Raw genomic sequence first — 288358 nt, forward strand, 5'->3', positions numbered from 1 at the left:
CCACTGTCGGAATCTGCCAGCGACTGACGGAGCCATGTTTAAGGGGCTCCGTTACAGACAGAGGTTTGCAAACTTGACCAAACTCTGAGGGACTTGGATTTTACGCACAAGCAGCTCATCGTCCCATCACAGCATTCCGACAGTCTCTGTGAGCAGTTTGTGCAGGAGAAGGCATCATGAGCAACCCAGCCGGAACCGGAGAAGCAGGAGCTGGAGCGGGTCCAAGCCTGGAGGAAAGGTACCGGGCGTTGGAGGTCCAGCTAGCGCTGCAGACGGCGAGGCTCGAGGAGAGGAGGGCTCAAGATGCAGAGAAGGGGAAACCACCCCGCTCGCCAGAAAGTTGCCAGGATTGGTGCAGAAGTTTGGGGGGGAGGCCAAGGACTATCATGCCTTTAGGACAGAGATGCAATATGCCCTTAATCTGCAGTTTGATGACTTTCCCGACGAGGAATCGCGGGTGGCTTTTGTGATTGGGCATCTCGAAAAGGGGGCGAAAGACTGGGTGAGGCCCCTGATGGCAACAAACAATGACACCCTGAAGGATACGAGGAAGTTTTTTCGTGCTATGGATTTGATGTTTTCCAGCGATATTGAGCAGGGAGTGGTACGCAGACAGTTAATGGCGTGCAAACAGAGGAGCCGATCTGTGCGTGAGTACTGGACAGAGTTTACCATGTTGATCCATAAATTGGGGTGGGATCTATCGGCGGAACCCATTCAAATGCTCTTTGAAGAAGGGCTTGCTTCGGCGGTAAAGGATGAACTTTCCCGGGCGCCCAGGGCGGAGTCTATGGACCAGCTGACCAAATCAGCGCTGACCATAGGAGCGCGCCAAGAGGCGAGAGCCTTGGAGAGGCGGGAAGGGAAGGGGGAACGTTGGAGGGAGCTTCGCATTCCAGAGATTCCAGAGCCACCGTTCCCGCCGGGAGAGCCGATGGAAATTGGAACAGCGCGCGCGCGCGCAGTTTCAAAGCCCAGTGAAGAGCGGAAGAAGGAGGGAAAGGGCGCCAAGAAATGTTATCTCTGCCAACAGCCAGGTCATTTTGCCAGAGTCTGCCCCCAAAGAAAGGAATGGCAAGGAATGGCGGGAGCTGTTGGGGAGAGGGAGGAAAAGGTACCGGAGCAAGTAAAAGCCAACGCCTGGCTGCCACCGTCGGGGCACAGCAGCCAGGCCAAAGAGCAGTGAAAGTGCCCACGCCGGAACCTCCTAAACCCGCCCTAGTGATAGAGGTGTTACTAGAGCTGCCTAACGGACACCCACTAAAGATAAAGGCGCTATTGGACTCAGGCAGCTCCTGCAATTTCATGAGTAAGGAGTTTGCTGCTTAGCACCATATACAGACTATCCCTTTAAGTAACCCTTTGCAGGTGACCACGATCGATGGAAGGGAGCTGCTGGGAGGAGAAGTCAGCCAGCAGACCGTCCCAATGATAATGAGGGTAGCAAGACACACTGAGCTAATAGCGTTTAATGTGGCTACCTTGGGAGGAGCTCCCATTATTTTGGGGATGAGCTGGCTAGCGTTACATGATCCGCTAGTGGGCTGGCATCAGAGAGTGGTCTCCTTTGGGTCAGCACATTGTCTAGAACACTGCAAAGAGCGGGAGGCTCAAGGAGGGGCCAGAGCCACTCTAGCAGGGACGGAAGTAACGGAGAAGGGGAAGGTTCCCCAACAATACGCCGACCTGAGCAACGTCTTCAGCGAGAGGGAGGCAGACAAACTACCCCCACATAGGCCCTTTGACTGTCAAATCAATTTACTCCCTGGGGCACAGCTCCCTGTAGGCAAGCTGTACGCCATGTCAGACAGAGAGATGCAGGAGCTAAAGGAGTTCATTGACAAGAACCTGAAGAGAGGGTTCATCAGAGAGTCCAGGGCGGTGGGGGGCAGCCCAGTGTTTTTTGTGGACAAAAAAAACACGGACAAACCCAGGCTTGTAGTGGACTTCAGGTCCTTAAATGCAGTGTCAGAACCAGTGACTTTCCCAATGCCCAGAATTGATAACATTTTGACAAGGGTCAGGAAGGGAAAGATTTTTACTAAACTGGACCTGAGGGGGGCGTACAACCTGATACGAATAAGGAAGGGGGATGAATGGAAAACCACCATGTTCACCCCTTTGGGGGCATTTGAATATTTAGTTATGCCCTTCGGCCTACAAGGAGGCTCCGCGTGCTTTCAATCGTTTATGAACCATGTCCTGGGGCCTTTGCTTTACAAGAATTGTGTGGCCTTCTTAGACGACGTGTTGGTGTATTCTGAGAATGAGGAGCAGCATGTGAGAGACGTCAGAGAAGTGTTGAGCAGGCTGCAAGCCAACCAGCTGTGGGTGAAACTGGAGAAGTGTCAGTTTCATACCAAGGAGGTGGAATTCCTGGGGTATCGCCTGTCAGACAAGGGATTGGCCATGGATCCCGGCAAGGTCCAGGCGGTGCTGGAATGGAAAACACCCAAAACAAGGAAGGATGTGCAGAGGTTCCTAGGATTTGGGAACTTCTATCGTAAGTTCATCCGAAACTTTGCCCACCTGACGGCGCCCATTACGGACTGTCTCAGCAGTAAGAAGAAGTTCGTTTGGACTGAGGAGGCGGAGCGAGCATTTGAGGAACTAAAAAGGGCCTTCGCCTCGGAACAACAACTCCTGCATGTGGATTTACAAAAACCGATGAGAGTGGAAACTGACGCATCAGACAGAGCTATTGGGGCGGTGCTTCTGCAGCCAGGGAAGGAGGAGTCAGAGTGGAGACCGTGTGCCTTTTTTTCGCGAAAGCTGAACAAATCCGAGAGGAACTACACGGTGTATGACCGAGAACTACTTGCCATTCATGAAGCGTTCAGGAGATGGAGGCATTTATTAATTGGGGCACAACATAAGGTGCAAGTGTGCACGGACCACAAGAACTTAGAGTATTGGAGAACGGCACGAGTGCTCAACCAACGGCAAGTACGATGGGCCCAGGAGTTCTCCAAATTTCACTTTGAAATCTGTTATGTGCCAGGTCCAGAAAATGTTAGGGCGGACGCTCTCTCACGCAAACCTGAATATTTGGAAGGGGAGGGGGGACCCGAAGAGAGACATGTCATCCCAGAGGACCGCTGGGTGTGTGGGGCGGCATTGGTGGGGCAAAGAGAACTGGTAGAGGAAACAGAGAATGATGAATACGCCCAGAATAAGCTCAGAGGTCTTAGGGGTGAGGGAGAGGAACCAGGGGGTTTCGAGGAAAGAAATGGAGCTTTGTATTACAAAGGGGCACTGTATATCCCTGAAGGAGACTTAAGGGGGAGGGTACTCAAGCAGTTGCACGACAGCCCCACGGCGGGGCATTTTGGACAACACAAAACCATGTGGTTGGTCACCAGGGAATTTTGGTGGCCTAAGGTGAGGGAAGATGTACGGGAGTATGTAAGAGGGTGCGAGCAATGCCAGCGAGCCAAAGGGGAGAGGCGGGCGCCGGCGGGGCTATTAGAACCCTTACCAACCCCAGAACGACCTTGGGAGGCAGTGTCGATAGATTTTATGACTGATCTGCCAAAGTCCAAGGGGAAAACAGCCATCATGGTGGTGGTAGACCTACTGACAAAGATGTGCCACTTTGTAGCCTGTTCGCATGCAGTCACGGCGGAAGAGACAGCGAAGTTATTTGTAGAACACATTTTTAGGTTGCACGGGGTGCCATTGAGGGTGGTCTCAGACCGAGGAAAACAATTTACTTCCAGGTTCTGGAGGAAGCTCATGAGCTTACTGCAGGTGGAGGTCAACTTTTCGACTGCCCGGCACCCTGAAACCAACGGGCAGGCGGAAAGAGCAAACGGTGTCCTCCAGCAATACCTGAGGTGTTATGTCAATGACAGAGAGAATGACTGGGTAGAGAAGTTGGCGCTGGCGGAATTTGCCTACAACAATGCAGAGAATGTGCCCACAGGGATGAGCCCCTTCTTGGCTAATTATGGGTGTCATCCCAGGGCATTCCCAGGGGGAGGAGGGGAGAGATGGAGCATCCCGGCAGCCGAGCATTTTGTAGAAGCAATGGAAGCAATACATCGTCAGCTCCAACTCAACTTAGAAAGGGCGAAGGAAGAATACAAGAGGCAGGCAGACAAGAACCGAAGGGAAGGTGAAACCATAAGGGTGGGAGATCGGGTGTGGCTGTCAACCCAAGGGTTGCCGTTCAAAGGAGGTTGTAAGAAATTAAGACCCAGGAGGTTGGGTCCCTTTGAGGTCATTCAACAAGTCAACCCAGTGGCTTTCAGGCTCCGGTTACCCAACCACATGAAACTGCACCCAGTATTTCACAGGTCGTTACTGTCACCGTATGAGGGGGGACGAGAAGGGATGTCCACTCGGGGACCGATCATAGAAGAAAGGGAATGCAGCAGCCATGTGGCAGAAATCCTCGACGCCAGGTGGAAGGGGGATCAGGTGGAGTATTTGGTAGCGTGGGAAGGAGAACCGGAGTCAGAAAACACTTGGGTAATGGCAGAAGATATCAATGACGAGGTATTGATAGAAACGTTCCATCAAAGGTTCCCAAGGAAACCTCAGCCTGTGGAGAGGTTCCGGAGGGAATACTTTGGGACCACCGATGAGGAGGAGGAGTTGGAAGGATTCACGGATTCGGAAGGGGAAGGGGAGATGGACTCTGAGGAGGAGGAGTACTTCGAGACCAGGAACCGCGACAGGTGGAGAGAAGTGTTCGAGACATCGGAAGGTGAAGGAAGTTCCTTCCGGGGTTTTGCCTCCTCACCGCCCGTAGAGGAGGGGGCGGGAGGGGGTGAAGGGGGCCCTGGAGGGGAGGTGGATGTCAGGGAACTGCCATCGGAAGGAAGGGAGGTGGAAGGGCTCACACAGGTTGGGTGAGACTCAGCAGCTGAAGAGGGAACCAGTAGGGGGAGAAGAGCTGAGCTGAGGGAAAGTGAGCAGGAGGGATGGCTCCGAGACACTTCCAGCGAAAACAGTGGGGAGGTTTCAGGACCTCCTGTAGGGACACCCACTCCTCGCCGGAAACTGTCACGCAGAGAGTCCAGAAGACGTGTTTCCGTTAAGGAGCTTTTATGTTGGAAGCGATTCCGAAAGCAACCACTGTCGGAATCTGCCAGCGACTGACGGAGCCATGTTTAAGGGGCTCCGTTACAGACAGAGGTTTGCAAACTTGACCAAACTCTGAGGGACTTGGATTTTACGCACAAGCAGCTCATCGTCCCATCACAGTACTGAATCATGTGCATGCCAGTCACTGAACAGATTTGCAAAAGGTTCTGTGAGAAGGCTCAGATGCAAGGAAATCACTCGAGTCTTGGGTGGAATCTAGACACATATAAAAACTGCTCAAAAAATGCTTTTTTAAAAGCTTTTTAAAAAAAATACAGTGTGTTTTCCAAAAGGCTCACCATCACCATTGTCACATTGTATATTGCACTTAAAACACACTTAAAACATTTTATTTGCAGCTGTATGGCTGAGTCCTTGCTCTCTGTAGACCCCACCCCTGAGTTCTTTCCTGCACAACAAAATGAGGGGTGGAGAATTGTTGCGTTCACAAAGTAAAGGAAGGACTGGACCCTGATTAAAAACAAGACACGAGGCTTTGACTAGCAAGGCTCTCAGAGAAAGTGCGTAAACCACACCCCTCACCAGGCCATTTTATTAGCAAAAGAATCTTTTACACAGTGCTCGTAAGAACCAATCATATTTCCTCTGAGCATTTCATCAAACCCCACGTGGGGGAAAAGTAACACTACAACACTAATTAGCATGCATATATTTTGGGGTAAATATGTTGAGAACTACAAAGGGGTAGTAAATAACTTGAGAACTACAAAGGGGTGGTAAATAAGTTGAGAACTACAAAGGGGTGCATCTGGCAACCCCAGAGCTGAGAAATAAACATGATAAGAAGGATGGCCAGAAAGACCAGATCACTACCACCTTCATGTGAGATCTGTTTCCTGGCTCCAAGATTAACATCTTAAGATATAAGAAAACTACATCAAAGTAACTTGCCCACTATCTTTATGGCACAGGATGCCTGCCTGGCGAAGCAACTGCTGTGTACTGCTGTCTACGTGACGTGAGGAGAGAGAAATGGGCAGTAGAGTCAAAAGGGCATGAAAAGGGCATGAATGTAGAATCTTATGGGATTTAATCAGAAATTATCGTCAATATATCAAACCTAGTCAACATAATGCTTTCATCGTGGACACGATGGCTTGATGTATATTTTATAATTCCTCATGGTAATCCCATCTGATCCCTACAGAGAATCACTTTGTTTCCTCCATCCCTGACCCCAAACCTTGTTGGCTTATTTTTATCCAATTTAGGACAGTGCTCAAAAAAAATGCATATTCAATTCCTTTTTCTTTGGGATAGATCTTTTTTTTAAAAAAAAAATTAAGTACTCACAAATGCACAAATGTTGAAGAAGCTAAACTCACGCATTTTCTTTACACTTTGAAGCATTATGCATGTTGCTGGCAATATACAAACATGGTGGTGATGAATGAGCAGTAATTTTGGAGGGAGCCTTTGTAAAGTGAGCCTATAATGACCATTTGTTTCCCTCTTGTCTTGCCTCTGCCTCCAACACACAAGCTTGTTACAATTGGTCATTTCTACTGAGCGGAAAAGGAAATGGAGTGTTGACCCTGGCGTCTGTCTTAAGCCTGCTTGAGGCATAAATCTACTTTATGCAAATAAATACTCCACACAATTCTAATGTTTTGTCATTTCTTCCATACCACCCAAGACAACGAATTCCTTTATTTTGATTCTTACTTATGGTGAGTGTGTAAGGTCTGTGTTACACATAATCTGGGTTTTACTGAGACCCTCCTTACTTCCTATCCTCCCTTTTCCTACCTAGGTGCCTTGTCTGATATCCAACTTGTCCAGTTCGGATCTGGGACAGTGTCTCCAGGAGAGGCCCTCAGCCTCACCTGTACGGTCAGTGAATTCTCTGTTTTGTGTCCTTATTTGCACTGGGTCCAGAAACATTTTTGAAAAGGGCTGGAATGGAAGGGAGCAGTAAACTGGACTAGGTCCAGATGGCACACAAACTATGCCTCGTTTTTACAAGGATAAATCACCATCTCTGCAGATACACCCACCAATTCATTCTCCTTGCAGCCGAAGTCCTTGACAGCTGCAGACACTGAGACATATTTTAGGTAAAGGACCCCTGGACCCCTCAACAACTTTTGCGTCCAAATTTCCACCTTTTGAAATATGGCAACCCTATTTTAGCATGTCCTCCTTCTTAAATAGAGGACAGGACTGAACTGTCTTCCCTTTATGGAAATTGGTCAGACATGCCCTTCCTGTTTAAATAGCAGTGTCCTGTGGTACCTGAATGGGCCTCATACAATCTGTACAAAAGACAGGAGTGAGTGATTAAAAAGAAATATGAGATCCTTTTGGCTCATTCTTCTGAGCATCTTACCTGGTGCGTATTTTCATCCCTACTTTAAAAAACAGAAAGCTTATTTCAACCATAAGAGCATTTATTTCAGAACTCTATAATTCCTGTCCCTTTTCTGCAGGTATCTTATCCAGTACACAACTGACCCAATCTGGTACAGGAGAAGTGAAGCCTGGAGAGACTGTCAAACTGATTTGCTCTGTCTCAGGTGTCCAAGTCAGTGGTTATTACTGGGGCTGGATCCGACAGCCTCCAGGAAAAAGGATGGAATGGTTGGGTCACATTCGGAGCACTGCATCTGGAGGAACTTCGTACTACAGTCCAGCTTTCAGCAGTCGAACCAGCATCTCCAGGGACACATCCAGAAATGAAGTGTATCTCCAGCTGAGCTCCCTGACATCTGCAGACACAGCAATGTATTATTGTGGAAGGGCCCCACAATTAAGCAAAGCAATGGAGCATCCATTCAAAAACACATTCCACCATGAATGCCTCTACAGACACCATTAGACCCCTGTTTTGACCAGAGCTCTGACTAGTCTGTTCATACAGCATTCTTGCAGCATTCTTGGAGGGAAGATTTATTGCTCAGGGAATCCCACAGAAGCTATTGAAAACTTGCTTATGTGCATTGCACAGCCCCAGATCTCATTGCCCCATTAATGGATGAGGCCAAAATCTCATCTCACTGAGCATTCTCACTGGGCATTCATCTCACTGAGCATTATATTGAATCAGGCCAATAGTCCGTCTAGTTCAGTATAGTCTACACTGGCTGGCAGCTGCTCTCCTATCTGTCAGACAAAAGAATTTGAGACAAAAGTCTTCCCTTCCTGACACCCAGTATAGAGAGTAGATATCTAGATAGATCAATGGTCTGACTTGGGATGGGGCAGCTTCAGGTTGAATTCTCGGCGCTTGACCTTCCAGTTTGGCAACCCCAGCAGAAGTGCTTCCTTTTATCATATTCACTTCCTAAATGCAGCACCCACTGGCCTTCATGCAAATCTGATAAAGGAAGCTTTTCTGGTTTAAATTGCATTGTCTGATTTTTCACCCTCATTCTATTTTGTTTTGTACATAAGAGAGGAAGAGGAGCAAGTGAGAAGCAAAAATGAAATCTATTATGTTGGTTATTGTTGGTCTCTCGGCTGTTTCACCAGGTGAGGATTTATGCATCAGATCTTTTTTTTAAAAGATATTGAACTAATTAAAAAGTGCACGCCAGATTTAACTCTATATTTCTGCCCCCTTTCTGCAGGTGTCTTATCCAGTACACAGCTGACTCAGACTGGCCCAGTTGAGCTTAAGCCCGGAGAGTCCCTCCAACTGACCTGCACTGTCTCTGGTGTCCAAGTCAGTGGTTATTACTGGAGTTGGAACCGGCAGCCTCCAGGGAAAAGGATGGAATGGTTGGGTTTCATTCAGCACTCAATAAATGGAGGAAATGCCTATTACAACCCAACTTTCAGCAGCCGAGCCAGCATCTCCAGGGACACCTCCAGAAATAAAGTCTACCTCCAGCTGAGCTCCCTGACAGTTGCAGACACTGCAATGTACTTTTGTGCAAAAGCATCACAGTTTGGCAAAGCGGTGGAGCACCCTAGCAAAAACCACACTCTGACTTGAATGTCTACAGGGACACAGCCAGTTCTCCGTTTCGACCAGAACTCCAAATAAATAATCTGCATGGTCTGGATGGAAGATTATTGTTGACAAACACAAGCAAAATACCCACCACCATGGCAGGGAGGGAGAATGAGTTAACAGTACTTTTTTTCAGGCCTGGGCAGGACTTGTCTGAGGCCCCTGGAGGGAGTCTTGTTAGAGGAAAGTTATATACTCAAACCAAAAAGCAGCTGGTCCCTGGAGGCTGACCTCTCCGATGAAGGGATGTGGGTGGCGCTGTGGTCTAAACCACTGAGCCTCTTGGGCTTACCGATCAGAAGGTTGACGGTTCGAATCCCCATGACAGGGTGAGCTCTCATTTCTCTGTCCCAGTTCCTGACAACCTGGTAGTTCGAAAGCACGCCAGTGCAAGTAGATAAACAGGTACTGCTGCGGTGGGAAGATAAACAGTGTTTCCGTGCTCTCTGGCTTCCCTCACGATGTTCCATTGCATCAGAAGCAGTTTAGTCATGCTGGCCACATGACCTGGAAACGCCAGCTCCCTCGGCCTGAAAGGGAGATGAGCTCTCAACCCCATACTCGCCTTTGACTGGACTTAACGTTCCAGGGCTCCTTTACTTTTTACCTTTACTTTAACCCTCTGAGACAAGTATACTCGGCTGTACCTCTTTTCTGCAGGGGCCAACTTATTTTGTCTCATAATATTCTGTGTAAGCTATTGAACATTTTCCTTAGCATGGCACCACGCTTTCATCTCCAGAGCCCCACCCCAGGATCCATTCATTACTCATGCTCAATGTGCATTCATGCAGACATAGAGACACAAAAATCGGCATACACACAAACTGTTCCACTTTGAGTGCGACATCCCAAATCTACTGAAGTCAGCCCAGCTTCTGTTTTAATTCCCAGATGTCCCTCATCCAATGCCACAGTAAGGCCTCCTCCTCCTCAGCTAAGCCCAACACCCTTACCCACTACTCTCTTTGATACACATGTACACCCCTGACTTTTATGCTGTTGCTGACTCCCAGACACACACCCATATTCTGGGGCAGACACAAGAATTTGGAGGGAACTCCAGGCTTCTAGCACAACTGCCACTGGGCATCAGTGTGCCCCCTCTCACATATGGAGCAAAAGGCAGCAACAAGGACAGAATATCCTGTCTTTGGGCATTCAATGTGAATTTGGAAATTTGCTATTCTGTCAATGAGATGCATTACTCTGTAATTTTCCTTTCTCTGTGTCTTCAATATTTTATATTTCTCAAAACTCACTGGTACCTGCTTTGATTCCTTTTCAAAAGGAGACAGGCATATTTTCAAGTAAATCACTGTACACTTCTTATGTATGGAGTATTCTAAAATAGACAGCTACCTTATTTTTGGGAAGGCTGTTTGTGTCAATAGAATACTAAATTTGCAGCCTTAGCAACTATGACCTTCTTTAAATCTCTCTGCTTCTTAAATACAGGACTGGACTAGACTGAGTTCTCTTTATGCAAATCTGCCAAACAGGATGCCTCTGTTTAAATAGTCTTCTCCAATGGTGAGACATGGGCCGGTTGAGTCACTTACATTCTGTATAAAAAACAGAGGAGTGAATAAACAAAAACAAAAACATGCAATCTTTGCTAATTTTCCTCATTGTCCTAAGTGCCTCACCTGGTGAGTATTTATGCTAGCTGTAAAAACAAGGATCTGGAACCCAACCCAGAAAGAATCCATGTTAGAGTTCCAATATTTGCCCTCTTTTTGCAGGTATCTCCTCCAGTCCTCAGCTGACCCAATCTGGCCCTGGAATCGTGAGGCCAGGCAAGTCCTTCAAACTGACCTGTTCGGTCTCTGGTGCCCAAGTGAGTGGTTATTACTGGGGCTGGATCCGAGAAACTCTAGGGAAAGATCTGGAATGGATGGGTAACATTCGGCCCACATCAGGTGGAGGAAGCAGCTACTACAATTCAGCTTTCAGCAGCCGAAGCACCATCTCTAGGGACACCAACAAAAATGAAGTCTATCTTCAGATGAATTCCCTAACAGCTGCAGACACAGCAGTATATTATTGTGCAGGAGACACAGCAAAGCAAGACAACGAATCATCCATGCAAAAAACCAGTAATACACCAGCATTAGAGCAAGGAATGAGGGTGGGTGGAGGGAAGATCTATTGCTCAGAGAATCCCATGAAAGCTATTGAAAACTTGCTCATGTGCATTGCACAGCCCCAGATCTCATTGCCCCATTAATGGTGGTTGAGCCCAAAATCTCATCTCACTGAGCATTATGTTGAATCCGGCCAATAGTCCGTCTAGTTCAGTATAGTCTACACTGGCTGGCAGCTGCTCTCCTATCTGTCAGACAAAAGAATTTGGGACAAAGTGTCCCCTATCCCTCTTGGACTTTGAACAGGATGCCTTCTCCCCCTGTATTTGAACTTGGCCATTCCTAAATGGTGGCTGTGTTGGTGTTGGTGACATGGAGCCTGGACTGGCATGAGCAACAATAGAGAGAACGCTGAAGGGTCAATAAGAGCTACAGCGCAGTGGCAGAGCATGTGATTTGCACGCAAAAGGTCCCATGCTCAATCACTGGCATTTTCAATCAGGCTGGGAAAGTTTCCTGCCTGACACCCAGTATAGAGAGTAGACATCTAGATGGATCAATGGTCTGACTTGGGATGGGGCAGCTTCATGTTGAATTCTCCATGCTTCAGCAGGAGTGCTTCCTTTTATCTTATTCACTTCCTAAATGCAGCATGCAATGGCCTTCATGCAAATCTCCAAAGGAAGCTTTTCTGGTTTAAATAGCATTGTCTGATTTTTTACCCTCAGTCTCTTTTGTTTTGTACAGAAAAGAGGAGGCAGAGGAGCAAGTGAGGAGGAGAGATGAAATCTATTGTGCTGCTTATTCTTGGTCTCTTGGCTGTTTCACCAGGCGAGGATTTTCAGCTTGGAATATTCCTCTGGCAGCCGTGACAAGCGTGTCTCCTTTAGTCCTTCTGCTTTTTAAATTCAGGGTTGTTCCTCTTTAAATAGCATTCTCCAATGGTGCTATATGGGCTGTGTTGTATTCATTCTGTATGAAAAGCAGAGGAGCAAGGGATTAATAACAAAGATGAATTTTTTGCTCATAACCCATAGCATCTCACCTGGTGGGAATTTACTCCTGCTGTAAAAGCAAAAATGCTTAACCCGCATCAAAAAGAACGCAGATTATAAATTTAATTTTCTGGCATTCCCCCCCCCCCCCGGCAGGTATCTGCTCCAGGCCACAGCTGACCCCATCTGGCCCAGGAGTGGTGAAGACAAGAGAGTCCTTTAAACTGACCTGCAGGGTCTCAGGTCTCGAAGTCAGTCTCTCGTACTGGGGCTGGATGCGACAGCCTCTAGGGAAAGGTCTGGAATGGTTGGGAAACATTCAGAGAGAAAGAGATGGAGGAAGAACTTACTGCAATTCAGCTTTCAGCAGCCGAATCAGCATATCTAGGGACACCTCCAGAAATGAAGTGTATCTTCAGATGAATTCCCCAACGGCGGCAGACACAGTGGTGTATTTTTGTGCAAGAGACCACAGCGAACCAAACCAATGAACATCCATGCAGAAACTTAGTAATATATCCAGTACCAGGGCAGGCACTGAGGGTGGGTGGAGGGAAGATTGATTGCCAGATAGAATCCCATGAAAGCCATCAAAAACGTTTCCTATTTGCATTTTACTGCCCTAGGTTTCATTACCCAGTTTAAACAAAGGAGCGTTCCTGGATCAGGCCAAAGGTCCACCTAGCTGAGAATTCTCACAGTGCCTAACCAGATGTCTGTGAGAAGCTTGCAAGAAGTCCAACAGTGCTACTTTCCCACCTGAGATTGCCAGCCACTGGCATTCAGAACATTGTTGCTGTTACATTTATTATCTAGGCTTAACGATTAGGGCCCATGTCAGGTTACAACAGTTTAAAATTCAGAATTAAAAGCAGTTGGACAGACTCTGTAATCACAAGCACAAGTTTCAGGTGTGAAGGGCCAGGTAATAATGTCAGTGTACTGGAAGAAGCAAAGATCACCAGTGTGAAGCAATGATTCTTCAACATCAACTTCGTTGGACTGGTCATGTTGTTCGGACAATGAGTGATATAATGCAAGGGAGATCAGGGGTAGAGGGTGCGGAGAGAAATTGCCCAATATCAGGCAAGGGTCCAAATAATTTGGGGTGATTGCAGAAGGGAGAAGAGGTTGAAGGACTTCCCTTCCCTAAACTTTCTTAACTGATGTCTTAGGATGCAATCCTATGAAGCCAACTCAGAGAGACTCCACGGAGTGGTACTAATTTCTCTCACTTTGTTCAGGTGTCTTCTGCAGTGTGCATCTGACCCAGTCTGGCCTGGGAGCAGTGAAGCCCGGACAGCCCCTCCAACTGACCTGCGCTGTCTCTGGTGCTGAAGTGAGTGGCTGGTACTGGGGCTGGAACCGAAAGACTCCAGGGAAAAGTCTGGAGTGGTTGGGCGGCATTCAGAGTGTGGCTGCGGGAGGAAACGGATACTACAGTTCCAGGTTTAGCTCCCGAATCAGTATCACCAGGGAAGCCTCCAAAAACGAATTCTATCTTCTGTTGAGATCCCTCACAGCTGCAGACAATGCTGTGTATTACTGTGCAAGGGACAGAGCAGCACTCTGAGGCAAGGCAGTGGAGGATCCAGACACAAACTGTGCAGAGTCATTCGGCCTCCTAGACAGATTCAATATTTTATCCTCGATTGCCCACCGTAAAACATTTCTGCTCCACTCTTCTTCAAACGCAGAACAAAACAATTTTGGGAAGGGCAGTAGCTCAGGGGCAGAGCATGTGCTTTGCAGGCAGAAACATCCCAGATTCGCTCCCAGGCATCTCCAGGTAGGGCTGGGAAGGAATTCCTGCCTAAAACCTTTGATAGCTAGTGCCAGCCAGGCCTTAGCCACACTTACCCCACACTTTCCAAGCACAGGTCCTCACTTTAAAGCTATACTTTTTGAACCAAACGAAAACCCATTCTTTAAAGCAGGTACACAACAAAAAGCAATATGGGTTTTCCAGGGTTTGTCATTTGCTCTGACTCAGGGTAAAGAACAGGTTTTCACAGGGAAAGCTCTGGAGCAGAGAGAGAGAGAGATACAGTATATGGTAATGGTGCTAGGCTTCCCCCAAGGTTTAGGAGACCACACGTATTGCATGTGTCTGACATCATGCATATCTCACGTGATATCACACACATCTCCCAGCACTGGGCTGGCTGGTGCAGCCTTCCACTAGGCACTGCTGGTCCCTGCAGTGAGTTGGCAGATGCAGTGTAGGCCGGTGCAACCTTCCGCCAGGTGCTCCAATCCCTGCAGCATCTCCTGACAACAAACAGACTGGTACAGCCTTCTGCTAGGCCCCGCTGGTCCCCAGGAGATGAGGTGCAGGCCGGCACAATCTTGCGCCAGGTGTGTCCATCCCTGTGGCGTCTTCCAACACTGTGCAGCCCAAAGTACAGGCCCTGCCTGGAAAGCACAGAGGAAAGGTAAGTGTGGATAAGCCATCAGTACAAACAGCACAAAAATAGATGGATCTTTAGTCTGAGGATGCTATTTGACCGTGAAATACAAACTCTGCCACTTGGAGTCCTCTCTGCAAGAGCATCTCGTTTTTATCCCCTCTGCTTCTTAACTCAATTCCACATATGCAAATTTCTCAGCCAGGCCCCTTCTATTTAAACAGCATCACCTGAAGTTACTCCATGGCCTGGCTGTGTCTCTTTCATTCTGTACAAAGAGAAGAGACACAGACAGACAGACAGACAGACGGACAGACAGACATGAGATCCATATTGGTTTTTCTCATTCTCCTAGGCATCTTCCCTGGTGAGGATTTTTGTTTAGTGGGTAACTGATAATGTTGATCCCAACACAAAGGGATAATGACACAATTTGTTTTCTTTTTTGGCAGGTATCTTCTCAAGTCCACAGATAACTGAGTCTGGTCCAGGACTGCTGAAGCCCGGAGGGTCCTTCAAATTGACTTGCTCTGTCTCTGGTGTTCGAGTCAGTGATCATTTCTGGGACTGGTGCCGGAAGGCTCCAGGAAAAAGGCTGGAGTGGATAGGGTTCATCCGGGATGAAGCAAATGGAGGAACAACTCAGCTCAATCCGGCACTCAGCAGTCGAACCAGCATCTCCAGGGAGACCTCCAGAAACGAAGTGTATCTCCAGCTGAACTCCCTGACAGCTGCAGACACTGCAATGTATTACTGTGCAAGTAACACAGTGAACCAAAGCAATGAAGCTTCCTTGCAAAAATCACCCTACAACTCTGCCATGTGCACTGGCACTGCCAGCTCTCTGTCTTCAGCAGACATCCATTGCCCTAATTCTGCCTGGAAGATGTACTGGAAATCTCTCCCTACACAGTTTAATGTTTAGCACCCAACTCAGTATCACCAGGGATGCTTGCAAAAATATAATCTAACTTCAGCAGATCCGTCACAGCTACACAAATCTGAACTAGACGGACAACAGTCTTACTAGATTTCTGTGCCAAGATGGCAAAGCTGACTGGAAAACTCAGAAACCAAGAGGATAAATTTGTTATAAAAGAATGTGTGTGTGTGGGGGGGGGGTTATTTAGGAGACCATTGTAAGCAGATGGAAACAAAAGCAGGAGTTTGACTCACTTGTAGTGTAAAGATTTTATAGACAATATGGTTTGCTACAAAATTTGGACTATGGATGAAAATGCAGTTGAAGATGTTTCAAATAAGACCCCATTGAGGGGATGGTGGGAAGTCTTGAGATTCAGAGAATCCCTTTATATGGATTTGTTTTTTACAGTCTGTCCATTTATATTTTGTATCTCTAAAACCAATAAAAATAATTTCATTTTAAAAAAGAAAAGAGTAAGGTAATTTCCTTTGTTCTTAAAATAACATCATCCATAGAATCATAAAACTGTAGAGTTGGAAGGGACCTCAAGGGTCATCTAGTCCAACCCACTGCAATGCAAAAATCTTATCCATGAAAGATGACCCTCCATCTTCTGCTTGAATACCTCCAAGGAAGGAGAGTCCACAATCTCTCATCGGAGTCCATTCCACTGCTGAACAACTCTCCCTGGTGTTTAGTCATAATCTCCTTTCTTGTAACTTGAATCCTTTAGTTCAGGTACAACCATCTGGAGCAGGAGAAAACAAGCTTGCTCCTTCCTTCATGTGACAGCCCTTTAGATATAGGAAGGTGGCTATTATATCTCCTCTCAGTCTCCTCTTTACCAGGCTAAACAGACCCAATTCCCTCAAACTCATCAGGCTTGGTTTGCAGACCCTTTATCATCTTGGTTGCCCTCCTCGGGGAGGAAAATACAATGTACCATGGATCTGAAGTGGAAGGCAATATTTGGGGAGAGTCCCTTCCCCACGATTTGCTCCAAGTCATCCCTGCATATGGGTGTCCTCTAATTCTCTTTGCTTCTTAAATTCAGGGCCAGAAGAGACTGAACACCCTGTATGGAAATCACCCCACTAGGCTCTTTCTGAATGATGTTCCTGGCTTTATTAGCTTTTACGGAACCCACTTTAAAAAATGTGTTTGTGTGTGTGGTCTTTTTTTCATTATGCAAATTCTCTAGAGTTCAAATAGCAGCATCCTCCTTCTTTCCATGTCCCTGTAGCTCAAGAGAAAAGCTGCCTCTGTTCCACTACTTTTCTTATTCTGATTAATATTTTCCTCTTCCCAGGATAAAAAATGGCACCCCCCTTTCTCCCCATCTTCCTCATGGCCCTGCTCTCAGGTAGGCTATCCCCTTTCACATTCTTTGAAGTGAAATACCCTAGATTTTAGGCAGCAATCTTAAGAGTACAAAACAACCCTTTCCATGTTTTTAGGATTAACTGAGCAAACCAAGCCCTAACTCTGCTTCTCCTTTTCTTCTCCCTGCTCCTTGAAACCCTGCAGGTGTTTTCTCCCAGGTCACACTAAAGCAATCTGGGCCAGAGACCTTGAGGCCAGGAGAAACACTTGAGCTGACCTGTTCAGTCACTGGAGTCTCCGTCACAAGCAGCTACCGGTGGGACTGGGTACGGATGAGACCTGGGAAAGGGATTGAATGCATGGGGTACTGGGTTGGGACCACAATGTATGCTCCATCTTTACGCAACCGAATCACCATCTCTGTGGATCCTTCCCAAACCAAGTACTTTCTCAGATTGAGCTCTGTGACCGCTGCAGACAACGCTGTGTATTACTGTGTGAGATACACAGTAGGAGGAACTGAAGCAGAGGCTGGCACAAAAAGGGGGAAGTGGTTAGAAAATAGAAAGCCACTTCAAGAACACTGAGGTGATATGTAACTCAATAGGGTTTGCTTCTCTGTAGGTACAGTTCCCACTCTGGAAAAAATATGGAGTGAATGGGGAGGATAAACCCACTTTAAGGCCTTGGACTGATGTTGATATATCTCTGTCTCAATCTATCAATGGAGTTTGCTCCTCAGAAGACCTGTCTAGAATTGCACTAACAAGCTGCTCTTCAGAATTCAGGGTGGGATGTTTCTCTCATTCTAGCATCCGGCCTGTTAGTCCATAACAACAGCAGCAGGTCAATCAGATGCTGGGACAACCAAAGGAGTTCGGTTGTTATTACTGATCATCTGAGACTGGCCCTCAGCCAGATCCCCCTTGTCCAAAAGGTGGCGGCAGATTCACCCACCACCCCGTGTTCCTTCCTACAGAAAACCACAGCCTCTTAAATCACCAGACTTGCAACCACCTGCAAAGTCCCACAAGAGTGTTTGATACAAAGAGCCCCAAAGCTAAAAGAGCAGCTGGATTTCAGATCTTGCATGTTACCTCTCTCACACAAGAACTGAAGTTCTTTATTGGGGGTGAGGGGGGAAGAGATAAATTGGTTCATTTGACCTTTATTTTTTCATGGCTGAGCCATCCTTTATGCATAACTACTCTCCACAGATAATTCTGAGGATGAGTAATCCCTCTTAGCTGAGCAAGATAGCCTCATCATTCTTTTTGTGTGTGATATAGCCCAATACACACATTTCCCTAGTTTAATACATTTCACAAATAAATGTATTCTTATGCACACTTTACCCTCTCCCCCTCCCCATTCTAGGGATCTGCATTTTTGCCTCCTTCCAGAGGCCATAGCAAATCACAAGCAAAGAGCATCCACAAAAAGACCAGTTGTTTGGACTTTATGTGGCAGGACCACCTGGTCTGTGCCTTCTCCTTCAACCCCTGGAGGGTGATTCTATCATTTCTGTATGGTTCCATCCCACTCCTTGGGGTACGATATTCTATTTAAATGGGTTATATATTTGAATTTCTTCCTCCCAACACTCTTATAGCAACATGGGAAAGAACAGATGCTAAAACCGTCTGACTCCAAATGATGCTCCTGGTTTATGGCCTTTCAGAGAGCCTATTTACCAAAGTGTGCATTTCTCTGAGTGTTTTACATTATGCAAATTTGCTCACTGCTCCTAAATTCAAATAGTTGCCTCCTGAGTCTTTCATCTTCACTGCAGCTCAGAAGAAGAGCTGACTTAGTTCCAGTGATTTTTTTTTAAACGACCTATTATTATTTTTTCACTTCTTAGGATAAAAATGGCATTGCTCTATGTCCCCCTTTTCCTCCTCACGCTGCTCCCAGGTAGGTATCTCCCCAAATGCTCACTGTCCCTTACACCCAGGATTATGGTCCTGAATCTTAATTGTATAATGTTAACATGATCTGTGTACTTTGGATTAATGGAGCCATGGTGTGGCTGCTTACGAAGTAGCTTTTCAAGCCTGGAGGGGGGACCCTGCCTAACTCTGGTTTTCCTTGCTTCTCCCAATCCCTTCAGGTGTTTTCTCCCAGGTCACATTGAAGGAATCTGGACAAGGAGCACTGAGACCAGGAGAGACCCTTGAGCTGACATGTACGGTCACTGGACGCTCTGTGACAAGCGGCTACTATTGGCACTGGGTACGACAAAGCCCTGGGAAAGGGCTTGAATGGATGGGATATTGGACTGGGAGCACAAGATATGCACCATCTCTCCGCGACCGAATCACCATCTCTGTGGATTCTTCTCAAACCAAGTATTTTCTGAGACTGAGCGCTGTGACAGCTGCAGACACAGCCATGTATTACTGTGCAACAGGCACAGTGGGACAGATACAGGCAGAGGCCTGTACAAAAAGGAGGAAGTGGTTAGAAAACAGAAAGCGATGTGCTATAGATGCTCGGTTCTGCTTAAAAGAAAGCACAAAATTTTGGAATCACCGAAACTGTGCTCCTTCCTCTCCACTCTCAACTTCTCAGGTTGACACAAACTGCTGCAAGCAAGGAGAAATGCATTAATAAAATAGAAAGGGGATAAGGGGGGAGATTCTCATGCTGTAGATTTCCATGCATTCAACCACAAAATCAGCTGCTATGATCATGATGACGCTAAGCTGCACGAGAGCCATTGATGGGAGCAGTGCTTTTTTCTGAGGGGATACAGGGGTACGCATACCCCTAAATATTTTGTAAATCTATGTTTGGCCTCATTGATGGGCACACTTTCAATATGAGTAGGAAAATAACAGGACACCTAAACATTTTTTTAAAAAATAAAAGCAATGGATGGGTACATGAGACACAGCTCAAGGCTTAGGGGGAAAGTTGCCTTTACAGGCAGTGACAACAGCTTTCGGCACAAACGACAAACCCTGTGAGAGTGGGAGAAAGAGTGATAAAGCGAGACCATTTTCATTCATTTCATTTAGTCCAGAAAACCCAGCGAGTGTTGATGATTTGATTCAGAAATATCTATTTGATGCAACAAAGTCATTGGTAGGGCTGTGGCTGACTGGTAGAGCTTAGTGCACAGAAAGTCCCACATTGAATCCCTGGGAGAGACTGCAGTTTGAAACCCTCCTGCCAAACACACTGAACTAGATGCAGAGCAGTCTTACTAGGTTTACAGTGGTTTCCTAAAAGATCTAGGAGACTTCCTATATTCAGAAAAGAACCTGCTTAAGTGAGAAAAGTATGGCGTGAATGAAAGGTGGAAGAGCAATTCAGTAAAAGGCAATATTTGGGGAGATGCCATTCCGGCAACTGAGTGTCTTTTTGTCCTCTTTGCTTCTTAAATGCAGGACCTGAAGCGACAGAACGCCCTCTATGCAAATCACCCTACCCACCTCCTTCTGTTTAAATAGCATTGTCCAGTGTGGCTCCATGGCCTGGCTGAGTCCCATTCACTCCTTACTAAAGCTAAAGGGGAGAGAGTGAAGGCAAAAGGGAGAGAGAGAGAGAGAGAGAGAGAGAGAGAGAGAGAGAGAGAGAGAGAGATGACATTCATGTTGCTTTTCCTCATTGTCCTAAGCATCTCCCCTGGTGAGGATTTATTTTTTAGAATAAAAACAAAAATGTTGAGCCCAATGCTGAGAGATTCCCAATTATGACACAATTTCTGCATTCTTTTATAGGCATCCGCTCCACTCCACAGATAATTGAGTCTGGTCCAGGACTGGTGAAACCTGGGGAGTCCTTCAAACTGACCTGCAGAGTTTCTGGGGTTCAGCTTGATAATTATTACTGGCACTGGATCCGGCAGCCTCCAGGGAAAGGGCTGGAATGGATAGCACTTATTCGCAACACTATAAATGGAGGAACCACTGAGATCAATTCAGCACTGAGAAGTCGAGCCAGCATCTCCAAGGACATCTCCAGAAATGAAGTGTATCTCCAGCTGAGCTCCCTGACAGCTGCAGACACTGCAATGTATTACTGTGCAAGAGACACAGTGAACCAAAGCAATGAAGCATCCCTGCAAGATCTACCCTCAGATTCAACCCCTTGCACAGCCACCAGCAGATCCCTGTCACCATCAGACATCCATTGAATGAATGCAGCTAAATTTGTGCTGAAAATCTGCACCCTCTTTGAGGGCAAAATGGTGAGGGTAATATTAATCCACATTCTTTGTGCAGCAGAAATTCTGAGAAGTGTTGAGGGTACGCTGTGCTTGGATTGGCTTAGGTTGCTTTTTGTCTTTTATGGAGTCAGCTCCCACTTTAAATTTTATTAAGTGATTGCCTCTCACTTCTTATGCACAATTACAGTGTCACCTATGCTTATTAAACCACATAAAATAAATTGCTTTTATGACCTCTCAGACCAGCCCTCAGCTATATTCTCTCTGTCAAGCAGTTGGCAGCAGAGACAATCCTTTCCAAAGCAAATGACAATCTTAAATCTCCAGACTGACAACCACCTGCAAAGTCTCATAAAAGAGGTTCTTGGAGGCAAGGAGCCTCAAAGCTACAAGTTCTCTGGCCTTACATGTAATGACTTCCACATAAGGACTGCAGCTCTTTATTGGAAGGGGTGTGAAATGGATCTGCACACTTGTCCCCTTCTAGAGGCCAACATTGCCTACAGCCCATCACGATCAAAGGGTATCAAGAAACAGTTCCATTGCTATGGCTTGGTGGATGTTTCAGCACAATCTGGTCTGTGCTTTCCTCCATTCCTCGATGGGTGTCTTGTGTCATTTTGCACTGTTCCATCCTTTTCCACATAGTACCATATTACATACCCTTTCAAGTGTCCCAGGGCATCACGGAATAATTGAAGCCATCCCTACTTCTGATGGTCCCAGAATGTCACGTTTCCCTCCTCCATCCCCACTGAGCTTAGGGAGAAGGGTGAGCCAGCACTTGTGCTTATAGTGGTGTCGTACTCTCATGCAAGCCAAGTAACTCGCACTGTAGCACCATACCAAAATACACACACCCCAATTTTCATCAGAGTAATATTGGAGGATATATGATATGGTATTTATGTTGTATGTTTACATAGACATCCACTCAATGTGCTCATCTCAACACAAGAAGTAATGCTGACACCTATTGGCTTCAAATGGTCTCCGGCCTTTATTATGCGTGGCCTTTTTTACATTATGCAAATTCTCTCACTGCCTCCCAAATTCAAATAACAGGCTTCTTGGTAATTTAACTTCATTGCAGCTGAGGAGAAAGGCTGCCTCCATTCCAGCATTATTGTTTTTCATTCCTATTATTACTTTTCTCCTCTCTGGATAACATAAAAAAGGATGATGCTGCTCTTGGTCCCCCTCTTCCTCTTGGTCCTGCTCCCAGGTAAGTATCTCCTAAAACATTCTCCAACCCCTCCACATTCAAATGAACTATCCTGAATATTATTTAAGATACTTAATGGTATAACAATTCCCATGACCCATGTGTTTTGGATTAAACGAGCAATGATAAAACTGTGCAAGAAATAGCCTTAAAGTTCTGGCTGGGCCAACTGCTTAACTCTGGTTTTCCTTTTCTTTCCCTCCCCCCCAAATCCCTTCAGGTGTTTTCTCCCAGGTCACATTGAAGGAATCTGGACAAGGAACAGTGAGACCAGGAGAGACCCTCCAGCTGACCTGTACGGTCACTGGGCGCTCTGTGACAAGCAGCTATTGGTGGCACTGGGTACGACAGAGCCCTGGGAAAGGGCTCGAATGGATGGGAGGGTGGACTGCAAGATCGTACTACGCTGCATCATTCCAAAACCGAATCACCATCTCTGTGGATTCTTCCCAAACCAAGTACTTTCTGAGACTGAGCTCTGTGACAGCTGCAGACACAGCCATGTATTACTGTGCAACAGGCACAGTGGGACAGACTGAAGCAGAGGCCTGTACAAAAAGGAGGAAGTGTTTCCTTCTGATACATCTTGAGTAACACTTTGCTGAGAAAAACAGATCCTGCTTCATCCCAGACAAAATATGTACATTCTCCCTTAACATGGCCTTGAACATTGCTGTCTGACATCTGGCCTGATGATGGCCTAGCCATGCAAACTGTTAGCCATCACTGCCTCTTGAGGGAGTGAATTCAGTGTTGCTATCAAACGACGGAATGGTGACTGCCCACACTTGTGACTCAGTACGGGGGTCTCCAAGAGGAGCAGGGGGGAAAACAGAAGATCTGCAGTAAAGTTACAGCCTCCATCATTTCTCAGATGGAGACATCTTATTCTACGTCAGGAAACTTCTCCCTGACACTTGGTGACGTTTTCATTCAAAATGGGCTTTGCATGGCAGCTTCACCATTTCCTTCATTTGGTCCAAGGATTTTATTTTCCATCTAAGCAGGACTCTTTTTTGCACCTACATAAACATACCACATTTAATTGTTCTCTGAAACATTTAGGGGAGGAAAACAGGAAAAGCGGGACACTCTGGGATCAAATCAGAAACCAGGATGGCACCTGTAATTTCGGGGCTGTCCCTGGAAAACCGGGACACTTGGAGGATATGATGAGGTGCTACAGTCAGTCCTTCTCCTTTCAGGACTTGGGAGCCCTCTCCTGGGGAGAAATAAATTTCTAACTCGCACACTAACACACATACTAGATGCAAGCCTCACAGCTCCATGTTTTGGTTCTTTTTTATTATTATTATTTTACAAACGTCCACACTTCTGCTTATCTAAAGAATCTCCCAAGTACATACAGGCCAATACCTTATTTTTGGATTGCCCTATTTCTCCTTCAGGATGACAGGGCTCACCGCCGCCTGAGTTTGCTACTATAAAAGTAAAGGTACCCCTGCCCGTTCAGACTCTAGGGTTGTGCGCTCATCTCACTCTAGAGGCCGGGAGCCAGCGCTGTCCGCAGACACTTCCGGGTCACGTGGCCAGCGTGATGAAGCTGCTCTAGCGAACCGGCACCAGAGCAGCACAGAATGATAAATAAAGACACTTCTCCCTTTTATCAGAGCAAACTCAGTTTCAGGTATCACCACTCCAAAGAATCCTACATCATACAGGAGATGTAGAACCATATATTTTTTTCCTTTACCCTTAGAGTCTACTCCTTTCAGATAGGTTAATAAGTTACTTTGAATCTAATGGTATATAACTTGCTGACAATTTTGTCGACCATTTTACATCAATAAGTGTCAATCCGTAGTAGTTAAAGGGACTGTTTTAATAATTATTATTATTATTATTATTATTATTATTATTATTATTATTTATATCCCGCCCTCCCCAGCCTAAGCTGGGCTCAGGGCGGCTAACAACAATCAAAATAATCCAGCATTCTAAAAACATTCATTATAAAATTAATTAAAATCAAATTGATGCCAACCATTAAGCAAAATTCTGTGCAGATTGCCAGAGGAAGGGGTCAGGCTGCGCCCTGACCAAAGGCCTGGTGGAACAGCTCTGTCTTGCAGGCCCTGCGGAAAGATGTCAGGTCCCGCAGGGCCCTAGTCTCTTGTGACAGAGCGTTCCACCAGATTGGAGCCGCGGCCGAGAAAGCCCTGGCTCTAGTTGAGGCCAGCCTAACCTCTCTGTGGCCTGGGATCTTCAGGATGTTTTTATTTTACAGGAAGCAGCTATGAGATCTGAGAGTTTCAGACTTTTGCTTAACTTCAATGTGTGGTTTTCTAAATGCCTACGTTGTTTTTATGCTGCTTTAGTTCTATCAGAGTTTGATGACTTTTTATGTATTATCTTTTATATAAGTTTTTAGCTTTTTGCATTTTATTTGCTTTGCTTTGTTCTGTGGAAGCTGCTTTGAGTTTTTAGCTTTTTGTATTTTATTTGTTTTGTGGAAGCTGCTTTGAGTCCCAGTCTGGGGGAAAGGAAGGATATAAATATCACTACTAATACTACTACTTTATAGTTTATTCATCTGGCAACCTTGTCAAGATGAATTGTGTAGGTTTATGGTTTATTCATCTGGCAACCTTGTCAAGTGCTCCTCCTTTTAGCTTCTGATCCTTAAATGCAGAACAGAATTGGATGGACTTCCCATTATGCAAATATGCCAAGCACACTCCTCCTTTTTAAAGAGTGCCATTCAATGATGCTTGATGACCTGACTGAGACTCATACACCCTGTTTCTAATAAACAAAGGACTGAGTGATTAAGGGGGGAAATATGAGATCTTTGTCCATTTTGCTCATTCTCCTAAGCGCCTCACCTGGTGAGCATTTATGCTTAGTGTAAAAACAGAAAATATTGAATTCAACCCAAAGTGAGGTCATATGAGAAGTCTAACATTTGCCCTTTCTGTTTTGCAGGCATCCTTTCCAGTCCACAGCTAATAGAGACTGGCCCAGGAGTGGTGAAGCCAGGAGAGTCCTTCAAACTGACCTGCACTATCTCTGGTTTCCAAGTCAGTAATAATAACTGGGTATGGAACCGACAGCCTCCAGGGAAAGGCCTGGAGTTTATTGGTGGTATTCGGAGCTCTGCAGCTGGAGGAACCACCTATTATAACCCAGCATTCAGTAGTTGGATTTCTGTCACCAGGGACACCTCCAGAAATGAAGTGTATCTTCAGCTGAATTCCCCAACAGCTGCAGACACCGCTGTGTATTTTTGTGCACGAGACACAGTGAAGTAAAGCAATGAAGCGTCCATCCATAAACCTACACAATATATTCCATCACTATGGCAGGCAAAGAGGGTTGATGGAGGACACATTCATTGTCCCATAGAGTTCCACAAAAGCCACTGAAAACTTGCTTATTCCCATAGCATAGTCTCAGCTTTCATTATCAGTTATGGTTCAAATTCGCATACAGGGAGAGAAGAGGAAATGGATATTATGAGAGAAGTGTTTCACACAGCATCATTCTCCAATCAGGAATTGTGAGTCCTTATACTGTCAGGGGTGAAAGGCAATTCTTTGACCAACACACAGGCTGACAAACTGCTTTGCATCACTGGTACCAGTGAACGGCTGTGCAGAGTAAAGGGCTTCCATAACTGGTTGCAGAGTGACCATACATGATGGAACCTCTAGAGTGTGCTACTCAGAGAGAAGGAATCATTAAGGCAGAGTTGGGAGGGAAATGGTGCTCTCCCAGCTGGGTACCAGCTCAATCCAGTACCTCTGAACTTCCCAGATCTGATGGGCTATCAATTCCCTTAGTTATTGGGACTGCTATGTTTGGCTTCCAACAAAGGATGCCATACCTATGTTGTCTCTCTCTCTTCCCAAATACAGAAACATATTTACCTTGGAATGCTTTGAAGTCTTGCCTTCTTGGTTTTTGGAGGCAATTATACCAGAGTCCCATTAAGGCAGGGGTGGTGAACCTCAGACCCAGGAGCTAAATGTGGCCCTCTAGGTGGCCCTCAGGACTCACCCCAGCTACTCCCCTCACCATTCTCTCTTCCGGCCCTTCTTGAGTAGAAAAAGGGAAATACAAAATTGAGCCTCCCAAGGCTCATTTAGAAACCTGATAGGCTTGTGCTTACTGTGAAAGTGGAAGAAAAAATGTGATTACTCTGAACAATTGGATCCTTTTATTCAGCTAAAGGTATTGTGCATCCAGTTATAGACCAGTAAGTGGCAGCATTTCATATGAACAGAGGGCTGTGTCCTGCAGATAGGGATGAGGCAGAAATGTGGCTCAGTTTGTATTTTGAAACAAATCAACATTATTTGCACTTCTTGAAAGGGGATGCAATCTGAGACACAGCAACCCTTTGAAATTTGCATTTCTCCCAATTTTGCATTGCAGTTCTCCAATTTAAAAGAAAGGGCATGGAACTCCATATATCTGGAAAAAGTGTGTACAAAATGCAAATGTTGGTAAAGATGACATACAGCAATGCATTATGTTAGGGAGATTTCACGCAAAACATGCACATGAATTTTTGTAAACACACACAAACACACGTATATCAGACTGATGCAGAAATGAGGAAAATGGAACTTGAGTTTGGAATAAATGAGTTTGGAATAAATGAGTAATGGAGGTGACTGAATCGAGCAGATTTACCCTCCTGTTACTGATGGCAAGGTCTCCTTTGAAATTGTGAGGACTTTCTGCTTATCCTCTTCAAACTATCATCCCCATTACAACCATTTTAAAATTAAATTAAATTAAAAACAGTTAAAACCAATTACCATCACAATCGCAGGTATAAGGTGGGCCCTGAAAACCCTCATCTCTGGTGTCAAAGTCCAGAGAAACTAGGTCCGTCTTCAACATTTGCCAAAAGCTAAATGGTGAAGAAGGCAGAAGCACCTCTATTGGGAGGGAATTCCACAACTTAGGGACTGCCATAGAGACTGCATTCTCCAGGGAAGTGAGGGACCCCTTTGCTGATAGTCCTATATCCTGTTGTCACAATGGCCATCAATAGGCCTATGGAAAGCCCACATGCCGGATTTGAGCACAAGAACACACATACACACCACTTCTGATTTCCAGGAACTAGTGTTGAGAGGCATACCACCTCTTTGACTGTGAGCACCTTGATTTGGGCTCAGAAGCAAACAGGCAGTCAGCTTCCCAAGCATATCTCTATATTATACGCCTTCCCTGCAAATCAACCAAGCAGTCTCCTCCAGAGGGGCGTTTCCAAAGAGGCAGCCCAATATTGTTGTATTTTGGGCACCAGGCTGAAACATTCTTATTTGTACAGCTGTTTCAGAAACTGCTTTTCTATTTCCATCTGCTTCTTGTTTGTTTTTTTTTAAATGATATTTATTAAAGTTTCACAAAGAAAAAATCACATCAACAAAAAAGAAAAATTCAAGAATAAAAATAAAAATACAAAATACAAAAAGAAAAAAGAAAAAACAGTTAAAAACAATTCCATCTTTTCATCACTACTTTTACATTTACTTGTTTCCCGGACCTCCTCATACCTCCCTCTTTTGTATTCCAATTCAGTTTGTTAGTCCAGCAATTCCTTTCCCTCCTTCTTAATCCCAATCCTTAATCTTGATATAATATAACATTAAATTTTTACCTATTAAAAACCAATTTTCCATTCTTTTAACCTTTTTAATCCTAATCCTTAATCTTGATCTATTTATAACTTCAATGCCTGTACCACTAGAAGCCACTTAATTTCAATCCAACATCACTCTAACATTCATTAATTTTACAATATTTCTGTAAATAATCTTTGAATTTCTTCCAATCTTCTTCCACCGACTCTTCTCCCTGGTCATGGATTCTGCCAGTCATTTCCGCCAATTCCATGTAGTCCATCATTTTCATCTGCCATTCCTCCAGTGTGGGTAGCTCTTGGGTCTTCCAATACTTTGCGATGAGTATTCTTGCTGCTGTTGTAGCATACATAAAGAAAGTTCTATCCTTTTTTAACACCAATTGGCCGACTATGCCCAGGAGAAAGGCCTCTGGTTTCTTCAAGAAGGTATATTTAAATACCTTTTTTAATTCATTATATATCATCTCCCAGAGAGCCTTAATCTTTGGGCACGTCCACCAAAGGTGAAAAAATGTACCTTCAGTTTCTTTACATTTCCAACATTTATTATCAGGCAAATGGTAGATTTTTGCAAGCTTAACTGGGGTTATGTACCACCTGTATATCATTTTCATAATATTCTCTCTTAGGGCATTACATGCCGTAAACTTCATACCTGTAGTCCATAACTGTTCCCAGTCAGCGAACATGATGTTGTATCCAACATCTTGTGCCCATTTAATCATAGCAGATTTCACCGTTTCATCCTGAGTATTCCTCCATCTGCTTCTTGTTAAGGATGTTTTGCGCATTGTATTATTAATTGGATTTTGTATTTTAATGATGGTCAAATGGCCCTGCAATCAATAAAATATTTTAACCCACTAACAGGTATATATTTTCCCACACCTTCAGAACATCACACCCACAGCCTGATAACTTTAAACCCCAGCTTTAAAACTGTGTTGTTGCCATCTAAGGAGCAAAGCCTCCTTTTATCCTCCTTGTTACATACACTCGGCTCACTTTAAACAAATCTGCTGGGTGGGTTCCTCCTCTTTAAATACAGCCCTTCAGTCTTGCTCCACAGCCTTCCATTCATTCAGAAAGAGAGAGGAGTGAGTGAGTAGAGAAAGAAATGAGATCCCTGATGTTTCTTCTCCTTTTACTGAGTATTTGCCGAGGTGAGGATTTTATACTGGATCAATTACACACTGGAGAAAATTGGGTCCAAACACTTGGAGCCTAAGATGAACTAACTTCAGGACAATTCATGGTGACATTAAATTTCTTTCACCAACAAAAAATAAGCCATCCCTAGAGTATTGGGGTTGGGAGGATGGACAATGGGTGATATAATGCAAGGGAGTTCGGGGGGGGGGGTTGCCCAATATCTGGCAAGGATCCAAATAATTCCCCCATCTTTCAGCAGACCGCAATGCCCAGTCCAACGTTGAGCAAAAGGCTTCCCTTCCAATGATGCATTTCAGAGATCAAGAAGGGAGAAGAGATTGGAGGACTTCCCTTCCCTAAACTTTCCTAACTGATGTCTTAGGATGCAATCCTACGAAGCCAACTCAGAGAGACTCCACAGAGTGGTACTAATTTCTCTCACTTTGTTCAGGTGTCTTCTGCAGTGTGCATCTGACCCAGTCTGGCCTGGGAGCAGTGAAGCCCGGACAGCCCCTCCAGCTGACCTGCGCTGTCTCTGGTGCTGAAGTGAGTGGCTGGTACTGGGGCTGGAACCGAAAGACTCCAGGGAAAAGTCTGGAGTGGTTGGGCGGCATTCAGAGTGTGGCTGTGGGAGGAAACGGATACTACAGTTCCAGGTTTAGCTCCCAAATCAGTATCACCAGGGACGCCTCCAAAAACGAATTCTATCTTCTGTTGAGATCCTTCACAGCTGCAGACAATGCTGTGTATTACTGTGCAAGGGAAAGAGCAGCACTCTGAGGCAAGGCAATGGAGGATCCAGACACAAACTGTGCAGAGTCATTTGGCCTCCTACGCAGATTCATTATTTTATGCTTGATTCCTCGCCGTAAAACATTTCTGCTCCACTCTTCTTCAAATGCAGAACAAAACAATTTTGGGAAGGGCAGTAGCTCAGGGGCAGAGCATGTGCTTTGCAGGCAGAAACATCCCAGATTCGCTCCCAGGCATCTCCAGGTAGGGCTGGGAAGGAATTCCTGCCTAAAACCATGGAGAGCTACTAGCAGCCAGGGCTTAGCCACACATACCCCACACTTTCCAAGCACAGGTCCTCACTTTCAAGCTATCTTTATTGAACGAAATGAAAACCCATTCTTTAAAGCAGGTACACAACAAAAAGCAATGTGGGTTTTCCAAGGTTTGTCATTTGCTCTGACTCGGGGTAAAGAGCAGGTTTTCACAGGGAAAGCTCTAGAAGAGAGTGGGGGGGAGTGCATATGGCAATGGTGCTGGGTTGCCCCCAAGGTTTAGGAGACCACACGTATTGCATGCGTGTGACATCATGCATACGTCACGTGATATCACACACATCTCCCAGCACTGGGCTGGCCAGTGCAGGCTTCCACTAGGCACTGCCGGTCCCCACACTACTGGCAGATGCGGTGTAGACTCGTGCAACCTTCAGCCAAGTGCTCCAATCCTTGCAGCATCTCCTGGCACCACACAGATTGGTGCAACCTTCTTCTAGGCCCCGCTGGTCCCCAGGAGATGAGGTGCAGGACGGCACAATCTTGCGCCAGGTGTGTCCGTCCCTGTGCCGTCTTCCAACACTGTGCAGGCCAAAGTACAGGCCCTGCCTGGAAAGCACAGAGGAAAGGTAAGTGTGGATAAGCCATCAGTACAAACAGCAGAAAACTAGATGGATCATTAGTCTGAGGATGCTATTTGACCGTGAAATACAAGCACTGCCACTTGGAGTCCTCTCTGCAAGAGCACCGGGTTTTTATCCCCTCTGCTTATTAACTCAATGCCTCATATGCAAATTTCTCAGCCAGGCCCCTTCTATTTAAACAGTAACACCTAAAGTTACTCCAGTTACTGGCTGTGTCCCTTTCATTCTGTACAAAGAGAAGAGACACAGACAGACAGACAGACAGACAGACATGAGATCCATATTGTTTTTTCTCATTCTCCTAGGCATCTTCCCTGGTGAGGATTTTTGTTTAGTGGGTAACTGATAATGTTGATCCCAACACAAAAGGGTAATGACACAATTTGTCTTCTTTTTTTGCAGGTATCTTCTCAAGTCCACAGATAACTGAATCTGGTCCAGGACTGCTGAAGCCCGGAGGGTCCTTCAAACTGACTTGCTCTGTCTCTGGTGTTCGAATCAGTGATCATTACTGGGACTGGTGCCGGCAGGCTCCAGGAAAAGGGCTGGAGTGGATAGGGTTCATCCGGGATGAAGCAAATGGAGGAACAACTCAGCTCAATCCGGCACTCAGCAGTCGAACCAGCATCTCCAGGGAGACCTCCAGAAACGAAGTGTATCTCCAGCTGAACTCCCTGACAGCTGCAGACACTGCAATGTATTACTGTGCAAGTAACACAGTGAACCAAAGCAATGAAGCTTCCTTGCAAAAATCACCCTACAACTCTGCCATGTGCACTGGCACTGCCAGCTCTCTGTCTTCAGCAGACATCCATTGCCCTAATTCTGCCTGGAAGATGTACTGGAAATCTCTCCCTACACAGTTTAATGTTTAGCACCCAACTCAGTATCACCAGGGATGCTTGCAAAAATATAATCTAACTTCAGCAGATCCGTCACAGCTACACAAATCTGAACTAGACGGACAACAGTCTTACTAGATTTCTGTGCCAAGATGGCAAAGCTGACTGGAAAACTCAGAAACCAAGAGGATAAATGTGTTATAAAAGAATGTGGGAGGGGGTATTTAGGAGACCATTGTAAGCAGATGGAAACAAAAGCAGGAGTTTGACTCACTTGTAGTGTAAAGATTTTATAGACAATATGGTTTGCTACAAAATTTGGACTATGGATGAAAATGCAGTTGAAGATGTTTCAAATAAGACCCCATGGAGGGGATGGTGGGAAGTCTTGAGATTCAGAGAATCCCTTTATATGGATTTGTTTTTTACAGTCTGTCCATTTATATTTTGTATCTCTAAAACCAATAAAAATAATTTCATTTTAAAAAAGAAAAGAGTAAGGTAATTTCCTTTGTTCTTAAAATAACATCATCCATAGAATCATAAAACTGTAGAGTTGGAAGGGACCTCAAGGGTCATCTAGTCCAACCCACTGCAATGCAAAAATCTTATCCATGAAAGATGACCCTCCATCTTCTGCTTGAATACCTCCAAGGAAGGAGAGTCCACAATCTCTCATCGGAGTCCATTCCACTGCTGAACAACTCTCCCTGGTGTTTAGTCATAATCTCCTTTCTTGTAACTTGAATCCTTTAGTTCAGGTACAACCATCTGGAGCAGGAGAAAACAAGCTTGCTCCTTCCTTCATGTGACAGCCCTTTAGATATAGGAAGGTGGCTATTATATCTCCTCTCAGTCTCCTCTTTACCAGGCTAAACAGACCCAATTCCCTCAAACTCATCAGGCTTGGTTTGCAGACCCTTTATCATCTTGGTTGCCCTCCTCGGGGAGGAAAATACAATGTACCATGGATCTGAAGTGGAAGGCAATATTTGGGGAGAGTCCCTTCCCCACGATTTGCTCCAAGTCATCCCTGCATATGGGTGTCCTCTAATTCTCTTTGCTTCTTAAATTCAGGGCCAGAAGACACTGAACACCCTGTATGGAAATCACCCCACTAGGCTCTTTCTGAATGATGTTCCTGGCTTTATTAGCTTTTACGGAACCCACTTTAAAAAATGTGTTTGTGTGTGTGGTCTTTTTTTCATTATGCAAATTCTCTAGAGTTCAAATAGCAGCATCCTCCTTCTTTCCATGTCCCTGTAGCTCAAGAGAAAAGCTGCCTCTGTTCCACTACTTTTCTTATTCTGATTAATATTTTCCTCTTCCCAGGATAAAAAATGGCACCCCCCTTTCTCCCCATCTTCCTCATGGCCCTGCTCTCAGGTAGGCTATCCCCTTTCACATTCTTTGAAGTGAAATACCCTAGATTTTAGGCAGCAATCTTAAGAGTACAAAACAACCCTTTCCATGTTTTTAGGATTAACTGAGCAAACCAAGCCCTAACTCTGCTTCTCCTTTTCTTCTCCCTGCTCCTTCAAACCCTGCAGGTGTTTTCTCCCAGGTCACACTAAAGCAATCTGGGCCAGAGACCTTGAGGCCAGGAGAAACACTTGAGCTGACCTGTTCAGTCACTGGCGTCTCCGTCACAAGCAGCTACCGGTGGGACTGGGTACGGATGAGACCTGGGAAAGGGATCGAATGCATGGGGTACTGGGTTGGGACCACAATGTATGCTCCATCTTTACGCAACCGAATCACCATCTCTGTGGATCCTTCCCAAACCAAGTACTTTCTCAGATTGAGCTCTGTGACCGCTGCAGACAACGCTGTGTATTACTGTGCGAGATACACAGTAGGAGGAACTGAAGCAGAGCCTAGCACAAAAAGGGGGAAGTGGTTAGAAAATAGAAAGCCACTTCAAGAACATTGAGGTGATATGTAACTCAATGGGGTTTGCTTCTCTGTAGGTACAGTTCCCACTCTGGAAAAAATATGGAGTGAATGGGGAGGATAAACCCACTTTAAGGCCTTGGACTGATGTTGATATATCTCTGTCTCAATCTATCAATGGAGTTTGCTCCTCAGAAGACCTGTCTAGAATTGCACTAACAAGCTGCTCTTCAGAATTCAGGGTGGGATGTTTCTCTCATTCTAGCATCCGGCCTGTTAGTCCATAACAACAGCAGCAGGTCAATCAGATGCTGGGACAACCAAAGGAGTTCGGTTGTTATTACTGATCATCTGAGACTGGCCCTCAGCCAGATCCCCCTTGTCCAAAAGGTGGCGGCAGATTCACCCACCACCCCGTGTTCCTTCCTACAGAAAACCACAGCCTCTTAAATCACCAGACTTGCAACCACCTGCAAAGTCCCACAAGAGTGTTTGATACAAAGAGCCCCAAAGCTAAAAGAGCAGCTGGATTTCAGATCTTGCATGTAACCTCTCTCACACAAGAACTGAAGTTCTTTATTGGGGGTGAGGGGGGAAGAGATAAATTGGTTCATTTGACCTTTATTTTTTCATGGCTGAGCCATCCTTTATGCATAACTACTCTCCACAGATAATTCTGAGGATGAGTAATCCCTCTTAGCTGAGCAAGATAGCCTCATCATTCTTTTTGTGTGTGATATAGCCCAATACACACATTTCCCTAGTTTAATACATTTCACAAATAAATGTATTCTTATGCACACTTTACCCTCTCCCCCTCCCCATTCTAGGGATCTGCATTTTTGCCTCCTTCCAGAGGCCATAGCAAATCACAAGCAAAGAGCATCCACAAAAAGACCAGTTGTTTGGACTTTATGTGGCAGGACCACCTGGTCTGTGCCTTCTCCTTCACCCTCTGGAGGGTGATTCTATCATTTCTATATGGTTCCATCCCACTCCTTGGGGTATGATATTCTATTTAAATGGGTTATATATTTGAATTTCTTCCTCCCAACACTCTTATAGCAACATGGGAAAGAACAGATGCTAAAACCGTCTGACTCCAAATGATGCTCCTGGTTTATGGCCTTTCAGAGAGCCTATTTACCAATTTGTGCATTTCTCTGAGTGTTTTACATTATGCAAATTTGCTCACTACTCCCAAATTCAAATAGTTGCCTCCTGAGTCTTTCATCTTCACTGCAGCTCAGAAGAAGAGCTGACTTAGTTCCAGTGATTATTTTTTAAAAAACAACAACCACCTATTATTATTTTTTCTCTTCTTAGGATAAAAATGGCATTGCTCTATGTCCCCCTTTTCCTCCTCATGCTGCTCCCAGGTAGGTATCTCCCCAAATGCTCACTGCCCCTTACACCTTGGATTATAGTCCTGAATCTTAATTGTATAATGTTAACATGATCTGTGTACTTTGGATTAATGGAGCCATATTGCGGCTGCTTACGAAGTAGCTTTTCAAGCCTGGAGGGGGGACCCTGCTTAACTCTGGTTTTCCTTGCTTCTCCCAATCCCTTCAGGTGTTTTCTCTCAGGTCACTTTGAAGGAATCTGGACAAGGAGCACTGAGACCAGGAGAAACCCTTGAGCTAACCTGTACGGTCACTGGACGCTCTGTGACAAGCAGCTATTTGTGGAACTGGGTACGACAGAGCCCTGGGAAAGAGCTTGAATGGATGGGATATTGGTCTGGGGGCACACGCTATGCACCATCTCTCCGCGACCGAATCACCATCTCTGTGGATTCTTCTCAAACCAAGTATTTTCTGAGACTGAGCGCTGTGACAGCTGCAGACACAGCCATGTATTACTGTGCAACAGGCACACTGGGACAAATCGAAGCAGAGGCCTGTATAAAAAGGAGGAAGTGGTTAGAAAACAGAAAGCGATGTGCTATAGATGCTCGGTTCTGTTTAAAAGAAAGCCCAAAATTTTGGAATCACCGAAACCATGCTCATTCCTCTCCACTCTCAACTTCTCAGGTTGACACAAACTGCTGCAATGAAGGAGAAATGCATTAAGAAAAGAGAAAGAGGATAAGGGGGGAGATTCTCATGCTGTAGATTTCCATGCATTCAACCACAAAATCAGCTGCTATGATCATGATGACACTAAGCTCCATGAGAGCCATTGATGGGAGCAGTTCTTTTTTTCTGAGGGGATACAGGGGTACGCATACCCCTAAATATTTTGTAAATCTATGTTTGGCCTCATTGATGGGCACTCTTTCGATATGAGTAGGAAAATAACAGGACGCCTAAACATTTTTTAAAAAAATAAAAGCAATGGATGTCAGGAAAAAGCACCAATGCAAAAGCCAGCTGCAGGTGGCTGGAAAGCAAAACAGGATGTTGTTGTCTGCCAATGTACTGTTGGGGAAAAGGTGGAGCCTATTCTCTGTACTGAGCACCGGATGTTAGCTCAGAGTGTCATGTGACCTGTGCTGGAAGTACAGGGGAGGAGTTTTGTCTCTCTTCTGATGGAGACTGAAGGGTGCAGTCGCATTTCTATGTACTGCTGAATGACAGGAATAAAACATGTAAATAGGACTCCTGTCTGTCTCATTTCCCCTCCCTGGGGAGAATGCAAGGAGGGAGAGAAGCAGAGAGAAGCAGAGGGTGTGTTCTTTCTCACGTCTAATGAGAAGAATCGCCGGTTTGTTTACCTAGCCTGCCGGGGGTCGCAGACGGAAGGTAAACACAGTATCTCACTCAATTGCCTCGGGGGAGGCCAGGTACCTCTGACTGTGAGCTGAGATACTAACAATGGATGGGTACATGAGACACAACTCAAGGCTTAGGGGGAAAGTTGGCTTTACAGGCAGTGACAACAGCTTTCGGCACAAACGACAAACCCTGTGAGAGTGGGAGAAAGAGTGATAAAGCGAGACCATTTTCATTCATTTCATTTAGTCCAGAAAACCCAGCGAGTGTTGATGATTTGATTCAGAAATATCTATTTGATCAGCAAAGTCATTGGTAGGGCTGTGGCTGACTGGTAGAGCTTAGTGCACAGAAAGTCCCACATTGAATCCCTGGGAGAGACTGCAGTTTGAAACCCTGTGGAGCTCCTGCCAAACACACTGAACTAGATGCAGAGCAGTCTTACTAGGTTTACAGTGGTTTCCTAAAAGATCTAGGAGACTTGCTATATTCAGAAAAGTGAGAAAAGTATGGTGTGAATGAAAGGTGGAAGAGCAATTCAGTAAAAGGCAATATTTGGGGAGATGCCATTCCGGCAACTGAATGTCTTTTTGTCCTCTTTGCTTCTTAAATGCAGGACCTGAAACGACAGAACGCCCTCTATGCAAATCACCCTACCCACCTCCTTCTGTTTAAATAGCATTGTCCAGTGTGGCTCCATGGCCTGGCTGAGTCCCATTCACTCCTTACTAAAGCTAAAGAGGAGAGAGTGAAGGCAAAAGGGAGGGAGAGAGAGAGAGAGAGATGACTTTCATGTTGCTTTTCCTCATTGTCCTAAGCATCTCCCCTGGTGAGGATTTATTTTTTAGAATAAAAACAAAAATGTTGAGCCCAATGCTGAGAGATTCCCAATTATGACACAATTTCTGCATTCTTTTGTAGGCATCCGCTCCACTCCACAGATAATTGAGTCTGGTCCAGGACTGGTGAAACCTGGGGAGTCCTTCAAACTGACCTGCAGAGTTTCTGGGGTACAGCTTGATGCTTACTACTGGAACTGGATCCGGCAGCCTCCAGGGAAAGGTCTAGAATGGATAGCACTTATTCGCAGCACTGCAAATCAAGGAACCACTGAGATCAATTCAGCACTGAGAAGTCAAGCCAGCATCTCCAGGGACATCTCCAGAAATGAAGTGTATCTCCAGCTGAGCTCCCCAACAGCTGCAGACACTGCAATGTATTACTGTGCAAGAGACACAGTGAACCAAAGCAATGAAGCATCCCTGCAAGATCTACCCTCAGACTCAACCCCTTGCACAGGAACTGATAGATCCCTGTCAGCAACAGACATCCATTGAACGAATCCAGCTAAATTTATGCTGAAAATCTGCACCCCCTTTGAGGGCAAAATGGTGAGAAGTGTTGAAGGTATGCTGTGCTTGGATTGGCTTAGGTTGCTTTTTGCCTTTTATGGAGTCAGCTCCCACTTTAAATTTTATTAAGTGATTGCCTCTCACTTCTTAGGCACAATTACAGTGTCACCTATGCTAATTAAACCACAAAAAATAAATTGCTTTTATGACCTCTCAGACCAGCCCTCAGCTATATTCTCTCGGTCAAGCAGTTGGCAGCAGAGACAATCCTTTCCATAGCAAACTACAATCTTAAATCTCCAGACTGACAACCACCTGCAAAGTCTCACAAAAGAGGTTCTTGGAGACAAGGAGCCTCAAAGCTACAAGTTCTCTGGCCTTACATGTAATGACCTCCACATAAGGACTGCAGCTCTTTATTGGAAGGGGTGTGAAATGGATCTGCACACTTGTCCCCTTCTAGAGGCCAACATAGCCTACAGCCCATCATGATCAAAGGGCATCAAGAAACAGTTCCATTGCTATGGCTTTGTGGATGTTGCAGCACAATCTGGTCTGTGCTCTCCTCCACTCCTAGATGGGTGTCTTGTGTCATTTTGCACAGTTCCATCCTTTTCCATATAGTGATATTTTACACAACCTTCAAGTGTCCCAGGGCACTCCAGAATAATAGAAGCAATCTCTGCTCCGGATTGTCCCAGAATGTCCCGTTTCCCCCCTCCAGCTCCGCTGAGCTTGGGGAGAAGGATGAGCCAGCACTTGTGCCTGCAGTGGTGTCACACTCTCGTGCAAGCCAAGTAACTCGCACTGTAGCACCATACCAAAATACACGCACCCCAATTTTCATCAGAATAATGTTGGAGGATATATGATATGATATTTATGTTGCATGCTTACATAGACATCCACTCAATGTGCTCATCTCAACACAAGAAGTAATGCTGACACCTATTGGCTTCAAATGGTCTCCTGCTTTTATTATGCGTAGCCTTTTTTACATTATGCAAATTCTCTCACTGCCTCCCAAATTCAAATAACAGGCTTCTTGGTAATTTAACTTCATTGCAGCTGAGGAGAAAGGCTGCCTCCATTCCAGCATTATTGTTTTTCATTCCTATTATTACTTTTCTCCTCTCGGGATAAAATAAAATAACAATGATGCTCCTCTTGGTCCCCCTCTTCCTCTTGGCCCTGCTCCCAGGTAAGTATCTCCTAAAACATTCTCCAACCCTTCCACATCTTATCAAATGAACTATCCTGAATATTACATAGGATACTTAATGGTATAACCAGTCCCATGACCCATGTGTTTTGGATTAAACGAGCAATGATAAAACTGTGCAAGAAATAGCCTTAAAGTTATGGCTGGGCCTACTGTCTAACTCTGGTTTTCCTTTTCTTTCCCTCCCCCCAAATCCCTTCAGGTGTTTTCTCCCAGGTCACATTGAAGGAATCTGAACCAGGAACAGTGAGACCAGGAGAGACCCTCGAGCTGACCTGTACAGTCACTGGGCGCTCTGTGACAAGCAGCTATTGGTGGCACTGGGTACGACAGAGCCCTGGGAAAGGGCTCGAATGGATGGGAGGGTGGACTGCAAGATCGTACTACGCTGCATCATTCCAAAACCGAATCACCATCTCTGTGGATTCTTCCCAAACCAAGTACTTTCTGAGACTGAGCTCTGTGACAGCTGCAGACACAGCCATGTATTACTGTGCAACAGGCACAGTGGGACAGACTGAAGCAGAGGCCTGTACAAAAAGGAGGAAGTGTTTCCTTCTGATATTTCTTGAGTAACACTTTGCTGAGAAAAACAGATCCTGCTTCATCCCAGACAAAATATGTACATTCTCCCTTAACATGGCCTTGAACATTGCTGTCTGACATCTGGCCTGATGATGGCCTAGCCATGCAAACAACAGGCAATCACTGCCTCTTGAGAGAGTGAATTCAGTGTTGCTATCAAACGAGGGAATGGTGACTGCCCACACTTGTGACTCAATACGAGGGTCTCCAAGAGGAGCAGGGGGGGAAACAGAAGATCTGCAACGAAGTCACAGCCTCCATCATTTCTCAGATGGAGACATCTTATTCTACGTCAGGAAACTTCTCCCTGACACTTGGTGACGTTTTCATTCAAAATGGACTTTGCATGGCAGCTTCACCATTTCCTTCATTTGGTCCAAGGATTTTATTTTCCATCTAAGCAGGACTCTTTTTTGCACCTACATAAACATACCACATTTAATTGTTCTCCGAAACATTTAGGCCAGGATAAAAGGAAAAGTGGGACACTCTGGGATCAAATCAGAAACCAGGATGGCACCTGTAATTTCGGGACTGTCCCTGGAAAACCGGGACACTTGGAGGATATGATGAGGTGCTACAGTCAGTCATTCTCCTTTCAGGACTTGGGAGCCCTCTCCTGGGGAGAAATAAATTTCTAACTCGCACACTAACATACATACTAGATGCAAGCCTCACAGCTCCGTGTTTTGGTTCTTTTTTATTATTATTATTTTACAAACGTCCACACTTCTGCTTATCTAAAGAATCTCCCAAGTACATACAGGCCAATACCTTATTTTTGGATTGCCCTATTTCTCCTTCAGGATGACAGGGCTCACCGCCGCCTGAGTTTGCTACTATAAAGGTAAAGGTACCCCTGCCCGTACAGGCCAGTCTTGACAGACTCTAGGGTTGTGCGCTCATCTCACTCTAGAGGCCGGGAGCCAGCGCTGTCCGCAGACACTTCCGGGTCACGTGGCCAGCGTGATGAAGCTGCTCTAGCGAACCGGCACCAGAGCAGCACAGAATGATAAATAAAGACACTTCTCCCTTTTATCAGAGCAAACTCAGTTTCAGGTATCACCACTCCAAAGAATCCTACATCATACAGGAGATGTAGAACCATATATTTTTTTCCTTTACCCTCAGAGTCTCCTCCTTTCAGATAGCTTAATAAGTTACTTTGAATCTAATGGCATATTAATTTGCTGACAATTCTGTCGACCATTTTACATCAATAAGTGTCAATCCGTAGTAGTTAAAGGGACTGTTTTACAGGAAGCAACTATGAGATCTGAGAGTGCCTATGTTGTTTTTATGCTGCTTTAGTTCTATCAGAGTTTGATGACTTTTTATGTATTATCTTTGATATAAGTTTTTAGCTTTTTCCATTTTATTTGCTTTGTTTTGTTCTGTGGAAGCTGCTTTGAGTTTTTAGCTCTTTGTATTTTATTTTATTTTATTTGTTTTGTTTTGTTTTGTTTTGTTTTGTTTTGTGGAAGCTGCTTTGAGTCCCAGTCTGGGGGAATGGAAGGATATAAATATCACTGCTAATACTACTACTTTATGGTTTATTCATCTGGCAACCTTGTCAAGTGCTCCTCCTTTTAGCTTCTGATCCTTAAATGCAGAACAGAATTGGATGGACTTCCCATTATGCAAATATGCCAAGCACACTCCTCCTTTTTAAAGAGCGCCATTCAAAGGTGCTTGATGACCCGACTGAGACTCACACACCCTATTTCTAATAAACAAAGGACTGAGTGATTAAGGGGGGAAATATGAGGTCTTTGTCAATTTTGCTCATTCTCCTAAGCGTCTCACCTGGTGAGCATTTATGCTTAGTGTAAAAACAAAAAAATATTGAATTCAACCCAAAGTGAGGTCATATGAGAAGTCTATCATCTGCCCTTTCTGTTTTGCAGGCATCCTTTCCAGTCCACAGCTAATCGAGTCTGGCCCAGGAGTGGTGAAGCCAGGCGAGTCCTTCAAACTGACCTGCACTATCTCTGGTTTCCAAGTCAGTAATTATAACTGGGTCTGGAACCGGCAGCCTCCAGGGAAAGGCCTGGAGTTTATTGGTGCTATTCGGAGCTCTGCAGCTGGAGGAACCACCTATTATAACCCAGCATTCAGTAGTCGGATTTCTGTCACCAGGGACGCCTCCAGAAATGAAGTGTATCTTCAGCTGAATTCCCCGACAGCTGCAGACACTGCTGTGTATTTTTGTGCACGAGACACAGTGAAGTAAAGCAATGAAGCGTCCATCCATAAACCTACACAATATATTCCATCACTATGGCAGGCAAAGAGGGTTGATGGAGGACACATTCATTGTCCCATAGAGTTCCACAAAAGCCATTTAAAACTTGCTTATTCCCATAGCATAGTCTCAGCTTTCATTACTTAGGTATGGTTCAAATTCGCATACAGGGAGAGAAGAGGAAATGGATATTATGAGAGAATTGTTGCACTCAGCATCATTCTCCAATCAGAAATTGTGAGTCCTTCTACTGTCTGGGGTGGGAAGACAGTCCTTTGACCAATACACAGGCTGACAAACTGCTTTGCATCACTGGTACCAGTGAACGGCTGTGCAGAGTAAAGGGCTTCCATAACTGGTTGCAGAGTGACCATAAGGGATGGAACCTCTAGTGTGTGCAACTCAGAGAGAGGGAATCATTAAGGCAGAGTTGGGAGGGAACTGGTGCTCTCCCAGCTGGGTACCAGATCAGTCCAGTACCTCTGAACTTCCCAGATCTGATGGGCTATCAATTCCCTTAGTTATTGGGACTGTGTTTGGGTTCCAGTAAAGGGTGCCATACCTATGTTGTCTCTCTCTCTCTTCCCAAACACAGAAACACATTTACCTTGAAATGCTTTGAAGTCTTGCCTTCTTGGTTTTTGGAGGCAATTATACCAGAGTCCCATTAAGGCAGGGGTGGTGAACCTCAGACCCAGGAGCTAAAAGTTCCCCTCCATGCCTCTCTAGGTGGCCCTCAGGACTCACCCCAGCTACTCCCCTCACCATTCTCTCTTCCGGCCCTTCTTGAGTAGAAAAAGGGAAATACAAAATTGAGCCTCCCAAGGCTCATTTAGAAACCTGATAGGCTTGTGCTTACTGTGAAAGTGGAAGAAAAAATGTGATTACTCTGAACAATTGGATCCTTTTATTCAGCTAAAGGTATTGTGCATCCAGTTATAGACCAGTAAGTGGCAGCATTTCATATGAACAGAGGGCTGTGTCCTGCAGATAGGGATGAGGCAGAAATGTGGCTCAGTTTGTATTTTGAAACAAATCAACATTATTTGCACTTCTTGAAAGGGGATGCAATCTGAGACACAGCAACCCTTTGAAATTTGCATTTCTCCCAATTTTGCATTGCAGTTCTCCAATTTAAAAGAAAGGGCATGGAACTCCATATATCTGGAAAAAGTGTGTACAAAATGCAAATGTTGGTAAAGATGACATACAGCAATGCATTATGTTAGGGAGATTTCACGCAAAACATGCACATGAATTTTTGTAAACACACACAAACACACGTATATCAGACTGATGCAGAAATGAGGAAAATGGAACTTGAGTTTGGAATAAATGAGTTTGGAATAAATGAGTAATGGAGGTGACTGAATCGAGCAGATTTACCCTCCTGTTACTGATGGCAAGGTCTCCTTTGAAATTGTGAGGACTTTCTGCTTATCCTCTTCAAACTATCATCCCCATTACAACCATTTTAAAATTAAATTAAAAACAGTTAAAACCAATTACCATCACAATCGCAGGTATAAGGTGGGCCCTGAAAACCCTCATCTCTGGTGTCAAAGTCCAGAGAAACTAGGTCCGTCTTCAACATTTGCCAAAAGCTAAATGGTGAAGAAGGCAGAAGCACCTCTATTGGGAGGGAATTCCACAACTTAGGGGCTGCCATAGAGACTGCATTCTCCAGGGAAGTGAGGGACCCCTTTGCTGATAGTCCTATATCCTGTTGTCACAATGGCCATCAATAGGCCTATGGAAAGCCCACATTTGAGCACAAGAACACACACACACACCACTTCTGATTTCCAGGAACTAGTGTTGAGAGGCATACCACCTCTTTGACTGTGAGCACCTTGATTTGGGCTCAGAAGCAAACAGGCAGTCAGCTTCCCAAGCATATCTCTATATTATACGCCTTCCCTGCAAATCAACCAAGCAGTCTCCTCCAGAGGGGCGTTTCCAAAGAGGCAGCACAATATTGTTGTATTTCAGGAACCAGGCTGAAACATTCTTATTTGTACAGCTGTTTCAGAAACTGCTTTTCTATTTCCATCTGCTTCTTGTTAAGGATGTTTTGCACATTGTATTATTAATTGGATTTTGTATTTTAATGATGGTCAAATGGCCCTGCAATCAATAAAATATTTTAACCCACTAACAGGTATACATTTCCCCACACCTTCAGAACATCACACCCACAGCCTGATAACTTTAAACCCCAGCTTTAAAACTGTGTTGTTGCCATCTAAGGAGCAAAGCCTCCTTTTATCCTCCTTGTTACATACACTCGGCTCACTTTAAACAAATCTGCTGGGCGGGTTCCTCCTCTTTAAATACAGCCCTTCAGTCTTGTTCCACAGCCTTCCATTCATTCAGAAAGAGAGAGGACTGAGTGAGTGAGTGAGTGAGTGAGTGAGTGAGAAAGAAGAGAAAGAAATGAGATCCCTGATGTTTCTTCTCCTTTTACTGAGTATTTGCCGAGGTGAGGATTTTATACTGGATCAATTACACATTGGACAAAATTGGGTCCAAACACTTGGAGCCTAAAACGAACTAACTTCAGGACAATTCATGGTGACATTAAATTTCTTTCACCAAGAAAAAATAAGCCATCCCTAGAATATTGGGGATGGGAGGATGGACAAAGGGTGATATAATGCAAGGGAGTTCGGGGGGGGGGAATTGCCCAATATCTGGCAAGGATCCAAATAACTCCCCCACCTTTCAGCAGACCGCAATGCCCAGTCCAACGTTGAGCAAAAGGCTTCCCTTCCAATGATGCATTTCAGAGATCAAGAAGGGAGAAGAGATTGGAGGACTTCCCTTCCCTAAACTTTCTTAACTGATGTCTTAGGATGCAATCCTATGAAGCCAACTCAGAGAGACTCCACGGAGTGGTACTAATTTCTCTCGCTTTGTTCAGGTGTCTTCTGCAGTGTGCATCTGACCCAGTCTGGCCTGGGAGCAGTGAAGCCCGGACAGCCCCTCCAGCTGACCTGCGCTGTCTCTGGTGCTGAAGTGAGTGGCTGGTACTGGGGCTGGAACCGACAGACTCCAGGGAAAAGTCTGGAGTGGTTGGGCGGCATTCAGAGTGTGGCTGCGGGAGGAAACGGATACTACAGTTCCAGGTTTAGCTCCAGAATCAGTATCACCAGGGACGCCTCCAAAAATGAATTCTATCTTCTGTTGAGATCCCTCACAGCTGCAGACAATGCTGTGTATTACTGTGCAAGGGACAGAGCAACACTCTGAGGCAAGGCAGTGGAGGATCCAGACACAAACTGTGCAGAGTCATTTGGCCTCCTAGACAGATTCAATATTTTATGCTCGATTGCTCACCGTAAAACATTTCTGCTCCACTCTTCTTCAAATGCAGAACAAAACAATTTTGGGAAGGGCAGTAGCTCAGAGGCAGAGCATGTGCTTTGTAGGCAGAAACGTCCCAGATTCACTCCCAGGCATCTCCAGGTAGGGCTGGGAAGGAATTCCTGCTTAAAACCTTGGAGAGCTACTGCCAGCCAGGGCTTAGTCACACTTACCCCACACTTTCCAAGCACAGGTCCACACTTTAAAGCTATCTTTTTTGAACCAAACAAAAACCCATTCTTTAAAGCAGGTACACAACAAAAAGCAATGTGGGTTTCCCAGGGTTTGTCATTTGCTCTGACTCAGGGGTAAAGAGCAGGTTTTCACAGGGAAAGCTCCCGGGGACAATCCCACAATTTACAAATCTGCCCCCTGACAAGATCCATCTGTTTAGTAGGAAATTGAAAAGTATTCCCGGATTCACTGAAAAAAATCTGGTAACTTTAGTGTGCGGGGGAGAGAGATAAATTGGTTTATCGGGCCTTTATTTTTTGCATGGCTGACCCATCTTTTACACATAACTATTCTCCACTGAATATTCAGAGGATGAGTTATCCCTCTAGCTGTGCTCCATGACAGCCACATCTTTATTTTTGTATGTGATATTGCCCAATACACACATTTCCCTAGTTTAATACATTTCACAAATAAATGTTTTTTTTTATGAGCACTTTACTCTCTCTCCCTCTACATTCTAGGGATCTGCATATTTGCCTCCTTCAAAGAGGCCGCAGCAAATCGCAAGCAAAAAGCATCAGCAAAAGGTCCTCTCCCCAGTTACAAACCTTGGACAGCTGCTGCCAGCCAGTCTAAGTAATACTAAACTAGATGGAGTTACTAGGCAATTTTCCTAGGATCCTAAAAGAACTAGGAGGCTTCCTATATTCAAAAAAGAACCTGCTTAAGTGAGGAAAGTACAGCGTGAATGAAAGGTAGAAGAGCAATTCAGTGAAAGGCAATATTTTGGGAGATGCCCCCCCCCCCCAACCATTGCTTGGAGTCATTCCTGCAACTGAGTCTCTCTTTTGTCCTCTTTGCTTCTTAAATGCAGGACCTGACATGACAGAACGCCCTCTAGGCAAATCACCCCACCAACCTCCTTCTGTTTAAATAGCATTGTCCAGTGTGGCTCCATGGCCTGGCTGAGTCCCATTCGCTCCTTACTAAATTTAAAGTTGAGAGAGTGAAGGCAAAAGAGAGAGAGAGAGAGGGAGGGAGGGAGGGAGGGAGGGAGGGAGGAAGGAAGGAAGGAAGGAAGGAAGGAAGGAAGGAAGGAAGGAGATATGAGTTTCATTTTGCTTTTCCTCGTTGAAAATAGAAAGCGATGTACGATAGATTCTCGCTTCTGCTTAAAAGAAACCACATCATTTTGAAATCACTGAAGCTGTGCCCCTTTCTCTCCACATCCCAAGGTGACACAAACTGCGGCGAGGAAGGAGAATTGCATTAAGAAAAGAAAAGCAGGATAAAGGGGGAGGTTCTCATGCTGTAGAACTCCATGCGTTCAATCACAAAATCAGCCGCTAAGATCATGGAGATGCTAAGCTCCATGAGAGCCACTGATGAGTGCATGAGACACAACTCAAGGCTTAGGGGGGGGGACTGCCTTTTTAGACAGTGATAACAGCCTGCAGCACAAAATGCAAACCCAGTGAAAGTGGGCGAAAGAGTGATTAAGCGAGACCATTTTCATTCAGTCCAGAAACCCAGTAAGCGTCGATTGTTTGATTCAGAAATATCTACTTGATGGAGCAAAGGGCTGCGGCTGACTGGTAGAGCTTAGTGCACAGAAAGTCCCACATTCAAACCCTGGGAGAGATTGCAGTTTGCAACCCTGGAGAGCTCCTGCCAGTCAGTGTAGACAACACTGAACTAGATAGTGTTCTTACTAGGCATACAGAGGTTTCCTATGCTCCTAAAAGAATGTCCTTAGGTAGGATAAATACAGTGCACCATGAATGAAAGCTGGAAGAGCAATTAAGATAGAAGACAATATTTTGGGGGGTGGGGGGTCCTCTCCTTGGAGAGAAATCTTGGAGAGCTGCCTGCCAGTCAGTGGAAGCGATGGCAGATGGACTTACTAGGCAATTTTCTGATCCTCCTAAAAGAACTCGTAGGTGGCTTCCTGTATTCATAAAAGAATTTGCTTAAGTGAGGAACGTCTGCCATGAATGAATGGCGGAAGAGCAATTCGGTAAAAGGCAAAATTTGGGGGAGCCCCTACCCACCCACCCAATCCATCGCTTGGAGACATTCTTGCAACTGAGTCTCCTTTGCTCCTCTTTGCTTCTTAAATGCAGGACCAGACACGACAGAACGCCTTCTAGGCAAATCACCCCACCAGCCTCCTTCTGTTTAAATAGGATTGCCCAGTGTGACACCCTGGCCTGGCTGAGTCCCATTCACTCCTTACTAAATTTAAAGTTGAGAGAGAGAGAGAGAGAGAGAGAGAGAGAGAGAGAGAGGAAGGAAGGAAGGAAGGAAGGAAGGAAGGAAGGAAGGAAGGAAGGAAGGAAGGAGATATGAGTTTCATGTTGCTTTTCCTCATTGTCCTAAGCATCTCCCCTGGTGAGGATTTATTCTTTGGAATAAAACAAAAATGTTGAACCCAATGGAAAAAGATTCCCGATTATGACACAATTTCTGCATTCTTTTGTAGGTATCTGCTCCACTCCACAGATAGTTGAGTCTGGTCCAGGACTGGTGAAACCTGGGGAGTCCTTCAAACTGACCTGCAGAGATTCTGGGGTTCAAGTCAGTGATTATTACTGGAACTGGATCCGGCAGCCTCTAGGGAAAGGGCTGGAATGGATAGCATTCATTCGCAACACTGCAAATGGAGGAACCACTGAGATCAATTCAGCACTGAGAAGTCAAGCCAGCATCTCCAGGGACATCTCCAGAAATGAAGTGTATCTGCAGCTGAGCTCCCCAACAGCTGCAGACACAGCAGTGTATTTTGCTGTGCGAGGCGAGAGACACAGTGAACCAAAGAAGGAAACATCCCTGCAAGATCCACCCTCAGACTCAACCCCTTGCACAGGAACTGATAGATCCCTGTCACCAGCAGACATCCACTGAATCCAGCTAAATTTGTGCTGAATATCTGCACCCCCTTTGAGGGCAAAATGCTTCAACCACTTTCTTTGGACAGCAGAAATTCTGAGAAGCGTTGAGGGTACGATGTGCTTGGATTGGCTTAGGTGTCTTTTTGACTTTTATGGAGTCAGCTCCCACTTTAAATGTTATTAAAAGTGATTGCCTCTCACATCTTAGGCTCAATTATGATGACAGTGTCACCCATGCTTAAATAACCATATGAAATAAATCACTTTTATGACCTCTCAGACCAGCCCTCAGCTATATTCTCCTTGTCTAGCAGGTGGCAGCAGAGACAACCCTTTCCAAAGCAAACAACAATCTCTCAAATCGCCAGACTGACAACCACCTGCAAAGTCTCACAAAAGAGGTTCTTGGAGGAAGGAGCCTCAAAGCTACGAGCTCCCTGGCCTTACATGTAATGACTTTCACATAAGGACTGCAGCTCTTTATTCGAAGGGGGGGTGAATCTGCACACTTGTCCCCGGGACAAGCAGCTACTGGTGGCACTGGATACGACAGACCCCCCGGGAAAGAGCTCGAATGGATGGGAGGGTGGACTGCAAGCTCATACTATGCTCCATCGCCATCTCTGTGGATTCTTCACAAACCAAGTCATTTCTGAGACTGAGCTCTGTGACAACTACAGACACAGCCATGCATTACTGTACAACAGTCAGACACATTGGGACAGAGTGAAGCAGAGGCCTGTACAAAAAGGTGGGAGTGGTTAGAAAACAGTGACATGAAAGTAATATACTATGGATACCTGGTTCTGCTTAAAAGAAAAGCACCTCAGTTTAAACACACCTATGCCATGTTCCATTCTCCCCACCCTCCCTCTCCCAGGTGTTTCCTCCCATCCCGGATTAAACAGTCGGGGACAGAGAATGAGAACTGCCTAAGAAAAGCAGGGAAAACATTAATGGTGATATTCACGTCCATAGACTTCAATGCTTCAAGTCACATTGAGTTAAGCCCCTTTGATGGGTGTGGGGGACCCAGCTCTAAATCCCAGCTAACATCTGAAGGAGACCCAGTATCTGTGGAGCATTGGAGGACAGAAAAATGACAGTAAATGGTCTTCAGTTAAAATCTGTAAGCGGAATGTTCATCCATAGAGGGTTGAATAAATGGCTTGTGTCCTCAATGCTGGTGCTGGGGATTATATGTTTTGCCAAGTTAAAAATTCATTTCGAAACTTCTCATTGAGTTGAATGCTGCATTAAACTGGCTCAGTACTGGAAATTGGTGAACATTATTTCTATTCTTAAACAGGTTGTGATTAAAGGGAGAGTATTGACTTTGAGTTACCCATTATCTTCCTTTTCAACCAACCGACTGATTGTACCAAGTGATTCTGAGTTGCACTGTCATCCTTATTTATATTCAACTGCGTTTTAATCTCGAAGTCGCAGATACATCCAAAAAAGTCACGCAGCTTTGTAACCGTGAACAAGACAAAGCACAGCAAAACCACCTTTAAAATTTGGATCATGCCAAAGGTCCATCTAGCAGCGGCGTAGCGTGGGTTGTCAGCACCCGGGGCAAGGCAGGTAATTTGCGCCCCCTAACCCAGGGCAAAGCAAGTAATTTGCGCCCCCTAACCCGGGACAAGGCAAGTAATTTGCGCCCCCTAACCCCTAACCTGCTGCCGCTGCCAGCTTCTTCTTGCTGCTGCCTGGGCTGGTCTGGTGTGGTTCTCTCCCGCGCTCAGCGCTGCGCTGGGCGGCCGCTGCACTGTCCCTCCCCCAGATAGTCCCTCGCTCTCTCTCCGCACCGCACGCCTGGCACCCACCCCCTCCACAGTGGGCGGCGACCCAGCGGCTCGGATCGGATTTGCACAGCCAGCACTGCAGTGAGAGAGAGAGAGTGAGCCAGGTAGGGGCAGAGAGCTGCGAGTGCGAGCGCGCGCCCCCCAGATGTTGCGCCCGGTGCGGCCGCCCCCCCTGCACCCCCCACGCTACGCCACTGCCATCTAGTTCAGCCTCTGACAGTGGAAAGCCAGATGCCCTAATGGGAAGCCTGAAAGAACAACCCAAGTGCAAGGTCACTCGCCCCTCCTTGAAATCCGATGTGAGCCAAACAATTTGAGGAGAAGAAAAGCCTTTGATGGTTTGTGGGGGGTTGAGCTTACTGCAGCTGCAGTGGAAAGGGCTGGCATACTGCCATTTTTATTGTAATTATCAGTATGTTTTAAACAGATTTCATATACAGGCAATCTCCCATTTACATGGGGGTTACGTTCCAAGGCATCACATGCATCAGTGAAATTGTGTATCCTTGAAACACCATTGAAAAAGCACCATTGCAAACACCCCATTCCACCCCCATCCTGCCCCATTCTGCCACTTTTTGTGGCATTTTCAGGTCACTTCTGCATTCAGCTTGATGCACATGTGCATGGTAGCACACATGTTGAATGTGTGCAAGGGGGCGCATGTTGCCTGTATGTACATAGTTTAAATCAGGCATCCCCAAACTCGGCCTGCCAGCTGTTTTGGGACTACAATTCCCATCATCCCTGATCACTGGTCCTGTTAGCTAGGGATGATGGGAGTTGTAGTCCCAAAACAGCCGGAGAGCCGAGTTTGGGGGTGCCTGGTTTAAATTGTATCAATGTTCAATTGTATTTTAAGGTTTGATTTCTTGATGTATTTAGTGGTTCTTGTTTGTAAGCTGCCTTGAGTATATATCATAATAATGAAAACAATAATGACAACAACTGCTATAGAGCCCTGCAGTGGGAAGAACCTCACTATTCTTACCTTGTTGCAGCAGCCATCCTGTCTGCCCACCCCCAAATGTACTGGAATGATACTGCCTTAAGGGCACAGGAGGGTGAATGGCATCAATAGGAGCTCTGTCACACAAGCCAGCAATGAAATACTGGGATAGAAGGACATTGGTCTTACAAGGTATAAGGCTGCTCCCTATGCTCCTAAAAAGAACATCATTAGGGGTGCAAGGTACGATGTACTGTGAATGAAAGCTGCAATTAGGGTAGAAGGCAAAAACTGGGGAGTGTCTCCCCCAGCCCCACGACACCTTGACTGGAGTCATTCCGGTAAGCAGGTCTCATCTCATCCGCTCTGCTTCTTAAGTGCAGGACCAGATGCGACTGAACATCCTCTATGCAAATCACCTGACCAGGCCCTTTGTGTTTAAATAGCACCATCCAGCATTGCTCCATGACCTGGCTGAGTCCCTTTTTGTTAGAAAGAAAGAAAGAAAGAAAGAAAGAAAGAAAGAAAGAAAGAAAGAAAGAAAGAAAGAAAGATGAGTTTCCCATTGCTTTTTTTCATCCTCCTGAGCTGCTCTCCTGGTGAGGATTTATCCTTTGTATAAAACCAAAATGTTGAGTAGAACACAAAGAGGTTCCCGATTATGACACAACTTCTACATTCTTTTGTAGGTATGTATTCCACTCTACAGATAATTGAGTCTGGTCCAGGACTGGTGAAGCCCGGAGACTCCTTCAAACTGACCTGTGCAGTTTCTGGGGTTGATGTTGGTGATTATTATTGGAATTGGATCCGGCAGCCTCCAGGGAAGGGTCTGAAATGGATGGGGGAGATTGAGGACACGGAAGATGGTGCTGGCACTACATATAGCCCAACATTTGGAAGTCGAATCAGCATCACCAGGGACACCTCCAAAAATGAAGTATATCTTCAGTTGAGGTCCCTGGAAACTGCAGACACAGCAGTATACTACTGTGCGCGGCACAGTGAGCCAGAGCAATCAAGCATCTGTACAAAAACCACAATCAGTCTCAACCACCTGCTCAGGAAGTGCTGGCTATCTGTCTCCAATAGATGGAGCTAACTGTCAAGTTGATTAAAGCATTTGTCTTTGTGTAAATACCAGCAAAATGCCTTCATGATGGCATGCAATGAAGTCAAATTCCATTGAAGTCATTGAAGACACACATCCAATATAGATGAAGAACTATGAAGTCATGTTCCATCAGATGGTTTGATAGGTCCGCTCACCTGATTCGGTGGGCAGCGTTGCGGCTGGGTCCTGAGCTCCGGGCCCTCCCAGTGATCTGGCCCAGGGATGGAGACTGATGCCTTCCCCACCGCTGCTTGACTACACCGTCAGTACTGGGCAGGGCCCCGCTCAAGGGGCGCCCCCTGGTGACCAATCAGCACTGATGGGGGCGGGGCCACAGGGAATTTAAACCATGGTGTGGCGGGGAGATTGTCCTCTCACACCCTTCACCAGATCTCCCATCCCTTGTCTCTTCTTTTGCTTTGCTGCGCAACGACCTTGCTATGGGCTAATGTTGGTCATCATATTTTTGGGAATTTTTTCCACTTGGCAGATTGGCTCCAGCCATTTGGTTTTTGCCTACCTTGAAGCTATGGTCACAAGTTTGTGAGGTTAGGCATTGGGTAAGCCTTTGTTTGGATGGAGGGGAGGTTGTAGCCTCCGCCTGCCCTTCCTCATTAAGGGTATCCTATTAAAGGGGCGTGGATTCTGTCCGATGCAGCCCTCCAGATGTTTCTGGATTCCAGTTCCTATCAGCACCAACCAGCATGGCTAGGGAATGATGGGAATTGAAATCCACCAACATCTGCCTGGGATAAAGAGTGTGTCATGGCTACAGGAACGACCACAATGACCAGGCATCCTCAAACTCAGCCCTCCAGATGTTTTGGGACTACAACTCCCCTCATCCATAGCTAACAGGACCAGTGGTCAGGGATGATGGGAATCATAGTCCCAAAACATCTGGAGGGCTGAGTTTGGGGATGCCTGACAATGACACTATTCAAGCCTAAAACTCATCCAGTAGACCAAGGAGGATTGCATTCACTGATTTATTAAACCCACCAATGCTGGGTTGTTGTTTTGTAACAATGAAATTTATAAGAAATACAGTGGTACCTCGGGTTACATACGCTTCAGCTTACATACACTTCAGGTTACAGACTCCGCTAACCCGGAAATATTACCTCGGGTTAAGAACTTTGCTTCAGGATGAGAACAAATTGTGCAGCGGCAGCGCAGCAGCAGCAGGAGGCCCCATTAGCTAAAGTGGTGCTTCAGGTTAAGAACAGTTTCAGGTTAAGAATGGACCTCCGGAACGAATTAAGTACTTAACCCGAGGTACCACTGTACTTAAAATTAGAAAGTGGTCAGGTGAAAAATACCAGAAGAGATCCCACTGCATCAGAAGAGATCCCATTTCCTTCCCTAGGTTGATGCTGGGGACAAAATATAGAGCACTGAGGAATAATGCTGTGTACCAGAGAGTAACAACATGTACAGTCCCACATTCATAGATTGCATATTGAGATCACATACTTAAATAAATTCACATTGTATTAATCTATCTATATTCTTTTGCGAGAAGAAACATCCCATATCCTCTCCAAATTTCTGAAGAGTGCTCCATCAATATTTGGAGTGGAGGCTTACATGGTATCCCTCATGATTTCAATTTCACAGTCAATGTCTTTTTGTAAAGGAATACATCACTGTGGATCCTGGGAGTAGCATTGTAACACGCACCCTAGTAAAATCATCCATGCTCACAAAGAAAAGACAAGGAAGCGGTAGCAATTCACATGGGGTTGGGCTAGATGACCCTCGGGGTCCCTTCCAACTCTACAGTCCTATGATTCTATGACATTATAATATGTTGATTGTACATCTGCAAAGCAACTGCTTGTCTGGAATCAAAGTGGGCCAAGCAAATGTTTTTCGCTGTCCCGCTTCTTAAATACACACATGGACATTTTTATTTAGCTACATGATTTTCCACATCTGGAGGGTCATGTATTGTACTAAGAGAGAGAGAAAGAGAGAAAAAGAGAGAGAATGAATATTGCTGTCCACCTCCTGGCTGTAATTTGAATAAGCATATTTACATACCATATAGGTACTGTATTTTTCGCTCTATAAGACGCACCAGACCACAAGACGCACCTAGTTTTTGGAGGAGGAAAACAAGAAAAACAATATTCTGAATCTCAGAAGCCAGAACAGCAAGAGGGATCGCTGCGCAGTGAAAGCAGCAATCCCTCTTGCTGTTCTGGCTTCTGGGATAGCTGCACAGCCTGCATTCGCTCCATAAGACGCACACACATTTCCCCTTACTTTTTAGGAGGTAAAAAGTGAGTCTTATAGAGCAAAAAATACAGTACTTATCCATAACACAGATCTTAAAGAATCAGTAGGGAGTTGAGGGAGCAATAGTTCAGCTCATACAGAAAAATCAGTGAGGGTCAGGAAGGCAGCAGGAAAGTAAGGACAACTCAGCTCACCTGCTGAGGGATCTGAAGTTCTCCAGGGGCAAATTAGTGTGGTTCTCTCTCAATCCAAAACCTTTTCAATCCAGGCGATTCATCAAAAAACACCAAGGTGCAGATGCCAAATTATCTATTAAAAACAAAACAAAACAGTGATCTTCAAAATTAGGAGGAATTCTAGTATATTCAGATGATCAGCAATCCAAATACACTCCTATATAACTTTCTGTTCATCTACTTATCCATCTTGACATGAGTTCCTCTTGACTCTGCAGTATTCTCTTCGCTCTCTGCATCCGAATTTATTCTCAGACAGGAAGCCCATGTGATTCTGATTTCCACCCATACTATTAAAGGAGGAAGCTGGTAAAGACCCATGAGGATGATAGGGCAGATGGGATGAGACCAATTAAATAATTACCAGGATAACTATTTAGTAGATGAAGCAACAAGGAGACACTTTCACGCTATGAGTTCTTGAAAATCAGCTCAGTTGGGCCTTGCCAAAGAAAAGGAGGCCGAATGACCAGGGAGAGCTGGAATTTATCCTGGTCCTGGGTGTGGAGCCAAGTGCCACCATTGGGCAGTTGTTCCCACGCCCAGATACTCACCCTCACAGCCCCACCATGATTGGATATGGCAGGCATATGATCCAGCCTGCTATTTCCTGGTTTACAGGTGAGACCCCAGGGCCCGCCCGCAATGCTGCCCACTGAAGAAGGCCTGCCAAATAGAAATATGGAGGGGGGGATTCAATTTGTTTCAGATGGGAAAGGAACCATGAGGTGACTTTCCTCTTTGTATGATTAGAGCAACAGAATTTAGGAGCAGCATCTGAACTATCTGGGAGAACTCGACTTCTGTCTATCACTTTTCACCATCTGCCTTTGGGTCATTTTTCTTTGTTGTTGTTGTTGTTTAGTCGTGTCCGACTCTTTGTGACCCCATGGACCAGAGCACGCCAGGCACTCCTGTCTTCCACTGCCTGCCTCAGTTTGGTCAGACTCATGTTTGTATCTTTGAGAAGACTGTCCAACCATCTTGTCCTCTGTCGTCCCCTTCTCCTTGGGCCCTCCATCTTTCCCAACATCAGGGTCTTTTCCAGGGAGTCTTCTCTTCTCATGAGGTGGCCAAAGTATTGGAGCCTCAGCTTCACGATCTGTCCTTCCAGTGAGCACTCAGGGCTGGTTTCCTTAAGAATGGATAGGTTTGATCTTCTTGCAGTCCATCATGGGACTCTCAAGAGTCTCCGCCAGCACCATAATTCAAAAGCATCAATTCTTCGGCGATCAGCCTTCTTTATGGTCCAACTTTCACTTCCATACATCACTACTGGGAAAACCATAACTTTTACTATACGGACCTTTGTTGGCAAGGTGATGTCTCTACTTTTTAATGTTAGCTACATATAAATCTTTGTTATAAAGGGAGGAGGATCCAGTTCACACCAAATGCAAATTTACCAATTTTGCATAATACTACTTGTTTCCTCTGTGGTGCAAAGCTACCGTGGGCCCTCAGACTCTGTTCTGTTGGGATATACCATTCTTCCTGTGAAAGCCACCACCACAGTTTGGCTAGCAACTTGGTCTTTGTCATGATAATTTAAAAATGACACAGGAGTATTGCTGAAACCTTACTGCAAAATTCTATACATGCCTTGAAGTGAAGACAATTCAAAGCCCAGTTTAATCATAAGCCATACAAATGAATGCATGCTTACTCCCTCAGTATGCATAATGAACTTCCGTGCTGCAGAATTTGCAAAATAATCCGTATTTCCGTATTGCAGAATTTGCCATTTTTCTGGTGAACAGGAAGGTGTACAACCTCATAAGTAAAATGTACAAGGGGCTCGAAGAAGAAGAAGAAGAAGAAGAAGAAGAGGAGGAGGAGGAGGAGGAGGAGGAGGAGGAGTTTGGATTTGATATCCCGCTTTATCACTAACCTAAGGAGTCTCAAAGTGGCTAACAACCTCCTTTCCCTTCCTCCCCCAAACACTCTGTGAGGTGAGTGGGGCTGAGAGACTTCACAGAAGTGTGACTAGCCCAAGGTCACCCAGCAGCTGCATGTGGAGGAGGGGGAATCAAACCCGGTTCACCAGATTACGAGACTACCGCTCTTAACCACTACACCACACTGGCTCACTTAAGTATAGTACATGCAAGACTCAATCCTATTGGTGTTTTGTGAGGGGTGTTTATTATTTTTATTAAACTTCATGAAACATATACTTACAGCATATATGTTAATTACAAAAAAAACCAAACCCTTGTACTGACAATGCTTCCCTTCCCCTCATCCTCCCTCCAGCACAGCAAAGCACAAAGCATATCTAAGGCATATCTAAGACGCATGACTTCCCTCAAAGAATCTTGGGAACTGTAGTTTGCTGAAAATTGTAGCTACTACAGTTCCCATGAATCTTTGGGGGAAGTGGTATGTTTTAAATTAGTGTTGCCTGTGCAGTGGATGTGGATCAGCCCTGTGTGAGGTTGGGAGGAGCTGTCCAGCAGCTGAAGAACAGAAGAGATGAAGGAGGCCATTCTAAGGCCCAGCAAACTGTAGAGTTGGGTTAGTTGAGTGATGGTAGACAACTAGGCCCAGGGCTTCCTTGGTATTGCCTGCAGAGGAGCCATCATCAGAAAGAAGAGCACAGTAAATACCACAATGCCTTTGGCCAAGTCTGTGTGTTGGCTTTCCTATTCACATGCAAAACTTCTGCAACGGAAAGTATTTAATTTATGTAGTCACCTCTTTCTGAAAGAGCAACCAGGGAAGACCAGCTCTTTCCCGCCTAGGGTCAGATGGGGAGACTTCTTTGCTTAACCCAGTTATCACTTGTTGTTATATTGCTAAGGAAAGGAAAAAGCAGCAGCTATTGGTAGTCACAGTGAAAAGGATTCTTTGCTCTTTTGCTTGTCCAGTAGATGGCAGCCATGCCCCATAAAAATCTGTGCCAACAGTGTGCCAAACCGCATGACCACATTGCCACAATATTGTTATGCACCTTATTATATAAAGTTCCTAATCTTGAAATGCTCTTCTTCAAATGTGTGAGCGTTCACTCCTTTCCTTTTGACAAACAAAACATGTTCCTTTTGGGAACATGATATTTTCCTACTTCACATCTGGGCACGGTCTTGGACTAATTCTACTCAGAAGTAAGCCCTATTGAATTCAGTGGGTCTTGCTCCCAGATAAGTGGGGTTGGAGTGAGACCAATGTCAGTTGAACTTAGGACCCAGTGAAAACAATGGGGAAATTTACTAATAACTTAAGTCCTGTTGATTTCAGTAAGAAGGCTCCAAAGGACACTGTGTTGTTGTTGTTGTTGTTGTTGTTGTTGTTGTGTGTGTGCATGTTCCGCCTTGCTTTCTGAATCAGGGTGAATTTTCAACCTTTTTAAAAAATAACGTATTATATGGGTTTTTGTTGAACTACATATCACAGTGGGGGACACATGGTGTCAAGCTATTGTACCAATATATCCCATGATAGCTCTGGACTATCCTTAGAAGGTGAGCAAATACACCCAAAGCTTTCTGGGAAGGCTGCATAGAAAAATGAAGAGTTCTAGATCCCCACAACTTCTTCTACATACAAGTGCAGCAATGCATATCTATAGCACCCAGATCACTGTCTCAAAAAATTTCAGAGAGAAATGCAAGTTGTCATCAAGGCTCCATCCACGGTGCTCCATTCATATGCCTATGCAAAAACTCCATTCACCACGTCTGAGCCAGAAGTTAGAAGGTTCAGCATGAAGCGAACGGGTACTGTTCTGCCTCCCCAGGAACAGTGGGTGGGAGGAGACCAGAAATGTCTCCTATTCACTGAGAGCCTGCTGTGGAGGCAGCATTGGACAGTGGCTGCTGACGAGGAGGCAGATCCAGCAGCCAAAGGAGTGTGCTGCTGCCGAGACTGTGACAGGTAATGCGCTCCTTGGAGGCCGTATCTGTGGATCCTGCTGCCTGAGGCGGTAGCCTTACCTTGCCACATGGGCGTGCTGGCCCTGTTGATGGGAGCTGGAGTCCAGCCTCATCTGGGAGGCCACAGATTCTCTATCCCTGTCCTAAAGTCAACTACATCCACAGCATATTTATATGGAAAAGCAGCATACAAACTTAAAAGGATTAATAACAATGATGAATAAGATAAACATTGCTTTTAATTTTAACTTGAGGGTGTTGATGACATGATATAATTGCTCACTCATTCGCTGAGTGGGCAAAACATTCATGCCAACTTTACAGACGCTTTTGTACAGGGAAATATCAGGGTGTTATTATAGTTATGGGAGCTATGACAAGAACATACAGCATGCTCAAACTCCATCCATCTCCCAGAAGACATGCATTCATGGGAGAACTTGAGTCTTGAAAACCCACTGGTGCCAGTTTTCTACAATGGCACCTGAACATGTTCCTGAATCCTTCAGATTTTGCCAAGCCATGTATCATGGTGCATATTATGGCAACTACCACAGTGATTCATGCTCTGTCAAAAACTGATGTGGAAATCAAATCAGGTTACATCCAAATCCTACCTTCTACATACATGAAACTATCATTTTTCTGCAGGACAGATTTAAGTGGGAAAGAGTTGTGGCATTTTAAAAAAGAAAGACTGTTTTTCTAGGAGGCTAATCAAAAATCTAGACAGACTGTTTTTTCACTTCCTCCAAGTAAAACATAATATTCCTTCCATGTGTGCAAGAAACTGATCCTTCAGTGTGACAGCACCTACTGTCCACTTTTGAACTCTCTGTCTACTGAAATTAGGCAGGTGCCTTCACTTACCAAATGTTTTTTGGTTAAGCCAGTCTACCCAATCATGTAAAGTGAGCACACATTTGTTTTTAACCACTGGCTCATTTGAGAGGAAGGGCAGGGCATACATACATACATACATACATACATACATACTAGCATGCCATTTTGTATTAGAAGGTGTATTTTTAAATCCGCTGATTTTATTTGACTTCTGATCTTACCAGCACTTTTAATATATTATATATTGTTATATATTATGTAAACTGCTCTGAGGTTTTGATGATTAACTGGTATATACATTCTATTAAATAAATGAAATAAAATTCTCAAGCACTGTCCCCTGAAAACTGTATCCCCCCCCCCCAACACACACCCTGATACACTATCCACTGCCTCAGGCCACCAGCAGTTCAGGGTTGAAGGTCAGGTGGATGCCAAAACCAGGGAAAGTAACTATCCAAAATTGAGCAACACAAAGATGGCAGCTAACAGGCCCAAATACATGGCCAGTGGACTAGTTTCAGCTGGTCGGTCACCAGTTGGTCAACAATGCTCTAGGCAGAGCCTTCATGAGAACACTGCATGAGAAACAGGTGGTCCCTTCAATATCCAATCTTGCCATCGGATTTTGCACAGCTCTGCAGCATGGTGTAGGATACTGGAGTGGCAGCTACCACTGTGAAAAGAACCCTATCAAAAAGCTTTTACAGTTTTAACCAGCAGAAAGTGGCATAGAAGAATAGACGAGTTTGGATTTGTTATCCCGCTTTATCACTACCCTAAGGAGTCTCAAAGCGACTAACATTCTCCTTTCCCTTCCTCCCCCACAACAAACACTCTGTGAGGTGAGTAGGGCTGAGAGACTTCAGAGAAGTGTGACTGGCCCAAGGTCACCCAGCAGCTGCAGGTGGAGGAGCGGAGACGCGAACCCGGTTCACCAGATTACAAGTCCACCGCTCTTAACCACTACACCACACTGGCTCACATACCATTAAAACTGCAGCAATCTGAAATGTGGCAATTGCTGCCTGCCCCCCCCCAAAAAAATCAGCTGCAAATGGTTCCAAGTTTCACATCAGATGTTCAGTTGCAAGAATAAAATCAATTTCTCAAGCACTCTCCTCTGAAAACTGTATTTCCCCATCCCCCCTTACACACTATCCATTGCCTCAAACAATCAGCAGTTCAGGGGCAATCCCTAGAAGATGCCAAAAGCAGGGCAAGTAGTAGGAGCGTCTCCACCCCCATCGTTCTGCCCGAACACTGAGGTCCAGCACCGAGGGCCTTCTGGTGGTTTGCTCACTGAGAGAAGTGAGGTTAAAGGGAACCAGGCAGAGGGCCTTCTTGGTAATGGCGCCCGCCCTGTGGAACTCCCTCCCATCAGATGTCAAGGAAATAAACAACTATCTGACTTTTAGAAGACATCTGAAGGCAGCCCTGTTTAGGGAAGTTTTTTATGTTTGAAGTTTTACTCTGTTCTGTTGGGAGCCGCCCAGAGTGGCTGGGGAAACACAGCCAGATGGACGGAGTATAAATAATAAAATTATTATTATTATTATTATTATTTTAAAAAATTATGATTAGTAAAAATCCAAAATCAGGCAACCAAAGGATAGCAGCGGACAGGCCCTAGTACATGACCTGTGGACTGTTTCAAGCTGGCTGACCACCAGTTGGGCTGGAATTATCCACCAAAATCCTTCATGAGATCATTGCATGAGAAGCAAGTGGCGCCTCCCCTAATCATTCCTTCCATAGGATTTTGTACAGCTCTGTAACATCATGTACGATGGAGTAGCAGCTCCCACAATGAAATGAAGTCTATCAAAAAGCTTGTAAGAGCAATATTAACCAGCAAAAATGCCACATGGCTAAAACAGTAGCAATTTGAAATGTGGTAATTCCACCTCTGCCCCCCATTTCAATCACAAATCATTGCAAGTTTCACATCAAATGTTGACTCTGAATGATATTTCAGGTATTATACACAATACCTTTAAATCTTCATATGCCAGATGCAATGCATATACACACTGATTTTTACAAACCCCCTAAGGCAGAGATGCAAAGCCTGTGGCCTTCCAGAGGCATTAGACTACAACTCCTATCATCCCTGACTTTTGGCCATGCTGGCTGGGACAAATTGGAGTGGGAGTCCAGCAACATTTGGTGGGTCAAAGATTCCCTATCCCTGTCCTAAAGCCAACTGCATCCAACTTGCGAATTAGGCTGACACATAGCTAAAAGTCCTTGCTCATTACTTCCCAGACAGAACCGGCCGGCAAACCTGTTACAATGGTTTTGGTATAGGGAAATATCATGGTGCTAACTATAGTTATGGGAGCTATGACAGTAACATAAACCACGTCCAAACACTATCTGTCCAACCAGTCAACCATCTCCTAGAAGACCTACATTCATGAAGAACTGGAGTCATGAAAGCACTTTGATGCTGGTTTTCTACAATGGAAAACGAAGGATAAATTTGAAAGTGTTGTCGAATCTTTCAGATTTTTGTCAAGCCTTGTATCATGGTGTATTATTATAGCAGTGGCTACCACAGTGATGGGTGCCCCATCAAAAACCTGCTCTATCAACCAACAACTGGATGAAATGTGATTGTGGCTAGATCCTTTTGCAAACATGAAGTCATACTTTTTCCATGTGGGACAGAGTTAGTTAGAAAAGAGACTTGGCAAATTGTGGTGGTGGTTGTTTTAAGTGCTACGCGTTCCCTAATACATCAATCAAAAATCTATGGTGACTATTTTTATGCACTGCGATATTTTTTGTTTCTGGTGGCAGCTCACTGCGCTGAGCTAAAGCCCACTAAGGAAGCTCTCCCACGTTTTGTGTCTTTGAGGGGGTGGCATGGCATGGAGGTTGCTTTCAGCAAGAGGTGATTCAGAAGGCCGACTATACCCAGAGACGCCCAGAGCAGTCCCCATGGCCAGAATCGTAAACAAACATACTGGGAAGGAAATAACTTTAAATTAGTGGGATTCAGAGGAGAATGAGTTGTGTGGAAGCCTTCAATACCTCAGAGCTTCCACTTCCTCAGTCTCTCTTACTTCACCATTCTCCCTCTCTGTTTCTCTCTCTTATACACACAAGAAACTGAGGGGAATTCACACAACTATGCCCAAGGTCACATGTTCATCACTTTGTTTAATTAATCAGTGCTGGTTTTCTAAATGTAATTTGAAGTATTTGGAAACTATGGAATGTGCCCAGATGAAAAACATGGAGTAAGAATGTTCAAAGGAAACCATGCCAACTGCTACCAACCATCTAAGGTAAAAGAGATTCCATTGGCCTTAAATGATCACTTTGGAATAAGCGACTGCCTGGAAATTTATTTTCTATCACCCCATTTAAAAATGACAACAACTTTTGCTTATGGAGCCATGAACAAAAGCCTGAGTGGATGGACGATCTCAATGAGCATTATTGTGGGATCCTCTAGATTTTGCCAAACCATGTAGCACTGTGTGGGTAGCTGGCCCTACACAATGATGGGTCTCCTGTCAAAAACCTCCTCGGATTATGTACAGACAACTGTTTCAAATGGCGGCTCCTGCTAAATCATTTATTCTGTTTCATACATGGATTGCTACTTCTCTTTGGACACTGTTTAGGGGTAAAGGACCCTTATAGTTCATTAAAACTATGTGTTGTTTTTTTAGTCTAATATGTCAAGGAAATGTATATTATGGGTGCAATCCTATGCAAGCATACTAGGGATGAACTCAGTACTCTTGTGTAAGATAAGGTAAAGATAAAGGACCCCTGGACAGTTAAGACTATGGGGTGCAGCACTCATCTTGCTTCAGAACGAGGCAGTTGGCATTTGTCCACAGACAGACTTCCGGGACATGACTAAACCACAAAGCTGGCTGTATTTACGTAGGTCCCATTGGGATTAATGTGAAAAGTTAGCAGTGATTTAACGCCCATTTATTCCAGTGGGAATAAATGTGAGGAGCCAACTCTACGAGCTTGCACCTCTTCCAAGAGGAATGTTGTTTTATTTTATGGATATTTACTATTATGGCGATTATTATAAACACACACACATAATGTAGGTTCATTCTTGCAATAGACATAGTCACCTAGGTAAATATAATTTATGGGTAGCAAATATGCAAATAGAGATTTGGTAATTAAAAAATAGAAAAGAAGGGGAAATTGTTCACCTTTTTCTTTCCGTGCTCAACCTTCCCAACTCAGGATGAGAGAGCTATTTGCTTGAGACAAAGTTTAAGTCACATGCTGAAAAGTTGAATTTTGCATAGGAAGCTGCCTCATAAATACCAAGTCAGATCATTGTTCCATCTAGCTCATTGCTGTCTGCACTGACTGGCAGAATTTCTCTAGGGATTCAGTCTCTCCCAGCTCCACCTGGAGATGCTGGGGATTATGGTGCTAGAGGAGACTCTTGAGAGTCCCATGGACTGCAAGAAGATCAAACCTCTCCATTCTTAAGGAAATCAGCCCTGAGTGCTCACTGGAAGGACAGATCCTGAAGCTGAGGCTCGAATACTTTGGCCACCTCATGAGAAGAGAAGACTCCTTGGAAAAGACCCTGATGTTGGAAAAGATGGAGGGCACAAGGAGAAGGGGACGACAGAGGACGAGATGGTTGGACAGTGTTCTCGAAGCTACCAGCATGAGCTTGACCAAACCGCGGGAGGCAGTGGAAGACAGGAGTGCCTGGCGTGCTCTGGTCCATGGGGTAACGAAGAGTCGGACACGACTAAAGGACTAAACAACAACAACAACAAACCTGAGACCTTCTGCATGCAAAGTGAAGACTCTGCCACTGAGCTACAGCCCTGCCCCAGAAAGAACTCCAATCTGAACAGGCTCTGTTTTTTCTGAGCTTACAGAGCCCGGTGTAACAGACTGGGACAGCACATCAATAAATCACATTCCAGAAGTAGCAAGCACTTTGTGAACTTTTGTGGGGGGGACCTAGCATATATTTTCAAACTTATCAAGAGTATGCCATCAAATTCTTCAACATTTCATCTCAGGGAAATGGAATTGCCGTTGACCTTTGTAAGTCACTGTCCCTTAAGAAACCTTTTCTTAGAGCAATCTGTGATATCCTGCCTATACTTTCCCACCACACACTCTATTTTTCTGTATGGGAGTGAATCACTGTGATGAATACGGGGGTAGCGGCACAGTGATTAATGCCCTTACAAAATCTTCTGTGTTCAGAAGGAAAGGATACCACTGAGATAAACAGTGCTGGATGCATTGTTCCCTAACACATCAATCATGCACGCTGAATCAAAATTACAAAGGCAAATGCCTCTCTCTCTTTCAACATAAGCTTAACAATGAACTCATATGTGTGCGAGTTCTCAAACATACTCTTCAACCTCTTCTATATATCTGATTTTTTCCTCCACACACAGTACTCAAAGGATGAGATTAGATAGATGATAGATGATAGATGATAGATGATAGATGATAGATGATAGATGATAGATGATAGATGATAGATGATAGATGATAGATGATAGATAGATGATAGATCTGTCCAAATCTTGTCTATGATTTGCACTAATAGTTATGCTTCCCACCTCAGGTTTCAAAAGAAGCTGAAAGATCTTCAGGGTACCTCAAATGGAAACATCAGAGTCAAAAGAAGGACAGTAAAGGCACCTCACCTTACTATGTCCTGATGATGTTCAAGCAGATGTTGTTGGCTTCTTGTCTCACACAGCAAAAGAGCTTTATAATCTTTGAATATATTTATATATTGTAAATAATTATCAAGATGCAGAGGTACACCGAGCTTCCATTTTGAAAAAGTCAACTGTAAAGAAGTTGCAGCATATGCGTGAAATTAGCCTCTCTCCTCAGCGACAAAAAAAATCATCACTCCTGTGTTTCTGTGTAGCCATCTACTACTCAGTTTCAACATAGAAATATATTCATGCACAAATGTATGATTTTAAAAAGAAACTCCATATGGTTCCCTATATATCTTGGGATGAATCACTCTCTTCCCATCTATCTTGTGTCCAGCTGATAATTCTTCACCTCAAAATTTGTCACATTTACCGTGACTGCTGTTTACATCTCTGCTTATTCAAAGCCAACTTTGCCACTGAAGTCACTAGCAAAGAAAACTGGCATGTCTCTAACAGTACCGCAAATTAATCTTGGACAGGAAGGCCATTCTGTTTCTGTTTCCTCGCACAGTTTGAGCAGGAAGTTGGCAAAGACCTTAAAGGTGGTTAAACAGATTAATGAGATGAATGAAATTAAGATCTCGAGTCAATTTATACACCAATTTTTGAGGTAGAAAAGTCATTGCATGATGACCTTCCCCATAATTGTTGGATGACAAAGAAACAGTGACTTGGTCTACATGGAACACCACCAGAAACACCAAAATTCTACTTCTTGGGGGAAGGCCATATGCTACCTTCATACACAATACACTCAACAGAACTAGATATATTGCCATGGTGGAGTTTGTGATTGGTGGTTGCAGAATTCCATACATTCTCCCTTCCGCATCCATATACAAAAGGATGGTTTTCTGTCGTGAGTGCTGGTAAGCATTTTAGTACTGGCACAAACCATTGTGTGGGGATATGGCTACCACAGTGTTACTTCTCAATACATAAACTCCTTATGGAGACACACACAGGTATGGGCGATGCTATCATTTGGTACAGGCAGGTCCTTTCTCAAACTGGCACATGAACCTCTGGCCCCTTGACATCTACCACAGGTTCCCACAAAACCACTCCTAAGAAAGCAACATGGATATCACCTTCTGTTATGCTTCCACATCATCCTCAGCCTCCCATTGGTCACATTGCTGATTGACAGGAGAGCATGGACCATAGCTTAATGTTACTATTGCTGGGTCTCACAAGTTCCCTATGCACTCCAGGGGTGAGTCGCCTCTGCACATCTGGCAGGGCCCAGCTAAGATAGAGATGCCTTACTACCATACCATAACACAGCGGAAGAGGGACTCTTCAGGTGTGCTGCTCCTCAAGACTGGCCCCAGCATCAGTTTACCAGTTACTGGAAACCACAGAAGGGGAAAGTGCTGTTGTGCTCAAAGGCTGCTTGCAGACTCCCCAAAGGCATCTAGGGAGAACAGGATGCTGGAGCAGATGGACCATTGGGCTGATCCAGCAGGCTATTCTTATGTTCTTAGTACAGGTTGTTGGGCCTACAAAGTCCCTGGTATACAGATGTGCATATGGACTCATTTTCACTGGTTCAGGCAGCATCACACCGTAAACCAGTTCAAAGAAACTCATTTCCATTCAATCATACTGTGTTGATCACAGCTGAGGTTGGACTTGAATCCAAAATACCATATGAAAACCTACCCATCAAACAACATTGACTGACAATACAGTATATATGTACTGTATGCTCTGGGAAGATGTCAAAGCCTCCAGAGGACACTTTCTCTCCCTTGAGTATTTGTTTAAAAACAACAACAAGCAGCACATACCCTATTCATCTCCTATCAGACAGACTTCTCAGATCATTAAGATACCCTGTCCAAATGGCAAATGAGGTTTTTTAAAAATCATTTTGTGGCTTGCCATTTGCCACCCTGGACTACTTTGTGAGGAAGGGCGGGAATATAAATTTAAGAATAAATTAATATTCAGCTGGGAGAGGGACCATGGTATTGTTGAACAAAAACATGGTGTATTGGCCCTGGAAAGAAAGCAGTCATCTTAGCTGATGGGCTACATTCAAACTTTGCAAGGGAGCCTGCAATGACACTGAACAGACTGGGGAAAGCTACTCTGTGCACCATCAGAGCTGCGCATATCTGTAGGACAGGGACCCTCATCACTTATTTGCAGGAAGCAACTCCCATAAACTGAGAGCAAAGGAAGTTTTTGTCAAGACTCCCCTCACTGTGGTTTGGGGCTGGGGCACAGTGATACAATCCCGTACAAATAGTCTTTGGAGACAATGAGAGGGAACCAACAGATTTATTAGGCTGGCTGCATATGAGCCAATAGTTAGCAGTGATGGCCCAAGATATTCCGTCCTCTGTCCTCTAACAACTAGAGTCTTCCTTCACTCTAGTTCCTTTCCTCCAAGGAGCTCAAGGGGGTGGGCATGATTCTTCAGCCATTCCCATTCTATCCTCACAACAACCCTGTGAAGTAGAATCCTAGAATTGTAGAGTTGGAAGGGACCCTGTGGATCATCTAGCCCAACCCCTTGCAATGAAGGAATGTGCAGTTGGCCCATACGGGGATCAGCACCACGCTCTAGCCAACTGAGCCATCCAGGTAGGTTAGGCTTTGACATAGCGACTGACCTAAGGTGTCATGGCTGATTGGAGACTCAAATCATGGTAACCAGAATATTTTTAACAGGTGTATATAAGTGCCCAAGGAAGTGCATATCTCTTCTGAGCATTAACCATTCTCTTCTAAGATACATAAAACTTAAATCTTTGGCATTCAGTAAGAGTCTGCTTCAAAGAGAAAATGGTATATGTGTGCATTGTTTTTATTTATTAGCCACAATTATAAATGTTCCTGCAGCACAATGAAGTGACCACAGAGTAGTTTTCAGCACATAATACAAAACAAAACAGAGGAAGGGTAAATAAATCACTGACCACAAAATCCAAATGATGGCCTCAACACCACAAAGGAGCAAAAACAGGTGTAACAAATACAGGAAGCTGCTCTCTTCTACATCCAACAATTATTTCAGAAACATAATGGGATGATGGTTCATGTTGGTGTTTCAGGAGGTTATCAGCTTTGTTCCTATGTGAAAAAATCTACCGTTCACCTACAAGCTCTAATTGAGGAGGAAAATAATCTGAGCATGACTGAAGTTTGTGCACAGGAATGTAGCATGGTGCAACAGTATGGAGGCTACCACAGTAACAAACACCATGCCAAAAACTCTGACCAATCAACCATCCTGTAGACCTTTGTCCATGAAGAACATTCTCCATGTAGTTGGACTCAATGACCCTTGGGGTCCCTTCCAACTCTACAGTTCTATGATTCATAGATTTATCTACTCCAACTGAACTCAAAGAATATATGTGGATCAGTTAAACCTGGTCAGAATAGGGATGTATAAAGGCAGCCTGGACTCAGTCCACCATGAGACACCTAAGCCGGACAAGCTCTCCTTGGCTGAAAAGGTTAACACTGGAGTCATGGTCCCACACCCAAACTTTACAATCCCATCTGTGATCAAAGAAACCTGGTGCCTAGGGGCAAAAGTCAAGAGTGGATGACATGTCTCAGCACTTGCAGCTGAGTAGTATTTTTGAATTCTCCAGATTTTGTCAAGTCATGTATCACGGTGCATACTATAGTAGCTGGAGCTCCCACAGTGATGAATGCTCTATCCAAAACCTGCTTTGCAGTCATTCATGCTTAGGTGCGAAGAGAGTCTGCAGGGGGGGAAATAATGACCTTTTTCTGTTATGCTAGTCAAAATATGTCCCAGCATGTTCTTAGTTGTGTATGTGTGCTTCTGCACATGCACAGAGATATCTTGTCCCCACCCCCATTTCAGCAGCAGTTCCTTGCATGGCACTAACAGCCATTCCTGAGCCTCCCCCAAGTTTGGGGACAGCTTTCCAGGTGACACAGAGAAGGGTCTAAACAAATATGGAACAGAAGGCCAACTGAACTCATACAGAGAGATTCCTGGGATAACTTTGCAATCTTAAAAGATGCATTAACAAAAGGAAGCCACAATGAATGAAAGGGGCTTGGAATATTCAGAAGCTACCACATATACCAGATTTCCCACCAAACCTTCATCATGTCTCTCCCCACCTCCACATCCCCAAAAGCAAACAGGCAGTGGAAAAGACACCACAGGAGTTTCAAGAGTAAAGCTAAGATTTTGGATTTAAGTGGGATTACATGTAAGATGCACACACCCTGAAATCATGCAGAAGGCAACTCTCTGCCAAAATCAAAATCTAGGCAATATGACCAGGGACATCTATGGTAGCCTCAAAATGTCATCTATATTAATAAGATTTTGTCCCAATGGAAGTGTTGGTTTGAGCCTGTATCACTGTGCTCTCACTGTTATACCAGCATTGCATGATAACTATGAATCCATAATGCTTCTAACAGAAAGATCTCACACAGGATCTCACAAAATATGCCTAGCCAACAACAGTTTAGAAATCCATGGTCTCTCACATTCTTCTTCCCATACCCAGCCCTTCCAGGTCAGAATGGGAGAGATACTAGATCAAAGACACAGTTTAAAACAAATATAGAGGTCAATGTTTGGATGTCCAATGAACTGGAGAAAAAGAAGCCACCAAATTCTTTTGAGATCGAGGCAACAAAATTACAATATTACAAAATATTACGTGTTCAGAAAATGACTCTATGAAGCAGAGGATGAGAAACGACCACACAGCGTATCCAGCTAACATCAGTCATGACTGTATTAAACATTTTTTTATTTGAAGGGAAAATGTGTGGAGCCAATGCTTCTCCTCTCCCATATTAATGGAAATGTGAAGTCACCATTGTCTTATACATAAAAGGTTAAGTAGAGCTTTGCTGGATCAGACTGAAAGCCCTGCATCTTCTCTCAGTAGTTCACCAGATGCCTCTGCCCACAAACAGGACCCGAGTGCAGTTGTCTCCCCAAGTCCTTAATCCTCCCCCTCTAAGCTTTCTATCACAGATTTTTGTACAGGAACCTATCACTGTGGCTACTGGGAAATCAAAAACATCACACATGTGATATTCCCAGTGTAATGGGACTAACTCATGAATATGTGGAGCAATTTTTTGTCTGGAACTAAAACAGTCTAAGCAAATGTTTCTTGGAACTTCTTAAACATCAACACAATCAAGTAGAGGACAGAGAGATAGAGTCAACCTAACTGTATCTTGACCATAATTTAGAAGAATATATGCCTCCCATTTACATATTCCTAGGATGAAACTTAGAAGGACATTAGGAGTGTGTCAGGACTAAAGAAGCAACAGCACAACTCACTCTGAAAATGCAGTGAGGGTCAGTTAGGCAACAGCAGCAATTCACTCACACAGCCATGAAGGCATGTACAGTTTTTGTACACTATCTCTCAGACTAACCTACCTCGCAGGATTGTTGTGAAGATAAAATGGATGAACAGCCTTGGATACCACCCTGAGCTCCTTGGCAGAAGGACAGGATACAAATGAAATTGATTGATCAAATGATATTCTTGGGCTCTAGCAGAGCAAAATAATTTTCTTTTTTTTAATCCAACCATGTCACTATTTTAAAAAGCCACTAAGGTACAGATCCACCACACAGAGTTTCCATTTTGATAAATAGATGATGCCACGGTAAAACAAGTTCAAGCTTAAAGTGCATTATTTCAACTTTTTTGCCTCTCAAGTACACACATCTGTACCACTCCTGTACCTTATTCTGTCAATCTACAGCTCAATCACCTGTTCAGTATGACTCCTCACATAACACAGCACTGAGCCCTCTCTTCCTCACGCACTCTTTCACCCTGATCATTCTTCATCTTTCAATGTGTCGGCTCTGCCTTGACTGTCACACACCTCTCTAGATATGAGAGGTAAGCTTACCACCAAAGAAGCCTGCAGAGAAGGCAAAGGGGAATGAAACTGCCATTGTTCCCGCCCTCAGCATCCAAAATTAATTTTGGACAGGAAGCCTGTTCTATTTCTCTTTCCTCCCAACCGTTGAAGCAGGAAGCTGGCAAACACGCTGAGGTCACTTGAGGGGATGAGATAAAGGGACTAAAGAATGAAAGGAGCATATGTGGGGCAGAGCAACAAGGAAAATGGGCACCCTTCTGTCTAGTTTCTCAAAGGTGAACTTAACTGATACCAGAGCTGGCAGAATGCAGCAGAGGTGTTTTTGAGGGTAGGCAATTATGAGGGTCATTTTGGTGGGGAAATGACCATAAGATGAGTTTCCCCATAGTGTTCCTTTATAAAAGCATCTGAGTCAAGGAAGTTAGTCTTCTAGGCCCAGAATATGAGATGACTGGGAAATCTAGACTGCAATAACTATTGAATTTTCTATCTACATTTCAGATGCCACTATTAACAGCTTTTTAGATACTGGGCTCTGTACTCTCCATTCCGAGAGAGAGAGAGAGAGAGAGAGAGAGAGAGCACAAAATGTAATTCATGCAAATTTAACAATTTTGCATAATCTATTTGGTTTCTGCTACTCATGCGGAGCAGAAGGAGGTATTCTGGATATTTAAATCTAATTCAAAGCTTTCTCCATGCGCAAATGCAACTCCACCCACTACCAGGGGTAGTCAATCTGCAAGACTCCAGCTCCCATCACTCCTAAATACTGGCCATGCTAGCTGGGGATGATGGGAGTTGCAGTCCAACAATATCTGGAGGGCATCCCATTGGCTATCCGTGACCTACATAGTCAAAAATGAAGTCAGTGTTCAGGATTCTCAGAGCACTGCATCAAAAATTGCAAATCCAAGATCTGCAATGGAAACATGAATGAAAAACAGCTCTGCTTATTGTGTAAGCCAGAGGAAGAGCTTGTAAATGAATGGATGCAAAGAAGAAGAAGAAGAAGAAGAAGAAGAAGAAGAAGAAGAAGAAGAGAAGAAGAAGATCCTTCAGCTGCAGAATTTGTCATTTGTGGTTGCAACGTTTCAGGCTCCCTCCTCCAACAACCAGTGTGCCCGGTGTTGATAAAGGTTTTTGCAGCAGCAGAAGTCATTGTGGATACTATAGCGGCCACAGTGTTACATTCCAATACAAAAACTATTTGCAGGGACGTGAGCAAATAAGGTGTTCTCCCTTGGCACAACCAGCTTCTCCTTTTCTGGATTGGCATACAAAATTCAGCTCTTTGTTGCCATCGCTCTGCATAATTCCTTCAAATTAAGAACACCGGAAGTTGCTTCAGCCAAACCTTTCATCCATCTCACTCTATTGTTGACACATCCGCAGCAGTTCTCCAGGATTTCATGCGGGAATCTCTATCAGCTATAACTGCAGATGCGGCGGATGTGTGTGTTAACAAGGGACATTTGCATGAAACCAAGCTCTAACAGTAAGCTACAGTCCCACTCCATTGAGCTTCACATAATCATTCCCGGAAAGGGAACAGGCAACTCACTGTAGCAAAACTTTAGGAGATAAAAAGATCACTTTCATGTAGCACCCTTTCTTTCTAACAGAGACCTCTGCTTTATTTATTTGTGAATTTATACTCTGCACTTTTATTTTTTTTTAAAAAGGAAAGTGGATTCCCTTCAGGGTCCCTTCCAACTTTACAATTCTATGATTCTATTATTTTAACATATAACCAGTGCTTTTTCTCTTAAAAATATATATATTTAAGGGTACTCTCATTTTGTCTCAAGAAAATCACCATCGTGATTTTATAGTTCAAATCGGGATTCACAAAATGTTTAGGGGTATGCATAACCCTGCGTCCCCTCAGAAAAAAGCACTGCATATAAGAAGGAAATCAACAGCAACATCTGTAAAACTATCCATAAACACTTAGCAGCAAAAAGAGGGAGTGCAGAATCATGTTGTAAAATCCTGCCTAAACCAAGAGTTTTTAAAAGACATCTGAAGGGACAGAAGAAGAAGAAGAAGAAGAAGAAGAAGAAGAAGAAGGAGGAGGAGGAGGAGGAGGAGGAGGAGGAGGAGAAGGAGGAGGAGGAGGAGGAGGGGACTGGTTCCTGCTGAACTTCTACAGGCAGGGACTTCCACAGGGCAGGTCCTGCCACATTAAAGTTCAGTCCCTAGTGAAGGCCACCCAAACCTCAGGGTCATGGGGAACCATCACAGCTCACAAAGGAATGGGGGAGGGGGAGCTCTGGTGAGCTCTGGCTGAAAAGAAGTCCTGGAAGTCTTTCTTCTTTGGCGATCACTCATAGACAAGTAAGATTGTCTTCCATGAACACGGTCGTAACAGCTCTGTGGGCACCACCATGCGTATCTCCTGGTTCTCCTGAAAACAAGCACATCCCTGCATTTTCGATCCTGCCTTTCAAGAGACAGGAGCCCAAAATGTGTGTTTTGAGAAACCTGGGAGGATGATATTCTGTGAAATTCCATACCCTAACCACAAAACAAACACCTACTCCAGCTGAAGGGGAAGCAGGTTGCAACGTAAGTCATGCTGGAGGATTTTGCACAGCACTGCAGCACTGTGCCCAGCTGGGGTGGCCGCACAGTGAAATGAAGCCTATCAAAAACCTGGGACCACTATGTTTGGGCTTCTGTTTAAGTGCAGCTCAGGCAGGCAGGAAATTATATTGGCCTATTGTTGAAACTGCAGCAATCTGAAATTAGGGAGAGTGGGCAGGATCAATTTTTAGTTCTGAATTGTACCGGGAGGGATCGTTTTTTAAAATCAAATCTAAAACCAGATTTTCTTGCAAAAACCATTATTGATGATGATGATGATAATAATAATAATAATAATAATAATAATAATAATAATTTATTTATACCCCGCCGAACTGGCTGGGTTTCCCCAGCCACTCTGGGCGGCTCACAACAGAATATTAAAAATATGATAAAACATCAAACATTAAAAACTTCCTTAAATAGGGCTGCCTTCAGATGTCATCTAAAATCAGGTAGTTGCTTATTTCCTTGATATCTGATGAGAGGGTGTTCCACAGTTTTTGTTCAGTCATTTTGCATTACAAAATAGCCCTAAAACACAAGTATGTGGAACCTTTGGCCTTCCAACTGTTGCTTGAATCCAACTCCCATCAGCCCCTGAAAGCATGGCCAATGGCCGGGGATGATGGGAGTCGCAGTTCAGCAATGTCTGGAGGGTCAAAGGTTTCTCACACCTATGCAAAAAACCAACATTATCCATTATCAGCGCTTTAAAAAGCAACTGTATTACTGTAATTAAAACGTGAACTTTTGAAAGTAGAGGAGTTAAAAAGAATGCATTTGTGGATTCTTTTTGCCCACCACCATTAATTTGGCTGTGGCCTTGTAAACTTTAAGATGGATCAAAAAGATATGTCAAGCTTCTCCCCTAGCCAAGGCCTGGGAATTCCAGGTTGAATGTCTCCATTTACTAGCAGCTCTACAAATTTCAGTACCAAGGCCATGCAAGCTGCCTGCCACCCACGACTACTGGCACCCATTGTTGCGGAGTCAAGCTGGCACTCCTGACAGGAATATAGCACAATATTTCTATGGGAGCTACAATAGCAACATAAAGAATGTCAAAAACTCCAACCAAACAGCTAACTGTCCATCCACTGCAGACTTTCCCCCAAGAACAGTATTTGTATATTTATCTGTCTTATCAGTGTCAGTGCACTACAGGGAGTTGGCTTCATTCACCCAGCCTACCAGCAGACCAACTCTGCATTACAAAGATGTCTGCAAACATGACATGGCTGGCAACATCAATCCCTTGCAGACAACCCCAGTGCTTGGAGACAAACAGTCAGGTCATGCATCCATAGCAGTGACCAGAGGAAGAATGACTCCTGGGAGGAGAGCAGACAGAATAAATGCTATGGTGCATCTGCAGCAGCACAACTAGATGGCTTCATCTGCCCCAGCTGCAACAAAACCTGTCTCTCCCATATCGGTCTCAGCCTTCCAACAGCGTGACTTCACTCCCAAAGGCGCACTCCTCCCAAGACAGATGGATGCTAAACACAACCACAAGTGCTGGCTCTCTATAATAGAATTTGTAGGACACACTTGAAACATAAAAAGTGGTCTGATGGGAAACTGGAAATAGGGGCATTCAGAGGAAAACTATCAGACTGCCACCAACCACCCAAGCTCAAAGAAGCCCCTTTGGCTTTTGTAGAGCCAAACTGGAATAATCAGTTCTATACAAACCTTTTAAAATCCTACCAGAGGATATCGAGTACCTTATTTTCATGGCACCACAGACAAATTTCAGAGCAGATGTCCCATCTCAACACATTATATACATGAACAGCGCTCTTGCCAAAACACTATTCTCTCCCCATTCCATCCTGCTTTTAGCCTGCCTCTAACCCCAGGCTTTTGTAGTTCTTGGGAGAGCCATTTACTTGCATTTTTCTCCCTGTAGCCTTCAGAGAGACTGAAACAGGCAACTCCCTTCAAAATGGAGATTTGCAACTCAATACCTTCATCACTTGATCTAAGGTTACAACGCTCACATGTTAGCTTCCAAAGCACAACAACCAGTTAGTTCATCATTAACTCAGCAGGACCCTCAGAGTCCTTTAGAAAACCAACAACATTGTGGGGAAAACACCAGTTAGCAACACACATTTACCCATTTTCCATTTTAAACCTTAATTAATACACATGCACTCTTCATTTCTGTGTCAATTGAACCATTATACTTAACCACTTGAAGGACAGACCTGAAATAATGCAGTATTGCAGGAGGGAAAACATTGCTGATGAATGTTCCTCACTCTGCCCACAACCACCTGAGCCAGAAGATGGTCCCATTAACTTCATTAGGATAAGTGGTTTTATGACCACATTTAAGAATCCCATCTAAGAAGAAACAACTATTTTATGTCACAGGCAGAAGTCAGAATGGATTACCACTCTTATTGCTCCTGAATCCTGCAGATTTTTGTCACGCCTTTTACCATGGTGTGTATAACTGGGGCTCCACAGTGATGGATACTATAGCAAAAACCTGCTCAGCCAACCAACAGTGAAGCAAATGCTAAGTTTTCCGTTGCATATATGAATTGTTCCCCTTGAGTGGGCCACTTTCAAGTGGCAAAGACATGTTGCAGTCTTTTAACAAATATGCTTTTCTCTAAACAAAAATACATTTATGTTGATTTTAGGCATGCAAACACTAGGATATATCATTCTTTTGCTTCCACCAGCAGCCCCTTACACTGTCTCAAAGGTCATTCCTAACATCTCCCCATGTTTGTAGGGTGGCTTCCTCCACTGCATGTGAATTACTTCAAAAGGAAGGGATTCAGATGACACACAAATTCCATGTCCACTTTTTAGGCACTTACCTGAGAATAGAAAATGTCTTTATACCGACAGTACCATGGGCAAAAGTCAGAGTGGGCGAACTAACTAAATACTTATTTCTGAGCAATATTCGTCAACGCTTCATTTTTTGTCAAACCATGTATCAAGGTGGATATGATTACAGCAGTGGTTATTATCACAGTGACTAATGCCCTATCGAAAACCTGCACAGATTATTAAAGGGGAAATGGATCCAGTTGTGCTGCTGTTGCTAAATTTACTTCTTATATTCTGTTCATTATTTTTATTGTGCCATGTTCAGGTGCAAAAGATCTCTGCAATGGAGAAGCAGTTGTTGGAACTCCCAACACATATTTTTTGCTACTAAATATCTAGTTTACAAGTAGAAATCTCCAGGGTCAAGGCATAACTAGTGTGGATTAAAATTTGAGGTTAGATTTAGGATTAAGGGTTAAATTAAATTTAGGATTTGAGGGCAATTGTACATAAAATCATTAAAACCTGAGAGCTGCAGGAGGTAATTTTCTGTCAAAATCAGAGCATTATTATCAGATACATCTGTGTTTTTTAACAAGGAAGATTTTCCTCCAGTGGTTTTGGTTTGGGCATGTATCACTGTGGTCTTCTAGCATTCCTTGACAGTGACAAACTCATTCATTCACACTGGAGAGTCTCCTCTAAGTTCCAGGGCCAGCCAAAACAATGGAAAACTTTAATAGTTTCATTTCATTTCGTTCAGTTTATACACTTCTTTCCCAAAATGGACTGTGCCTAGGGTAAATCACAAAAAATCACATTATTATCAAATTTTATTTCTTTAATTAACATATCTCTATACTACTTTCCAAGAACAATATTCTTCTCAAATAAAATAGGAGGGCGAGAGGAATATGTTACAAAACATATTTTTTTTAAATCAAGGCAGATGTACTCAGGAGGGAAACCATCAAAAACCATATATTTAAAGAAGAAGCAGTTAACCTGTGGCTTTAATGATGTTGCTGGACTACAACTCCCATCATCGCTGACCATCATCCCTGAACACATGCTGGCTGTGGCTGAAGAGAGTTGGAATCAAACAACATCTGACAGGTTATAGGTTCTCCGCTCCTGACCTCAATAGAGGTTCTGTGGTTTCCCTCCAGATCTTGCTTTATTTAAGAAAACTGACAACTCCCCTTCTGTCCTGTCCCTCCCTGCACCACAAAGAACCCAAGTCTGAGCAAGCTTTTAAGGTTTTGTGAGGGCACAGACCACTGTGGGACAATTGTATATATCTGCAAAAAATGCAGCAATTCTACAGCCACAGTTGACAAAGTGAAGCTGTAGTGATGGTTCTATGTTCTGCTGTGAGCACTAGGAGGAAATGTAACATACCGTTTCAAAACTGACCTAAAGCACACCATCCATTTCTTCAGACAATAAAATATTAATGGAAATGTGAAACCACAGTTCCCTCCAAACCAGTGTTCTTCATGGAGCGTGGTCCTTGATGCTTTCCCACTCGTTTCCTATCACACAGTTTTTGTATGGGAGCACGTCACAGTGGTAACTGGGACGGCACTGTGATAAACATCCTTACAAAAATCCCCCATGTTCAGAAAGGAAGGATGCCTGTGAAATATGGGTAGACCAACAGACCACAAGGCCAACAGACCACAAGGCATCTCCACTTTGACAAAGCTAAGGCATCAATCTGGAACGAATGAATCTTAGTCCGAACTATAATAACCCAAGCACCTGCTACTCTCTGTCTCCTTGAACACGAACGTAAGTATGACGTCCAATGTTTTTTACATAAATCTCCAGAACTTTCCACATAAAGCAATCTGGGACTTGTGTAATGGAGCAAAAGGCAGAAGATGTTTCCCAGGTCTTGTCCATTATTTAAATACATCCTTAAACTTTCCCAGCACATTAAGAACATAGGCAAATAGCTCACACAGAATACGATCAAATAGGCAAAAAACAGAACACAGCTGAGGCACCTCACCTGCTGGTAGATCTGATGTTCTTCAGGGGAAACACATATCAGTCTCTCTTCTCATGAAGCAAAACAGCTTTTTAATTCAGTCATTGCATTATTATTTTAAGCCATCAAGCAGCTGGTCTGTACTGAGTTGACATTTCTAATAAGAGTTGAGGGGGGAGCAGCATGTGTACATTATTATTCTCTATTTTCCACTCAAGCATACACACCCTCTCTCACACACACAAGCACGCAACACAAATACCAAGTCTACCTCTATTATCCACACATAAATATCTAGTGCTCTATTTGACTACCAACGTTACTCAGCACCAAACTTTCTCTTCCTTAATTTCCTCACTGCCTCATCATTCTTTGTCTTAAAAAGATGTCAAGTCTGCCTGGATTTTTGTATGCAGCTCTAAATGCATGAAGCATGCTTCACCACAAAAAATAAAACTGCCACCTCTCTTTCCCTACGCACCTCCCCCCTTCAGCATCCAAAATTAATCCTTAGTCAGGAAGTCTGTTTTCATTCTCTTTCCTCCCACCATTGAAGCAGGAAGCTGACAAAGACCCAGAGGTTACTCAAGTAGAGAAGTTGAAGGAAGTAAAGAATGGAATTTGAGGGAAGGGGCAAGAGATAGGGAGGTATTTTGTTTGTTTAATGAAGATTTAAACCACTTTCCAAGATAACTCTCTCACACACACACCCTGGACTGTTAAAGATTCTGAGTAAAGCGAAACAATTAGATGAGACGAAAATCGCTAAAACTATAAAATGACAGTATTAAAAGCATTAGCAGCAGATTAAGCACCGCATCATGAATTATATTAGATTGATATTCCACCCTTCTTCCCAAAGGAGTCCAGGGAGGCAAAGACACAAACAATAAAAGATATTAAGACATCTAAACACAATTCCAGCACAGATGCAGACTGGGAAAGGTGTCTACTTAAAAGAGTTGTTTAAAGAAGGCTTCTGTAGGTACCTAAAAGCACTGGCGGACGAAGGTGGGGGCAGAGGGGGCGGTCCGTCATGGGTGCCATCCCGGGGGCTGACATTGTGGCTGCCCCCGCCCCCCAGGACGCTCAGTGCTCACCGCACACACACCCAAACGCGTGCACACACCCCCTGGGACGCACACCAGCCATGCCCCCGGATGTACGCCGCTCCCGGTACCAGAGCAGGTAGCTTTGCCACTGCCTAAAAGACAACAGAGATGGCACCTGACTTAATAGGAGAATCCCAACAGGTCGCATTCCAATCCTGATAAGATGCTATTTGCATGAGGCCTTCACTTGTAGAGAGTGGCAATAGACCAAGTATATATGGGGTGAGACAATATGTTAAGTATAATTGTTTAATTGACACTGAAATGGAAAATGCCTATGCGTATGCTGAAAGGGTTTAACTGGAAGATTCCATTGAAGCTATGGAAAAACAGTAAGAGCTCTCTGAGCTCTTAGATGGGTTGATAATTGATGTTATTCTCTGCTAGCTAATACATGAGTGTTTAACCTTAGATCACATGAGAGCTATTGAATTGCAAATCACCATTTTGAAATGGAGTTGCCTTTGGGTCCTTTGTTCCCAGGCTCTGTGGGAGTTAAGATGTGTCAACGAGTCTCCTGAAGGGACAGAATGCAGCTCCAGCCGAAATGGAGGTGGCTGCTGCTGCTGCTGCTGCTGTTGTTGTTGTTGTTCTTGTTGTTGTTGTTGTTATGCCGCCCATCTGACTGGGTTTCCCCAGCCACTCTGGGCGGCTCCCAACAGAGTTTTAAAAACACAATAAAACATCAAACATTAAAAACTTCCCTAAACAGGGCTGCCTTCAGATGTTTTCTAAAAGTCAGGTAGTTGCTTATTTCTTTAACATCTGATGGGAGGGCGTTCCACAGGGCGGGTGCCACTACCGAGAAGGCCGTCTGCCTGGTTCCCTCCCTGCTAGAAGTGAAGCTAAAAAGTGAAGCTATAGTTTAGTCAAGCTATTCTAGTCAAATATTAATACAGTGGAACTTTGGGTTGTGGACGTAATCCATGATGGAGGCACATCTGTAACCTGCAGAGTTTGCAAGCTGAAGCACCGTGTCTGCGCCGGCACAATTTGGCACTTCTGTTCATGCGCAAAATGTGATTTAGTGCTTCTGTGCATGTGCGAGCGGTGAAACCCGGACGTAACCCGTTCTGGTACTTCCGGGTTTCCCACGGTCTACAACCCGAAAACATGTAGCCTGAAGCGAATGCAACAAGAGGTATGACTGTATAAAAATGATTAAGAATATAATTTTTTAAAATAATAATAATAATTTTAAAAGATTTTTGAGCCTACTGGCATATTCATAAAAGGCTAGAAACTTGTCCTTTAAAAAGAAAACATAAAATTAATATGCTCTGGCTGCTAAGTTCTTTGCTTCCAAATTTGCTGCTTGCATGGAAATGTGGACAACACAAATCTCTGCTAATATTATAAAACAGAAGAAAACAAGGAAGAGAGATGAAGTTTTGCCCATTTCATTTTCAGACACAATTTATTTCCATTGTAGAATTGGACATATGTGGTTTCAGGTTTCCTGGCACCTCTCCCCAGCATCCATAACGATGTTTCTCCAAGAGGTTTTTGCACTTGCCGATGCCACTGTGGGATGCTCACGGAATCATTTGGAGGTCTCTTACTGAGTCTCTACCACAGTGAAACATCTCTGTACAAAAATTGCTTGGACTGCCCACGAGCAAAGCAGCTGTTTCCTCTTACACAGCCAGGTTCTTTTCCAGGTTGCCTTATGTAAAAGGACTAGGGGACAGTGGCAATGGACAGCTGACAACATATTTAATCCAGCTATTCTTTGCCATAGTCCCCACGTCCTTTGAAATGCATCTTACACTATCAGAGGAAAACATATTATTCTGAGACTTAGAAAGATAAGATGATGTAATGAGTCAATTCAACGGTCCACCAGTGAAGATCTGGTAGCAGTTCTTCTCCTCAGTTGTGCCACATGAGATAAACTTAACTAGTTGGGAACTGGGGGGTTAAACATGCAAAGCCCTGAACTCTTTTCTTTTGTTTTCTTTTCTTTTCTTTTCAATGATATTTTGTGAAAGCTATCCAGTGACTTCCAGATGTCTGGTGGAGCCAGATGGGAAGCTCAGGGGAGAGGAGCCATCCAGAAAAATGGGAGAATCCTGTTTAGGTTAACCACCCATGGATTTAGGCTAACTGGGTCAAGTTCTGGTTAGAGGAGGCAGTGGGGTAGGAGGATGATCCAGGGGAAAGAGACGGTGATTTATGGGGCTCTGTGCCACCCACGGGGCAGGAGTTGGGACTGGTGAAGGACGGGTGTCAAGAAGAAGAGGTCGGGCAGTCAGAGGCAGGAGGAGATGAGGTGGAAGAAGAGTGGCAGGAAGGCTCAGAGAAGGAAGAGACAGTTCCAGAGAGAGTCATACCATTGGAATCTCCCCTGTCTCCTTCTCTGCTGTCTCCACGGTCAAGGACAAGGAGGGGCTTAAAGTAATAGGAGCAATTGGTGTTGCCATGCAGGAGAAGTTGCCAATTGCTTGCTCACGGGAAGACTCAGAAGAGGAAGAGGCAGTCCCAAAAAGAGTTATGCTATTCAAATCTCCATGGACAAGGAGGGGCTCAAAGCAACACCAGCAGCTGGAGCTGCTATGCAGAAGAAGTTGGCAGTTTCCTGCTCACACCACATCAGGCGGCAGCAGGGTTTAAGTGAGCTAGAAGATACACGGCCATGCTGTTGCTCCATCTATCTTGGTTGGAGCACAAGCCTGAAGAAGTAGTTGCCTAGACAGCTAATTAGCAGGAGTGGTATGTACATCACCTGCACCTTAGGAGTTGGTGCTTTGCCAACATAGTACTAAATTTCCATTCCCTTGTCCTCATTGGGCTGGGTGTGCTTGAGACATCTCACCATCTGGAGCGTAAGTGGGGTACCTGTGGCCCTCCAAAATGCCATCATATCTCCAAACAGGGAACCTGTGGAAGCCAACAGGATGTCTCTTTATGGAGGCTTGGAAGGAGTTGTCCTATCAGCATGCCAAAGACATACAAGCAAAATGGCACTCCTGTTCTCCCTACATTAATAAATCCTGGTTTCCTGGTTGTCCATAGGGCGTGATAATACAAGGTATGCCCTGCTAGGTTCAATCAAAGCCCATCTAGCCAAGCATTCTGTGCATATCTGTAGCCTACCAGATGTCTACTCAGACTCTGTGATCATCATCTGAAGCCCTTCTTCATGTGCTCCCTCTATCGGAAGTCCCATTGTGGTAACACAAGAAAGGGGCCTTTTCAGTGGTGGTCCCCCACTTCTGGAATGTTCTCCCGTGAGAGGCTCACCTGTCGCCATCATTACATATCCCTAGGAGCCAGGCAAAACCATTTCTTTTTCATCGGGCCTTTGGCTTTTAATTATCTATGGTCTTTTTGCATGGATAGTATGTTTTAATCTAGTTTTTTTTTTAAGTAGAATTGTCTTTTAGATTTTTTTGATGCTAGTTTTAATTGCTTAAAATACTGTAAGTTGCTTTGGGTTGCCGTGGCAAAAAGGGAACCAATAAATCTAATCGGTAATAAACATCTCTCCAAGGAGTCCACCATATTTGGTCTTTTGTACCATCTCAGCACTTTACCATTTCATTTTTCCTTCTATGTGGATCAGACCATAAAAGATGGAACTGGAGAAGCTCCTATGCAGAGATAACACACACCTATGTTTCTGGCATTGGCTTGGATCACTGTACACACTACAATACTGTACATGAAAAGCTTACAACCTGTAGGCTAGGCCACACATTTGCTGTGGCCTCCTATGGACTCAATAAACCTTCAGTTTTTGCTAATGGATCACCTGGATGTCATACAAACCAAAATAAAACATGGGGGAATGGGAAACCATCTACAGTTTTATGAATTACATATTTCTATGTAGGTTACAGTAATGGATGCTACTGTTTATGAAAAACAGAAGGAGAAAAAAAGGAAGATCAAATGAAAGCAGTCACCCAACACTAAGCAAAGCTCTCACAAAGAACATTTTGACATTTTTCTAAAAGCCATGACTGAGCATTTGGAAATCTAGAAATCTATACATGGGCATAGACAGATCTCCTAAATCAACATGCATATTTATCTGCCTGCCAGTTCATCCTGTTAAGAAAGCAAAAAAGGTAAAGGTAAAGGACACCTGGATGGTTAAGTCTAGTCAAAAGCGACTGTGGAGTTGCGGCACTCATCTCGCTTTCAGGCTGAGGGAGCCAGCGTTTGTCCACAGACAGCTTTCTGCCTTGACCCATCGCTTCAACTTAGGGTCTCCATGGATATTACAGGCTGTGGTCATAGCAGAAGGGGAGTTTTTAGTCAGGGCTTGTATCATTGTGAGCCCCGGGTAGCACAGTGATTTCTACTCATACAAATACCAAGAGTAAACCACAATATGTTATCTAGAAAATGCATAGTTGGATGCAGCGTGACCATGCATCTTCTAGCTCACTTAAACCCTGCCTCCTGATGTGGTGTGATTGTTAGTGCCAGAAGAATAAATTATGCTAAATGGCTACAGTTGCATCATTGCATTTAGTTCAGGGTTTTTTTTCCTGGTAAAAAGAAACAAGCCAGTGTATAAAGTAGTTTAGAAGAATAGCTGAAATGAGGGTGGCAAAAATGAGAGGCTTGATTAGGGTTTCTGCTTTTGCTAGTTACAATGTTTTGGTCACATGAAAGCTCAGGGGAATGTTACTTGGTAGTTGCTCTTCCACCTCAAAAATGGTTGGATGACTTTTCCCGGAGTCCCATTCTGAAAACTCTACTTTCTTCTTAGCTAATTTCAAGAAAGCGGAGCGGATGTTCTCCCTTTCTGTTGCCCCATCCCTCAACATTCATTACATATTATTTTGACTTCATCTCATCTCCAAAATCAACCTCAGGGTCTTTTCTGGCTTCCTGTTTCAAATGTGGGAGGAAGCAGAAACAGGCTTCCTGTTTAAGATTAATTTTAGACCCTGAGAAAGGGGATGGGGGATAAAGAAATGGCTGTTTAATTCCCTAGTGCCTTCTCTGTGGGTTTCTTTGGTGGCAAAGTCAGCTTCATATATCCAGAGAAGCTATGACTATCAAGGTAGAAAGGGGCATATGTAGAGATAAATAATGATAAGACAGAGAAAGAAGGGAGCAAGGAAAAGACTGATGTTGCATTAGGTGGTAAATTGTGTTATATAGATTTTGAAGGAAAGATATACAGTGGCACCTTGAGTTACAAATGCCTCAGGTTACAAACACTTCAGGTTACAAAGTCCGCTAACCTGGAAGAGTTACCTCGAGTTGAGAACTTTGCCCCAGGATGAGAACGGAAATCATGTGTCGGTGGTGCAGCAGCAGCAAGAGGCTCCATTAGCAAAAGGACGCCTCTAGTTAAGAACAGTTTCAGGTTAAGAACGGACCTCCGGAATGAATTAAGTTCGTAACTAGAGGTACCACTGTATAGAGAAAAGATGAACAGGTGGCTGAGTAGATATAAAGGATGTATGTTTACATGTGATTTATGTCACTGAGAGGAAAGAGAGGGCATTTTTTTTTTAATAAAATAGTTATTGAAATTTTCAAAATATTACAAAATAAAAATAGAAAAAAGAAAAATACAAAATAAAAATAGTTAAAAACAACTCAATCTTTCCATTACTTATTTTTCATTAGCTTATTTCCCAGACCTCCTCACGCCTCCCTTTTTTGTATTCCAGTTCGGTTTGTTGGTTCAGCAAATCCTTCCCCTCTTTGTTTATCCAAGTCTTAAATCTTAAAATATTGTAACGTTAAATTTTTACCTGTTAGCAATCCATTTTTCATATTCCCTTATAGTATTACAGCTAGAAACCACTTACTTTCTATCCAACATCATTCTAACATTCATTGATTTTACAATATTTCTGTAAATAGGCTTTAAATTTCTTCCAATCTTCTTCCACCGACTCTTCTCCCTGGTCTCGGATTCTGCCAGTCATTTCCGCCAGTTCCATATAGTCCATCACCTTCATCTGCCATTCTTCCAAAGTGGGTAGATCTTGTGTCTTCCAATACTTTGCAATGAGTATTCTTGCTGCTGTTGTAGCATACATAAAAAAAGTTCTGTCCTTCTTTGGCACCAATTGGCCGACTATGCCCAGGAGAAAGGCCTCTGGTTTCTTCAAGAAAGTATATTTAAATACTTTTTTCAATTCATTATAGATCATCTCCCAGAAAGCCTTAATCCTTGGGCACGTCCACCAAAGGTGAAAGAATGTACCTTCAGTTTCTTTGCATTTCCAACATTTATTATCGGGCAAATGATAAATTTTTGCAAGCTTGACTGGGGTCATGTACCACCTGTATATCATTTTCATAATATTCTCTCTTAAGGCATTGCATGCCGTAAACTTCATACCTGTGGTCCATAACTGTTCCCAGTCAGCCATCATTATGTTATGTCCAACATCTTGTGCCCATTTGATCATAGCAGATTTCACCGTTTCATCCTGAGTATTCCATTTCAACAGCAAGTTACACATCTTTGACAAAATCTTAGTTTTAGGTTCTAACAGTTCTGTTTCTAATTTTGATTTTTCCACCTGGAAGCCAATTTTCTTGTCCAAATTATATGCCTCCATTATCTGATAATAATGAAGCCAATCTCGCACTTGGTTTTTTAGTTTCTCAAAACTCTGCAATTTCAGTCTATCTCCCTCTTGTTCCAAAATTTCCCAATATTTCGGCCATTTGGCCTCCATATTGAGCTTTTTCTGTGCTTTTGCTTCCATCGGTGACAGCCACCTTGGGGTTTTGTTTTCCAATAAATCCTTATATCTTATCCAGACATTAAACAATGCTTTCCTGACAATATGATTCTTAAATGCTTTATGTGCTTTGACCTTATCATACCACAGATATGCATGCCATCCAAATACATTATTAAAGCCTTCTAAATCCAAAATGTCTGTGTTTTCAAGAAGCAGCCATTCTTTCAGCCAGCAAAAAGCTGCTGATTCATAATAAAGTTTAAGGTCTGGCAGGGCAAATCCACCTCTTTCCTTTGCATCCGTTAATATTTTAAATTTTATTCTGGGCTTCTTGCCCTGCCAGACAAATCTAGAGATATCTCTCTGCCACTTCTTGAAGCAATCCATTTTGTCCACGATTTGCAATGTTTGAAACAGAAACAACATTCTAGGCAATACATTCATTTTTATCGCAGCAATACGGCCTAGCAATGAAAGCTTCAAATTTGACCAAATTTCTAAGTCTTTTTTCACTTCCGTCCAACATTTTTCATAATTGTCTTTAAATAAGTTCCCATTTTTAGCTGTCATATTAATCCCAAGGTATTTCACTTTCTTAACCACTGTTAAACCTGTCTCATTCTGAAACCTTTCTCTTTCAATCACTGTTAAATTTTTCTCTAAAACCTTTGTTTTTAACTTATTCAGTTTAAATCCTGCAACTTGACCAAATTCTTGAATCAATTCCAAAACTCTTTTAGTACTAGATTCTGGCTCCTGTAATGTCAATACTAAGTCATCTGCGAAAGCTCTCAATTTATACTGTCTAGCTCCGACTTGTATACCTTTAACCAACTGGTCCCTTCTAATCATATTTAGCAAAACCTCCAGGACTGATATAAAAAGCAATGGGGAAATTGGGCAGCTTTGTCGCGTCCCTTTTTCTATCTTGAATTCCTCCGTCACCTCATTATTAACAATTAATTTGGCCTTTTGTTCAGAATAAATTGCACCTATACCATTTTCAAATCCTTCACCCACCCCCATCCCCTGTAAGTTCTTCTTCATAAAGCTCCAAGAAATATTATCAAAAGCTTTCTCCGCATCCACAAATATCAAAACTGCCTTAGTGTTCATATTCACTTCTAGTTTTTCCAAAATACTAATTATATTCCTCAAATTGTCAGACAACTGTCTACCCGGGAGAAAGCCCGCTTGGTCTTTATGAATCTCTTCCATCAACACTTTTTTCAATCTCTTGGCCAAAATATCTGCAAAAATTTTGTAATCCACATTAAGTAATGATATGGGGCGGTAGTTCTTAAGCTGAGTCTTTTCAGTCTCTGTTTTTGGTATAAGTGTGATATACGCTTCTTTCCACGACTCTGGTGCCCTTTTCCCTTCCAATATTTCATTGCAGACTTCTTTTAGAGGTTGTACTAACCACTCTTTCAAGGATCTATAGTATCTAGAAGTCAGCCCATCTGGTCCTGGAGATTTGCCTAGTTGCATGTTTTGAATGGCACCTTCTACTTCCTGTTCAGATATTTTATAATTCAACATTAATTTACTTTCTTGAGAGATTTTTTTGTAGTCCATTCATCTTCAAAAATCGATCTATGTCAATTTCTTTCTGTGGCCCCTTGTGTATATAATTGTTTAAAGTACCTCTGGAAACAGTTTCTAATCTCGGCTGGGTTCTGTATGTTCTTTCCTTCCACTTCTAAATTTATAATAGTATTTACCGTATTTTTCGCTCTATAACACGCACCCGACCATAACACGCACGTAGTTTTTAGAGGAGGAAAATCCGTAGGCATGCCACCCGTAGGCATTCCCTCCATAACACGCACAGACATTTCCCCTTACTTTTTAGGAGGAAAAAAATGAGTGTTATGGTGCAAAAAATACGGTAATTTTTGTCTTCTTTTCATTTGCCAAGCCAGCAATTTCCCACATTTATTAGCTGATTCAAATGTTTTTTGTCTCATTTGTTTAATTTTCCATTCTATTTCCTGATTCATCAATTTCATATATTGTACTTGATATAACTTTATTTCTCTCAAAATCTCCTGCGACTTTGGTTTTGCTCTCAATTTCTTCTCACTTTCTTTTATTTTCTCCAAAATTTTGTCTTTCTTCTCGTTTTGGCTTCTCTTCTTTATTGCATTCTGTTGTATCAGGAACCCTCTCATAACCGCTTTGCTTGCGTCCCAGATTACTCTTTTTTCAACATTAGTGTTCATATTTATCTCAAAATAGTCTCTCAAAGTTTTTTGGGCCTTCTTAATCACATCTTCATCTCTAAATAAGGTGTCATTCATCCTCCATCTGAAGGAGCCAGTTGATATTAGTTTCATCTCCATCCTTACAGCAAAAGAAGAAGAAGAAGAGTTTGGATTTGATATCCTGCCTTTCACTCCCCTTCAGGAGTCTCAAAGCGGCTAACATTCTCCTTTCCCTTCCTCCCCCACAACAAACACTCTGTGAGGTGAGTGGGGCTGAGAGACTTCACGGAAGTGTGACTGGCCCAAGGTCACCCAGCAGCTGAAGGTGGAGGAGTGGGGAATCGAACCCAGTTCACCAGATTAGGAGACTACCGCTCTTAACCACTACACCACACTGGCTCCCAGCATTATGGTCGGAGCAGGTTTTTGGACAAATTTCTGCTTTCTTTATCTTTGGTGCCATTCCTCTAGTTACCCATATTTGGTCAATTCTAGTCCATGTCATCTTGGCTTCAGAAAAGAAAGTTCCCTCTCTTCCCAAGGGATTCTTTGTTCTCCAGATGTTGACTAAGTCCAAGTTGTCTGTCATCTCAAAAAATGTTTTCGGTAGTCTACTATCCTTGATGACTACCTGTCTTTGTGCCTTATCCATGTTTGTAGATACCACTCCGTTCATATCCCCCATCAAAATCAGATTGTAATCCAAATAGTCCATTAAAGTCTCATGCAACTTTTTAAAGAATTCAGATTTCGCCTCATTCGGTGCATAAACTCCTACTATCAAAAATTTCTCTCCTTGTATTTGAATTTCAATTGCCACAAATCTTCCTTGATCGTCTTTAAAGATAAATTTCGGTGATAATCTCTCCTTTGCATAAATCACTACTCCTCTTTTTTTAACTTTGTCAGATGAAATAAACTCCTGTCCCAATCTCTTGTTAATCAATACTTTCCTATGTAGCCTTATCACGTGTGTTTCCTGTAGGCAAATCAAGTCCAATTGTTCCTTTTTTAGTAAATGAAAAACACTTTTCCTTTTCAGAGGAGAGTTGAGACCATTACAATTCCAACTTAATAGTTGCAAAGCCATGATGAGGTTACTTCACTTTACCTCCAACTGCACCAAGTGTTTGTTCTTGTTCTGTCGGTGGTGTCACTTTCTCTGAACCATGCAATCCAAAAGATAAATTTGCTATATCTAGTATTCCTCTTTCCAGTGCTTTTGGCTCTTCTCCAGATTCCACTTCTTTCTGTAGGTCTTCTCCGTGGTCTTTCAAGAATCTATCTTTGTCATTGACTGATCTTATTTTTATCTTTCTTCCTTTATATTTAAAGGACAGGCCTTGGGGAAATTCCCACCTAAAGATGATTCTATTGCTTCTCAGCAGAGCAACCAGATCTCCGTAATTAAGCCTTAAGTCCAAAAGATGTTTTGGAATGTCCTTAAATATCTCCACACTTGACTCATGTATTTCCAAAGTCTTTTGGTAATGCAGATTCAAGATTTTGTCTCTCTCCTCTTTTGTTCGAAGGGTAATCAAACAGTCTCTCACCTTATTCCTCCTTCCTCTTCTTCCAAGCCTGAATGCGCTCACTATCTTGAATTCTTCCTTCCCCAAATCCTGTTGCCAGAAATCTGCAAATTCCTGCGTAAGAAAGTCAATCAAATTATCTTTCTCAAGTTCAGGTACAGTCCTGATTCTCAAATTCGTTTGTTTTTCCTTCAATTCAATCATAGACAACATCAACCTATGATCCTCGAGTTGCCTCTGTATCGGTGGTATCTTCTCTTCAGTAGCAATTGCTATGTCCTTTGCCTCTTCAGCTGTCTTTCGGGTCAAAGTAGATTCCTGTAACAATTTCTCAATGGTCTCTGTGTTGGTGTTCACCTTTTGTCCCAAATTATTAATACTTGTAGTATTTTGGTCAATTTTAACTGATGCTTCAGCTACTTGTTTATTTGTTTCAGCTACTTGTTTACTTAGGTTTTCCAAAGATTCATTTATTTTCCCTAGTGCCAGAGCTAAAACGTCCTCAGACGACATTCCTTTTGGTTTAACTTGTAGAGGTGCAGCCTCTGATAATCCAGATGGTCCAGAAGGACCAGATGTTGAAGCTCTTCCCTGCGCCCCAGTATCTGGACGAAAGGATCTGCCAGACCTGGTAGTTTTTTCCTGAATCAACTCTAACTTTCCTCTTCCATCTGCCATAACACTCTAATTAAAATCCAAGCTCAGTCCCACGGCTAGGATTTGTTTTGAAGTGGAAAATTCCCTGGCCCAGTTGTTATTGTAACAATGTCAAACCTCCTCTAGGGGGACACAGTGACAGTCAAAACTTGTAACTTTGAAAAGAAAATATCCTTTATAAATCCCCCAATTCACAACAAGGCAACAGTTTCAATTGCACTTAATTCCAGTTACTTTGAAACCAGGAGAAGTCCAGGAACACTGTAGCTCTCTTGCAGAGTTAGCTGTCACCAGTACTCTATTTGCCAATAGTGCTTTCACAAAACGGCATTCCTTGTCCCTAGGCAGTCCGTTCCCAGGTTCTAAGCGGTGGATTTTAGCTTCCTTTCCTCTCTTTTTTGGCAGGTAAATACAGTTCAAACCTTTCTCCCCTCCTCTCCTGCAATCCGGAGGGGAGATCGCTTTTCTGATGTTAGGATTTAAGTCTTTTTTCAAACGTCTTTCAAAGTTTCCGCTTACAGTCTCTTTGCTTTGATCTGTTTACAAGAAACGGAAGGCGGACTTCCTGTTTATGCCTCCCCGCTTCGGTGCTGAATTAATTACTTTCTCCCTTTAAATCCAATTTTATCCTACTCACAGGTAGTTGCTTTTGAAGACAAATTGTCCCCGGAAAAATTCAGCGCTCTCCGATAACGGCTGTGCGGCTTCACTCCGCGGAAGAAGCAATCGACTCTCAGCACTGCGCCACTCACCCCATTTCGCTCCGGAGCCCGTAAATGGGTTCCTTCGCAATTTGGGGGGGCGCAAAAGGTGCCCGCCGAGTCCCACGTTCACAGGCTTCACCCGCCTGTGATTTTTGAAGGGTCCCCGCTTTCGCCGCAGCGGTCAGACCGATACCGCGGAGCCGGTCCCTCAGAAAGTCAGAGGGAATCCGCCATTATTGATGGCGCCAACCCGGAAGTTCCAAGAGAGGGCATATTTTTAAGGGTGTACTCAAAAGCAGGTCATTTTTCAAAATGGCTGTACTGGCATTCTGTTACTGAGAGCTCTTACTGAGAGTGACTTAATGGATAGAGCAATGGGGATTGTCTTGGGAAAGCTCTGGGTTCAGGCCCCTGCTAACCTACCTCACAGAGTTGTGAGGATAAAATGAGGGATCTTCTTCCATCTTCCTTGTTGGAAGTGGGATACCAACATGTTCAGTAAATGCATTGTTGCATTTCAGAAGGCCCAGGGAGAGGGTAATCATCAGACACGGATCAACATCCTCACTCCTAAAATCCCATTACAGCTAGTTCTGATCTTTACCCATGCACTGTTCTTAATACACTTTCAATTGTAAGGGTTAGAAACATGTCATTGTTGTTGTCATTGGTTGGTTGGTTGGTTGGTTGGTTGGTTGTTTTATCTACGGTTAGCAAGATGATAAAAAATTGCGGCCACTGATAAAATCTCCGCCCGTGTAGGATTGTGGATGATGAAGCGACTGACTTATTTTATAAGCCAAGTGAAGAGACCCGTGTAAAGAATAGAAATATTTCCCATCACATGCTGTGTTTATTTCCATGGCAGAATTCATCACTTAGGGCTGAAATATTACAAACACATCCAAAACGATGATACTCTGCCTCACTCACCGATAAAGGATTTAGTTCTAGTATGAGCCATTGTGGGAGAATATAGTGGGCCACAGTGCTACATCTCAGTACAAAAACTGCTTGCTGGGATGTGTGCAAGGGCAAAGAGGGTGTTCTCTCTAGAAGGTACCAAAAGCTCCTCCCTCAAATGGGCAGGCTGAAGTCTGGGTTTTTAGTGCCATCATCCTGAAATCCATCACAGAGCATCAAAAGACAGTCCCCAGAAATGAATAATAATACAGTGGTACCTCAGGTTACATACGCCTCAGGTTACAGACTCCACTAACCCAGAAATATTACCTCAGGTTAAGAGCTTTGCTTCAGGATGAGAACAGAAATTGTGCAGCGGCGGCACAGCAGCAGGAGGAGGAGGCCCCATTAGCTAAAGTGGTGCTTCAGGTTAAGAACAGCTTCAGGTTAAGAATGGAATTCTGGAACGAATTAAGTGCTTAACCCGAGGTACCACTGTACACATAAATCATTATGATGCAACTCTGTCACTAAATTGCAGCCTTCTCTTTCCTTGCTCCTTTGGAAAGGGCAGTATGCTGACAGCCAAACTTTGTGGCAGCCACCCTGTTCACACCAGCATCTTATTAAAATATTTGCTCCATTTAAAGGTAATGTTTAGGAAAGCCATATGCTTTACAGGGCAGTTTTTATTTAAAAGGTTACTCAGCCTGAGTCTGTTTTGAAGGTAAAGATCCATAAGCTGGGAGATCAGAGGCCTTGAAGTTACCCATCTAAATTCAGCACCCAGACAGCTGATGGCACACATGTGAGAATAGCTACAGTTTCCCCCTCAAACAGGTTTTTGCTTTGCTATGGCTCACAGTCAGACACCAGCTGAAGGGCACCATGATGAGGGGTTATAGGAAAACATTGCTTGTGAGCGACGAAAAATCTTCATAGACCAAACAGTTATTATGAGTCATGGCTGGTGGACTGCACTCACACTTTACAAAGAAGACTGCAGCAAAACTGAGCATATTAGTTCGGAACGACTGAGCTGGTGCGTCCTGAGAGATGGCTAAGTATTAGTGTCCACAAACACTAAGTATTAGTGTCCACAAACATCACATTCAAGAATGCACTAGGAAAACAATGGTTTTTGTCAAAGCTTGACTCATTGTGGATGGGGCACAGTGGTGCATTCCCCTACAAAAACCTCTATGGACATAAAGAGAGGAAGCCTCTAGATTCACTCCGCTAAGTGCATCTGTACTGCAACAAAGAACGATGGCTATTGCTGTTTGTCTTCAGGGTATTGCAGATGATCAAAAGAGCAGAAGAATTGCTGAATCAAGCAAAGATCCAACCATTCCTGCGTTCTGTTTACATCACCAGCTGAGCCAATGAATTCTGGAAGCTCAGAGGCAGGGTGAGAGGAGGGGAGGGGCGTGGGTAGCGCTGTGGTCTAAACCACTGAGCCTCTTGGGCTTGCAGATCAGAAGGTCGGCAGTCCGAATCCCCGTGAAGGGGTGAGCTCCCGTTGCTCTATCCCAGCTCCTGCCAACCTAGCAGTTTGAAAGCATGCCAGTGCAAGTAGATAAATAGGTACCACTGCAGTGGGAAGGTAAACAGCATATCCGTGCATTCTGGCTTCCATCACGGTTTTCCATTGTGCCAGAAGCAGTTTAGTCATGCTGGCCAAGTGACCCAGAAAGTTGTTTGTGGACAAACGCCAGCTCCCTCGGCCTGAAAGCGAGATGAGCACCACAACCCCATAGTCTCCTTTGACTGGACTTAACTGCCCAGGGGTCCTTTACCTTTACCTTTACCTTTACCTTTACCTTTACCTTTACCTTTACCTTTACCTTGGATCTGGGACTCCAGTGAGTGCTGCCTGTGAACAAGTTCCATTTAGCTACCTTTAAAATGGGGCCTCTCTGGATGAATAGTGGCTTTTTCTAATAAATAATTCAATTAAAATGCCAATGATCATAGGAAATGCCTCAACAAATCAGGGTACTCAGCTACCTTGTCTACCTAAGGCCACATTCGCACCCTACATTTCAAGTACTATGACACCACTTTGAACTGTCATGTCTTCTCCCAAAGAATCCCAAAGAATAGGAGTTCCCTATTCCCCTCCCAGAATTATAGTTCCCAGAGTGATTTAACAACCAATCCCTCTTCACATGGAACTCTTGGAATTATAGGTCTGTGAGGGAACAATTACCAGCATCCTTAACAAACATCAGCTCCCAGAATTCCTTGGGGGAAGTCAGGGCTTTTTTCCCCCAGCCAGAACTTACCGGAACTCTCCAGAACCCAGTTCCAGCACCTCTCAGGTGGGTGCCATTGTCATTATAAAAGAACAAAGGAGACATTCATGGTGAGTTCCAGCACCTCTTTTTCCAGAAGAATATGACTATTTAAAGTAGTTTTATATTGTTTTAAATGTATGTTGTGATTGTGACAGTAGTCTAGCATTTTGCTTTGAGTAGTGGCAAACCAGATGCCTTTGGGATTTCACAAGCAGCCCATAAAAGCAGGGAGCGTTCAGCTTACTATCCGCTTGTCAGAGTATACTGCCGTCAAACATGGAGATTCTCTTTTGGCTTTTTAGCTTCGAAAATTTGTCTAATCAATTAAACTACTGCCAGTCACCATATGTTACGTGGCACGGCAAAGGGCCAATTGACCAAAGACCTCTGGTCCAATGCCTTTCGAGAGCCAGTGTGGTGTAGTGGTTAAGAGCGGTAGTCTCGTAATCTGGGGAACCGGGTTTGCGTCTCTGCTCCTCCACATGCAGCTGCTGGGTGACCTTGGGCCAGTCACACTTCTTTGAAGTCTCTCAGCCCCACTCACCTCACAGAGTGTTTGTTGTGGGGGAGGAAGGGAAAGGAGAATGTTAGCCGCTTTGAGACTCCTGAAGGGGAGTGAAAGGCGGGATATCAAATCCAAACTCAAATCCAAACTCTTTCCTCAACTGGATGGTGTCTGAGAAATCTCAGATTTCTCAAACCTTGGGATAATAATGCATATACTGGGAGAATAATGCATATATTGGGATTCAGTTGCAAATACAAATCTCCCAACTCAACACAAAACTATCAAAACTGGGCCGTTACCTAATGCAAAGGAGAAATCATTTCCTTCCTATTGGAAAGGAACAGGACAGATTATCTGTGGTGAGGAGAGGGCATATTGGAACCTTCTTTTTTAAAAAAAAGAAACACAAAGGAAGCATGATAGATTCTAGATAAAGTCTGTGGTCAGGCTCTTTTGAGCCATATCTATTTCAGACTATGCCCAGACGTTGCTTAGAGATGTTGGTTTTTTCAAAAAAATGTTTGTGGTTAATGGCAGGAAACCTTTTGCTGTACCATGCAATGGTGTTCTCTTTTGCTTTCTAAAGAATCTCCGCAATGTTCATTTATTGATCGATCAAAGGTGGTCTCATTGAGCCTCTCCTTTACAGAGTTATGACCTGTGCTACCACAGTTATTGGCTCAGTGATACCTGCAGCTCTCATGTCCCCCCATCTGGATCCTTATCTATCTGCCAACTTCACACACACAATCATTTCCCCTTTCTCTCTGCCACACTTTCCAAGAATTTCTTAGAGATTATTACCTAGAATCTTTGCGAAATGCCATTTCAATGCAAATAAGCCGTGTTTTTGACAAACTGCTGTATTAAGGAAATGCCGTTTGTTACATCAGCTAACATGTAAATCAATCTACATATAATTCTCTAACCACTGTTGCCAAGTACATTGTTAATTATATTTATTGACTCAAACCAGACTATCATGATAAAGACTGCCAAGATATTTTGACTAGCCAAGGAAGTCAGCTAACTAGGATTGGAGGGCTGGGGGAACTGGAGACATGAAGGGAGTCAATCTGTGTTTTTCAAGAGATTTGGAATTTTTGGTGTCCAAATGTTTTCTGAAACAGGTGGCCAAAGTTTTCATTTTCAGAGCAAATGGCAGCTTGGGAAGGAGGGTATCTTCCTCAGAAAAAGAGTAGGGCCACCAGAGAGAGGTGGAAAAACCATGGGAAGATCCAATCATGGATCCCCTGTTAGATTTAGCTGATGTGCAACCTACAGAAAATTGTAGTAGCTGGTTGATCATCACTCTCCAGTCTCTTGAGCACCCACCCACAGCTTTTCCTCAGCTTCATGAAGGTCGCTCTAGAAAAGTATTTTAAGAGTTCCAAAGTACTCTGGTCAGCAATCTGAAAGGCTGGGCATCCTTACAACAGACATTGGTTTGCCAAGATGCACTATGTACAGTAGAATGCAATCCTGTGCACTTCTACTCAGAAGAAAGTCAGCAAGGCTTATTCTTGGCATGGTGTATATAGGATTGCAGCCTTGTTTTGGAGCTTTAAAGGTCCATCAAGATAATGCACATTATCTACTCAAAATAGCTCTGCCTTCATGGTGAGCTTCACCCACGAATTCAAACTAAGAAAACAGTATTTGCAGACATCCTGTTAGGAGTGATACAACTGTGCTACTATGATGCTTTTGATTACTGGGGACAAGGGACCGCAGTCACCGTTACTTCTGGTAAGACAAAAATCTTCCTTTTACTCATTGCAACTTCATAGATTCACGTAGGCTGCTTTTTTTGCACACATAGACACAAAATTAGCCACAGCATCGCAGAATGGGATGTACCGTAGCATCTTTCTAGGTCCTAAATTAGTGCCTATTTGCTGCTTTCATTGTTGCTATTGTTATGTGTTGGTGCAATATGGCTTAGATGCCACAGAACCCATATTCGGACAAGGGGCATTGATAAATAACTGTCAGAAAAATTACCGCCTGTTCCTCCTGTGTCGGGACACAGCTAGATCTGACCAGGGTCTTGAAGAAGAAGCAGCCACTTGCACCTGTGGGTGCATTTTTGCACGTATTCCCGAGGGGAGAGGTTTACTGTGTGACTGGGGTGCTTTTGACAGCTGGGGACCAGGCACCCTGGTAACCGTCACATCAGGTAAGCCACTGCACATCAGTTCCACAGAATGTCTTGTTATTTTTTGAGAAGGCTTTGTACAAGTTTTCAGTTGCATGAATTTCATTGCAATTTTCACTGACTGCCACTGGCTTTGAAACTGCATGCTTTAAAGTCACTAAACACAGGTTGAAATGTTATTTACTCGTATAGTTCTTAAGATCTAGGTTGTTTTCCCAGGTTAGGGGTGTTCATGTTGATCATCAGCTTAGCTTTCTGTCTTTCATTACTTTGTAATATAAAGAGAAGCTCAAACAGTCAAATACGGCCCAGGTTAATATTAAAAATTTGGACTTCTTTAGATAGAAAAGGGAGGAAAGATCCAAGGCATTTTGGAATAATCAATGCTATGCCGATTATTAGGAAAAGGCTTCATAGTGTTCCCCACTTCTGCCGTATATAGACTGAGATCGTAGTTTATGAGTAATAAATACCTGCCCAATATATTGGTGAGGCCAATAGACATTGCAATGGTCTAGAAAGGCTTTAAAATTTCCCACCAGCTGGAAAATCTTTCAGTGAATTCATTCCTGAAATTTCTTACTTGGTGGCAGTCTTCCTGAGGTTTTTGGAAGCGCTCTGCAGACAATTTTCAGGCCAAATTACTTCCATCTATAATGAAATAAAATATAAAAATTAAAGAGAGATCGTTGCGAAGGTATGTCGGTTCCTAAGTGGTTTTTGTAGAGAGGAAGTACAAAACAGCCCTAATGTGCTATCCATTTGAGTATTGGGGCCAAGGAACCATGGTGATCGTAACATCAGGTAAAAAGCTTTTCCTACTCTTACTCACTTATTTTGTAACCTTTTTTTCATTATCTCAGTATATCTGTGTCATATGAAATGCAATTGTTTTGAGACAGTGACAACTAAGGGCTTCTTCCAATGTTTCTTTGTGCAGAACTTCACCAAGACCCACACCCCAAAATTTGTTCAAACATTGCTTAAAATGTATGTCTGTTTCACTGCTGGGACATCTGTCTGGCTAACCATCTTTAAGAGATTTCTTTGAATACTTTTCTCACCAGTGAACTGCACAAACATCTGACCATTTGTAAATGCCTAAGTCTCGGTTAATGCTCAGTTAATTCTGAAAAAACAAGTGGCGGGTCAGAGGACTTTTTATGTTGTCTAATATTTTTTTGTGATTGTGAAAAACACTGCTAGTCTTCTACGTAGCTTAGTTTGAAATTAACCATAGGAAAGGTTGAAAACAGAGCTAGAAAATTGTTTTGAAGCCAAAATGTGTGGGTGGGGCATTTCTTCATTAGACCAAAATAGTGTTGCTAAAAGGTCCAAGCAGAATGAAGTTTCTGTGCCAAGTTGCTAGTTAGAACGATCTGTGTGCAACTGGTACTTCGATGTCTGGGGACCTGGAACGCAGCTGATTGTCACTTCAGGTAATATTTTTGTTATCTCTCAAATGTTTGAGGCAGATCACTGCCTCAGCAGATCACTTTCTGCCTGTTCTCTTAAATTCTGGAGAAATAGGTCACCGTCAACCCCAATTTAGTGTCAAAGGTTCATAAGGAACAGGAGTCAATTGTTTCATTTGTTTTCTTTCGAGAGCTACAATGCTAAATGCTTTTTTTAAAAAAGGAATAGAATTCTTTGTGAGATTCCATAGATAAATGCTGCAGTTCAGAACCTATTCAATGCAAGCTAGAGTATATGATTCTTGTCAGAATCAGGGCTGTGACAGAATAGTTTAGAATCTGGGCAAAATGTGAGAATTTCCATTTATTTTTTAGGAGTGCCAATGAATTAAATTATTATAAGCATGTATAATTAATATATAATGGAAAAGATGGAAGCCTAAACCTCACATCTAAACATTCTTCCCTATGGGTAAATTCTCCAAAAGTCATTAGGACTTGTTCACAAATCAGTATATTGAGGGCCGAAACCACTGAGTGTGGGAATACATTTAATCTTGAAAGCCCTCTAATTCCCTGCATAAACCGGGTGGGTCAACTTCTTGTCCATCTTAAGAAAGAGATCTAACCAGTGTGATGACATGAGATACTGGGGAACAGGGACCCAAGTCATTGTCACTACAGGTAAGAACAAAAAGCCCTTGTTATTTCTGTCTTTAGAAAAGCTGCATGGAATTTTTTTATTCTTCCATTACCAGGGTTGGTTCGTTCTTCTGTTGCTTTTTCTGGGTTCTCTAAGCTCTAGGGAAAATATGTCTCATGCCCATGGAAAGTCTCACTTCTCTAGTGCCACAGCTTAATTCTATCTACAGTGCAAGCAAAAGTATTTAATCTTGATCTGTTTTTGAGTGCACTCAAGAAGAAATGAAATATAAGCATGACCGCTGTCTTAGCTTGGTGTAAAAATCCTGTATATTGTTAGTATGCTGATCAGGCTGAACTTGGACCACTTAGTGGATAGCTAATATTCAATGAATTTTTTAGTTATTTTGACACCTGGGGCCCAGGAACCCTCGTCACGGTCTCAGCAGGTAAAGGGGGGAATATACTTTAGCAATTTCTATTTAGGATTTTGCACACCTCTCAGTAGAGAATTATGTACTGTGTTACTATGCCTACTTCACTCACTGGGGCCAAGGGACCCTAGTGACCGTCACTTCAGGTAAATCATACATATTATTACTTATTTCAGTCTGTTTGATTGCAATGTTCATTCTTTAAAAGTTAAGGTTGACCCCAAAGCCATAGATCCTTATACTGGGTTATGCTTTGGATCAAACCTAACTATATTTGTTTAGCTGTAACTAAAAATGTTCCATAGGTCCCAGGAATACAAGATTTAAAAAAAATAAATCATAGTCATAAACTTGGCAAATATTTAAATGAGTCAATAAATCTAGATACACAGATGTCGGAGAGAATGTCAAATACTATTCCATTTAAAGTCTTGGCAACAGGAAAGTATTGTTTAGTTTTTGTTCGCACAGCACTGGCAGGTTAATCAATGTGATTACTATGCTGCCTTTGATTATTGGGGTCCAGGGACCATGGTGATGGTATCTTCAGGTAAGGATTTTCTATTCTATGTTTCCCTTTGACTTAAGTAGTTATTATATTTTACAATAAGATCTTTACTGGGTTTAAAAAAAATGTCCTAAATGCAAGGTGGAGTAGGAGGTGTTTTCTGTCTCTTTATGGCAAGAGAAAATTCAGTTTCAATTAAAACAGAAGGGAAATATAGTTGTGTAAATAAATATAATATATAATGGGAGGACAACATAGGAGATGTGACCTCTGGCACCTTGAGCTTTGAGATCAGTAGGTTTTTAGTCACTCAAGGCAGGAATTAGTATCACTGTGACTACTATGCTTTTGACATATGGGGACAAGGTACCCTGGTTACAGTGAGCAGTGGTAAGTTAAATTCAATATTTTCCTTCTGTCTAGTTGTGTGTGATTTTTCTATCTTTTTTCCAAAGTGACTGTTGGGTATAAAAACAGCCTGGTACCTCAAACTGACTGCCTTTCTCAGCCTAGTTATGCCGGAATAATCTCTTTAAACCAAAATAGATATCTTAATTATTCATCAGTCCAGCTCATGACCCAAACTAAGTTAATAACAAAACAGGGGCTTCAGCGAAATGCCTTCTAAAACTTAGAAATGTATGTGTTTAAATTCCACAACCTTTTCTTTAAAACATCTTATGCTGGATGGGTAGCTACAGTAGTTTCGCATAACGAAAACAACAGAGAGTCCTCTGCAGGCTTAGAAATGAAAATTTACGGTGGCAAAAGCCACAAAGTCTAAAAAAGCTTTTGCGACTACAAAGCTTTCCTCTCTTTACAGTGCCGAGAAGCTCTTTGTTGTTTTTCTTAAAGTATTCAGTTGTCTTGAACAATCCAGATTTAATTATGTTCTGCATCTTAAGCCAATTAAAAACCCCCATATTTATATTGAGTGTGCGTTAAAACTATCATTTAAGGGATAGTTTTGTGGGTTGCAAAGAACAGAAGCATTCCATATTAGGTTTTTGTGCATGGGATAGAAAGAGTTGGGGCACTGTGACTACTTCGACTACTGGGGACCAGGGACCATGGTCTATGTCACTTCAGGTATGATTTTAATTCATTTTCTCACCTGTATTCCTTAAATGCAGAGTTTGTTCCTATTTTTTAAGTGATGTCTTTGAAATGTTAGTCATTCCCGTTCTTTATGTTTTTGAAACTCAAGTGTTCCTGTTGTGGGGCATGTTCTGGGAATTGAGGGAGTCTTACAGGACTCCAGAGAAGTCCAGTTCAGTTTAATGAGACCGTTCCAGAGAAATAAGAATGTCTGGTCAAGTTCTGGAACGGATGGACCCTTTGGTCCGGTCTGGAAAGATAATTCTTCTTTTCTTATATAAACTGCTATCTCAAACTCGCTTACTTAGAAAATATACCTTTCATTTAAATGTGTGGAATTTACTTCCAATATGTGTGTTTAGGATTGAGATTTAAAGTAGGCTTAGACTTTTTTTCCCCTACCCATGTTCTGAAAAATCTTATACCGCAAAGTAAATCTTACAGGCTTGTCCTATGCATGTTTACTTGGATGTAAGTGCCACAGAATTCTATGTGTCTTACTACCAAGTAAGTGTACATAGAGGTGCATACCCATTTGGAGTAATTGAGTAGACAAGATTATTCAGCAATTCAAAAACAGTCGATCGATCAATGAAAGTTTTTGCAGCCTCTCCCCATAAACATATTCCAATGTGACAACTGGTTTGATCACTGGGGACCAGGCACCTTCGTCACTGTTACAACAGGTAAAAATATTTATTTCTCTCATGTACTTCTTTGCAATGATCTTCCTTGTAAATACTGATTGCCTAAGGCAACTTTCTTTGGATTTACTGAGGTCTATTTCAGTGAGAATTTAATACTTTGTCTCCCATATAGCTTGTAAACCAAAAACCAAAATTACTCTGCCACAGTCTTTTCTCCATCCCTACAATTATATTTTTACGCTTTCCCTGAAAATGTTTTAATATGTTCGCTACACAATTGCAATAGTCTAGAAAGGTTGCGCTTGCAAAAATACTGCGGAATATATGAGAAGAAATTTTGTTAGAATCAGAATCTGTTAGACTCCTTCTAAGAGATTAGCGAAGAACTAAGCTGAAGGGACAGTTTGTTAAATACAGTATCTCCAGACAATTGTGTTAGTGTGTATACTACGGATTAGGCTACTGGGGACCTGGGACCTTTGTCGCCGTTAGTTCAGGTAAATCAATATTTTTTCTAATTCAGAACTAATTTCATTCATAACTGAGCAGATGGGATTTCTCTTTGGGTTGCTTGGTTTTGTCAATCTCCAGTGCATTTTGAAAGCCTTAAAGGAACTTAAAAGCTGCAATTATATGTGTCATATAGATTTAAGATGGGGGGGGGGGATATTTGTGCCTTGGTAGTGTCTAATTCTATTCCTTAGTGGATCAAAAGTTTAAATGGACAAATAGAACTGCATTCTTATAACAAAAGCATAATTTAGAAATCTGTCTATCCACTCTTTCTCAGTAGTTCCCTCCCGTTTGTTTATTCTTTAATTTGTTCATTTTTTTCTGTCTACCCTTCAGTAGTTCAGGATTCATCCCATCTTATTATTTTCTGTCTATCTATCTTTCAGTCAAGCATAATACTAGGTTGCAGTTATAGACAAAGTCCTGTGACACTTTAAAGAGTAAATAAGTGTTGCGGAATGAATTTCAGAGGGAAAATCCTACTTTGCCAGATCAATAAAGTCCTTGTGTGCATCAGGTGAAGTAGTTTCTCTCCTAAAATTCACTTCACAACAAACTTAAGACATCTTTAATATGCCACTGTTATTTCTTTATCTACCTCCCTTTATTCTCTCTAAATTAAACTGTTACCAACCTGTGGGTTCTGCTTAGCTTTCCTCAGTGGTGAGGGCAAGGTACTTTTAACACGCTTAGAGACTTACTAGTCTTTTGTTTGTTTGTTTGTTTGTTTAACTAATTCTGAGGCTGAATTCTGCAATTGAATTTATGTTTCTTTGGCTCCCGGCTCAGATTAAGCCTTTGAGCAAATTGCACCTTACTCCTGATGCTCATGCACTGTGAAATTAATGGAGTGCTAATTAATATGCATCAGAATCTAAAATAATTAGCACAATCAAAAAAAGATTTTGAAGGGTTGCATCTATTCTTTTCTTTTTTTGTGACAAGAAAATGGCCGATTACTAAACAGGAACGTTTTGGGGGGGGGGGAGCAGATTAAGACAACAGGTGGCTAAAGATTCGTTTCTCTGTTTTGATTTATTTTAAGCCCTTGTGTTCCATTTCATGGAGTTTCTAGCACCCACAGTGGTTTCACATGGTGGAAAATAGCCTTGAATGTTTCGAAAACAACAGAATAACACCTGTCTTTGAAAGATCTCTGTTTTCCCCACAAAAAATAACCCAGATTTAGCATTTTTTGGTTTAAAGAAAAAAGATGAATGTCTGTTCCGTAAGCAATTGGTTCTGGACTCTAGAAGTTTGTGAATCTTTTTCGTGTAGAAATCATACATTTAAATGGTAAGGAAAAAATGCTTTATTCCTCTTTTTTCAACATTTTATTTGATTATTATTATTTTACTACAATTTAGAATATGTCAATTATTATTTTTATCTATTTTGAACAAATTTAACATTTATTAACAATTTACATGAAAATATATTGGGATATTTTAATAGTGTTCTCTTCTGTTGCTTATTTTTGTGAAATAATGAGACAGATTTTAAGAGTGAATGAATTTGTGGCAGGAAATTATAATTTATTGTTGTTTTTTGGTTTTTCTGAGTAACTTTTATGGGTTTTTCTGTTTTAACTGGATTTGTTTTGTCCTATGCAGTCAGGGTTTTGAGATAGTTTATCTCTGTAGAGTATATTTCTGCTTTTGATTGAAACTTCCACCTCTCTTTGTAGTAGTTTTAATTTGATTGATTGATTGATTGATTGATTGATTCAAATAAGTGATAGACTTCACTAGAATTTTGACCGACAAATGGAATTATTTTTTAATTATCAGAGTTTATATCAAGCTAACTCAGGAAAGCTTACAATAACAAACCACTGCTAGACTATTAATTTATTTAACAGTGAATAATCATGTAGGGATTTTCCCACATCTCTAACTGGCATGATTTCTAAATTTGTAATATGAGGATCAATACAAGGCTTTACTTTGGGTGTATTTAACAGTAGTTTTCCCAGCTGATTGGGATGTTTGGCATCCCATGCTCAGTGAGGTGGTATCCAACCTTTTACCCAACGTACTACTAGTTCTGGAGTGCCTGGGTGGTCAACTAGACCCACCCAGCATCCTCAGTCAGCAGGCATCAAATCTTTCAGATCCATAGCGGCCCTAGCTGGGGCATGGCAGCACGGAGTATCTCTTTGAGGCTCAGTACCTAGCTACGGAAGAGTTTCAGACTCAGATGCAGCTTTGGGAGCGATGGAGGGAATCGCTCCGGAGATCCCTTAGCTTATCCAAGTTGGATAAGCTACTGAGCTGGAATGCATGCAAGCCTTTCAGATCTCTAGCAGCTGTAGCGGGAGGTTGAGGGGCAACCTGAACCTCGCTGAAGCCAAGAGCTCAGCCAGGCAAAGCTGGAGGACTCTCTGCTGAGCTGTGGCTTTGGTAGCAAGGCAAGGGGGGTGTTATGGCACCCTCCTAGCTTCTCCAAAGCCCATCACTGAACTGGGAAGCACACGAGCCTCACAGAGCTCCAACAGTTTTGATCCCTATAGTAGCTACAGCTTGGGCAGGGAGGGCAACCTAAACCCCAGAACTTAGCTATGGAAGAGCTGGGTAGGCCTGTGACCAGTGGCAGCTTGGGAGACATCGGGGAAAGCACCAGCAGCCCCCTAGCTTCTCTGATGACCACCGCTCAGCTAGGAGCTATGAAATGTTTTCAGAGCTATAGCAGCTACAGCTGGGGCTAGGAGGGCAACCTAGCTGGTGCCCTTAGCCAGGCACCAGCTGGGTGGCTTGGTGCTCAGCTGTGTCTCTGAGAACACTTCAGCAGCCCCCTAGATTATCTGAAGCCCACCGAGCGAGTAGGAGCTAGGAAGCCTTTTCAGAGCTATAGCAGCTAAAGCTAGGGCTGGGACAGCAGCCTTGAGCCCAGTGCACAACCAGGGAAGAGCTGGACAGTACCTCTGAGAATGGTGGGAACTTTCCAGCAAAACCACTAGCTTCTCTGAAGCCCACCACTTGGCTAGGAGCTAGAAAATGATTTCAGAGCTACGGTAGCTGCAGTTGAGGCTGGGAGGGCAACCTAAAGCCCACTGTTTAGCCAGGGAAGTGCAGGATAGCTCTGTGCTGAGCTGTAGCTCTTCGGAATGATGGGAAAGGTTCCAGCAGCTCCCTAGCTTCTCTGAAGCCCACAGTTTAGCTAGGAGCTAGGAACCTTTCAGGACTATAGCAGCTACTGCTGGGGCAGAGAGGGCAACCGAAAGCCCATTGCTTAGCCGGGGCAGGGCTGGGTGTCTCAGTACTGTGCTGTTGCTCTGGAGAATGGTAGGGAAGGTTCCAGCAGCTCCCTCGGTCTTCCACAGCTCAGGTAGGAACTAGGATATCTTTTCAGAGCTATAGCAGCTAATGCTAGGGCTGGGAAAGCAGCCTTGAGCCCAGTGCACAGCCAGGGAAGAGGTGGACAGTACCTCTGAGAATGGTGGGAACGTTCCAGCAAAATCGCTAGCTTCTCTGAAGCCCACCACTTGGCTAGGAGCTAGAAAATGATTTCAGAGCTATGGTAGCTGCAGTTGAGGCTGGGAGGGCAACCTAAAGCCCACTGTTTAGCCAGGGAAGGGCAGGATAGCTCTGTGCAGAGCTGTAGCTCTTCGGAATGATGGGAAAGGTTCCAGCAGCTCCCTAGCTTCTCTGGGGAACTTGGAATCTTTCAAGGCTATAGCAGCTACTGCTGGGGCAGAGAGGGCAACCGAAAGCCCACTGCTTAGCCAGGGCAGGGCTGGGTGTCTCAGTACTGTGCTGTTGCTCTTGAGAATGATCGGGAAGGTTCCAACAGCTCCCTCGGTCATCCACAGCTCAGCTAGGAACTAGGAAATCTTTTCAGAGCTATAGCAGCTAAAGCTTGGGCTGGGACAGCAGCCTTGAGCCCAGTGCACAGCCAGGGAAGAGCTAGGCAGCTCGGTACTGAGCTGCAGCTCCAAGAATGCTGGGAACATTCCAGCTACCACCCTAGCTTATCTGAAGCACACCGCTCGGCTAGGAGCTGGTTAATATCTTCAGAGCTATAGCAGCTACGGCTGTGGCAGGGAGGGAAACCTGAAGCTCGGTTGAGGAACAGCTCAGTGGCTCTGTGCTCAGCTACAGCTTCCAAAATGGCAGGGAAAACACCGGCAGTTGCTTAGCTTATCTGAAGCCGACCGCTTGGCTGGGAGCTAGGAAATCTTTTCGTAGCTGTAGCAGCTGCAGCTGAGGCTAGAAGGGCCAGTACTCAGTTGTGGGCCAGTACTCAGTTGTGGAAGAGCTGGATGGCTTGGTGTTCAACTGTGTCTCTGGGAATGGTGGGCAAAGCACCAGCAGCAGCAGTCCCCTAGTTTTTCTGAAGCCCACTGCCCAGCTAGGAAATTTTAACGGAGCTACAGCAGCGACAACTGGGGCCACCACTTGGCCAGGGCCGGGCTGGGTGGCTCGGGACTCTGCTGGGACTCTTGAGAATGATAGGGAAGGTTCCAGCAGCTCCCTAGGTCATCCAAAGCTGTAGCTGGGTTGGGGATGTAACTGGAGTCTCTCTATAGCCCAGTGCTTTGCTGGGTAAGAGCTGGGCAGTTTCGCCCCTCAGCTCTGGCTTTGGAAATGATGGCTCCTGATAGCCCACTAACGTCTTTGAAGCCTAAGACTCATCTGAGATGAATGTAAGCCTCTCCTGCCTCTGGCAGCTGTAGCTAAGCTGGAGGAGCAGCCAGATTCTCTCTATAGCCAAATGCTCAGCTAGGAGAAAGCTCCATTGTTCCCCTTGGATTTCTGGGCTTGGGAACTATGTGGGAGACTCTCGAGACCCACTGGCTTGCATTGAAGCCCAGCACTGAGCTGGGATCCATGCAAACCGTGTCTCAAATCTGTTTCAGTTTTAGACTGATAGCAGCTGAACCTAGGGCAGGGAGACCAGCCAGCCAAAGCCTGAAGCCCAGTGTTCTGCTGAGAAAGAGCTGGATGGCTCCCAACTTGGCTGCAGCTTTCAGAATGATTGCGGCAGGGGATCTGGCAACCGCCTAGCTCCCTTGACTGCTCCTCTGGGGGACTTGCAAACTTTTCATATCAATGGCAGCCAGAGATGATGACCAAGGTCTCTCTGAAGCCCAGCGCTGAGCTAAGAGAGAGCTGTGTGTTTTCCTGCTGACATACAGCTTTGGAAATAGTGTTAAAAAGCCCCTAGCTTTTTCTTATGCAAGCTTTTCCCATCCATAGCAGCAATAGCAAGGGCAGAGGGAAAAGTGAGAGTCTCTCTGAAGCCGAGGGCTCAACTGGAGGGCTTGCTGCTCAGCTCTGGCTCTGAGAATGATGGGGGAAGCTTTCGGAAGCCCCTTAGGTTGTTGGAAAGAGAACTACATGCAAGCATGGAGATCTATAGCAGTTCTAGCTGAGTTGGAGGAGCACCCAGAGTCTTTCTGAAGCTGAGTGTTCAGCTGAGGAAAAACTGGGTGGCTGATGGGCAAAGCTCCAGCTTCTCTGAAGCTCACCGCTCAGCCCTGAGATAAGAAATATTTCCAGTGCTATAGCAGCTGAAATTGGGACAGAGAGGCAACTGGGCTCTCTCTGAAGCCCAGGGTTTAGCTAGGCAAGAGTTGAGTGGGTTTGCCTTCATTTCTGGCTTTTGTGATGGGGGCAATTTTTGGCATCCCCTAATTTTGTGGAAGCCCAGTGTTGAGTTGTGATTCAGGCAAGCTTCTCAGATTTCCAGCAGCTATAGCTATAGTGCAGGAAGCACCCAGGATCTCTCTGAAGCCAAGTGTTCAGCTGCAGCGAGGGCTCTGTGTTCAAAATGATGGAGAAAGCACCATCATTGCCCCCTTGCTTCTCCAAAGCCCACCTCTCACCTAGGAGGTGAGTTTTTTTCAGAGCTATATAGCAGGGTTGGAGATGCAACAGGGATTTCTACGAAGCTTGATTCTCAGCTAGGAGCCTTGCAAACCTCCAAGATCAGCACTGGCTTGGGGAGGGCTGGCTCCTTCAGCCTGTCCTCCCCGAGTGCATATACTCAGCTGAAAGAATTGCATGGTTCCCTGTTGAGAGCTGTCTGACACAAGCTTTGAGAAGGCTGGAAAAAGCAACTGTGTCCTCCGCTTAGCCTCCCTGAAACTTAAGACTTAACCAGGAGGCAGAAAGCTTGCTAACTCAGAAGCAGATGTGAGACAAGCTGAGGAGAGCAATTAATTTCTCCCAGCTGTTTTAAGAGCCTCATCCAGAGGCCCATGGAAAGAGCCAAGGGATGGCACAAATCCTAGAGAGCTGCTGTCAGGCAATGCGGACAGTACTGTGCTAGATGGACCCAATGGTCTGACTCGGTATAATTCAGCCTCCTATGTTCAGTAGGGGCTGGGAACTTCAGTTTAGTACAGGTTTTAGAAAGGCTTTGAGGTAAGCAATTTGTCTCCACCTGGCCCACCTCTGCCTGCCTCCCTAAAACCTGGCACTCCATGTGAAGGTATTCAATCCACACAGCTCAGCCCTGTCTTTGAGAAACATGGAAGGAGCCGCTCAGCCTCATCCCCAAGTGATTGCAAGCATCAGGAGCCAGGTGGGGGACAAATGGTGCATATCTCAGCACCATTTGTGGGGAGGTTAGTGGCTCAGCCAGCTTCCTCCTGGCTCTCCCATGCCCAGCTCTGGGTAGGAAGGCACGCAAGTCTCCCCATTCTATACTGCTTAGGATGGCTGTTGGGGAAGGGAAAGGTGCCTCCTTTCCAGTGTCCACAAACCTGCAAATCTCCCAGCCCAACATAGTTTTTGCAACTCCTTTGGCTTGCCAGTGCAAGACTAGCTGGAAAATTATAAGCTTCATAATGTGCAATCAAGACAGCTACTGAACCAGGCATGGATGACCCAAGTTGTATCCTGAGCAGCTTCAGACTTGAGATTGCATTAGATACAGTTATTGTATTGGGATGGAGTTCAGGTCTCTCTCATTCAGCATAGCTGTACTCGATTGCATATCACTTGTTTCGTTTGGGCACAGTTGCCGCCATTTCAACAGACCAGAGTAGCTGCACCTTTAACAGCAGTCTGATACGCTGACATCCTTGCTGTGACAAAGGTCACCTGCTGATTTCTGTGCATCAAGTTGCTGCTGAAGGCACAGGAGAAGAGCAGAGCAGTTTTCCTGGTCAGTTGGCAACCATAACTATGTATGTGTTTTAGTCTCACAGATTCTAGTTGCCGAATGAAGAAACAGGTCAGGGTGCCTATGGCTGCTGCTCTGCCCTTCGTTGGTGCAGAGCCAAAAGCTACGACAACCCATCTGAAATAGTTCCGAGTTTAGCCAGGGAATAATCACTATTTAACCATTGCTTTGTGCTTTATATGGGGGGGTGCTCATTGGTGTCAGAAATATTAACCTGCAACACAGTGCAGATTCCCTTTGATGGTTTAAAAGGAGTCAAGGGCTTACTGCATTAGATATAGCTAAGGAGATTCATGGTGTCAATAAGTGTAGTACAATGAAAGATGTCATATTTCTGTTGAATTAGCTTTCTTTGAAGTGATTGGGTTTCCTTTTACAAAAATCGTTTTGATTCTTTTGCTGGTTATGCTGTTCTGGTATGGAAGGGTACTGTATAACATAGCAGTGTTGAACGGTAATCAGAATATGAAATGGCTCGTGATTTTGCAAGAAAGTCTCTGTGCTCCTTGAAATCTCGAAATCTTCATTCCATTTTTCCGCGTCTGACATTGCCCACTTTTTTAAAAATGTGACCATTTCAGAGGGTGCATCTGACTCCCTAGAAGCGTTGTAATGAAGCAAATACTGTACAACAGAATAAGCCAGATGTGAACTCCACAGAAAGCAAAATGAACAGCCTCACAATGTTTCTACTCCAGTTGCATTCTCCTCGCTGCCAGCTCATTTCTGCTTAGATTTTATATGCACTTACTTTTATATGCACTTATACGCCCCATTATATTCAGTGGGACTTACCTTTGAGAAGACAGGGATAGGGTTGTGCTTCATGGTTGTTATAAAAATGGTTCCTAGCATGGACCTCTGGATAACAGACATAATGAAACAGCTTTTCTGGTGGTTCTTGCTCCTTCACTGAGAGTAAATAGCCTTTCTGATGGTTATTATAGGGAAGCATGACCAACATTTCTTTTCAGAGCTTTGGCCAGTTGTTATTCATCAGTGATGAAAGGGGAATATTAGGCAGCGTGTTTCTCCAGCTGATGCTATTCAGTAACAATGCTGTACATATTTATTCACTTTCCCCAGATGCTGTATGTTCATTAACTGCAATTCTTACAACAGTATTGTTTCCGAAGTGGTCCAGAGTGATGAGGCTAAGGTCACGTATGTCTGGATTGACTAGACTCCGAAGTTCATAGCTCAGGTTCTTAAACACCCTACACTAGCTATAAGTTATGGCTGAGAACTAGGAGAAAGGGAATTCTACTTACAAAGTGAAGGAGGGAGAAGGCTGGGTATATTTCATGCAGAATGGGGTTAAACACAAATACATCCAAAATGTTGATTTTGTGTTGAAAAACACCTCAACAATGCAACAATCCATCTAGTAACACACATATACTCATGTTTGATACCCTTGTCTCTCTTTCTCAACAATGCAACGGTTTGCTTCCTTTCAGTTAGTTAACCCCAGCTGAACTTTTAACACCTTCCAAAAACCCTCCATCCTTCTGCTTTTCTTCTCCCTCAGTTCCCTCAGCTGCCCCATCTCTTTTCCCTCTCATTGCTTCTCCTGGGAGCGAGGGCAGTGAAAAGGTCACCATCGGGTGCTTGGCCAAGAATTTCCTTCCTGACTCGGTCACTTTCTCCTGGAACAATAAGAACAATGTCAGTGACAGTACAATCACGTCCAAGAAGTTTCCTTCAGTACTCGGCTCCAGTGGGACTTACACCGCAAGTTCCCAGGCACTTGTCCCATCTGCTGATTGGACAAATTATGATCCATTTTACTGCAAGGCTGACCACCCTTCTGGAAACGCAGTGATACGAGTGGTCCGTGGCTGCGGTAAGTGAATGTATTTGTCTCGTCTTGTTCAACATATCCAACATAACAACACAGGCCGTCTTCAAAAGATTAGACACAAGTAGTCAGAGGCTGTCTATTGTGGCACATACTTTCAGAGGTGCTGATATGTTTCTAAAAGAGGAGATCAAAGCTGCATCCTCTGTCCTAGCTGAGTAGGATATGCCTCACTTGTAGCATGGGAAATGTGCTTTGCACATGCCCAGCAGTGCACATTCCTTCCATTTGCTCCAATGCTGTGCTGTGACTCTGAAGGCTCAGCCCAGCTTAGCCTTGACTCAAATGAAGCCCTGCTTCCCATTGAGTCAAAAGAATGTGAACATGTTTCTCCAGTATGCATCACAATACAGCTAAAAGACAATCATGTGAACATGTATTCCTAAATACAGCTGAATATACACATATATGTAACTCCAGTCCTTACATATTTACATTTTTTCTGTTGAGAGTGTTGTACCCACCTGCCATAATTCATTCTTTCTTGCAATTCCCCCTCTTTCTCGAGTAGATACGTCAGTCGAAACGCCAAAACCTGAGATGTCTGTACGTGCACCACCCATTCAAGCCTTTTTTGGCAGTTACCTGAATGCCACCATCACCTGCAGCGTAGTTAACCTTCCCTCCAGCAAGTACACACTTCAGTGGCTGAAGAAGGGACAGGTACTTGACTCTGGCTTCACCACCACCCAGCCAATCCGAGAGGGCAGTGGTTACAGCATAAAGAGTGAACTCATAGTCACCAAGAGAGACTGGCTCAGCGACATTACCTTCTCTTGTGCGGTGAATGGCAAGGACTTCAATGACACACTCAAGATCAACAAGAACTCTTTTTGTGAAGGTGAGCTTCACTGTTCTTTTATGAGAAATCTGACCATTCAGAATAAGAATAATCTATCTCCAGTCCCATTTCCACTGCTCAATGCAACCCTATTAAAAAAAAACAACAACACCTGTATCCTTCAGCATACACCCAGAATGATTAGGAGGGGAGAGAAACAATAATTTCAATGTTGGGTGAGATCTCAGTTCATCCATATTCTGATATCAATGTATTAAATATTCTCCTCTATGCTAAAGACCCATGTTGATATTGTTCTACAAATGTAAAATCTCCTAGCTCAAATTTGCTATTTAAAAGGGTCGTGCCATAATTCTGAAAGCCCTATCCTGTAGCTTTTCTCAAAAGATTCATAGCTTTGGTGGGTCCCCAAAGTAATGAAGTCCATCTTGTGGAACACACAAGAGCTCATTTCTACAAGTTCTTTCCTGCAGAACATAGTACACAGGTAGTGAGAGGAAATTCCCAGTTGATCTTAGGGTCAAGCCACACATTATATATAGCCAGTATTCAGCAAAGGTTAAGAGAATTTGATTTGGGCATGAGGAAGGAGACTTTGAAGTAAGTTGGGTGTTTAAAGCATTGATTGCCAACAGTGTATGGAACACTGGTGTGTTCTGTTGTCTTAATTACTGTGGAACCAAACCTAGTTCTCACTTATCTCATGTCATTCTTCAGGTGACCTTTCTTGTAACGAGGATGTCCGTGTGGAAGCAATCCCACCATCCTTCGCTGACATCTTCCAGACCAAGTTAGCCAAGCTGACCTGCAGAATTTCAAACGTACCCCTTGAACTGGATCTTTCGGCACTGAATGTTACCTGGACAAAAGAATCTGACCAAACACTACTGAAGACCGAACTTGGAAAGCCAGAAGATCAGGCTAACGGGCTTACTTACATTGATGCTACAGCCACCGTGTGCGCCACAGAGTGGGACAGCTATGAAACGTTCACATGCAAAGTTAATTTCCCAGGCTTACTTCCTGAACCTATCGACAAAACTTTGAAAAAGTTTAATGGTAGGTACCTGTTTTACTTCATCCCATGGAAAGATTACACATTAGCGTTGCGTGTTTTCACAGATCCCTAGATCTGTCAGGCTCCTCATCCACCCTCAGAATAGTTGCCACCTGAAGAGAAATTTGGTAGAAAGTCAGCGGCCTTCAAAAAAAACTCCTTCAGCGTATTCAATGATGCCCTTACTTCAGTAGCTGCTGGAACCTATGAGCTCCTATTAGGGTATCCCAGTGGACACTTTCCTTACTTATTATTTTGACAGCTGCTTTTGGAACTCTTACCGTTATGAACCATTGAACTAGGCCAACCTGAGTGACTACGACTTGATGAAGGCCACGTAGTGAACTTCAGTCCACACTCCTCTGCTGTCAGATGGAACCTGTATTCTCACCTTGCTCTAGTGCAAGGTGTCCTACTCTAGTATCAGCAGTGTCAATCTTCTTAGCATTGCCTCCTATACTTTAGGGAGAACCATGTGATCCAACTGTTCAGTAAAAACTAGGTCCATTTCTGGTCCATAAACGGCTGTTGCATCAAAACTAGGACTTGATCCATTTTGCTGCCTCGCCAATCTGACTTGCCCAGTTCCCTTTTTGAAAGGCTTCACTCTGGTTCTTAAAGTGCCCTGTCTCTCTCAAAACAGCCAAGCCTATATATCCGAGAGGCCAAAGGTTAAGTCAGGTCTCATGAAACAAAAGGAATTGTGGGTAAAAATGATAAGCAATGCACATTTGATTGTCTCTTCATTCCTTTTCTTCTTTTTTCACCTTCCAGGTGGCCCCCAATCTACCCCAGCTGTCTATGTCCTTCCCCCTACCTCAGAAGAACTAGCTCTGCGAGAAACAGCCACCCTCACTTGCCTAGTGAAAGGTTTCTCCCCCAAAGGTATCTTTCTGCAGTGGCTCCACAATGATCAGCCAGTGAATTCTGCAGATTTCTACCTCAGTGAACCCAAAGAAGAGCCCAAGACACAAGGAAAGTTCTTCGTCTATAGCATATTGTACATCAGTGAAAGTGACTGGAGTCATGGAGACCGTTACACTTGTGTCGTGGGACATGAGGCGCTGCCCATGAACAGCACTCAGAAGACCGTGGACAAGAACACGGGTAAACCAACTGTTGTCAACGTCTCCTTAGTGCTCTCCGATACGGCCACAACTTGCAACTAAACACCACGATAGTTTCTCTCATGCATCCTCCATGCTCCCATTACCACCAGAATCTGTTTCCTCCTTGTGTCTCTTCCTGCTTCATTATTGATTCTTCAGTTGAAAATTGGGGTTTGATTCTAAGGAAAGATGTGTCTCAAATGTTAAAATGTTAACTGACCACATCTTTTGGAAGAAATAAATAGTTTGCAATAAAGTATTGATTTTTTTCAAACAATGAAAGAAAACCTGGCTTCTTGTGGGAAATGTTGATATGACAGTTAATATTAACCTTCAGTTGCGCAAGCATGGAATGAGACACCTAATTCCCATTTGAATACAATGGGAAATAAAGCTTCTCTGGAAATTTCACCCACAGCAACCATTTTAGCTATTATGTGGATGCTGTAAGCATGAGATTGTCAGAAGTTGAATGAAATGTGAGAGTTTGCACTGCAAGTACTGACATTGCAATCGTACTTCCCCTCCCAAACCCCTGCCACTGACTGCCTTGATCTTTGATCCCCTAGCTTTTTATTCCATCTCTTCATCTCCCTATTAAAATAAACATCCCAACAACTCCTTCTTCTAAATTGTTCTATCCCTACATCTGGGGTGGAAAATAGCAGGTTAAGAAAGTTAGGTGCCACCTATTCTTATATCTAATGACATTGATTTCCCAGCTCCAACATTGTGTAATTTAGAGTCATTCTCAACTCAGCCTCCCCCGGGCATCTTAAAAACAGAAGAAAAACACTCTGTACATGCAGGGGTTGCCCTGTACAACTATTTTTTTAAAAAATGATATGAGCAAGGGGATGCATCATTCACTGGGCGTTCACAGGCAACCACCTATATCCACACTTGATACATGGTGAAGAAGTCACTAAGAGAGATTTCAGAGAGCATTTGAAACACACACACGCAAGATATTTGATGAGATCAGTCATTTTAATATTGACATACTGGTGCAAAATATATGAATATCTGAGGCTACACATATAATGCACAACATGTTGTGGACTTAAGTTCAGTCGGTTTGCGGAAGCCGATTCAGTTTATCTTGATTTTTGACTGAGAATTTAAAACAAAAGGCTGAAGGCAATAGCAAAACGTGTACATATAAATAATCATGTGACTGGGTGATAGCAAGGCATCGCTTCCATTTGGGTTCCCCACAGTACAAGTTTATCAAGTAGCAAATAGCCAATACCTTACATCAATGATGATAATGATCGCAACCACCCCCACCAAGGTAGTCTCCCACATGTCAGTGGATGACATTGAGGGATTCTCTTGAAGATACTCGGATGCATAACTAGCAACAAAGTTCCACAGTTAATCTATAACTTTAGAAACAGAGCATTAAATAAAAAGTTCATAAATCACTTAATTCATCAAGACTCTTGCTGATGAAAGAATCTAGAACTCTTGTGACATAAATAGTAATCTCATCCATTACTACAAAGTAGTAACATTTTTGTAATCATTAATTTTTGAGGGAGAAAGCTACGTTGAAACTGTTGACACAGATATGCATCTGTGGACGACAATCTCTTTGGCCAGTTCACATCTTCTGCCACCAATATGGAGAGCAGCAATCACTTACAGGATCAAATAAATGATGGTACGGACGCAGAAGTGCTGCTTCTCTTGAACCTCTGCATCCTATTCTAAAAGCATCCCTCCCATACTGATGGCCATTGGGGGGCAATTACACCTCATTTAGATTAAGGACCCTGGAAGCATCCTCTGCCGTTGATTTTCGGCCAGCAGGAGCTAGGGGGAGAATGAGGACAGAAACAAGTTGCCCATTTGAAGGAATAAGTCATCCTTACACTATATATTCTTCCTTCTCTCTCAAACCCACGGAGAGGAACGTTTGGCTATGACAAAGACAAGCACATCTTCAGTTGCCTCATTCATGTTCAATTAGAGGAAGACCAACAGGCACCAGGATGCAGAAGTCACCCTTTGCCGTCCATACTGTTTCCCATTCCTTCCTAGCAATGGCAAGCTGTGGAATAAGGTTGAGCCAAAATCCCATTCTTGAGCCATTCCACAGCGAGGTGGAGGGTTTTCCACCTTTTGTATTGTTGAGTTGAAACCCAGTTACCACGTTGGGGAGGCTCAATGAGTGGGTTATATTTATACTCAATTTTCTTTCGTATTTGGTATACGTGGTCACCACTCTCCAATTTTATTTTTTAATTTTATTTTTACCAACAACCAAAACACAAACAGTGAAACCCCCCAGGTGGCTGATACATTGGGTATACATAATCAATGATAACATATTCAAATCAGCTATATGTACAATTCTATATAACTTAAGACTCCTCCCTCCACAAGGTTTATTTAACTTTTAACATTTTAATTGCCCCAAGTTGTTCAAACCTGCCCAAATAATTCAATATCTTCTCAAACCAATCCTCCTCCTTCTTACTGACCTTAAACCCTTTCATTTTATGTATCTTCACAGTTAGATATTCTAAGATTATAATATTTTTCAATTCCCCCCCCCCTCATTGGTTCACCTCTAGCCCTTCTGCATTTTTCCAAGTACTTGCTATAACCTGTCTGGCTGCAATTACCATCAATTTTACCCATTTACATTCCTCTTTTGTTTCTAACTCAGTGCTACTCAGGCTAATAAGAACGATTAATTTAGATATTTCCACCTTCCTACCCACAATTCCCCATATTTCTATACCAATCTGTTTCCAGAATTCATTAACTACAATCCCACCACATATGACTGTACGTTCCCATCACTCCACATTTCCTCCAACAATTCTTACTTCCAGATTTTGTAATATGATATAACCTTACAGGTCTGTAATACCATTTTTACCACCTCTCTCCAATTAACCAAGATTTAGGTGACATATAATCAACCACTGTTTGCATTACGTATGTTTGTAACCAGGGGTGAATCCAAAGGAAATCCACAAAATGAAATGATCTTGGTGCGCGCGCTCTCTCTCTCACACACACACACACGTGGACATTCATGTGTGAATACACATAAAATATGACAAGCTGGTACGGTGGGATGATAGAGTGCTATACTTTAAGCCCAGAAGATCTAAGTTTAGTCCTCAGCCCCAATCTCATTGGGCATCTTTGGGCAAACCACTTTATCTCACATCCTGACTGACCAGAGTTGTGATAATAAATGAGATACTAATTGTAAAGTTCTTTGTAGGCTTAGAACTGCTACATGAAATGCTAAAATACTGCTGCCGGCGTGGGGCCTCGGGCTAAGCTGTGTGTGCGCCTGGAAGGTGAAAAATAAAATAAAATGCTAAAATAACAATAATCGTAGAAAACAATCCTCTAACGAGTGACACATAAAACTAATGAATGAGACATAAACTCGCGCACAGGGATATCCCAAAATGAGACATCTTCTCTTCCCTTCATTGCAGAGTGGATTTTGCAAAATCAATTCCAAAAATTAGATTGCATCATATTATGGCTCTATAATAGCTGTATTGTAACAGGCGGTTTTTGCAAGTTGGAATGCAGTCCTTCCAAGGACTTCACAAAAACATCAGGACCAGGAGGAAAATTATTATCAAATTCATGAGGGCTTAACAGGGTTAGTTTGTGACATCTCATTCCCCATTCCTTAGGTAGGTATTGCTATGCAGATCTCATTTTTAAAAAAATCTATGGCTCCAAGAAGCATGAATTCAACTCTTTGGGCATGAGCTCACTTTAGTTGCTTTGCCATTTTGCATGCAATCGCCTGCAACCTTCATTCCCGTGAATTTACATAGATAGATGTAGATCTTTAATTTGCACCCCTCATTCATACCACAAGTGCAGAATTCTGGTGTGCCTGAGGCACCACTAAGCAATAATTTGCCACTTGCTTGAAAATCACTAACTAAAAACAGAACTCTGCTGCCTCCCAAATCATCTCTTTCCCATTTCCCCCCGAGGTCCTCAGCCCTCACCTTGTTTGTGCAACATTCTCTTGCTCTCTGTGTCATTTAGCTGCAATAAGAAATCACCATCCAGAAAGTGCTGACCTCCGTGTATTGTCCAAAGTTTACCTAGATGGGATCGTGGACGTCGATGACGAGGAGTTCCAAAACATCTCATCCATCCTTTCCACTTTCATCATCCTTTTTCTCGTGAGCCTGTTCTACAGTGCCACTGTGACCGTCATAAAGGTAAAAACAAATGGAAGGCAGGGTACTAAAGTGAAACAGGCAATAGCCATTCTCTTATGCTAAGTGGAACCGGGAGGGCAAGAGGGCCAGTGGGCTTCACAAGAGTAGGCCGGAACAAGCTCCAAGGACAGGCGCCATTTTGTGAAAACATTCGGCAAGTCAAACTTCAGTCAGTAGCTGGTGCTCACTTGTTCTCTACTTTGTTGCCTGTCCACTTCTCTCTCCGTTCTCTTCCACCATGGCTTCTCTCCCAACCTTCATTCCTCAGCAGCTCTTCTCCAGTTCATCTCAGCTTCTTCCCCATCCATTCCTCTACCCACTCCCACTATTGCTCTTTCCTCTCACCCTTTATTTCATGAGCCCAGCATTCTCTGACATCATTGGGGTTGGGGTTGGGGGTAGTCCACATTACGCAGAATGAGAGGCTGCAGAACGGTAGGTCCTTGCATGATGCACTTCTTCAGTAGCGAAATTATTTCTTCCTTCCTAATTCCAGGTGAAATAGCAGCGTGAAGGGTCTTCTGGCAACGGACAGTGACTTCTCTATTTACCAGCAACATAATAAAGGACTTGACTTCTTTGTCCACTTTTGGAGAAGAAGGAAGGATGCAAGCCTTTCTGTCTTGCTTTGCATCATGACCTCAGGATACTCACTGGCTTGAACTAGATTTAGACCCACTGTTTACATTTTAGAGCTATGGTGCAATTTTGCTTCACTTTTCTGAGTGTATATGTGTGTTTCCAGCATCTCTTTGGTAGTCATGTTTTATTTCAGCTATAGTTGTATACCTGGTCGAAAGTCTTAATGTGAATATTGCACTTTTAACTTTCAACAGACAAGGAATCATTGCACAATATGTACCGACTAGAATGTTTCTCATTTATATCATGATTGCTATGTAATACTGCAATAAAGATATATTCTTCACTGACACAGTGTCTTACTTGTAAATTATTACTGTTGCTGTAGTTGCTACTTATAATTATGATGTAATTATGACTGAATCCCAAGACACTATTTCAACCAGAGGCAGTAAGGGATAGTTTATTGATGAAATTATTTTGAAAGAGCTAACTAGATTTCAAGACGGCAGGTGTGCTTCCCGCATTAGATATTGGAAGGTTGTTAGTGCTCTACTTTAGAGGGATAGAATGTGGAGATGCTGTTGAAAGGCAAAGGAAACGAGAAATGGTAGACCTTGCAGGGTGGGAAGCCAAAGGACCTTTTTGTCATCTTAGCTACTCTTGGGGATGGCTTTCTTTTTTGATTTGGTGAGGGTTCCACTTTGAATAGAGGAGCCATGAAAGTGAAGTTGTAGGTCTGTGCGGTAGGCCTGTCAGTCATGGGCTGACAAGTTATGTTGACCCAGTCTCCATCTTGCAGTACGTAAGGAGCCGATTCCTAGAGGTGGTTAGAAGAGTTTGGATTTGATATCCCGCTTTATCACTACCTGAAGGAGTCTCAAAGTGGTTAACATTCTCCTTTCCCTTCCTCCCCCCAACAAACACTCTGTGAGGTGAGTGGGGCTGAGAGACTTCAAAGAAGTGTGACTAGTCCAAGATCACCTAGCAGCTGCATGTGGAGGAGCGGAGACGCAAACCCGGTTTACCAGATTACGAATCTACCGCTTTTAACCACTACACCACACTGGCTCTCACTACACTGTAGCTCATCATTCTAAATCAGCCTTCCTGCTTAGAAGTGCCATGGGAATAAAACAATCAACTTCATGAGTTGAGAAAGCTTTGATTGTTTTCTTCCCTTGGCACTTCTAAGCAGGAAGGCTGATTTAGAATGATGAGCTACAGTGTAGTGAGAGCCAGTGTGGTGTAGTGGTTAAAAGCGGTAGATTCGTAATCTGGTGAACCGGGTTCACGTCTCCGCTCCTCCACATGCAGCTGTTGGGTGACCTTGGGCCAGTCACACTTCCTTGAAGTCTCTCGGCCCCACTCACCTCATAGAGCGTTTGTTGGGGGGAGGAAGGGAAAGGCGAATGTTAGCTGCTTTGGGACTCCTTTGAGTAGTGATAAAGCGGGATATCAAATTCAAGCTCTTCTTCTTCCACACCTGCGCCAGCAAGATGTCCCAAGAAGAACAATTAGATTCATCTCACCCACTCTCTTTCCTCTTCCCTTCCTTCCTTCCCTCTGTCTCTTCCTTCCTCCCTCTGGCTCCAACATTGTCTCTTTCTTGTTTTCCTTTGATCACTGCCCAGCTGACCACAAACACCTCTCAGCTAAGCAAAGCAAGCCTCTGCCTCCCTCTTTCTCCCTCCCCCCCCCCCGTTTCCTTCTCTCACAAGACCCAGGTAAAGCAAAAGAGTGGGGCAGGGAGAGAGAAAGAACTTTGAAAAACGTCTAGTAGTACTCATGTGGTCACAACCAGCCCCTGCCACACAACCTTCATTTCGTCAAGGACAAAGGGGAGAGGGGGGGAGGGAATGGACACACCAAGAAAGGAGGGTAGATTAGAAGGGTGGGCAATATTTGAACAGCTCCATTAAAACACACATGCAGGAAAACCCCAACAACTCAGCCAGACCCTGGGAAAATGAGTGGGGCAGAGGAGGAGGGGAGGGGGAACAGCATGAGAAATCTGGAGTCGAATGGGTGGAAGAGTTACTTTTGGGGGGCAGCCAGTGCTTTTTTCTTTAAAAATGTTTAGGGGTACTCTCATTTTCCTACTCATATTGAAATACTGCCCCTCAATGAGGCCAAACTCAGATTCACAAAATGTTTAGGGGTATGTGTACCAAGTCTGTAAAGCTGGGTTGTGGGGCCTTGAAACAGCTGCTATGGGTTTGTGCACTCCTCTTGAATTGCATGGCCTTCCCTTTAGGAAAAGGGATTTTTGCGACATAAAGCATGTGACATCTGTGGGACACAGGGATGTGTTCAGTTTTCTTCCTGCCAAAATTCAGTCCACAGTCACACTCTATAAATAATCTTTATTATTTATATAAATAGTAGCTTTGAGGTGGGCTTCCTAAAATCTGTGGGGCTCCTCAGAGACTCATCAGAGGGGTTGCAATCAGAAGATCAATAATAGTGCGCATACTCTCCTTAAATGCAGTTCATTTGGAATGGGTAGAAGCAGAGAACTAGTGCATGTTTTCTGGAGTACAGTTGGGTGGATATTAAGCTTGTGGGATCTACCTTATTATCACTAGGAACCTGAGATGCACTAACCAGAGCATGATGCAAAAGATGCAGAATTAAAGAACTCTGAACCAAGGAACTGCTTTTGTATATAAGAACTCAACAGAGCTTGTAGTTCTTTTGCACAAAAATCTACTTTCAGGTTTCTATAAGCTTTATTTCCTTCAACAATATAATTTGTATTTTGTTGCTGCTATTCTTATGCAATTGGGAGTCAGAAATCTTTGCCATTCTGCTGCAAGTTGCTCACTGATCTGCCGCTAGATCAAGATTTAAGGTACCTTCTGCCCACTTCCGTTCTAGGGTACGCTCTCAATTCATGCAGGGCAGTAGAATGAGACAGAGCAGAATGGCCTAATAGCTCCCTGTGAGTATGAGAAATACAACCCTAAACCCTGGGCCCATTTAATCATGATTTTGGGTACAATATAGATCTGAAAGAGTGGGAAAATTTATGGAAAGTAAATTGGAAATTCCTGGCATGTTACATGTTGAGGGAAAACTTTCAAAAAATGCAGTACCGATGGTACCTGACTCCATGGAAGCTCTCCAAAATGTATAAAAAATGTATCTAGTACTTGTTGGAGATGTAAAGAAGGAATTGGTACAATCTTCCATATGTGGTGGCTATGTAAAAAAAATAAAATCTTCTACAGTGGTACCTCGGGTTACATATGCTTCAGGTTACATACGCTTCAGGTTACAGACTCCGCTATGCCAGAAATAGTGCTTCAGGTTAAGAACTTTGCTTCAGGATGAGAACAGAAATCTTGCTCTGGCAGCGCGGCAGCAGCAGGAGGTCCCATTAGCTAAAGTGGTGCTTCAGGTTAAGAACAGTTTCAGGTTAGAACGGATCTCCAGAACAAATTAAGTACTTAACCTGAGGTACCACTGTATATAGAACTCAGGATTTCGTTTATAAAAAAAACCAGAAGCCTTTTTAATTGAAATTACAGGACCAGCCATTCCTAGGAATGTAAGAGAAATATTTTTATATGCCACTGACGCTGTGAGAATTCTAATAGTGACTAATTGTAAAAGTGATAAAATCCCTTCCAGGTCAGAATGGTTACAGAAATAAGTTGAATATGCAGAGCTAAATTAACCGAAAATATGAAAGACAATTCGAAACAAGTATTTATTGCAAAATGGGAAGTTTTCAAAGTTTATCTTAAGAGCAATTGTGGTAGTATGAACTCAGTCGCTGCCTTTGAATAACGTCTGTAGCTGTATTAAGAAACAAGGACGCAGGAGAAATACCGGTAATACTTTATTGTACTTTATTGATCAGACAGGTTAATGCAACAAGTTAGTAAATATGAAATTAAGTATGGAGGGGACAGGAAATTAGATGTACTTAAAGAAGATTTATTGTCAAAATATATGAGTTTATTTTCTTTTTATTAATTTTGTATCTTTGTAACAAATGACGTAAATGTATAGCTTTTTTGTGTTCTGTTGGTGCCTAAGGATAATAATAATTTTTAAAAAAGGAAATACAACCCTAAGTCCTATATTGGAAATGTCTTGTAGTCTTCAACACACTAGAGTTCTGTAGCATTAAGGCATGGCTTTCTGGTAAACTGAGGCAGATATAATTTCTGGAGGATCATAGATTAATCCCATTTCTGTTATGAACTGAGTGGGAAGAGGAGCAATGAAGCTAGTGGAGGAAGGTTTTGATGTGCTGCTTGCCACATGGATTGTTGTTCCACCAGGTAATGTTTTGTGTGACCTCTGTAATGCTTAGCTGAAAATCAGATTAAATCAAGCCGTGTGCTGTGGTTCTGTACAAAAGGAAATATAGTGATATAGGTGAGGATTGAGGAGGATTCCAAGGATGGAAGCAGCATCACATGATGACTGAGAAACGTTGTCTAAATGGGGCAAAATAAGATTTGTTTCTAGTTTCAGGAACGCTGTCGGCGGCTCCTAGCTGGTTGACCAAGAAAGTATAAGGACAAGAAAAAGTTTCTTACTATCCTTTTCTCTTTCAGTCTTTATAGAGAGAGGCTATAGAACCCAGCCTCTTGGATAATGGCGTTGTCCCAAGTGAAACTCCACCCCAAACCCCCATCTCTCCCACTTCCTCATTCATCATTTCAACAGGTGCTACTATGTGCCCTCTGTCTTTGAGTTCTTTGCACTCCTACTTTTAAGGCCCGCCGGTTTCTTGGAGATGAAGGGTGTGGAATGCTTTCTAATGACAACATGTCAGCCAGGTGTTGCTCTGGCTCTGACTGCTCGTCCTCTCCCATGATTCCCCAACTTTCCCCCGCATCTGCCTCTGAGCTGTGACCTCCTGCAAACCCTTGTTGTAAATCTATACTGTCTTCCTCTTCCTCCTCCCTGGAAGGGTCAGGATGGGGAGACGGTCTCCACCATTCCTCCTCTGCCCAGTACCTGACAGCTAGACTGCTTTGAAAACTAAGAATGTGAAAACTTCTCTACGACTACTAGCAACAGCAACACTAGGGGAAAAAACCCTATTGGAGACAGTGGGATTTGTAAAAGCTTCTGTAGTGTAAACAGATTTATTTCTGTCTTTTCGTATTCCCCATTACCTGCCCTCTCTTTTTGCTTTCCTATAGCTCAAGATGAAACTCCTTTGTTGTTCCCCCTGATGCCTTGCTGTGATTCCGATGAAAACAAGGCAGATGTAACCTTCGCCTGCCTCCTTGCTGCAAATATGGTAAACTTTGCAACTATTGAGTGGCAACCCAGCAGCAGTCAAGCAAAAACGTTCCCAGCAACACAGCAAAAAATAGGCAGCAGATTTTACAGTGCCAGTCAGCTGACAGTCCATTCGGAAGAACTTAAAACAAAATCTTATCAGTGCCTTGTGAACCAGAAGACAAAAAAGGGGGAACTACCATCAGCAACCATCCACTATAATGGTAAGATGTGGGATGGCAGCGGCGGGTGGGGGACAAAAGCAGATTGTGAGATCTTAAAAAATGCTGCACACAAACAAAGTCAGCTATTCTTTTGAACCAATTGTACCCATGTTTTTAATTCACTTCAGCATTTAAAACAAAACAAAACTGACCACTACGATCAAAAAAGACATAATTTTAAAAATCTGAATCTAATGCAGATTATAAAACAAAGCTGGAAATGTGAGGTCAACAAAAACTGAAAGCTGCAGAAATAGAATGCACTAATTAGGGAAGGCATGGGAGAAACAGCTGCAACATATACTGAAAGCATAACAGCGTTAGGGCTTCTGTCATTGCGTGTCGAGGTCCCCAAGACACCCCCCAATAAAACACAATTGACACATAATTTTAGTTTAAGGTTTTGGGCATAATTCTGGCCACAACTTTATTAAAATTACAAGGATGTGAGTGGTTGCTTAGGCATTGGTTGCGACTATCTGACCCCACATGGGGACTGACTGACATTCGCACACCCACGAAGTCAGAAAGGGGAAAAACATTTTGGGGAGAGAGATGGGACTGGGAACCATGCCTCACCTCTCCGCAAATGCTCCCAGGGGCTCTTGCGTGGCCCTAGCCCCTTGACAGGGGTTTGGACAAAAGCATGGCGAGCCCCAGGGTTCCTTTAATGGAAAACCCCTGCAGCAGCAGCAGCACTTTGGAGGGGCAGGCACAGCCAATCCATACCCCTCCACTAACCAATTCCAAAACCAATGCCTAACCGCAACCTTACAAGTTGTGATAATTTGCTACGCAGTAGGCAAAAACCAAATGGCACCAGCCAATCAGCCAAATCAACAAAATTCCTACCGGGCCCCTGCCCCAAAAGCACATGATCCCATGACAGGTATAGCAAGGTCAAGCGAACAACCTGAAAACAGGGAGGGAGGGCGGGTGTTCCGATTCATGCAGCGAAAAGAGGAAGCTCAACGCTGCGCGCAGAGTGTTTAAGAGCTATGGCTGTCAATAATGAAATAGCAACGTTTAAATCTCCCAAGCAACAGGCAGCACAATGATAATGGTGGCCAAACTCTTTTTTGCCCAGCAACAGTGGGTGTCTTGCTAGCTCACACCGCAACACGTGCTCTTCATGCAGGAGAACACACTTTTTCAAGGAAGAGCATTCCAGGGAACTGATTCAACAAGGCTAAAAGCACATCCTTCAATCACAACATGCTTTATCACATTCTGCCATGTTGACAACCATGATGTGACAGAGAGCAGCCACCGTTAAGGTGACATTCCAGGCTCCCCAATACATTTCCAGTCAATTTTGTAAAATGCTCATGTGAAGCATACAATGGGCATTATTAGCATGGGCATTTGAAAGATGAACCTGTCCCCTTTGAGAGCTGGAGGATGTTTGACATTAAACACAGAGATTATGGTTTTGTGCATCCTTTTTAAAAACGATATAAAAAATCAGCTACTGGAGGCTCCAAGATACAGGTAACCTCTTCCTCCTGGACTGTGATCCAATTGAAAATTGTGCCCCCCCTCCCTTCTCCAGCTGCTATTTGGCATGAATTGGAAGCTACCACTGATGTCAATCTTATGTTCTCTCCCATGCGCAGTAGCAGCTTCAGGATGGGGTGATTTTGTCAGGATCACAGTCTGGAGGGAAATGATTAATCTCCTCTCTGTGTACACACCACATGCAAATCCTATTAGCCCACTTTCCCATGCTCCAGCAGCTGCTATTTAATATTTTTTAAAAGATGCACACCATATGAAAGAATGCACTTAATGTCGCACATAGTTTCTCCCCAGATTTCCTCTTTTTCTCATGCTGTTTTTGAAAGGAAGGACACTTTTAAAATAGAAACCTAAACCCCAACTCTTGAGGTATGGAGGGCATTGTGTGTTCTGCTGTTGTTTTAAAGCACAGATGAGAACCTATGTTCAGTGGCGTAGCGTGGGGGGTGCAGGGAGGGCTGGCCGCACCGGGCACAACACCTGGGGGTTAGGGTTAGGGGGCGCAAATCCACGGGTTAGGGGGCACAAATTACTTGCCTTGCCCCAGGTGCTGACAACCCACGCTACGCCACTGCCAATGTTCCTCCAGAGGTTGCTGAATTCTTACCCCCATCATCCTGACCATTAGGCCAGACTGACTGGTGCAGAGAGGAGTCAAACAGCATCTGAAGAACCATTCCACCCCTGTGTTAATACTTTAGGTTATGTTTTACTTGTTAGCGTTTTCATAGTTTGTTTTTCTATCTTGCCTCATCTTATATAGGTTTTCTGTAGGCTTTCTTATACGAATTAATCCAGCAAACATAACAAAAATCTGCTCTCTGCTCTCAGATTGTACTCTACAAGCTTCAAAGCCAATCCAAGTTAACATCTTGACCCCAAGCTGCGGTGAGCAGGGCGCAGAGACCAGCCTAGAGCTGGTATGCTTCCTCTGGAGCCTTGGCCCTGGGAAAGCCTATGTGGAATGGCTGAGGAATGGAGAAGTGGAGCAGGGCAGAGTGCAGGTGTCACTGGCAGCGGACCAAGGGAAAAGCAGTAGCTACTCCAGATTTGTCCGACAGAATATCACCAAAGAGAGCTGGGACAGAGGGGACATCTACACATGTAAAGTAGCTCGATCAGTTCGCAGTCCGGACATCATAATGTACAACACCAGCAAGTGCCAGGGTAAGAACTACCAGCTCTTAAGGATAAGGGAATGATGGGTGGGTGAAGCTTATGTATTATTACCAGGGGCTTGCCAGGATGTATGCAACAGAGCTATGTTATAAACAGCTTAAGACCAGGTCACCTAAAAGGGAGAGATGTTTGTTTGTTTGTTTGTTTGTTTTGTTTGTTTGTTTGTTTGTTTATACCCCACCCATCTGGCTGGGTTTCCCCAGCCACTCTGGGCGGCTCCCAACAGAATACTAAAAACACGATAAAACATCGAAAATTAAAATCTTCCCTAAGCAGGGCTGCCTTCAGATGTCTTCTAAAAGTCAGGTAGTTGTTTATTTCCTTGACATCTGATGAGAGGGCATTCCACATGGCAGACACCACTACCGAGAAGGCCCTTTGCCTGGTTCCCAGTAACTTGGCTTCTCGCAGGGAGGGAACCGCCAGAAGGCCCTCAGAGCTGGACCTCAGTGTCCGGGCTGAATGATGGGGGTGGAGATGCTCCTTCAGGTATACAGGGCCGAGGCCGTTTAGGGCTTCAAAGGTCAGCACCAGCACTTTGAATTGTGCTCAGAAATGTACTGGGAGTTAATGCAGGTCTTTCAGGACTGGTGTTATATGGTCTCAGCGGCCATATTGGGGGGGAGGTGATGGATATAATTGACAAAGTAGACAGAGAGAATACAGATAGTTTCTCTCTACAGTCAAATCAATCCCAATAAAATTATGCCTAGATTTTACAAATGAAAAAAGTAAAAATGGGGAAACATGATTTTATCCACATTTTACCTCAAAAAAGGGACATACATCCAATATTTGTTTATGCAACAGCCCTTTCATATCTACTGATAAACAAGACCCTCTGTATTTAATGGAGTTCATTTCCAAGTAACTATGGACAGGTAGTGTTCGTTCTCATCTTGGGTGGGTGTGTTTTTTGCACATTCAAGGATTTTAAAGGATCTTTCCCAATCTCTGTATCTTACCCTCCTCTCCAGCCTGCTATGCTTCACTGCTAAAACCTACTGTCTCCATCATCAAGCCATCCTTTAGAGACCTGTTTGAAGGGACAGCCAATGTTACTTGTGCTGTGGTTGGTTTTGGCCTTGAAAACATTGAAGTTACTTGGGATGTGGATGGCAAGCCCAGTACTATGGGTCAGAAGACCATGAGTGGAGTACAGGAGATTAAAAACACCCACACGATATCTTTGGAACAATGGAGAAAGGGTACCAGATTCACCTGCAAAGTGGCTGGAGGTTGCTATGAAGAAGTCATCAAACAATTAACAATCAAGAAAGAGACACGTAAGTATGGATGTCTAGGTCTGGCTGCTAGAAGTAAACTCAGCTATCAAGTTCTCCTTCTGCTCTGATTACAAACTTTCTACATTATTACCTTTAAGGACCAGTAATTGGCTGTGATTCTTCTTGGTGTTTGTGGCCTAACCACATAGTTCTGGTGCATGCAGTGAGAAATCACTGAGGCACCCACATCATCATCATAATAATAATAATAATAATAATAATAATAATAATAATTTATTTCTTATACCTTGCCCATCTGACTTGGGTTACCTCAGACACTCTAGGTGGCTTCCAATACAATACAGAGGGGGAAAGAAACAAAAAACAAACAAACAATGCATCAAACATGAAAAGCTTCCCGGAACAAGACCTTCAGATGCCTACGAAAAATCATATAGTTATTTAACACTTTGACATCTGATGGGAGGGCGTTCCACAGGGCAGGCACCATTACCTGCCTGGTTCCCTGTAATTATAGTTCTAGCAATGAGAGAACCACCAGAAGGTCCTCAAAGCTGGACCTCAGTGTCTGGGCTGAATGATGGGGTGGAGACAATTGCAGTTCAAAAGCATACCAGTGCAAGTAGATAAATAGGTACTGTACCACTGCAGTGGGAAAGTAAATGGTGTTTCCGTGCGCTCTGGTTTCTGTCACGGTGTTCCATTACACCAGAAGCGGTTTAGTCATGCTGGCCACATGACCCGGAAAGCTGTCTGTGGACAAATACCAGCTCCCTCGGCCTGAAAAGTGAGATGAGCGTCGTTCCTCATAGTCAAATTCAACTGGACTTAACCATACAGGGGGTCCTTTACCTTTACTCCTTCAGGTATACAGGACCAAAGCCATTTAGGACTTTAAAGTTCAACACCAACTCTTTGAATTGTGCTCAGAAACGCACTGGGAGCCAATGCAGATCTTTTAGAACCAGCGTTATATGGTCCCAGTAGCCACTCCCAGTCACCAGTCTAGGAGCTGCATTGTGGATTGTTTTAATTGGTTTATGAGTCTCTCTCACATACACAAACCATGTGCGTGTGTGTGAGAGAGAGAGGGGGGGGTGTGTGAGAGAGAGAGAGAGAAATTGTCCTGAGCAAGTTTGCTAGCACAAAGCTAGGCGCTTCATTAATCATGATAGTCTCCCTCCTTTGAATTCAGAAACCATAGAGCCCTCCATCACCGTTTCAAAAGCCAACCTTGACGTCTCGCTCCAGAGTACCCTGGCCCTGATTCTTGTCTGCAATGTGAATGGGTTTTCCCCAGAGGAAATTAGCATCTCATGGAAGAAGGACAACAATATCCTGAATGAGACACTGTATGACAACGGACCAGTGACACCAGCTGGGAAGGGGTACACCACTTACAGCATCCTTAAAATTGGCAGAGACGAAGCAGGGGGGAAGGGCGGCAGCTACAGCTGTGTGGTCCACCATTCCTCGTCCAACCAGCCACTCACTAAGAGTGAAAAGGTACCCATTGGTAAGTGAATCTCCCAAGGTGGGTGCTGAGGTTGCAAAGATCGGTCAGGCTCTTTGTATGAATGATAATCTTCTAACACTTTCCTCTCTAGAGAAGGTTGCGTTTTTTAGTAGGTCACAACATTGGGAGTGGGGGGCACATGTTCATTGCTAGGAGATAGATGCACCAAAGCTAAGAAATGCCTGTTCACAGGAAAAGGTCTTGTTCCTTTCTCTTATCTCTAAATATTGTAAGTTGCTATATTCATTTAAAAAGCCCTGACAAGTGACCTGCTGGGAGCCTGAAGGGCCCTGCCCTGCTTCTCTCCACCTGGCTTGGGGCGGGGCCTGACAGACTCCATAAAGGAGTGCTGCTGCTGCTGCTGCTGGGAGGGCTCTGTTTTTTGTTTGTTTGGGGTTTTTTTTAAAAAAAAATGCTTTTATTTTTTATCTATGTCTTTTTAAATTGTGATTGATATTAATGCTGTATTCTTAGTTTTAGATTTTATGATTTATGTGGAAATTGCTTTCCATTTGGTTGTGTATTTCTTGGTGTGTTTTATTTATTGTTGATGACTTTTGTTATGTTGGTAATTGTGTAAATCTTGCCATGTTGTAAGCCGCCTTGAGCGTTGTTTTAACTATGGAAAGGCGGCATACAAATAAAATGATGAATGAATGAATGAATGAATGAAAAGTAGGGTATGGTAAAAAGTTTGGGATTTGGTACAAGGGTTCTTCTGCCAATGCAGATTTCACACTGCACACTAGTGCAACCAGTGTTACATCAGTGTTACACCAGTGCAACGCTACAGTTGGGATGTAGCCACCTATTCAGCAATATAGGAAGAGGCAACTGTGCCTTGATTCAGAGAAGAGTAGATGGAGAACACGGAAGACATAGGACAGAGGAGAATCAACACTGAGCCGCTGGGTTTCCTTCAACAGGGCCGAGAGTGCTTGCATGCCCCTAATTTGCAGTGGTTGCAGCTACAAATAATAGAATCATAGATTAGAGTTGGAAGGGACCCTGCGGATCATTTAGTCCAACCCCTGCATGCAGGAATATGCAGCTGTTTCTTACAGGGATCAAACCTGCGACCCTAGTATTATTAGCACCACATTCTAACCAACTGAGCTATCTGAATATTTCTGTGAGGAGAGGGCAGTGGCGGAGGAAGCCTCTCTGACACCTGGGGCGGTGTGAACCACCTATAGGGGTGGGGCGAACTGCCCATTGGGAGGGACGGGGCGGCGAGCGCAGAGCCCACCAGGAGGGACAGGATGGGCCTGCCTGCCTGCCTCCTCCAGACGGGAGCACGCGGTAATGGCGCACTGCCCCTGTGACTCCCAACCCAGGGTGCGGGATGATCACACCTGAAGGGAGGGCTCGATCCGACCCACATGGCCAGGTCAGGGGACGCACTCCGCCGTCGTGGCCGGGCCAGGAGGCACGATTCAGAGTGGCGGTCTGGGCCGGGGGGAATGGTCTGGCGCGGCAGGGGGACGCAATCCAGCCCGGCCAGGATTTTGTCACCCCCGTCAGGGATGGCACCTGGGGCGCCCCACCCCCCACCTTGCTCTGCCTCTGGGAGGGGGTGCGTGTGTAACAGGGACCAAAGCATAGACTAACAGTGGGATGGTAATCCACTTGGACCAGGGCAAAGGATCGCATACCAAGAGTACACACTCACAGGATGCAACCTAATATACAACGAATTTGAAGTCAGGATGTAACTAAGCCTCGGTAAGATATCTCCTGAAATCTCACTCATGGTGTGAAGCTTAACCCTAAAGCCCGTGCAGGCAGATGTGTTGTGCAGCACTCTCAGCAAAACCTCACGGCATGTTTCCATGCATATTCATTGTACAAATGTTTCTGGTGATGACTTGCATGTGCAAGGCGGCTATCAAAAAACACCACAGGCAGAGCATTCTTACCACCTCGCATCACTTCTCTGCTTTTCAATGAGAAGTTTACACATTCACCTGAGAAAAACTGGGCGCATCTGTGGATCAGAGTTCAGGCTTTGGTGAGTCTCTCCAAACTGTTGATACTGGAGAGAATTGTCTTGTCCTCTGAACTCAGCACACAGACAGGATAACCTTTAGGCGTAAGTAGTTGTGAAGACAATATATCCTCATTCAAACACAACTCTTAACTTCATTGACCTAAGGACCTCTGCTCTGCACCTAGCATTGCTGGGTTCACCCAACTGATTCTTGACCCCCTGCCACACTTTCTGCGCATGCTCAAAATTCAGTTCTGTCGGCTTCTCCCAACTATCGCACAACAACACTTCTACCGCCTATGCCAGGAATTCACACAAGGTCCTGTTTGCTGTTCCACTTTGTTTCACTCATGAAGAATTTCTTCATTTCTTTCGCTTATGCTCCTGAGGACTTCCTTTTTCTTAATACAGGTAATTTGATGTCTTCCTAACCCACCCTGCAATGCTACTCTTTCCCACTTTATGATGGCTACTTATAACAGAAGTTTCTTCACAGACCAGCTTCAAGCACCTACTGTTGAACTCCTGCAGTCAATAGACCAAGAAAATAAAACCATCACGCTGAAGTGCATCGCATCTAACTACAGACCCCCAAATGTGAGGATCGAGTGGAAGGCTGGTCCACAAAACAAGAAAGTAACATTTGTGGAACAAAAGATGGCAGACGGGACATACAGTTCCAGCAACCAGTTGAAAATGCCCATCTCTCAATGGCAAGAAGTGGAGATCAACACATGTGAGGTGGTGCATGAGGCAACAAATACAAAGGTGGTCAGGAACATCTCGAAAAAAGGTAATGTTGAACAATAAACCACACAACAAATTGCCAGAATTTCTGGGCTGAATCCCTCAGTTAGACAATGAAAATTAAGTAAGCCACTTAAGTCAGGCCTAGTTAGCCACCCATCATCAGAGCAGCCAATGAGTTTTCTGGAGTTGGACAGAAATTAAGAGACAAAGTTCTTTGGTTTGGGACAGCAGGTTCTGATGGCTGAACCATGGACAGAAGCAATAGTGAAAAAATTGAGATACAAAGCTGAATATGGGAGAGGCAAAGCAGGAAGAAAAAGAATATAGATAGGACATACTATTCCCAAACCACTGATGGTTTTATTCCAGCGTCACTAGTGTTATTTTGAAGAATCCAACGCTCACCACAGTCTTACAAAATAGATTTGTCTTTCCCTCTCTTTCTCTTCAGACTGGATTGTGCCGACAGCTCTCTCATTGACTCTCAGCACTGATCCACTCTGTCCCAGCACAGGAGTGGGGAACAGTGGTAACATCACTTTAGTCTGCTCCATCTATGGCAACTCCCTAGAGAACATCCAAGTCACCTGGGAGGCCAGTGGGAAGGCTCAAGAGGCCCCCAAGCCTGCAAACCTTCTGAAGAATGCTGGCCAGTTTTATACCAGGAGAGACTTGGTTGTGCCCCTGAAGGAATGGAACACGCTACAGAAATATACCTGCAAGGCAAGGCAACCTGATACAAGTAACATCCAGACAAGCAGCATCAGCAAGTGCACAGGTGATTTTCCAAGCCCACTGCAGAATCTCTCTCTCTCTCTCTCTCTCTCTCTCTCTCACACACACACACACACACACACACACTTTCTCCCTCTCTTGCTCTCCTTAGTCCATTTCACTCCCCAGAGAGAAAACTCATGCTTTTGCTCTACTGTCCTGCTCTCCTACATTTTCCCTGGTTCCTGTCATATCTAAGGCAAACAGACTGCCAGGCAATCAGGTGTCATCAGTAGACAATCCCATCCTGCACTACAATAGTGTGTTGGGCATAGAATGTATAAATCACATTTCTGAGGACTTGACTAATATAGGCCATCTGAAGGGGAAATGATTGGCTTCACCAGATACGGCTGCCATATTTCAAAAAGTGAAAATCCGGAGACAAAAATTGTTGAAGTTGTTTTTTTTTTAGTTTTGCCCAAAGTTGTTGAGCATTTTGGCCGGAAACGGCACTGTCGACATGGGACACTGCTTCTGACTGCAGTATTCTGGCTATGTCCAGGAAATTCCAGGCGTATGGCAACCCTACACCATGGGGAATTTGGTGCAGTTTCCAAATGTGTTGTTGAAAAAGTTAGGACCTCCCTTCACCCCTCAGCTCCTCTTCTCCTCACAGTGCCCCATTTCTCTCTATCTTCCTGCCAAGTGCTTTACTCTGACCATCATAAAAATCCATCTTTGTCTTTTGTTCCCCTCTAGCATGTAAAGGGAGCGTCCCACCTCCCAGTCTCTACCTCCTGAAGCCACCTCTTGAGAAACTACTAACCCAAAGTAAAGCTCTCTTTATTTGCCTTGTTGTGGGATATGAACTGGACCATGCCATGCTCACCTGGATGGTGAATGGCATAAACTACACCAAGAATGCCGAAAAAGCAAACATCACAAGCCACACAAACCTCACCCAGAGCTTACAAAGCCAGTTGACCATCACCAGAGAGGCCTGGGATTCTGGAAATGCAATCCAGTGCCTAATTTCTCATCCCTGCTCATTCTTTCCGGACATGAAGCAGACCATCCAAAAAAACAAAGGTGAGGGAAGATATGGAAGAAATGTGTGATAAGTCAACAACTACTGGTTATGAAAATAGCATCTCCAAAGGAAATAGTATTCTGCATACCAACGGATGGATAGAGGAAAATGTATGTGGTGCCTGTCCCTCATCACTCAACCATCAGAGACTAGGCCTCGAATTTATGAGAAAGTAATGGGGCTTCAGATGGACATAGATCTCATAGTTTAGCATGGAAATTAAATACAGTCTTCAGTATATCAATACAGTGGTACCTTGGTTCTCAAACTTAATCCGTTCCAGAAGTCCGTTCAAAAACCAAAGCATTCAAAAACCAAGGCGCGCTTTCCCATAGAAAGTAATGCAAAGAGCCATTCCAGGCTTTTAAAAACAACCCCTAAAACAGCAATTTAACACGAATTTTACTATCTAATGAGACCATTGCTCCATAAAATGAAAGCAATAATCAATGTACTGTAATATAAAATAAATAAAACAGTATTGCAGATGATAAAAATTGAAATTATTTTTTTCGTACCTGCACTGATGATAGTCATTGTTTGGATGGGGGGGGGGGCTTTTGTCCATTTCTGCAGTCACACAATCAATCAATCAGTAGCTGAGCTGGGTTTCACACAGTCACAAAAACAAATTAACCGAAAAAGCCTCAAAAACAAAAACTCAAAATATAAGCTCCAAATATCACCTCAGAACACTACAATTACAATGGGGGAGGCAAATTAGCAGCGCAACTGGAAAACGGAAAGGGAAGACTTTAATTACAATGGGGGATGCAAATTAGAAGTGGAACAGTAAAAACGGAAGCTCAGGACTCAAAACGGAACACATTCGGCTTCCGAAGGAAAGATCACAAACCAGAACACCTATTTCCAGGTTTTCAGCATTCGATTTCCATGTTGTTCATGAACTGAGCTGTTCGAAAACCGAGGCACCACTGTAGTGTGATTCGCTATTCCCCACCACCACCAACATAGTGCTCTCTCTTCGTGTGTCTTCTAATTGAATATCAACCTTGTCAGCATTTCTGTTTTCATCCCCTTCCATATAGATTCCAACCATGTTAAAGCTCCATCTTTCAACTTGGTCATTCTGTCGCCAAGACAATTCATACAACTTACATCCCAAGCTGTAGCTTGGTTGGCTTGTGAGGTCTCTGGATTCTCCCCAGCTGAAATATTCATCAGGTGGAAGAAGAATGACACAGACATAGATGTCTCTGAATATATCACAGGGCCTCCAACAGCCCAAGCTGGAAGCCCCACTTTTACCATCCAAAGCATTCTGAAAGTCCCAGCATCTGAGTGGAGAAGCAGAGCCCTCTATTCCTGCATTGTGGGGCATGAGTCCTTAACTCTTATGAAGAATGCCAGTGAGCATTTGTATGGTAAGTCTGGTAAGAAAATGCTCCACTAGCCAATGAAAGAAGGCGGCTTAACCTTGCACAGAAGAAATTGTTGTGTGGGTCACCGCCACTAAAAAAGAGAGTTGAAGAATTGCTCAGCAGCAATTCTCACCACAATGAAGGTTAGTTCATACACGCATGAACTCAATGATCACAACTCAACATTCAGATGAACGCTAAACTTCCTCCATCAAAAAGCAGCACTTCTCTGCTGACTTCGGAGGTAAGATAGCTCTGTCTGTGGTGTTATGGCAGGAATGTGGTGTTTGCAGCAGTCATCAGGTGCTGAACATGTATGTGTGCGTTCATCACTTGGAAACAAGCCTCCATTAGTTGTTTCCACTGAAATCATTGGGAAGAGGAGCTTTACTTCTAAGGAAATGTGTGTACTTCCCAGTGTTCAAACTCAGTGTTCATTAACCAGGCACTTGAACTGACAGGGAACTCTGCTCTCTATCCGTGCATGTTCTCTTTTGCAACCAAAAGGTCAACCCTTTCATTTCAGATTTTCTGCAACCAGCTCCCCCGCAGGTGACAGCATTCCACACCTCGGAAGATGGGGGACGCCAGAAACTTGTTTGCTTTGCTACCGACTTCTATCCCAAAAATATAGACATTGAATGGGCCACCAAAGGACACAGGCTCAGCTGCAGTACTAATTCCTCAGCTCTGGTCCCACTTGGTAATGGGAAGTTCCAGAAGACCTGCAGTTGGGTACTCAGCGGAGAAGAGTGGAGAGAGCCAGAAATCTATACATGCATTGTGAATCACAGCTCAACCAACACCATGATTAAGAAGGACTTGCATCATTCTGGTAAGTCATAATATACAGGTAAACTACATTGAAACCATAAGGAACCCAATCCTAATGGGAAACAGAGTGGCTCTGCAGAGTGCTTAGCCCTTACCACTAAGTAGCCACAATTATCATTATTCATACAAGCTCCTAAGATGTCATAGGGAATCGGAGGGCAGAAGGCAAGTTTAAGATACCACTTTTTTATTCTATGCCTTTAACAACTGCATACTAGCTAGAGATAAATGGAAAGAGCAGCAGTTTGCTGATAGTTGTGGCAATTGATTTGATGATCAATTGTGTGCACAGAATAGGGGGTAGTGATGGGTTGATTGGGGGATGAAGTAGATGTTTTAGCAATGTGGAAACCACATGCTCAGAGCACTTGACTATATTTCTGAATGTCAAGTCCCTGTTGCCACCCAAAGGTGGTAGAATCAGTTGGACATAATGCTGGACCACATATTTCTCTCTCTCTTGAGCTGGTTTCACAAACACACACTTTGTCATTTCCACCTCAAACTGGACGATTCTTCCATTTTCTATAGAACTGGTTATAGCATCCAAATCATAAACTTCTTTTGCTTAAGACTCATGAGCTAGTCCAACACAGGGTTCTCTTGTGGTTGGATTAGTCATTACAATATGGCACCTTAAACCAACAGATAGGGTGATTTCTGAAGAGCACATCTCAAACCCGTTCAATCTGATGATTATTTGTTTTTGAAGGAATGGCCCCACTTCTTAACAAGACAGCTATCAAAATGCAGCCACCGCTCTTTGAAGATCTCTTTATAAACAAAAGTGCCGTTCTGACATGCATGATGCCCCTTGCAAATGCAACCATCAACTCAACAGTCAGTTGGACAATGGATGGAGAACCTGCCAACACAAAAGCTGTGACTACCACATTCTTGAATGAAACCAACAGCACTTCTTGGATCTACGGACAACTGCGCGTGAATCTGACTGAATGGAAAACCACTGTGAAGTTCACCTGTAGCATCCAAAATGGCCTAGGAGAAACCAAGCGACACTTTGAGCGAAGGAATGGTGAGGACTTACAAAAAGGGTGGGCAGGAGCATATGAGACACTGAGAGCAAAACAGAGTGATTCAGGAACACACCAAAGTTACTGGAGATTGAGTCAAAGTACTAACCCATTTTGCTCAATATGCTAATTCAGACTGCAGCCAACACAAAATAATATTGAGCAAACACAGCTGTCCATCACCTACATTTAAAGCCACCCAAGCACAGGATTGAAGCTGCTAATCTTAACGATTTGTATATGCAATGAAGTTTTATCTCTTTTATGTCAGTTTCATTTTCATGGTTTCCACAAAGAATTATGGGTGTTGTACCTTTCAGAATGCTGAAAATACTATTAGAGAGCCACCCCAGTTGTAACAACAACAAATATAATTCCAATGGTTTTCTGGGGAAAGTGAAAGACTGATAAACAGGGTAAATTTCAAATATGTCCATAGTAGTTTCTTCTAACATTTTTTGTTTCCCTTTTTTTAACACAGGCACAATGAAGCCCCCAAAAGTCTACCTCCAGCAACAGTCCTCCAATGATGACTTAAATGTAACCTTATTCTGCGTGGTCAGAGACTTCTACCCAGGAGAGATCTTCGTGAAGTGGGAGGAGGAGAAAAAAGGAATGTCACTGAAGGGTTATGATGCTCATGGTCTGAAATGTGACCATGAAAAACAAAGATGTTCCTTAGTGAGCATACTTGAAGTCCCCACAAACAAGTGGCTGACAGGAGTCTCTTACGCATGCCTTGTAGCACACGTCTCCTCTGAAAACATCACAATCAGAAGAACCAATTCCCTTTCCGGTAAAATACATCTTATCTGCACCTTACCACCAGATAAATTCACTTCATTGCGAAGACAATGTAATTTCCTTGACATCTTGATTTGGCCTGCCTGCTGTCTTCACATCCCGCTAGATGGGATGTCCCTTCTGTTATATCGCACAATGTTAATGTATCCTGCAGTTCTATATTAAAGTAATAATCAATGAGGTGTTTCTTTCTTTCTTCTTCAGTTGCATCTTGTGCCCCGATCCAATAACCAGATATAGCTTTTGCACAAAATCCACACTGTATGCTGATCCTCTAAAGATGCCCTAGGAACACTGTTGGTCTTTGTGGGGTCTATATTCAAAAAATAGAAACCAACATGCCTTCAACGCACCCTTGTCTCTTATTTGTTTCATCATATATTTGCTGCTGTACTTTGTTCTTGCTTTTCCGAAGACTTTCTCCTCCATCTGTTCTCCAAGGAGTAACCATATCATCTCACCTGCAGATTCCTGGGACTGTGCCATCATGGGTGCTGCTCTGTGTGATATCCGCAATGAAAACGAAGATGAGTACAGTGAACTCGAGGAGGCCAACAGCGTCTGGAACAAAGTTTCCACTTTCATGGTCCTCTTCACTGTTGCAATCTTCTATGGGGGACTCGTCACTTTCATCAAGGTAAAAAGGGAACGAGCTAGAGCAACGTTTCCCAAACTTGAGTCTCCAGCTGTTGTTGGACTACAACTCCCATCATAGAATCATAGAATCATAGAATAGAATCATAGAATCATAGAGTTGGAAGAGATCACAAGGGCCATTGAGTCCAACCCCCTGCCAAGCAGGAAACACCATCAGAGCATTCCTGACATATGGTTGTCAAGCCTCTGCTTAAAGACCTCCAAAGAAGGAGACTCCACCACACTCCTTGGCAGCATATTCCACTGTCAAACAGCTCTTACTGTCAGAAAGTTCTTCCTAATGTTTAGGTGGAATCTTCTTGTAGTTTGGATCCATTGCTCCTTGTCCGCTTCTCTGGAGCAGCAGAAAACAACCTTTCTCCCTCCTCTAGCTAGCAGGACCAGTGGTCAGGAATGATGAGAATTGTAGTCCAAAAACAGCTGGAGACTCAGGTTTGGGAAACCCTGGGCTAGAGTCAAACCTTGGAAGCACCACACAAATGTAGAAGGCACTGGCCAGTGTGGTGTAGTGGTTAAGAGCAGTAGTCTCGTAATCTGGGGAACCGGGTTCACGTCTCCGCTCCTCCACATGCAGCTGCTGGGTGACCTTGGGCCAGTCACACTTCTTTGAAGTCTCTCAGCCCCACTCACCTCACAGAATGTTTGTTGTGGGGGAGGAAGGGAAAGGAGAATGTTAGCCACTTTGAGACTCCTTAAAGGGAGTGAAAGGCGGGATATCAAATCCAAACTCTTCTTCTTCTTCTCACCCAACAATTAATTGTGGACACCATCTCTCATGGTCCTAAATCGTTTTGTGTGTGTACATTTGACAAATGTTATTAAGTGTGAGCAAGTGAGGACAAACTTGCATTTGCAGACCTGTGTTAATATGGATATGCACATCTACCTACTTGTTTGACTACTTAGTGCTGATAGAATGTCCTCTGCCTGTCACAAAATGGACATGAGATCAATTGGCTTCTAACTCGCTGTTCTCCAGCAACAGCAGAATCAATGTCCTAGGTGTCCTGATCTCATCCCCAAATCATTCAGATAAACATGCATGGATTGTTTAATCTTCGCCCCACCTCTTCTGTTTCCACAGGTGAAGTAACCTTCCTCCTTATCTCACGATGAAGAATATGCAGAATAAGACCCTGCTTTTTCTCTCCATTATATAGTTCTCTCAGTCTTTTTCCATTATAATTTTTGTCTGCTATAATACAACAAAGCATTAATGTCAGAAAACATTAACTTCAGTGTTACTTTGTTTGCTTTGCCATCTTTTGCAATAATCGACACAGCCAACTTTGCTTCAAAAAGATGGTTAACAGGTCATTGAAGAAAGCGACCTCAACTTTACATGAACATTATCACAAATAGTAAACAACTTTCTGTATCGATATTGCAAGTGCATGGAAACTGAGCAACAAACAGCAATTTTGCCAGTGCCAACAATATGGAGCGCAACAATAGTGAAAGAAATAAACAACAAAGAATAGCATATCAACCACCCATGAGTAATAAAATGAATGATTTATCTTTTCCTTCCAACTATAGCAACTTACGGGTTGCAGAAAACTGGATCTGAGCAGGAGCCATCCAAATTGGTGAAAAGCTCCAAAGCTATTTCGTTGCTCTACACTTTGTATTAATTTCCTCCAAATCCTGAGCCATTAATTCCGCAGCGGCAGTTTCTAGAAGCATTGCCATATTGATATGTTGCCAATTTGCAGCCCAGAGAGCAAGCGTTTAGTCTTAGGTGTACTGATAAAAGTAGAAGATAAGTAGCTGTTTTTGCTTTCCAAATTTAAGTCCTTTTGTCCACATTTCCCTCATACTTGCAATAGAGGACTCCATTATTTGCCCTCCTATAGACAAACAGAAAAATGTGTACAAAATGACTGTGATCAAAAGGGGTCAGAACTGATGCAACCAGTAAAGGCCCCTTCCTTTATCACCATGTTTAAAGAGAGGAGCCTGATAAGCAAAGAGTTTTTCATGGGTGGCAGCAAGCACACGCCCTTTCCAAGGCTATTGATTTCTACTGGAGAGAGTTCTGGGCATGTTCAAATCTCCAGCAGTCAAATCAATGAAGATTAAAAGTTCTCAGCTTTTTATCATTCCCACTTGGCTTGCATAGTGCAAAATATCAGCCAAAGTTTCCCTGTGTTGTGTTGAATTACTTTTCACGGTTGCATTAGTTTCGTGTTTGAGAAGTGTTGAAACTTTATCCTGTCACATTTGCATTACATTGTCCTCTGCTCCTGGACCACAAGGCAGCAACAATTATAACTTGAGTTTTCCTAGGATCACAGTCCAGCTAAAAAAGAGATTTGCCGCTGCTGTTGATCAGCCATTTGGTGCTAATCAGCTGCTTAGCATGGTCATAGCTAACTGTATGAACCACTTTGCATTAGCAAACTGATTGGGCAGAGAACTAATAATAATAATCTGGCTCAAGATTTCAGTGCTATTCAGCTGTTAAAGCTCACAGCACTAAATGGTTGCTTTCTTGAACTATGATTGTTCAGTGGGTAGATGCTGTCTCTTATTAACCAAGGTGTATATCTGGTGAATATGTTATCAGAGTTGTAGTACACATCAGCCGTGTTTGACTGTAGTTTACTAAACTGCTAGCACTGTGCAGCCATCACTTTATCAGACTACCACCCTCCCCTATCATTTACCATAATGTGTTACTATAATCTGTATAAAAGCAATGCATTGTATTCTATTCTATTGCACTGTACCAATTTGCATTGATTTATAGAATGAACCTAAGGATGCACAGTATAAACATCATACTATAACATCCTTGTGTTTGGTGCTGAGTTTGTCTATATTAATTTCTGTCCTCGTATTGCTTCTGATTGTAATAATTTTGCCTTGTATGCTATTGCCCTCCATTGTATAAGTCTTTGTTCAAATTAGACATATCAAAACTCAGCTGCTACATAAACTTCTATTAACCATGCATTGTTGTCGATTCTCAGTCTTCTTCAAAGCACCCATTGGGACACAAATGCCTCTTTTCAGGGATTCTCCTAAAACAGGGATGGGGGATCTTTTTCACGCTGATGGTCACATTCCATTCTGGGCAACCTTTCAAGGGCCACATGTTAGTGACGGGCAGGGCCAGAGGCAAAAGAGCAACAAATGAAAATGCTGCCTTTGTACAGTAGACTAGCTTCTACGCATACTCACACACCTGCCTTTATTCTCCATCTGAGCAACCACGAGATCAAGGCACATTCAAGGTGGACAAAAAGAGCCTAGGAGAGCTCAAAACAGTGAAGGGGGTGGCCTGGGGAGGGGGTGGTGCTTGGGAGGGAGTGTGGTGTAGGGAGAGTTCAGAGGGCCAAGCAGAAACACTTGGAGGGCCACATTCAGACCCCAGGTCTGAGGCTTCCCAACTCCAGCCTAAAATGTGTCTACTGTATGTAACTCACCATGGACTAGTGGTTAACTTTTAACATACCAGAGCTGCATGCCACTCCAATCTTTGAGTGGTGCAAGATCCCAGGGGTTCATCTTTCCTTTAAGGAAAGAGGAACAGTGGAAACTGTGGTGTTTTTACAATATATGGTTTAACAACAACAACAACAACAACAACAACAACAACAACAACAACAATTTATTGTTTGTACCCTGCTCATCTGATTGGGTTCCTCGAGCCACTCTGGGTGGCTTCCAGCATATATAAAAACATAATAAAACATTAAACCTTAAAAAAGCTTCGCTATACAGGGCTGCCTTCATATGTTTCCAAAATGTTATATAATTATTCATCTCCTTAACATCTGATGGGAAGGCATTCCACAGGGTGGGTGCCGCTACCAAGAAGGCCCTTACACACATATACAACCTGAGCCTACAATGGAAGGGTACACAGCATTGGCACTTCAAGAGGGTTTTGCTTCTCCCAATCTACAATTGTAGATTCCAAAAAGAAACCAACCATCGCACTCTAAGCCTCTCTCCAACTTGCCGCTTTTACCAGACTGCAACCTTTTTTCCTCTGTCACATCTCAGCCAACTCTAAATACTCTACCTCAGGGAAGTTCCCAACAAAAAAATTCAATATAAAAACCACAAAAATCATAATAAAAATAAGAACAAAAACAAACACAGTTAAATGGACATCACATGTCAATCAGCCAAAGGCCTGGTTGCAGAGGAATGTTTTTGCCTGGCACCAAAATGTGTATAATGAAGGCATCTCATGTTGCAACCCTCCAAGCCTCTTGTGGAGGAGGCACACAATTCAGGGCCTCAGAGGATGACCTCAGGATCTGGTTAGGTTCATATGGAGAGAGGCAGTCCTTGAGGTATTGCGGCCTTGAGCCCTAGGCTTGTGCCTAGGGACCAAGTGAATCCACCTCATTTATCCTTCAGAGTACCACATACAGCCTTTTCCAAGGCTTATCCAGTTTCAGGCTCCTGTCCCTTTTTCCTTTTGGGTTGTATAACCTTACAAGGTTTCACAAAGTTTAACTCAAAGCAGCACAAGGTCAGGGTCATTGTGAGAAATGAAACGTATGGTGAGATCCAGCGACCTAATGCTGCTTAGAGTGCTGGTCTAGAATACATACATAAACGTATATGTATATGTATATGTATATGTATATGTATATGTATATGTATATGTATGGAGGGAGCTGGGGTCAGTAGAGGCACCAGATGAAAAGAGGGAAGGACCCCTGCATACACAACAAAAGGAAAGAATTTCAACAGGTACAACCTGCATGAAATTTCCACAACTATCCTCTCTCCTACACAACCTTTAGTGGTTCAGATGCCCTGCACTTTTTCTTGCCTGGCCACCCTATTCATGAGACATCCTTACAGGACCTTGCAGCTGCCTCAGGATACCGGATACTGACACCAAGAGAAATCTACATGGTGCCTTCCAAATATTGTTGGGTTACAATTCCCACCATCTCCTGGTCATTGGTGATGCTGTCTGGGGCTGATGGGAGTCAATGACATCTGGAGGGCTACCCTTGCTGTAGACATTGCTAACATTGGAGCAGCTTCAGAACTTGCCTCCAACCTTGGTTTACACTCTCATTACTGAGGATTGGGGGGTGGGGGGCAGTGGCTGGCTCTGTCAGTCTATACACTGTAGGCAAAGGCATGACATTCTGACCCATCCCAGTTTGAGCTGTGTCTCAGTTTCCTCTGGTAGATATGCTCAATTCATAAGGTGTGTGGCTCGTACAAAATCAACAAAACATGGTTGTTGCTTTCTCAGGCACTGAGATACCCACCATTTGTTATCTGAAGTTGACTCAGAACACATCAATGTGAGTTTCTATTCAAAGCCCCACACATCATATCTGTCCATCCCCTTCTGACCGCCAGCACTCGCCTTTGGCTTAAAGGGGAAACACCAGTTCACAACTGTTGGTGAAAACAGGTTGCATCTGTTCTCAGGATGACTCATCAAAATGTCAGTGGGGGCCTTTCAGTCTTACCTATATTGTGATCAACAACAAACCATCAGGAGGGACATTCATGCCATGGTTTTCAGCCTCACTGCACTTCATCCACACATTCCTACCCTGAAAAACAATGTGCAATAGATTAGAGCTGGAAGGAATCTATTGAACATTGTTGTTGTTGTTGTTTAGTCGTTTAGTCGTGTCCGACTCTTCGTGACCCCATGGACCAGAGCACGCCAGGCACTTCTGTCTTCCACTGCCTCCCACAGTTTAGTCAAACTCATACTGGTAGCTTCGAGAACACTGTCCAACCATCTTGTCCTCTGCCGTCCCCTTCTCCTTGTGCCCTCCATCTTTCCCAACATCAGGTCTTTTCCAGGGAGTCTTCTCTTCTCATGAGGTGGCCAAAGTATTGGAGTCTCAGCTTCAGGATCTGTCCTTCCAGTGAGCACTCAGGGCTGATTTTCTTCAGACTGGATAGGTTTGATCTTCTTGCAGTCCATGGGACTCTCAAGAGTCTCCTCCAGCACCATAATTCAAAAGCATCAATTCTTCGGTGATCAGCCTTCTTTATGGTCCACCTCTCACTTCCATCTATTGAAGATAACATTAATCAAATGTGGGAGGGATATTTTAACTGCTTTCCAGAAAGAAAAATAGTAACCTCTCATCAGCACAATGACCATACGGTTAAGGTGCCATCCCCAAGCCCCCATAAATTGTACATGTGTCTTTTTTCCCCCCAAGCAGTACTCCTGCAACTCAAATGGCAGCCCGAGACAAGAAAGTTCAGCAAATGAAGCTCCTTCCGCCATTTTTTATCCATGCCAGGACAAGCTTCACCTGCTAAATTTCTGCATATAATGCAGCTATGAAAGAAGTCCTAATACAGCTGAAATCTTGGAACTAGGCCTGGTCTCACCTCCACCAAGATGATATAGTATTTCTCTCACCTGGAATATGGCTATAGCAGCCTGCCCAGCACCACAATCTAGGAGGCAGGGCCTTATGCACACCTAGCAAACACACCTGCCAAAAGCCACCAAAAGTCTTAAGAGAGCTGAAGAAGACCTAGTGTCCATACATACCAACTGTCTTTAGTTGCCAAGGGCTAACCCCGATTTCTGGTCACTCTCCCTGAAAAGTTGCTATACCTATTCGGTTCTCTGTGAAGTACGTTGAATAGGCCATTTTGAAATTCTGCACATTAGAGTTTGTCAGAGCAGAGACATCACCTTGCCGACAAAGATCCGTAGAGTTAAAGCTATAGTTTTCCCAGTAGTGATGTATGGAAGTGAGAGCTGGACCATAAAGAAGGCTGATCGCCGAATAACTGATGCTCTTGAATTATGGTGCTGAAGGAGACTCTTGAGAGTCCCACGGACTGAAAGAAGATCAAACCTATCCATTCTGAAGGAAATCAGCCCTGAGTGCTCAATGGAAGGACAGATGCTGAAACTGAGGCTCCAATACTTTGGCCACCTCATCAGAAGAGAAGACTCCCTGGAAAAGACCAGGGGACAATAGAGGACGAGATGGTTGGACAGTGTTCTTGAAGCTACCAACATGAGTTTAACCAAACTGTGGGAGGCTGTGGAAGACAGGAGTGCCTGACGTGCTCTGGTCCAGGGGGTCACGAAGAGTCAGACACGACTAAACAACTAAACAACAACAACAACTGAGTTTGTCAGGTCTGTAGCAGTTCAGTGCTAAGAGCCAAACTTTATGTGGTGGGGGCAGCTACACTGCGGCCACACAATATTGGTTGAAACCGTCATGGTTTCCCACTAAGATTCCTGTGGACTGTTGCTTATTAAGGGTGCTGAGAGCTGTTAGGAGACTCCCTGGTCCCGTCCCCCCCCCCCCCGTCCCCGACAGTTGCAATTTGCAGAGTGGTTTAGCAATCAAACCCTCCTCCTGAGGAACTCTGGAATCTTTTTGCCATACCTCCCAAACCACAGTGAGAGATGCACAGCTAGGACAAAACTTGGCCAGTTGTTTCATACATGCTCAGTGAAACCGCAACCGTTGTCCTTCTCACTCAGATCAATTTCCCGCTCCTTGGAAATGGTAAGTTCTAGAGGGCAGAAGAGTAATGGGGCAGCACCTCAGCCCGCATCAGAATGTGGAGGCTATGAAGACCACTTTGATTACTTCAATATTGTTTGGCATTGAGTTGTAGCCAAATGCAATTTATTTCACGAAGACTGAGCGGTCAGGTTCTAGTGAGTCTCAGCTTCCTTTCATATCTGGAGTCAGGCTCAATTGGATCATCCTCCTGGAGTGGTTTGAGTCACTTACCCTAGCTACTGACACCTTACTGTGCTTACTCAGGATCAGGAGTGAGACCCTATCAACATATAGTTTCTCCGCTCAGAGATCTGCACTACTTCCCCATCTGCTGCCAGATCCAGGTTCACAGTGTTAGTAGTCTTATATAAAGCCCTTAACAGCTTGGGACTAGTTTGTTTGCAGGATCACTTTGCCCCACATATGCCCAATAACCATCTGAATCTGCAGAAATGGCACTGTAGTTGGTGCCACATAACACTTGTTCCACAGCTGTAATAAATCTTTTAGTGTGGCAGCACCTACAGAAACCGGGACAGCTTCTCTAAATCAGAGACATCCCTGGAAAACAGGTACACTTGGAGGGTCTGACATTACACACACACTTCCAACTCTAAACTTTGGCTTTTGTCCTTCTCACTATGTCCCCACCCACCCATTTGCTGTCTCACACAGAGCCCCCTCTCCTTTGCTTTCTTAATGGCCCACCACCCAGGTGATTGCCTCAACACAGTTAGATAGCCTGGCTTATATTTTAACACTTGCAAAGTTTATAGGTGCCTGGCACCCACAAACTCAAAACGATATAAATTGGCCCTCCACAAGGCGGTGAAGCACTTCCAAGCGTTTGTTCAAAGTGAGGCTACTGTTGGTGTAAGCAACTTGGCCCCAAACAACCTTGGAGGAAATTGCCCCCTCCCAGTTCTATGAAACAAAAAATGGGTGGTATTAGGTGGCACCGAAAGTGATATGGAAAGAGTCAATCACCAATAAATTCCAGACTTCTCAGGGTGAGGCCTGGTCCCAAATTCAGCCCAGAATTACCTGCTATGGAATTCAGACCCTCCAAGTGTCCCTATTTTCCAGGGACGTCCCTGATTTAGAGAAGCCATCTCAGTTTCTGATTTGATCCCAGAATGTCCTACTTTTTCTTAGGATGTCCCTATTTTCATTGGAGGGTAGGGAGTTATCTGACCCCTGAGCCATCTGAAGGCAATCCTGCATAGGAGATTTCTTTAAAAAATGTTTTATTATCTTTTTATATATGTTGGAAGCTGCCCAGAGTGGCTGGGGCAACCCAGTAAGACGTGTGGAGTATTGAGAGTAAAATTATCATTATGGAATGGGCTGTCCCTATTTTCATTGGAGAAATGTTGGAGGGTATGGGAATAGTTGGTTTACCATTTATACTTTTCTTATAAGGCTGTTGGCAGAAAGTGATAAATTATTATTTCTTTTTGAAATAAATATATATTAGGGGGCAATATCGCTCTCTTTGTGTGGAGGGGGGCTGCTTTGCCAGATTAACCCTAACTCTGGAAATTTGGTTAGTGACAAACCCCAAAGTTTGAAAACAAGAAAACAAGGCAAGACAAATAAACTAGAAAAAGGGGAAGTTCTGCCTCGGCAACAGTTTCACGTGGCCACTTTTGGTTGCAAATTATAGCCCCCACCCCAGACATCACTCCACCACAATATGTTGTTTGTCTGTTTTCAGACCTTCATGTCAGCACCAAGGACATCTACCGTCACTTTCCTTTTTAGAGACGGTTTCCAAGAACATTAGGAGAAAACACTGAAGACTTCATAGAACTAAGATGACTTTCCAGGAGAAATGGACCATGCAAGGTCAACCTTTGATACGGTGAGTGAAAGGGGCCTACCTCCGGGCTTTGGGAAGATAGAAACATAAGAAAAGACTCTTTCTAGGATCGGTCAACTATCATGGAAAGGATGTAGGTTGTAATAGGCTTGGGCTTAAGTATTAGTATTTCCATTTGAATTCTGGTTTCTCATATTGATAGGCTTCCCAACTAATGCAGATTTTAACACTTGGTAACTGCCACCTCCCTGCTGAGCTTAAGAGAGACTTAAACACAACAAAAACTCCCCAATAGCCACCTTAGGCCCATGTTCAGCTTGGAGCTGCTGCATGTGATCTTTGCAGCACACTGGAAGGTAGCCTACTTGCCACCCATCAGCCCAACACTTAGGCCAACTTTTCAGCTGACAGCTTAAGGGGGAGGAGTAAGGAGTTACTGGGCTGCCTGCAAGATGCTCAGATAAGCAGCTTGCTTCTCTGGGATATTTCATGTGAAATGTCGATTGATTTCAATTCTCACAATTTGGTATATATTCCTGGTATCAGTAACCTTTCTCCTCACCCTTCTGCTTTGACATGCACAGCAATGGGGATGCCCCTGGGAAGCCAGCATTCTGTGGGGAGATGTGCAATGCCCCAACTGAATTATAGGTCTTGTGGCTGGAATACTGCATGTCCTCCACCATCCCTAAATTGTGACAAGAAGGAAGCCTCCTTAGTCAGCAGCACCCCTTTGAGAGGCAACACTGCAAAAGCTCAGCTGGGAGACGTGCAAGTCTTCTACATCCATTGCCCATTGAGGTATCTAGGGCCTCTAGGCAGGGCAAGAAAAGCTATTGGAACATCTCTTGACATCCAGTGCTCAGTTGGGGGTGGAGTATGCAAGAGCTGGGTGGCACCCTGATCCTTTGCAGCTTCGGAAATGTTAGGGAAAGCACCCAGCAACCCACTACCTTCTCCGAAACTCACCAGTCAGTTAGAACAGCATCAAGCCTTTCAGATAGCAGCAATAATCAGGAGTGCTCAGCTAGGGAAAAGAGGATTTTGGCTCCTTCAGCTACAGCTTTGGAAATAATGGGAGGGGGGACTCCTAGCTTCTCTGAAGCACACCACCTACTCGTGAGATACTAGCTCTTTCAGATCCATAGCAGCTATAGCTAGGCCAAGGAAGCAACAGGGCTGGGTGACTCTTCTCTGAGCTGATGAAAGATGTTCCTGGTATCCTCATAGCTTTTGTGTAGCTAACCTCTGAGCTGGGATAAATACAAGCTACTTAGACTAGTGCAGAGGTAGAGGGAGCAGCTGGTGTCTTTCTGAAGCTCAGTGCTGAGCGCAGGAAGAGTGGGATGACTTCTGCTCAGCTATGCCTTTGGGAACAATCATGGGGTAAGCTCCTAGGATCTCAGAAGCTCAGTGCTCAGCTGAGAAGCACGCAAGCCATTCAGATCTACAGCAGCTATACCTGAAGCAGGGGAGCAACTCTTTCCAATGACCAGTGGTCAGCTGGGGGAAAGTTTGGCATCTTGTTGGGCTACAGATTTACAAAGGCTAGGAGTAACTGTTGGGAGCCTTCCACTCGCCTCCCTCTTTTTCTCCAAAGTTGGGATAAGGAAGCTTTCAAGTGTTGCACTCCAACCAACACACCACTAGGAAGACTGGAGGAATGCTAGGGATCTCAACCTTCCTTAAAATCAAGCACTCGGCTTGGAGAGCTGTGTGGCTCCGGGCTTCAAGTAAAGACAGAGATTGCAGAGAGAGCACCTAACGCCTGCAACTTTACTGGCAGGTGTGCAAGATCTGAGCTCAGTGGTAGCTTTCAGTAAACTTCTAAGGTAGCAACCAGCTTCTGCTCCTTCCCACCATTTGTGTAAGCAGGAATACGTGCTGTCCTTTCCATTCAGCCCAGTGAAGAGCACTAGGCTCTCTTGTTTCTCTGAAGCAGTGTGCTTCACTCCTAGACCCCAGACAGCGACTCTCTGGGGTTTCAGCCCAGGAATATATTCCAACCCCAACCTGAGGTTCTGTGAGTTAAACATGAGATTTCCTGCGTGCAGAGCAAATATTCCATCACTGACCTGTGCTATTCCTGCTCTACCACTGAGCTACCCCTGTGTACCCCAATGTACAACTGTTGCTGGGTTTCTTAAGTGCTTTTCAGCTGAGCAACTTGCAAGCCCCCTGGCTAATTGGGAGTCCTGGGAGGGACCACTGGAAGATGCTTCACCACTGAACTATGGGCCTTCCTGAAAGGGCTGGGAGAGCAATGTGGGTCTCTGAAAGCCAGTGCTCCCCTTGAAGAATGGTGTGATAGTGCTCGCTTCGGCAGCACATATACTAAAATTGGAATGATACAGGCGCAAGGATGGAAGACTGGTGTGATAGTCACCCAACTACAGATCCGGTTCAGGAATGGTAGGGGCTTCAAATTAACTCTGCCAGCTAAGGAGCAGCTTTAGGAAAACCTAGGGGCAAGCCACTGCCTTTCTTTACCCTTGTGGAAGGCCAGCATAGAGCAGGTAGGTATGTCATAGAATTGTAGAGTTGGAAAGGTCATCGAGTCATTTATATGCTTGCCTTATGTCCAGTTTCCAAGAGATCTCAGCTAGCCTCCCCAAACACTCCAGACTTCTCCATTTAGCTGAGAAGTATGAGAATGCTGATGAGCAACCAACACTCACTTAAAGGGTTTTAAGATAATATCTACCCTTGCTTTCTGCAAACCTCTAGGTGGTTGGGTTTGCACAACAGCACCAGAGCCTCTCATGTGAGTGTTATCTTTTGGAAGACTGGTGGGAGCCGCTGGTCTCAGCTGACTCCTTTCTGGTGTTGTAGACTCAGGTGTAAGTGATGCAGTTCTCAGAAAGCTGTGGAGATCTCTCTAGTGCAGTGATGGCCAAACTTGGCCCTCCAGCTGTTTGTGGACTACAACTCCCATCATCCCTAGCTAACAGGACCAGTGGTCAAGGATGATGGGAATTGTAGCCCCAAAACAGCTGGAGGCCACTGCTCTAGTGTGTCTGAAAGCAGCTGCTCAACACAGTGAGGGCTTGATGGTGGGGGGCAACTTGCAGGTGTGTGAGGCACCCATAAAACTGCACTACTAGCATGCAAAGCCATAATAATAATAATAATAATAATAATAATAATAATAATAATACAGCTTGGGACTCTTAAATACTGTGTCCCAAGCTGTTTAGGACTTTGCATGCTAGTAATGCAACTTTACGGGTGCCTCACACAGTGATGACCATTTGAGATCTATGATCAGCAGGGAAGGCCTGTTAGTGGCATTGCTGTGGGTGCTGCCTAGTTGGCACTGGCAGGGCCTTCTCGGTGGTGGTTCCCTATTTGTACAATGCCCTCCAGTGCATCTGTCTGCTTCATTCAGGAGGGATTTAAAAATACTGTTGTTCATCCAGACATTTGATGGTTGAAAGACATTGTCCTTGGCAATCCTGAAATTATTAGCTCTGAGGATTGTGCATATCTATTGTACACCGTACATTTAAAGCATATGGCTTTCCCTCCCTCCACCTGCAAAACCCTGAGAACTGTAGTTTACCGCTCACAGCACTACAGCTCTCAGCTGGAATTGTAGTTCTGCTTGTGGTGAACAAAGGTTTCCAACATTATTTGAGGGAAGCCCTTTGCTTTAAATATATGGTGTTGCTGTGACTCATGTTTAAATGTTTATATGTTCTTAGTGTTTTAATTAATTTATATCTTTTTGCTACTGTTGTTCCATTGGGATGAAAGGTGTGAGGCAGAAATTTAACATATAAGTAAATGAATACAGTGGTACCTCTGGTTACTTACTTAATTCATTCCAGAGGTCCGTTCTTAACCTGAAGCTGTTCTTAACCTGAAGTACCACTTTAGCTAATGGGGCCTCCTGCTGCTGCCACGCCGCCGCCACACGATTTCTGTTCTCATCCTGAAGCAAAGTTCTTAACCCGAGGTATTATTTCTGGGTTAGTGGAGTCTGTAACCTGAAGCATATGTAACCTGAAGCTTATGTAACCTGAGGTACCACTGTACTCACTAAGCAGTTCGCCAACTGACAACCCACCACAGAGAAATCTAATAGGGAGCAGGGCATTTTCTGGTACCTGACACCCATCTGTGAGGGAGATTAATAGCTTCAGGTAGGCCAGTGGGAGCAACTGGTCTTGTCCCAGCCTCTCTTAAGCTTGGCAAGAGACACATAAGCCTTCAGCACCAATTCTGGAAAAGCTGTGAGGCATCTAAGCTCTCCTCACTCGGTACCCTTGTGGAATCAGCACTTAGCTAGGAGGTGAACCAGTCTCAAGTCCCTTCTTTGTGAAGGCTCCTGCACAAGTGCTGTATATCTCTCTGTGTATATATGTGTTTTGAAGGGGAAGATATTCTGCGACTTCTGTGACTGCCAGAGTTCGAGGCCTTGTATTGTTATTCGGATGACCACATTCACACTATACAGTTGAAGCGTTCCAATACCACTCTAAACAGTCATGGCTTCCCCCAAAGAATTCTGGGGGCTGTAGTTTGTTGTTAAGGGTGCTGAGAGGCAAAAGGAGGCCCCCATTCACCTCAAAGTGTTATCGCTGCCAAAGTTCCCTTTTGAGAGGGGCTGGTTGTTAAACCACTCCAGAAGTTATACTTCTGGGAGGGGGCTAGCGGTCTCCTAACATCTCTCCGCACCATTGACAAACTATACCTCCCAGGATTCTTTAGGAGAAGCCATGACTGGCATGGTGTAAGAATACGGTACATATTTCAAATAGCAATAGATGCTTAGTGATTGGTTGTGGGGTGTGGGGTGAGAGAGAGAATTTCTTTGAGAATTTGTTAGGGTTAAATTTATTCTGATTGGGCTGGATGATAGAAGATGCTGACTGGCCGGAGGTTATAGAGTGGTGAGTTAATTGTCAGTTAGGAAACATGAGGCATAGGCAAATTTGGCCCTCTAGATGTTTTTGGCCTACAACTCCCATGATCCCTAGCTAACAGGACCAGTGTTCAAGGATGATGGGAATTGTAGTCCCAAAACATCTGGAGGGCCGAGATTACCTATGCCTGGGAAAGTTGTTGGGATGTGACAGCTGAGATGGGGAAAAGGGAGTTGAAGAGAGACATGTGAGGAAGAGACGAAAGTCCAGCTGAGGCCTGAATATTCATACCCACTGTTTTATTAACGCTTGTCTGGTGAAGATCAGTAGAATGGATCCATGGTTGAGATGGGGCTTGTCCTGTGTCTAGAAATCATAAGTTCTACTTTCTGAGTATGGGTCCTATAGTTTATCCCTGCCACATCTCCCAAGAAAACTTGTTCGCCACTGAATCAGAACAATCCACAGAAAAACCGATTGATGTTTGTTCTAATTCAGTGATAAACAACTGTGTTTTTTCTCCCCTGGAGATAGTGACGAGACAAGTGGAAGTGTCGATGAAGAAGCCATCCTGTGTAAAGGTCTTATCAAAATAAGGTTGAAGAAGTGGGTGTTTTTTAAGTTGGCTAAACTGTCCAACCTGTCAGAAATGCAACCACAGAATCTTGGGTGGTCAGAGGTAGAATGCGCCCAAGGACCTGGCCTAGATTTATGTATTTTATTTTATTTAACAAAAATTATATACTGCTTGATTGTAGGAAAACCTCAAAGCAGCTTACAATAAATATTAAAGTTATAAATAAAAGCAGTTAAAACAATTTTAAACATTGAGAGATAATTAAAATAGCTCAGCTCAGATAAGCAATCCCAGCTAAAAATGAAGCATCTTCCAAAAAAAAACCCATTATTGTTATTGTTATTATTATTATTATTATTATTTGTTTCCTCAGCTTGCCAATCTGCCCCGCATGTCTTTCCTCTCATTCCATCTTCTGGGAGTATCTCCAACAATGGAAGCATCACTATTGGCTGCTTGGCCCAGGATTTCCTGCCTAGCTCACTCACTTTCTCCTGGGATAACGATGAAGACGAGGCAATCGAGTTTACGGAATTTCCTTCTTTCTTCAACTCCCGTGGGACTTTCACTGCAAGCTCCAAGGCAGTTGTCCCTGCTGCAGCTTGGAAGCATTTTAATCCATTCTACTGCAAGGCTGCTCACTCTCTTGGAAACAGAACAGAAGAAATTGTCCGTCCGAGTAAGTGAATTTATTTGACTTGTTGTCTACAAAAAAACCAAGATTTCCCAGCAGCCAACAGCAGCTCAAACCAGGAGATTAGCATAAAGGAGTCAGAAAGTGCTAGGGAACTCTTAAAAGACCAAATGCTTGATTTCTGCATGGTCTTTTATGGGAAGTGGCCTCTTGTGATAATCTTGTGATATATCTTCCATCCAATAACTAGCTAGGGTTCCCTTATGTCTGGATTTCCCTGTTGCATCAGCAGTATTTGTGTGTGTGTGTGTTCTTTTTTGCCCTTCCAAATATTGCAACCCTATAACTAGCTAGTTCCCAAAGGACCACATACCTGCCTGTATTCTTAACACACTGAATAATTACCTAAGTTCAGAACTAATGCTTTTCTGCATAGGGTGAAGATTAATTTATGTAAAAGAGGGAAAGCGTTTCAAATCCGTTTGAAACCTGGCCCCTAATAGGTGAATAGGATACGATTGCCTTGTAGCATGGGAAATGAACTAGTCATGTGCTCTTACACTATCATTCATTCTGAGAGTGAGCCTTCACTCTGTGGGATGAAGCCATTGAAATGGATTGGGAAATGCTTGTCTAGATACACAACCTTCTAGAAGACAATCTCATGAGTCTTGTGAATGAGGGTTCCTCGATAGACCTGGATCTGCAGTTCCCCTTGAGTTGCTGGATTCATCTGCAATAAATTTGTTTACCTTCTGCCACTTTCCTTCCTTCTGCAGTAGTGCGCCCAGACTCTCCGCCTAACATTATCATCAGCGCACCACTCCTAAAGGATTTTGCGGGGTCCCCTTTGAATGCCACCATCACCTGCACTGCTATAAATCTGCACACTCAGAAGACCACAATCCAGTGGCTGAGGGATGGAAAAGTTATTGAATCTGATGAGCCCACCACCATACGGATCTCAAAGTGCAGCTACAGCGTGAGGAGTGAGCTAACAATCACCAAGAACGACTGGGACAATGGCAAGAAGTTCTCCTGCAAAGTGTCCAATGAGAGATTCAGTGGGATAAAGAACATCAGCAGACCCCTTATTTGTGGCGGTAAGTTATTATATTCCATCAGAGCACCGGAAAGCTGATTGAAACATTCAAGACAACAGGGGCATCTTTCATTTCTGTCATAAGGAAGGAGCGCTCAGTATATATGGTTGCATTCTGAACACGGGAGAAATATTAGCTTTGGGCTAAAACTGAGGTAAGATTTCATGAAAATCTACATATGCCAAAACGCTCAACAAGAGGTGAAAATCCTCTAGAAAGCAGAATTATAATAGGTAAGCAGATTTTACGGCAAGGTCTGAAGGCACTTAAGCACCATAGTCTAGCAATGTTATCCTTCAGCGTATGCTGGGATACCGCTGAGATATGTAGATCCAACCTTGGCTTCAGTGTTATATGAGACCTCAGTCTATGTTTTGGTACTCATAGTCCCCCATACTTTCTGCTGATCCAATTCTGACATTATTTTTAGTGGGGGAGGAATCAAATTTCCTTGTGATTCTTAATATTCTTACAAATGAATGCCTTGTGCATTTGGGATTCTACCAAGAGCACAGTGTAAAATCATTGACTCTGGCAAATCAGTGGATCACCAAGGAAAGGAACTTGTGCAGCAACTAGCAAGGTCTCCCATCTACAAGCCCTCACAAACAAACTCCTTGAATATGGCACTATCGTGGGATAGGGAAATTCTCTATTCTGACTTGGACATAAGCAATGGAACTCTTTGAGGACATTGGATGTTTGAATCAGATATACATTGGGGTTGTCATAAGTGTTGTCCTACTATGGATCTCAATGCTCTTCTTCTTAGGTCTTTCCATCCCTGTCATGGTTGAGACCATCCAACCTTCCTATGCTGATATTTACCAGACCAAGTCAGCCAAGCTGACCTGCAGAATTTCCAACATACCCGATGAGCAAGACCTTAAGGAGCTGAACGTCACCTGGACAAGAGCATCCGATGACAAACCCCTGGACACTGAACTGGAAACGTACCACGATGAAGAAAACAGCGATTTGATATATGCAGATGCAGTAGCTACTGTGTGTGTCGACGAGTGGGAAAAAGGAGAAACTTTCAACTGCAAAATTATTCACCCAGATTTATTTCCTTCAATGGAAGTCAGGTCCCTGCGTAAGCCTCAAGGTAGGTGCCTATTTTACATCGGCTCAAAAAAAAAAAAAAAGATTAAGCAACCCTCGGTGTCATTGATTTTAGCAGTTTCGTTCTGTCTTCACAATCATTTAACACAAGCTATCCTAACATGGTGGTCTCCCCAGATGTTCTGGACTATAACTTCCAAAATCAGCAAATATGGGGCTTAGTGGCTGGGGCTGATGCGCTTTGTGGTCCAAAACATCTGGAGCACACCAGTTTGCGGAAGAGGGATTTAACACGCATCTGAATCTAAGCAATCGTTGTTGGAATTAATAAGCTATCCTTCCAATGCCTTCCCAGTGGACATGTACAGTATGGGCTTCTGTGTGCCTAAGGGCAACAAAAAGAAACATCAACTTAGCCCCCAGCATGCTGTCAAAAAAATCCATATGACTTAATGGGTTATAAGTTATATGAGGCTGCTCTTAGAGTAGATGAAGCCCCTACTCCAGGGGTCAGCAAGGTTTACCTCTCCTGGGCTGGTTCACTCCCACGGAGATCGCTCCGTGGGCCAGATCACATCTGCGCAGACGCGATTTTCGGCATCTGCACATGCACAGACGTGTTTTTCAGTGCAGCGGAAATGAGTCCCTGCTCCATGCTGCACCGGTTTAGCGCAGCACGCGGGGGCTCGCCAAGCGGGAAGCTCGGTTTGGGGGCGGCTCATGGGCCATTTAAATAACCCCTGTGGGCCCCTTGTGGCCCATGGGCTGCAGGTTGCTGACTCCTGCCCTATTCTCACCCCACCTTAGCAATGAAGAGATGGGTTTGTCCCCACTTACTTCATGGGACCATCTCTGTAAGTCATAGTCTCTCTGTCTCGCTTATGCTCTTCCACTCTTTTTACACACACAAAGCAGTGGACCATGCCACCACAGTCTTTTATAAAATCCAGATTTAGAAAGCCATTGCATCAAATCTCTGATCTGGTCATCATTGGTCATTGTCCATTTCACCTCCTAGAAGGCTTCTACCAATCTTCTCACAGGTTTTTCTGACTCTCTCAAACCATACAAATGAGGTCATAGTTAAGGAAAGGAAAGTGGGGGAAAGATGGTTAGCAATGTACTTAAAAAACAAAACCATGCATTTGATATTCTCTTCACACACACCCTCCTTTAACCTTCCAGATGGCAACCCCTCTGCTCCACATATCTACATCCTTCCTCCTCCTTCGGATCAGCTGGCTCTGCAGGAAACAGCCACCGTCACTTGTTTGATGAAAGATTTCTCCCCTCCTGAGTTCTTTGTCAAATGGCTGCGGAATGATGAGCCCGTGGATGCTTCCAAATACTTCACCAGCACAGCCACCCAGGAGTCCAAGGCACCCAAGCGGTATTATGCCTATAGCATGCTGAACGTCAACGCAGAAGAGTGGAATTCTGGAACTACTTACACTTGCATGGTGGGGCATGAGATGTTGCCCCTCCAGACATCTCAGAAGACCATAGACAAGAATACGGGTAAACCAACCGTTGTCAACGTCTCCCTCGTGCTCTCCGACACCGCCAGCACTTGCCAGTAACCATTCTTGTCAAGCCTCCTGCATATCTTTCACATCTCCCTAATTCTACCAGCATCTATTTTCCTTTCTTGTGTCTCCATTTGTTTAATTATTGGCCTTTTTGTGGGGGGAAAGAGGGGTGATGTGTCCTAAATGATGTAGAATTAACTGGCCACATCTTTCTGAAATAAAACAATAGTTTGAAATAAAGAAAGGAGACAAATCTGGATTGTTGTTGGAAATTCTGATAAAAGGATAAAAAATAATAATTTGATAGGATATAAAGCTTCCACTCTCAGCATTTTCTCAGCTATGATCTGGAATTTTCAAGGGATGATAAAAGCATTAGACATTAGACACCCAGTTAGACACCCAGCCCTCCCTTGTGTATAGCATTGCAAGTATCAGATTTGTCAACCTCACCATACCTTTCCCTTGCTAGCTCTTCGGCCTTTACTCTTATAGCTTTGTCTCCCATTACTTTCTCTTCTCCACAAACACAAACGTCACTGTAGTCTTTCTTCAAAATGATTAATTCCTCCATGTGGGACAGAGAATATCTGTTTTAGGTGTCTAGGACCACACATTTATTATTTCACTCCTAAGGATATAATGGTGCTGTCGTTGTTGCTTAATTTAGAGCAATCCAAGGATGTTTCAGTGTAAAATTCCCCTAAAGAACCAAAAGAAGCTGCTCAGGACCATGCAGAGAGTGTTTCATGGCATGTCTTGCGTGCTGCTTTTAAAAGTGTGGTTGTAAAAGCAAATTGACATCTTTGATGGCTCTTCAGAGGGAACCCTATGTGCACACTTTGCAGGTGCTTTGAAAAAGGGGCTTTACACCAACACAAAAACACCAATTTTGGCAACACTTTTTTAACTTAGTGGGGATTTCCCCGCAAAAAAAGTTAAAGGTAAATCCATTTTAAAGGAGGGATTAGGGTAGCATTTCAATGCTAATGACATCATGTGGAAGAAGCCAACAAATTGCACAGACAAGGAACAGCCTTCCCACTAGGACAGCTGGAAGTGCTCCTGTCTTTCTCACATAGCAATGACATTGCAAAAACATTTCCATAAGCACAAATATATATATAACATGATAGCAGAGATCTTCTAATATCAACACACTGATGCACAAATAAATATTTATAAATATCATGCATAGAAAGCAATGATTTTCAGTTTCTGCAAGCACACACGGGTTTATCATTCTGCAACCCTGATCCATCTTATCTTTATTTTTGTATTGCATCTCAAAGCAAAGACTAAAGAAAGTAATAAAACGTGTGTGCATAAACAATCACAATTTAGGTGGACCTAGGACACTGGATGTTTCCATTTATGTTCACCACAGCACACATTTAACAAGTTCCAAATGCACAATATGATAATGGTGGCATTGATGCCATCAGAGAAGTTTCCCATGTGTCAGTGAATTGCATATTTGAGGTTTCTTTGCCAAAACTAGAGTATATATCTAAAAAAAGAATCATCACTTTGTCCGTGATCATCTAAAACTTGAAAAATGTAGCATTGCAATTTCCAAAATCACTTTGTCCATTGTGATGAAAAGATCTAGAGTATCATTAACATAGGAAGTAATCTAAACCTCTACTAGTACAAAGTAAAGAAAAATGTAGTGGTTGCATTTGTTATGACTGACAATGGCTACTACCCACAATGGCTGTGCTCCACCTCTGCTATTGGAGGCAATATGTCTCTGAATACCAGTTGCACACCAGTGCTCTTTAATTCTCTCCCAAGGCACAGCAAGAGAGACACATAGGACAAAACTAAGCCAGTTGTTTCATTTCAGTTTGACAAAAGTGCAGGCATTGTCCTTCCCACTCAGAACCATTTGTTGGAAATGGTGGATGTAGACAGCAGAGGAGTAACTGAGAAGCATCTCAGTCCACAGCAGAATGTGGAGGCTATGGAGAACACCTTGATAACTTCAGTCATTGTTTCTTGGTAATGAGTTGCAGCCCAATGCAATTTCTTTTGGGAATAGCCAGCAGATGGGTTCTATTGATGCTCAGCTTCCTTTCATATTTGGAGACAGGTTAAATTGGATAGTTAGTGCTCCTGGAGTGGGAACTGCCTTCTCCAGTAGATGTGACTTGGGTAATTTGTTCTACTGACACCTTACTGCGCTAAACCCACCATCTGCCTCTGTTAAAGAAAGGTTTAGATTGTGCACTTGTTTTGCTGAGGATAAAATCTGAAAGGAATCTACAGGGGGTAGGTGAGGCTAGTAACTGCACTCATGTTCACAAGATACAGCACACCAGTATAACGGAATGAGCTGACTTCTGAATTTATAAATGTAAGTTCAACCTTTGCCCCAGTTACAAAGAATACTGTGGCTTTGGGCAAGCTACTTTATCTCTCATTCCATCTCATCTGCACTATTGGCAACAGTTGAGATACTCATTGGAAGGCAATCTGTAGGTTCATAAGTGTTGCACAGAATGCTAAAGCATTCAATCATTTCGAAAGGTGGAGAGCCATACTCTGCGGCAGACCATTGGTTGGAAAATTCCAAATGAAACCCATGTGTGATTCGTAAGATAAACTCTCAGAAATGCACCTCAAGGCTGAGACATCTCTTCCCTCTGAAGAGTGCATTTTAATATTACTGTCTACTCACGGATCCTAAACACTGTAAAAAAAAATTTTTAACCAAAAACAGTATGATAGGCTCTGCTTGCAACTTATAATACAGTACAATATCCAATGCTGTCATGAACGACACAAAAATCATTCAGGCCGGGTGGTCAGTTATTGCAAAACTACTGAGGGCTCTATGTGGTTTGGAGAGCATCATTTGGAGCAAGGGCTCCTTGACACCTTTCAGCAAGCAAGCTGTGCCTGCAGAACTCCTAAAAGTGCTATAGTTCCCTCAACATGAGCTCAGCTCATGTTGGATATAGGCCAAATCCACACCATGTTGCTAGCACAACCAAAGGCAGAGACACTAAAGCGTTGGCAACATCTGTGATTTTGCCCTTTGGTGCAGCATGTCACCGTTCCATCCCTTCGCTAAATCAACTCCTCTTTCTCCTGCCTATCCCCGACTCCACACGCCACTTGGCATTGTCAAGATTGGATTTTGCCCAGTCTAAAGACGGAATTGTCTTGTTTCTCAGTGTGCCTCTTTCACATTCCTTTCCCAGTTCCCCACAAAAGTAACCTACTTTTCTCTCCTGTGTCACTTCGCTACACTGAGACCTCCCCATCTTTCTAAACTCCAGAAGAATCTGACCTGCATGTATTGTCCAAAGCTTACCTAGATGGGTTCATAGATGCTGATGACGATGAAGAGCTCGAAAGCCTGTCATCCATCCTTTCCACTTTCATCATTTTCTTCCTCGTGAGCCTTTTCTACAGTGTCACCGTGACTGTCATCAAGGTAAAATGCAAGAGGGGGTTCTGAAGCAAGAGGTCTTTGATCATGCTTTGCAACTGAGGACCAATAGTAACTCACTTATAGCTGGTAGGGTAAGAAACTACAATGGTTTTCAAGGGGGTGAGACCAAGCTGAGGTTCAAGAAAATACGATTTAGTGGTACCTCAGTTTAAGAACAATCCTGTTTACGAACTCCGCAAAACCAGAAGTAGTGTTCCGGTTTGCGAACTTTACCTCGGTCTACAAACAGAAACCGAACAGTGGACGGGCACTGGTGGTGGGAGGCCTCATTAGGGAAAGCGCACCTCAGTTTAAGAACAGATTTGGTTTAAGAACGGACTTCAGGAAAGGATTAAGTTCATAAACTAAGGTACCACTGTATTTTGCAAAGCGTTAGGGTTATATAAGTCAAAGGACTACTATTCTTAGACAAGTAATGTGTGTATATCATGTAAACATAGGACTATTTTTCAGAAATGTAGATTAAACTCTGCCCCTCACTGTGTGGATATTTTATTTCAGCAATTTCATATAGACCCTCTGCAGATCTAACCATCTAACTGTGAGTGAGGTAGATGAGCCCTGCCAGTTCTGATTGCCCAATAAAAATATCACCCCATGCTATTGGAATAGAGTTTTATTGCATCACGAAATCGCAGTGATGAATGGGACAGCAAGTTGTGAAAGAGTGGAGGGCTGTACGGCTTTATTTTTGTCCAGGCAAACATTAATTATGGTTGTTTTCCAATTCCAGGTGAAATAACAATGTGAAGGGTCATCTGAAGAGGGACAATAAGTTGCCTAACACAAAGGACTGTATATTCTTTCAGTTTCTTTCATCAGCAGCATAATCAAGGACTTAATATTTCTCCCTTCACTTTTGGGGGAAGGTCGACTGGACAGATGACATTTCTGTCTCGCTTTGTCTCATCATGTATCTGGGAGCAAGTCCTATCAAACTAAATGGGACTAATATATGACTAGACATGCATGGCCTTTTGCTGCCAGTGTTCCATTTGAACTGGACCTATTGGACTGGTTGTTTATCCTTCAAACATGTATGCTATAATTTTGCCTTCCTTCAGTGTGTGTGTGTGTGTGTGTGTGTGTGTGTGTGTGTGTATACTTAAAGCAGATCTACTGAAATTAATTAAACTCAATTATCCATTTTAACTCCAATGGGTCTACTCTGATTTAGGACTAGCATTGCATACCACTCATCGCTGTGACTCTGCTGTGGTCATATTTCGTTTTAGCTATTGTTGCCTACCTAGTCTAAACCCAAAAAGAGGATAATGCAATTTCAACTCTGAATGCCGTAGACAGAGTATTGTACCACATATACCAAACAGAATGTTTGCCTTTATCCTGTTGCACATTAAGCTTACATTTCACATGAACATTTTACATTCCTTCTGAATTGTTACTCTAACTAATTTTCTAGTTTTAAGTGTATCCCACACTGCATCCAGAGGCAAGAAAGGGTTCAGTTTATTCAAGAAACACTCTTTTTATAACTAAAATGCATTACACCACAGGTGAACATGGGTAGCTGGCAGATGCTAAATACCTTTGTTGTTGTAAGAGCGGATGCCATGCATCTATAAAGTCATCTGAGTCTTGAGGAACGTTTAATACTTTAACATACTTAGCTAGTTTCTCCATCAGTGCTACCATCCACATGTTCTGTCTCCACGGAGAGAGTTGAAGATGACCCAGATTTTTCCATTTCTGCACAATATGCTGCCAAGCCACCACAAGGAGGAATGTAACTAGTTCTTTGTGTTGTAGGTCTTTATCAATGCTCGATAAAGGTGCTCATTAAAGCCAACTGTGGTGTGCAATGCACAGTCTGTTGTGTTATGAGATTTATTTCATTGAAAATATTCATCCAGAATGGTTGGTGTTTGCTACATGTCAACCACTTACCATATACAGTCAGGGACTGATGGAGGGTACCGACTCCATCACAGGGAAGAGGAGGATGGGTCCATGTGACTGCCCTTTTGTGGAGTTAAATACCACCAAGGCAGAATTTTGAGTGTGTTTTCTCTGATATTACTGGAGACAGACCTTAGCGGCGTTTTTGGCCCACGTATTACACCCGTCTGCTTTCTCCAGCTCTATTCACAAATCCAACTCCCAAACTTGCTTCGTTGAATCAATCAGACCTAATTAGAGATCACCGAGTATTTTGTAGATAACATCTTTTCTGGAGTCAGATTCGTGTTGAGAATCAAATTTCCCAATGTTGCTAAAGACATGGTTGCTTGTGGACTAATTGTTGGGTTCAAGATGAAGTGAAGTGCCTGGTACAAGTGCAGCCATTGTTAGAATTCCTGTTCCATGATTGCGGTCATGGAGTTGTTGTCTTCCACATGATGGTGTATGTTTTGACTCCACAAAGTGGGAAGTGACGGAGACAGGATGTTTGTGTTACTGTGTTCTGTGAAGTGGGACTATTGTCCTTTGTTTTTTCTTTGCTGTCTGATACTAGAGAGAGAGGGAGCCATGTTGCAGTGCTCCGTGTGTGTTTATATGCAAATAAAGTAGATTAGCCAAAATGCTGAGTTGCTGAGGTCTGTTATGCAAGCTGCGAAGACTCTGCGGATCCCTAAGTGTGTCGGTATCTGTTGTCATTGGTCGCTGTGATGTTCAGGCTGAAGAAAGCTAATGAAGCTCCCGAACGATCGACCAGGAGGGAGAGAACATGCCAGCTGGGCATGTGTCTCTGCCAGTGTCCTACTCGAATGTAGAACAAGCTCCTGACAGCCATCACATCTTTCTGTTCCCTAATTCATGTATAACTTATTCGCCTATCAGGTGCATGCCCCCATCATTAAAAAAAAACACCTTCCAGCCTGTACAACCCTGCATGGTTCCAAACATTATATATTAAACCTCCCTCCTCAGAGTGGAACAGAGGTTGTAGTATGAATGGGCTCAGAGAGGAGATTGGAGGTGCTAGATGCAAATACCTTTTATGCCATACGCAGGAGTTGGCTGCAACAAATGGGTTGAAGATGGACTTCAGAACATTTTTGTGTACAATGGTGTACGACTGAGGATCTCAGCCTCAAATGTCTCCCTAAATATACAAATTGGATGAACAGCTTTTGCCACTTTTTGAACAAGTCTGGGGATAGATAAATGGAGATAAATGGAGAAACAAAAATAAAAACCTTGGGACAACCATTAATTTCGATGTGGAATATGGCCAGTCCATGATAGATCTGTCTGCGTCCAAGTCTTTAAGTCTTTTCTAACATCTTTCAATAGTAGATTATACTTTAGCTTTTGAAAGTTAGGACGCATCCACACTCCTGCTTGTGCCATGCCTAGAAAACACATATTTGAGCTGTTTTCCCCTTGTGCCACTCCTTTTCAATGGCAATCCAGGAGGAACCCAATTCAGGGCCAGACTGTACGCTATTACATTATCACATATTCCAGCAAATCAAAACCACCTGCAGAGAGTGAAAAGGTGGGTCATAACTGGATGGCCTTGGGAGAGTCACAAAGGCCAGACAGAGGCCTAGATAACCACATTCACTCCCACTAGCAGCAGCCATTACTCATTCCTGCTGTACCTGGTGAGGAGCAATCCAGATTTACCATTTCTACCCAGGTGGCAAATTTTCTCCACACCTGTTATCCCCCCCCCAAAAAAATAAATCAGGTTTGGCATGGAGAAAACATGTACCTGTTGTGTAGTTAGATGACCACATAGACAATGTTGCCTGTCTCTGTGTACATAGCATACTCTGCAACATGCCTCGGAAGAAAATAGGGACATTTTCATCTGAGGAATGCTGGAGGGTATGTCACACAGAGTCATTTTTAGGGGTTAGTGACAGAACTAAGACACTCTCTCTTCCTCCTTCCCCTGCCTCAGGAGGGCACGGGGTAGGGACGGGAGGCTCACCACGACTTCCCGCCTCCACTGTGCCAGCCCGTCACTTTGAAAGTGCCAGTTCCATTGCTCTTTTCCTGCCCCATCGCCACATGCATTCATGAAAACTGCAAACTAAAATTGTATTTTTCCTCCAATGGATTAGCGTGGAGCATAATTCAGCAGCTCCCATTAACATGCTAGACTGGTGACTGGGAGTGGCCGCTGGGACCACATAACACCGGTTCTGAGAGATCTGCATTGGCTCCCAGTACGTTTCCGAGCACAATTCAAAGTGTTGGTGCTGACCTTCAAAGCCCTAAACGGCCTCGGTCCTGTATACCTGAAGGAGCGTCTCCACCCCCATCGTTCAGCCCGGACACTGAGATCCAGCGCCGAGGGCCTTCTGGCGGTTCCCTCATTGCAAGAAGTAAGGTTACAGGAAACCAGGCAGAGGGCCTTCCTTCTCGGTAGTGGCGCCTGCCCTGTGGAACGCCCTCCCAGCAGATGTCAAAGCAATAAACAACTATGTTACTTTTAAAAGACAACTGAAGGCAGCCCTCTTTAGGGAAGTTTTTAATGTCTGATGCTGTACTGTTTTTAATATTCAGTTGGAAGCCACCCAGAGTGGCTGGGGAAACCCAGCCAGATGGGCGGGGTATAAATAATAAATTATTATTATTATTGATTATGCTTGGACAGGTAATGTCACCACAAATGGTACTTCAGGGAAACATATCATTCCATCCACATTCTGCCATCTTTTTTTTTTAAAGCATTTATTAATTTTCCAATAAAAACATCCAATTAACATATCAAATCAAATCCAATAAAAATAAAAAACTAAAATAAAAAAGGTCCAATTGTCTTCCAAATTGTAATAATTTTGTTTTGACTTCCCACGGTCTGAATTTCGAAGCGCATTCAACATCAAAGTCCTGCCTCTCATCATCCTCAATGTTATTCATAATTCCATGTCCGATTTTTCCCCTCCACATTTTGACTCTGGTTCTACGATCCTCATTCATGTCAGAAAACAGATACTTTTTTTTTTCCTATGGAGTGCAGATTTGTCCGTATATTGTACTCCTTCAGCTGTTTTTTCATCGCACCGCTTCATTTAATTGCATCCAATTTCAAAGTTCTGTCCAGCTCTTTGAGAGTTGTTATTTTGGCAGCTCCCAGATCGTTAATCCTTCCCGTCCAGGTGCTATCAAAGAAACAGAGAGAAATTTCCTTCTGTAACCTCCTTGTTGATTTATTCTTGAACAGACTGTTTGCAATGTAACCATATATCAGACAGTTAACAATTGGCCTTTGGAATCCTCCCAGTCCCCCCTCCGGGCCCTAGAGGGGGGCTGCCAGACATCCATTTAGCCCTCTCTCTCGCTCATAATAAAAAAACCATCTTTTTGCAAACAGTTGTATATGTAATATTGTTTCCAGTCTTTATAACCAACCATCAATTAGCTCCTGTTTCAACAAAGTGCGAGACTGGCTTCATTATTATCAAATAATGGAGGTATTTAAATTGGACAGGAAAATTGGCTTCCAGGTGGAAAGATCCAAATTAGAAACAGAATTGTTAGAACCCAATACTAAGAATTTGTCAAGAATGTATAACTTGCTGCTGAAATGGAATACTCAAGATGAAACGGTAAAATCGGCTATGATTAAATGGGCACAGGACGTTGGTCATAACATTATGTTTGCTGACTGGGAACAGTTATGGACCACAGGTATGAAATTTACGGCATGTAATGCCTTAAGAGAGAATATTATGAAAATGATATACAGCTGGTACATAACCCCAGTCAAGCTTGCGAAAATCTATCACTTGCCCGATAACAAATGTTGGAAATGTAAAGAAATTGAAGGTACATTTTTTCACCTTTGGTGGACGTGCCCAAAGATTAAGGCTTTCTGGGAAATGATATATAATGAATTAAAAAAGGTATTTAAGTATACCTTCCCTAAGAAACCAGAGGCCTTTCTCCTGGGCATAGTGGGCCAAATGGTGTTAAAAAAGGATAGAACTTTCTTTATGTATGCAACAACAGCAGCAAGAATACTCATCGCAAAGTATTGGAAGACACAAGAACTTCCCACGCTGGAGGAATGGCAGATGAAACTTATGGACTATATGGAATTGGCGGAAATGACTGGCAGAATCCGTGACCAGGGAGAAGAGTCGATGGAGGAAGACTGGAAGAAATTCAAAGACTATCTTCAGAAACACTGCAAAATTAAGGAATGTTAGAGTGATGTTGGACTGAAAATAAGTGGTTTCCAGCTGCATAGGTTAAAGTTAAGGATAGATTAAGATTAAAGATTAAGATTAAAGAAGTTTAAAGAAATGGAAATTAGATTTTAAAAGGGAAAACTTTAAAGTTACAGGATATTAAGATCAAGGGTTAGGTTTAAAAGAGTTGAAGTTATATATTTTAACATTTTATTAAATTAAAGATTGGGAATAAAAAAGTGGAAAAGAAACTGCTGGATAAATAAATGTGGATTGGAATACAAAAGAGGGAGGTATGAGGAAGTCCAGAAAATAAGTAATTTAAAATTGGTAATGGAAAAGAGAGTTCGTTATTAATTGCTTTGTGTTTATATTGTTAAGTTTTGTATTGTTTTTTGTGTGTGTTGTTTTTCTTTTTTGTTTGTTTAAAAACTTAATAAAAAATTATTATAAAAAAAAACAAAAACAATTAGCTCCTGTTTCTCTTAGTCAGGGAAGTATTTCAGATACTCCATCAATACGTGGCGGGTAGAAGCCATTTTGTCCTTTGTTCTTTGTTTTCATCTTTAACAGACATAAATACGTGGCGGGTAGAAGCCATTTTGTCCTTTGTCCTTTGTTCTTTGTTTTCGTCTTTAACAGACATTTCCTGTCTTAGAAGAAAAGAGGCTGCAAACAGATCCCAATTATATATGAAAGTCCATCTGTGCTCACTTTTTGAAGAGCAATTTAAGTTCTTAATGAGTCTTGGCATGCATTACGGATTGTTGATGTTAGGGAGATAAGGATGTTTTTTACATACCAAGCCCCTCCACATTCCAAACGTCATGATGAGGATCTCTTTGAAGTTCAATCTTTTGCACCAGAGACTGTACATACTGCAGGTTTTTCCCCAGCTTCGTCAATTCAGAGCGTGTCTGTTTGTTTTCCAAATCATTTTCCCAAACAGATACATCCAGCTATGGGGTGGCGTCGCAGGAGTGTCAGCCGTCCCTTGCTCCATGACCCAGTGCCCCTGCCGTCTGCCACATCGGCAATCTGGGGCAGAAAGCGGGTCGTCAAGACAGTCCTCCCCTGCCCTGGTGAGGCTGCCAGGGCTAATTACCCCCATATCAGCCCTGAATTATCGGAACGGCTGAGGTCCAATCGTGTGGGATCCGCCATTTTCCACCTCCGGAAACAGGAAGTCTTTGATGGCACCCAAAATCAACTCCCTCCACATGAGGAGTGACTTTTTAAAAACTCCTCAGAATGGTACAGGAGGTGATGTGCATCAAAGAGTTTGCTCAATTGGAAGTGATTTCTTCGTGTGAGCATCTTGATGCCAAAGCAACCTGGGGGAAATTGCACCCTCCCAGTTCCATGACATGAAAATTGGAAAGTGTTTGGCAGCCCTGAAAAGTGATATGGAATTAGATAACAAAAATAAATTCAAGGCCTCTGGGGGTAAGGCCTAGTCCCGCCTGAGGCATCTGCTTTCAGTGTTTTTAATGCTCTGGAATAGTTGGTTTCTTTATCACATATACTTTGCCTAGACAACTCTTTGCAGCAAGTGATAATTCAGGATTTTATTCATTTCTTAAATAAATAATGTTAGAGGGTGTGGTGTGTGAATGTGGAGGGAGGCTGTTTTGCCAGATTTTCCCACCAACCAAATTTCTGAAGTTCGAAAACAAGTAAACAAGGCAAGACAAACTATAATAGGGAAAGAGGAAGTTCTCTCTGAGCCAACCTTCATGTGGGCATCTTGGGATTCCAATTATAGCCTGTACCCCAGACATCACTCAACCACAACAATGTACTGCATCTGTTTTAAAACCATCATGTTAGTCCCAAGGACATCACTAGCTACAATTTTCTTTTGGAGGGCAGTTTCTGTGAACATTAGGGAAAACTCTGAAGGCTTCATACAGCAGAGATGACTTTCCCAAAGAAACAGACCGTGGTGGCTTGAACCTGGCTACCTCAACCATTCAATGGCAGCCTTTGATGGGGTAAGTCAAAGGGAACTTTTTTGTAATACAGTGGTACCTCGGGTTAAGAACTTAATTCGTTCTGGACGTCTGTTCTTAACCTGAAACTGTTCTTAACCTGAAGCACCACTTTAGCTAATGGGGCCTCCTGCTGCCGCTGCTCCGCCGCTGCACGATTTCTGTTCTCATCCTGAAGCAAAGTTCTGAACCCGAGGTACTATTTCTGGGTGAGCGGAGTCTGTAACCTGAAGCGTATGTAACCTGAAGCATATGTAACCTGAGGTACCACTGTAGGCTTGAGCATAAATGCTAGTATTTCCATTTGAGTTCTGGTTTCTCGCATTGATTACTGCTTCCTGCTTTAAGGCTTGCTTATTGCCATCTGCCTGCTGAGCATAAGAGAGACTGGAGAGTAACTGGAAAAACAGCCTTCTCAGCTTGGCACTGCTGCAAGAAAAGCAGTTGGAACTTCTCTAGCATCCAGTGCTCAGCTGGGGGTGGAGTATGCAAGGTCTAGGTGGCTCCCTGATCCTTTGCAGCTTTGGAAATGTTCAGGGAAGCACCTAGCAACCTTCTAGCTGCTCTGATAGTCACTGCTTGGCAGAAACAGCACCAAACCTTTCAAACAGCAGCAGCATCTGTAGGAGAGCAATCAAAGGCTCTCTAAAGCCCTGTGTTCACCTAGGAAAAAGGTGGGCAGTGCTCTCCTCCCCCCTTGGCTGTGGCTTTGGAAATAATGGAGAACATCCTAAAATCCACCTAGCTTCTCTGAAGCATACAACCTTGCAATGCACCAAATATTTTGGCTCTGTAGCAGCAGAGCTGGGTGGTTTTTTTTGCTGAGGAGGATGGGAAATTCTCCTGGCATCCCCATAGTTTCTCTGTAACTGGTTTCTGAGCTGGGATAAATGCAAGCTATTTAGACTATTGCAGATAGTGCAGAGGTTGAGGGAGTAGCCAGTGTCTTTCTGAAGCTCATTGATGAGCTCAGGAAGGCTTCAGCTCAGCCGTGCCTTTGGGAACAATCATGGGGTAAGCTCCTAGGATCTGCTAGGATCCCAGTGTTCAGCGGAGGGTCATGCAAGCCATTTGGATCTACAGCAGCTATACCTGAGCTATAACAATCTCTCTGGCTGGTGGTCACCTTGGGAAGTGTTGGGCCCACACTCAGCTGCAAATTTACAGAGGCTAAGAACTACTGGGGTCATACCCTTCTCTTCTCCAAAGCTCTGTGCTAGGCTGGGATGAAAAAGCTTTCAAGCTAAGCGTTGAGCTTCAGAGAAGGGCACCATCCAACTCATGGGCTGGTAGGAAGACTGTAGGAGAGCTGGGGTATCCAGCCTCCTTGAAATCAAATACTCAGCTAGGAGAGCTGTGTGTCTCCTGGATTCAGTAAAGGCAGAGATTGCAGATAGGGCACTTGAAGTACAGCCTGCAACGCTACTGGCAGGTACGCAAGATCTGAGCTCAGTAGTAACTTTCAGTAAATCTCTAAGGTAGCAATCAGCTTCTTTCCTTCACCACAGTTAATGGAAGCTCAGCCTTCAGCTGGAATATGTGCCGCCCTTTCCATTCAGCCCAGTGAAGAGCACTAGGTGCTCCTTACACCTCTCCCCAAAGCATTGCTTTTGGATAGGCCTTAAGCTAACTTTGCAAAAGCTGGGAAAGTGCAGAGAGGTTTTCCACACCCCCAGTCCCACCATACAGCTGGGATAGTCGCATGCAACTCAGGTTGCTGCAGGTAAAAAAAAACCCTGTTCTCCCTGGATCTTGCCAATGAAACTCAGGAGTGAGAGCCCAGCATTTATTAGTTTGTGCAAACTAACTGATTCAGCAGGATATTTCCCAAAATCTGAACACTGGGCATTGTCCAGTAAGACTTTTTATAGGATTTACACACAAAGAATACATAAAGAGCCCCCAAACAGCTGCAGAGGATAGCTGGCAAAAAAACCATTGAATATCACTTTCCCTGCCTGCACCTCGACGTGCCAGCCCTTGGTAGGCCCTTTGTTGCTTACTAAAAAATGCTTGCATAGACAAAGTTCTGAAGCCTACATGCCTACTGAGAGGGAGTTGTAGCCTTTATTTAGCTAGCATAGCTGGTTCACTCCCAAATGCTGCCCTTATCCTATCTTTTGGTGTCTCCAGCAACGAAGCAGCAAATTTGGCTGTTTGTGTCTCTTATGGACAAAAGGGAGCTTTTGTGAGCCAAGGGGTTTTAACAGAACCCCAGTGTCTCATTAAAGGGGCTCTTTTACAAAAAGCCCCAAATTCCCTCCAATGCCTCAAGGTGAACGCCACCTGAGATTCCCCCAGCTCAGAAACCTATTGCTTTGCACAGAGAGCAATTCAGGGTGTCCTAGGGATACAGGAAGCAGCCTTATACTGAGTCAGACCACTTAGTCCACCTAGCTCAGTATTGCCTACACTGACTGGCAAAGGCTTTCAGCCCAGAAGTGTATTCAGTCCTATCTGGGGATTCTCTCAATTGAGTCTGGGATGCTTATCTGAGAGATATGAATGGCATCAGGAAGGCCAAGAGGAGCAACTGGTCACGTCTCAGCCTCCCCAAAGCTTGGCAAACTCAGCCAAACCTTCAGCACCATCCCTGAAACGGTTGTGGGACATCTGAGCTCTGTAACTCACTCAGTAACCCCAGAGATTTAATGCTTAGCTAGGAGGTGAGCAAGCATCACAACCAAGTCCCTTCTTTGGGAAGGTTTCTGCTGGTCCTCTGGGGCCAAAGACAGTAGAGGGAACTGTGCACAGTTCTTCCAAGCATGTGGCTGCTAAGTGAGCAAGATACTGCTCACCGAAATAAATTGCAGTACTACAGCATAAAAAGTGTTTTAAAATCCCTTCGTACATTGCATGGGAGAGTTTGGGGATGAAGAAAGTGTCCTCCTGGGACACATCTCCAGACCTTTGTTTTATCCACACAATGTAAAGAAATATTGTCTATGTGTATATGTTTTGAAGGAAAATATATTCTGAGATCCCTGTGACTGTCAAAGCTCAAGGACTTGTATTATTACTATGCTGCGAGCCTGTTTAGAAGTAAATACATGGGGACAGACTTTGAGAGAAGAGAGAATGTATTAGGAGCAGGACTTTTTTTTCAGCTGGAACTCAGTTCTGGCACCTCTCAGGTGGGTGCCATTGCCATTCTAAGAGAACAAGTTCTGGCACCTCTTTTAAAAAAATAAAAATAGCACTGATTAGGAGTATTAGATAAGCTCATTCTGATTGCTCTGGCCTATAGCAGACTCGGATTGGCTGCAGGTTATAAAGTGAGGAGTTAATTTCCGCAGTTGAGCTAGAGGGAAATGAGTTGAAAAGAGAGATGTGAGGAAAAGACCAGAGGAAAGCTGAGGCCTGGATATTAATACTTATCTGGTGGAGATCAGCAGAAGGGAGCCAGGGGCTGAGTTTGTTTCAGAGGCTGCACTATGCCAAGCTCTTACTAGATGAAGATTACAAAGCAACTGCATCTGCCTGCTATGATTAGGAAGGGAGTCCAGTGCCAATTTTAAATGTGTGTGTTTTTACAACTGCAGAATGAGTGTAATAGTGCTGATTCTGTAGGTCAGGTGGGCACATGTGGCGTAAGGCAATCTTGTGAGTAAATAAACCCAATGTGAACATTCTTAGTCCTCTTTGGAGTGGGGGTGGTTGCTATTTCAGTCCTTTTTTCATTTTTTGTTTGTTTATCACCTGAGTGAGATTTCTCTTTATAGCTGGGAGTGTCAACACGGTCTGTGGACACTTCAATCTCACTGCCCTCCTGGATGGTCTGCTAGAAAGAAAATAGAAAGATTATATACTCTTAATACACATTAAAAGTAGCCAGTGTGGTGCCCTTCAGATGTTGTTAGGCCCCAGTTCTCATCATTCCCAGCCGACATGCCCAGTGGTGGGATTCGTAATCTGGCAATATCTGAAAGGTACCACATTCTTTGCCTTGTCCTACATGCCCAAAGTCATGAGAAAAGCTTTGACAATCCTGTGAGGCCGACCAAGCTTCCCCTACTCCCCACCCCATATTCCATATTAACAATGAAGACCAAGAAGCAGTTGAGCAGTTGAGAACTAAAAACAGAAATACAGTGGTACCTCGGGTTACATACGCTTCAGGTTACATACGCTTCAGGTTACAGACTCTGCTAACCCAGAAATATTACCTCAGGTTAAGAACTTTGCTTCAGGATGAGAACAGAAATCGTGCTCCGGTGGCACGGCAGCAGCAGGAGGCCCCATTAGCTAAAGTGCTACCTCAGGTTAAGAACAGTTTCAGGTTAAGAACGGACCTCCGGAACGAATTAAGTACTTAACCCGAGGTACCACTGTAAGGTGATACCTCAGGACCCTAAAACATGCCTCTTGTAGTCAAAAAAACAGCATCAGAATAACTCATCTCAGCAATAGCACACATACGTTAATGTTTCTTTCTCTACAAAACAATAGTTCATTACCTTTCAGATAACCAATCTCAGCTGAAGATTTTACATCTTCCAAAAGCACTCTATCCTTTTGTTTTTCTTCTCTCCCACAGTTTCTCCAGGTGCCCCCACCGTTTTCCCACTTATTCCGTCTTCTAAGTGCATTACAAATGATGCAAGAATCACCGTAGGGTGTTTGGCCAAGGGTTTCCCTGACCCAGTCATTTTCTCCTGGAGCAATGCCACTGGCAGGACCTTCGAGATTAAGAAATTTCCTTCAATCTGGTCCTCCAATGGGGCTTTCACCGTAAGCTCCCAGGCAGTTATTTCTGCTGATGCTTGGAGCAATTTCAATCCCTTCTATTGCACGGCTGCTCACTCTGCAACAACCAGGACAGTACGAGTGGTTCGTCAGCGTAAGTGAATTTATTTGTCTTTTCTTTCTTTTTTTCTTTCAAAAAACAACATTACCCAGCAGCCAACAGCAACACAAACCAGGATATTAGCATCAAGTATGTATCTTGCATCCAATTAACTATCTAGTTCCTAAAGTGCTTTACAGCACATCATTTTATCTTCTTGACACAATGAACAATTATGTAAGTCCAGGTCAGAACTAAGACATTCCTGCATTGGATGTTTATTTATTTATTTCAAGGAGAGAAAGGAAAGGAGAGGATCTTGCCCTTGATTTAAGATGAGAAATAGTGTTTCTTTCCCCTTCCCCTTGTCCCATGTCTAGAAAGCATGGGTCCGAGCAATTTTCCTTTTCCCAGACAAAAACCGCTCTTCACTGCTGAATTGGCGCAAATGTCAAACCAACAAAAACCTGACTGATGTTTCCTCCTATTGAGCAACAAAGACTGGGTTTTCCTGGGGGAAAGCAGTGGGACAAGCAGAAGTTTGTATGAGCCCTGGCATATGATTACCCTGTAGCATGGGAAATGAACTCTTTACCTTCTCTGTTTTTACTCTTAAATTTGTTCTGAGGCTGCGCCCTGCCTCTGCAGGCTGAACCCAACTCACATTTGGTTTGCCTCAAATGAAGCCCTGCTCCAGTTGATTTAATGTGAATATGCTTCTCTAGAGTAGGCCAGGCACACAATCTGCTAGAAGACAATCTCATGAATTTGGTCTGCAGACCTCTCCACATAAGAATACCTCCAGTTGTATATCTTACCCTTGGGTTGCTGGATTCATCTGCGATGAAACAGTTACTTTGCACTGTTTTCCTTCCTTCTCAAGCACTGAACCCGGCCACTCCACCTAACATTATCATCAGCGCACCACGCCTAATGGATTTTGTGGGGTCCCCCTTAAATGCCACCATCACCTGCAATGCTATTAATCTGCACACTGAGAAAACCACGCTCCAGTGGCTGAGGGATGAAGCAGTTCTTGAATCGGATGGCCCCATTACCATTTCAACCTCAAAATGCAGTCACAGCCTTAGGAGTGAGCTAACAGTCACCAAGAGAGACTGGGACAATGGCAAGAAGTTTTCCTGCAACGTGTTCAATGAGAAATTCAATGGGATAAGGAACATCAGCAAACCCCTTATTTGTGGCAGTAAGTTGAAAATTCCATCCAGAAACTGGTTTGCCGTTCCAACGCAACAGGGCAGATCTAATCTTGTTCTCAGGAAGAAGCACTCAATATATTTGGTCACATTCTAGAAATATTTGTTGAGTAACACGGCAAAGATTCTAGTTTATTCACTAAAACTCATCTAGGAATTCATCAGAATCTATACATGCCTACAGGCTAAACCAGAGGTGGGCTTGCTCTAGAATACTGAGTTACCTTACCTAAACAGATTCTAGGGCAAGATCTGATGACACATACTGCAGAAACAGTATCCTTCAGCATATTCTAGGATACTGCTGGAGTAGATCCAAGCTTGGTTTTATTGTTACATGAGATATTATGGTAGTCATTGCCCCCATTTTTTTCTACTGAGCCAATGCTGACATTATTTTTATAGACAAAAAACAAACAAAATCTCCTTGTATTTTTTAAAAAATATTTCCCCTAATGAAGGCTTTGTGTATTTGAGGTTTTACAAAGCACAGTGTAGAAACACTAGATATGGCAGATCAGTGGATCACTAAGGAAACAGACTTGTGCAGCAGCTGGCAAGGATTCCCATCTACAAGACCTTCTCCAATCTATATAGTGCACAGAAAGGATGGGGAAATTCTCAATTTTAGTTGGCCATAAAAATAGAACTCTTGTGTACTTTGGATTTTGAATCAGATATATGTTGGGGATTAAGGGCAAACAGGTTTTGAGGTGCCAATAGAAGTTGGTCTGCTGTGGAATTGAATGTTCTTCTTACTTCTTTTTAGATCTTCCTGTCCCTGTCAAGGTTGAGACCATCCATCCTTCCTTTGCTGCTATTTTCCAAACCAAAACAGCCATTCTGACCTGCAGAATTTCGAACATACCTGAGGAGCAAGATCTTAAGGAGCTGAAAGTCACCTGGACACGAGCAGTTGATGGCACACCCCTAGAGACTTTCCTTAAACCGTCCCAAGAACAAGAAAGCAGTGGGCTGCTATTCAAGGATGCAGTAGCTACAGTGAATGCAGATGAGTGGAACAAAGGGGAAACTTTCAAATGCAATATTATTCACCCAGCTTTATTTCCCTCAATGGAAGTCAGATCCCTGCGCAAGCTTCAAGGTAGGTATCTATTTTACATCATCCTACAAAAATGGCTAACAACCCTCAATGTCACTTTTTTAAAGGACTTTGGCTTTACCAGACTCCAGAAGGCTCATAATAGTTTTGCTCTGCCCTAACAATCATTAAGTATAGATTTTTCCCAACCTGGTGGCCTCCAGCTATTCTGGACTAAAATCTCTAATGGAAATGAGTATTTGGTTACATATAACACCAGTCTTTTAGATATATATTTATTTTTAGCAATCTTTTCTTTTCTTTTCTCTTTTTCTCTTTTTCTATTTTGTTATCTTTAGTTGGTATTTGTTTGTATGGCATATATGTTTGTCAGCATATGAATAAACTGAAGAATTGTTAAAAAATAAAAATAAAATTTCTATCACCTTGGACTATTGGTCATGCAAACTATGGCAGCTATCTTTCATAGTCCAAAATATCAGGAGACTAGCAGTTGGTAATGGCTGATTTGATACCTGAGTCTAAGCCTTTGGCAGACCTAAAGATGTCTCCATTTCAATTGATTAAATTCCAGTTAGTACTTTTTTTGATCACACTTATTATTTTAATAGTTCCTCTTATTTCTCTGGGTGCCTAATGAGATAGACCAAACTGAGTTACAATGGTGTGACTGAGGCCAACCAGTGTGAACTTTAAGAAATTCAAATGTGGGTTTCCAACTTCCAAAGCAAAAATATTTCACCACAGTTTCTGTTCGCAAATTTCAGGTCACACTAATCTGCAGCGTAGAAACTGTATTCATGGCCTTCAGTTTAGGGACAAGCTGTGCCCACGAAGACAAAGACAACCCACCAGCCATGTATTGTGTGGCATTTCATGTGCCTTTTTCAGACAGGCAACCGAAACAGAACAACAATTTAGCTCCTAGTAGGCTATCAAAAATCCTTGGTATTGTCCATGTGGCTTAATGGGTCATAAATGATACAAGACTGCTCTTAGAGTAGATGAAGCTCCCATTCTAAGCCCACCTCAGCAATGAAGAGATGATGTGTCTGCATTGGTTTAGTGGGAATGTGAACCATAGTCTCTCTGTTTCTCTTGTGCTCTTCCACTCTTTTTACGTACATGCACACACTGAGCAGTGGACCATGTCATCCAAAGTCATCCCAGTCTTTAATAAAAATCCAGATTTAGAAAGCCATTGCATCTGGTCATCTTTGGTCAATGTCCAGGTCACCCTGCTAGAAGACGTCTACCATTCATCTTATGTCTTCATCTAACTCTCTCAAACCATATAAATGAGGTCATGCTTAAGAAAGGAAGGCAACAAGATACTTTTAAAACCATGCATTTGATATTCTCTTCATCCCCCCCCCTTTAACCTTCCAGATGGCAACCCCTCTGCTCCACATATCTACATCCTTCCTCCTCCTTCGGATCAGCTGGCTCTGCAGGAAACAGCCACTGTCACTTGTTTGATGAAAGATTTCTCCCCTCCTGAGTTCTTTGTCAAATGGCTGCGGAATGATGAGCCCGTGGATGCTTCCAAATACTTCACCAGCACAGCCACCCAGGAGTCCAAGGCACCCAAGCGGTATTACGCCTATAGCATGCTGAACGTCAATGCAGAAGAGTGGAATTCTGGAACTACTTACACTTGCGTGGTGGGGCATGAGATGTTGCCCCTCCAGACATCTCAGAAGACCATAGACAAGAATACGGGTAAACCAACCATTGTCAACGTCTCCCTCTTGCTCTCCGACATCGCCAGCAGTTGCCAATAGCCATTCTTGTCAAGCCTCCTGCACATCTTTCTCAGCTTCCTAATTCTGCCAGCACCTACTTTCCCTTCTTGTGTCTCCATTTGTTTAATTACTGGCCTTTTGTGGAGGAAAAGAGGGGTGTTGTACCCTGAACGTTGTAGAATTAACTGGCCTCATCTCTTTGAAGTAAAACAATAGTTTGAAATGAAGAAAGTTTATCAAAACATAAGAAGATAATTCTGTCTTGTGGTTAGAAATGGTAATAAGGGGGTTAATGTTAACCCCCAGTCACACAAACGTCAGATGAGGTCTCTACCCCCCTTTGAATTGGATGGGAAATTAAGCTTCCACCTACAGCATCTTCTCAGATATGATCTGGAATTTTCAGAGGGTGATAGAAGCAATAGACACCCAATCTTCCATGATTGTGCTTGCAGGACTTACTGTTTCCAGAAATCACTTGGTCCATTAGGTGCACCATGATGGAAGAATCCAGAGCTTCATTAACAAGCAGGGCATATACACATATAGCAATCAATCAATCAATCAATCAATCAATCAATGTTATGGTTGCTTTTGTTATCATTGACAATGGCTACTACCTACAATGGCTATGTTCCCCATTTGTGAACCCCTTATTTGTGGCAGTAAGTTGAAAATTCCATCAGGAAACTTGTTTGCCGTTCCAACGCAACAGGGACAGATCTAATCTTGTCCTCAGGAAGAAGCACTCAATATATTTGATTGCATTCTGGGAATATTTGTTGAGTAACACAGCAGAGATTCTAGTTTATTCACTAAAACTCATCTAGGATTTCATCAGAATCTATACATGCCTACAGGCTGAACCAGAGGAGGACTTGCTCTAGAATACTGAGTTATCTTACCTAAACAGATTCTAGGGCAAGGTATGAAGTGAAGACACATATTGCAGAAACAGTATCCTTCAGCATATTCTAGGATACTGCTGGGGTAGGTCCAACCTTGGTTTTAGTGTTACATGAGATATTATGGTAGTCATTGCCCCCATTCTTTTCTACTGAGCCAATGCTGACATTATTTTTATAGACAAAAAACAAACAAAATCAGTGGATCACTAAGGAAACACACTTGTGCAGCAGCTGGCAAGGACTCCCATCTACAAGACCTTTTCCAATCTATATGGTGCACACAAAGGATGGAGAAATTCTCAATTTTAGTTGGCCATAAAAATAGAACTGTTTTAATTGTCTGTTTTAATGCGAGTCTTTTAGTTCTGACCCTCTTACAGTTGTTTTAACTGAATGTTTTTATTTGTTTTTAGTTTTTATCTGTTTTAATTATCAGTTTTGTTTTTCCCCACTTAATATTCTATTCTCTGACTGCTGGTCTATGACTGTAATAAACTGATTGATTGATTGAATCAGATATATGTTGGGGATTAAGAAAAAACAGGTTTTGAGGTGTCAATAGAAGTTGGTCTGCTGTGGAACTGAATGCTCTTCTTTTTTAGATCTCCTTGTCCCTGTCAAGGTTGAGACCATCCAGCCTTCCTTTGTTGATATCTTCCAAACCAAGATGGCCAATCTGACCTGCAGAATTTCGAACATACCTGAGGAGCAAGATCTTGAGGAGCTGAAAGTCACCTGGACACGAGCAGATGATGACACACCCCTAGAGACTATCCTTAAACCGTCCCAAGAACAAGAAAGCAGTGGTCTGCTATTCAAGGATGCAATAGCTACGGTGTGTGCAGATGAGTGGAACAAAGGGGAAACTTTCAAATGCAAAATTATTCACCCAGCTTTATTTCCCTCAATGGAAGTCAGATCCCTGCGCAAGCCTCAAGGTAGGTGTCTATTTTACATCATCCTACAAAAATGGCTAACAACGCTCAATGTCACCTTATTAGGACTTTGGCTTTACCAGACTCCAGAAGGCTCAGAATAGTTTTGTTCTGCCCTAACAATCATTAAGTATAGATTTTTCCCAACCTGGTGGCCTCCAGCGATTCTGGACTAAAATTTCTATCATCTTTGACTATTGGTCATGCTAACTAGGGCAGATATGTTTCAGAGTCCAAAATATCAGGAGAGTAGCATTTTGGGAATGGCTGATTTGATACCTGAATCTAAGCCTATGGCAGACGTAAAGATGTCTCCATTTCAGTTGATTTAATTTCAGTTAGTACTTCTTTTGCTCATACTTATTATTTTAATAGTTCCTTTTAATGCACTGGATGTCTAATGAGGTAGACCAAAATGAGTTACAATGGTGTGACTGAGGCCAACCAGTGTGAACTTTAAGAGATTCAAATGTGGGTTTCCAACTTCCAAAGCAAAAATATTTCACCACTTAGTTTCAGTTCACAAATTTCAGGTCACACCAACCTGCAGCATAGAAACTGTATTCATGGCCTTCAGTTTAGGGACAAGCAGTGCCCATAAAGGCAAAGACAACCCACCAGCCATGTATTGTGTGGCATTTCATGTGCCTTTTTCAGACAGGCAACCGAAACAGAACAACAATTTAGCTCCTAGTAGGCTATCAAAAATCCTTGGTATTGTCCATGTGGCTTAATGGGTCATAAATGATACAAGACTGCTCATAGAGTAGATGAAGCTCCCATTCTAAGCCAACCTCAGCAATGAAGAGAAGATGTGTCTGCATGTGCTTAGTGGGAACGTGAACCATGTCATCACAGTCTTTAATAAAAATCCAAATTTAGAAAGCCATTGCATCTGGTCATCTTTGGTCAATGTCCAGGTCACCCTGCTAGAAGACGTCTACCATTCATCTTATATGTCTTCATCTGACTCTCTCAAACCAAAAAAATGAGATCATGGTTAAGAAAGGAAGGAAACAAGATGGTTAGCAATGTACTTTTGAAACCATGCATTCGATAATCTCTTCACCCCCCCTCCTTTAACCTTCCAGATGGCAACCCCTCTGCTCCACATATCTACATCCTTCCTCCTCCTTCGGATCAGCTGGCTCTGCAGGAAACAGCCACTGTCACTTGTTTGATGAAAGATTTCTCCCCTCCTGAGTTCTTTGTCAAATGGCTGCGGAATGATGAGCCCGTGGATGCTTCCAAATACTTCACCAGCACAGCCACCCAGGAGTCCAAGGCACCCATGCGGTATTACGCCTATAGCATGCTGAACATCAACGCAGAAGAGTGGAATTCTGGAAATACTTACACTTGCGTGGTGGGGCATGAGATGTTGCCCCTTCAGACGTCTCAGAAGACCGTAGACAAGAATACGGGTAAACCAACCGTTGTCAACGTCTCCCTCGTGCTCTCCGACATTGCCAGCACTTGCCAATAGCCATTCTTGTCAAGCCTCCTACACATCTTTCTCATCTTCCTAATTCTGCCAGCATCTGCTTTCCCTTCTTGTGTCTCCATTTGTTTAATTATTGGCCTTTTGTGGAGGAAAAGTGGGGTGATGTACCCTGAAGGTTGTAGAATTAACTAGCCTCATCTCTTTGAAGTAAAACAATAGTTTGAAATAAAGAAAGTTTATCGAAACATATGAAGATAATTCTGTCTTGTGGTTAGAAATGGTGATAAGGGGGTTAATGTTAATCCCCAGTCACACAAACATGAGATGAGGTCTCTACCCCCCTTTGAATTGGATGGGAATTGGATGGGAAAGCTTCTACTCACAGCACCTTCTCAAATATGATCTGGATTTTTCAGAGGGTGATAGAAGCATTAGATAGAACCCAATCTTCCATGATTGTGTTTGCAGGACTTACTGTTTCCAGAAATCACTTTGTGCATTAGGTGCATCATGTTGGAAAATTCTAGAGCTTCATTAACAAGCATGGCATATAAACATATAGCACAAAATAAATAAATAAATAAATAAAGGTTATGGTTGCTTTTGTTATCATTGACAATGGCTACTACCTACAATGGCTATGTTCCCCAGAGGGGCTGGGGCAACCCAGCCAAATCGGCAGGGTATTTATTATTATTATTATTATTATTATTATTATTCCACCTACACTGTTGGAGGCAATCTGCCTCTGAATACCAATTGCTGCTGGTGGTGGGAACCACTGTTGCATTCAGGTCCTGTTCATGGGCTTCCCAAATGTATACAATTGCCCACGGAGATTATCCGATGCTAAATGGGCCTTTGACCTGATTCTGCAGGAGTCTTCTTCTATTATTCTTACTACATTTAAAACAGAAATATCAACATGAACTAATTTATTGAATTCATTCAGTCACACGCACACAAATCTCTGACCTTCCGAATCCTTGGCCAGGTCAAATCTTCCACTATCCTTACAGATAGTGTAAGTCACTCAGATAGTGTAGTCACTCAGAAGACTACAGAAAAGATTAGAGGGACCCAGAGCTGCTGCTACTCCAGCACTCTTCCTTAAAATAGAATATATTGTCCCTGCCTTCCCACCATCTGCTCCCCTCCCCCCAAAAAATAATCCATGGCAGATCTTACACAGGATTTCCTTTTCCATAGTCACTCTCTCAGGACACAAAGTGCAGTTGCCTCTAGCATATCAGGAGCTAGGAAAATAAACAATGCTGGGGACACATGCCTGTTTGGAGGTATAGGTCACCCATGTCCCATACCTCCTTTCCACTCTTCCAAACAACACTGAGGAAGGCAAGGCTGTGAAAAAAACTAGGCCAATTCTTTCATTCACGTTAAGCAAAAGTTGCAAAAGTTGTCCTCCTCACTCATAACAATTCCCCACTTCTTCTTGGTAATGGTAGGCTGTAGAAAGCCAAAAAAAAATATCAGCAAGCATCTCAACCACAGTGGAATGTGGTGCCCAGGAGAGCACTTTGATTTCTTCAGTACTGGTTGGTATTGAGGTGCAGCCCAAAGGAATTTCTTTTGGGAAGAAGAGCACTTTTCATTCTTAGGTTCCTTTCATATATGGAGTCTGGTTAAATTGGATAGTGCTCCTGGAGCAGGAACAGCCTTCTCCCACAGAGACTTGCCTCACGTACCTGGAGTTGTTTGTTCTGCTGACACCTTTGCTGCACAGAATCCCCTATTTGCTTCTAATAAACAAAGGTTTAGAAGGTCCATGCTTATTACTGGAGATAAAAACTGAAAGGAATCTACAGGATAAAAGGCTTGTATCTGTACACACATACACAAAATAGGTCACACCAATATGATGGAGCAGGCTGAGTTCTAAATTTATGAACAGAAGACAAAAGTTCAACCTTCTACTCAGTCAAATATAGTAGTGTGGCTTTTCTCATTTTGTCACACATACAGTACTGATGACAGCTGAGATACAAATGTAAGGTCATTTGTAGGTTCATAAGTGTTAAACAGAATGCTAAATGGAATGCTATTTTGGGAAGATGGGCATCCATACTCTGTGGCAGAACATTGGTTGAAAAATTCCAAATAATCCCCATCTTTGAATCATAAGATAAACTCTTATAAATGTGTCTCATGGTTGAGACATCTCCTCTCGTATATTTCATCATTAATGTACGCTCATTATTCATTAAAGTTGCATTCTACTTTAAAGATGTAGGCTCAGTAAGACAGGCTACATTTGCAACTTACTGTATAATACAATACAATATGCAATCCTGTGTACGATGCCATGTCAAGAACAACTCAAAAATCATCCAGGCTGGGTGGGCAGTTATTGCAAAATTCCTGAGGGCTCTTCGTGGTTAAGAGAGCATCATGTTGAATAAGGGCTTCTAGACTCCCTTCAGCAAGCAGGTCATGCCATGCAGAACTCCTAACATGGCTCCATCAACATGAGCTCAGCTCTTTAAGTTAATTGCATATTAGATGAGGCAAAATCAGCATCATGCTGCCAGCACAACCAAAGGAGGAAACAGTAAACCATTCACAATATTTAATGCCCCTTGCTGCAGCATGCTACCATTCCAATCCTTAGCTAAATCAGCACCCCTTGCCTTTTCTCAACACCACCTGTCACCTGTCAGCATCAATGTTTGATTGTGCCCAGTCAAAAAAAAAATTATTCTCTTGTCTCCCTAAGTATCTTTTCCACAGTTCCTCACACTCTTTATGTAACCCAGTTTTGTCCCCTGCGTCGCTTGGCTACACTGAGACCTCCCCATGTTTCTAAACTGCAGAAAAATCTGATCTGCATGTATCCTCTAAAGCTTACCTAGATGTGATCGTGGATACTGATGACGATGAAGAACTCAAAAACATCTCATCAATCCTTTCCACTTTCATCATCCTTTTCCTCGTGAGCCTTTTCTACAGTGTCACTGTAACTGTCTTCAAGGTAAGATATATGGGGCAGAGGGAGATAGTAAAAATGATCAATAGTAACTCACTTGTAGCAGACAGGATAAGGGAGAAATGAGAGAACGCAAAAGCAACATGCAGGTACTATGGTCTTCATGGGGTAGGCCAAGCCAAGATTCTAGAAAAGACAATTATTTTGCAAAGCGTTCAGGTTATACAAGTCGAAGGAATATTTGTCAAAGATGCAGAATAAATATTCAGAGCTTTGATAATGCATTTCCCCCTCCCTATATGGATATACAGTCGTACCTTGGAAGTTGAACGCTTTGCGACTCAAACGTTTTGGCTCCTGAATGCCGCAAACCTGGAAGTGAGTGTTCAGGTTTGCAAACATTTTTTGGAACCCAAACATCCTGCAGCCAATCGGAAGCCACGCCTTGGTTTCCAAACATTTTGGAACTTGGACGGACTACCAGAACGGGTTCCGTTTGACTTCTGACGTACGACTGTATTTCAGCAATTTCAAGCAGAACCTGTACAGATCCAGCACTCTAAGCGATGTAGATAACCCCCCTGTCAGTTCCAGTCTTTCAGGAACTCCAAACCATTGTTTCCACCCAGCAAAAAAAACCCTCCCTATGCTGTTGAAAGACAGCTTTATTACATCACTAAATGGCAGAGGTAGACGGGACAGGAGGTTGTGAAACAGTGGAGGGTTGTGTGACATTATTTTCTTCCATGACATTAATTATGGTTGTTTTGCAATTCCAGGTGAAATAACTAAATGAAGGGTCATCTGAAGAGGGACAATAAGTTGCCTAACATAAAAGACTGTATATTCTTTCATCACCAGCACAATCAAGGACTTAATATTTCTCCATTCACTTTTGGGGAAAAGTTGACTGGACAGATGCCATTTCTGTCTTGCTTTGTCTCATCCTGTATCTGGGAGCAAGTCCTATCAAACTAAACGGGACTAATATATGACTAGACATGATTGGCCTTTTGCTGCCAGTGTTCCATTTGAACTGGACCTATTGGACTGGTTGTTTATCCTTCAAACATGTATGCTTTAATTTTGCCTCCATTCAGTGTGTGTGTGTGTGTGTGTGTGTGTGTGTGTGTGTGTGTGTGTGTTGTATTCAACTAAGTACTACTTAAAGTAGACCTAATGAAATGAATTAAACTCAATTATCCCTTTTAACTCCAATGGGTCTACTCTGATTTAGGACTAGCATTGCATACCGCCCATCGCTGTGACTCAGTCGTGGTCAAATTTCATTTTAGCTATTGTTGCCTACCTAGTCAAAACCCAAAAAGAGGATATTGCAATTTCAACTCTGAATGCAGTAGACAGAGTATTGTACCACATATATCAAAAAGAATGTTTGCCTTTACTCCTGCTGTACATTAAGCTTACATTTCTCATGAACATTTTACAGTCCTTCTGAATTGTTACTGTATCTACTTTTCTAGTTTTAAGTATATCCCACACTGCATCCAGAGGGAAAAAAGGGTTCAGTTTATTCAAGAAACACCCTTTTTATAACTAAAAAAAGCTTTATCTCTTGAAAAGTTGTTGTTTTTAAAGAGCTTCCCAAGAACAAATAGAAAAAAGAACTCCCTTTCCCCACAGTGGAGCAGGCAGCAATGCCATCAAAATGCGTTACACCACAGGTGAACATCGGTGTGTGTGTTTTTTGGTTTTGTATTCAACTAAGTACTGCTTAGGGTAGACCTATTGAAATCAATTAAACTCAGTTATATCTTTTAACTTCAATAGGTCTACTCTGATTTAGGACTAGTCGGGAGCTCCTCAGAGTGCCAAGGAGATGCTCAGGCTCCTAAACACTAGACAGGACACTCAGGAGCGATCATGTCAGCCAAGTGATGGGCTCATATATTTGTTATTTTTCTCTGTGTGAGAATGCACTTTAACCGTGATACACCCCAAGCATAAGCTGTGCCTCAGTTTTCCATATCGGACATAGGGATATGTCAGCCTCTCTTTCATATAGTGCCTACACAAAATTAAGGAGTGTATTTTTTTTGCAAAGGAGGGTTTCCATTACCAACTTGCTATTCACTTTGGTTTCCCACAGCAAACACATGCCTTATGACATTTTTAGCTGACTCACTGCACATAAGGAAATGAGTTTCTATTGAAAGCCCCACACATCACATCTGCCTGTCTCCATCTGACTAGTAGCATTTGCCTTGGGCTGAAAGTGGAAACGCATGCCTGGCCACATTTGCTAGCATAAACAGGACACATCTGTTCTGGGGATGACTTATCCAAATGTCAATACCAGCCTTCAGCCATGTTGCTATCAGTGGCAAGCATCAGAAGATGAAATGTGTGCTATGGATTTTAGCCTTGATGAAATTAACCTCTTTATTCCTTGCTTGGAAAGAAATAAGTAATAAATTAAAGCTCTGTTGAACATGGTTGTCCACTGCTGTAGAGAGTCTTTTTTAAGAATCAGAATCAGAACCTTGCTGTCCAAAATAGCTGTTTCTCACTTCACAGAATTTCTAGACTTTTATGGAGCCATCTGAAGACCCAAAACCATACTGTTCAACTTTTTCAGATAAAAAAAATGGGACAATCGTCTTCCAGGATGTGCTCCCGGGCAAGTCATGTGACCCGTGCTGCAATCTCATTCCCCTGAAGTGATTTTTGCGGGGTGAGAGCGTGGCATGAGAGCACGCTAGATCACGGCACTCAAAACGGCCACCACAATCTCACTCAAAAACTGGGATGTCCTGTTTTTCCTGGCGGGTATGCAAAACTTTCCTTCTGACTGGACTCCTAGGCCTCTAAGGGCAGTACTCAACAATTTGGAACATGAGATTTTGGGAAAGGTACATAGTTGCCAGTTCATGCCCAAAAACATACCCCAAAGGCACCCAGAGCGTTTTGAGTTGAAAACACTATTTTAAAGGGAAACTGCTGCAGTCTGTTGACTAACCCACCTTGCTGCAGGAACCAGGGCAGGACAAGCTATTGCAGTGTAAATTAATTTCAAGGTACAGAAGGGGGGAAGAGCCTATGAGGAGCCTCAGCCAGTGGGAGAAAAGCATGAATATCTGAAAAGGCTGTGAAGGGGGTTGATACCTCTGCTGCCCAAGTCCTCTCAGAGGGGTGATTTTTTGCAGAAGGGAAGAATTGGTTCCCAAAACACGTCTTGCAATATGTTGGAGTGTGGGACAGGGGAGACATTCTGCTGGTTGCCATTTTATGTGTTGTTTGGCTATTTCGTTTCTAAATAATAAATAGATAAATGAAATTTCAAGCTGCTGAGTACATTTTTCCATAAACTGAGGAGAACGAAGCAAGCAGACACCTGCTCACACCATGGGTCTCCTCTGTCTTCTGCATGGCCCAAAATCTGTTCCATAAGGTTGAGGGACCCTCCAGAGCAGTTCTGAGGGGGCATGGAGGGGGAGCTGGAGGCAGAAGAAGCAACGGTGCAAACTTGAATAAAATATTGGGGGGGACCTAGGTAAGCCCCACCATGCATAATCAATCACATGATGTGGTGCATGCACACCATTTGAACAGCAATGCCCATCAACTTGGGGGGGGGGGTCCTCAAATATTTTATTGGGGGAGCCAAAGCCCCCTCGGCCCCTAGGAGTTGGCTCCTATGGGAAGAAGAGAAACCAGAAGAAGTCCTATTGTAGAATAGATATATTGTCTTCACAATTCAACCAATATGAAGTATTGGATGGGAAGTAAGAATTTACAACTATTGGAGGGAGCAAAATCGGCTACCAAAAAAATGGTTAATATCAATAAATGGGGGGTGAGGCCTAGCACTAAGTAAGGCCTAGCATGGCCCTTGAGCTTGAGTTGGCTTCTTTGACAGCATTGTCCTTATACAGTGGTACCTTGGGTTACAAACACTTCAGGTTACAGACTCCGCTAACCCAGAAGTAGTACCTCAGGTTAATAACTTTACTTCAGGATGTGAACAGAAATCACGCAGTGGCAGCAGGAGGCCCCATTAGCTAAAGTGGTGCTTCAGGTTAAGAACAGTTTCAGGTTAAGAACGAACCTCCGGAACGAATTAAGTTCTTAACCAGAGGTACCACTGTAACTTGGGTGTAAGTTCCATTCACAACATAATCATACTTCACTAAATTCGCCATACATGCATACGCAGAAGAAAACCCCACTGGGGTTTCAATGGGACTTTGAACTCATTGGTGGTTGAGGTGAACAAGGTGAATGACAACAGGCCTGACTCCCTGCCAAGTCCACATAGGATTGCAGTCTGAGTTTGTTTGTTCCTCTGGAATCCTTGATATCTTTGCATCACCTTGAGCGCCCCCAAGACCAGAAAAACAAACACCTGTTAAGCTTAACTAACTACCGGTCAAGCCCAGGGAAGCAGCCAAGGAGGCCTGGGAGCTCATGACCAAGACTTCTGCATCTTCTGGCTCTTCAACGTGGTTTTGAGGAGAGCAGGGGTGCCGGCAGCTGGAGGAGGAAAGGAAGGGGCCTGAGGCCTAGTTGGTGTACAGTGGTGAATGGAGCCCAAGGGATGGATGCTGAAAGATATAAATGCATATCCATATGCCACTGGTGAATACATTGCTCTGTTTAACTGGCGGGATGAACAGAATTATACCATGAGCCAATTACGTGATGAAATGTATTTTTTCCAAGTTTTGGACAGAAGAAAACAGGGTGCGGCGGTTATGTGGTGAAACACAATGACTAATTAGTGTGAACATGGCTAAATAAAAACAAAACGGTTAGAGTTTTTGCAAGTGAGATTCACCCGAACCGTGTAGTTCACACAGCCTTGTTTTTCTCAGCAATGAAATCTTTGGGTTTTGAAAAGGTGTCAAACATGTGAGAGAGAAAAGAGGAAGTTATTAGCTCCCTGGACCTCAATTGTTTGTTTATTTTCACACCTTTCCTTCACACCTTCAGGCCAGTTAGGACGTCACTAACTGGAAATTTTCTTTTTTTAAGGCACTTCATAAGAGAATGGTTAAGGGGAAACTCTGAAGGACTCATTGCAACAGAAATGAATCCCGAACAGAAACTGTGGGTCACTCGGCAGAGGTCGGGTTGCTTCGATCAACTCCAGCCTTGGGATCGGTGAGGTAATTTTAATCTGTTTAGCATTTAAACTTCTGTATGTTTTAAAGAAGAGTTGTAGATTTATTATGATTTTACTGTTTGAAAACTGCTTTGAGGGTTTTTTTTTACAATAAATAAGTAAAATAAAAGACAGCTTTATTTTTACATTATGGGTCTTGAGAAGATAGGAACATAGATACCCCACAGGAGAAGGGACTCTTTGGAATGTCCTAGCCATTCCGGGAAGGAAGTGAACGATACAATGCCTGAGAAAGAGGAGAAGCATTTTTATCCTGTACTCAGGGGTCTTCTGTTGATTCTTGGGCTTCCTAGCTGATGCTGAATTGCAAGTCTTCCTTGCTACCATCTTCCAGCTGAGCATCTTTATGTAAGGGAGGCTGGGGGAGTAGATGGGGCTTGGAGCTGCTGCATGTGAGGCTTGGAGAAGGCTGCAAAGGTAGCCTAGTTGTATCCCACCAGCTTCCCTATAGACCAGCATTCAGATGATTCTTGGAGCTGAGAACTTCAAGGATAAAGAACAACTGGTCAACCTTCCAGAAGCTCCACTTCAGCTCCTGTTATCAGAGTCAAATGGGAAAGGCTGAAGCTCAGTGGTAGAACATCTGCTCTGCAAGAGGAAGGTCCCAGGATCAATTCCTGGCATCTCCCGGGAGGGCTGGGGGAGAAGCTCACCTGCAACCTTGGAGAGCCACTGCTGCCAATTTGTGTAGGCAATACTGGGCTCAATATAAGGCAGCTTCCTTATGTTCCGATACCAGGACAGAGCAACAGCTGGCAGGGAACAACATAGGCACATGAACCTTGCACCAGGCATCATATTCAGCTTGAAGACTTCCCACCACTCAGCCAACAGAGAGGTCTAAAGAAGGTAGGTGAGAAAAGCCCCAGGGCTCCTTGCTAACTTCTCCCAAGCTTGTTACTCAGCTATGTCCCAGCTGGGCTACCTGCCAAGCTGCTTCTTGCCTCCAAGCTACGGATTATGCTAGGAAGCTGGAGGAGGGCAAGGGGGCTACCCAACAGTCTGGCCGAAGCCTCATGCTTTATTGAGAGATTCCAGAGCCCTCAGATGAATATTGGGCTTCAAAGAAGTATGTAGGGGAGAAGAAGGCTATTGGAAAGCTTGCTCAAATGCTAGGCTTTTGTTTTCTATGAATTGGCTGCGTGGAAGGAGGTAAATGAAAGTCAGGTGCTCAGCTGTGAAATTTCTCACCTCACCGTTCGGCAGCAGGCTTTAAACTAGTGGGCCAGGGAAGGTACCTGAAAGCTTACTCCAAGCCTAAGGACTCCTGCTCTCTTGAAGGGGTGCAAGGCTTATGGGAAGCTGGTGGGGAGGAAGGGAGCTACCCAAAAACCTGTCCCAGCCTGATCCTCAGCTGGGAGATGGCAAGGACCCAGCTGAGCACTAGGCTTGCAACAAGCTGGACAAGTGCAAGGGAGTGCTATAAAATCCATGTCAGCTGTAAGATCCCCTTACACTCAAAAGGGTGTAAGGCTTATTGGAAGCTGGTGGTGAGGAAGGGAGCTAGCTGAAAGCCAGAGGAAAGCATGGGGTCTAGCTGAAAGTCTGGCTGGAGCCTCATGCTCTACTGGGAAACTCCTGAGCTCCCTGAGGAGTGTTGAGCTTTTAAAAAGTAGGTTGGGCAGAAGGTTGCCTACTGTAAAAGCTTGCTCAAATGTAATGGTCAGCTAGGACAGACTTTTGGATAGCTCCCTTCCCAATGAACATTCAGCTTCCAGGGAATTGGCTGAAAATCTACCCCAGCCAGATGCTCAGCTTAGAAATTTCTGACCCCTCCAGTTCAGCAGCAGGCTTTAAGCTACTGGCAGGTAGGGAGTACCTGAAAACTTGCTCCAAGCCTAATGATCATTTGGGAGACTCCTGCTCTCTCTAGGAGGAGCGTAAGGCTTTTGAGAAGCTGGTGGAAAGGAAGGGAGCTACCTGAAAGCTTGTCCCAAGCCTGATCCTCAGGAGGGAAATCCCCCAAACCCAGCTAAGCACGAGGCTTAAAACAAGCTGGGTACAAGTAGTTTCTGGAAAATCCATCTGCTGTGAGACTCCCTAGCTTTATGTAATAGCAGCAGGCTTCATGAAATCTGGAAGGGAACAAGGAGGAAAACTGGAGCTCTGCCCCACCTGATGCTCAGCTGGGAGATCATTCAGTAACTAGCTTAGCATCAGGATTCAGGGATGCTGACCCTGGAGCAAACAGGAAATCTGAAGCCAGCCCTGAGAGTAAGGTTTTACAGGTGCTGGGGAGCATCTGGAGTGGTGGGGGGCTGCCTGGAGGCCTGCCCTGAGCCCAGTGCTCAACTGGGGGATTATTGACTCCCCCAGCTGAAGGCTGGCCTTCGGGTAAGCTGGTGGGGAGCATCAAGAAGGGGGCTACCTTCTATTCCTGATCTGAGCCCGGGTCTCAGCTAGGAGATTCTTGAGCCCCAGCCAGGTGCTAGGAGTCACAAAAGCTGGTAGAGAGCAGCCAGGGGGAGGATCTAGATCCCTCCCAAAGCCTGATGCTCAGCAAGGAGATTCTTAATCACCTACCTAAGTGTTGGGATTCACATAAGCTGGGGGATGGGAGCAGCTGAGGGGGGTAGGCTGCCTGGATGCCTACTCACATGCTTGCCACAAGCTGATGCATCGCTGGGAGATACATGACAACCCACTTGAGTGAAATGCTTCACAAAAGCTAGTGGGGAGCAGCTGGTGGGGCACCAGCCTGGATGGCTGGCCAAGGGCCTCATGCTCCACTGGGAGACTCCGGTCTACCCAGCTTATTGTTGGCCATAAGCGTGTGGGAAGCAGCAGAAAAGTGGGGCTACTTGGATTTTTGCTCAGGCTTGATGCTCACCTGGGGGATAAGTTGGTAGGGAGCAGATGAGAGGCTACCTGGATGCCTTCTTTGAGCCTGGGAGATTCTTGAACATTAGGATTTACAAAAGCTGGACGGAGGCTGCCTGGGTGGCTGCTACAAGCCTCGTGCTCAGCTGGGGGGAATTTTGGCCATGCAACTGTGTGTCAGGCTTCATATAAGCTAGTGGGAAGCAGCCAGAAGATGGCTGCCCCAAGACTGATGCTCAGCCAAGAGATGCAATCAGAAGGTTCCAGGACTGGCTGGGAACAAAGGGACTGCCTGAGAGCTTGCTCTCACCTTATGCCCAGCTAGGAGTTCCATCTGCAGGGAGGAGGGTGGCTGAAAATCTTCCCCAGCCAAATGCTTAGCTGGGAGATTCCTGAAACCACTACCCCCAGATGAGCAGCAGGGTCTAGCCTGGCAGAGAATCTTGCCCCAAGCCTAATGCTCAGTTGGGGAACCCCAAAACCTCTCAGATTATCATCAGGCTTCAAATAAGCTGCTGGGGAGATGCAGGAATCTCTGAAAGCCTGCCCCATGCTCATCTGTGGGGCTTGAGCTTCCCAGATCCACAGGTAGCTTCAGAAAGGCAGCAATGAAGTGAGGAGGTATCTCAAAGCCTGTGCAAAATAAAGCCTGTGTTAAACAGAGTCGCAACCTTCCTGAGCAACAGCAGGCTGCGGAGAAGCCAGCCAGGAGTAGCCAGGGTATGGGGGAACTGGCTGACAGCTGGGAGGTTCCAATGATGGGTTCCTTGCCATGTAGGCAGCAGGAGGTGCTATCTGAAACTCTGGTTCTAGCCTGGTGCTCAACTGGGAGATTCTTGACTATCCAGATGAGCAGCAGGCTTCATGGGGGCTGGGTGAACAAGGAGTTATGGGGGGAAATCTGACCCAGGCCTGAAGCTCTGCCTGGAGACCCCCCAATTCCTACCAGAAGTGTCTTTGAGGTGCCCAAGTTCTACTCCATGTTCAGAAAGTATTCTTTGGAGCAGAAAGATCTCCAAGCTTTGCTGCACCACAAGCACTGAAGCCCTGGAATCTCTCTCAAGTGAGTTGCTATCGATGAGTGGGCTGAGCTGGTTAGGGCAGGAGGCTTGTCAAAACTCCTAGTTGCAGGGAAAGTTTCAGGAGACCCACTGAAAGACCACTTTCTGGGTTCTGTACCCAGCCCCGGGATGGTAGAGTAATCGAGAGGTTTAGCTAAGCAGGAAAATGCAATTTGGTATACCTGAGAAAGGCAGCCCCAAGGAACTGCACACTCCTGGGAGATGGAAAAGGACCATAACAGTTTAAACCTAGCATGATTCTTAGTGGTTGCAAGCTGAAGTGAGAGCAAGCTAGGTTTGATCCTCAGGATAGGAAAGATGTGTATTGAACACCAGAACTTTTGAATTCTCTCCTAGGGAGGTAAGACTTCCAGGGTTACTGTGTGAGAAGCAGACATAACCAGGACTAGACCAAGAGGGGCTTGTCCCTAGCTTTGGAAGGGTAGTGGGTTTTAGGACAGGCATAGGCAAACTCGGCCCTCCAGATGTTTTAGGACTTCCACTCCCATCATCCCTAGCTAACAGGGCCAGTGGTTAGGGATGATGGACGTTGTAGTCCCAAAACATCTGGAAGGCCGAGTTTGCCTATGCCTGTTTTAGGACAAAGGCATTTCAGAAAGCTGGAACTGACAGGATAGGTTAGGGAGCTAGGAGCCATAGCTCCTAGAGTCTGTCTAGGGTTGCTAGCTGGCAGGGGTGGGGTGGGACAACCTCGCTGTGCCTTCAAAAGCAGCTTGAAAAGCTATGCCTGCTGAACTTCTACCTGCTTCGGAGATACTAAAGGCACAGGGAACATGGCAGGAGGAAAGTTCTCCTATGCTGTAGTTGGCTGGATTTTATGTATTGTAGGGTTGCCTTTTTTGATTTCATCATTTTACTGATTTGTTGCATGGTTGATTTTAATTTTGTCTATTTGATTTACGTACACTGCCTGGAATATGCTCTTTTTATTATAAACAACTTAGAAGCTAAATAGTTGAACCTCTGCTTTATCGGATAGAAGAAAGTAGCAGGCCAGTGCATCGTCATTTATGGAATAGGTTAGGCCCACAAACCACCATCTTTCACATTTAGAGCTCAAAAACCGTTGCAACTGACTATACGAACTGACTTGGCTTCATATTATGGCTCGATTTTATCTGTTGTGGATTCGTGTCTTGTTGATTTAATCATTTTACTGAGTTGTTGCATGGTTGGTTTTAATTTTGTCTATTTTATAACATATGCTACTGGGAGAATTATTATTTTTTAAAGTTACTCATAAGCTGAATAGTTGAACATCCACTTTTATCAGTAGGGGGAAAGTATCAGGTCAATGTTTCATCATTTGTGGAGTAGGTTGGGCCCATAAACCACCAGCTGCTGATACCCCGTAGACTAGATAATCTTACACATTTATAACTCCAAACAAGTTGCAATTGGCTGTACAAACTGATTTGGCTTCACCTTCATATTATTACTGCCAGTTAATGAAGTTCAAAATCTCAGTTTGCTTGCCTCTCCATTTTTGTTTCTTCTGTTGACCAGCACTATTTTATTGTCCTCTTACCCAGTTTCAGTCAAGTTTGTATGTGAGGGGGCACTAAAAAGGACACCTGCAACCTGCAGCTGGTGCTGAACAAAGAGGAAGTGAGAGAAGTCGCACAACTAAAAGGAGGCCTGGAATTTTGAGATGTGGGCAATGCCAGCAAAAAACGCCACCCGAGAGAGTGAGAAACATGTGCTGACTCAAGACATAAGTCTATTAGTGTTCAAGGAAGCTATGTCACATTCACACCATACATTTAAAGCACTTTCGTCCCACTGTTTCATGGCTTCCCCTAAAGAAGCCTGGGCACTGTAGTTTAAGGGTGCTGGGAGCCGTTAGGAGACCCCTCAGAGAGCTACACTTCCCAGCATTCTTTGGGCAAAGCCATGACTTTTAAGGTGATGTAAGAGCACTTTAAGTGGATGGTGTGGGTGTGACTGTGTTCCGAGGCAAGTGCATTCAGGATTGCAGCTATAGATCTTGAGCCAGGATCCAAATCTTGATTGCTTCATCCCACTGGTTTCAGTTAGATGAAAGGGGCTCAAATCTAATGACTTGGTCTCAGATGGGTGGCGAGTCAGCCATCAAAGTGGCTATTACCTTTTCTTTTTCATCTTACTCTGAACCAAGATAACTCAGTAGCTAAAGGCTTTCTCACTGTGGCAGGAAAAGCTTCCCCACTTAACTTTCTGGGGGACACCCGAGCGCAGCCCAAAAGCAGGGAAGGAGCTGCCAACCTCAAGTGTAAATGTATCTGGTCTAGACACTTGTGATTTGCAATCTGTTGAGCAACTGGAAGCTTTGTCATGGGGCAGGAGTCCAGAAGCACCCTCTTGGCCTAAGGCTCCACACCTCCTAACGGACACAAATACCTTGTTCTTTTAGAGGTAGTAAACCTAGGTCTCAGAGGTAACACTCTTTCATAAAAACAAAACAAATCCCCACATTGTTTTTTAAAAGCACTGTTCATTTTCCACTTGTGAGAACACTGGGGAGGTTAGGAACTTCTTGCCAAGGTGCCAAATGTGGCCCTCTGTCCAACTTTTAAAACCCTCCCCAGACCTTTCCTTTAGTGTTTTTCCCTGGTTGGAATATGCCAATGAATTGGGATAATGGCTCTTGCTTATCTGGGTGGGGGAAATAGAGAGGCATGTGTGTGCAGAATTCTGACTTTCCTACAACTAGGATGTACAAAGGTAAGAATTGCATGTGTTTTTCTGTTCACCCTTGTTGCCTTTTTGCCTTTGGTCCTGCCTGCGAATGAAATGTGGCCCCTAGAAGCCTGGTTACAAGGGATGTGGCCCTTTGCTATAAATATTTCTTCCCTTTCCTTTGGGCATAGGCAGATGCGGATTTGCCACCACAGTGACAACTAGACCAAAACGACAGCCTTTCTCCTTACTGCTTTCCCCCAAGCCCCACACCCCACACTCTCTCACACTCCTTTCCCTTTTGCATGAAAGGATCCCCCATCTAATGGCTGCAAGATTCTCTGTTGCCATATCTTTCTCTCTGTTTTGTCAACATACCATGTAAAATAAGAAATTCTCCAGTATTGTCATACTGTACGTGATGAACTTGCAGCCCAAAAGCTGAGGTGGAATTCACTGAATAACAGTGCAAATGCAGCTTAAGGACAGACATCAGGCATTCGGCAATTTTTAAAGAAAACCAACCCAGTGGCGTAGCGTGGGGGTGCAGGGGGAGCCGGCCGCACCGGGCACAACATCTGGGGGGGGTGCGCTCACACTCGCAGCTCTCTGCCCCTCCCTGGCTCACTCACTCTCTCTCACTGCAGTGCTGGCTGTGCGAATCCGATCCGAGCCGCTGGGTCGCAGCCCACTGTGGAGGGGGTGGGTGCCAGGCGTGCGGTGCGGTGCGGTGCGGAGAGAGAGCGAGGGACTATCTGGGGGAGGGATAGTGCAGCGACCGCCCAGCGCAGCGCTGAGCGCGGGAGAGAACCACACCAGACCAGACCAGGCAGCAGCAAGAAGAAGCTGGCAGCGGCGGCAGGTTAGGGGTTAGGGGGCGCAAATTACTTGCCTTGCCCCGGGTTAGGGGGCGCAAATTACTTGCCTTGCCCCGGGTGCTGACAACCCATGCTACGCCACTGAACCAACCTGCCAGTGGGTGTTGAACAGGGCTGTGTCTATTCTGCAAATAATTCAGCATCCTAAGCTTTCACTGTTTTTAAAGCATAGCTGAGAAAATAAGCCTGAAAGTCAACAGATATTTCCTCCCCACCCTCTAACAAATAGCAGTGAGATCAATCATGGAACCTTCTTCATTCCAGGTGAGCTTAGCACTTGTCGACAATGGCAAAAATAAGAATGACCTCAGACGTGCCCAAGTGTCTTCAGGTTAATGCGCTACCTCAAATAATGTTTACCAAACCCCTTACAGGGTTTGAGGTTCTTATTGTTAATGCTGGCTCTAAGAGGAAAGGATTTGTCTTGAGGATTAATAAGATCTTAATCGAAATTTGAGCAGGTGTCCTTGCATGGCTGAGAGGAGGCAGATATGAGTGAACAGAGGGATGAAGCGTATATATATATGGTGCTCTAGACCAGAAAAGTCAATGTGTCCCTGTATAAGGGAAAACATATAAAGATTAACCTACAGTACCACTGTCACCTATGGAAGATAACATAGCACCAACAGGTTGGCTTGAATGTGGTGCTAGAGGCACTTATTACCACTCACTGTGTTGTGATGAAGGCATAAATCAGGCGATGAGATCCTGCAACTCCCGCTCAGCTCATGGAATCATAGAATAGCAGAATTGGAAGGGACACCCAAGCAGCATCTATTCAAACTTCTGCATTGCAGGAACACAAAAACATCCACATTTGCTGGACAGCATACCCTCAACATGCATTTCTGTCTTTTTTTTTATTGCAGCGAGCACCACAGCCCCGACTGTCTTCCCATTGCCTCCCTGTAGCCAAGACTCCTCTACTGCCTCCCAGGTCTCCATAGGTTGTCTGGTCTCTGGCTACTTTCCTGAACCGGTCACAGTACGGTGGAATTCAGGAGCCATCTCCAGCGGCATCCGGACTTTCCCTGCAAAATTGGATTCATCCAGGGGCCTCTACACCCTCACCAGCCAGCTCACCATCCCAACCAGCACCTGGGAATCGGAGAAGTTCCAATGCAATGTCGCCCATGCAGCTTCCAGCTCCACAATCAACAAAGACATTGAGCGTGAGTCTGGATGGGCCTTTGTTATCTGCTTCCTCTTTAACCTACAAATGGATGGTCAATCTGGCAAAAGAAAGAAAAGTAAAATACAAGGGTTGGGAGAGACGGGAAATGGATTCAATATATTTGGGTAGTGTTATTGTCTAGTACCAAGGCATGTTAAGCGCAGCAGCAGCTCAACGTTGGCTCACAAACGAAATGTGGGAGACAACTTTGGAGTTGTCTGTTCAGCACTAAAAGTGATGTTAGGGTTGTGCCATTTAAGATTTCAGTCTTGGGGGCTAGGTACAGCAACATCCAGCGGCATTTTTAAAAAAAATACACTTTAGTTTTAAATTGTTAAATTTGTGGTGATTTATTTTTAAAGTTTATTTATTGCTGCTTTATTCTCAGAGCAATGTTACCAGCATGTGTACCACACACAGTGTGTGCTGATAATAGTATTCATGACCTGCTCCTTTAAACTGCTTGTATTCACTTGCGCAACCAATAGTAGGGAAGTATCTTGGTGAGGCTGTTCAAAACTTTGGGATTAGTAGGAGAGACAAAGGTGGCGAATGGCAGATGAATTAGTGGCCGCTCACTCTCCAGTCTTCTATCGAAGTGGGTCCCTCAAGACATACATTGAGTAGGAGACAGGTCCCAGACTAGAGATCACTAAAATCACAGAGAAGTGGTATTAATGCCCCTCACATATGGATGGGTTGAGAAGATCAATTTGGTTCATATTTAAAGACGAATATACATAATTCGCAGTACTTGAACCAAAACATGTCCATCATTTCCACCTTACACTTCTTTAAATTGTGCAAAGCTGTTCATCAGCCAAGTAATGTGCACAAAGAATACATATCGTGTGTGAGTGAATAATATATAAGAATGTGTTACATTAGGAGCACTGTTTTACAGGAATGTTTATATTAGGCAAAATATCACTCAGAGGTGTGTATATTAAGAGAAGTTTGAATTAAAATGCAATAAACTTGAATTCAATAAACTTGAATGCAGATGACTTTTCATAAGGACTGGTTTGCTGATTGGTGTGAAAAAAAACTTGAAAAATAAGCAACTGAGAGGAACCATAACTGACAGATTCACCCATCTCTGCCTTTCTATAATGTAGGAACCTCTGCAAAATCACCAGTGGCCCCGGAGGTCCGCCTGCTCCATTCCTCCTGTGATTCCAAATCCGGTGGTGCCACCATTGAGCTGTTCTGCATTATCTCCAGCTTCTACCCCAAAACGTTGACGGTGGAATGGCTGGTGGGTGGGCAAGCCGGGCTCCTGCCTTCATTCACTGAGCAGCCCAAGAAGGATGCCCACGGATACACTTTCAGTACCACAAGCACAGCCAATGTCAGCCAAGCTGACTGGAAGGCTGGGAATGTCTACTACTGCCAGGTGTTCCACGAAGCAACACAAACGAAGGTGAAGAGCAAAGCCAAGATATGTGAAGGTAAGAGCAGCTGACTAAGTTGGCACTTGAGTTTCCCTCTGTTTTGGTGGGCATGGACTGGAACATGAGGGGGAAGGCTGCTTCCAGATTGCAGCTTCCTCCTACTTCATTTATACATATATAGATATAGCTGCTTTCAATTATGTCCCATTGAATTAAGCCTTGAACACATGACCTTACTAGTAGAGTAGTTGTTTTCCATTTCTACTGGAAGCAGGACTCAGGGAAGACATAGGGGAGTGGACATCAGAGTGCCCCAGATGTCCATGAAAAGTCTTGGCAAATATGCTATCCTCTTCAGGGTCAGAGGATGTTTTCCATCCTCTACAACATGTAGTTTGAGTCAATGGTGTAAACCACCTCCTGGATAGAACAATGTAGTCTTGATAGCAGAAGCTGATATTGTAGAAGGGGGTGATAGGGAACTGTTTGTTCCTGCTCATTGTTCACAATGGAATATGGAGCTTTTTTAATTTTAGGACAACCAAGGGCAGCAAACACCAGCTTCATTCTTTTAATATTTGTACCAAGTCTGGAGTTTTTGCTCCCTTTTACTCTGGAGCAAGGAATGCCCTTGTTAACAGATTATTATTATTATTATTATTATTATTATTATTATTATTAATTTATATTTGTACCCCGCCCATCTGACTGGGTTACCCCAGCCACTCTGGGCTGCTTTCAACAAATAGAAAAGCATAATAAAACATCAAACATTAAGAACTTCCCTATACAAGGCTGCCTTCAGACGTATTCCAAAAGTTGTATAGTTATTTATCTCATTGACATCTGATGGGAAGAAGTGAGAGTCAAATAGAGAACTAACATGAAGTTTGTGCCTCCAGATGCTACCGTCTGCCCTTCCACTGGCATTGACGTAAGAATCATACTCCCAACTCCAAAAGACCTGTACGTAAACAGCGACCCCAAACTCATCTGCGTGGTGGAAAACTTGATAGATACAGATGGGCTGATAATCACCTGGTCACGGCAGACACCAGGACCTGTGAGCCAAGAACTACTGGAAACAAAAGAAGAGCCTAATGGAAAGTTCACCGCTACGAAGGCCCTCTCTGCCACAACGTGGCTACAGGGAGATGAATTCACCTGCAAAGTGGAATATCCAGGCCTGGCTGCTCCCATCATTAGGACCATTGCCAAGACGACAGGTAAGGGGGAAACAGGGCTGGTCTCCCATCCCAGGGCTGGTGGTTTTGTGTTACAGAAGGAAAACACAACACAACTTGGCAAATCTGCAGTTTATGCTAGAGACACAAGTTACAATTTCAAGCAGTCTGGTGGAGGTCTTGTGCAGGTTTGCACAATCATTCGGCTACCCTTGTCTCTGCTCAAAGGTTTTATGGTGCTAGAAAAACCTGCAATGCACTTTTTTAAAAAAAAAAATCAGAAGGCAACACTGGAACCAAGGAAAGAAAGGCTTGTGTCCACTGCAGGGGCCAAGACGTCTCCCATTACTCTTTCCACTCTTATGAAAACCATTTCATCTCTAGTTACAGATCCTTCAAACCCCTGAATCTGTCTATTGATAATGTTTACCCAACATTGGTCGAGCTACATGAAGGATTGAGCCAGTTCTGATGAAGGCAGATCTTTATGTCCTTGCCCTGGTGGCCCACTCCACAAATTTAACGAGCCACCAGGGTAACTGCTTCAGGAGCAACTGTGCAGAGCTTGCTCCTTGAAGTTTGCAAGATTTTCACCTTTCAGCCCCAAGCCATGCTGCAACTTGAACATACCAGTACCTTCTCGGGAAAGACTGGGATTCTGTGTGGGCTGGGTGACTTCTGTATATCTGTTGAGAAACTGGGCTGTATAAATATACCTCATATCTCTGCTGTCCCAGTTTGTGCTCCTATTCATTCATCCAGCTCAAAGAAGCCCAACACATGCTATAGATCTTCACATAGATCTACACACTGATGGTGACTTCAGCTGAAGGCACTTCAACTCGTTGGCAATTAAGTATTTACCCCACTGTGTCTACTGTACAGACATAAACTGCTCTTCAAAGAATCTAACAGATAATATTTAGAGTCAAATGACATTAAAAGCCAGGTGGAGCAACTATTGGGAACATATTGCTGTTACGAAGTGCATATGAACAGGCCAGAGGTGAGCCACGCTCTCTGCAATAACCCTGTCTGGAGTACCTATGTTCAAGAGAACAAAATCACAGGGACTCTCATTGTCAACACTGCATCCACTCATTTGGTCTAAACTTAACTACTGTTGCCTCTCCTTTTCTCTCACATATATTGTCCCTGATCTCAAAAAGGAACGGTCCATGCTCCTGAGGTGTACCTTTTCCGACCCCACCCTGAGGAAATCCGTACTCGGCCATCTATGGTGACCCTCACCTGCCTGATCACTGAGTTCACCCCAAAGGCAATTTCTGTCCAGTGGCTGAAGAATCACAATGCTATACCTGACGATCACCATGTCAACACCCCAGTCATGAAGAACAACAACCATTCCTACTTCATGTACAGCCACATGAAAATTGCATTAACTGACTGGAACAACGGAAATGCGTTCACCTGCATGGTTATCCACGAAGCCCTCCCAATGAAGTTCACCCAGAGGACCGTGGAGAAATCCCAGGGTAAAAAATGATGACCATCCCTCCTACGGCATTGCACCCTCTTCAGCCTCTCCCAGATTTTCCTCTAGCATTGTTAGATAAACCCTGTGTAAATAATTTCCATGCATGCGTGTTTGGCCTATGGCTGAATAAAAAGAGAACCAACTCAGATATATCCCATGTTGTGGTCATTTGCAGGAGAATCGATGACTAGCATGAGTTTTGGAAAGCAGGGGGTGGATTAATTAAGTGGGTATTCATGGTATTTGGAAGCAAAATGTATTCACCATTATCAGAGCTATGCCATGGGAGGCAGGGGTGCAAACGTCTGATGTCAGTATATGTGTATTTTAATGCTCACAACAGGCCCTTGATAAGTGCCAAAAGTGAGAGGGATTTGGTCCAAAGACACCAACTGAGCTTCATCTAGTTGGGTGGTGATTTGAATCTGGGTCACCTTCCACCAGGCTCAAGTCCAATATCCCATCATCTGCTCCACCCTGGCTTCCATCTATACATGTCCATACACATGAAGCTGCTCTCCTTTTAACGTCTGGTGCTGAAAACAACAAATAAGCTGCTAATTCGCTACTGAGGAATATTTCTGTACCAGTCTCTGCCTCCTTCAGCCAACTGCCACCAGGCCTCAGTTCCTCAGGGGTTGAAACCAATTGACCATAGCAGAGTTGCTGTGTTCACTGCATTCCAACAACATAATTATAGCTCAGTGCTCTTTATATTTTTTTTATCTGCCACGCCCCCCCCAAAAAAAATCAAAGCCCAAAGTTCATCCAATAAGTTTGCCTTTTTAGGCACCCATATATATAGAAGGGAGTCCTGCCCATATCAGAATATTTTGCATTGCCTCTCCTTCCTCTGCCTGCTCCAAATATTGATATATGGTACATGACGTAAGAAGCTGGCTCATTGGTTTGCCTACTCAGAGTAGGCCCACTGAAGTTAATTGATATGTGCAATTTAGGTTCATTCGTTTCAATAGGTCTACGCTGAGTATGATTAGCATTGGGTGCAAGCTATGCAGCGTTCTCTGTCGCAGAGCTGGAAATTTGTTCCAATAAGAGGTGCAGAGCTATCTGTATAGAGGTGCAATACAGAGGCCAATGTCATCCTGTGGAAAGTTAGTTCAATGGGGCACAGCAGCATGAGCAGCAGGGACAGAAAGTAGGCAGAATTCACCTGGTGCAACATATGTGCACACTCCCCGCTTCAACACATGTAGCTTCCCTTCATATCAACTCACCTGGCCTGGATTTCAGTGACAGGGCAGAAGAAATGAGACAATGCAAAACACCTGCATTGCTTGAAAGCAAAGAATAGTTTCTGAGAGCCAGCTATAATGGGATGTCATGGGGGGAGGGCATTTTGGGGGGGCAACCCACAGTTTGCTGGGGCTGCAATTCAGGTCACCGCACAAGGCAGCAGAATGTGTGTATACCCCTTATGCCCTGCTACGCCCTCTTCCAGGTCAAAACACAGCGAGTGTTTACACAGCCGCATGTGCCTTGAATGTGCACAAAATGGTTGTTGTGTATATAGGGAGAGGTTTTCTCCCTTACCGCTCCCCACGGTTACAATAGAAGCACCATAGGGAAAGGTTATTTTAATCCAGAACCACATAAAAAAATAACCTCCCCTTGCACCAGGATCCTGACAAAAAAATGGCCTTCAAAGTGGCTATTAACTGTTAAAAAGAATCAGAAGAAATTTCATTTGACACCTTTAGCATCACATCAGTAAGACATGGGGGGTGGGGAGGATAATAATAAACCTAGTTTGACCCTGAACTTGAGATGGGTGAGCAAACTGAGCCAAGCCTGGCTAGATGAGTACACAAGTCAGATGGAGCCATGAGAAAGAATCAAATTTACAGAATATTCAGGCCATAATAATGGATTGTTCATATATTATTGGGTGGGTTATGAGAAATAAAAGGTCCAATCAAGACACATAAGTACACAATGCAAAAAGGCAGAGCGAGGATATGTTTTCCAAAATGATAGTCAGGGATCCCCTCAGAACCATCCCATCAAATACGAAAGAGCAAAATCTCTGACATTTTACAAAATCGGAGAAGGGAGAAAATGGAACTTTCAAGTACACTTTTCCCCAGTCACCCCTCCTTTTGGAAACCAGACACAACATCTCCACTAAGTCACTCTTGTCCTAGTTATGCTGCAAGGGTCCAGCCTCAGCCATCACACACAAACTCCCTACCCACACCTGCTCCCTGGTTACTCCTTGAGTCAGTGTTAACAGTACTTAATGTACTGGTTAGTGTTTGTTTTGGTGCTTAGAACTCCAGATTCAAATCCCTCCTCAGCCATGAAGCTCACTGCGTGGCCTTTCTGGACATCCCTCAGAAAACGAGTTAATTTAAGACTGTGCTAAAACATGCCCACCTCCTCATTTATTGAGGATTATTCCATCCAGCCATCTTCTGTGACTCACTGAAACTGTCAAGACTAGGATGTATTTTGTCATGTGGTGAAACGGTTAAGCAACTGTTTTGAACACCTCTGAACATTGCTATTCCTCATTGATTTATTACCTGAAAAAATGGAAGGCAAATAGCATTCTGCAGATGAATTGAAACACATTGCACAACAGGTTCATCCTAAACAAACTGATGAGAATTAGATGAACTGGTACTTTAGGCAGAGTGTCGGAAAAGGGAGAAGGGGAGAGAGAGAGAGAGAGAGAGAGAGAGAGAGAGAGAGAGAGAGAGAGAAGTGTTGCAATAGAGTGAAGTTACTCTGTAGGACAAGGCACAAACATTACGTGGGGTGAACAGAGAGAGTTCCCAAAGAGCCAACACCAAGCCACTATTGCAAAATTTAGATAATATTAATTGTTATATAGGCCACAGGTGATCTTGCAGGTATATAGTTAGTGCATCATGGATTTTGTAGTCTATGTTAGACTGTACGAAATAGAAGGAATAATATTAGTAGTACGTAATTCGGCATAATTCTATATGTACAATTAGATATTAGTGGTGGGTGAAGGGATGGCTGAAGTTATGGGATATTTTATGCTGAACACTGGAAATGACGTCTCTCTCTCTCCCCCTCACAGAGGTGGCTGTGTCAACAATTGATGATTACAGCGATGAAAAAGAGGAGGAAATGGATCGTCTCTGGGTCACCATCTTTGTTTTCTTCATTCTCTTCCTCCTCAGTGTTTCTTACAGTGCCACCATTACACTGTTCAAAGTGAGTAGAGAGGAACGTCTGTTATATGTCTACATTTGAATCTTACGATGTGGAGTGACAGAGGCAGCAGAAACACCACTGGGATGGAGGGTGGGAAGCAAAGGATAAGGCTGAAATATTTGTACTCTTTATTGTAAATTAGTGAATGGTTCTGTGAAGGACTCGGCACATACGTTTACATATCCTTGATGCCAAATAGTCCATTAGATACCCCATTAAAATCAGATGACTGGGATGAAGGAAAATATTTGACTTGCTGATCTGCAAGAGAAGTTTAGGGATAGGAAGTTGCTGGAGATGCAATGGTTGAGGGTACGTTCTTCCATATGTGGTGGACCTGTAAAAGGTTAAAAGCGTATTGGGAAATAATCCACAATGAATTGAAAAAAATGTTTAGAAGTACTTCCCTCCCCCCCCCCAAAAAAAAACAACAACCAGAGTCCTTTTTGTTGGGGATAATTCAGACGGAAATTCCCAGGTGTCAGAAAAGGTTGTTTATGTATGCCACCACTGCAGCCTATGTTTTGTTAGCCCCAAAATGGAAAATGAGTGAGGTCCCAGCTAAAGAAGAATGGCAACTTAAACTGATGGAATAAACGCAGCTTGTGGACCTAACATATAGAATAAGAGAACAAGAAGAACATATGTTTAAAGAAGATTGGGAAATGTTTATTGAATGTATGGGGGGAATTTTGTACACTTGAGAAAGTTGGCAGCATTAAGATAAATTCAACAGTGTAAACAAATTTTGTTGGATATAATAATGGAATACTGAATGGTTTAGTTTATGTAAAATATGCAGGGATTTATAATATGCAAAAAGAACCATGGAAAGAGAAGAAAGGAAGTCATTGGCATTTTAAGGTTGTTTAAATGAATATTCTAAAGTGTAAAACAAAAAATTTAATAAAAAAATATATTTAAAAATGGGATAGGAAGATGCAGAAGGATGGCAAGGAATGATGTTAGTATACAGTGCCAAAAGAAAGTACTTCTTCACACAGCATAGCTAAGCTATTGAATTTGTTCCTACAAGAGGTAGTGATGGCCCCAGACTTTGATGGCTTTAGAAATGATCACACAAATTCCTGGAGGAGGAAGGCTATCAATGGCTACCAACCTCAATGGCTAGGTTCCACCTTCATTGCTCAAGACAGTGTTCCTCTTAGTACCAGTTGCATTCAAATCCTGCCTTTGGGCTTTCCACTACAGCATCTGGTTGGCCACTGTGGGAGCAGGAGGCCAGACTGCATGGACACTCTTTGACCAGATCCAGCAGGGTTCTTCTATGTTCTTACACTTTCTTGTGAGCTGGTGGTTTATAAATAAATAAGTAAATATAAGGAATAAGTACAGGGTAAGTAATAATACATCATACAACTTGCAACCTGTGACTGGCAGGAAACAGGGAGGACAAAACCACGAATGACAAATAGAACATGCAGATCTTTCTTCTTCCACACGCACTTCTGTTCTGTGTCTTCCTTTCTCCTCACTCTCATTCCTTCCTGCAGGTAAAATGGCTCTTCTCCACTGTGGTGGTCCTGAAAAAGCAGCCAGCAGGCCCTGACTATAAGAATGTGCACCAATGATTGGCCTAGAAGCATTTTCCTGAGAGCTCTTGTCCTACACTTTGAGATGTGCAAAGAAGAAGTCACTGGCTGGAGATAGGACTCCGTTTCCAGCATTAACAACTGAAGCTTCTCTCTGCTGTCTGCTTCTCTTCCCTGGTAGGGGGACAATGAAGCCCCATCAAATGAAGGACAGAGAGGCAATTTTGTTAGAACTTGGAGTTGGACTCGTCATATTATGTCATTTGCTGAGACTGCACTCCCAAGACTGGAAGCCTACTGGCCCGTTGTGCATCTGTTTCCCACAGTGGCTGTCAAGAAGAGCAACTAGTACTCCCAACCCAAGGTGTGGAGACAGTCCCACAGGCCTTGAGAAAGGAGTTTGGCACATCTACTCAGCATTAAGTCCTCCTGAGTTCAATGGGGCATACATCTAAGTATACATATGACTGCAGGCTGGGTATCCACTGGATTCTCCCCATTTCAGAGCTTCAGATCTACTCTCAACCCCATGTTCTGCCATATGCTGTGCCTGCTCATCCAACATACCCTCATCACTAGTAGGCATCCAGCCTCACCCAGCTATTGGAGACACTGACCTGTCCTGACCTGACCTAAGCATTCTACATAAATGTCCTATTCTGAATATTGTCCTTCTCTATACTGAATATTTCAATCAATCAGTTTAAAACCCACACAATACCAACAATTTGTTCTTCCTCAGCCCCATGACTGGCACTGAGGACATTTCTGCGCTTTTATATATATTACATGATTTGTGGTCACAATCAGTGTTTTTTTTCTGGGCAGACACAGCGGGACGCATACCCCTAAACGTTTTGTTTTGCCCCGACTGACGGATGAATTGACATGCCAGCTGTCTCTGTAGTAGCAGCGCAGACTGGAGCTCCATCATTCTCCCTGTTGGTGCCTGGGGAGGGGAATCTGGGGTGGCCGCGGTGGAGGTGACAGCACTGCTGCTCCTCCTCTTGCCGGGCTAGAGCAAACCGGTGAGCACTCGCCCCTCCTCGCTCAAGCCAACCCCACCGCTGCCGCTGCCAGGGGTCTTCCTGTCCTCTCACCGCCGCTGCTATTTTCTAGCTATTTTTAGCTAGTTTCTGCTATTTTCATATACAGTGGTACCTTGGGTTAAGAACTTAATTCGTTCCGGAGGTCCGTACTTAACCTGAAACTGTTCTTAACCTGAAACACCACTTTAGCTAATGGGGACTCCCACTGCCACTGTGCCACCGCTGCACGATTTCTGTTCTCATCCTGAAGCAAAGTTCTTAACCTGAGGTAATATTTCTGGGTTAGCAGAGTCTGTAAACTGAAGCGTATGTAACCTGAAGCGTATGTAACCCGAGGTACCACTGTACTGCATGTTTTGCGGTCATAACTATATTTACTAGACAATAATAAAATAAATAAATAAATAAAATTGCCTTCTGAAGGTTTTTGTTTCGTTTTTGCTCCTCCTTCACATACTTTCAGGAAGGAGCTTCATCCTCTTTTGAAAATTCCGCCTGTTGTCCCATAAAAATTAGCGGTTTGGGAACCTGAAGACTTGCAGATGTTGTTGGACTCCAACTCATAAAAGTCGCAGCCAGCATAACAAATAGTCAGGGATGGTGGGTCTTGCAGTCCAACAACCTATGGAGGGCCACAGTTTCCTCACCCTTTACTTGCATGCCAAGACCCCGTGACCCCGCAGTTCTCCAGGGAGTAAATTACCAAATAAGACAACAGGATATAGTTTATGGTTTCAAATAAGCCACAACTTTTATTGGGTTAGATGTTTTATTGGGTACAGTTGTGAACAGTTTGGCATAGGCATTTGGGGAAACCAGTTTATTTCACTTCAGCCTGTCTGCTGGGAATGCAACTAAGGGTAAACCACCTCGGAGGGATATGACCTACATCAAATAGGGGTACCTCCCGAGGGGTCACAGTTGGAGGGGTGCTATGGCTGCAGTCCCCTCCTGGGCATTGGACAGAAGCTACTCCTCCAGAGCTTTCTCCGTGAAAACCCGCTCTTTAAAGCTCATTTGGAGCAAGCAGTACTCCACAGCAACCCAAATGGACGCTTTTTTCCAAATGAGCACTAAAGAGTGGGTTTTGGGGAGAAATCTCTGGGGTGAAAACAAAACAAAAAATAAAAAATATGGACTCTGGCAAGAGGATATACTATTTACTGCCTCATATACAATTAAAGAAAAGTTTGTAAAGATGTTCTATAGGTGGTACTTAACACCAGTTAAGTTGGCAAAGATATATAAATTGAAATCCAACTTCTGTTGGAGATGTGGTGGAGAAATAGGAACAATACACATGTGGTGGAGGTATGAGGAAATTAAGAAATTTCGGATAGTAGTACATGAAGAACTAAAGAAGATGTTGAAAATATCAATAACAAAGAAACCAGAGACATATCTCCTTGGATTGATAGATGAAGAGATACCACAGGTGGGGTGTGTGTGGATTTTTCTATATGCAAGTACAGCTGCTAGAATAGTGATTGCTCCTAGGTGGAAATCACAAACTATACCTACAAAGGAGGAATGGATTTGTAAACTACCATAAATGAATATTTTATTTTGGCAAAATTAACTGCTATAATAAGAAATCAGTCAAATAAAAAATTAAAAAAGAAGTGGAAATGTTTTGATGAATATATGGCAAAATGTTGCTCAAAAAAAGATACGCTAATATGCCTAGATTAAAATGTGAAGTACTGGACGGAAGAAAAATTAGTAAGGAAAGATAATAAGAATATATAGATGATTTGAGAAGATTGTAGAATGCAAGATTATTGTAAATTGTATAATGTGGAGGAAATCGAGTGGGGGCGGAGGGAAGTGGGAGGAAGGAGAAAAGAATAATATGATGGATTGAGGAAATATAAATGTAAATGTATGGGGGGATGGGGAGGAAAAGGTGTTGGCTCTGGTACATCTGTATTGTAATGTAATATGTGAAAACCAATAAATAAACAAATAGAAAACATGGAGCTTTTAAGCATCTATCTATGCTTGGAAGGAGTGGGGCAAAGGTAACTGTGGATGAACCCTGAGATGTGCACAAGCTGTTACATCTTTGTCCGCTGCTTCTGCCACCTCTGCCCAAGGTGGTCATCCAGCAAGGGACCAGCCAGACTCCAATGGCTCCTCCTCTGGCAAGCCCAGTGCTCTGAGGCAGGAGCTTCTCATTCACCTGCTTGTAGTACAAGTGAGGTGAGCAATGCTGCTTTCTATGTCATCATGGGGGGGGCGGTTCCCTCTCAGGAATATACTGCATTTACTAAGAGACAAAGGACTCCTTCATAGTAAACACAGCAGGGAGAGGTCATAAAATCATAAAATTGTAGAGTTGAGATGGATCTCAAGGGTCATGTAGTCCAAACCCCGCAATGCAGGAATCTCAGCTAAAGCATCCATGACAGATGGCCATCCAACCTCTGCTTGAAAACCTCCAAGGAAGGAGAGTCCACAACCTCACGAGGGAGACTGCTCCACTGTCAGACAGCTCTTACTAGAAAGAACAGTTCTTCATAGAAAGCCCAGAAGGGAACGAACGGGCACCATTTAGGAGGCATAAAAAGGGATCTCACAAATGTTCAAGTTCCTATGAGGTCCTGTTCCTGCCCCCTTCTCCAGCAGATGTTCTCCTAACATCATGGAGCCAGCTCAGAAATGTGCGGAGAGGGAAGATGGTGCTGCTGAAACTTAGCCTTCAAAGAGAAGAAGGGTGACCTTTCTGAGGGAGAAGTGAGGGTGGTTCAACTTTAACCAAGGTTGTTCTTCTGAGGGTTTATTTTAGCCCTTCTAGCAAAAGCACAGAGTGTGTTAATAGCTTACTGTGGATGAAGTTCCACTTCAGGTCTCTGGTTGCTGCAGAGTGCTGCAATTCACTGTATAACCCCAAATACAGAAGAGGAGTCTGATACTTGTGTAGCTACAGTATATCTGTTTGTGAAAGAAAATAAATACTTATATTAGTTTCCTGGCAATGCACAAGAACAATAAATATTCTGTCTTTTCTTAACCGCATTTCATTTGACCTCCAGTCTGCATCTTCCTCTCCTATGTAGTTCACTCTCTGCCTTTTCAGACCCTCCAGGTGTCCCTATTTTCCAGGGACAGTCCTGGATTTACAGAAGCCGTCCCCGTTTCGGATTTTATCCTGGAATGTCCTCCTTTTCCTTAGGATATCCCTGTGTTCCATCTAAGAAATGTTGGAGAATATGCATTTGGTGTGTCAAGTTTTGCTTTTCTGGACAATCACTGTGTTCCCTCTATGTGGAGGTCCCTCCTCCCTCAGAGACTTAAGGGACTTAAGGACTTAAGGAACTTAAGATGTGAGACGCCTGGTAAAGACGCTAACAAGTTGCAGGATTGGTTCCGTAAGAAAGTTAGATGCTTCTCCTCAGAACACCAGGGATGTGAGCAAACTGGGGCAGAGATATGGGAGCAATCTTCCAGCTGAGGGGGTTTTTTCCTGCCCTTTTCCTTCCCCACCCCCATGGAGATGCCAGGATTGCAGGATCTAAATGTTTCTCTCTCTCTGCCCCCTCAAGGCTCGGAGGGTCAGGGGAGCACTTCCAAGAAGGCAAGAGCCTCTGGAAAGTCACAGACAAATAAGTGTATTATCACCAATTCTCTCAGGAGTTTTTTCCATGAGGATTTGAAAGGCTCTAACGCCACCCCCACTCCCACATATTTTTCCTTCTAGGGGTAACTTATATATTTCATAAAATTCATATGTGCTTGGTTGTAAGAACAAAATAACTCAAAGGAGGCTTTTACCATGGCAGTTTTAAATAAATAGATGAGATAAATAGATAGATGATAGATGATAGATAGATAGATAGATAGATGATAGATAGATAGATAGATAGATAGATGATAGATGATACATATAGATAGATGATAGATGATAGATAGATAGATGATAGATAGATAGATAGATAGATAGATAGATAGATAGATAGAGATAGATAGATAGATAGATAGATAGATGATTGATAGATAGATAGATAGATAGATAGATGATAGATAGATAGATGATAGATAGATTATGATAGATAGATAGATGATAGATGATACATATAGATAGATGATAGATAGATAGATGATAGATAGATAGATGATAGATAGATAGATAGATAGATAGATAGATAGATAGATAGATGATAGATAGATAGATAGACAGATAGACAGATGGTAGATAGATAGCTAGCTAGCTAGATAGATAGATAGATAGATAGATAGATAGATGATAGATAGACGATAATGATAGATAGATAGATAGATAGATAGATAGATAGATAGATAGATAGATAGTAGATAGATAGATGATAGATAGATAGATAGATAGATAGATAGATAGATAGATGATAGATAGATGATAGATAGATGATAATGATAGATAGATAGATAGATAGATAGATAGATAGATAGATAGATGATAGATAGATAGATGATAGATAGATAGATAGATAGATAGATAGATAGATAGATAGATAGATAGATGATAGACAGATAGATGATAAATAGATGATAGATAGATAGATAGATAGATAGATAGATAGATAGATAGATAGATAGACAGATAGATAGATATAGATAGATGATAGATAGATGATGATGATAAATAGATAGAGAGAGAGAGTGCTTTGTTCTAAAAAAAATATGTTTAGGGGTACTCTCATTTTGACTCAAGAAAATCACCATTTTATAGTTGAAATCAGGGGAAATAAATACAGTAAATGGACAAAAGTACAAAGATTTAGGGGTATGCGTACCCCTGAGTCCCCCTAGAAAAAAAGCACTGGAGAGAGAGAGAGAGAGAGAGAGAGAGAGAGAGAGAGAGAGAGAGAGATTACCTCATGAGGAGTTTTAGGGCTTTCCCTATAGGATGGCTTGGAATTACCCTACTGCCTGAAACTACAGGGTGGGTTTGTCCTTTTTTCTGGTTTCATCAGGCTTCTCAAAGTATAATTTATTCTCTTTTCTCCCAGTTTTCAATTCGTTGGCTTAAGGAATCCCTGAAATACTCCCAGTGGAGTTTAGTTTAATTTGGCTACGGCTTGCACATGCAACCGCAGATGCCAGTCTGTTTTTTTCAATCCCTGGTATCCTGAGAAAGGGCTGAGAGAGACCCCTGCCAGTCAGACCCTGGAGCACCACTGCCAGTCAGTGTGGGCATTATTGGGCTAAATAAGGCAGCATCCTACATTCCCTCTGCTGATGGGAGTTTTATGTGTCATTTTGCTATTACATTTATAAATGGTGATGGTGATTTATAAAATACGGCATACTGCCTTGTATATTTTTCTATCGATTGAAAGGCAGGATGCAAGCAGACACCTGGCCACACAACAGGTCTTCTCCTTCCCACTGCAGCTTTCAATATGCCCCAAAATATGTTCTTTAAGGTTGAGGGACTCTCCAGAGGAGATTTTAGAGCACATGTTGGGGCTGGTGGCAGGAGAAGAGGAACCAGAGAGGTCCTGTTGCACAAGCAGTCTTACGTTTCACAAGCAGGCGGACGTCATTGAATATCAACCATAGATTATAGACGTATTGCCCTCAAAATTTAATCTATCCCAAGTAAGAATTGGAAACCATCAGTGGGAATGAAGTGTGATACAAAAATGGTTACTAAATGAGGGTGAGGCCTAGAATGGCACTCAGGCTTGGACAATGCCATCCTTATAGCTGGAAATAATTCCACTTACAACAACGTCATACCTCACTAAGTTCACCAAAATTGACCATGCAACCCTATACCTGTCTGCTCAGAAGTAATCCTTACTGATTCAGTGGGATTTTCAACTCACTGGTGAGAAAGAGGAACAAGGCAAGTTACTGGAGGTCTGGCTACCTGCAAAATTGTAGTAGTAGTAGTATTTTTATTATTAATTTATTTATACCCCACCCATCTGGCTGGGTTTCCCCAGCCACTCTGGGTGGCTCCCAACAGAATAAAAAAGCGATAAAATAGCAAACATTAAAAACTTCCCTAAACAGGGCTGCCTTCAGATATCTTCTAAAAGTCAGATAGTTGTTTATTTCTTTGATATCTGACGGGAGGGCGTTCCACAGGGCCGGTGCCACTACCGAGAAGGCCCTCTGCCTGGTTCCCTGTAACCTCACTTCTCACAGGGAGGGAAGCGCCAGAAGGCCCTCAGAGCTGGACATCAGTGTGCAGACTGAATGATCAGGGTGGAGACTCTCCTTCAGGTATACTAGGCCATTTACAGGTATACTGTTTGTTTAATACTTTGGAATCCTGTGTATCTTTAGTTCCCCTTGGTATTATACATCGCCTTGATTGCCCCTGGACAAAAACCAAACTAACCCTGTTAAGTTTAATCAACTAATTAATTAATGTGTGCATAGGTAAGAGAAAAACAAGTGGTTTGAGTTTTTGCAGGCCAAATTCAGCCCAATTCCGGTACTTCATATAGCCTTGTTTTTCTGAGCAATGGAACTTTTGGGTTTTGAAAAGGTGTTAAACCAGGTGATAAAAAAGAGGAAGTGATTGGCTCCCAAATATATCCCCTGGACCTCATTTCTGATTATTATTATTTTCACACCTTCACGCCAGCTCTCAGGATGTCAGTGTTCTTTTTAAAGGGACTTCTTAAGAACTTGGGGGGAACTCTGAAGGCCTCATTGCGGCGGAAATGACTCCCCAACAGAAACAGACTGTGGGTCATCCAACAGAGGTCTGGTTGCTTCAATCATCTCCAACCTTGGGATCGGTGAGTTCAGAAGAGGGTTTGTTCTTTACGTTGGGGGGCAGGGGAATTATAGTATGGAAGGTCGGGTGGATGCAGGTACATTGATTCTGGACCAATTGAATAAGATGACTTTTATACATATGCTGCATTAAAAGATACTTACCACTTTCCAGAGGTGGCCTAAAGTATCTGCAATGGCAGCATTTGTTAATAACCCTATTTGGACCAGCATCGAAGACACCAGAAATACTAGAACAATTGGTTAAATCCTTTGAGAGCAAAAAGCTGGTTACTAATTTTTGATAGATATTTGGTATCAATCAATCAATTTGATATGCAGACTCTGATAAAAGAATGGAATTAAGAATTGGAGATTCCTATATTACCTAGACAGTAGGAGAGTGTTTTAGCTTTTGTAGCAAAGGTGTCATTGGATTATGAATTACATCTTAGACAACAAAAAATAATATTTAGAAATTATGGGACTCTGTTACGTTTGTATAGAAAGGGACTATCTACCGCAACTGAGCATCTTTATGTAAGGGAAACGGGAGTAGAAAGAGCTTGGAGCAGCTGCTTATGAGGCAAGGAGGACTGCCAGGCAATACTGTAGGCAATACTGAGCTCAATATAAGGAAGCTTCCTATGTTCCAGTGTCAGGCTACAGCAACATGGACACATGAACCTTCCCCAAGTGCCACATTCAGCTCAGAAGCTTCCCACCACTCAGTCAAGAGAGAAGCCTTAAGAAGGTAGGTGAGAAAAGCCCCGGGGCTCCTTGCTAACTTCTCCCAGGCTTGTTACTCAGCTAGATCTAAGTTGGGTTACCTACCAAGCCGCTTCTTGCCTCCAAGCTATGGTTTATGCTAGGAAGCTGGAGGAGGGCAAGGGGGCTACCTTAGAGACTGGCTGAAGCCTCATAGTCTACTGGGAAGCTCCTGAGCTCCCAGAGGAATGTTGAGCTTCAAAGAGGTGGGTTGGGCAGACGAAGGCTACCTGAAAGCTTGCTCAAATGCTAGGAGTTTCCCAACTTCCCAGTGAACATTTGGCTTCCAGGGAATTGGCTGGGTGGAAGGAGGAGACTGAAAGTCAGATGATCAGCTGTGAAATTCCTCACCTCACCGCAGCAGGCTTTAAACTAATGGGCCAGGGAAGGTACCTGAAAGCTTACTCCAAGCCTAATGACTCCTGCTCTCTCGAAGGGGTGCAAGGCTTATGGGAAGCCGGTGGGGAGGAAGGGAGCTACCCAAAAGCCTGACCCAGCTGGGAGATGGCAAGGACCCAGCTGAGCACTAGGGCTTGCAACAAGCTGGACAAGTGCAAGGGAGTGCTATAAAATCCATGTCAGCTGTAAGACGCCTGGCTTCATACATGAGCAGTATACTTCATGAACCCTGGAGGGGGGGGGACTGGAGCTATGTCCCACCTGATGCACAGCAGTACAATTCAATACCTAGTTCAGTATTAGGATTCAAGGAAGCTAATCCTGGAGCAGAGGAAAGTTGAAACCAGCCCTGAATGCAAGGTGTTATAGGTGCTTGGGAGCTGCCGGTGGGGCTGCCCCAAGCCTGATGCTCAGTTGGGGGAGCAAAAGCCAGGTGCTCACAAAAGCTGAGGGTAGAAGCCGGGTGGGTGGACTGCCGAAATGCCTCCCCAAGCCCAATGCTCAGCTAGAAGATTCTTGACTACTTAGCTGTGTGCTAGGAGCCACAAAATCTGTAGGGAGCAGCTTCAGAGGTTTCCTGATGCCGGCAGCAAGCTTCAGGCACAAGTATTTGACAACCCACCCAGGTGATGTAATTCACAAAAACTGGTGGGGAGGGGAATGCCTGGATGGCTGTCCCAAGCCGCACGCTCAGTTGGGAGATTTTTTGCCACCTACCTAGCTGTTGGTCTTCCCATAAGCTGGTGGAGGAAGCAGTTAAGAAGCAGGGCTATGTGTAAGGTTTTGCAATTGCTGGGTGGGTGCATGGAGGCCTGCTCCAAGCCCGGTGCTCAACTGGGGGATTCTTGACCACCCAGCTGAACGCCAGGCTTTATGTAAGCTGGTGGGGAGCAGTTGGGAGGAGGGCACCTGGATTCCTGCTCTGAGCCTCATGCTCAACAGGAAGATTCTTGACCACCCAGTTGAGAGTTAGGCTTCACAAAAGCTAGTCAGGTGCTGCCAGGTGGGTGGGCTGCCCAGATGGCTGCCCCAAGCCTGATACGAGGTTCTTGACCACCTAGCTGTTCACATAAGCCGGCGGGGGGGAGCAGTTGGGGGGGGCTATGTAGATGCATAGCAAAAGCCAGGTGCTCAACTGTGAGATACTTGGCTTATCAGAAAATCAGCAGACTGATAGGGCTGGTGGGGAACAAGAGGCTGCCTGAGAGCCTGCTTTAACCTAATGCCTAGCTGGGAGTTTCCTGACTTTCAGATTAAGCTTCATCTGGCAAGGAGGAGGGTGGTTGAAAGTCTACTCCAGCCAGATGCTTAGCTGGGAGATTTCTGCCACTGCCCCCACTCCTTGATGAGCAGCAGGCTTCAGCCTCGCAGGGAGCAGGGGAGCTACTTGAAAGCTTGTCCCAAGCCTGATACTTAGCTGGGAGGTTCCTGGTTTGCAGCTGAGCACTAGGATTCAAACAAGCTGGACAGGTGCAAGGGAGTGCTATAAAATCCACCTGACGCTCAACTGATAAACTCCAGGCATCATGTTGAAGCAGCAGGCGCGAATAAATGGACCGGGGGTGGGGGACTGGAGCTCTGTCCCACCTGATCTTCAGCTGGGAGATTCTTCAATACCTACTTCAAGGAAGCTGATCTTGGCACACATAGGAAGGCCGAAGCCAGCCCACAGTGTAAAGCTTCTGCAGGTGCTGGGGAGCAGCTGGTGCTCAGCTGGGAGATTCTTGACCACCCACGTTTGAGTGGCACTTCAGAAAAGCTGGTGGGAAGCAGCTGGGTGGGCTGACGAAATGCCTGTCCCAAGCATGATGCTCAGCTAGGAGTTTCTTGCCTACCTAGCTGAGTGCTCGGAGTCACAAAAGCTGGTAGGAAACAGCCAGTGGGGTTTCCTGATGCCTGGTGCACAACTGGAAGGTATGTGACAACCCACCTGAGTGCTATCATTCACAAAAGCTGGCAGGGAGCATCCAGGAGATGGGACAGCCTAGATGCCTGTCCCAAGCTCAGCTGGGAGACTTTCGACTATCCAGCTGAGCATTAGAATTTACAGAAGCTGGTGGGCAGCAGCTGAGAGGGGAGACTGGCTGGATGGCTGCCCTAAGCCTAGTGACTGACTAGGAGATTTCTGACCACCCAGCTGTGTGTTAGGCTTCACAAAAACCAGCTAGCAGGGAGCAGCAAGGTGGGAGGCTGCCTGGAAGCCTGCCCAAAGCCTAACACACAGCTGGAAGGTTCTTGCTAACTCAGATCAATGTAAGACTTCACATAAGCTAGTGGGAAGCAGTCGGCAAGCTCTCTGGATGTCCGCCGTTAGCCTGATGATCAGCTGGGAGGTACTATCAATCAGCAAACTTCAGGGGAGATGGCAGGGAACAAGGGGCTGCCTGAAGAGCTTGCTCTAACCTGATGCTAGCTGTTACAGATGGGTAGCCGTGTTGGTCTGCCATAGTCGAAATAAAAAAATTCCTTCCTGTAACACCTTAAAGACCAACTAAGTTAGCTGGGAGTCTCCAAAACTTCCCAGAAGAATGTTAGGCTTCATTTGGCAAGGAAGGTGACTGAAAGTCCACTCAGATGCTTAGCTGGCAGATTTCTGACCACCACCACCCAGATGAGCAGGAGGCTCCAGCCTGGTAGGGAGCAGAGGAGCTGCCTGAAAGCCTGTCCCCATGCCTGGCGCTCATCTATGGTGCTTTTGGCCTCCCAGATCCACAACAGGCTCCAGGAGCAAGGAAGTATCTTAAAGCCTGTGCCAAGCCCAGCGTCAAACTGAGGGATCCATAAACTTCCTGAGCCACAACAGGCTGCAAGAAGCCGAAAGGGAGCAACCAGGGGGCAGGGGCTGGCTGAGGGCTAGGAGGTTCCTGACCCTTCAGATGTAGGAAGCTGGTAGACAGCAGGAGGTGCTTTCTGAAAGTCTGATCCAAGCCTGATGCTCAACTGGGAAATTCCTGACCATTCAAAAGGGGTAACAGGCTTCATGGGGGCTGGATCTGCTCCAGGCATGAATCTCAGCCTGGAGATCCCCCAATTCTTACTTGAATAGTAGGCTTCAAGGAAGCTGTCTTGGATCAAGAAGGCTACCTTAGCTTGGCTCTCAGCTCAGGGTCTGGCTTCAGGAAAGCCATACGAGAAGCTGACAGGGTGGGGGCTGTGGGGGAGCCAGTGGGCTACTTGAATGCCTGTCCAATGCCCGAGCTGTAATGTGTCGCTTTAGGGCTTCGTCTCTTGAGACTTGAAACTGCAAGCTCAGCCAAGGAACAAGAGGGTTAGGAAGCAAGCGGCTTTGAGGAGCCTAAGTTCTGCTCCCTGCTCAGAAAGTGTTCTTTGGGGCAAAAAGACCCCTAAGTTTTGCTAGGCTGCAAGGGCTGAAGTAAACAGGAGCCCTGGGTTCTCTCTGGAGTGGGCTGCAACGGATGAGTGGGGCCAAGCTGGTTAGGGCAGAGGTGAGTACCCAGCCATAGAAGAGTAGGATAGTTGAGTGGTTTAGAGAACAAGGAATGTGGTATCTGGTGCACCTGAGAATGGCAGCCCTGAGGAAGCTCCTGCTTCTGGGGGAGGAGAGAGGAGCATAACAGCTTAAAACATGAACTCCCCACATTAGGAGAGTGGTTTCCAGTGGTTGCAAGCTGGAGTCAGCATGTGCTGGACTCCTAGGTTTGACCATCAGCTCTGGCTGAGGAGGGGAAGGTAGAGAAGATGTGGGTGACTGGAGAGGGAGCCTGTGCAAGGTCAGAAGGGAAGTTCCATGGGACTAAAAGGCATCCCAGGTCTTGTAGCTAGAGAAGGACATGTTTGGCAGTTGTCACTATTTAACAGGAATGGTTCCTATTTTCTGGAACTTGTCTCTGGCAAAGCACTGTCCCTGCCTTGCCTTTGGGATGGGCGTTGTTGAAACTGTCTTAATTATGAGTTGCTTTTGCTCAGCAGCATCCCCAAGACTTCTAAACATCTCTCACACACCTCATCTTTAACACTCACACATGCTGATGTCGCTCACATTCAGCATTTGAGAACATGTTGTTGGACTCAGGATTTCTCACAATATTTGCACCTTCTTGGCTTTTAAAGATTGCTGGGCAGTCCCATTTTATGCCTGGATTTTATCTACTGCTGGGTTATCTTTTCTTGATGTTATCATTTTACTGAGTTGTTGCATAATCTGTTTTATTATGTATGCTGCCTGTTGAGTCAGCCACCAGAGAGACACGGCTGTTTCCTTGGTCTTACTCTTGAAACAAGGTATCTAAGCAGTTAAAGTTTTTCCCCATCATGGCAGGAAAAGCTTCCCCTCCTAACTTTCTGAGTGACACCTCTGCGGGGAAAGGAACTGTCTATGTGTCTACAATTTGCAAGCTGTTGAGAAACCTGAAGTTTTTCTCATGGGACAGACGTCCAGCAGCACCCTCTTGGCCTAAGGCTCTGCATCCTCTAGCGGACAGCAAGACCTTGTTCCCACAGAGGTAGTAGACCTAGGTCTCAGAGATAACACATGGCTGATATGCCTTCATTTCCCCCCCCAACCTGCATTATTTGTAAAAAGCACTGTTGCTGTTCAACTAGTGAACCAGGGGGAAATGGGGCACCTCATGCTTAGGGGACAAATTTGCCCCTCCATTCTCTCCGTCCAGCTTTTACAACCCTCCCCAGACTTACCACATCCCATTCCTTGAGTGTTTTTTGCCTGGTTGGGAAGTGTCCTTGAATTGTGATACTGGTTCTTGCTTAACTTGGATGGGGGAATCTATGTGTGCACAGAATCCTCTGAATTTTCTGCAGCTAGAAAGTGCAAAAGTAAGAGTTCCATCTTTTGCTCTGTTCACCTTTGCTCCTTTTGACTTTGAACATGACTCCAGTTAGCATGTGCCCCCAGAACATTGCTCATGATGGAATGAGACCCTTGGGTTACAAATGTTCCCCACCCTGCTGCTAGAATTTTTCCTCCCTGACATCATTTCCTTTAGGCATAGGCCAGACACAGTTTTGCCACCAGTAAAAACTAGGCAAAAACTACACACTTCCTTTTTACTGCTTTCCATAAACCACAAAGCCCCCTTTTCGTGGATTTAAGATTCCCCCCACAACTTTTTTTTAATAAATAAATGTAGAATTCAAAATAAAAAAGTATCTGGTTTGGTTATACATTAAAAACTTGAAGCCCCAAAAACTTGATGTGGAATTCACTGGTGCAGCTCAAGGACAGCGTTTGGCAAATTTGGAAAGAATCAGCCAGTTCGGCTGTTTGTATTCTGCAAATAATTCAGCATCCTTAGATTTCAGTATTTTCAAGAGAGTTTCTAGCTCTCGTGGTTAAGAAAATAAATTTGAAACTGTTGCTTTGTTGCAATAGATACCTTCCCTCTCTCAAACAAATGGCCAGGTTTGGAACTTGTTGGCAATAGGTTTGGAACTTGTTGGCAATAGTAGAACTATGGATGAACTGAGGGATGCAGGTGGCACTGTGGTCTAAACCACTGAGCCTCTTGGGCTTGCTGATCAGAAGGTTGGTGGTTTGAAACCCCATGACAGGGCGAGCTTCCGTGGCTCGGTCCCAGCTCCTGCCAACCTAGCAGTTCAAAAGCACACAGTAGATAAATAGGTACCACTGCGGCGGGAAGGTAAACTGTGTTTCTGAGCGCTCTCGTTTCCATTTTGGTGTTCCATTGCACCAGATGCAGTTTAGTCATGCTGGTCACATGACCCAGAAAGCTGTCTGTGGACAAATGCCAGCTCCCACAGCCGGAAGCAAGATGAGCGTCACAACCCCATAGTCGCCTTTGACTGGACTTAACCGTCTAGGGGTACTTCACCTTTACCTTTATGGATGAACTTGAGCATGTCCCAATGTCTTTCAGGTTAATGTGCTGCCTCAATAATGTTTGTGATAGAGGCAACCAGGCCCCTTTAAGGCTCTTCCTGTTAGCACTGGCTCCAAGAGCAAAGGATTTGCTTCTAGTATCATTAAGATCTTAATAGAAATTGTGACAGGCCTCCTTACTGGACTGAAAGAGGTCTGGGAGATAACTTAATTCACAACTTAATTCTAAGAAGAATCGCACCCGAGGCATCACACAAGCTTTGCACAGGCCCAAATATTTCTTCTTGTACTTCTCTGGCGATCACTCGTAGCCGAGTAAGATTGTCTTCCATAAACACAGTTTTATCAGTGAGTCCGTAAGTGACTGTGGAGGCCAATTCTGGATCCACACGTCCTTCCACAGTGGGGACATTGCTTTCCGGGTGGGAGTTGATCATGGTGAGGATTTGCCAAGCGTGCCTTCCTCTTAGCACATTTCTCCCTTTCATCCTGACTTCAAGCGTCTTCAAAGCTTGTGATACCTTTGGTAAAGGCTGTTCTCCAGTTGGAGCACTCACAGGCCAGTGTTTCCCAATTGTCATTGTTTACACTACATTTTTTTAGATTTGCCTTGAGAGAGTCTTTAAATCTCTTCTGTTGACCACCAGCATTACACTTTCCATTTTTGAGTTGGTATGGATGTGGTGCTAGAGACACTTATTACCACTTACTATGTTGTGATGAGGGCAGGAATGAGACAATGATATCGTGTAACCCACACTCAGCCCATGGAACACACATTTGCTGGACAGCATATCTTCAACATGTCTTTTGCTCTCCTTAATTGCAGCAAGTGCCACAGCCCCGACAGTCTTCCCATTGCCTCCCTGTAGCCAAGACTCCTCTACTGCCTCCCAGGTCTCCATAGGTTGTCTGGTCTCTGGCTACTTTCCTGAACCGGTCACAGTACAGTGGAATTTGGGAGCCATCTCCAGCGGCATCCGAACCTTCCCTGCACTATTGGATTCATCCAGTGGCCACTACACTCTCACCAGCCAGCTCACCATCCCAACCAGCACCTGGGAATCGGAGAAGTTCCAATGCAATGTCACACATGCAGCTACCGGCTTCACAGCCAACAAAGACATTGAGCGTGAGTCTTTCTGGGCTTTGGTTATCTGCTTGCTTTTTAACTCTCAAATGGGCAATCAATGCGGTTAAAGAAAATAAAGTAAATTACTTGGGTGGAGAGAGAGGGGCAATAGATGCAATATTTTTGGGTAGTATTATTGTCTCAGTCCAAGGCACATTAAGCATGGCAGGCACCACCAAAAAGAAAAAATGTCTCTGCCCAACAAGGCTTACAAATGAAATATAGGGGTTGGAGTGGAGAGAACGAGTTTGGAATCCTCCATTCACTACCAACAATGGTATAAGAAAAAGTCAGGTTGCAGCATTTCGGATTTCAGTTGTCAGCGGCAAGTTGGAGCATCATCCAGCAGCAACTTTTTGGAATATATTTCAAGGTTAGATCGATTTAGAGGGATTTGTGGCCATTTATAGATAATTCTTTTTTGGAGCAATGTTACCAAAACACAAAACATACGCACACAGTGTTTGCTGCTAATGGCATTCACGACCCCTCATTTTAATTCCTTATATGAGTTGTCAACCTGCAGAACCAGTGAAATGAATTAAGTTCTGGGGTGGTTGGCTGTTCCTACGGCCCACACACTTGTAATGTTGGAAGGAATGGTTAGGATTGATCACCCTGTGCCATCCTTTGTGCTGAAGCAGGCAAGGCAAAACATGATACCTACAGGGGGGAGGCAAGCTTTGAATAGGGATATAGAGTGGGGGGAAAGTGCCTTGATATGAAGGTGAGGCTGTTCATAACTTTGGGATCAGCATGTCAAAAGGTGGGGAGGATGATAACAGGAGAACCAAAAGAGGCGAATTGCAGATGAACTAGTAGCTACTTAGACCTCAAAGCTTACGTGGAGAGGGAAATAGGTGGCAAAGTGAAGATCACTAAGACATAGGGAAGGGGGAGAGATCACAAACAAATGGTATTAATTCCCCTCACATGTGGATGGGAGAGAATATCAGTTCAGTTAAGATTTAAATATGAATCAACCTAATTCACAACAAAACTTGAATGAAAACACAGCCATCTTTCAAATTCACACTTATCCGAATTTTGCAAAGCAGTTCTCCAGCCAAGTAGTGTGTACAAAAATGCATCTACTAGGGAAAGATGTGCACAAAAATGGATATATTAGTATAAATAACATATAAAAAAGCATTATATCAGGAGCACTGCTTAGCAAAAATGTTTATATTAGGCAAGATGTAAAAACAGCATGTTAGGAAAAAAATAGATTAAAATGCAGATGAATTTTCATAAGTACTTATTTTAGAAATATTTGTATAGAGATACGGAGAATGGGGGGGTGGGGGACTGAGAGAAATCAAAATTGACAAGTTAACCCATCCCTGCCTTCCCATAACTTATACCCCTCCAGACTCTCCTGCGAAACCAGCAGTGGTCCCAGAAGTCCGCCTGCTCCATTCCTCCTGTGATCCCAGGCATGCCACCATTGAGCTGCTCTGCATTATCTCCAGCTTCTACCCCAGCAGGGTGACGATAGAGTGGCTAGTGGGTGGGCAACCTGGGTTGCTATCCTCGGTCACAGCACCACCCAGGAAGGATGCCCACGGATACACCTTCAGTACCACAAGCACAGTCAATGTTAGCAAAGAAGACTGGCAGGCTGGGAATACCTACCACTGCCAGGTGTTCCACGAAGCAACCCAAACCAAATTGAAAAGCAAAGCCAAGATATGTGAAGGTAGGAAAGGTTGACTGAGCTGGCACTTGTGTTTTCCTCTGTTTTGGTGGGCATGGACTGGAATGCAAGGGGGAGGATGACAACAGCTTCGAGGTTACAGAGGGTCCTCTCAGGGGCTAAGCATTTCAAGATAGTGTCCTTCCTAATTCATACACACACAGACAGACAGACAGACAGACACACAGTGGTAACTCGGTTTGGGAACTTAATCCGTTCCGGAAGTCCGTTCTTAAACCGAAACCGTTCTTAAACCGAGGCGCACTTCGCCTAATCAGGCCTCCCGCCACCGGTGCCCTTCCACTGTTTGGCTTCCGTTCTTAGACCGAGGTAAAGTTCTCAAAACGGGACACTACTTCAGGTTTTGCGGAGTTCATAAACCGAATCATTCATAATCGCTCCCCACATCAAATGGGGGGTGGGGTTTGTGTGGTTGCGCACAGCCCCCCCCCATCCTACGCGGCTTGCTAAAATACAACCTGGCTTTGCCCCCTCCCACACTGGATACGTGGAGGTTCCTGCCCACACAATAGAGGGTGGGACTTACCTGGGAGTCCTCTTAAACCAAGGTACCACTCTCTCTCTCTCTCTCTCTCTCTCTCTCTCTGTGTGTGTGTGTGTGTGTGTGTGTGTACATATACATACATACATACATACATACATATGCGCTGCTTTCTATTATGGCCCATTGAAATAAACCTTTTCCCATTGACTGCAGTGTACACATGACCTTAATAGTAGAGTAGTTATTTTCCATTTCTACTGGAAGCAGGACTCAGGGAAGACATAGTGCAGGGGACATCAGAGTGCCGCAAATGTCCATGAAAAGTCTTGGCAAATATGCTATCCTCTTCAGGGGGTTGGGGTCAGAGGACATTTTCCATCCTCTACAACATGTAGTTTGACTCAATGGTGTAAACCTTCTCCTGGATAGAACAATGAATCATAGAATCATAGAATCATAGAGTTGGAATAGACCACAAGGGCCATCGAGTCCAACCCCCTGCCAAGCAGGAAACAATGTAGTCTTGATAGCAGAAACTGATGTTGTAGAAGAGGGTGATAGGGAACTGTTTGTTCCTGCTCATTATTCACAATGGAATATGGAGGGTGACAGGGAACTATTTTTATTTTATTTTTTGCTTGGTTACTGACAATGGAATATGGAGCTTTTATTGATTCTCGGACACCCAAGGGCACCAAATGCCAGCTTCTTTCCTTTAATACATGTACCAGGTGTGGAGTTATTGATTCCTTTTACTCTGAAGCAAGGAATGCCCTTCTTAACAGGATGCATGCAAGCCCCTAAAACAGCAGGGAAGGGAGGGGCGGTTGGAGAAGTAACATGACGTTTGTATCCCCAGATAATACTGATTGCCCCTCCGCTGGCATTAGCGTGCGAATCATGCCCCCAACCGCAAAAGACTTGTACATAAACAGAGACCCTACGCTCACCTGTGTGGTGGAAAATCTGGAAAATGCAGATGGGCTGAAAGTCACCTGGTCACGGGCAAATTCAGGACCTGTGAGCCCAGGTTTATTGGAAGTGAAAGAAGAGCTTAATGGAAAGTACACCGCGACCAGCTCCCTCCCTGTCACAACGTGGCTGCAGGGTGAGGAATTCACCTGCAAGGTGGAATATCCAGGCTTGGCTGTTCCCATCACTAAGACCATTGCCAAGACAACAGGTAAGGGGGGGAACAGAGTTGGTCTCCCATCATGGGGCTGGTTTCCTTGTGTTCCAGCAGGAAAGAGAATACTTAAACACACAGCACCACTTGGCTCATCTGTGATTTACATTGCGGACACACTTTGCAATCTCACACAGTCTGGTGGGGCTATTGTGCAGGTTTGCACAATCATTCCACACTTGTCTCTGCTCACAGGTTTTTATGGTGCTTGAGAAACCTGCAATGCATGCTTTTTATCAGAAGGCAACACTGGGACTATTTCAATCTCCAGCTAAGGATCCTTCTAACCCCTGAATCTGTCTATTGATAGGTAGATGAAGGATTGAGCCGGTTCTGTTGAGGGCAGTTCATTATCCTTGCCCTGGTGGCCTAATCCATACATTTAAGGAGGTACCTGGAAAGAACAATGTGGGAACTTGAGCATACCAATACTTTCTCAGGAAAGACTGGGATTCTCTGTGTTATGGGCCCCCTGTGTATATCTGTTAAGAGAAAGTAGACTGTGTAAAATCTCTGCTATCTTGGTTTGGTACCTTATGTATTCATCCAACTCGAAGAAGCCCAACCCATGTTGCACTTCTTCCTACCCAGGTCCACGTGCACAAGAGCTTCAGCTAAATGCATTCTAGCTTGTTAATGTTGTCGCTGAGGATTTACTCTGTCTACTGTACTTGAAACTGTTTTTCAAGCCATTTGGCAGATAATAATCAGCACTCCTGTCCAAACCACAAGCCCCAGGATTCTCTTGGGGAGAAGCCATGACATTCAAATTGTAACAGGAATTGCAATATGGATAGATTAATTTCTAAAACTTTGTTTGCTATGCTATTTATGAATGTGAATGCCACCAGAGAAGGCGGAGCTGTTCATTTATTTATTTATTTGTACATACATACATACATACACACATACATACATACAGGTTTCCCCAGCCACTCTGGGCAGCTCCCAACAGAATATTAAAACACAATAAAACATCAAACATTAAAAACTTCCCTAAACAGGGCTGCCTTCAGATGTCTTCTAAAAGACAGTTGTTTATTTCCTTGACATCTGATGGAAGAACGTTCCACAGGGCGGGTGCCACCACCAAGAAGGCCCTCTGCCTGCTCCCGTCCCTTGCAACTTCACTTCTCACAGGGAGGAAACCACCAGAAGGCCCTCGGCGCTGGACCTCAGTGTCTGGGCAGAACAATGGGGGTGGAGACGCTCCTTCAGGTATACTGGGCCGGGGCCCTTTATGGCTATCAAGGTCAGCACCAACACTTTGAATTGTGCCCAGAAGCAGGGTGCCTGTGTATATCATGGAGACAAGCAGTGCTTTTTTTCTAGAAAAATAAGTGCCATTACTCACCATTAAGTGATTACAGTTAAGTGCCATACTTTTTAAAGACAAAACAGAAGGTGCTGGTACTGTGTACCCTTGAATACCCCCCCTGGGGGGGGCGGGAGAGCACTGTTTCCTGACCAGAAAGAAGAGCACAGGTAGACTCTGGGGAAATCCTCGTCAGTTTCAGATAATATGACGGGCCTTTTGGGATCATTATTGGGAATGTATTGCGGCATCCACTAAATGGTTCTAATCTTAATCACTGCTGGCACATCTTTTCTCTCATACATTCCCCCCCCCCATCACCCCCCCCCCAAAGGCAACATAAAGGCTCCCAAGGTCTTCCTCTTCTCCCCACACAACGAGGAAATCCGTGCTCGGCCACCAATGCTGACGCTCACCTGCCTGGTGACAGGATTCACCCCAAAAGAAGTTTCTATCCAGTGGCTGAAGAATAACAATGCCATGCCTGAAGATCACCATGTCAACACGCCAGTCATGAAGGACAAGAGCAACAACTCCCACTTCATCTACAGCAAGCTGACAATCCCATTCTCTGACTGGAACAATGGAACCCCTTTCACTTGCATAGTTTACCACGAAGCCCTCCCTATGAAGTTCACCCAGAGGACCGTGGAGAAAACCCAGGGTAAAAAATGATGGCCATGCCTCCTATGGCACTGTAACCTCTTCAGCCTCTCCCGGATTTTCCTCTAGCATTGTCAGATAAACCTGTGTAAAGGTCTTCCATGCATGCATGCATGTTTGGCCTATGGCTGAATAAAAGAGAACTAACTCAGATATATCCCATGTTGTGCTCACTTGCAGGAGAATCGATGACTGGTGTGGGGTGGGTGGGTTCTGGAAAGCAAGGAGAGAATGGATTTATTAAGTGGGTCTTCATGATATTGGAAGCAAAATGTATTCGCCATTATCAGAGCTATGCCATGGGGAGCGGGGAGGTTGCAAAGGTCTGATGTCAGTATATGTGTAGTTTTACTGCTCATAACAGGCCTCTGATATGTGCCAGAAGTGAGAGGGTTTTGGTCCAAAGACACCCAGTGAGCTTCATCTAGATCAGCGGTTCTCAACCTGTGGGTCCCCAGATGTTGTTGGACTACAACTCCCATCATCCCTGAGCTCTGGCCTTGCTAGCTAGGGATGATGGGAATTGTAGTCCAACAACATCTGGGGACCCACAGGTTGAGAAAGGCTGATCTAGATAAATGGTGATTTGAATCTGGGTCAAATTCCACTGGGCTCAAGTCCAATATCCTGTCATCTGCTCCACACTGGCTTCCCTCTGTACATGTCTATACACAGGAAGCTGCTCTCTTTTTAATGTCTGGTGCTGAAAACAGCTGCTATAACATTGAAGAGGAATATTTATGTATCCTCCTCTCCCACGAAGATTCTGTTGCAGATTCCCCTCAACCTCTCCCATCACAACCACCAGCAGCTCCATCCTTTTGTCAACTGTTACCAGGCCTCTGTCCCTCAATGGTTCAAACTAGTCAATTGCGGCAGAGCTGTGGAGTTCACTGCAGGCCCAGAAACAGTATTATAACTCAGTGTTCCATGTATTAGAAGCTGATAGATAACATTACAGCAGGAAAAGAAGCTGTGGAGGACAGTGTAAACAAGCAAAACTGAAGCAGCAGCAGAGCAAGGGGACCAGAAAGTCAAGAAGGTCCAAGATGCTAACAAGGCTTGGGTGGCTCAAATAGAAGCAACAGATTTAGAAATGGGAGCATGTTTGGGAACACACACACACAAACACAAGCACAAACACAAACCAAGGGAGTAAAAATAAAAAGGCTGGGGAAATGAGCAAAATGTCTTTCTAAATTTGCCACAGTCCCAAAAAATCAAGGCCCAAGCCTCATATTCTAATTTTGCCTTCTTGATATGAATATGTATTCTGCCCATTGCAGATGATAGGTGGGAAATTATTTTACGTTGCCCTTCTCTTCTTCTGTCTTCCTGTTTGGGACATATCTTATAAGATGAAAAAGCTGGCTTTTATTGAGTCAGCTTTCCTTCTCAGCCTAATGCTGGTCACTCTGACCAGCTCCAGCTCTTCAAACTCTACGTAATGTTTTCATGAATCCCTTTAAAAGAAACCGAGACAAAATCATGAATGACAGTACTAATTACAGATATTGGCTGTATCCAATGTTAGCCTTACTCACAGCAGACCCACTGGAATTAATGAATAAGACTACCACTTGTCCATTAATTTCAATAGCTCTACTCTGAGTAGGACTAGCATTGGCTACCATCTGTGCAAGGTATGTTCTCTGCTACAAGGACAGAGATATCTGTATGGAGCTGGAAGTACAGGAGCAGGCGAGGCATCCTGGGGAAAGATAGTTCAACAGAGAGCAGGAGTAAGGGAGTCATAGGGCCAGAAAGTAGCCAGCAGTCATCTGGTGCAACAGTCATGCACACTCACCATCGACAATATATAGCTTTCCTTCATATCAACTCACATTGTCCAGATTATTCATCTCAGGGAGGCAGCAGAAGAAACTAAGAAAATGCACCACACCTGCATTGCCTGAGAGCAAAGAATAGTCTGTAAGAGCCAGACTAAATGCGAGAACAGGGACAAGGAGCAGCCACAGGGAAGCCACAGGACTAAATACCTGGGTCCTTACAAAATTTATCCCTCAAAGTGGCTGTTAACTATTAAAAAAAAACCAAGTGACAGTTAGCATCCCACCTGTGAAATTAATAATTATGATAATGATGATAGCAATTATTATTATTATTATTAATAATAATAATAATAATAGACCCTAAATCTGGTTGGGATGGGTGAGCAAACTGAGCCAAGCTTTGGATAGATTGGCGAATAGGTCAGATGGATGAGGAGCCATGAGAGAAAATCAAATTCACTGAATATTCAGGACATATTTTTGGATTGGCCTTATATTGAGGGTGGGGTGTGAGAGATAATATGTTAGAGAAGGCGCTTTGACCCAATCATGACATGCAGGTATACAATGGGGGGTATTTTTTCTCCTCACAGAGATAGTCTGGGATCACCTCAGAACCACCCAGTCAAACACATACACACAAAAAGATAAGCTGCCTCAAAATCTCTTGACATTTTGAGCAGTGATCTTAAAAATCGGGGGGGGGGGGGATAGGATTTCTAAGCACACTTGGGCCCAGCAGCCCAAATCTCCACTCAAACACTCTTGCCCCAGTTATAGGTAGGTAGCCGTGTTGGTCTGCTGTAGTTGAAATAAAATTTAAAAAATCCTTCCATTAGCACCTTAGAGCCCAACGAAGTTTGTTATTGGTATGAGCTTTTGTGTGCATGCACACTTCTTCAGATACCTTGCACACGAAAGCTCATACCAATAACAAACTTAGTTGGGCTCTAAGGTGCTACTGGAAGGATTCTGTTTGTTTGTTTTGACTCTTGGCCCAATTATGCTGCAATGCTGTGGCCTCAGCTACCTGCACATGAAATGAACACAACTCCCTACCCACACCTACTCGCTGGTTACTCCATAATTCGATGTTAACAGGCGGCCTGCTTTGCGTACTGGCTAGTGTTCGTTTGCGGTGGTTAGAAGACCGGATTCAAAGCCCCCATCAACTATGATGCTCACTGTGTGGCCTTTCTGTATGTCCCTCAGAAAATAAGGAGAGAGAGAGGCTGAAGTTACTCTGAAGAACTAGGCACAAACATTACCTGGGGTGAACAGGCTGGGTTACCAAAACTCTAACACCAAGCCTCTATTTCAAAATTCAGATGATATTTATTGTTATGTAGGCCATAGATGATTTTGCAGATGTGCAGTTCATGCGTCATAGGTTTTGTAGTCCATGTTAGACTGTAAGAATAAGAAGAAATATAAGAATAGTACATCGGTACTACTGAGTAGAACCTATGAGTCAGAATAACTCTAAGTGAAGTGTCCATGCATGCTAATACCTGACACTTCCTGCCATATTACTAAGGACAAGGGAGACTTGGCAAACAAATGGGAGCAGATAGAATCTAATGGGGAAAGTGGATTTTTAAATGGCAACCCATAGCCTGGCATAAGGTCAGGAATTACCTGACCAATGCACTATGATAGAATTCCCACCCTGTAGGTTTCATACATTTCTATCTGCAATTACAGTCAAATTTCGGAACAGGTAGCTTTGAGATTTCTGTAGCCTATGTTGATTACAAAGGGTATAGACATTAGTGGTGGGTGAAGCTTGGGAATGTTTTATGGTGAATACAGGGATTGACGTCTCTCTCTCTCCCTTCACAGAGGTGACTGTTTCAACAATGAATGATTACAGCGATGAGAAAGAGGAGGAACTGGACCGCCTGTGGCGAACCATCTTCATTTTCTTTGTTCTCTTCCTCCTCAGTGTTTGTTATAGTGCCACCATTACACTGTTCAAAGTGAGTAGAGGGGAAGGGGTATTATATATCGACATTTGCATTTAAATGGTGGAGGAAGGGAGGCAGCATAAACACATCAGGGATAGAAAGACGAGAAAAGACAAAGGGATAATGCTGAGATGTTTGTACTGTTAGTTGTAAATTACTGAATGGTTCTGTAGAAGAATGAGCCTATAACATGACACGTATACTGTGTCAAACAGTCCATTCAATATCCCATTAAAATCAGAACGGGATGAGGAAAAATATTTGACTTGTTGGTTGGAAATACAAGTTAAGAGTAATGGGATGGGGAAAGATGGCAAGGAATGGTTTTATGGTACAATGCCCAAAGGCCATAGTTCTTCATATGGAATTTGCTCCTGCGAGAGGTAGTGATGTTCATCAACTTGGAAGGCTTTAAAAGACAAATTCATGGAAAATAAGGTTATCATTGGCTACTAACTGCAATGGATATGTTCTCCCTCCATTGTTAAAGGCAGTGTAGCTCTGAGTACCAGTTGCTAGGAATCACAAGTGAATAGAGCACTGCTGGGCTCAAATCCTGTTTGTGGGGCTCCTATGGAAATCGGGTTGGCCGCTGTGAGAATAGGAGGCTGGGCTCCCTTTGACTTGATGCAGCAAGACTCTTCCTATTATTCTTCTGTCATGTTCTTATGTGTTAGTGGTTTATAAATAAACACATAAATATACCTTGCAAACTGTGACTGGAAAGGGAAGGGAACTAAGAACAAGTAGATCTTGCATGTTTTTCTTCTTCTGTACTCATTCCTGCTGTATGTCTTCCTTTATCCCCACTCTCACTACTTCCCACAGGTAAAATGGCTCTTCTCCACTGTGATGCTCCTGAAGAAGCAGTCGTTGGGCCCTGACTATAAGAACGTTAGCCAAAGAGTGGACTAGAAACATTTTCCTGGGAACTCTTTCCTTCACCTCTTGGGGTGCAAAGACATAGTCGCTGGCTGGATTTAGGGCTCCTTCTCCAGTGTGAACGCCCTAATCTTCTCTCTTTCGGCCTCTTCTCCTCCTTGCCAGGTGGAGATGAAGCCCTTCTACTGGTCCTTTAAACATGTCTTCCACAGTGACTGTCAAGAAGAGTGTGGTGTTTTCCAATGTAACTGAACTGTACAGCTTTGTATTTTACGTACTACTTGGTAAATGTTCTGTAGGGGGGATTTTTTTGTACTATATAAGGTAAGGTGTGCACAAAGGGAGAGGGAGGGAAGGAATGCTGGTATGTTTTTGTGCTGATTTGTTGAAGGTGGAGTGTGACAGTTAGAACGTGTGTGTGTGTGTGTGTGTGTGTATGTGTGTGTTGGGATTTTGGAGAGGGATAGTGAAGGGTGGCTGGTTTGGGAGCTGAGGAGCAATGGGTAGAATGGGCAGGGCAGGCTATTAATAGAAGTATAAATACATAATATAAAATATCCAGACTCTCATTGTATAAGTACCTGTCAACATCGAGCTTTTACTACCGTAATAAAGTTTTGGTTTGTTCACACCACGTCTCATGTTTGGCTAAGCTATCAAGGCTGGGACAAAGGGATATTAGTATTGATAAGGTGGCAACAGAATACTATTTTCTGGGAGAATGCCTTAGGCATTGAAAGCCCAGAGCTCATAACCCTATAAGGCACATAGGAACCCAGCGGTTGGTGGGGGTGAGAAATCCTTTACCAATCAAAAGGGAAACAAAACTAAAGTACCCTCTTTCTCTTAAGTGGTGGGCTGGGGCTGGGGAGGGTACAGCAAAGAGGAACCAGCTCTCCCACCCAGCCTATGATTTATAAAGTTTGGAGGCAGATGCACAAGCCTTGAGAAAGGAGCTTTGGCATGTCAACTCTGGCTGGGTTCAAAGGGTAAAGGTAAAGGGACCCCTGACCATTAGGTCCAGTCGTGGCCGACTCTGGGGTTGCGGCACTCATCTCGCTTTATTGGCCAAGGGAGCCAGCGTACAGCTTCCAGGTCATGTGGCCAGCATGACTAAGCCGCTTCTGGCGAACCAGAGCAGTGCACGAAAATGCCGTTTACCTTCCTGCCAAAGCGGTACCTGTTTATCTACTTGCACTTTGATGTGCTTTCGAACTGCTAGGTTGGCAGGAGCTGGGACCGAGCAATGGGAGCTCACCCCGTCGCAGGGATTCAAACCGCTGACCTTCTTATCGGCAAGCCCTAGGCTCTGTGGTTTAGACCACAGTGCCACCCGCATCCCTATGGGTTCAAAGGGACTTACTGCTAAATAGCTATGCATAGGACGACAGGCTGAGTACCCTCAGTCCTTACGTCCACTGCACCCTCCCTATTTTAGGGCTTCAGGCCTCCTCTCCACCCCATGTGCTGTTACATTATTTGCCTGTTCATCAACATGCCCCCTTCACTCACAGGCATCCAGTCTACCCTAGCTGTGGGAGACTCTGCCAGCACCAAGGGGGCACAAAATAATACTAATACTAGTACTAAGAAGACCCACTAAAATGTAACAGTACCAAAAAGAATTATTGTGAAAATAAGAACTAGTTTTGGAGGGCGCCAAATATTGCCCTCTCTCAGGGCATCGTATTACCAAGGTCCACCTCTGATTCTGACCCTTCCTATTGTAGCCAAATCCACTTAAGAACAGTACACAAATGTCCTTAAACTCCTTCCCTATTACTGAATACTTAAATATATCAGTTTTATGACCCACCCAGCACCACCACCATGTTCTTCAACAGAATCATGACTGGCACTGACTGCTGTTTTCATACATTGCATATTTTGTGGTCATAACTGTATTTACTAGACAACAATAAGAACATGCCAAAATGAAATAGTCTTCCTATAGTTTTTATTTGGCAGGGGGAGGGTGTTTTTGTTCCTCCTTCACATACTTTCAAAGGAGCCTCATCCTCTTTTGAAAATTCCACCTGTTGTCCTTCATTCCCATAAAATCAGTGCTGGGGGAACCTGCAGACTTGCAGGTGTCATTGGACTCCAGTTCCCAGCAGCCACAGTCAGCATAACAAATGGTCAGGGATGATGGGTTTTGTAGTCCAACAACCTCTGGAGGACCACAGTTTCCTCACTCTTTACTGACATCTTGGATTACCTGGACTCTTACATAGAGCCACTTCTCTCTGTTCCTTCAAAGGCTTCCTCAAAGCTCACCTTTTCCATAAAGCATTTTGGCCCTTCAGTCTCATCCCCGACTCAGAGGTACAGTGGTACCTCGGGTTCCAGACGCTTCAGGTTACAGATGCTTCAGGTTACCGACTCCGCTAACCCAGAAATAGTACTTCAGGTTAAGAACTTTGCTTGAGGATGGGAACAGAAATTGCACGGTGGCAGTGTGGCGGCAGTGGGAGGCCCCATTATCTAAAATGGTACTTCAGATTAAGAACCGTTTCAGGTCAAGAATGGACCTCCAGAACGAATTAAGTTCTTAACCCGATGTACCACTGTACTAGAAGAGCGAATGCTGCTTTTCAAAGAGCTGAAAGCTGTTTAAAATATCTTTCATTGCTCTTGTTTTGTAAATTTATTTCCCTTTTACCATTGGGACAAAGGCTTGGCAGGTGTTAAAAAACTCTTTTACCTGATGGGTCAAAATAATATGTGCTATTGTAATAGGCAAAGATGCTTCTGTTGCATCATTTTCAACTCCCTTAAAAATGTTTAAGAAAATGGGGTTGTCTTTGATCATGCTGAGCCATTAACTGAGGATGAAGGCAATCTTTCTTACACCAGTCTTTCTGTGCTGGTAGGTCTGAGGAAATGAAGAGCAGAAACATTTACAGGAATGGCAAAAGCTCACCAAAAGTCCCCGGTTCAGTTTCTGGTATCCTGAAATAGGGCTGAGAGACCCCTGTCTAAAACCCCAGAAAGCCACTGCCAGTCAGTGTGGGCAGTACTGGGCTAAATGGACCGGTGGTCTGACCTGTGGAAAAGGAATTTCAGGTGTTGTTTGGCTGTTATATTTTAATTTTTTTTAAATTTAATTATCTATTGAACTTTCCCCACAAATACACAAACAAGAATGTAGTACAAAGTCAGCATAGTGACACCAACATGAGAAAAATGGGGGTCAACAATGATGGCTGCGGGGGGGGGGATTGTTAGCTGTTCGGCCGACTGCATTGTGGAGGGGTAGGAGTAGGATGCAGCCAGCTTTTATGAGTTGCCACAGCTAATGCCCAGCCAGTCAACTAGGCCACCGCCCATTTGAAGCCAGCATTTTGACAGGGAATCCCCACTCCTAGATTCTGCCAGCCAGGGAATTCCCTTAACAGTTGACAAGACACATGGGCCCTAGCTTCTGGGGGTGGTGGACTGAGGTGAGATCTGTAACTGCTGCCCACCTGAGAAGGGTGAGAGGCCATTAGCACTCTGAAATTGAGGTTTGGATGAAATCACTGAGTCAAACCAAAAGAAAAAAATGGGATGTCAGAGTGCCCAATCTTAGTCATTAACGTATGTACTGCAATAAAATGAAACCATGTCTTAGAAAACTTGGTTTAGAATATTTTTTTAAAAATGTATTATTTATGTCAGGAAATGTGTACACATGGGGGTTGTTGGAGGGTGAAGAAGAGAAAGTGCAACTCCTGTTGCACAAATGCACTTCCATTGCACAAGCAAGTTGGCTGCACCAGATAGTGCCCACATTGGCCTCACAATTTAATTTATCCCACAGCTGCATGAAGTAGGAATCCAAAACCATTTGCGGGAATGAAATGTGATATGAAAATGGTTAATAGCAATATATGAGGTGAAGGCCTAGTTTGGCACTCACGCCTGAATGAGCCTCTTTGACAGTGCCATTGTTACATTTGGTAGTAAGCTTCACCAACAACAATGTCGTCACGAAAGTTCACTGGGATTGACAGTGCAAGCCTTTATATGTCTACTCAGAAGTAATCCCCACTGAATTCAATGGGGCTGGGAAGCCAGTGGTGATTGTGTTGAGCAAAGGGAATAGCCGTAGACCGAAGCCCCTGCAAAGTCCATATAGGATTGCAGCCTCAGTTTATTTAACTCTGTAATGCTTAATGTCTTTATATAATTTTGATTTTATACATCACCCTGGACAAAACAAGCAAACAAACAAGGGCTGTTAAGTGGAATTAACTAATTAATTAGGAGGGAAGTAGGTGAGTATAAGCACATGTTTTGAGTTTTGGAAGGCCAGATTCACCCCAATTCTGTATTTCATCTAGCCCTACTTTTCTCAACAATGGAATTTTGGGGTTATGAGAAGGTCAGAAAAAAGGGGGAAGTTCTGGCTGCCCCCAATTATATCCCTTGAACTTAAAACTCATGATGTTTTTTCACACCTTCACGCCAACTCTCAGGACGTCACTAACGTGCAACGTTCTTTTTTAAGGCACTTCATAAGAGCATGGTTAGGGGAAAACTCCGAAGGCCTCATTGCAACAGAAAATAGTCCCAAACAGAAACAGACGGTGGGTCGTTCAGCAGAGGTCTGCTTGCTTCAATCAACTCCAGCCTTGGGATCGGTAAGTAAAAGAGGGTTTGTTCTTAATGTTATGGATCTTGAGAAGATAGGAACATAGATACCCCAAAAGAAAAGGGACTCCTTGGGATGTCCTAGACTTTCCAGGAAGCAAGTGAAGGATACTATGCCTGAGAAGGGGAGAAGCATTTTTCTCCTGTACTCAAGGGTCTCCTGTTGATTCTTGGGCTTCCTAGCTGATGCAAGTCTTCCTTGCTACCATCTTCCAACTGAGCATCTTTATGTAAGGGAGGCTGGGGGAGTAGATGGGGCTTGGAGCTGCTGAATATGAGGCTTGGAGAAGGCTGCAAAGGTAGCCTAGTTGTATCCCACCAGCTTCCCTATAGACCAGCATTCAGATGATTCTTGGAGCTGAGAACTTCAAGGATAAAAAGCGACTGGTCAACCTTCCAGAAGCTCCACTTCAACTCCTGTTATCAGAGCCAAATGGGAAAGACTGAAGCTCAGTGGTAGAACATCTGCTCTGTAAGAGGAAGGTCCCAGGATCAATTCCTGGGGACCTTCTGGGCTGGGGGAGAAGCCCACCTGCAACCTTAGAGAGCCACTGCTGCCATCAGTTAGTGTAGGCAATACTGAGCTTCCTATGTTCTGATACCGGGCCAGAGCAACAGCAACAGCTGAGAGGGAGGAACATAGGCACATGAAACTTCACCATGTATCATGTTCAGCTTGAAAGCTTCCCACCACTCAGCCTAGAGAGAGGTCTAAAGAAGGTAAGTGAGAAAAGTCCCAGGGCTCCTTGCTAACTCCTCCCAAGCTTGTTACTCAGCTATGTCCCAGCTGGGCTACCTGCCAAACTGCTTCTTGCCTCCAAGCTACGGATTATGCTACAAGCTGGAGGAGGGCAAGGGGGCTACCCAACAGTCTGGCTAAAGCCTGATGCTGAACTGGGAACTTCTGGGCTCCCAGAGGAGTGTTGGGCTTCAAGAAAGTAGCTGGGGAACAAGAGGACAACCTAAAAGCTTGCTCAGATGTGATGGCCAGCTAGCAGTTCCTTGACTTTCTAGATGAAGGTTGGTCTTCAAGGAAAATGATAAGGTGGCAGTGGGGGACTGACATCTACCCCAGCCAGATGCTCAGCTGTGAAAATTTTGACCTCACAGATCAGCAGCAGGATTCAAGCTGGGGAAGGCAGTTCTTGAAAGCTTGCTCCAAACCTAAGGCTCCTTTGGTAGACAGCTGCTGCCAAAGCAGGAGAGTTAGCTCACTTCCCACCAGCTTCCCATAAGCCTATCTGAAAGCCTGCCCCATGCCTGATCCTCAGCTAGGAGATCCTTGGCACCCAGCTGAATACTAAGCTAAAACAAGCTGGACAAGAGCAAAAGAGTGGTATAGATCCCATCTGATGCTCAGCTGTGAGATTCCTGGCTTCCTGGACAAGCAGGGCACTCTGTGAACCCTGGAGGGAAATGTGAGCTCTTTCTCACCTAACATTCAGCAGGGACATTGTTCCATACCTAGTTCAGAACCAGGATTCAAGGAAGCTAACCCTGGAGCAAGTAGCAAAGCTGAAGCCAGCCCACAGTGTTAGGATTCTGGGTCCTGGGGAGCAGCCAAGGAGGCTGCCTCTGCTGTGAGCCTAATGCTCGGCTGAGAGATTTCTGACCTCCTAGCTGCATGCTAAGACCTAGAAAAGCTGGTGGGGAGCAGCCAGGAAGGCAGGCTGCCCAGATGCTTGCCCCAAGCCCGATGCTCAGCTGGGAGATTCCTGACCACCTCAGTTCTAGCTGTATCACAGAAGCTGATGGGGAGCAGCCAAGGGGCTGCCCAGATGCTTCCCCAAGCCTGATGCACAGTTTGGAGATGTCTGAGCACCTAGCTTATTATTCACAAATGCTGGTGTGGCGCAGCCAGGAGGGAGGCTGCCTGAATGGCAGAAAACCCCAAACCTGATGCTGTGCTGGGAGATACTATCAGACTATCAGCAGACTTCAAGGAAGATGGCAGGATACAACAGGGCTGCTTGCTCTAAGCTAACACCCTCAGAGAGCTTCCTGACTACCAGAAGTACATTAGGCATCCTCTGGCAAGGAAGGTGGCTGAAAGTCCACCCAGGCAGATACTTCACTGGGAGATTTCTGACAGCTCCCTCCCGCAATGAGCAGCAGGATTCAGCCTGCCAAGGGGAAGAGGGGCTACTTGTGAGCTTGCTCCAAGTCTGAGGCTCCAATGTGAGGCTCTTGGCCTCCCAGATCCACAGCACGTTTCAGATAAGGTGTTACGAAGCAAGGAATTAACTTAAAGCCCATGTCAAGCCCGTGTTAAAGACTCATAACCTTCCTGAGCCTCAAGGAAGCTCACAGGGAGCAGCCAGGGTAGGGGGAACTGGATGAGTGCTAGCAGCTTAGAATGACAGGTTCCTGAGCCCTAAGATGAAGCAAGCTTTAAGGAAGCTGATAGTTAGCTAGAAATGCTGTAAAAGTCTGGACCAAGCCTGATGCTTAACCCGGAGAGTCTAGACTATCCAGATGAGCAGCAGGCTTCATGGGGGCTGGGCGAAAAAAGAGAGATTATGCGAAAAGATCTGTCCCAGACCTGAAGCTCAGGCTGGAGATCCCCCAATTCCTACTGGAGCAGCAAGAAGCTGTATTGTATCCAGGAGGCTGTCTAAACCTGTTCCAAAGAAGATGCTCAGCTGGGAACCTGCTTGCCTCCCAGTTGAGCATCTGGCTGCAGGGAAGCCATCAGACTGCAAAGTTAAGGAAGCTGGAGTGGGGAGCCACAGGGCTACCTGAATGCCTGCCCAATGCCTGATACTGGAGCTATGTATGGTGTGCAGCTTTGGGGGTTCATATTAGAGGCCTGAAGCAGCAAGCACAGCAAAGGAACAGGAGGGTTAGGAAGCAAGCAGCTTTGAGGAGCCAAAATTCTGCTCCCTGCTCAGAAAGTGTTCTTTGGAGCAAAAAGATCTCTTAGCTTTGCTGGATTTCAAGGGCTGAAGCAGGCAGGAGCCCTGGCTTCTCTCTGCAGTGGGCTGCTATTGATGAGTGGGTTGAGCTGGTTAGGACAGGAGGCTTGGCAAAACTCCTAGCAGGGGAATGTATTGCACTTTTCAGGAAGAGTTTCAGGAGACCCACTGAAAGACAACTTTCTGGGCTCTGTACCCGGCCACAGGAGGGTAGTGTAATTGAGTGCTTCAGAGAAGGAGGAAAGTGGGATCTGGTGTACCTGAGAAATGCAGCTCTGGGGAACCTCATGCTCCTGGGAGATGGGAAAGGAGCACAACGGCTTAAAACAAGCATGGAGTCTCAGCACTAGAAGGAGAGTGGTGTCTAGTGGTTGCAAGCTGGAGTCAGCAAGAGCTAGGACTCCCAGGTTTCATTCTTAGCTCTGGCTGAGGAAGGGAAAATAGATGTGTAACAAACACCAGGATTTTTCAAATGAAGCTTCTGGGGTTACTAAGTGGGAAGCAGATGCAGCCAAGCTTTGAGGGGACTTGTTGCTAGCTTTGGAAGTGTGGTGGATTTTAGAGCAAATGGATTTCAGGAAACTGGAGTGGACTGGATAGGTTAGAGAGTTGGTAGCCCTGGCCACCATATTCTGTCTAGGGTTCTCTACAGACCAGGAGGGACAGCCTCACCTTTGCCAGCTCAGTGCAGACATTGTCGGGAACGTGGAAATAAGCATTCTGTATCAAGCTATTGCCAATGGCTTGGTAGAAAGCAAGAAAAAACAGCTATTGACTATTCTAATTCTATCCACATTTTGGAAGGAAACTGCGACATATTGGGGAAGGAGGTCGTGGTGGGAGTTGAGGTTCTATCCGATTGGGTTAGCAGAGGGCACTTGCAGGTAACACAGTGGGGCAGATTGGCCGCTTTTTTCTTGCAGAGCTTCCATGCTTTTAGCAGTAGTCTAGCAGGCAGAAAATCAAGCAGTGAAGCTGTCCCCACCACTCCCTCTCCACTCCTGCACCTGCTGAACTTCTGCCTGTTGGGGATACATTAAAGGCTCAAGGGACTTGGCAGGGGAAAGGAACCACACCAGAATGGCTGGGATATAGGGTTGCCACCTCATTTTTCCTGCACGTGCTCCTGTGCCTGAGGTGCACATATTTAGCAGGGGAAACTATTCCTGGCATTGGAAAAGAGCAAAAGGGAAACCTTCCTTTGCTGAATGTGTGTGTGTCAGGCTGCGGTGATTAATAAAAAATGCCCCAAATATGTGACAGCAACCATAGGAAGTAATACAAAATCACTTGCGGCTTTAGGTCTCCATCAGGGCAAAATTACTCTGCGTGCAACAGTTAGAGGCTGACTCAAAGTAAATCCCTAACCTTTAGACTTGTCAGTCTGTCCACACATACCTGAGGTTAAGGGGGGAGGCCTTTTGTCTTTCTTCAGGCAGACTTGGGGCCTCAGCCTCTTCTTCGTACAAAATTCAGCAGGGCATAGCAGTGGTCCAGCTCAGGTGGGGAGGTATCCAGAGATTCTCTAGATCTCTACTGGTCATAATAATGCTGACCACCATGGCATAAAATCTCGTGGTTTCTTCAGGCTAGATATTATTATTATTATTATTATTACTCATAAGCTGAATAGTTGAACATCCACTTTTATCATTAGGAGGAAATTATCAGGTCAATGTTTTGTCATTTGTGGAGCAGGTTGGGCCTGTAAACCACCAGCTGCTGATATCCCATAGAATAGTTGATCTTACACACTTAGAACTCCAAACAAGTTGCAATTGGCTGTACAAACTGATTTGGCTTCACCTTCATATTATTACTGCCAGCTAATGATGTTCAAATATTCTCTAATCACAGTTTGCTTGCCTTCCCATTTTTTCTTCTTCTGTTGACCGCTGCTTTTTGATTGTCCCCTTACCCAGTTTCAGTCAAATTTGTATGTGAGGGGGCACTAAGAAGGACACCTGCAACCTGCAGCTGGTGCTGAACAAAGAGGAAGTGAGAGAACTCGCACAACTAAAAGGAGGCCTGGAATTTTGAGATGTGGGCAATGCCAGCCAAAAATGCCAACCGAGAGAGTGAGAAACATGCACTAGCTCAAGATATAAGTCTATCAATGTTCAAGGAAGCTATGACACATTCACACCATACATTTAAAGCACTTTCGTCCCACTGCTTCATGGCTTCCCCTAAAGAAGCCTGGGCACTGTAGTTTGTTAAGGGTGCTGGGAGCCGTTAGGAGACCCCTCAGAGAGCTACACTTCCCAGCATTCTTTGGGGGAAGCCATGACTTTTAAGGTGATGTAAGATCACTTTAAGTGGATGGTGTGGGTGTGACTGTGTTCCTAGGCAAGTGCATACAGGACTGCAGCTGTAGATCTTGAGCCGGAATTCAAATCTTGATTTCTTCACCCCACTGGTTTCGGTTAGGTGAAAGGGACTTAAATCTAACGACTTGGTCTCAGGTGAGTGGTACATCAGCCACCAAAGAGAAGTGGTTGTTACCTTGGTTCAGAAGTAACACCCGGGCAAAAAAAAGGGGGGGTAGCTCCATAGCTAATGCTTTTCCCACTGTGGCAGGAAATCTGCAAGCTGCTGAAGTTTTTCTCACCAAGCAGAAGTCCAACAGCACCATCTTGGCCTAAGGCTCCACACCTCAACCGTCCTCAGACCTACCCTGTACCATTTCTTGAATGATTTTTTTGCCTGGTTGGAATATGAATTGTGATCATAGCTTTTGCTTACTTGGATGGGGAAATGGGGGGATGTGTGCATTGGAATCCTCTGACTTTTCTACAGGTAGAATGTACCAAGGTATGAACTGTATCTGTTGCTCTGCTCACCTGTGTTGCTTTTGCCTTTGGCTCTGCCTGTCAATGGCACGAGATCCAAGAAGGTTGGTTGCAGCAGAACGTGGCACTCAGGCTACCATGGCTTCCCACCTTCTCCTGCCAACTTCCCGTTTCCTTTAGGCATAAGCCAGATGCAGGGACAGCAAGGCCAAAACTACACCCTTTCTTCTGATTGCTTTTCCCAAACCACATACTCCAGCATTCCTTCCCCTTGGCCATGAATGGGTGTTGCCTTCTCATGGCTGTAAGATTCGCTCACATCTCTCTCTCTTTTTTAATCAATGTAGAATGCAAAATGCAAATGTCTCCTGCATGTTTAGATAACTGACAAACTTAAGGCCAAAAAGTTGAAATTAATTATTCACTGAATAACAGCGCAATTGCAGCTGAATGACATAAGTCAAGTATTAGGAAAACTCAGAGAGAAACGGTCTGTCAGTGGGTGTTAAAACAGGGCTGCATGTATTCTGCAAAGAATTCAGAATCCTAAGCTTATTTTAAAAGAAGATTTATAGCTGAGAAAATCAGCTTGAAAGTGATACATCAGCACAACATATATCTCCTTGTCCCTTCCTCTAACAAATAGCAGAGATCAATCCTGCAGCATTCTTAAATCCAGCCAGGACTGGAAATGGTTGACAACGGCAGAACTTTCCATGAACTTGGGCACGCCCGAGAATCTTTCAGGACAATGCTCTACCTCAAATGAGACGATGAGATCCTGTAACCCACACTCAGCTGATGGAATCATAGAAAAGTAGAATTGGAAGAGACTCCCAAGGGGCATCTATTCCAACCCCCTGTATTGCAGGAACACACAAGCATCCACATTGGCTGGACAGCGTATACTCAACATGTCTTTCTCTTTCATTGCAGCAAGTGCCACAGCCCCAACGGTTTTCCCATTGCCTCCCTGTAGCCAAGACTCCTCTACTGCCTCCCAGGTCTCCATAGGTTGTCTGGTCTCTGGCTACTTTCCCGAACCAGTCACAGTGCAATGGAATTCAGGAGCCATCTCCAGCGGCATCCGGACCTTCCCTGCACTATTGGATTCATCCAGGGGCCTCTACACTCTCACCAGCCAGCTCACCATCCCAACCAGCACCTGGGAATCAGAGAAGATTGAATGCAAAGTCGCCCATGCAGCTACCAGCTCTGAAATCACCAAGGAGATTGAGCGTGAGTCTGGCTGGGCCATTGTTATCTGCTTTCTTTTTGACCCTCAAATGGACACTCAATATGGTGAAAGAAAGGAAAGCGAAATACTTTGGTGGAGAGAGTTGGGGAATAGATGCAATATTTTTGGGTGCCGCTATTGTCTGGTAAGGGACGCGGGTGGCGCTGTGGGTTAAACCACAGAGCCTAGGACTTGCCAATCAGAAGGTCAGTGGTTCAAATCCCCGCAATGGGGTGAGCTCCCGTTGCTCGGTCCCAGCTCCTTCCAACCTAGCAGTTCGAAAGCACCTCAAAGTGCAAGTAGATAAATAGGTACCACTCCAGCGGGAAGGTAAACGGCGTTTCCGTGTGCTGCTCTGGTTCGCTAGAAACGGCTTAGTCATGCTGGCCACATGACCTGGAAGCTGTACGCCGGCTCCCTCGGCCAGTAAAGCGAGATGAGTGCCGCAACCCCAGAGTCGGTCACGACTGGACCTCGTGGTCAGGGGTCCCTTTACCTTTACTTTATTGTCTGGTACCAAGGGACATTAAGCAGGCAGCGCAAGAAATGGTCTCTGCCCAACATGGCTTACAACTGAAATGTGGGGGTTGGGGGACAGAGAGAGAAAGCTTGGAATTGCTCATTCAGTACCAGACGTGAGGTAAGGAAAAGGCAGGTTCAGTAGTCAGGGACAAGTTGAAGAAACACTCAATGGCAACTTTTTTGAATACATTTCAAGGTTTGGTTGTTGAATTTACAATGATTCGTGGCTATTTATTTTTAAATTTTGTTTATTGCTGCTTTATTCTGGGAACAAAGTTACAAATATTAGTAGTGTATACACAGTGTTTGCTGCCGTGGGCATTCATGACCCCCACCTTTAATATCTTATATGAGCTGTCAAGCTGTAGAAGGAGTGAAGTGAATTAAGAAATGGGGGTGGGGGTGGATATTCCTGAGGCCCAATAACTTGTAATGATGGAAGGAATGGCTAGGATTGATCACCTTGTGCTATCCTTTGTGCTGAAGCAGGCAAGGCAAAGCATGATAGCTATCGGGGTGAGGCAAGCTTTGAATAGGGATACAAAGTAGGAAAACAGTGCATTTCTGAGTGAGTGTTCAAAACATTGGGATCATGATATCAAAAGGAGGGAAGAATAGTAATAGGGGAACCAAAAGATGTCAGTGGCAGATGAACCAGTGGCCACTCACCCTCCAGTCTTCTAACTAAGCGGATTCCTCTGCTTGGGTCTCAGGGCTTACGCTGAGTGGTAGACAAGTAGACAAGTGGCGTCCTATCAAATCTGTCCTTCTCTGGATTTTGCAAAGCAGTTCTCCAGCCAAGTAGTATGTATAAAAATGCATCAACTAGGGGGAATTGTGCCCCCACACTAATATATGATATGAATAATGTAAAAATCCATCATATTGAGAGCACTGCTTAGCAAAAATGTTTATGTTATGCAAAATTGCATACAAAGGTTTGTATGTTAGGAGAAATTTGGATTAAAATGCACATGAGTAAGACCTTGTTTTTTAAAATAGTTGCAAACTGATGTGGAGAACTGGGAGAATAAGAAACTAAGAGGAAACCGAAACTGACAATTTCACCCATCCCTACCTCTCATAAATTATATCCTTCCAGGCTCTATTGCACTACCTCCAGTGGCCCCAGAAGTCCGCCTGCTCCATTCCTCCTGCAAACCCAGATCCAGTGATGCCACCATTGAGCTGATGTGTGTGATCTCTAGCTTTTACCCCAAAATGCTGACAGTGGAATGGCTGGTGGGTGGGCAAGCTGGGCTCCTGGCTTCATTCACTGAGCAGCCCAGGAAAGATGCCCACGGATACACCTTCAGCACCACAAGCACAGTCAACGTCAGCCAAGAAGACTGGCAGGCTGGGAATACCTACTACTGCCAGGTGTTCCACGAAGAAACCCAAACCAAAGTGAAAAGCAAAGCGAAGATATGTGAAGGTAGGAAAGGTTGACTGAGCTGGCACTTGTGTTTTCCTCTGTTTTGGTGGGCATGGACTGGAATGCAAGGGGGAGGAGGACAACTGCTTCCAGATTATTGAGAATCCTCTCATGTATGTGATAATAATTTCAAGACAGCCTCCTCCCTAATTCATGTCTATATAGCTGCTTTCAATTAAGGCCCATTGAAATAAGGCTTTGCCCACTGCCTACCATGTCCACATTACCTTACTGATAGTGTTGCTGTTTTCCATTTCTACTCTGCCGCAAGAAGTGGCAAGCCCCTAAAACAGCAGAGAAGTGGGGGGTGGTTAGAGAACTAACATGAAATTTGCGTCTCCAGATAATGCTGAATGCCCCTCCAGCGGCATTAATGTGCACATCATACCCCCAACGCCACAAGACCTGTATGTAAACAATGACCCCAAGCTCACTTGTGTGGTGGAGAATCTGGAAAACGCAGATGGGCTGAAAGTCACCTGGTCACGAGCGGATTCTGGACCCGTGAGCCCAGAACTACTGGAAGTGAAAGAAGAACGTAATGGAAGGTTCACTGCTACCAGCTCCCTCCCTGTCACCACGTGGCTGCAGGGTGAGAAATTCACCTGCAATGTGGAATATCCAGGCTTGACTGCTCCCATCAATAGGACCATTGCCAAGACAACAGGTAAGGGGGGGAACAGAGTTGGTCTCCCATCATGGGGCTGGTTTCCTTGTGTTCCAGCAGGAAAGAGAATACTTAAACACACAGCACCACATGGCTCATCTGCAATTTACACTGCGGACACACTTTGCAATTTCACACAGTCTGGTGGGGGTATTGTGCAGGTTTGCACAATCATTCTACACTTGTCTCTGCTCACAGGTTTTTATGGTGCTTGAAAACACACAACACCACTTGGCTCATCTGCAATTCACACTGGAGACAAACTTTGCAGTGGCAAAGGAGGTCTGGAAAACCATTCCCCTTTGCTCACAGGTTTTTATGGTACTTGAAAGACCTGCAATGCATTTTTTTTATTATTAGAAGACAGCTCTTGGACCAAGGGGAGGGAAGGGTGCGTCCCCCACAGGGGTCAGTGACTCTCACATAACAATTTTCATTCCCATAAGACTATTGCCATCTCCACTCTATTGATATTGTTTCCCCAGCATTGATTGAACCTAGATGAAAGATTGAGCCGGTTCTGTTTAAAGCAGTTCTTCATGCCCTTTCCCTGATGGCCCGGTTCACACATTGTGGAGCTACCTGGGTATCTGCTGTGCAGAGGTTGCTGCATGAGCATTGCAAGATTTTAAACTATGCTTGCCTTTCGACCCCCGGCCCTGCAGGAACTTGAGCATACCAATAACTTCTCAGTAAAGGCTGGGATTCTGTGTGCTGCATGATATCCGTATATATATTGGGAAGCAGGGCTGTTGAAATCTTAAATCACTGCTATCTCATGTAGTTCAGATAATATAATTGGCCAGTTAGGGTAATTATTGAGAACATGCTGCTGCTATGAAGTGTGTGTGGACAGTCTGCAATGACCCTGTCTGGAGTACCTATGTTCAAGACAACAAAATCACAGTCTTTCCCTACAAGACCCTCATTCTCAACATTGCATTCACTAATTTGGCTTAATGTTAATAATTGTTGCTTCCTCCGTTTCTCTCACACATTTCGCCCCCTCCTCTCAAAAAGGCACGAGAACCCCTCCCGGAGTGTTCCTCTACCCCCCTCACCACGAGGAAATCAACGCTCAGCCACCAATGCTGACCCTCACCTGCCTGGTCACAGGATTCACCCCAAAAGAAGTTTCTATCCAGTGGCTGAGGAATCACAATGCCATGCCTGAAGACCATCATGTCAACACGCCGGTCATAAAGGACAACAAGAACGACTCCTACTTTCTATACAGCCACATGAAAATCCCATTCGCTGACTGGAACAACGGAGTTTCACACACCTGTATGGTTATCCACGAAGCCCTCCCCATGAAGTTCACCCAGAGGACCGTGGAGAAAACCCAGGGTAAAAAATGATGACCATCCGTCCTACGGCATTGCAACCTCTTCAGCCTCTCCCAGATTTTTTCTCTAGCATTGTTAGATAAACCCTGTGTAAATAATTTCCATGAATAAAAAGAGAACCAACTCAGATATATCCCATGTTGTGGTCATTTGCAGGGGAATCGATGGTGGGGTGGGTTCTGGAATGCAAGGAGAGAATGGATTAAGGGGGGTCTTCATGATATTGGAAGCAAAATGTATTCGCCATTATCAGAGCTATGCCATGGGGAGCGGGGAAGTTGCAAAGGTCAGTATATGTGTAGTTTTACTGCTCACAACAGGCCCTTGCTATGTCCCAGAAGTGAGAGTGATTTGGTCCAAAGACACCCAGTGAGCTTCATCTAGTTAAGTGGTGATTTGAATCTGGGTCACCTTCCACCGGACTCAAGTCCAGCATCCTGTCATTTGCTCCACCCTGACTTCCATCTACACATGTCCACACACAGGAAGCTGCTCTCCTTTTAACGTCTGGTGCTGAAAACAACAAAGAGGCTGTTGTAACATTAAAGAGGAATATTTATGTACCCGTCTCTCCCACAAAGATTCTGTTACGGATCCCCCTCAACCCCGTTACCACCACCACCATCAGTAGCTTTGCCACGGCCTCAACTGCCCCACCAGGTCTCAGCTCCTGAATGGAATTGTTGTTCAAACTATCCTATCATGGCAGAGGCTGCAGTGTTCACTGCAGGCGGAGAAACAGTATTATAACTCAGTGTTCTGTGTATTAGAAGCTGATATATAATATACAGCAGGAAAAGAGGCTGTAAAGGACAGTATAAACAAGCAAAGAAGAAGCAGCAACAGAGCAAGGGGAGCAGAAAATAAAGCAGGCCCAAGATGCTAACAAGGCTCAAGTAGCTCATACAGAGGCGACAGATTTAGATACATTGCAGCATATGTGGGGAAAACATGAACCCACATATATATAAAACAAGGGAGTGAAAATAAAAAGGCTGGGGAATGGTGGACATGATTGTAGAGAAACAAGAGCTAAATGCATTTTTAAACATATACCAATAGTAATGATAATGATAATTTTAAATCTGAAACATTCACCCAAAATCAAAGCCAAAGCCTCGTCTGCTAATTTTGCCTTCTTGATATGAAAATATACATATAATATGGAGAGACCTGCCCATATTAGAAGATCAGTGGGAAATTATTTTGCAATGCCCTTCTCCGTCTTCCCCAAATCAGGAAATATCTTACAAGATGTGAGAAGCTGACTTTTATTGAGCCTCATCTGCCCTCCTTCTCAGCCTAATGCTTGTCACTCTGACAAGCTCTTCAAGCTCCCCTTAAATGTTCTTATAGAAGCAGTTAAGAGAGCTGAGACAAATGCATAGATCTCATTGCAGTTGTTGGCTGTGATCACTATTTGAAATCCTCCTTTTCAGAGGTACTGTGCTTCTGAATGCCAATTGCAGAAGACAAACTGACAGTGGAGGGCAAAGGACTTCATATGGCACCAGACCAGCCACTGTTGGACGTGCTTAGACAAGATCCTTCATCAAGGTTGCGCCTGTTCACATGCTCAGAGTAGACCCATTGGGATTAATGAATATGACTAACTTAGGGCCATTAGTTAAAACAGGTCTGCTCTGAGAAGGACTAGTATTGAGTGCAACTGATGCAAAGTACACTCTCTACCTCAGAGCTAGAACCTCAGTCCAATAGGAGGTACAGAGCTTATCTGGATGGAGGTGGAAGCACAGGTGTAGGCAAAGCATCCTGTGGGAAGTTAGCTCAATGGAGAGCAGCAGCAAAGTACTCATAGGGCCAGAAAATAGTCAGCTGTCGTCTGGTGCAACAGACATGCACACTCACCATTGAAACATATACCCTCCCACCCCCATCAATTCACATTGTCTGGATTGTTGTGCATTTCAGTGAGAGAGCAAAGAATGCACAATACCTGCATTGCCTGAAAAACAGTGAATAATTTCTGAGGGCCAAGCTAAAAGTGATACCTTGTTGAGTGGGGCATTTGGGGGGGGGCTGTGGTGCACAAAAAGAAGTTTCCTCCTTCACAACCCCCTACCATGGTATCTATAGAAGCTTATGGCAAATTACAGCCACAAGGAATGATAATGTTCATTAGGACTGCATATAAAATTACCTCCCTTTGCACCAGGGTCCTTAACAAAACTTGGCCCTCAAAGTTGGCTATCTACTACGTAAAAACAGAAATATGTCAAATTCAAATAACACATTTAACCTAACATTGTGTTTTATCGATGTTGTTTTAAAAGCTGCCTTGAGTCCAGGCCTGGGGGAAAGACATGATATAAATAAATCACTATAATAATAACAGTAATAGTGATAATAAACTTAGTTTGACTCTAAATATGACTGAGATGGGCGAGCAAACTGAGCCAAGCCTGGATAGATGGGTTCATAGGTCAGATGGATGAGGAGCCATGAAAGATTCACAAAATATTCAGGCCACATGAATGGATTAGTCATACAGTGGTACCTTGGTTGTCGAACGGCTTGGCTCCCAAACAAATCGGCTCCCGAACGCCGCAAACCCGGAAGTGAGTGTTCCGGTTTGCAAACGTTTTTCGAAAGCCGAACATCTGACATGGCTTCCATGGCTCCCGATTGACAGCAGAAAGCTCCGACAACCAAGGTACCACTGTACTTTTGTCAGATGAGGATATGAGAGAGATACATTAGGGAAGGAGTTTGCATGGTGTGCATGGCAGTGACCAAAGTTGCAGAGTGGGGATATGTTCTCCAAAGAGGTAGAGATCCCCTCATAACTACCCAATCAAACACAAAAAATGATGAGCTGACTCAAAGTTTCACATTTTGGATGATGATCTTGAAAATCAATGACGGAAGAAAATCAACTGTCCAAGCACACTCGAGCCCAGACATTCCTGCTTTTGGAAACTACAAGTGCCAAGGTCTCCACTCAACTGCTCCTGCTCTAGTTATGCTGCAAGACTCCCATTTTTCTCTCGGCTTGTGTAAGAATTTCCCTGCTGATAACACTGGAAGGATGGAGACGTGAGCAGGCAGGAGTTCAATAGAATAGATGGAAGAAATCACTGCCACAAGCAAAGGACAGCAATGAATGTACAGTGGAATACTGGTTCTCAAACGGCTTAGTTGATGAACAAATCAGCTCCCAAACATCGAAAACCCAGAAGTAAGTGTTCCGGTTTTTGAACGTTCTTCGGAAGCTGAACATCCAGTGCAGCTGTCAGCTATTGTTTCTGGGGCACCTGCACCAATCGGAAGCTGCGCCTTGGTTTTCGAACATTTTGGAAGTCAAATGGACTTCCGGAACAGATTACATTCAAGAACCAAGGTACCACTGTAGAGACAAACACAAGCCCGCATGCAAAGAAAAATGCAAATTTATATGCACATTCATATAAATGGCTAGAGCCAACATCAGAGCCAACAAATATTTGACATACTGGCACTTCTTGACAGTTTTTGAAGATGGTGGATCTAAAATTGTGGTACTGGCAAGTTAACCCAGTGAACCCAGTATTAGATAAAAGTGTTTGCGTCCAGTGAAACAAAGGAAGAGAGTAACAGAAGACATTACAGAATGTCCTACCTCTCTCATCAGAATTAGAAGAGACCCCATATTTAGAAGAGACCCCATGGGCTGCCAGGGTGTGGCCTCAGCCATCTACAACTTCCTTCCCACACCTACTCCCTGGTTACTCCTTGCTTCAATGTTAGCAGGTGGTCTGCTTAGTGCACTTGTTAGCATTCGGTTTGGTGCTTAGAACTCCAGATTCAAATCACTCCTCAACCATGAAGCTCACTGTGTGGCCTTTCTAAACCACATTGCACAACAAGTTTATCAGAAACAAGCTGATAAGAATTGGATGAACTGGTCCTTTAGGCAGAGTGCCGGAAAAGGGAGAAGGAGAGCTCTCCCAACAGAGTGAAGTTACTCTGTAGGACTAGGCACAAACATTACATGGGGAGAACAGAGAGGGTTCCCAAAGATCCTACACCAAGCCACTAATCCAAAATTTAGATAATATTAATTGTTATAGAAGCCATAGATGATCTTGCAGGTGTGAAGTTTGTGTATAATGGATTTTGTTTTTGTTTTTTTTAAAATACATTTATTAAAGTTTAAAGAAAAAGGAGGAATAATAGTAATGGAAGTACGTGGGTGGCACTGTGGGTTAAACCGCAGAGCCTAGGACTTGCTGATCAGAAAGTCAGGGGTTCGAATCCCCATGACAGGGTGAGCTCCCGTTGCTCAGTCCCTGCTCCTGCCAACCTAGCAGTTCGAAAGCACATCAAAGTGCAAGTAGATAAATAGGTACCGCTCTAGCGGGAAGGTAAACAGCGTTTCCGTGCGCTTCTCTGGTTCGCAAGAAGCGGCTTAGTCATGCTGGCCACGTGACCCGGAAGCTGTACGCCGGCTCCCTCGGCTAATAAAGCGAGATGAGCGCCGCAACCCCAGAGTCGGCCACGACTGGACCTAATGGTCAGGGGTCCCTTTACCTTTTAACAGTAGTACAGAACCCATGATTCAACATAATTCTATCATTTATATCATTAAGGGCAGGACAAATGGTAGCAGATAGAATCCACTGGGCAATGTGAATTTTTAAATGGCAACCCATAGCCTGGCTTTAAGTAAGGAATTGTCATAGTGGAATTGCACCGTGACAGAATTCCTACCATGTGGGTTTCCTACATCCCTACCTGCATCTGCAATTACTACAATGACAGTCAAATTTAGGAACAGATGCCTTTGGATTCTTGCACCATGGGTTGATGACAAAGTGTAGAAATATGAGTGGTGGGTGAAGGAACGGCTGAAGTTATGGGATATTTTATGTTGAACACTGGAAATGACATCTCTTTCTTCCCTCACAGAGACGACTGTGTCAGCAGATGTTGATTATAGTGATGAGAAAAAGGAGGAACTGGATAACTTGTGGGTGACCATCTTTGTTTTCTTCCTGCTCTTCATCCTCAGTGTTTGCTATAGTGCCACCGTGACACTGTTCAAAGTGAGTAGAGGAGAAGCGATACTACATATCCACACTTGCATCTTACATAAACACTGCAGAGATGGGGGGGAGAGACAAAATAATAATAATAAAAAATAAAAAAATTATTTATACCCCGCCCTCCCTGGCCAGAACCGGGCTCAGGGCGGCTAACACCAATAAAATTACAATAAAATGTAATAGGAAAAAAAAGTTAATTAAATTATGGGTTAAAATACAATTTAAAATGCAGTCTCATTTTAGTAGTAGCCCATAAATCAAAACCATAAGGGGAGGGAAACATAAGGGTCAGACTGAGTCCAAACCAAAGGCCAGGTGGAACAGCTCCGTCTTGTAGGCCCTGCGGAAAGATGTCAAATCCCGCAGGGCCCTGGTCTCTTGTGACAGAGCGTTCCACCAAGTCGGGACCAGTACTGAAAAGGCCCTGGCCCTAGTTGAGACCAATCTAACCACCTTGCGGCTCAGGACCTCCAAAGTGTTGTTATTTGTGGACCTTAAGGTCCTCCCTGGGGCATACCAGGAGAGGCGGTCCCGTAGGTACGAGGGTCCTAGGATAAGGCTGAAATATTAGTACTGTTTATCGTAAATTAGTGAATGGTTCTGTGGAGGACTTAGCATATACCTTTACACTGTGTCAAACAGTCCATTAAAATCCGAAGAATGGATGAAGAAAAAGATTTGACTTGTTGGTTGGCAAGACAAGTTGAGGAATAGGAGGATGGGGAAAAGATGACAAGGAAAGATTTTATTATACATTGCCAAAAGGATGTACTTCTTCATAGTTAAACAGTGGAATTTGCTCCCCCAAGAGGCAATGTTGGCCATTCAACTTGGAAAGCTTTAAACGAGGGTTAGACAAATTAATGGATAAGGTTAAGACTGACTAATACCCGCAAAGACAATGTTTTACTTCCATTGTTGAAGGCAGCATGCCTCCTAGAACAACTTGTGAGTATAGCACCTTCAAGTCCTGCTTTGAGGCTTCCAACGGGGGCATCTGATTGGTCACTAATAACAAATAGAATTTGCATATTATTATTCTTCCATGCTCATGTCTGTTCTACGTCTTTCTTTATCCCCACCCCCACTCCTTCCCACAGGTAAAATGGCTCTTCTCTAGGATGCTGCAGCTGAAGAAGCAGCCACCAGGCCCTGACTATAAGAATGTGATCCAACGAGTGGCCTAGAAGCATCTTCCTGGGAGCTTGCCCTACACCTTGGGAGGTGCAAAGAAGAAGTCACTGGCTGGAGACAGGACTCCATCTCCAGTATAAACACCTTACGTTTCTCTCTAACAGCCCAAGTTCTTCCCTGGCAAGTAGATATGAAGCCCTGTCCACTCAGGGATTTGTCATGTGAGAGAGGCAATTTTGCTAAAGCCTAGAGCACTGCACTCCCTAGATATCTGATTTCCACAGTCAAGGAGAGCGGAACCAGTTCTCCCACCCAACCTGCGATTGTAAAGCATGGAGGCAGACACAGGCCTTGAGAAAGGTGCTTTGGCATGTCGACTTAGAAGTAAATCCTACTGAATTCAATGGGATGAACTCTGTGTGCATAGGGCTTCAGCCTTAGTGTCTTGAGCTACACTGAGTACCTTCAGTCCTTACTTCCATTGCAACCTCCCCGTTTCAGAGCTTCAGGCCTCCTCTCCACCCCATGTGAAATCCTATTCTGTGCCTGTTCATCCAATGTCCCTGCTTCACTAGCAGGCTTCCAGCCTCAGGAAGCCATGAGAGTCTCTGACCTGTTCTATTATAGTCAGGTCCACTTATGTACTGTAAATAAACACCCTATAACTCTTTCCATATACTTAAACAAACCAATTTTATGACCCACCTACCACTACTGTGTTCTTCATGAGACCCACGACTAGCACTGAGGACATTTCTGCTATTTTCATATACTGTATTGCATGTTTTGTGGTCATAAATATATTTACTAGACAATAATAAAAACACAAATAAAGAAAATCGTCTTCTGGAGGTTTTTGTTTGTTTTTGTTCCTCATTCACATACTTTCAGGAAGGAATTTCATCCTCTTTTGAAAATTCTGCCTGTTGTCCTTCATTCCCATAAAATCAGTGGCAGAGGAACCTGAAGACTCCAGGTGTCCTTGGACCCAGCAGTAGCAGCCAAAATAACAAATGGTCAAGGATGATGGGTTTTGTAGTCCAACAACCTCTGGAGGACCATAGTTTCCTCTGCCAGTTTGCATTTCTTAGTGCAGAAAGTATTGATCTGATGTGTAGAGATCTTTCCTATTCTAATTAATTCAAGAGGGTTCTGGAAGCTTCTCTGTGTGAAAGAAGCAAGTGGAAGGTTCATAATGTTTGGGTTATACCTTCAGATAATAATAATAACAATAATAACAATAATAATTTATTTATATCCCGCCCTCCCCGGCCAAAGCAGGGCTCAGTATAGCTGGCTTAAACTGGTTCTCTTATCTCTTTCTGTCAGGGTCATGCTGACTATAAAAATAGACCAGAAGGACCCTAGGTTTCACTTTCACTTTCTATCTCTTTTCCTCCTAGGACAGTATGGGGTTCTGTACATGTGTTTAGTGTTAAGGCTTAGACTTATTACAAGTTATTGTAAGTTTAAGTCAAGTCTGTTGCTACTGGATTTCTTATGGTCAGTGCCAAGTCTGAATGTATTGGATTTGCGACCATTACGCTCATTTGCCTTCAGTAGTAGTAAAGCTCTGCTGGATGAAATATTCATCGTCTCTGGTCTATTTTTTGGGAATCCTGCACCATGTTTAAGGTTTTGCTCTGCTAACTATACGTCAGAGTTCTGCTCTGGATCATATTGAGTAGAATTTCAATGACATCCTCCCCCTTTACTTACATCTTGGATTGCCTAGACTCTTACACAGAGCCACTTCTATCTGTTCCTTCAAAGGCTTTCTCAAAGCTCACCTTTTCCCTAAACCCCTTTGGCCCTTCAGGCTCATCCATGACTCAGAGGAAGCCAGATACTAGAGGAGAGAAAGATGTTTTTAAAAGCCTTCACTCTTGTTTTGTAAATTTATGCCACCTTTACTACTGGGATGAAGCCTTGACAGGCTCCTGTTGTGGTGCAAAAAGAAAACAAACCCACAATTTGTTTCACCTGATGGGACATTTCCAACACACATGAAGCCTTGGATAAACCTTTCTACTTAAAAGGCTTATTGAAAGAAGAAAGCCCTTGGGTGCCCTATCATAATATGTAATGGAAAGAAAGTCCAAAGGGTAGATATGACCTCACAAATGGCCCATTTTTATATTGTATGGAATGAATCTCCAAATAAAATTGTCTCTGCAGGCGGCCCTCACCTGCAGAACACTTGGTGATCATTTGGGACAATGCAAAGGGAGTAAAACTATGATACAGTGATACCTCAGGTTACATATGCTTCAGGTTACATACGCTTCAAGTTACAGACTCCGCTAACCCAGAAATAGTACCTCGGGTTAAGAACTTTGCTTTAGGATGAGAACAGAAATCGTGCTCTAGCGGAGCGGCGGCAGGAGGAGGCCCCATTAGCTAAAGTGGTGCTTCAGGTTAAGAACAGTTTCAGATTAAGAACTGCCCTCCGGAACAAATTAAGTACTTAACCCGAGGTACCACTGTATTCAGCTTCAGGAAGCAAACTTAGCTTGAGCATTTCTCTGCTATCACTCTTTGCATTTCTCAGTTTCTAGTCCCACCAATGCAGTGGTGGGAATCACTGTCCTTTGAGCCCTCAAAAATGCCCCAAAGGAAGATTGTATTCTGCCAAGTGCCAATTAGTTACTATTTAAGGGATAGCATTCCTTATATTCACAACTACCAGGAAGTTTCCATACTTTCCACAGGTGCCAAAACCAACTGGATGGCACCAGGTTAAAGAAAGCTGGTTTTAATAATAATAATAATAATAATAAATTTTATTTATATCCCGCCCTCCCCAGCCGAAGCCGGGCTCAGGGCGGCTAACAACACTAAAATAGTGCAACATTATAAAAACATCAAAGAATTAATTAAAATCAAAATTGATGGCAACCATAAACTAAAGTATTGTAAAGATTGCCAAAGGAGGGAGTCAGGCTGCGCCCTGACCAAAGGCCTGGTGGAACAGCTCTGTCTTGCAGGCCCTGCGGAAAGATGTCAAGTCCTGGAGGGCCCTTGTCTCTTGTGACAGAGCGTTTAAAACGTGTGGGGTTTTTTAATCCCATCAGAGACTTCCAAATAAAACCCCACAGCCCTCTCCTTACTGACTGGCATTTTCCATCATCCCAAGCCAGCATGAGAAGGGTGATAGGAGTTACAATCCAGCAACATCTGGAAGGCAGAAGACTGCTACCACAGAACACCACAAAGCACTTAAAACACATGCAACTCCCACTGGTTGCAAAGCAATAATGGAGGATATTTTTGACTCAGTGACAAAGCTCTGCATATATGTTTATGATGAAGAAATGTTAAACAACCTCTGTGGCAGAGTTGTAGGCCTTGCTTTGTTATAATGCCGCAAGCCTGTGTAGCAGCTTTTCTTAGTGACAGCTACTGAGAAAGAGGCACAATCAGTGCCCTGTGAGAAAGGTGGTAAATTTAATTAACTGGTAACTAATAAATGATTGGTTTAATTAAGAAGCATGTTAGCAAGTAGAAACATGCTACTTCATAGCAACTGAAAGTCTGGATTTTGAAAACAAGAAAACAAGTCAACACAAACAAATAAGAGCGGGGAGAAAGGGAAGTTGTGTGTAGGCAAAAGTTTCATTGTTTAATATCTTTATATCTTATAAATCAAGGTGGTTCGCGCGTAAGATTAAGCCAAACCATGGCCTAGCTCATTGCAGCATAGAGAGAAACATGATTAAGTTTAATTAACTGATAATTAATAGATCCTTAATTAATTAAGAATTAGGTAAGTAAGTGAAAACAAATGGCTGGAGTTTTTCCTTGGCAAGGCTAACTGCAACAATTTTTGCTATTTCACAGCCATATGTATCTCAGGAAATAAATGCCTGGATTTTGAAAACAAGTCAACAAGTCAACACAAACAACCGGGGGTGGGGAGGGGAAGTTGTGTGCGGATGAATGTTTCATATGACCAGTTTTGGATCCCAATTATAGCCCCTAGGCCTCACTCAACCATGCTAAAAAAATTATTTCAGAACTTCATGTCAGCTCCAAGGACGTCATAACTGTAATTTCTTTTTTTGGCTTCTTTTCTGAGAGCATGATTAGGGGGGAAATCTCTGAAGCCCCCATTAGAACAGAAATGACATCCAAAGGGAAACAGGTGGCAGGTCAGTAGCAAAGGACCACTTGCTTCAATCAACTCCAGACTTTGGTTGGGTAAGAAAAGGTTTGATTATGTGTATTTTGGAACTCACTCCGCACAGAAATACATCCAGCGTCTTTCCACTTAAAGTATTTTGTTTTGAGGGACCCAGCTCTACAATTCTATGGTTCTATGACTCACCTTTTTGTGGGATTTATATTGTTCCATTTTGCTTGATGTTTTTGTCTTACCTGTTTTATCATTGTAATGGTTTTATCTGTTTTAGAAGTGCGTATCTTTTTGTTTTCACCCGCATTGGGACCTTAAGGTGAAGGGCAGGTAAGTAGCATTATAACTCAATAAATAATACTTTGGGGCTCTGGAAAGATCGAAATATAGATAAGCCAGAGGAAGGGAATTTCCGAAATCAATCCCTGTCTCCAGGCACAGGGTGACTGAAAACAAGCCTAGGAACGTGGACTAGCATCTCTCAGTGGGCTTCCAACCTCGGATAAAATGTAAGGTATAAACGTGATAAATAAATATTTGTGTTTTAGGTGTCTTGTATTGATATTCAGGCCTCCCAGCTGAGACTGAACTGTAAGGCTTGCTTGCCTCCACCCTTCAGCTGGGCATCTCCAAATCAGGCACCAGCTTAATGTCAGTCAGTTGGAGCAGGCGGAAAGGGTAGCCTAGATCCATCCCGTCAGCTTCCCTGGAGATAAGCAAGGAGTGTCTGGTTTACTTACCAGAAACTTGGCATGTGAATGCTTCAGTGAGAGCAGATGCATGTGAACCTGATCCAAGTACTGAGGGAAGCTCCCTGCCACTAAGCAGAGCAAGAGGCCTTCTCAGATGGAGTTATTTGCCATCTTGCCCTACCCTAAGTGCTTCCCTCCTCTCCATTACACATTTAACCTTATGGAAGCTCTTGGGGGTGGAAAGAGCTTCACCTGAAAGCTTGGACCAAGCCTGGTTCATAGAATCATAGAACTGTAGAGTTGAAAGGGACCCTGAGGATCATGCAGTTGTCCCATACAAGGATCAAACCTGCAACCTTGGTGTTATCAGCACCACGCTCTAACGAATCAAGCTATCCCAGTCAAGAGATCTACGATTCCCTGGCAAAATACTGGCTTGCTTCAACAAAGTTAGTGTGGAGTAGTTACAGGTAGGTAGCCGCGTTGGTCTGCCATAGTTGAAACAAAATAAAAAAATTCCTTCCAGTAGCACCTTAGAGACCAACTAAGTTTGTTATTAGTATGAGCTTTTGTGTGCATGCACACAAAAAACTTAGTTGGTCTCTAAGGTGCTACTGGAAGGATTTTTTTTATAGTGTGGACTAGGTGAGCTTCAATGAACCTGGGGCAGGAAAAGTGGGCTACTTTAAAAGCTTATCCTCCCACTTGGGAGGTTTTTATCCTCCCAGACTTATCCTCCCACTTGGGAGGTTTTTCACTTCCCGGGTGAGCATAATGTTCTGTGTAGTCATCAGAGAGAAAGGTAGCAACCTCTCCGGAAGAAAATTCTTCCCCTCCTAGCTGAATGGGATGCATGTAAGAATCTGTTGATGAGCAAATGGACCCTGGAAGTCTTCTTGGAGTTGGGTGTTCAGGTGCACTGTTGCCACCCCATCCTCCCAGATGAGTACAGTTTTCAAGGAAGCTGACAAGGAGCACGGAAGATATCTGAAAGTCAGCCCCAAGCCTAACATTCAGCTAGGAGATCGCCAAGCTCCCCCGATAAGTGTTAGGTTTCCAAGAAGCTGCCAGAGAGGAAGGGGCTTGCCTGACCTCCTAGATGAGCAAAGGCTTTACTGAACTACACAATGAGCTGCCCTACGCCTGGTGCTTACTTGGGATTTTATTTAATACCTTTCAGCTTTGAGAAACCTGACCTGGGGCAGGTTAGGTGCCCGAGCTCAGCTGGAACATTCCTGCCCTCCCAGGTGAGCAACTGGCTTCACAAAGCTGTCAGCAAGCCAGGGGGATACCAGAAAGTCTTTTGCAAGCGTGATGCTCAGCCGAAAGATTTATGACCTCCCAGGAGAGTCCCAGGCTTCAGTGAAGTGAGAAGGCAGTGAGGAGGCTACCTGAAAGCTTGCCTGGAGCCTGATACTCAGCTGTGAGAATCCTGACCACCCACCTTTGCAGTATGCTTCAAGGTAGCTTCCTGGAGGGAAAACCGGGAGGAATATCTGGAAGCCTGATTTTAAACTGAAAGATTCATGTGACTCAGCTATAGGCTTCGGGGAATCTGGCTTGGAGAAAAAGGCTCTCTACCTTAGCCAACCTGGTGCTCAGCTGGGCAATTGCTTGTATCTGGCTTCAGGGGAGTCACCAGGGAGCAATGTTTCCCAAGTCTTTGGAAGCAGCCCTGGGCTAACTCCAAAACAGCAAGCACGAACAAGCAACCAGAAGGTTGAAGCAGGAGGGCTCTGAGGAGCCAAGGCTCCTAGGTCCTGCTCTCTGCTCCAAAAGTCGGGGGGTGCCCTTTGGAGGAGAAAGAGCATTGTCAGAGCTGAGGCAGGCAGGACCCCTGGATTCTGGCTGGAGTGAACTGAGGAGTGGGACAGAGCAACTTAGGGCACTTCTGAAAGCTTAAACTCTCCATAGCTGACTTATTCCTACTCCCAAGAAAACAGGTAGGGGAAACAATCTTATTTTAGCTTGGGGAGGGTAGTGTTGCCAAGTGGTTTAGAGCAACAGCAGGACTGGGATGCATTTAAGAAGGAGTAGGATTGGCTCCTGTGCCCATGGAGGGGTGTGGAGCAATAAATTTGAAGCCCCAGCTTTGGAAAGGAAAGGTAAGCTGGAGCAGGTGAGAGCCAGGGCTCCTGGGTTCTGTTCTCAGCTCTGGGTGAGGGTGGGAAGGACTTTGTTTTGACCCAGAATTTTCAAGTTCCATCCCTATCTAAGTGAGGTTTCCTGAGTTATAAAGCAGGAAGAGGACATTTCCAGAAGGCTTGTCAGTAGCTTGTCAGAGGCAGCATGGCTCTGAATGCCAGTTGCTGGGCAATCACAAGTGAGAAGAGCACTGTTGCACTTAGGTCCTGTCTGTGGGATTTCCATGAGTATCTGGTTGCCCACTGTGAGAATGGGATGATGCACTAGATGGACCATTGGCCCAGTCCAGGAGTATGCTTCCTATGTTGTGTATGAAGGGCCCTAGAAAGCCATAGCAGTGGGGTGTTGAGACCCAGCAGCTGTGGGTTGTATGTCAGAAGGAAAGTTAGCTATGGCAGTCTAGAATAAAAGGAAGCCCAAGCTTTGTAAGGCGCGTGTTTTGTGTGTGCAGGGAATTGGGACTCTGCCTAAGCTCTTATGTGAACATAGGAAGCTGCCCTATACTGAGTCAGGTCATTGGTCCACCTAGTCCAGGGCTATCTAAACCGACTGGCAGTGGTTCTCCATGGTTTCTTTCCCGGTTGTAAGTAGAGATTCCCTGAACCAGCTAGGTTGCAATGGGTTACAAAGCACCAGCATTGGTTTAGAGCAAGACAGCTTATTGGGAGCAAAGTTTTTGGCAGCTCTGTTTAGGCAGATGGCTCAGATGTTCAAAGCACATCTTACTAGGAAGGGGGAAATTTAATGGCTTAGAGTGCTCCTAAGGACTCAACCAACCATTGCACAGAAAGTGGGGATGCTTCAGCTTAGAGAGGAGTCCCTTCCACACCTCAAAAACACACCTTCAAGGGAAATGGAGTACAAAGTTTGCTTGGGTCCCTGCTTTCTATCTGCAACATTCACAGGGAAGGTTAGCCAGCAGAGTAGGTTTGCCTTGGGAAGGGGCTGCTAGGCTGATCCGCACACAAGAAGCCCCCAACTTGCATGAGGGGAATGGGGTATTGCTGGCAGGTGAGAGCAGAGAGTTCTCATAAGAAGCGTTCCTGAGTTCCAAAAGATGGCTGAGAGCTGGAGGGTTGAGGGAGGGTGTGCAAGCCAGGACCCCAGGGTCCTAGTGCAAACTGGTAGAGAAGAGAGAAAGTGGAGGACAGCAGATCAGCTGGCTGGGCACAGACAAGCCAGACTGCCTGGCCTCTGCTCCAATGAGTTATTGCCAAGTGAGCTGGGAACCAGGATTTCTGGGTTCTAGGGCCAGCTCTGAAAGCCACACTGAGAAGCCAGAGTCTGAAAATGGAGTTGAGAGGGATGTGGGTTGATGAGACTCCTCAGTGAGAGGCAGTGTGGTGTAGCGGTTAGGGTGTCTTGATAGGACCTGGGTGACCAGGGTTCAAATCTCCACTCAGCCATGAAGCTCATTGGGTGACCTTGGGCCAGTCACTCACTCTCAGCCTAACCTATTTCACAGGGTTGTTGAGAAGATAAAATGGGGATCAGAAATATGTACGCCACCGTGAGCTTGCTGGAGGAAAGGTGGGATAGAAATGCAACCAATCAATCAATCCTCAAGTGGTCAGGTGCAAAAGAGGCAGGGCTCTTGCACTGTTTATGATTGCCTAGAAAAGGGGATTTCAGCAGGGGGGATTTCCGTTGGCAATGAGACCTGGCAGGGGCAATGCTGCCAGGGAGTGAGGATCTGGCCGGCAGGAGGGCAAACGACTGGTGGGGATTAGGGTTGCTGCCTGCTTTTCTGACTCTACTTCTGTACCTGTAACAGTAGTCTGAGAGGCACAAAAATTCTGCAATGAAAGTGTATCCTGGCTTAAAAATTTTCTCCTGCTAAATTGTGCTTTGTGTGTGTCAGGCACACACAAAAATGTGCCAACCCAGGGAGAAAGACAAGGTGGTTCAACTGTGGGACACAAGCAGTGCAAAGAGGGGGCAGAAAAGACCTGCTGTCATTGCTCTGCAGTTTCTGTACATTGAAATGTGGGGAGGAAAAAACCCAATATTTAGTTTAAGCCAATGCTTTACCCTACTAAGTTCATTTCTAACTTTAGATTGTGTGAGTTGATAATATAAGGCTAATAAGAATATAAAGTTAATACTAACAAGGAGGGGGTTTCCAACCAATGGGGGGGGCTTGGTTTGCTGTTGTTTAACAGCCACTTAATTGGCAGAAAATCAGTAATGCCTGCAGATTGACTGATTGTTACGAAGACAGGCCCCTGGCTTGTTAACCTCCACACACACACCCCTCAGCTTTCCTTTTTAAGCAGACTTAATCGAACTCTTTTGTACAAAACTCAGCTGACCCTGATAGGTCAAGTGGGGAGCCATCAAAGGGACCAGAACAGAGAATGAGAGTCGCAATGAACTGAAGGAGGCGTGTGTGAGGATTATGGGGTGGCAGGTATGAGTCAGCAGGAAAACTATGGTCAATAGCCAACTTTTTTTACAGGGCCCTGCAGCTGGGGGGCGGGGCGTCAGATGAGCCTAACAATTCAAGTGGGGAGCTATCAGGTGGTTTACAGAGCTGCAATGAATTGAATCCAAGTTCCCGGGATTCTTTGGGGGAAGTCATATGCTTTAAATGTATAGCTTGGGTGTGACCAAAATGGCAAACAGTAAGAGAAAATACGAAGCTCCTTTCATTAGTGCAGGTACATCATCGCTGCATCTGCATGCTGTGGGGAAAACTTCACCTGCTGAATTTATGCCCTGCTGATGGAACTTGTTGTCCAAAACTTTTGGCAGGAACTTGACTGGCTAAGACTGCACTAGAAGGAAAATGCTAGGCCAAGAATGGGGCAACTGTGGCCTTACAGATAATGATGACTACATCTCCCATCACCCTTCCCTTTGGCAATGCTGGCTGGGGCTGATGGGAGTTGGAGTCCAGTGACATCTGGAAGGCCCTGGCCCCTGGGCTGCCCAAAAGACCATTATTTCTGGGATATTTTAGGCCCATAAAACTCCAGTTGTTGATAACTGGATAAGCCCTGTTTAGGGAAGTTTTTAATATTTAATGCTGTATTGTTTTTAACACTCGGTTGGGAGCTGCCCAGAGTGGCTGGGGAAACTCAGCCAGATGGGTGGGGTATAATTAATATATTATTATTATTATTATTATTATTATTATTATTATTATTATTTGCATGGAATCTTCAAAATATTGAGCATAATATGGAACAGATTGAATTTTTTTGTACAATTTATTATTAGTATTAGTAATAGTTTTTAGTATCGCCATCAGCTGGTGCAGTTCAAATGTTCTCTACCACCGTTTGCTTGTTGTTGTTTTTCCATTTTTCTTCTTTAAAAAATTCTGCTGAACAGTTTTTCCATGTTTCTTCTAAATGCTTCTATTTGCTCTACCTTTTACTGAATGCAAGAGGGTGGTAAACAGGATGCAGGACATCTGGGCAGATACAGATGGTGCTGAAATAAGAGGAAGTGAAACAGAAAACAGAGCTAAATCAGGCCATGAATGTTGAGACCTGGTTGATGGTAGTAAAAACACTACCTAGGACAAATATCTGGATCTTCATCTGAAGTTCATTTATAGGACGAAATGATCCTAGGAAATGTGCTTTTGAAACCAAGCATGGTGACTGAAGTATGTGTCTGCTCTTCTCCTTCTGCACACTAATTAAAAATATTAAACTACTTTTATCTCCTCAAAAGACTTCAGTGAGAGTATAGACACACCATGCATTTAAAGCACACTCTTAACCCAAAGAATTCTGGGAACTTTGGCCTAACAGAACTACAATTCCAGGCACCCTTAACAAACTTATTCCCAGGATACTTTGGGAGAAATCATGTCCCCTAAATGTATGGTGTTGGAGTCTAGCAGTAAACAATAAAATGCCATTAAAAACTTTTTAAAAGGAGCAACAATTACAATAAGAATCAAAATGCACCCAGTAAAACTTTCAAAAGCTAGCATGTGAGTGCTTTCTCTCTCTCTCTCTCTCACACACACACACACACACATATACAGAGCAGCAGCAGCTAATGTTTTTGCCACAATTTTAATTCCATGTCTGCTAAATTTCCTAGTATTTGGCATTGGAACAGGGCCAGTTTTTTAAAAGGTGGGGAACTCTAAGTAAAAATTATATATTTTTGTTCGTGTGATGGCTCTAGCTGTTTATAATTTAGAAGCTACTGAGCCATGCAAGGTTCTTCTTCAGAATTAAAGTCACCTTCTGGTCTACTGGTCACAGAAACACATCCCTTTCCTGTAACCCACCCTTCTGAGTCCCCCCCTCTCCCCCACTAATGTTCCACTGATCCTTCCGCATTGCCACAGAAGCATGTCCTTTTCTCATGACAGGACCCCACCCATTTCATATGTTAGCTTAGGGGGAGAAATATTACCTTGACACAAAGCTATGCACAATCACTTGGCGTCAACTAATTAACTCTGTGAGGTATACTTCACAGTGAGCCTTCATAGGATTGCACTGTAAATGGATGTCAAATCAAATTATAGTAGAATCCCATGCATGTTTCCTCAGAAGTAATACCCACTGTGTTCAGTGAGGATTATTCATTTGGGAAGTGTGTACAGGATCCTTTGGGAAGTGTGTGCGGCCTTAGAGTTAGTGGTTGTTCAAGGTTGGGTCATGTATTCTACATGTGTGAGAGTATATGAGTGGCTTTTTAATGGATTAGTTTAGAACACAGAGAGAGTTATGTTGGATGAGGCCAATGGCTCATCTAGTCCAGCATAGGTTTGTCCTCCGAGACAGATAAATTTGTCAAAGGTTGTTAATCAGGTCTGAGTGTTTTCTCCATAGAACTCAGCACTATAAGGTTTTCAAACCTCACAACTGTAAAAATAAGCTTGAAAGTGGTTGGGCAGTGCCTGGAAACAAATCTTGGAAGATGGCATAAGGGTGCTGAATATGCTTCTCAGCAGCTTCCTTGTCCCTGGGATAACAAGAAACTGCAAGTCAAATTATGCAATAATTCCAGGTAGCCTTCAAAGCTTTTGACCAGGACTGAACACCAGATTCACATGGCGTGGAAGTGAACAATATCTTGTTTCCCATTCCTGGCAAGGAGACACAAATGCTTGCCCAAGGAACAGGTTGTCATCACATCTTTTTCTTCATTTGCAGCATCTCCCACAGCCCCAGTCGTCTTCCCATTGTCCCCCTGTTGCCAAGACCTCGCCACTGCCTCCCAGGTTACCGTGGGCTGTCTGGTCTCTGGCTACTTTCCCGAACCAGTCAAAGTACAGTGGAATTCAGGATCCGCATCTGACATCCGGACCTTCCCTGCTCTATTGGATTCATCCAGTGGCCACTACACCCTCAGCAGCCAGCTCACCATCCCAACCAGCACTTGGGAATCAGAGAAGCTTCAATGCCATATTGTACATACAGCTACCAGCTCCACAATCAACAAAGAGCTTGGACGTGAGTCTGGTTGAGCCTTTGTGTTATTTGCTTTCTTCCTCCTTCAGTGTTTGTTGGGTGGAGCAGAAAGAAATGAAATATGGATTGTGTGGGTAAAGGGATGGATAAAGATTGCAGTATTTTTGGTCCTACCACCTGACTTTTGTATCCTCAGAAGCACATTGAGCACTACAAAGAACACTCACAAATATTGTGGGTTGTATCCAACCAAATTCTAATCAAGAGTAGACCCACACATTGAAATTAAGGAACCTAAATCGGCCATGCCCATTAATTTCAGTGGGTATGACTATCAATGGATACAACCTAGCAAGATCAGATGTAGGGAATCCTTGGCCCTCCAGATTTGCTGAACTAAGACTCCCAAATGACCATTCTTACTTATGAGAGTTATATTTCAGCAACATCTGGAGAGCCAAAGGTTCCCCACATGTGCCTGTGATAGACAAGACAGTAGTGGGAAGAAAGGATTTAGAATTATCCAGTTAATAGTGATTCAAATTTAGGGAAAGTCAGGTTGCACCGTGACAGATTGTAGTAATAGGTGTCAAAATTCAGCAAAAACACCCTCTTCATTTTTCTTATGAGAATATTAGCGACACAGGATGCTCTGCACACACACATACACACAGAGAGACACTTTCTTAAATTAGTCTTTTAAGAAACAACAACAAAGGGAACGGTGCAATTAACATATGTGATCTCATTTCAACTGTTTATACATAGTTTACCAGCCCTCTTAGTGGTCCTTAAGCCTACTTAGAACAGACAATGAAACAGAAGAGGGAACTGCCCTCCACTGTCCTCCTTGGCCCTGGGCGCAGCAAAGTGAAATTTGATGTTTAAGAAAAGAAGTGGGTTTAGTGCAGGGATTCAGAAGAGAAAGAGGAATAAGCTTGATTCACAGAGAGTGAGGCTGTTCTACCCTCTCTGGGAAAGGCTAGCATAAGGAGAGAGGGAAATGAATACAGGAACCAAAGGAACTAATGGCAGGTGAATTAGAAGCCACTCACATTTAGGGAATTGGGGGGGATTCAGTTCAGTTTGCATTTCAATAGAAACTAATTCACACTACCTGGAATAATGCACAAACAGAAAGCCCATTCTCCTAAATTTGTGGTTCTCTGAATTTTGTGATGCAGTTCCCCTGCCCAAAAAGTGTGCAAAAATATACAAAAAATACATATATTCACAAAAAAACAGTGCACACAAATGTATTATGTTCAGGAAAATTGTTTCCAGATTGTGTATTTATTCAGCAAAACTGCATACAAGACATGAATATTAAGCACAGTTTGTACTAAAATCATGGCTAATTCTCAACTAAATAATGTAGACATGCGGAGAACTGAATTTAAGTTTGGGTAAATGAGACAGGTGGTTAGGTGCACCGCACATCATTAAAATACAGGTATTCATGAGACTCCCTATACTTCCTATTCTTCCAGCCTGTGAAAAGAAAGATCCCGTAGCCCCAAAGGTCCGCTTGCTCCATTCCTCCTGCAAGGCCAGCTCCAGAGATGCCACCATTGAGTTGATGTGCGTTATCTCCAACTTCTACCCCAACAATGTGACGGTAAATTGGCTGGTGAGTGAGAAACCTATGTCGCAACCCTCTTTCACTGAGCAGCCCTGGAAAGACACCCATGGGTACACCTTCAGTACCATCAGCACAGTCAACATTAGCCAAGCAGACTGGGAAGATGGGAATGTCTACGTCTGCCAGGTGTCCCACACAGCAACCCAAACTTCTGTGAGAAGCAAAGCCAAGATCTGTGAAGGTAAGAACTCCTGACTCAGTTCTGACTTGGTTAGGTTCGGATGAAGTGGGCATGGACTGAAAAACAGAAAGGCCAAGAGCAAGGGGCTACTTCCATTTTATGCTGGGTTTCCCAATGACCCAGAAATACATCCATCATGGTCCTTTGCTATTTGGAATGGCTTTCTCCAACCTTTTGCCCTACTGGTATATCTGAGGTTTTACTGCATTTATCTGGAACTTCACAGACTGAACCAACTGGAGGCAGGACTCTGTGTCGTAGAGGCAGGACTCTGTGTCATCAACTCAGTTTTCCTTTGAAAAATCTTGATAGGGGGCTTTTTCGCACACTCAGATTTCTCCAGTTTAGATTAAATGTTTGTCAGGGAGTTGAGGAAACACATTTCTCTTCTTCTGCAGAAGGCAGTTTAGCTTGATTACTTGTGCCGCCAGCTGTAAATCTCCATGGCACACTGGTGTTGAAAGTGATCCATCGGGGAATCTGGGGAATGGGCAAACACACTAGTTAAAGGGGTGCAAGTTCCAAAAACAACAGAGAACTGGGATTATTCAGCAATGGTAGAAGGTGCTGGAGTTGTTCAAGGGAAGGAAAGGGACTGGCAGGAACTCTCAGGTGAGCCAAATGGACTTAGCTGTAGAGCTACTCTGAAAGAGAAGCAAGCAGAGCAGGATAAGATTCTGTGAGCAGGCTGGGAGGGAAATGGTGGGAGGAGACTTGGGACTTGACATGGGTTTTTGTATTCCCAGACTCCTCAGGAACTCCCCTCAAAGTTTTCATCCTACCCCCAAGCCCCAACGACCTTTACATGGATAAGCAACCAAAACTCAGCTGCGTGGTAGTCAACTTAGAAAGCGAAGAGGAAGAACTGGAAGTGACCTGGTCACGGCAGACAGCAGGAAGTCTAAGCCCTGAGCCACTTGCATGGAGAGAGGAGGTTAATAACACCTTCACCGCATCCAGCTCTGTGATCGTTTCCGCAAGCGACTGGTTGTCAGGGGAGACTTTTATCTGCACAGTGCAACACCCATCCCTGCCTCAACCGAAAACAAGAGAGATTAGCAAGAAGAAAGGTAAGCGGGAAGCAGGCCTGCTCTCCACCCTGCAAATGGTGTCCCTAATTTCCCAGCAACCTCCTGAGCAGGAAAGAGATTACTGAAAAGGCATATCAACGTAGCACCATTTAGAACAAACACAATATACTAATGTGGACAGTGAGATCTGGCAACACACACAAAAAAAATTCAACATGTTGCATGTAGTTTGAGGGGGGCATAGTTGCTTGTGGTCCCCACAACCGTCCCACCATCACAACCCACATGCACTGCTTTAAAAAACCTGTACAGCATGTTTTGACACTTGTGCCAAGGGAAGTTGTACCACATAGGAAATGATGCCTCTAGCATACTGGTTTCCACCCTCATAAAAATGAAGTCTCTATTCCGTGTGATAACTTTCCATCTGACTAATAATAATAGTTGTGCAACATGTCCTGACGTAGATGGACTATTGTTGCTATTCTGTACAAAGCAGTTATGAACATCATTGTAACCAAGGCCCATTTCGCACCTTCAATCTGCCCCACAGGCAGATGCTTGAGTGACAGCTCTGGAGAGGCAGCGTCGGAGAACCAGCCTCCTGGTTTGGGGCAGTTTGGGGGGTCCTTGTGTGCTACGAAATTTCTGTATACGCCTGAGAAAAGGAGTGATGTGAATGTCCTCTAAATGGCACGTTAGTGGTGTGTTTTGTTCATTCACCACAGAGAAGCCCAGCAAACATGTCAGGGGGTTTTCTGAACCATTCAAGACACGTAGCCCAAACCATGTTTCCCTAAGCCGAGGGTGGGAAACTTGTGGTTCTCCAGATGTAGTTGGACCCCTGCTTCCATCAACAAATGGCCAGGGATTATGGGAGTTGTAGTTCAGCAGTATCTGGGAGGCTACAGGTTGTCCATACCTGGCACAGAAGCCTTTGTATCTCCTCCGTTCCCCAGCTCCCCACATGGTTTCCACTAATTTGACCTAAACTGAATAGTCATTTTCTTTTTCTCTTTCTGTTTCCCTATGCATAACCAGAAACCAAAGAAGCTCCAGGTGTGTATCTCTTCCGCCCCCACGATGATGAGCTCAGGTCTAATGGCCGTTATGTCTCCATCACTGCCCTGGTGAGAGGGTTCAAGCCCAGTGACATTTCCCTGAAATGGCTCAAGAATGGGAACCCTCTGCCTGAAGCTGACTATCTCAGCACCCCTGTCTACAGTGATGGCGATGGTTTATATTTCTTGTTCAGCAAGCTGAAAGTCCCCAAAGCAGACTGGAACAGAGGTGATGCCTATACCTGCATGGTTGTCCATGAAGGTCTGACCCTCAAGTTCATTCAGAAGACCATTGAGAAATCCCGGGGTAAAAAATGAAAACGGCCCTCAGCCAGCATTGCGATCCCCTCGCCCTATGGCCCCAGATTTTTTTCTCTCTCGAGATTGTTAGACCAACCCTGTGTAAAAAATCTCCATGCAAAAATGTACCCAAGGGCTGAATAAAAAAAGAACTCATCCAAAGACTGTCATAGATATCTATTATTGTGGCTCTTCCAGGAGAGAAGGTGAACTTGTGGGGGGATTAATGGGGAAATGGGATTAATCTCTCGAAAACAAATGCCAAATGTTTAAGGTTGGCAGCAGAGGGAAAATGTGTTTATCACTGTCACAGTTGTATCCTATTTCCAACAAGGAGCCCAGGCCTTCAAATATCAGGTAATGCCAAGCTAGCCTCACAACAGCCTTGAGGAAGCATGGTTTCTCCCCAAGGCCACCCAGTGAATCTTCATTACCAAGTGGTGACTTGACTCTCCAAGCCTCACACACATCTCCCCGCACCGAGTCCCAACACTCTGCTCACTGCTCCACACTGCCTACCCTCTGCACATGCTCAGAAGGGCACACTCTCATTTTCCATTTGGGAGAGCAAAAAGTGTTTCAGTCGGTCATACTGCAAGGACATATAAAGATACATGGTGTGGTCTCAAAAGGAACACACAGACACACATGCACACCACAGGATTTTTTTTTATACAAAAGAAACACTAAAAAATAAGAGACAAAATGGCAGAGAAACAGATGTGTTTTACAATTTCCTGTTGTATTCTAAAAAAAAATTAAAGGCAAGCTTTGGTCAGTATAGTCACTTTCTTGGCATCTATTTACAGAGAGAGGAAGGGCAACAGAAAATTATGTTTTCTGATATAATCTCTCCTCCCCCATCAAACAGGTACAAAGCATATGATATAAAAGCTGGCGTCAGAGGTTGGCCAAAAAACAATCAGATAATGTTTTATCTTTGTGAAATATTGGTGGCGGTAAAGGTTAGAAGAAGTAGAATTTGGAAATGGGTGTGTGTGTGTAAGGGGTCTTACAGGGAAAGTGAGGCATCTTCCTCCCCTGACCCCCCGCCCCCCCCCCAAGACAGTGACAATCTAGAGGCACCTCTTGTAGGAAGCAAGTAAATCCAAATTCACAAAGCATTCAGGCCAGATTAATGGAGTGCTCACACACTGCGGAGTGAAAGAATTGAAAGTAACATTTCCTTTGACTTAAGGGGCTTGTGAACTCTGCCTCAGATTCAGCTGGGCCTTTAAAAATGACTCGGGAATATACACAAGACCTCAAGCACAGAGTGTGCCCTTGTTCACCTAACAAGGCTAGAAACATCATAAGAGACACAACAGCTTGACACTGGTACCTAGGGATTTGGGCATTTTTTTTGCATTTGAACGTATAAGAGAAAACTATTTAGGGCCAACAGAGCAAACAAAGAGATGGGGGGGCACAAAACCAACCTAAAATATCCACATGCCCACAGAGAAGCGCATGGATAAATGAACATGTGCACACAAAATTCATTATGCCCTCCTCATGTGGAAAGAAAGTGGCCAGCCCTTATTTGAGACAGCTCTATAGAAGCTGCAGTTGTAAGAGATGTGTTTCTTGCATTACAAAAGTTAAGTCAGTCATGGGATATTTGTGCCTTATATGTGGCCTCTTGATTTTGTTAGCAAAGTGATTGGAATAAAGCAGAGATAATCCAGAGAGAAAGGAGACAGATAAAACTGTACTGAGGTAAACAGGGCAAAACCAGTTTATGAAATAAAACAGGGAGATTTGTCTCTCTTAGGTCAGATCTATGCAGCTAATGGGAGGAATCCTTCAGAACCACATATCTCTACTTCTCCTCCAGCTGTCAAATCTCAACTGCCTTTCTCATGGACAGCTAAATCCCAAATGACAGGAATCTCCAGTCAATCAGAGTCTGCTGTCATAAAGACTAGTAGCAGAATCAACCCCTTCAAGTCATGCACTGCATTTCCAACAGACTCAACAGACAGAGACTCGCAAACTTCTTCTTTTTTCTACACTGTCCCCACCAAATGCTTGGCTACTTCTACACCAAGGTTAACCACTGCCATGTTTAGTGTACTTGTTGGTGTTGGGTTTGGGAGCTAGGCCTCCAGATTCAAATCCCTGCTCAGCCATGAAGCTCACTGCGTGGCCTTTTTAAAACAACTTGCTCCCTCATAAAATAAGCTTACTAAGGCTGAATTAAGATATCCCTGCTGTCTCCAAATATCACAAGTTTTCCACAGGATTATTTCATCCTGTCGTTCCCAATGCCTCGTCGTTGCCATCAAGGATAGGATCCACTTGGTCATGTGGCAAACATGTCTAGCAACTGTTTTCAACGCTTCTGCAGATTCGTAATACTCAGATGCTCAGTAACATGGCCAAAAGGGCATCACAAGTGGTGCCCTAGAGACATGAGAAATAAACCCAGAAGAACTGGGTGAACCAGTGTTTCGGCAGAGAGACTGGAAACAAAGGGAGGGAGAGCTCTCATGAGAGTGAACCTACTTTGTATGCCTTGGCCTAAATGTAACATGGGGTGAACAAACCACTAGTACAAAATTTAGATGATCATAGTTCGTGTTATGTAGAATTTGGAGACAAACCAACACTTGTGCATTTCATTCATACTCGCAGTGCATCATAGGCTTCATAGTTGCCATCAGACTAAAATAATAATACTATATCAATGATGCAGCATGACTGTGAATGAAGTGTGGATGAAAAGGATTATCTGACACCTGTATAACATTAAAGATAAGACTAGATGGGAACAAACATTTGCATAACCCTCCATAAGAGTTAAGTACAGTGGTACCTTGGTTTAAGAACAGCTTAGTTTATGAACAACTTGGATTAAGAACACTGCAAACCCAGAAGTAGGTGTTTTGGTTGTGAAATTTGCCTTGGAAACAGAACATGTTCCACTTCTTGTTGAGTGTGTTCCATTTGTGAATTGAGTCCCCCGTTGCTATGGGAAAGCATGCTTTGGTTTAAGAACACTTTGGTTTAAGAATGGACTTCCGGAACGGATTAACTTCTTAAACCAAGGTACCACTGTACAATCATATTCTAGGGGAAGGCAGGCTCCATATTTATGCAGAATGATGGGATTCAGAAGTAGATGGATATACTTGTGGGTCAATAGATAGATGGACTATTCATATTGGGGAATTTTATATTTATGAACACTGAGAATGGCGTCTCTTTCTTCCCCACAGTGATAATAATATCGACAGAGGTTGATCTCAGCGACGAGGTCGAAGAGGAACTGGAAAAATTATGGACCACCATCTTGGTTTTCTTCATTCTCTTCCTCATCAGTGTGTGTTACAGCACCACAATGACACTCTTCAAGGTGAGGGGAAAGGAAGGGGAAAACACATATCAGCATTTGCATTCGGCAGTGAGAGCGCCCGAAGGAGGACGAAAGCAACAACTAAAACCCAAGAGATAAGTTAAAATATATGTATCATTCGCTGCTTGCTGGGGAGGAGAGAGGGGCGTAGAATATAGGTTGCACACACACCAGACATTTAAAGCTCTTCCCCCAGAGAATCCTGGGAACTGTCATTTATTCCTCACATTTATTTATCTCCCAGCAGCCTTAGCAAACCACAATTCCCATTATTCTTTGGGGGAAGCCATGTGCTTTAAACGTATGGTGTGTAGGCAGCCTATTTCTTTAACCTCCTAATCTGCTCTCCTTCCTCTTTAACAAACCTCTATAGGGTCCAGAACTTGTGGAAATTTCCAAGGATCTGCTACCACTCTGGATCATAAGTGGAGTCTGAAAGGCTCAAGGCACAGGGCTGTAATTAAACAAAAACAAAAACACTGCATTTGTTTGAGGAAAATGTTCTTTATGTGGCATTTCAAAGTGGAAGAAAAGAAATATCTTTAAATGGCACAAGTGTAATAACAGTACATTCAAGAGAACTTAGGCAAAAGTCCTGCACTGACTGCATTTGAACATTCCTTCAGCCATTGGTTGGCAGAAAGAGTTTTGCTTCTAAATAACCTCTTACTAATGTAGGCAAGATACGACATTTTTGAAGGTTCAAAGAACAGCATGGGACTAGATTCAGGTAGGTAGCCGTGCTGGTCCGATGCAGTCGAAATAAATAAAAAAATTGTCCAGTAGCACCTTAGAGACCAACTAAGTATGTTCTGGGTATAAGCTTTCATGTGCAGGCACACTTCTTCAGATAACCTGTTTGCATAAGGGCTTTCAAAAAGCCCTGTACTGTTCTTTTCTATGTATCTACGTATCTGTTTATTTGAAGTCACAACAGTCAGTGTTTCGAAATGCAGCATCACCTGATGTACCTAAGACATCAGGTGACTGACACATGGGAGCCCCCATCTACCTGTTAAATCATGCCCTCTGCAGTGGGCAGCTAAGGATCTGGTCCACCAGTCAAAAAAGGTTCCCCAGCTCTGTTCAACACTCACCCCTGTCCTCTCTCCCCCACTCTTCACCCTCCATCCCAACAGGTAAAATGGATTTTCTCCACTGTGGCAGACCTGAAGAAGCAGCCTGTAGGCCCTGAATACAAGAATGTCATCCCACAGACATTCTAGGAGCATTTTCCTAGGAATCTCATCCTCCATCTTCAAAGGTGAAAAGAGGAAGCCACTGCTTGGACCCGCAGCTTCATCTCCAGTGTCAACATCCCGGGTCTTCTCTCATTTCCTATCTCATTCAGCTCCTCCTTCTCTCCTGGCAAGTGATGAGGCCCTTTCAGCGCAGCGATTGTCTTAGGGGGAGGCAATTATCCTGAATGCCATGTGTTGGGACAGTGCCTTCAAGAGGAAACACTTTTATGTGGTCCGATATCTTAACTGGCTTCCACCAAGAGTCAGAAACATCTGCTTCTCCCACCTAGTAAAGAACAGAAGGACAGTCACCCCTACAAATAAAAATATGCCTTTTCAGTGGTGGTGCCCCTGTTGTGGAATGGTCTCCCTAGAGAGATTCTGCTGGCACAGGTGAATAAATACTAGCAGGTGAATAATAGATTCTACTCCCAGGCTTTTAAGCAGTGATGGTTTTACTCTTATTGTTGCTTTTGCTGCTCTTATTTTGTGGGGGGTTTAAAAAAAATATTTTACTATTTTAGATTTAGTGTGCATGTGTGTGTGTGTGTGTCATATATATATATATATATATATATATATATATATATATATATATCTTATATATATATATATCTTATATATATATAAGATATATATATATATATATATATCTTATTGTGTGCTTTTAAATATTTCATTATTTTGAATCTAGTCTTCATGTTTCAGAGGCATACCATCCTGGCAGCTTTTGCTTTTTTAAATGAATGAATGTCTGGTGTCTCTAGCCCCAACGTGCCTGACACTATCTGGCTTCTAACCTCACCCAGAGATGTGAAACTCCACTTTCCAGTATCTTTGCCAGGCCTCTTTAACCATATGAAATAAATATCCTTATCTATCTACGTGCATGCAATACGCTCAAATAAGCCAGCTCTTTTACCCATCTCTTACACACCATTTCCTTACTGCCACGGGATTGTAGTCAGCCAGGTCCTACTCAGAGCAGACCAACTTAAACCAAGGTAGGCATGCCCATTAACGTCAACTGGTCTACTCTGAGTAAGTCTAGCATAGGATACAGTCTGTGGTCTTCAAACTACCAGTGACTACCAATCCATTAATCTATTGCATACTCATTTATTGGAGGTTGTTAAGAAGAATATAGGTACCTATCAGGGATCATATAGCAATAGATTTCTGCACCATTAGGGGGCTGGGCTAGATGACCTTTGAGGGCCTTTCCAGTTGATGCAGGTTTTGTGATCATTACTGTTTTTAGTGTGCAAGCATCCCAGAAACAATACGCAAAAACTGCTGAAGTGCTAATGATGTGAACCTTCCAATCCCTGTATATGCATGTAAATAAACCATACATCACAAAACTGGCAAAAGCCTCCCGTGACCTTATTCCAATGAAACAGACCCATCAGAGACCTGGACCCAATGCTTCCAAGGAGGAAGTCTGGGCCTACACCTGTAGCAGAATGAGGTTGGGATGAGGTGGAAGAATGGAGTGCATCACTTCAAGTGGGGGGTGATGTTTTCATTGTTCTCTTACAAGAGATGGAAGTGGGGGGACTCTCTAGCACAATTGGAAAGAAAAGTTCTAGGTCCAACCTGTTATGCTAGCTTTTGACTTACAGGTTGGTTGGTTGGTTGGTTGGTTGGTTGGTTGGTTGAACAAAGCAAAGTGTTTAAAAATGGCATCCACCACCCATAATCTGATGGGTAGTCCAAAAGTAGCTAATGTGGTGCTCTTTGTGAACTTCCAACTCTCATCATCCTTGATCTATGACCAGGAGCTGCAGTCCACAAGATATGGAGGGCACCATGTTGGGTACCCCAGGGAAGTCCATGCAACCACTTTCAGTATCCTCCCACCCCATAATACTACATGTGCAGACATGGGGGCAGCCCTTGCGTGAGGGGGGGCAGAACCTCAGTTTGCTATGCATTTTCATTGACTGGGGGGAAGGTCCCCTCCCTGCACCCCCTTGACTACACCCATGTGTGCGGACCAGGCCCATAATAGGAAGCTCATGTGAATGGAATGACTCTGGCCAAGCAGAGGAGGCTGGAAAGAGCAGACCTTTACAATGGAAAAAGGAGAGGGTGAGAGATGAGATGCAAGAAACTGCAGCTTCAGGAAACGCCATCTTGCAGGACGTTTTTCTGTTGCTATTCTTAGCGCCTCTCGGTTTCAAAACTCACCAACGCGAGGCTATAATTACCCCGCAGTGTGAAACCGCGAGGGGAGGAGCAGGGCCTTGGGGGCTGGGTGGGATCCAGCTGGGCCGGGCGTACGGTAAACATCTTTTAAGCATGTGAGAGCGCGACATTTGCATCGCAGAAGCGGCCATGCAGTGAGGCGCAAGTGGTGCACGCAGCAGCGGCACCAGCACCAGCAAAGGATTCTGGGTACTGCTCTCAGCTAAAGAGGTCACAGTGGCAGGACTGAAAAAGAACTCCTTCAACAACTGTGCCCATCCATGAGGCACCCCCCCCCAAAAAAAAAAATCATGTCACAGATGGGAGAAGAAGTTTTGTTTTGCCCAATATTGACTCATAAAAAATGTGTGTAGTCTTTTATCCCTTATATCACAGCAACTGAGAGGTTTGCATGCTCCCCCATAACCAACCCAAGCCAGGAGATGGATCAGGTGGCCCAGAGGAATGAAAGCAGAGGAGAAATGGAAGTCTCAGGCTGGTCAGGGTGGGTTTCAAAGCAGCTAATATCATCACATTCATCACTGTCCTCACTTCTGGTCACAGGGTCTTCTGCATATGTTTTAAATTGAATGAATGGCAATTGAATAAGACCTCTTCATCCCAAGGACTGTGTCAGCATAGGTTGTGTGAACAGAGGAAGCTGCCTTATATCAAGGGCTCATCCACAATTCGCTTGTCCTGTGTCTACAAAGCATGAATCCAAGAGGTTTTCCGCTTGTTCCATGCTCTCCAGGCAAAGGGTCCAAGCCATTTTCGGTTTGCCCCAACACACACATAACTGGCTGTAAAGTAACATAACATTATATATAATAAAACTGTAATCTAATCATCATATAATTTTTAATGTGATTAGATTACAGTTTTATTATATATAAAACATTATATATAATGTTAATGTTATGTTACTTTACAGCCAGTTACGTGTGTGTTGTGGTATTCTGAACATGATTTACGCAGTGAGGAAATTGTGGTGTGTACAGTGGTACCTCAGGTTACATACGCTTCAGGTTACAGACTCCGCTAACCCAGAAATAGTACCTCGGGTTAAGAACTTTGCTTCAGGATGAGAACAGAAATCGTACTCCAGTGGCACGGAGGCAGCAGGAGGCCCCATTAGCTAAAGTGGTGCTTCAGGTTAAGAACAGTTTCAGGTTAAGAATGGACCTCCGGAACGAATTAAGTACTTAACCAGAGGTACCACTGTATTTTCTGTTTGCCCTGCAGAAACAAGACAGTCCCTGTCTACAGGCATTCAACCTAAAACAAAAGGCACACAAGGGGAAAGGGACAGGGAGAGAAGAGGGGGGAAATCAAACTCAGGGACCTGCTCTACAACTGTAGCCTTATGAGGCTTTGCCCTCGAGTGGGAAAAATATTGCGCCCGGGAAAGGGAAAATGGGAGTCAACAGACACTCAAGGAATAGTTTCGGAGAAAAAGCTTTATTTCTACCATCCATGAACTGGTAGAAGGAGCAAGTGTGATAGTTCACAAACAAGCACGAGCACAGTCATTTGCACAGAGTATATATTCCCCTTCCCTCCCCCTTTCTCCTCCTTCTTCAAGAGTCCTGCCCATGAGTTCCTCTGAGCATGAACAGAAAGCTCCCCTGTCTTGGGACACTTTTGGACTCTTGGCGCCCTTCCCAGGAAAGGGAAACCAAGGGGGTTTCAGAGTATTCCAGTTATGTTTCATTCTTGTGCTTTGGCATGGTTCCCGGAGAGAAAGTAAATTGCAATCTGGTTTTAGCAAGGCCAAAGGCCTGAGAAACAAAAAGGCTCTGAGAAAACAATGGACTCTGTTCTCTACCTTTGTTGCAGTCTTTTAGTTACAGCAAGAGAAATATGCTTAGCTAATGCTTTTTGTCTTAGAGGAAATGCAGTTTTAAAAATGCTTGAGGCGAGGCTTTGAGGCCTGGCTGGGGGGGGGGATTCACAAACAGTTTTTAGGGTTTTTGGGGTAATCCTAATTGACTGTCTTTCTTCACAACCAGCTGGCACAGTTCAGGGGTAAGAAGTGCCTTATGGAGCTGGTGCTTTTGGCAAAACTGGTGGAACAAGCTCTGCTTCCCGTATCTCCCCTACTGAGGCAGTCTGGTGGAATGGCTGCCCCCAGTTGAAGGAGAGGAGGCCTGGTGGTCTGCCACAGACCTGAGTTGAACCAGGGACTTTCTGCAGGCAAAGTAGAGTCTCTGCTACTGAGCTCTGACCTTGCGCCCCCACCCAATCTACAGTAAGCGAATAGGGGGCAGACAGCACATCTAGCATGCAATTAGAAAATGTTGCCTGCTTACTTTGTTATAAACCAAGTAAACAACAAGCTAAACTTGGGGATGCCTGGCTGTAAAGGAGAGGCACTGCCCTAACTCCCTCTCTCCCACATCGTCCAATTTAACGCAGTACAGTGCCCAGAATTCCTTGAGAGGGGGAAATGTGCTTTGAAAGAGTGGTGTGAATTGCAGGTCTTTGCACCACACACACCACACTTTGCACCGCACAATCCTGCTAACAGGTTTTCTCGGGCCAGTTGCACTGTATGTGTACTGGGGGGGGGGTCGTGCTTTCTCCCCACCATCCCAACAGGCAATCTGTGGGAAAGACAGTCTATGCCTGGGTACATGTACTAACTCAGTTTAATCTGCCAAGTGAAGATAAAAAGGTGGAAGGAGATGGCGATGGACACAGACTTGAGATCCTGGGAAGAAAAGCAAGGCACAAATATATAACGGCATTCGCAGATCGTGTGAAGAGAAATGAACATGGGGAAAGCCCCCCAAAGAGCAGATTTTCCACAGCCACCCACGATCACCTCAGAATGGGTGTAAGGTTTGCTGCTCCAAACTTTACTTTCTAGGAGACAAAAGCTCACAGCCATACCTTATAAAGCACTCTTCCACTGCTGATAGTCATCGCTTACCCCCCCCCCAAGAACCCTGGGAACTGTAGTTTTTAAGGGTGCTGAGCGCTGTTAAGAGAATCCCCAGTCGCCTTAACAAACTACAGTTCCCAGGATTCTATGGGGAAAGCCATGACAGTCAGAGTAGTACGAGGGTGATCTACACAGTTGGTGAGGATGAACTCTAGCACAATGGTTGCCAAACTCTCCCCGCCTCTCTAGGCATACACACACTCAATGAACCACTTGAAAATTGCGGACAGTCTTGGTGGACTTCTTAATGGTTTTTCCACCTGTTGTATCAGTTGAAATACACTGGGCTAGATGCTGTGCGATTTGAAACTGTATTTTTGAAGACACGCCATGAACCATCTGAATGAAACTCGCAGACCACTGGCAGTCTACGGTCCACAGTTGGGGAATCATTACCCTAACAGATCAATCTTACGCATGCTTGCTTGGAAGTAAGGGCCATACTGGACAATATGTTAACTACCCCTAAAGTTTAGTGGGCTGTTGTTGTTTACATGAGAGCTTGCAGTCTATGGCTTCTTAGCACCATGCACACTTACATGGAACAGGGAGTGAGCCCCACCCCGCTCCAAATGCAGAGGGGTTTATTTCCAAGTAATCCTGCTCAGGAGTCAGCTTCAAGCGTGCAACAACAAACTTTAGCTCACCATCTGCAAACTCCTTACAAGCACTGTAAACTCTCGAAATGACTCCTGTCCTCAGTTTCACTTCCCTGCTTGTTTTTGCCAGAAAAGCACCCCTGTAAAGAACACTTTGGGTTTATACTAATCATTACTGATACTCAGTGGCCTGTTTCTTCCAGAATATGTTGTAGTTTAAGGGTGTTGGGAATTGTAGCTCTATGAAAGGGTGAACTACAGTTCCCATGATTATTGTGGGGGGGGGGCATGTCTTGAAGTGTATGGTGTGTACACAGTATCAACCTCTAGTCCTTTTTCTTATAGATATATAAGGAGGGAAATCTGCAAACAACATTCTGCCTGGAGTGATTGTAATGATTTGCAGACATCTCTTTACAAGAGGATTTAGGGTGGGAGTTTGGAGATGATGCCTGAACAATGGTGGAAGTGTACCCACTGCATGGCTGAGAGGACTCCAGCAGAGAACTGTTGTTTGTTGCAACTACTTCGTCACAAAACCACCATGTTAACTATTGCCTCAATACAGTGAACTCAACCCCAGGTCCTCTAGCCAATGAGTGCAAAATGACTGAGATTACTGGCCAAAATTACCTTCAAAGCATTACGGTACAACACTGAACAGTCATAGCTCCCCCGAATGATTCCTGGAAACTGCAGTCTGCTCAGGGCACTGAGACTTGTTAGGAGACCCCTATTCCCCTCACTGAACTTCAATTCCCAGATTTCCCTGGAGATTTCCACTCGGGGACTTGTAAGCAAAGCCAGCCCTGGAGAAACAGCGCCCTGGGCAAGGAGTGCCTCCTACTGTGGTCAGCTTTCCAAAGGGTTTATGGCACCTGGAGCAGGTGTGATCTTTGGGGCCCTTTTGCTGCCACACCCCTACAAGGGCCCATGCATGCCTACACAAAAGCTCGGGCCCACGTGCAATAATTACTGCATTCACGGACAACAACTTTTCAAATTCTGCGGCTGCTCCTCACCCTGAGTAGCTCCTCCAAATCCCAATCCCGTTGTGGCAGAGCTTCTTTCTAAACTAAGCCAGCTAAGCCAAGAAGGAAGGCCTGGCCTCACACCAATAATGCGCCTTTTTCTGTGGCCACAGAAAAATTACTCTCCAGTGGCAACATGCCTGGAAATCTTAGGCGCTCACTCACCATTGGTGGTCAATGGTATGTGCAGGAACCAAGGAACCCTGGTTTGCGTGGGCCCCCAAATTGCCCCCTCCAGGCAGGTCTGCAGCTTTGCAGCGTTACCAAGTTGTGTGGCTTGTGCAGGATTGCAAAACAAGCCTGCTTCTCCCGGACTTCCCCCCCTCCCCTGCAGTGTCTATGAGAAGGTCTCCACAAACTGAGCTACCTCTTCTTTGCACTGTTCTGCTTTCAGTGCATTCCTACAGTTTCAGGATCCCCAGGGAAGCTTTCATCTTGTGGGGTGGCTCTCAAAGGATTACTCTCATGGAGTCATGGGCCAATGTGCTTTATTATGTTCTGCACACACACAAAATGGCTCCTCCTGCAAGTTCTCCTCTCTGAGCACCAACACTCCCTTACTCATTTGCAACAAGTAGGCACACTCTTGGAGTGCTATAACTAGTCTTCCTTTTATGTGCAGTATATAGAAATCTTTTTATTTATTTAAACAAGAACCTGTACTTTAATATCACGCAGGAATTAGTCTTGTGTATCACTAGCATTAAAGGGACAGACTCTCAGGCTGGGGAACTTTTTAGGTTTCTTTTCGTTATGGGGGTTGTTGCTGTTACGGATATTCATGTTTCTTTATTTTAGATCTTGTGATTTATGTGGAAATTGTTTCAGTTTCACAATTGGTTGTGTACTTTGTTTTATTCATTGTTATGACAACTTTTATTATGTTTGTAATTGTGTAACTTTCTCCATGTTATAAGCCGCCTTGGGCATGGCTTGAACTATGGAAAAGCAGCATGCAAATAAAATGATCACTATATACTTTTTAAAAAGTTTTTATTTATACTTTTCAAGTTTACACATTTCATTAATTTTACAATCATTTTAACATTTCAAAGTTTGACTTCCTTCCCCCTCTTTCTGCTGTCCCTTAAATTATTTTTTTAACATCTTCTGCATATCCAAATTCATTTAACTTACTCATTTAATTATCCACTTTAAATAAATACCCTTATGAAACTGCAGGTTGTTACTATAACCCTGCCAATGTTTTTAATCTGTTTGCAATTTATCTGTAAATATTCAATGAACCATTTTCATTCTTTTATAAAAAGTTTGTTATCTTGATTTCTTATTCTTCTGGTATATACTAGCCTCCCAAGCTGTAGCATCCACTTCAGTCTTCTTCCCTTGCTGCTTTCCCCCCCTTCTTTTGTTTTACAAGTGCCCCAAAACATTTTTGCCCAATGCACAAACTTGAGATTAAGAATCTCATGCTCTACTGACTGAGCTATGTGGGAACTTCTGAGAACAAACTCAAAAAATGCAACTTGGCTCCCTCTTCAGCTCAGTGCAGGCATTTGGTTTTTCCACCTTAGTTCACTGCAGACAGTACATGGGGGGAAGCCCAGCCACTGAGCTCAGCTCAGCACCCCAGATGAACACCTAGCACACCCACCCCCTAACTCTCTGAGGGGAATAGGGGTTTCCTTTTTATATATAAATTTTATTTTCAATGCAAAATTACCACAAAAATTACAAACATTGAATCCAAAATAAAACTATACAAACAAGAAAGAAAAACAGAACCCAAAAACCCAAAAAGAAGCCCACATCTACAAATAAAACCATATCTTCATGCTAATCTAGTCATTACATACATATACACATATTGACTTCATTCTAAGACCTCAAAAATTTTACTCTTTCTAAATTGTTGTCTAATGTAGATTACTTCTATCTTTATAATTTTTACACCATTTTTCTTTTTCTTTAACCCTGCAAAGCATCATTCATTACATACCAATATGCTTACTCCAGAACAAGGTTTTTTTTCATATACTCTTTAGCACATCTCCATTCTTTTAATAATTTGTGGTCCGATTGTCCCCTTATGAATGCTGTGAGTCTTGCCAGATTTATATATTCACAAAATTTAATTTGCCATTCTTTCATTGATGGAATTTTTCTCCCTTTCCAATTTTTTGCTATAAGCATCCTAGCAGCTGTCATTGCATAAAGGGGTCTCCTAACAACTATCAGCACCCTTAGCAGACTACAACCCAAGGATTCTTTGGGGGAAGCCATGAGTGTATAAAGAGATATCATAGTGCTTTAAATGTATAGTTTGGATGAGGCCTCAGCCAAAAAAACCCTTCTGAGCCTCCAGAGTTAGTTGTTTATATTTCTGTATTAAATGCATATTCCTCCCCGGAGCATGTCGAGGGAAACATGCAACAAGAAATCTCTTGCAAGGTTATTGTATCCAAAAACAATTGAAATGACAGTTTTTTTAAACCTCCGGTGCCTAAATGTCCCTATCCCCTTCCCAAGGCCTGACTGGTCGTCACAGTTAGTAGGGTCAGTTAGCGTCTAATTCCTCTACCACACGGGGCACATTTGGGTTTTTGAGAAAGTGCCATGGGTACCAGTCAAAAAATGGCTGCTGTGGTGTATGTGTGGCTCAAGACAAAATGGTTGCTGGGGGGGGGGTGCCACAAGATAAAATGGCTGCTGTGTGTGTGTGTGTGTGTGTGGCACAATATAAAATGGCTGCTGTGAGGTGTGTGTGGCACAAGACAAAATGGCTGCTGTTTTGTATGTGGCACAAGACAAAATGGCTTCTGTGGTGTGGGGGGGGCACAAGACAAAATGACTGCTGTGGTGTATGTGTGGCTCAAGACAAAATGGTTGCTGTGGTGTTTGTTTGGGGGGGGGCACAAGACAAAATGGCTGCTGTGTGTGTGTGTGTGTGTGTGGCACAATATAAAATGGCTGCTGTTTTGTATGTGGCACAAGACAAAATGGCTGCCATAGGTATGTAGCATGACACAAAATGGCAGCTGCAGGGGTGTGGCATAACACAAGAAAAAATGGTGGGGGTAGGCCCTCTGACCTCATATGTCCTGGAGTTTTGAGGGAACATTTACTGAGGACTTTTTAAGGGACCATGGGAAATACTGGGCACACTGGCATCCTGAAGCAGCACATGGGCACCCCTTGTCCTGCTATACTGGCACAGGCACAACCTCAGAATCCATTTTAGAACATTCGGTTTTAATACAGTATTTTTATTACTGAGCACCTCCATATGATTCCAGTGAAAGCCTTTGCCGCCATTCCTGAGGGGACATTGGCAAGGGGTTAGCTGACGCAAACGTCTGTTCTTTCACAGGGGAATTTGGGCTGATTTTTATTTTACAATTGTAGGTTTACTCAATAAATCTGGTCACTTGTAATATACCAGACCAAGGGCTTTCAGAGCATGTCTGGAAGGCCCTATGGGCATGAGATGGTCCAGACCCTTGTAACGCCACCTGCTGGTCGACAGCTTGAGAGCAGCTGCAATGACTGAAATTATTTGCCGGTTGGAAAGAGCTTGGAACCCTGTTCCTTAAAAACGTTTAGGGGAGCAACCGCCAAGGAAAGTGACATGTGGCAAGGGAGGCACAACTGTGCCCAGTTTGCAACCCCAGTCCAAGGGGACACAGCCATGGATCTGTGTGAATTAAACTATGTGTGATGTGTGAATTAAACTAAAATACACCCCAAAACATTCACCTCCCTTATGCCACCTGCAGGTCACTACCAGGCATGCAGCAGAAATGGTTTAAACAGACGCTCCCAGTTCTAAATGCTCAGTTCACTTCCACCATTCCTGTCTATTACAGGGCATTCACAAAACGTGTTTTAGGTGTTATTGTTCCAATTGTTTTTACCTGCTAAATTGTTTCTAAATACGTTCTTCTTTCTCGCATTGTTTTATCACCAGTGTGTCAGGGAGAATACATTTAAGGAGAATGCATTTAACAAATGAAATAGCAGTAGGATATCTGAGGGATAGCTCTTAATCTCAGCATCGTGAGTTTGAACCCCACGTTGGGTGTAAGATTCCTGCATTTCAGGGCGTTGGAGTAGATGATCCTCGTGGGCACTTCCAACTCTACAATTCTATGTCAAAAGTTGTATTCCCTTCATTTCTCTACAAATTCTCTGCCCCTCCCCACGAAACCAGAACCTTCTAGCTAGACTCTTTCCTAATACTCTGCTTCCCTCTCCTGGACATGTTGAGTGACAGTACCTTAAAATCAATTAATTGTTAATACATCAAATGGAATGCAAACAGATGACCTGTTTATTCAGCATCCATCCTTATTTGCTTGTGGGGTGCTTGGGACGTCTTCCCATTAATCACTTTTCAATGCATTTGCTTTAAAAACTGTGAAATGTCCAGGTGCTTTAATTATATATGTGGAGTTTGCTGCAGTAGAGAGTCACACCTGCACTCACAAATAGAAGTCAAAATCAGAATCATTTATTACTTTTATCTCCTTCTTCCACATTCATACTCAGAGTGGCTGACAGCATAATCATAGAATCATACAATTGTAAAGTTGTAAGAGATCCAAAGGGTCTAGTACAACCCTCTACAATGCAGGAATCTCACTTAAAGCATCCATGACAAATGGATGTATATATGGATGTATATCAATAATACATTAAAAATGCAATAATACACTGTTAACAGAATAATTTAGGCTTTAAAAAGTGATTTCCATCCCCCCCATGTGTTTGTCTTCACAGTTCCTGCCCCTCCCCACTAAATTTGGAACTCGCTATGGTTTTTCTCCTAATCCTCTGCTGCACCCATGTGGACATATTCAGTACTGCATCCTCTTAAAGTCAAAATTTAATGTGCAGCGCACAGACACAAACTTCGATTTCATAGAATCGTTGAATTGGAAAGGATCATCTGGCCCAGCCCCCTGCAATTCAGGAATCAGGACACGGGCCGTCACTCAATTTGAAGCAACACTGGGCCCTGCTTAGCTTTGCAAGTGTGCTAGCACTGCATAAGGATGTAGGGCAGGGGTCACAGAACTAGAAGCGTAAATGATAATAATTTATCATTTACATCTCACTCTTCTAAATTTCTACTCAAGAGTGGCTTACAGCATAATATGCATAAGATTTGTTTCTGGGGCAGTTGTATGACAATGAGATTTGCCGGTGCAGTGCTAATGCACCCCTTTCCATTAATCACTTGTTCATTAGTTCATCCCACACTTTTCAGCGCATTTGCCCATTACTTTCTAAACGGCAAAAAGTCCAGTTGTGGTTTTTAAGTGGATCTGTTGCAAGAGGGCTTTCTGCATAGGGAGGTGCTGGGGGCCCAGTTATGTTCACAAGTAGAATTTATTATACTTATTACTTATATCTCTTCTACATTCATACTCAGAGTGACTTACAGCATAATGTAAACAAAACACATAAAATGCAGTCATAAACTGCTGCTAATATAATAATTTAAGTTTAAAGCAGCAATTTCCACACCCCATGCATTTGTCTTCACAATTCCTACCCCTCCCCACTGAATTTGAATTTGCTAGGGTTTTTTCCCAAACCCTCTGCTGCAC

General features: G+C 44.0%; 1 protein-coding gene, 5 long non-coding RNA genes and 8 gene segments (V, D, J or C); 13 read left to right on the forward strand and 1 right to left on the reverse strand.

The window, feature by feature from the left end:
* The first annotated feature begins 43577 nt into the window (after nt 1-43577).
* Nucleotides 43578-141880, forward strand: LOC308461686 (uncharacterized protein). Of its 5 annotated transcripts, XM_080978810.1 has the most exons (17): nt 43578-43971; nt 44413-44737; nt 68346-68360; nt 96246-96301; nt 123901-124206; nt 126556-126891; nt 127881-128189; nt 129346-129666; nt 132153-132449; nt 132858-133184; nt 133883-134212; nt 135263-135598; nt 136122-136430; nt 137142-137465; nt 137945-138259; nt 138735-138904; nt 140009-141880. In XM_080978810.1, exons 1-17 carry the CDS (start codon nt 43926-43928, stop codon nt 140015-140017), a joined length of 4131 nt encoding a protein of 1376 aa, XP_080834936.1. In that variant the 5' UTR covers nt 43578-43925; the 3' UTR covers nt 140018-141880. The 5 variants fall into 5 exon arrangements, with proteins under 5 accessions (XP_080834936.1, XP_080834937.1, XP_080834940.1 ...); XM_080978811.1 differs by lacking the exons at nt 43578-43971; nt 44413-44737; nt 68346-68360; nt 96246-96301 and adding exons at nt 47677-48629; nt 98080-98149; XM_080978814.1 differs by lacking the exons at nt 43578-43971; nt 44413-44737; nt 68346-68360; nt 96246-96301 and adding an exon at nt 57958-58150.
* LOC308461715 (immunoglobulin heavy constant mu-like) lies at nt 96683-158275 on the forward strand. The segment is given in 5 exons: nt 96683-96731; nt 154061-154366; nt 155101-155424; nt 156197-156532; nt 157675-158275.
* LOC308461693 (Ig mu chain C region secreted form-like) lies at nt 100738-114183 on the forward strand. The segment is given in 5 exons: nt 100738-100798; nt 110630-110944; nt 111471-111800; nt 112479-112820; nt 113593-114183.
* LOC308461722 lies at nt 104065-111563 on the reverse strand. Its single transcript, XR_013978949.1, has 3 exons — nt 111424-111563; nt 107795-110747; nt 104065-104623 (listed from the first exon to the last, which is right to left on the reverse strand). It is a non-coding gene; the product is annotated as an uncharacterized lncRNA (long non-coding RNA).
* Nucleotides 158276-175304: 17029 nt separating the features above from the next.
* Nucleotides 175305-181725, forward strand: LOC308460941 (Ig mu chain C region-like). The segment is given in 5 exons: nt 175305-175578; nt 176358-176693; nt 178041-178373; nt 179907-180242; nt 181331-181725.
* Nucleotides 181726-182739: 1014 nt separating this feature from the next.
* On the forward strand, nt 182740-187079 carry LOC308461726. The gene is made up of 2 exons (XR_013978954.1): nt 182740-184672; nt 185407-187079. It is a non-coding gene; the product is annotated as an uncharacterized lncRNA (long non-coding RNA).
* Nucleotides 187080-198940: 11861 nt separating this feature from the next.
* Nucleotides 198941-202473, forward strand: LOC308460942 (immunoglobulin heavy constant epsilon-like). The segment is given in 4 exons: nt 198941-198986; nt 199507-199839; nt 200745-201008; nt 202136-202473.
* Nucleotides 202474-204905: 2432 nt separating this feature from the next.
* Nucleotides 204906-208698, forward strand: LOC308461044. The gene is made up of 2 exons (XR_013978779.1): nt 204906-205674; nt 207189-208698. It is a non-coding gene; the product is annotated as an uncharacterized lncRNA (long non-coding RNA).
* Nucleotides 208699-226148: 17450 nt separating this feature from the next.
* LOC308460943 (Ig gamma chain C region-like) lies at nt 226149-228484 on the forward strand. The segment is given in 2 exons: nt 226149-226491; nt 228144-228484.
* A 3091-nt stretch (nt 228485-231575) lies between these two features.
* On the forward strand, nt 231576-233743 carry LOC308460245. Its single transcript, XR_013978520.1, has 2 exons — nt 231576-232244; nt 233061-233743. It is a non-coding gene; the product is annotated as an uncharacterized lncRNA (long non-coding RNA).
* A 9725-nt stretch (nt 233744-243468) lies between these two features.
* LOC308460944 (Ig gamma-2C chain C region-like) lies at nt 243469-248793 on the forward strand. The segment is given in 5 exons: nt 243469-243478; nt 244393-244695; nt 246318-246650; nt 246994-247317; nt 248338-248793.
* Nucleotides 248794-251737: 2944 nt separating this feature from the next.
* Nucleotides 251738-255652, forward strand: LOC308461719 (immunoglobulin heavy constant gamma 2B-like). The segment is given in 3 exons: nt 251738-251865; nt 253575-253711; nt 254812-255652.
* A 3324-nt stretch (nt 255653-258976) lies between these two features.
* Nucleotides 258977-271581, forward strand: LOC308462333 (immunoglobulin heavy constant mu-like). The segment is given in 5 exons: nt 258977-259045; nt 266947-267246; nt 268695-269027; nt 269774-270097; nt 271100-271581.
* An 896-nt stretch (nt 271582-272477) lies between these two features.
* LOC308462412 lies at nt 272478-276568 on the forward strand. 2 transcript variants are annotated; one of them, XR_013979127.1, is made up of 3 exons: nt 272478-273138; nt 274641-274777; nt 275917-276568. It is a non-coding gene; the product is annotated as an uncharacterized lncRNA (long non-coding RNA). The 2 variants fall into 2 exon arrangements; XR_013979128.1 differs by having other exon boundaries at nt 272479-273859.
* The last annotated feature ends 11790 nt before the right edge of the window (nt 276569-288358 follow it).

The sequence above is a fragment of the Podarcis pityusensis genome (genome assembly GCF_964106645.2).
Source record: "Podarcis pityusensis genome assembly, chromosome: 13".
Lineage (NCBI taxonomy): Eukaryota > Metazoa > Chordata > Lepidosauria > Squamata > Lacertidae > Podarcis > Podarcis pityusensis.

Coding starts and splice junctions, on each gene's coding strand:
- LOC308461686 (XM_080978810.1), top strand. CDS start 43,926: ATGAGATCCCTGATGTTTCTTCTCCTTTTACTGAGTATTTGCCGAG. Junction 136,431..137,141: donor GAAGGACTTGCATCATTCTG/GTAAGTCATAAT, acceptor TTGTTTTTGAAG/GAATGGCCCCACTTCTTAAC. Junction 137,466..137,944: donor ACACTTTGAGCGAAGGAATG/GTGAGGACTTAC, acceptor TTTTTAACACAG/GCACAATGAAGCCCCCAAAA.